At 39.2% G+C, this 288,358-nt stretch overlaps 1 protein-coding gene across 2 annotated transcripts; it reads left to right on the top strand.

Moving 5' to 3' along the window:
- Positions 1-51,846: 51,846 nt before the first annotated feature.
- Positions 51,847-201,233, top strand: LOC149829956 (histone deacetylase 2-like). 2 transcript variants are annotated; one of them, XM_090015657.1, is made up of 13 exons: positions 51,847-52,218; positions 52,706-52,761; positions 58,514-58,631; positions 70,993-71,055; positions 75,203-75,271; positions 75,340-75,506; positions 75,643-75,707; positions 75,795-75,841; positions 75,942-75,986; positions 76,520-76,570; positions 140,415-140,501; positions 200,753-200,840; positions 200,917-201,233. In XM_090015657.1, exons 1-13 carry the CDS (start codon positions 52,102-52,104, stop codon positions 201,009-201,011), a joined length of 1,068 nt encoding a protein of 355 aa, XP_089871783.1. In that variant the 5' UTR covers positions 51,847-52,101; the 3' UTR covers positions 201,012-201,233. The 2 variants fall into 2 exon arrangements, 1 of the variants encoding a protein (XP_089871783.1); XR_016433606.1 differs by lacking the exons at positions 200,753-200,840; positions 200,917-201,233 and adding an exon at positions 138,416-138,491 and having other exon boundaries at positions 140,415-140,460.
- The last annotated feature ends 87,125 nt before the right edge of the window (positions 201,234-288,358 follow it).

Raw genomic sequence — 288,358 nt, 5'->3', positions numbered from 1 at the left:
GAGGTTGGATCAAGTATAGAAAATGAAATTGGATTTTGGATCTTCAATAAGGAAATGAATTTGAGAAATGATTAGAAATTGACCCAATTGCCCTTCTGACTGACTTAGAAGGTGGGTCCTAGGGGCAAAAAGGGAAATTTTGAAACTTTGAAAAAATTGAGGTGTCTACATAGTTCTTAATCATAATTTTTATAATTTTCATCTTCTTGCAATCTTTCATTTCATGTATCTCATATCTTTGTTGCTTCGTATCATCTTGTGTTTTGCAGGAAATGCAGAAGATATTGGTTTCTCTTTTAGATTAGGAAATTTTAATATTCAGTTTTATATTGGGGTTGCAAAAATTTCATTTAATGAGAATTTATATTTTTTGTACATAGATTAGAATGGATGACCATGTAGTTATATTTTGAGTCTTTATAATTGATTGTGACATTTTATTTTTATTTTTCAAAAGGGCACTATGGTGAAACACGAATGGCACGTGCACCATTCTAATAAGAGGTAAATAACCCTAAGTAGACGATTTGCATTTTTGGCCATAGTCAGAATATGAACAATACTTAGAATTTTTATCTTTTATGGAATAAAATTTGACCTACACTTTAGGTCCTTTTCAAAAAATATCACATTTTCTAAAATTGATTTCCTTTTCTTCCTCTATCAGAATTTAAAATATAAATTAATTTGAGATACATTTGTGGCCATAGTAATGAATGTATTAAAAATTAATTTTGTTTTAAATCCTATAAAGGCACAAAATTTATTTTATTCTTTATTAAAATTCAAATAAAGATTAGATTAGAATATGTTTGTGACCATAGTCATGAATATATTAAAATTTAATCTTGTTTTAATTTTATTAAAGAATGAAATTTACTTTTAATTCTAATCTCAAACAAATCCTTTTAATACATTCATCATTTAAGATAGAATTGCAGCATTATTTTCCATCCTTTTCAAATTATTTCAAGTTACTTTCAAATTTCCAAGTAATTTCTGAAATAAATTTTCAAAACAATTTTCATTTCTAAATTCAACGTCATTGTCGATTTTCATTTACAAATTCAAATTTATCTTTTTATTTTCATTTTCAATTTTTATTTCAATTTCACTCAATATTAAATCCAATTTCAAATTCCAAATTTCGATTCTCATTTCTAAACTTCCCATTTTCGAATTTCATATTTTAAACTTTGAATTTTATTTCAATTTCAAATATTAAGTTCAAATTCTTTGCTTCTTTTCAAAAATTCCAAATTTTAAATTTTAATTTTATTTCAAATTCAAATTCAAATTTAAAATTTCAAAAATTCTGAATTTTATTTCAATTCTCAATTCAATTCTAAATCAAGTTTTGAAATTCACTTTGAACCTCCAGTTCAATTTCTAAATTCAATTCTGATTTCAAACATCAATTCAAACTTCAAAATCAATTTAAAATTTCAATTTCAAATTCAAATTCTGATTTCCATTTCAAAAAATCCGATTTCAAGTTCCATTTTAGAAATAAACTCAATTTTCAAATTCCAACTTATCAATTTCAAACTCTAGGTTCAGTCCTTTATTTTCCAATTTCACCCTCTTCCAATTCCATTTTCAATTTCAAATTTCCTTTTTCAATTCAGATTTCAAAATCCAAATTTTAAAACTCTTAATCTCAAAATTCTTTTCCAGTTGTTGATTTCAGTTGCAAGTTCAACTCTCAAATTCACTTTAATTACAAGTTCAAAATTTAGATTCAAATTTTAATTTTCCAAATCAAGTTCAATTTCTAAACCACTTCTTAAAGGATATTTTCAAACCTATTTCAAAATCCCTTGGAAAATCCAAATTTTTGAAATATTTCCAAAAGCATACATCATAACACAAGCATGATTCTATATGCATTTAGGACTTAGAATAATCACTTAGATAAATTTAGTCAAAGCAAAGGTATATATTCGATCCTTGGTTCAATTACCCCCGGTAAAGGCACCAGGAACAGTTGAACCTCATACCGACGAGTGAATCCCGTCTCTCCATTTTCCCGCAAATATTAAAAATAGAGGCGAGTTATTTCAAAATTGATTTTTTTCAAAAAGGTCAAAGTGAGACCTTACGAGAGTTTTTCTCTCTCTTTCCCCTAAAAGAGAAATAAAGGAAAAAAATTTTGCAACGATCACAGTTTGGGTGGTTGTGATGAGACTCATCTTCGTTTGATCGAATTAATGCCTTTGCCTTGTCTAAATTTGACTAAGTTATTATTCTTCAAATGTCAGCATCATTTTCATGCAACCTTAGAAACCAAGAATTAAACCTAGCTGACATTAATGCATATAAGATTAAGTATGGTTCGGTAGGACCAAATTGAGGAGATTTATTCATGCTCACTTAGACTTAGGGCTGAATTACAACCCTCCTTAATCTAGGGATTGAATGCAAACATTGTATGCAAGTCTGTGCTTCTTTATGATTTTTAAAATTCTATTTCTTTAGGACTTTGCATTAGAGCCATCTGATTTCTTGCATACTTCAATCATATTTTCAAAACATCCTCACCTATATTGTCTCGATCTTCATGTTGTTGGGTTTTCTCACGGAACCATAGTTCGAGAAAAAGCCTCACAACTGGGCCACTAATTTGGGCTAATACCCCCCTACTACGTACTAAGGGCCATAGTCCAAAGTATATCAGCAGGCGCTCAAGGATGTTGAAAAACCATTACCCTAGAACTAGAGAAATTTCTATGCCACGTACTTCGAGCTTTGGCTTGAGTATATTGGCATATCTTGATTGAATTCAGATGATCTAAACATTAGAGTTAGGATCAGGGTCCTACAGTCATTTCAAAACTTGTGCATTTAGAGTCAGCTTTCAAGGAGTGCTATTTGCGCATCCTTGTTTGTATAGCTTCAATTCTGTGGTGCTTGCATACTTCTGGTATTTCTTTACCTTTTTTAGAATAATTTTTTAAAACCATGGGTATCCCTTTCAAATTTTTCTTTCTATTTTCAAAACCCAGGTATATATTTTCTTCTTTCTTTATTTCTTTAGATCATTTTTTCTAAAGACCCTGGAAATTCTTTTCTGAAATTCTCTTAATTTCCAAAATTCTAAGCGTATATGTTTTCTTCCTTTTGGATCTCGATTTCTTCAACTTCTGCCTTCTATTTTACAAAGTCCTGCATTTTCATCTAATCCTTTCTATCTTTTCTGCCTTAGTATTATTCGAATGGCATCCGCTTCACTTAATACCATCTTTCTCAAAGACCATATCTCACATGAAATAAGGCAGGGATTCTGTTATCTATGCAAAATTTTCTCTTTGAGATGGATCCTTTCGCATTTCAAACATTTCTCTTTATTTATATTTGAAAAATGAAAAATTAACTCTCCTTCATTTTTTAAAAAAATAGAAAATAGAGACTCGCTCGTCGATACGAGGTTTGACCATTCCTGGTGCCTTTACCAGGGGTAATCGAGCCAAGAATCGAATCAACGCTGTTTGCTTTGCCTAAATTTTACTAAGAAATTATTTCAGAATCCTAAATGCATATTAAATCATGCTTGTGTTATGAACTTTGAAAATGGTGGTTTGAAACATGATGCATGCTTTTGAATTTTATTTTGAAAAATATTTAGAAAATAGGTAGAATTCCAAGTGAATTTTGAAATTGGATTGAAAATATACTTTGAAACTTTGCTTAAAATGTTTTTGAAATCACTTAGAAAACTATTTGAATTGAAATTATTTTTTTGAAAATGAAGAATGAAATTTGACTATGAAAATGGAAATTGAAATAAAAGTTGAATTTGATTTTGAAAATGGAATTGATCTTGAAATTGAGATTTGAACTCTCAATTTGAAGTTTTGAAAATTGAAATTTGAGTTTAGTTTTTGAAATTGATATTTAACTTTAAAATTGAGTGAATTTAGAAATTGAAGTTTGAAATTGAAATTTAGAATTTGAAATTGAAACTAAAATTGGAGTTTAAAAATGAATTTAGAAATTGAAATTTTGGATTCTTAAAAGTAAACTTTGAAATTGGATTTCGAAATTAAAATTAGAATTTTGAAATCAGACTTGGAATCTGAAATTGAAATTGAATTGAAATTGTAATTCAAATTTGAAATTCAGGATTTTGAAATTGAGACTTTGAAGAAATTCTGAAATTTGATTTGATATTTGAAATTAGAATTGAACTTAGAATTTGAATTGGAAATTCAAAGTAAATTCAAAATTTGATTCAGAATAAAATTGAGAATTGAAATAAAATTAAGAATTTGAAATTAAATTTGTAATTAAAATAGAATTCAAAATTTGGAATTTTGAAAAGAAATAAAGAATTTGAACTTAATATTTGAATTTAAAATGAAATTCAAAGTTAAAATGTGAAATTCAAAAATGTGAAGTTCAGAAATAAGAATTAAAAGTTGGAATTTGAAGTAAGATTTAAAACTGAATGGAATTGAAAATAAAAGATAAATTTGTATTTGTAAATGAAAAAAAAATTGATTTTGAATTTTAGAAATGAAAATTGTGCTTTTGAAAATTCATTTCAAAAATCACTTGTAATTTTGAAAATAACAAAAAAGATGGCAAACCATGATGCAATTCTATTTTAAATGATGAATGTTTTTTAAAAGAATTTGTTTAAAGATTGGAATGTTAAAAGCAAATTTCATTCTTTAATAGAATTGAAATAAGATTAAATTGTAATATATTCATGACTATGGTCACAAACATATTCTAATCTAATCTTTATTTGAATTCTAATAAAGAATAAAATAATTGTTGTGCCTTTATAGGATTTAAAACAAAATTAATTTTTAATATATTCATGACTATGGCCACAAATATATCTCAAATTAAGTTATATCTTAAATACTGATAGAGGAAGAAAAAGGAATTTTATTTTAGAAAAATATGATGATTTATAAAAGGGACCCAAAGTGGAGGTCAAATTTTATTCCATAAAAGATAAAAATCCTAAGTATTGTTTACATTTTGACTATGGTCATAAATGTGAAATATTTACTTAGGGTTATTTATCTCTTATTAGAATGGTGCACGTGCCATTCGTGTTTCACCATAGTACCTTTTGAAAAATAAAATAAAAATGAAATGTCATAATCAATTATGAGAATTAAAAATGCAACTACATGCTCATTCATTCTAATCTAGATAGAAAATAGAAATTCTCATTAAATGAAATTATTATAATCTTCAAATTTAAAATGAATATGAAAATTTTCCAATATCAAAGCGAAGCCAATGTCTTCTTCCAAGCTTCCCTGCAAAACAGAAAATAGCACAAAGCAGCAAAGATACGAAATACAAAAGAAATTGCAAATGATTATGCCAAAATGAAATGCTTATGCTTAAACTAAAATGGAAATGCAATGATAATATAAAATGCATATGCTTAAGCTAACATGGAAATGCCTATGTTCAAGATAAGATGAAGATACATATGTATATGCAAAATAGAATGCATATGTATATGATAAAATTGAAATGTACATGCATATGGAATGCATATGTATGTAATAAAACTGAAATATATATATGCGCATATGAAATGTGAAATGCATATGAAACTTGATATACATATGAAGTATGACATGCAATTGTAATATGATATGCCCATGAGATGTGATATGCATATAAAATATGATATGCATATGTAATATGGTATATATATATATGAAATATAATATGCATATGAAATGTAAAATGCATATGTAATATGATATGCATATAAAATGTGAAAATGCATATGTGATATGATATGCATATGAGATATGATATGCATATAAAATGTGAAAATGCATATTTAATATGATATGCATATGAAATATAATGCTCATGTATATACTAAATGGCAATGTATGTATTTATGAAACATGGAAATGCATGTGAATGTGTAAAATGCAGGAAGGAACTATATGAGCATATGCTACAAGTGCAACTGATGTGCAATATTGCATACACAAATGATATGTATGATGTGATGAACAGAATGACGCTATGGTGAAGGACAGATTACAAGTACTAGTCATAAAGACATTGAAGAAATTTTGGAAAATGTGCTAAAAAAATATATCGTCAAATATACTGAAACAATCCTTAGATTGTGCAGAAAATCTACTTTTAATTAACTTTGATGCTACTCCAACTGTGGAACTGATGTTTAGGTTACATGCTAAGAAAACCCAGGCAGAAAGATTCAAGATTTGTATTTCATAAGCATTTGGGAGATGAGGTGTAAGACCCGCGAATTTTTCTGAGAATTTCACTGCTTACTTAGTATTGATATGTATGCTTGCATGTGTTTATGAGATTATAGCACGTAATTTGATGTAAATTGACTCTGCATTGTGTTTTGGCTTTGTGTGCGCGACCCAAGACTCACGTAAATATACTGTGTAAGAAAGAAAAGCTAAATTTTGGACAAATTAACCTTTGAAATTTTAAGGGTTAATTTATAATATATTTATCTAAATTGTCCCCGAATTTGGGACTGATACGACGAAAAAACATCGTCAGTGCATGTGAATTACGAGTTTTGCTTCAAGATTGGACACGAATCGTAATACGCTTAAATCTTGTAAACAGATGAGAATTTTATAAAGAGGCATCAAGCATTCCATGTTAATTAAGGTTTTGAAGAGAATTGGATGATTTATTGGAATTAATTTAATATTTTAATGCATAAAATAAGCATTGTTTTGAAACATAATGCATTAGCGATTTTGGATTTGGACCCGGATCACTAGAAGAGGACCCAAACCCATTGGGCATCCTCTCTAGAGGACGATTTTGGCTTTGGTTGACCAGATGGTCAAGGGTTGACCAGATGGTCAAGGGTGGACCAGATGGGTGGCATTTTTGCAAGAATTTGCATGGGTTTTGAAAAGGAGGCCACAATTGGCCATGTTTTTATTCCAAGACTCATGATGAAGCATAAAGCTTCATCATGAGGGGCGAGTTTTCCAAAGTGGAGGCATGGGGATGGTGCCTCATGGCCCTTTTGTAAATAATATGAACCATTTCAAATAACCTACACCGGTTGACTAGCTTGGGCGGCAGCCTAGGGGCAGCCCATGTAATTCCTACAAGTTTTAAAGGCTTTCTTGAAACCCCATAATGGCATTTTTGAAAGGTTTCTGAAATTTTCAAAAAGAGGAAGACATGCATTGGGCGTGAGGTGGCTATGGGGGGGCGTGGAGCACCCCAGCCCTCCATCTTATTAGCTTTAATCCCAATCGTTCTTTTTTATAAACCTTGTGTACTTAAGGCATTAAGAGAGAGAAAGGGGTCATTCCTCTTTGGCGATTTTCTTGAAAGACCCTCTCTCTTCTCTTGTTCTTCTCTCCCTCTCATTCCCTTCTTCTCTAAACTGGGTATGTGTTGTAAAGAAATCATTTTTAGATTCGGTTTGCTCTCATTTTTCCATTTGCACGACCATGCATTATCCACTATTTGATGGTTTGATTCATGGCAGCCATGGTTCTGCCCTGTTATGGCAACGAAACTGTGCTGCCAAGGTATTTCCTACTTTGGCAAGGAGGCCTTAGGCCGACCTCCATGCTTAGCAGCCATGCCCAGTTGGGTCGACCCTTTTGGGTTCGGGCGATGCTGGCCCGGGGTAGGTCGGGCTGAGCCCCCATCCTTGTTTGGCCCTTTTTATTTTTTTGTTAGGCGTCTAGAATTTTCTGGATGCTATGTTGCATCTCGGGTGACCCCCAGGCCGACCACAAACGGGTCAGCCTGGGCACCCTTCATTTTATTCATTTTTTGTTTGGCGTGACCCTAAGCTGAGCCCACCAGCTTGAGCTGGTGTGGTCAGGCTTGCCTCTGGCCTGACACGGTCTAGACCGAGCATGGTCCAGACCTGTCCAAGGCTTGTTTCCGAACAGAGTTTGGTTGGGGCGCCTACCACTCTTCACTATTTCTGGTTTGGCTCAGCTTTTTAGCCTGCGCCATTTTGGGTGGCAGGGGCGGTTCCCTTTTCCCCTTGGATCAGTGTGGACCTAGACCGCACCCAATACCTGAGTGGGGGTGGGCTGTTCCGTTCCCTGACCTGACATGGTCTGGACCGCATGTGGTCCAGACCTGTCATAGGGCATGTCCCACTTTGGATTAGTTGGGCGTTAGCCCTTTCTCATCTTCCAACTGGGGTTCTCGGACATGTTGTGGTTATTGCAGCAGCTGGGCTACGTCCAGGTGCAGACTGGAGGGCCTGCACACCTCCTGGACCGTTGGCTGAAGCCAACTTGGGGTCTGGACCAGTCGGTCTAGACCTATACTGTGGTTTGGTGGGCCTGCTGCAACCGAATTGCAGCAGGTGGGTTGCCTTCGGGTGCAAGCTATAAAGCTTTCACCCTTCGCGTTTTGGTGGTAGTCGGGCCCCAAGTGAGGTCTGGACCTGGGTTCCTCTCATGACTGCAACCGGGGGTGCGTGCGCATGATGCCACATGGCACCGGATGGTCGGTGGTCACAACAGCTGGAATGTATTTATGTATTTTCTTTTCCATTATTCGTCGTGCCCTTGGCGCCTTGTGATAGCAGGGTGTGTTGTCCTCCCTTCGGTTTGGCAGCACAGTCCAAATCGAGTCTGCATGTGTGCGTTGGGTGCCCATGGCACCGTTGTGGCTGGATTGGTTGTCGGCCTATTTGGGACAACACCAACCCAACGGTTGGAACTTCCTCCTATTTTTTGCCACGTTTTCTTTGCTTCGATAGCAACTCCGGACTGCGGCCTTTGGGGCTGCGTATTAGTAAACTATGTGGGATCCAATATCCCAATGAATATATTAAGTGTTTTGACTATTTACAACTTGTTACGACGAGTGTGCGTTGTCCAATGCAAATTTATGTAAATATGGTTATGATTGCGCGATACATGACAACCCACCAATGTGGGCAATGCGAATGCATATCTATGCACGTGTTCACTTATGCATAGAACGCAAAGTTTGTGTAAATGACTCCTTATCGAGTGCTTTTAAAGAGTTGCGTGATTAAGAACCCTATGTCATATGTTAAACAAACATATACGTAGTTATGTTGGCACAAAGCTATGATTTGTGTGGTGTAGATTCACCCTCGTTGCTGGTGTGTCCGCTTATGCATAAATCAAAAAATGTTGCAATTAATGCCTTGTTAATGCTTCTTATAAAATGAGGTTTTTACATAACTACGAAACCTAAGGCGCATGTCATCAAATGAACGTAGTCATGGTAGTGCTTGTTATATTTTGATTGCACGTATCACTTTGACAAAATTACATGTATTTTCCCTAAGTATGAAGGGAGCTTGAGGCACACTTATGGAAATCGCAGTCTTGTGAGACTTATGCAACAATTAGAACTCCTTGGCGAGTTGTTTGTGGGCGATGGACCCACTTAGCGAGACCAGCTCACTTATGGTTGTAATACATGGTTTATGAATTTTGGCACTGCTTGTGAGTCACGCCTTACCATGGAAAAATGCTTCTAACTATCTCATCATAACGTACAATATTTTGTATTGTTGCTTGGCTAGTTCTTGCACTTATGGCACGTTGCACATACTTGTCCACTTGTATCTGCACACAGTTCACGAGGACACATCTGTTTGCATGTCACAGTCTTTTGTATTGTTACATTAGTGATTTACGTTCTGTGATGCATACCATCTTATAAATGTTATAAACTGTGTTAGATTATGTTCCTTGATGCATACTTTGCTAATTGATAGAAATTGTGAAATGAAATGTCATGGTTAGATTCTCCTGCTTTGTCTATTTGCATTAACTCGTGCTAGTTATATTCTTGTATAGCTTTGTACACCTGCTCATGTTGTAACTATTCAATTATCATATATAAGCATGTTATGTGTTGTATGAATAGCTCTGCTTCGTTTTCCACACATGGGTTATTGTGTTTGGTTTGTCACACTAGCTCGAAAGAGTACTGACCCCGTTTTATGGGGATATAGGTGTTTTACTTAGGCGTGCGATGGATTTTGATGTGCTGCAGTGGATGTGAACCCACACTTCTGTACCATCAGAGATCTTGGTTGTTGGTTTTGTATAAGGGAAATGATTTGTACCATTTGTAAAATGATTAATAAAAGTTGTTTCTTTCACTGTTGTTTCACTCCTGCGACCCGCCCTGGAGTTCGCCGCTTGTTTCTCCTTGTTTTGGTACTTCCGCACTTGCGCACTGATTTTCAAAAAAAAAAAATACCCAAAATCCAAAGGATTTTACAAGTCGGGAAATCTGGGGGCGTCGCAAATTGGTATCAGAGCACTATTTTAAAAAACAATACAGAAGTGTGGTTCAAGTCTCTGCAAGCATCGACCATCGCACTGTAAGTATTCTTAATTCAGTAGAATTGTATTTCTGTCGTTTACTGACTTGTTTTGCTTGATTAGATGACATTGTGTGTTTTTCGGGTGTCTTCTGATGTGAGACACAGTTTCGTGTTTAAGCCTCGTATATCAAGCTTAAGACACCGATTGTCGAAACCTAAGGGTTCGTTCGTACTTGTGGATATAGTTTCCCAAGCTGATTCGAGTTGACTTCTGTGTGGATTGGAGATTTGGGGGCGTCGCATAAGGTTCGGGGTCCACTTGCCATAGTAATAGAAAACAACATTTCTCAGACAAATCTTGGCCATAAACCAAAAGCCCACAGCAGGCCGGATCAATGTCAGAAGGCCTTCAACAGATATGAATACAAAAGTAGGCAGCTCCTCTCAACGTCGAAGGGCATGCTCTAATTCTCAAGAAATAGCCAAAAATGGAGCCATTGAGATAACACCATCTCCTAATCAACATAACAGTGAACACTTGCAAGCTAATGCTCGGTTGGACAAAAACCATCTGAAAAATTCTTTAGTAGAAGAATTATGTCAATCTTCTTTGGTTTCAATTCCAGAAAGACAGCAAAAAGTGGTAGAGCATCCCCGGAGGCAAGCTTTGATTAAGAGAAAAGTCTCTCTTGCCCATGTGATCCAACAGACAGAGTCTACTCAAACAAGGTGGATGGTCTAGATGCAGAGGGTTATCAATTATGGAGAAACTTGAACAATAGAATTTTATCAAAACAAGAAATGGAGAGATTGAGGCATGCTCTTAAGACTTTATTTGAAACTGAAAAGCAACAGAGATTTATAGAAAGACAAAAAAATATGGTTTACAACATATGCTGGAACAATATGCAGATGACTAAACTAGTATGCAGATGCTAATATTAATGTTAAGTGATATATGTGCAGGTGCTCAACTTGATGTGCAAGTGATAAGTGCAGGTAACTAATGTAAGTAACTTGCTTAACTAATGTAAATGCTAATCTACTCTACTGTAATATGCAGTGAACAAATCTAATGTGATGTGCAGGTAAATGAAATGAATGTTGTGAGTCTAATAATGTAAAATGGTGAAATGAATACAATGATGGTGACCATGTGAATATGATTTTCAAAAATCAGATCTAATATCATACTATGCAATAACAGATAAATGAAAAACACATGGTGAATTTAGCAAAGCACAGCAGAGCATTTCACAAGGTGAACCTGAGATTCACCATGAAAAATTAAATCTACCTATGGTAGATGTTGATGGAATGCAGGAGAATGATGCAGAATGATCAAAACATACAACGAATGTAAAGAATGTAGATCATGTCAGACAAATAGTGTAAATCAAACATCCAGGATGCTAATGTGCAAAAGATGTGATTGTTGTTGATGCAATGAAGTCTTAATGTGAATCTGATGCTAGTGATATGCAGAAATGATAACTGAATGATACTGAAAGCAAAGATGTAATGCATTTAACATAAATCGATGTGAAAGATGTTAGCAGAAATAGAATTGCTACAATGAAATGCGAGATTACAGAACTGTGAATGCAAAGCTGAGAATGAAAATGATGCTACAGTCATGAATAATATGTGGTAGGAATGGAAATGGAATCGTGTAGATCAAACACAGAGAGTATCAATCAGATCAAATGATTCCACATAAATTATGAAACAATTGATTATACCAAAATGAATAATAAAGAAAATGAAACAGAAGGAAATAATCGAACAAATGAAACAATCTGATGAAATTAATAAAAGAAATATAACAAGTAAAATGAGCAAATAAAGTTAACCGATAAAATGAATAGTAGAAATGAATAGATGATGATATGCGGTGAATCAGAGTGAAACAATGGAAGAACAAAAAAAATGCAGAACAGTAATTCTAATGGAGATGAAAGGAAATAATGCTAAAAATTAAATCGGCCATACATATTAACTATAAATTACAGAAATACCAAATTAACATGATGCAAAATCAAAATTGATGAAATAAAATAGAATTCACGAATGCGTTATTAATGAAATGAGATGCTATGGAGTATGATTCCGATGAACATAATGAAAGAAAAATCAACAAATCAAATAATATGTGATGAATGACGAACAGAGAAATCAAGTAACACTAATCAATGAAATGGACAAAAAACAACGAAGAAAGAAATGCGATGGAATAAAATCAAGCTATTGCTAACTAATTTCAATAAACAATCGTATCAAATAAGCTATTTAAAATGGAATAGATGGCCGGATTACTGAATCTGATTCAAAGAATGAATGAGGAGATAGCGTCTTACCAGATCGACTGAGACAGATTGGAGGAAATGTAAGTTGGTTTCCCAATGTCTTTCATTAAGGAGCAAATGTGACGCCTTGGATCAAGAAGAAGGAAAGAGATGGAATGAGGAAAAGAGAAAGAAGGGGAAGAAGAAAGAGGGAAAAGGGGGAAAAGGAGAAGAGAGGAGCTCAGGTTCCTCCTCTTCCTCTCAAGATTGACTTCTTTCCCTCTAAAACCCAAAAGATCGACCTCCCTTTCCTCTTTTGCTTGGGTTTATAAAGAGGAGGTTAGTTACAACAAATTTCACACAACCCTTTGTGGATTTAAAATTTTTAAGAAAGAGGGCTTTGTTGAAAAAAAAATCAAAAAGCCTTTATTATTTAACTAAAAAGTTACTTTCTAGAATTGTATTTTTATCATATTTTTTGAAATTATTCAATAAAAATAATAGGCAAAGAAAATTTAAAGTATTATAAAAGTGATTCAGGAAACGGGATCTAGATGAAGTTTTAAGAAAAATATTGAATTTGAAATTTTGAGGATTTTGCAAAAAGAAGAGTTTTGAAAATAGAAGGATTAATTGAATTTTACAATATATCTAGATCCGAGATTTTGAATGAAGATCGAGTCTCGATCTCGAACTTGGGAGAAAATGAGATGAATGGGTTCAAATAGAGATTGGATCTGAATGAAATGCTTGAGCCACGTAGAGAATTGATTTTGAGATTTTCAGAAGATTGAAAATCTGAGCTCAGAATTGGATTTGGATGTCTGATCTGGATCCAAAATCAAATCAATAGAATGAAATTGGGTTTTCTGATCTTTAACAAGGAAGTGAATCTGATAAATGATAAGAAATTTACCCAACCGCCCTTCTGAATGACTCAGAAGGTGGGACCCAAGATCAGACAAGAAAAATTTTGGAATTTGAAAAATTTGGGGTGTTTACAGATTCCCAGATCATCGGGTCCTTCATACTTGTCCCTTCTTTCCTCGGTTGTATTACTCTTGGTTTGCCACTTTCTCTCGTATGTTCCCGAACCACCTGGATGATTGTGGATTGGAACTGGCGTCAGCAGTGGGTAGGCAGACCGTCAACAGAAAATCTGATTCAAGCTCTGGTAGAATGATGGAATCCTCGTACTTGCATATTTTGGTTTTCAGGAGGAGAGATGACTCTGCTGATGGATGGGTTTAATGACATTACGGGATTACCAGAACCAGCTGGTCAGCCTGATGATCCCATCGAACAATAATTTTTTATTAATGTCAAAGGATTGGATATTCGAGATGCCTTAGCCAGAGCGACCGAGAGTAGATCTTGGCCACTTATCAAAGCAGATGGAAGTCAGTTCTTGATCTGTTTGAGATCTATCGCAAGTATGGGGCATACGAGAAAGTTGATACCCTATCCCGAGCAGCCAAAGAAAGGATCCAACTCGTCATGGTCCTATGCACAGTGGGATTAGCTTTCTTTCAAGATGGCCAGAACTTTGTTGATATCCGAGTTGTCCAACTCTTGCGAAGATGGGGGAGTCAGCAGACCTGCTGTCTCTCCATTTCCATGGCCGCCCTTGTAAAGTCCATGGTTTATTTTGTAATGATATTACGTAAATGTGTTGAGATAGATGAAATTTTATTGATTTGACAATTTTTATAATTTAGTCTACATTGAGAATCGGGTTAAATCGCGTAATTTTACGTAAAAAGGCAATTGAGGGAAATCTAGAGCGAATTAACCTCCAAAATTTTTAGAGCAAGTTTGGAATAGGGATATGGTGATTTACCTCAAATTTGAGGTCCCAACGACGAAAAAAACTCGTCAGTGCATGTGAATTATGGGAGATCGCTTAGAAAATTAGTGAGGGCCTAAACGAGACCAATTTCGTTCGAAACGAAGATTTCTTTGCTTGAGTAGCTTTGTAATATCATTTACATTGATAATATAAAATAAAATTATTAAGCATCATGGAAAAATCATTGAAATTTATTTGAAAAATAAAATCGATAACATGAACTATCCTTTCTTCCATTGGTCAAGGTCGACCAAGGCCCTATTCGTCCACTTTGGATGACCTTGGGACGACGAAGGCCATGGAACCAGCTGGTCACTTTGACCAGCTAGGTTAGTGGCATAATTGTAAGAGATTTTATTAGCTCATAAAGGGAGGGCCACGATTGGCCCTACCCAAATCATTAAAAAGCAAATTTTAAATTAAACTAAATAATAAATCATGTCATAAAAGAAGCTTAGGAGATCTTGTTGGCTTGAGGAGGGTGTCATTCCCTCTTGGGGAATGCGTGGAGCTGGAGTGCTTGTGTCTTGGGATTTAGGGGAAATCCCAAGGGCTCTTCCCAAGAGGGAAGAGCCATCATTAGGATTGGCCAAAGCCCATTGGATGCATGGGGCGGCAGCCCCATGGCAATCCTGTAACTTTTAAAAAGCTAATTCAAACTCTTGAAGATGAATGAAAGGGCTGGGCGGCGGTGGAAAAACATGTTCCACCCCAGCCCTACATCTTGGATGGGGGTTTCCCAACCCTCCAACTCAAAACCCAACTCCCTTAAGTGCCTCTTTGGAAAAGTTGAGCCCCATTAGGGGGCAATTTTTTCTAACACCTCACTCTCTTCTCTCTCTCATTCTCTCTCCCAAACTCCCTCTCACCTTCTTCTTCTTCCAACCGTGGGAGCCCCTTCCTTGACGTGAAGAGCTGCAGCCACACCTACCTTCCTCCATTTCCAAGGCTTCGAAGGTGAAGAATCATCCCATATTGTTCATGTCGACAAATCGTGAAGCCAAGGATGCAAATGCACCTATGTGTGCGTGCTCCTTCGGCGTATTAGTAAAACATGCTTCTTTCCATGGGTTTTTGTCACTTTTTATTCTTGTTCATGTGTAAGAATTATTTTCCATTTTTACCGAAATGTTTCACCTTTGGTTGCATTGCTGCATGCAATAATTTTTATGCATATTCGGTTTGTTGATCAATGGCGTTTTTCATTTCACATTTTTACCTTTTCTTTTTTTCCAGTCGTGTTATGCCTTTATGTCTCTTAGCTGGGTTTATAGCAGGTTTGTGGACATAGCAACTGTGCTGGGGTGCACTGGACCAAGATGGGCTCGTCCAGCATGCACCCAGCTCTTGTGGAACCTCCTTGAATGCATGCCAGCAGTGGCTGATGCGCTGCAGCCACCGTTCCTTCCCCTTTATCTTTTTTCGGTGTGTTGGGTTCAGCCTAGTCCCAACGCATTTGGGACTGGCCCAGCTATGTTCTTGGCTTGGGTCACGGTGTGACCAGGCTTCCTTGTAGGTGGGAAAGCCCCTAGCCCAGCGTTATGCCTTTTTTTTTAGGGCTCAGCAGGGTGGGCTCGTTGGGTTAACCGAACGACTTGAGCAAGTTGGGGCCGGCCCATGGCAGGCACCCAACCCTTTTCTTTCAGCAGTAGTTCGAGCCATGGGCTCTTGTTCATGACTTTAGAGGTTGCACGGCCTAGTCCCGCATACCAGACCCTTCAGCCAACCTTGTTACACCCTGTTTGGAGCTAGGCGCAATGTGGATAGTCCGCGCGCCCAGCATAAAACATCCAGAAATGTTTTTCTTAAGTTCAATGTTTCCCTTTTTTTCTAACTCGTCTTGGGCTGTAGTGTCGGTCTGAACCATGGGTTCAGACCAACACCACAGCCAAGTTGGGCCGGCTGGTGCGTGAGCCTAGACCCAGCCCGAGCTTGGCACTTGGTGTCAGCCCGGCTTCACCTTTGTTGGAGCCGGGTGGAACCACTAGGTGTTGAGCACCCAGGCCCCTTTCTTTCGGCGAACCTCTTGTTGCATGCAGGTCTGAACCAAGGTTCAGACCTGAGTGTATTGGCAACCGGGCTGGCACACGGTGCTAGCCTTGGTTTTTCATTTGTTGGAGTCGGGTGCCAGCCGCATGGTGCTAGGCACCCAGGTTGTGGGTGGCCGACCCTTGTGGGTCCAGGTCTGAACCAAAACGTTCAGACCTACATATGCTTGTTGACAGCAGTCTGGTCCTATGGACCAGACTCTCTTGCCCAGCCCCCTTAGCACCCAGTTTGCGGAGTTACCCGCGACTGCCCTATTGGCGGCTTGTTTCAGCCCCATCAGATCCACTTTAGTAGTCTGGTCCAAACAGAGAATCAGACCAGATTCTCATGCTGGACTTAGTTGTCTGACCTGCGTATGCGCAAAGGCCCCTTTGGCAACTTGTGCGCGGCCTCTTTGCCGGAAACCTACGCAGCCTAAACACTCTATCAATCGGCTGTTAGTAATAATGTCCTTTTTTTATGACCAGATAGATAACCATACCTCTAGCTGGACCGTAATGGGTCCAAATTCGGGTTTAGTTTGCCCGCACCCTTTCGCACTTCGGTTAGGGTGTTGGCATGCGAGTACATGCCTTGGGATGCCCCTGTATCGGGTAATTATGTATATAAATACATATATGCCTAGATATAGATGCGTATATACATGTAAGTGTGTATATATATACATATACGGGCATGCTTTATTGAGAGTACATATATATATATATGTAAATGTAAAAATATATATGTTGTTGATAACAGAGAGCCTCGTAACACACACACACACACACACACACACACACACACACACACACACACACACATATATATATATATATATATATATATATATAGGGTAATACATATAGTTGAGTGTTTCGGTGCGACCGAATGGACATGCGACACTTCTGTGTCCCGTCCAAGTATTTCCTCAGAAAATTTTACACTCCGAACTGAGTATGAATTCCTTAGTGTTATTCTACGTTCAACTTGTCAAATGGTTCATTTTGGGTCCGCAGGCACGGCACCCCGAACCGTGGAAAGCCAATGTAATCCCCATTAGAATGGGATATTACCAGAAATCACCTTTGACACGTATGTGTGTCGTACTGCGTAAGGAAAACCCTCATGCCTTGGTTTACGTTCGACGGACTAGTAAAGTAAGCAGATGAACACTATTGCAAATCCATGTACTTAGAGACTACGTTGATTTAGAATCACAATTATTGTTCAGTACCTTTGTTTCGGGTCCGCAGGTGCGGCACCCCACTCCATGGGAAAAGCTAATGTTATTCCAATAAGATGGGAATATCCCAGATTTCACCGTAGCACGTAAGTGTGTTGAACCACGTATGATGGTCCTTCGTATCGCAATTGCATCTTCCCTGCAAGAGCGACGATCCACCATGGAAATGCGAATGTAATTCCCATACGTATGGGAATATTGTTAAATTCATTCTCAACACTTAAGTATGCAAATCATGAGTTTCCCTACGAGAATAATTTCATGTTATGCATTGTGCCAATGTTAATAATTTAGAGACAACTTCTTAAATGATGGAAATTTGATGAAATGTAATATGCATGAAACTGCAAATTTGTTTGCACGTTTACTTGTCTCTTAGAAAATGAAATCATATATTGCCTCTGTTACTTATAATTGTGCAAATGATAGAAAGCATGTGGTACTATTATACTTTGCACGTGGCACATCCTGACACTCGTACTGAGTAGTCCGTACCTCGAATGGTACATTGCTTGAGGCATTAGCAAGTGCACAAGATGCACTTCCTTCATGAAATGAAAAGATTGAAACATAAACACCATAGGGTATGAATGAACATGATTGTATTTTAGACTCAGTTGGAGTCTTTGGGAAATGGCCCTTTTGTTGTGAGTGAACTCATATGTGACTATACCCTGAATCAGAAAGAAATAATATAGTGTTTTGACTGCTTTCACGAGTGGTGTGTTCTTTTGGCCGCGTGAGGCGGAGCACGTGGATGGGCAGGCCAAGTCCTTGTTTTGTGTACCCCATAGGGACCATGAGGCAAATTTCTCGTTAAGAGGTACGACTGAACAATGAGCCTAAGAAAGATAAACCTGCTTCGCCCCATTCACAAAACGGTTCACCTTGGAGAGGGTGGATGGTACAGCCCTGTAAACACCCCAATATTTCCTCATCCATTCTCAAACAATCCTCCTCGTGCAGTGCCAACTCTGTTAGGTCAGTGTAGGAGTCAAACCTCGAGTCAGTTTCAGAAAATCACGACTTTACCCATTTTCACTAGAAAAAATACCATTTTACCCTTAGGTCATCCTGAACCCCAGTCAGTCATAGTCAATCAAGCTCATTGGCCAGTTCAGAACTGTTAAAATATCAGTCATTTCAAGCTCATTTGAGCTCACAATGAGAAGGCCATTTTCATTTTTGACAATTCATGCCAAAATGGGATCATTTCTTCATAAATGAGCTCATTTCTCACTCAAATCCAAGTCAAGTGTCTCTCAGTCAGTCATGTTTCCCTGAGTCTAACTTAAGCTCACCAGAAGTTCAAGTGCTTCAGTTCCAGTTAAAAACCATTTCCAAGTGTCTAGGAGCCCATTATAGCCTGTTTCAGCTCTTTCAGCTGAAATTGAGCCGAGTTTAGTTGATTGAGCTAGTGTTTGAGCTTTGATTTTAGTTTATGTCAGTATTACTGACCTTTGTTCTAGCTCAAACCCAGCTCAGGTTCGTAATTCACTTCACTCCAGTGACCATTCTGTACCATTTCTCTAAAAATGACAGCTTTTCTTGAAAATTTAGTCAGAAAGGTTAAGTGAGTCAGTGTCTGATCAGTTCATTTAAGTTTTGAAACTCTAAAACCCAGCTCATTTCCGTTTAATTTAGCTCAGACCCTAATTTCTAGTGTCACTCTAGCTCGGTAGGGCCTGAAAACCATTTCTTCAACCATTTTGCAAATTTTATCAATTTTAACACCTTTTGAACTGGTACAACTGCCAATCGAGGTTTAAAATCCAAAATTCTTCATTCAGGGTTAGCATTTCGCATGTCATTTCTCATTATTTCATATCATTTCTCAGCATTTCATCACATTTCATTTCATTTTCGAAGTCCAGAACTCCAGTTTTATAAATTTCAATCCAGATTGAGTTTTAAAAGTTTTCAGAAATCAATTTCAAACCCCGGGTTTTTAAAATTGACATTTTTACCCCCGAGATTCTAAACTTGGAAATATTTTCTCGAGAAAAACAATTTGGATTTATTTCAAACTCAAATTTTCAAATTCTATACTTGATTTGTTTCGCAACGGGGTATTGAACTTCAAAATCCGAGCTCGTTTCAAAAACTGCCAAAAATAGCTCGTTTCATCTGGAAATTTTCTAAAAAGACTATTTTACCCCTCTAATCATCAAAATAAAATTCAAAAGTGGAATTTGGACTCGCTTTGAGATGGCCCATTCATTTACATTTCTATTTTATTAAAAAAAAGATGTTTATTTTTATTTGTTTGTTTTTTGTTTTTGTTTTTATTGATTTTTATTTATTTATTTTATTTTAGAGAGGTGGGACCCACAAGGTGGTCACCCAAACCTCCAACCCCTCTATTTCTTCTTTCCTTTTCTTCCTTCCTCTCCTTTCTTCTTCTTTCTTCTTCTTCCTTCTTTTCCTTCTTTTTCTTTCTTTTCTTCGTTCTTTCTTTCCTTTTCTCTTTTCTCTTTTCCTTTTCTTCCCTTTCTTTCCTTCCCTTTCTTTCCTTCTAACCTTCCTTCCTTTCTTCCTTTCCCTCTTGCCCAGCCATTCACGTAAAGTTTTTTTCTCCCTCTTTCATGGTCTCATTAAGCCCTAAGTTAATAATGCTTTTTTCCTAAGTTCAACAAAGAAAGAAAAAAAGGGGATAGCATGATACGACTGTGAGCAAAAAGACCTCTTTCCCTTTAATCTCTCTCAGCCCTTCTCCTCTCTTCTCTCATATTCACTCTCTCTCCCTTCAACCTTGAAGCCCAGCAGCCTTCTCCAGCTTCAAGCTTCAGCAGGTGCCATAGTTGCAGCCAGCCATCTACCTCACGCCAGCCACACCAAGGTAGCGGCATAGCAATACCTCCAGCCCCTACAGCACCAACATCCTCCTTGGGTTCCAGTTTCATCGGTTCAGCATAGTAGCTTCCTCCACTTTGAATCACAACTCCAAGGTGCAGCCCTCTCAACTGTGGAAGCAGTCGGTCCAGCCACCTCCAAGCAACCGCAACAGCCCTTCCATAGCCAGCAACCACCATCCTCTTTGCAGCCACAAGACTACAATCACCAAGGCAACGCCCTTTTGCCTAACAAGTGCCACTACCTCCTTGTAGATACAAGGGTGATGTATGGACCTTTCTTGTGACTTCGAATGGTACAAATAAGAGGACCCACTGGCTACTTAAATGGTGAGATTCCTCCATCTAATGGATGAAATTTCTCATTTTGAAAGCTATATCAAATATAGATGATCATGCCTCCTTGAAATTATTTTCCTCATATTGTGTTGTTGAGTTCACATTTTAAACATAGCATCATTTTTCTTTTCTTTTTTGTTTTATATCTTATTCATCTTGCATGCATAGGTTAGATTTTATTAGGCATTTCATTGATAGCTTGTCAATCATGACTTTATGCATATGAGAATATCATTATTTTATGTTTGAATGTCTTCAATAAATCGTGATCTTTTTAGAGTGGATGCATACGTTTATTAGTGGTCATCTAAAAAAAATGAAGATCTTTTGAGATTCGTATTCTGTCCAAAAAATAAAATATTGAATCGGATTCCGAACCTGGTTTTGAACCCCCTGGAAATTCCAAAATTGTTTTAGCAAACTTGTCAGCCTGAGATCCCCTAGATGGGAGATTCGAATCTCCTCCTAAAAATCACAGTAGATTCAAAATGGAATCTACTAATGATCTGAAAATTTTGACATCTGTACAAGCAGATTTATTTTCTGTCAAAAATCGATTTTCCCATACCCCTAGAAAAATCTCAATTTTCCTTTGGTATAGACAGACCCTAATGCACTGAGTCCGCTCAACCCGTAGCCCATCTGCAAAACCTTTCAACACAAAAGTTGTTTCTGACATATTTTATTGTCATTTCTCAAAATTTGGGAACTTTTAAAATTGTCTCAGTATTTTTCACGAAATTTTCTTTTCTGTCTGACAGATTCCAATATCCAGAAATTCCAGAGATTCGGGTCTCTGATAACAGTGTGCTCTTTTCCAAACCGTAACCCGAATCTCAATACTATAAAAAGATAAAAAAATTCTCTGTCTGTCAGAAACATGTTTCCACAATTTCAGCTATTTTCCCATATGTCTGTTATTTTTCCTACATTTTCTTCCGAAACCTATCTGTTTCCCCCAAATCCTAGAGTCGCCGGATTCTGATCCGACTTGCCGGAGCTGTACAGCTCCGACCATAAGTCAAAACCAGAATGTGTAAAAGGAAAAAAATCTTGACTAACTATCCTCTGTCACCCCATAAAATTTGGTAAATTTTTATGGAAGTTTGATATCCAAAATCCCCATTAGAATCAGCATTTTAGGCAAAATTCTGATTTTTAGTTATTTTCCATATTAAGAAAATATAAAAAAATAGATTTTCGAGCTCCATTCTGTTTTAGGGTTAGTTTAGGTGTCCATGCCAAATTTGGCTCAATTCCAAGTTTATTTGATTTACATGTTAGTTTATCTTTAAATTCAGAAGCGAAAATCAAGTTAGAATTGATATTTTATGATATTTTTGCCATTTTAGGGTTTTATTCATGTAAATAAGCATGCCATATCACATTAGGGTTAATTTCAATCTCATTTTCATTTTACATTTTCCATTTTTATAAAATTTATTTCAGAAAACCCTGGTTTCAAGAGCATAGTCTTGTTATCAGGGGTATTTTGGTCATTTTGACCTAAATTTCGAAATTTCAATTTCTAATTCCATAACTTTCATGCATATCATCATATTTCATCATATTATGTTTGATTTGTTTCATTTGATTCTCAAATTTCCAAAATTTCTTTCAGAAAACCTTGATGATTTTAAGGTCATTAGGGGTATTTTAGTCATTTTGACCCCAATTTCGAATTTTCAAGTTTATTTTCAAAATTTAATCATTATTTCTCATGTTTATATCAAAGGGGTACAAATTTGGGTTTATATCTGAATAATATCCGATAATTTCACATATTTTTGGATAAATTCAGAAAAAATGACATTTTCGTGCTAACATTGCTTTCTAGTTTTGCAGGAACATTCAGGAAAAAGATTTTATTGTCTTATTTCATTTTAAATTCAATATAATATCCAATGTATTAATTTGGAATAAGAGTTACATTTTCTCCTTAGAATAGGATTGCATTGCATATAGTTTAATTTCTGCAAATTTCAATATTTGATGTATCATTCATGCACATTTATTTCCAAAATCACTATAGTTGACACGAATGCACATGCACAAGCACAAGCTCTTATGGAGTTTATAAACTCGGTGGGATTCGTATTTATGGCCATAGTCAGAATACGAAGAAAACCAAGATTTATGATCTTCATATTATCCACATTCAGCCTACACTCTTAGGCTAACTTCAAAAATGCATTGCATTTCTCAAAGTTTCAAAAGAATTTCCCAATTCCTCAATGAAAGTCCCTTTCAAATTCATATTCATTCATTCATATCATTAAAATTGTATTATTTTCAAATTCATTTTCCAATTTCAATTTCAAAAAAATTAATTTTCTCAAGGATTTACCAAGTCTTTCTCAGGATTGGATTTACTCAGAATTCTGAGTTTTGAAATGACATTTCAAAGTATTTCCCAAGTTTAAATCAAGATTTTCCAATGTTTTAAGATTCTCAAATGTCAAAATCCCAAGTTTTAAGAAATCAATTTTCTCAGAGTTCCCATTTTCCTGAGAATCCATTTTCCATTTCAAAAATCATTTTTCAATGAATTTCTTGATTTTCTTAAGATTCTCCAATCCATTTTCTCATAAATGCAACTCCAAATCTCAAAAAAATTGATTTTCCCAAGATTCAAGCTTTCCTAAGAATTCATTTTCCCAATTCAATTTCTGATTTCCAATGAAATTCAATGATTTTCCCAGGAATTCCATTTTCAAGTACTTTTCCAATCATTTTCCAAATACATCTCAATTTTCCAAAGTAAACATCATGTTTCTTAAACTTGCATTATTTTCAAAATTTCATAGCACAAGCCTGATTCTTTGTGCATTCTAGGAAAATAGAGCATAATTTAGATAATTTAAATTAGTCAAAGCGCACAATAGATCCTTGGTTCAATTACCCCTAGTAAAGGCGTCAGGAACGGTTGAACCTCGTACCGACAGGCGGATCCCATTCCACGAAATTTCCCGCAAATTTTAAAAAACGGAGGCGAGTAATTTTCAAAACCAATTTTCAAAACTTTGGTCAAGTTTGACTCGCGAAATTCATTTCTCTCTCGCAAGAGAGGGAGGAAAAATTTTGTGATGATAACAGGTTTGGCGATCGTGATGGGACCTATCTTCGTCTGATCAATTGTGTGCTTGACTTAGTTCAATTTTCTGAATCTTATTCTATGAATTGTCAGCTTTTATTTTCTGATATCATGTGAACCTAGGAGCCTAGATTTGAACCCAGCTGACATGGATTGCATGTAGACTAGGCATGGTTTGGTAGGACCATATTGAGGAGAATTATGCGTTCTCACATAGACTTAGGTCTGAAATACAACACTCCCCAATCTAGGATTTGTATGAAAACAATGTTTGCTTCAAAAAATTTCAAAATCTCTATCTCTTTAGGTTTTAGAGCCCTCTCTTTACTTGCATGTGCTCATGTTTTCAAAAACCACCCCACCTATCTCTACCCGGTCTTCACGTTGTTGGGCTCTCTTCCAGAACCATAGTTCGGAACAGAGCCTCACAACTGGGCCACTTATTTGGGCTAACGCCCCCTGCCACATACCAAGAGCCATAGTCCAACGTATATCGGCAGGTGCTCAAGGATGTTGGGAAAACACAAGCCTAGATCTAGAGATGAATTTTTATGCCACGTACATCGAGCATCGGCTCGAGTATATCAGCATAGCATGATTGGACACAGATGATCTAAGCCTAGAGTCAGAATTAGGGTTCTAAAACTCTTTCAAAATTGATACATTTAGAGTCAGCTTCTTAGGGAATGTTGTATGTGCATAATTGTTTGTGATTGTATGTATGATATTCATTTTCATCTTATTTTCCCCAATTTTTCCAAATTACTGGACAATTTTCCAAAATACTTTATTTTTCAATTTATGAAACATTTCTTTGTAAACCCTAGACGATTTTCCCAAATTATCCAATTTTTTTTCAAAACTTCAGGTGATTTTCCATTCTTTTGTTCCTATGGACTTTGAAGTTTCAGCATTTCACTTTATCCTGCCTGCAATTTTCAAAATTCTTGTATTTTTTGTAAGTCTAATTCCAATCTTCCTATCTTTCAGTCCAATGACATCCAGTCAGCTTGATTTTGTCTTTCCTGAAGATCACATCTCCTACGAGGTGCGACAAAGTCTTCCCGAGCATCGAGCTCTCAGCATCGGACCTTTCTTCCCCCGGTGGTACTACATTTGGTTCAAAAACTTCTCCTGTATGTTTCTGGACTACTTGAGCGATTGCGAGTTGGAACTGGCATCCGCAGTGGGAAAGTTGACAGTTAATGAAAATCTGATTCATGCACTAGTAGAATGGTAGAATCTGTGCATTTGCACATTCTGGTTCTCATGGGGCGAGATGACTCTGCTAATTGATGAGTTTTCAGAGATCATGGGATTACCCGAGCCAGCCGGTCAGCCTGGAGATCCATTAGAGCAGCAATTTTTTATCAATGTCAAGGGTCTGGACCCTAAAGATGTTGTAGCTCGCATGACAGGGTGCGAGTTTTGGCCACTGATTGAAGAAAATGAGAATGAATATGTGAGCCTGATCGAGATCTACCGACAGTATGTGGCATTCGTAGAAGTCAGCTCATTATCCAGGACAGCTCGAGAAAGAATTCAGTATGCGATGGTCGTATGCACTGAAGGGCTCGTTTTCTTCCCAGATATACATATGTGTATGGCAAGCAGTTCAAGCTACTTGGCCTATTTTTCTGTACCTACTACTATCCAGAGTGATGCGTCAGGCAATTTTTTCGGAGACAGAAGCGCATAGAAGCTCGGCTACTATGAGGGGTTATGCCAGAGTTCAACCTTGCATCAGTGCAGTGGTCTAGAACATACCATTCTGCCAGATATGGCTGGGATTCTTTCATCATTCTCACTCTTCTCCCCAGTCCTCGTGTTTCTGCTGATCATTAAAAGTGGTGGCAGACTGTATATATATGCTCCCTCTTTCTCAAGTCCACTATAGATGCAATCATATTTTTTCTTCAATAAAAAAATCCTTCAATTTTCATTCTATCATGTTTTGATGACCTCGCCTAGGTGACAAGGCATACTTGCATTTGTTCGTTCTCCTCGCAAAGAATGTCAACACAATTGTCGTGACTCCAACGGTGACCCAATCTCTAGTAATAGGATGTTCTTCCAATTATCTACCAAATTCTTATCAAATATTTTTCCTATATTCATTTCTATCCTGAATCTTCATCATCAAAATTTAATCATCCATCTTATTCTATAGAGAGCATCAGTATTCCCAAGTGGTTCAGAACATATCAATCAAGAAGACACCATTGTGTCAGTGCATCAGTGATTTTAGAAGCAGGCAAGAAGAAATGGGTCCTCCAAGATCTGCCAGAAGATAGATTCTGAATGATAGGGATGACATTGATCCTACTGCATATCAGATGTTCAAGAAAATGATGATTAGGATGATGTCTGAGCAAGCTGAAGACAGTCTCAGAAAGGCTCCCATCAAAAAGAAGACATTTGTCTCCTTCTCTCAGAATATCACTGACAAGAGTAACAAGCAATTTGGCGTGTGTCTACTTGATATTTTATTCTCGCTGATGTCCTCTATCGTCGTGGATTCAGTTCCGAGTATTCCAGATGCCTAGATGAAGATGAAGCCAAAGAAGTCGTGCGGGAGGTACACGAAGGCATTTGTGGTGATCACATCGGCTACCAAACTCTTATCAAGCAAATCATCTGGGCAAGATATTATCGGAAGACTATGCAGCAAGATTGCTACCATTTTGTGAAGAAGTGTGCTTTATGCCAGATACATGCACCTTCTATTCATTCGCCAGCAACATATTTGCAAACCGCCATCTCTCCATGGCTATTTTCTATGTGGGACTTTGATGTTGTGGTCCCCATCACTCCTTCTGCTTCAAACGGCTACCAATATTTTCTTACTGCAACAGAATATTTCATTAAATGGGTCGAAGCTATCACCTTGCATATAGTCAAAGGTCGACATGTGGTCTCATTCATCCACAAGAATATCCTTTATCGTTTCGTCATACCGCACGATATCGTGTCGGACAATGGTAGTTATTTCAAGAATGAGAGAATGAGGACATTTGGCTCGAAGTTCAGAATTCAGCATCATTTCTCTGCTCCCTATTATCCTCAAGGGAATGGTCAGGCAGAGGCCGCCAATAAAATTCTGATTAGAATCCTAGAGCGAACTTTGGAAATAGGTCGTGACTGGCATAAAAAGATCCATAATGCATTATGAGCATACATAACCACCATTCGAACTCCAACTAATGCTACTCCGTCAGAACTTGTCTACGGAACTGAAGTAGTACTGCCTCTACATGTTCAGAAACCTGCCCTGAAGTTTGCATCACTTCTGGAATTACCGCTTAATCAGTATCAGCAACAGCGACTTATACAGCTTGATTTGCTCGATGAAAGAAGGCTCTAAGAAGCAGAGCATGCTCAATCATATCAGCAAAGGGTAGCCAGACAATATAAAAAATTTGTCATTGAAAGGAAATTCTGAGTCAATGATCTAGTGCTCAGATCCATGGCTTAACTCAAGCACCGCCCAGGTGGCAAATGGTCGCCAAATTGAGAAGGGCCCTATGTTGTCGAGGAAGCATTACCCCACAATTCATATCTGCTCATCAATGTCGATGGTGTGGAATTATCAGTCACCATCAATGCTCAACATTTGAAAATCTTCTATACTTAAATCCTCTATTCCATCCTTTGTAATTCCTTAATATATTTTCTTCAATAATGGTCAAATTCTTCTTCCCCTATTACACTGGGGCATTATTTTGAAAATTGTCTTCAAAACGTCCTGTATGCAGGTAGGATCACACAAATCTCTCATTTTGCACGCATGTGCACCCATTTACAGCATTTGCAATCATTTGCATTTGCATGCATTCATTCGCATTCATCTGCATTAATTTGCATTTGCATCAAACTTCCCCTTCAGATTAAGGGATAAACCTGAGTTGCCCATTCAGGATAAGGGATAAATCCTGAGACCTCGACAGTTGTCCAAGTCGTCGCGAAGATGAAGATTGAAAATCTCCCATTGTAACCAATAAACACTTTTCAAAACATCAATTTTTTTTTTAAGTTGACCTACGAGTCAAGTCCTTTATCAAAACCATTTTTGCCAATCTTGTCAAAATCAACCTTCGGGTTAAGCCTTTGAAAAACCCAGTTTAGCACTTGTCCTTCCAAACCCAATTTAATACCTGATCCTTCTAAACCCAGTCTAGCACCTGGTCCTTCCAAAACCCGATTTAGCATTGGTCCTTCCCAAAGTCCAATCTTTAAATTGGTCCTTCTAAACCCAGTTTAACACCTGGTCCTTCTAAACCCAGTCTAGAACCTGGTCCTTCCAAAACCTGATTTAGCATCGGTCCTTCCCAAAGTCCAATCTTCGAATTGGGCCTTTTAAACCCAGTTTAGCACCTGGTCCTTCCAAACCCAGTTTAGCACCTGGTCCTTCTAAACCCGATTTAGCATCGGTCCTTACCAAAGTCCAATCTTTGAATTGGTCCTTCTAAACCCAGTCTAGCACCTGGTCCTTCCAAAACCCGATTTAGCATCGGTCTTTCCCAAAGTCCAATCTTTGAATTGGTGCTTCTAAACCCAGTCTAGCACCTGGTCCTTCCAAACCCGATTTAGCATCGGTTATTCCCAAAGTCCAATCTTCGAATTGGTCCTTCTAAACCCAGTTTAGCACCCCGTCCTTCCAAACCCAGTTTAGTGGTCCTTCTAAACCCAGTTTAGCACCTGGTCTTTCCAAACTCAGTTTAACACCTGGTCCTTTTAAACCCAGTCTAGCACCTGGTTCTTCCAAAACCTGATTTAGCATCGGTCCTTTCCAAAATCCAATCTTTGAATTGGTCCTTCTAAACCCAGTCTAGCACATGGTCCTTCCAAAACCCGATTTAGCATCGGTCCTTCTCAAAGTCCAATCTTTGAATTGGTCCTTCTAAACCTAGTTTAGCACTTGGTCCTTCCAAAACCTGATTTAACATCGGTCCTTCCCAAAAACCAATCATTGAATTGGTCCTTCCAAAAACCCAATGTTCGTGCTGGTAATTTTTCAAAAAAATCAGTATTCGTGCTGGTAATTTTTCCAAAACCCAGTGTTCGTGCTGGTAATTTTTCAAAAAAAATAGTGTTCGTGCTGGTAATTTTTCCAAAACCCAGTGTTCATGCTGGTAATTTTTCAAAAAACCCAGTATTAGTGTTGGTGATTCTTTAAAACCCAGTGTTTGTGCTGGTAATTTTTCAAAAAACCAGTGTTCATGCTGGTAATTCTTCAAAACCCAGTATTCGTGCTGGTAATTCTTTAAGACTCAGTGTTCGTACTGGTAATTTTTCAAAAAAAAATAGTGTTCGTGCTGGTAATTTTTCAAAAACCCAGTGTTCATGCTGGTAATTCTTCAAAACCCATTATTCGTACTGGTAATTTTTCAAAACATAATGCTTGTATTGGTTCATTTTCAAAACCCGGTGTTCATACTAGTACACTTTAAAATTCAGTGTTCACATTGGTCTAGTTTTCTTTTAGGATTCGAGTTCCGACTCGGATTTCTTTTCCTTCCAAATTGATCTACTTTTCCTTCAGGATTCGAGTTCCGACTTGAATTTCTTTTCCTCCCAAATTGATCTATTTTTCCTTCAAAATTTGAGTTCCGACGCGGATTTCTTTTCCTTCCAAATTGATCTATTTTTCCTTCAGAATTTGAGTTCCGACTCGAATTTCTTTTCCTTCCACAATGGATCTAGTTTTCCTTCGAAGATTTGAGTTCTGATCCAAGTTTTCTTTTCCTTCTGAATTGGTCTAGAAAATTAGAGTTCTGACTCGAATTTCTTTTCCTTCCACAATGGATCTAGTTTTTTTTCGAAGATTTGAGTTCTGATCCAAGTTTTCTTTTCCTTCTGAATTGGTCTAGAAAATTAGAGTTCTGACTCGAATTTACTTCCAAATCCAATTCAAATGTCTAGAATTGGTCTAGAAAATTAGAGTTCTGACTCGAATTTTCTTCCAAATCCAATTCAAATGTCTAAAATCGGTCTAGAAAATTAGAGTTCCGACTTGAATTCTCTCCCAAATACGATTTGTTTAGCTTTGCTTTAAAGGTTTGAACTCCTACTCAAACTTTTCTGCAATTTAATAATTGGTCTAGAAGATCCAAGTTCTGACTCGAATTTTCTTTCAAAACCCAATTCATTTAGTTTGTCCTTGAAGATTTGAATTCCAATTTGAATCTTCTCTCAAAACCCAATTTAGCATCTGGTATATTCAAAGCTCACAAGTTGAATCCTTCCTTCTTAAACTATGGTCCTTAGGTTAAATTCCTATGGAATTAATCGTTTGTAGGTTGAATCTCTGCTGAACCGATGTGATCCCTAGGTTAAATTCCTATGGAATTGATAGTTCATAGACTAAATCCCTATTGAACCCATGTCGTTCTCAGTGAACCAATGTCATTCTCAATTAAACCAATGTCGTTCTCAATAGAACCAATGTCGTTCTTAGGTTGAATCCCTATTAAACCCATGTCGTTCCCAGTGAACCAATGTCATTCTCAACTGAACCAATGTCGTTCTCAATAGAACCAATGTCATTCTTAGGCTGAATTCCTATTGAACCCATGTTGTTCTCAGTAAACTAATTTCTAATTTCGACCTTCGAGTCAATCAATTTCCAAATTCAAGCCTTCGGGTTACGATCTTACCAACATCGGTCATTTTCCTGCCTTCGGGTTACAACTTTATCAATATCTATCACTTTCCAAGCCTTCGAGTTACAACTTCATCAATGTCAATCAATTTCAAATCATCAAATTCAATCTTTCAATCAAATCCTGCTTTCGAGCTGGTCGGTCAACAAATCCTGCTTTCGAGCTAGTAAGTCAAAACAAAACCCAACTTTCGAGTTGATCTTTTATTAAGTCTTTTCAGGACTCAATTTGGTCAGGGATATGTCAATTAAACCGCAAGCAATTTCTTTCACCAAGGATTTCAAGAACATTTTGCCAATTTGTCATTAAACATTTGTTGATTTCAAAAATCTTTATTACACAAAAACATTACCTCAGAATACCTTCAATATTACTTCGGAAAGGTCAAAGCTTTCGCGAAAAAGGATTCAAAATTCAAGATCTTTCTATTGGCCAACCAAAAGGATGAAGAATAAATCCTTGATATGGCCAGCAAAGGAAATTCAATGTTGTTGCAAAGCCATAAGTGATCGGTATTGATCGCAGTCAATGGCACATTTTTAAAGATCATTCTTGAAAAATAAGGCAGTCGAAATATCCTAGGTGATACAGAAAAATCCATTCAATTTCCATATCTCCTCAATCATTTAAGTTGCAATTAATTATCTACAAAAAGGATCTCTCAATTGTCGTCAAGATGAAGACGAATTATGCGAGTTAGACCCCTGGGGCCAAAGAAGATTTGGATCATCTTTGAGATAAAGAATTTTGTGATGGATCCTTCCAGGGAAAGTTCAGATCATCGTCAAGATGAAGGCGACTGCGATGAGCCTCCTGACAAACCCTAAAGGATATTTAATTTCTGCTATCATCAAGAGATTTCCAACCAAAGAGCCAATAATCGTCAATATAATCCCTGAGAGAAAAGAAGGATCTAAACATCTCTGAGATGAAGGAGTTTGTGACGTACCCTTCCAAAAAAAAAGAGAGAGAAAAGTCAGATCATCTCTAAAATGAAGGATGATCTAATCCCCCCCCCCCAAAAAAAAAAAAAAACCAAGAGAGCTCTAATTCTGCCAAAAAAAAAAGAAAAAAAAAGGTGGGCAGAAAGATCATCATGAAAAAAGAATCACAGGATATCAGACTGTCGAATCTGCCAAAGAATCCTCTTTAAATTTTGTGAAATTCTATTATTAATATTCTTTCACCAATTGCTTTCACAGTATCAAGAATACTCTCTTTTCTGTTCATATCAAGGAAATTGATAGCTTCCTTGAAAGAAAGCCAATCGCAAGCAATTTGAATTTGAATCTTGATTCTACAGAGTTAGCTTAATTGGAGGTAATACTTTGGGTAGAAAAAAGGAAAGATTTTCATACCAATATACATCAATTTCAAGCACTTTAAATCAACAAACAATTTTTAACATTTTGGCAATATTTTCTTACTATCTTGACATGAAGTGAAGAGCTCGATGTCCATCTTGACACATCTTGGTATCACCTTTTATCTCCTTGAGAGAGTAACCATTATCATCTTTCGTGTTGTTGAAAGATTAGCCTTTTCTCTTAAAGGATAGCTTTTGTCATCTTTCGCGTTGTTGAAAGAATCACCTTGCTCCTTTGGATCGCCTTGTCATCTTTCACGTTGTTGAAAGAATCGCCTTGTTCCTTTGGATCGCCTTTGTCATCTTTCGCGTTGTCGAAAGAATTCATCTTTCGCGTTGTCGAAAGAATCCATCTTTTGCGTTGTCAAAAGAATCGCCTTGCTCCTTTGGATCGCCATGTCATCTTTCGCATTGTCAAAAGAATCGCCTTACTCCTTTGGATCACCTTGTCATCTTTCGCGTTGTTGAAAGAATCGTCTTGTTCCTTTGGATCACCTTTGCCATCTTTCGCGTTGTCGAAAGAATTCATCTTTCGCGTTGTCAAAAGAATCCATCTTTTGTGTAGTCAAAAGAATCGCCTTGCTCCTTTGGATCGCCTTGTCATCTTTCGTGTTGTTGAAAAATCGCCTTATTCCTTTGGATCACTTTTGCTATCTTTCGCGTTGTTGAAAGAATTCATCTTTCGCGTTGTCGAAAGAATTCATCTTTTGCATTGTCAAAAGAATCGCCTTGCTCATTTGGATCACCTTGTCATCTTTCGCGTTGTTGAAAGAATTGCCTTGCTCCTTTGGATCGCCTTTGTCATCTTTCGCGTTGTCGAAAGAATTTGTCTTTCGCGTTGTCGAAAGAATTCATCTTTCGCGTTGACGAAAGAGTCACCTTATTCTTCTTCAAAAAAAAAATTGTGTTATTCACCATCCAACTTACCATTTTCTATCTTCCCGATCAAGTTAAGGGTTAAACCTGAGCCTCATTCTGATGAGGTAATTTATTTTCCGGTCAGGCTAAGGGTTAAACCTGAGCCTCATTTTGATGAGGTATTTCATTCCCGGTCAGGTTAAGGCATTAAACCTGAGCCTCATTTTGATGAGGTGTTTCATTCCCGGTCAGGTTAAGGGATTAAACCTGATTCTCATTTTGATGAGGTATTTCATTTCCCGATCAGGTTAAGGGTCAAACTTGAGCTTCGTTTCTACACGAGGTATTTTTCGTCCCATCCAGGTTAAGGGCAAAACCAGAATCTCACTTTCTTTTGAAGTAAAATTTTCTTCTTCATTCTCCATCTCATATCTATCATTTTCATGAGGGCTAATTTCTTCATACCCAGTCAGACACTTCTAACTGGGGCATTTTTATAGCCCAAATTTGGTGTGTTTTTCTCTGCCACTAAGCTCGTCCTCAAGCCGACTTAGTAGCAAAAAGGGGCATCTGTAAACACCTCAAATTTTCCTCATCCATTCTCAAACAATCCTCCTCGTGCAGTGCCAACCCTGTTAGGTCAGTGTAGGAGTCAAACCTCGAGTCAGTTTCAGAAAATCACCACTTTACCCATTTTTACTAGGAAATTTACCATTTTACCCTTAAGTCATCCTAAACCCCAGTCAATCAGAGTCAATAAAGCTCATTGGTCAGTTCAGAACTGTTAAAATATCAGTCATTTCAAGCTCATCTAAGCTCACAGTGAGAAGGCCATTTTCATTTTTGAAAATTCCTGCCAAAATGGGATCATTTCTTCATAAATGAGCTCATTTCTCACTCAAATCAAAGTCAAGTGTCTCTGAGTCAGTCATTCACAGTCAGCCATGTTTCCCCAAGTCTAACTTGAGCTCACCAGAAGTTCAAGTGCTCTAGTTCCAGTTCAAAACCATTTCCAAGTGTCCAGGAGCCCATTTTAGCCTGTTTCAGCTCTTTCAGCTGAAATTGAGCTGAGTTCAGTCAGAAAGGTTAAGTGAGTCAGTGTCTGATCAGTTCATTTAAGTTCTGAAACTCTAAAACCCAACTCATTTCAGTTTAATTCAGCTCAGACCCTAATTTCCAGTGTCACTCTAGCTTGGTAGGGCCTGAAAACCATTTCTTTAACCATTTTGCAAATTTTATCAATTTTAACACCTTTTGAACTGGTACAACTGCCAATCGAGGTTTAAAATCCAAAATTCTTCATTCAGGGTTAGCATTTCGCATGTCATTTCATGTCATTTCTCATCATTTCATATCATTTCTCAACATTTCAACACATTTCATTTCATTTTCGAAGTCCAGAACTCCAGTTTTATAAATTTCAATCCAGATTGAGTTTTAAAAGTTTTCATAAATCAATTTCAAACCCCGGGTTTCCAAAATTGACATTTTTACCCCCGAGATTCTAAATTTGGAAATATTTTCTCGAGAAAAACAATTTAGATTTATTTCAAACTCAAATTTTCAAATTCTATACTAGATTTGCTTCGCAACGGGGTATTGAACTTCAAAATCTGAGCTCGTTTCAAAAACTGCCAAAAATAGCTCGTTTCGTGTAGAAATTTTCTAAAAAGACTAATTTACCCCTCTAATCGTCAAAATGAAATTCAAAAGTGGAATTTGGACCCGCTCTGAGATGGCCCATTCATTTACATTTCTATTTTATTAAAAAAAAGATGTTTCTTTTTATTTGTTTGTTTTTGTTTTTATTGATTTTTATTTATTTATTTTATTTTAGAGAGGTGGGACCCACAAGGTGGTCGCCCAAACCTCCAACCCCTCTATTTCTTCTTTCCTTTTCTTCCTTCCTCTCCTTTCTTCTTCTTTCTTCTTCTTCCTTCTTTTCCTTCTTTTTCTTTCTTTTCTTCGTTCTTTCTTATCTTTTCTCTTTTCCTTTTCTTCCCTTTCTTTCCTTCTTCCCTTCCTTCATTCCTTCCTTTCCCTCTTGCCCAGCCATTCACGTAAAGTTTTTTTCTCCTTCTTTCATGGTCTCATTAAGCCCTAAGTTAATAATGCTTTTTTCCTAAGTTCAACAAAGAAAGAAAAAAAGGGGATAGCATGATACGACTGTGAGCAAAAAGACCTCTTTCCCTTTAATCTCTCTCAGCCCTTCTCCTCTCTTCTCTCATATTCACTCTCTCTCCCTTCAACCTTGAAGCCCAGCAGCCTTCTCCAGCTTCAAGCTTCAGCAGGTGTCATTGTTGCAGCCAGCCATCTACCTCACGCCAGCCACACCAAGGTAGCGGCTTAGCAATACCTCCAGCCCCCACGGCTCCAACATCCTCCCTGGGTTCCAGTTCCATCGGTTCAGCATAGTAGCTTCCTCTACTTTTAATCACAACTCCAAGGTGCAGCCCTCTCAACTGTGGAAGTAGTCGGTCCAGCCACCTCCGAGCAACCGCAACAACCCTTCCATAGTCAGCAACCACCATCCTCTTTGCAGCCACAAGACTACAGTCACCAAGGCAACGCCCTTTTGCCTAACAAGTGCCACTACCTCTTTGTCGATACAAGGGTGATGTATGGACCTTTCTTGTGACTTCGAATGGTACAAATAAGAGGACCCACTGGCTACTTAAATGGTGAGATTCCTCCATCTAATGGATGAAATTTCTCATTTTGAAAGCTATATCAAATATAGATGATCATGCCTCCTTGAAAATATTTTCCTCATACTGTGTTGTTGAGTTCACATTTTAAACATAGCATCATTTTTCTTTTCTTTTTTGTTTTATATCTTATTCATCTTGCATGCTTAGGTTAGATTTTATTAGGCATTTTATTGATAGCTTGTCAATCATGACTTTATGCATATGAGAATATCATTATTTTATGTTTGAATGTATTCAATAAATCATGATCCTTTTAGAGTGAATGCATACGTTTATTAGTGGTCATCTAAAAAAGATGAAGACTTTTTGAGATTCGTATTCTGTCCAAAAAAATAAAATATTGAATCGGATTCCGAACTTGGTTTTGAACCCCCTCAAAATTCCAGAATTGTTTTAGCAGACTTGTTAGCCTCAGATCCCCTAGATGGGAGATCCGAATCTCCTCCTAAAAATCACAGTATATTCACAATGAAATCTACTAATGATATGGAAATTTTGAGATCTGTACAAGCAGATTCACCCTCTGTCAAAAATCGATTTTCCCAGACCCCTCGGAAAATCTTGATTTTCCTTTGTCAGGGTATAGCCAAACTCCAATGCACTAAGTTCGCTCAACCCGTAGCTTGTCTGCAAAAACTTTTAACACAAAAGTTGTTCCTGACATATTTTCCTGTCATTTCCCAAAATTTGGGAACTTTTGGAATTGTCTCAGTATTTTTCCCGAAATTTCTTTTCTATCTGAGCGATTCCAATATCCAGAAATTTCAGAGATTCAAGTCTCTGATAACAGTGTGCCCTTTTCCAAACCGTAACCCGAATCCCAATACTATAAAAAGATAAAATTTTTCTTTGTTTGTTAGGGATATTTTCCCACAATTTTAGCTATTTCCTCTTCTGTCTGCTACGCTTCTCATATTTTCTCCCGAAACCAGTCTGTTTCCTCAAATCCTAGAGTCGCCAGATTCCGATCCGACTTGCCGGAGATGTACAACTCCGACCATAGGTCAAAACCAGAATGTGTAAAAGGAAAAAATCCTTGACTAACTGTCCTATGTCACTCCATAAAATTTGGTAAATTTTTATGGAAGTTTGATATCCAAAATCTCCTTTAGAATCAGCATTTTAGGCAAAATTCTGATTTTTTAGGATTTTTAGCTATTTTCCATATTAAGAAAATACAAAAAATAGATTTTCAAGCTCCAATCTGTTTTTAGGGTTAGTTTAAGTGTTCATGCCAAATTTGGCTCAATTCCAAGTTTATTTGATTTACATGTTAGTTTATCTTTAAATTGAGAAACGAAAATCAAGTTAAAATTGATATTTTATGATATTTTTGCCATTTTAGGGTTTTATTCATGTAAATAAGCATGTCATATCACATTAGGGTTAATTTCAATCTCATTTGCATTTTACATTTTCCATTTTTACAAAATTTATTTTAGAAAACCCTGGTTTCAAGGGCATAGTCTTGTTATCAGGGGTATTTTGGTCATTTTGACCTAAATTTCGAAATTTCAATTTCTAATTCCATATATTTTCATGCATATTTCATCATATTATGTTTGATTTGTTTCATTTGATTCTCAAATTTACAAAATTTACAAAATTTCTTTCAGAAAACCCTGATTTTAAGGTCATTATGGGTATTTTGGTCATTTTGACCCCAATTTCGAATTTTTAAGTTTATTTTCAAAATTTATTCATTATTTCTCATGTTTATATCAAAAAGGGTACAAATTTGGGTTTATATCAGAATAATATCCGATAATTTCTCATATTTTCGGATAAATTCAAAAAAAACTACATTTTCGTGCTAACATTGCTTTCTAGTTTTGCAGGAACATTCAGGAAGAAGATTTTATTGTCTTATTTCATTTCAAATTCAATGTAATATCAAATGTAAAAATTTGGAATAAGAGTTACATTTTCTGCTTAGAATAAGATTGCATTGCATATAGTTTAATTTCTGCAAATTTCAATATTTGATGTATCATTCATGCACATTTATTTCCAAAATCACTATGGTTGACATGAAACGTGCACAAGCTCTTATGGAGTTTATAAACTCGGTGGAATTCATATTTATGGCCATAGTCAGAATACGAAGAAAACCAGGATTTATGATCTTCATATTAGCCACATTCAGCCTACACTCTTAGGCTAACTTCAAAAATGCACTGCATTTCTTAAAGTTTCAAAAAGATTTCCCAATTCCTCAATGAAATTCCCTTTCAAATTCATATTCATTCATTCATATCATTCAAATTGCATTATTTTCAAATTCATTTTCCAATTTCAATTTCAGAAAAATTATTTTTCTCAAGGATTTACCAAGTCTTTCTCAGAATTTTATTTTCTCAGAATTTTATTTTCTCAGAATTTTGAGTTTTCAAATGACATTTCAAAGTATTTCCTAAGTTTAAATCAAGATTTTCCAATGTTTTAAGATTCTCAAATGTCAAAATCCCAAGTTTTCATAAATTGATTTTCTCAGAGTTCCCACTTTCCTGAGAATCCATTTTCCATTTCAAAAAACATTTTTCCAATGAATTTCCTGATTTTCTCAAGATTCTCCAATCCATTTTCTCAGAAAAGCAACTCCAAATCTCAAAAAAATCAATTTTCCCAAGATTCAAGCTTTCCTAAGAATTCATTTTCCCAATTCAATTTCTGATTTCCAATGAAATTCAATGATTTTCCTAGGAATTGCATTTTCAAGTACTTTTTCAATCATTTTCCAAATACATCTCAATTTTTCAAAGCAAACATCATGTTCAAACTTGCATTGTTTTCAAAATTTCATAGCACAAGCCTGATTCTTTGTGCTTTCTAGGAAAATAGAGCATAATTTAGATAATTTAACTTAGTCAAAGCGCACAATAGATCCTTGGTTCAATTACCCCTGGTAAAGGTGCCAGGAACGGTTGAACCTCGTACCGACAGGCAGATCCCATTTCACAAAATTTTCCCACGAATTTTAAAAAACAGAAGCGAGTAATTTTCAAAACTAATTTTTAAAACTTTGGTCGAGTTTGACTTGCGAAATTCGTTTCTCTCTCGCAAGAGAGGGAGGGAAAATTTTGCGATGATAACAAGCCCTGAGTGAGTTGACGTTACTACGACACGTGTTTTGACAGGAGACATACCGCCCTTTGGCCTCCAGTCACTCAGAGTCAGGGAAGTCGAGGTTACCTTTTTAGGACCTCACTATTGCAGTAGTATGGATTGCAATCCTTGCCTATGCAAGTGTTTTCTCCCAGCTGTGTGCTGCTCGCATGAGGTTGACTCGGTTTGTAGCATCCCCGGTTACCACACTAGAATCTGAATAACAGACACCGAGTGCATGTCTCATAGAATGCGAGGTTCCTTCGCGTACCCGAATGAGTAATCAGAAAAACTTAAAGACTAACCAATCACAGCTGACTTACTGTAGTTTCTACTTTACTTGTTTAGTAGTTTTCTCTTCAGTTACTTTACTTGTTCAGTTGTTACTTCAGTTACTTACTGTTCAGTACTTGTTACAGTTCTGTTACTGCTTTGAGTTACTTGTTTTACAGTTACTTCAGTTATGTTACTTGTTTCACTTGTCACATACACACTTACCTAACACAGACAGATACTCTTGTTAGTTTTGTTTCTGTTCCTGGTTTCTCTCTTAGATTGATATATATACTGTGGTTGTTTCTTCACCACCTCGCAAGAGGCCTGACCCCGTTTTATGGAGATGTAGGTGACGAACAGGTGCAGTGCTGATGCGATGATACGGTAGAGGCTTGGGGGACCCACACTTTAGCTGCAGATCCTGTCCCTCGTGGTTTTGGGTTTTTGGGTCTTGGTTGGGATATATTCCCTGTTTTTTAGACTTGTACTTTTACAGTTTGTAAAGTTTAAACTGTCGGGTTGTATACACTCTTTACACTTGTGGTTGTACTTTATTTGCACTGTTGTTTACTATGTTGCACTCTCCTGTGGCCGTCCAGACTCGCTGCTTTACCATTTTCTTTACGCCTTGTTTTCCGTTGTTTTTAGCAAAACCTTTCAAAAAAAATCATAGAAAATTTTAAGGTTTTTCCAAAGTTGGGGTTTGGGGCGCCATAGTGTTTGGTATCAGAGCAGCGTTTAAGTGTGGTTCAAGCTTCATCGTGCATCATCCATCGCACTGTAAGTATAAGTTAAGCTTTATTTATTTCATTGTTTCTTGCTTCTTAGTTAGTATTGTGTACTTGGTTCTGTGTGTGGATTAGATGTCGACGAACCCAAGTTACGGGAAGATTTTGGAAGCTCTCCAGAACCTGACACGAGGCGAGGAAGCCTTGAGTGGAGCTGTGCAGCACTTAGCACGTAGTGTGCATATGCTAGCACCTCCTTGTGCGAGGTGTTTGGTTGATCATGCGGGACAAATTACTTTACTTGTTTAGTAGTTTTCTCTTCAGTTACTTTACTTGTTCAGTTGTTACTTCAGTTACTTATTGTTCAGTACTTGTTACAGTTTTGTTACTGCTTTGAGTTACTTGCTTTACAGTTACTTCTGTTATGTTACTTGTTTCACTTGTAACGTACGCACTTACCTGACACAAACACATACTCTTGTTAGTTTTGTTTATGTTCCTGTTTTCTCTCTTAGATTGATATATATATTGTGGTTGTTTCTTCACCACCTCGCAAGAGGCCTGACCCCGTTTTCTAGGGATGTAGATGACGAACAGGTGCAGTGCTGATGCGATGACACGATGGAGGCTTGGGGGACCCACACTTTAGCTGCAGATCCTGTCCCTCGTGGTTTTGGGTTTTTGGGTCTTGGTTGGGATATATTCCCTGTTTTTGAGACTTGTACTTTTTAAGTTTGTAAACTTTAAACTGTCGGGTTGTATACCCTCTTTACACTTGTGGTTGTACTTTATTTGCACTGTTGTTTACTTTGTTGCACTCTCTTGTGGCCGTCCAGACTCGCGGCTTTACCACTTTCCTTACGCCTTATTTTTCGTTGTTTTTAGCAAAACCTTTCAAAAAAAAATCATAGAAAATTCTAAGGTTTTTCCAAAGTTGGGGTTTGGGGCGCCACAGCCCTAGCCTTCCTCTACCGTGGTTTGACTCATTTCGCTCTTAGTGAAACTATCTTGGTAGAAGGATGCATCTACGCCCTGCAGTCGTGGTTCCTGCGACATGTGCCATCAAAAGCTAGTTCATTCAGATTCAATGGTAAAACACTGCAATTTACTTCTCAATATTAAGCCTTGATTGAGAGTCTGCATAAAGATGAGATCATTTGGGACTTCTTCAACTGGCAAGAATCAGTTCCTCGCTACACCTACGCACGTGGCAAACGCTACAGATTACTTGGTTCGTTCTTCTGTGTCGATTACCAGCCAAAAAGGTGTCTCAGACAGTTTTCGCAGCGACAGACTCAAGTCAATACTCATTTTACGATGAGTATTATGCTAGAGTTTGATCTACAATCAGTTATGTGATTCGGAGCATACCATGCGACCATATACACTTGGGATTCCTTCGTTACTCTTTCTATATTTTTTGGACCCAATGTATCTTCTGAATATCAAGAGTGGTGGCAAATTGTCTGCCCCGCCCTCTCTTTGTCTTTGATTTGTCATCAATAAAATTTATTTTTCTCTCAAAAGTTTCATAACAAATTTTAATTTTCGGTGTTTTTTTTTCTTAATAAACAACACAATAGTCACAATTCTTGTGACGACCTCATCCCTGGTAATGGGACATTCTCTTCAAATGTGAATTCAATCTTCATACTTCTCTATTTCTTTTCAATACCTTTTATCATGGTTGATGACCTCACCTAGGTAATAAGGCACATTTTCAGTTATTATGGAAATAATAACGCAATTGTCATAATTCTTGTGATGACCCAATCCCTAGTAATGGGATAATCTTTTTTAATTGTCTACCAAATCTCTAATTCTTTCTTTACTCAATAAATTCATCCTAAAACTTCTTCAATGGTCTAACCATTCCTATATCTCTACAGAAAACATTGACATTTTAACATGGTTCAGACAAGGACTCAGAAGAAAACCATTCCACCGCAGCACAGTGACAGTAGTGCAGAGGAGATAAATTTCCCCAGATCATCCAGGAGACATGGCCAAGAAGTGGAAGATGATGTTGATCCAGCCAAGTACAGTCTGTTTCAGAAAATGATGACAAAGATGATATCAGAACAGGTTGGGGCTAATCCAAAGAAATTATCTTTCAAAAACAAAATCAGAAGAAAGCCTGTGAAAAGATATGTCAAGATTGGCAAAAAGAAAATCCAACACGACAGCACTTTTTGAAGACATAGATTCAGCAGAAGATTCAGAAGAAGAATAACATGTATTCATTCAAAACCCTCTGTGTCAGTCTAAGAAAATGGTGGAAGAGCCTGAATCAGTGAACAAACCCAAGTTTGGGATCCCAGTGGAAGATCCGATCCAGCTCCAATTGAAGGAAATGACTCTCATGGTCAAAGATTTGCAAGCTCAGAATAAGGGAAAGATAACCTACACCAACAAAGATTTCTATGATGACCTCAAAGGAGATGACAATCTAGAATACCTTCCTCGCAAATTCATCAAGTTCGATGGCACTAGTAATCCCAAGGCTCATCTAGCCATGTTCTTCATAGAATGCAGTTGATTCAAGAGAGACAACAAGGCCCTATTTATTTGCTTCCCATGCAGCTTAGAGGATACAATAACAAAATAGTATGCTGAGCACATCAACTCCGGCGAATTATGAGAGTTCGATAAAATGGTCAATTTGTTTATTGAACGTTTCTTGTTCAATACTGAAGCGCTGCCAACTCTCAATCATTTCTGCAATCTGAAGCAGAAAGAAAATGAAAAGGCTCGAGAATTCATTCGCAGATGGAAGAGCACCTATAACAAGATGAGGACTCCCATTTCAGAAGAGCATGCGCTCCATATCATTCTCAATAATTTTTCTCAGCCTCTAAGGAGCCTTATCTCCACTTTGCCTTCTAAATCCTTCATCAAATTGACTGAGCGAGCCGAATGACTTGAGATGGGAATGGAGAATGGGGTTTACGAGGGTATCACCCTTGTTAAAGGAAATCCCGATTCAAAGAAGAAAGCGCATTTCACCTTCTTCGCTGATATCCTCAGTGACAACAATGGCAACAATAACAAGGGTGGAAAGAAAATTCACAACAAGAACTCAAGAGATCCTAAGTCTGAGGGGAATAACCCTGTAGCTCAAAAGGAGAAATTCATCATGCATCAACTTTCCCAGTCAGTCCCTCAGTCAGAGGCAAAACCACAAGGAAAGTTGAAACATGACAGTTGGAGTTATGAACAGGAGTTCACCCCTTTGGATCAATCTCGTGAGAATATTCTAGAATACATGCTTGCAAAGAGAATGATCAAACTCCCAAAGGTTGTTGAACCTCCTATCATCATGGGGAAGATGAAAGACAAATTTTGCAAATTCCATCAAGCGGTGGGACACGATACAAAAAACTGTTTTATCCTCAAGAACATTATCCAAGACTGTATCTATAAAAACTTGCTTGTAGAAGATGAGGAAGAAAATCAACCTAATGTCTTATCCAAACCTTTCCTCAACCACTCAGTGGCAGTAATTTCAGAGCAGCTATTTTCCCTCCAGGACCACATTGGGTCATATTCTAGTGAGGACATTCATGCTCAGCATCAGGTCCTAGTGCTGCAACAGAACCAATAAAGTGCTAAGAAGGTGGACATCCTTTCAATCCTCAGCAAGCTAAGCTCATCCAGTGAACCTGCAAAGGCATCTGCTGAAGTTGCCAGAAAAAATCCCTGGGTTTCCTAAGCAGTTTATCAAGGCTGCTCAGGAAAAGGGAGAAGTATCTGAGAAAAATGCCAATTTGGTTCAAAGGCCAATTATTGCCCTCTCGAACATTTCCATCCTTGAGTTGGCACACGCCTCCTCTGAGCATCAGCAAGTCTTCGACGATTTGCTAAAAAAGATCAAAGTCAAACCAATCAGAACTCCTTAAGACATGGCTTAGATCGTCAACCAAGCCATGACCAATGCGCCCATAACATTTTCTGATGAAGATCTGCCAAGGCCTCACTGTTTTCATAATAATGCCTTGTATATCATAGTGAGAACCAGGGGAATGACTATCCCCCACGTGCTGAGCAATGGAGGCAATAGCCTCAATATTTGTTCAGAAGTGACCGCCAAAGCTCTAGGCCTGAAGAAAGAAGAATACATGCCAGACCCTATCAGAATTTATGGTTTTGACAATCACGGGCAGACGGCCAAGGAGAAGATCTTCCTCAAAATTTTCATCAATTATTCAGTGCACAATGTGTTATTTCATGTCATCAATGTGTCACCCACATACAATCTCTTACTAGGACGAACATGGATTCACAATGCGAATGTTGTTTCATCAACACTGCACCAATGTATTAAGTGGTCAAAAGGTGGCATGATCACCACAATTTTGGGAGAAGATCCAGAAGAGAGCTTGTCGCAGCCCATGATTTCCTGACCTACCTTTACAGCAGACATCCCCAGCATCAGAGAAAGTAATAAAATTATCCTCAACGAAAGCTTAAAAGTTCTAAAGCTGGAAGAAGTCCAGTCTACTCAGAATGTTGCAGCAATGGTCCAATGGCAATGACCACATTTCTTTAAGCTTGGAGGGCAACTGAATTGCACTTCCTTCAAAGATCATCCTTTGTTTCCTCAATTCTCCAAAGCAAAGAAAAGATTTGATCTACTGATGAAACATGGTTATCAGCCTTTCAGAGGCTTGGGCAAGAATAAGGACGGCAAGCTAGAACTTGTCATCCCTGCGATTACTACGATAGTGATTACTATGTATAGAGATTAACTCTGATTTGATATTTTATGTTACAGGTAGGTCAGAAGAGAAGCAGAACAACAGGTGAAAAGCTGAGAGGGTGGTGTCAGTGGCCTGTAGTTCTGTCGTGGATCAAAAACTGAGTGAATATCAGAAGGATCGATTATGAAAGATGCACTTTAACGGCCTTCTAGACCAACATTATTTTGAAAATTGTTGGAACACCATGACCCACCTGGTCAATAAGTGGAACCATAAGACGAACATGTTCCAGTTTGGGGGTTTTGAGATGACCATAACCCTAGAAGATATGGCAAGGATTACGGCTCTTAAGTGCCATGAAAGTGTTGTCCTAACACGAGATTCAAACTATAACCCAAGGGACAATTGCACGACCCTTCTAGGAATGTCGATGGAGGAATGACGTGAGTGTATTTCTGGTGGAGGCAATTCCTCGTTGATGAAAGTTTATTTTTTCTGTAATAAATGGAAAGGTCAGTCCACTGTGTGTGCATCTAAAGCAACTGACCAAGAGTTGTGCGACTTCCTTCTTTATTTTTTTGGACTTACTTTATTTTATGATTGTTCTAGTTCGAGAATAAGTTACATGTGTCTGCACTTCCTGGAAGACTTAGATGAAGTCGACAACTGGGCATGGGGTGCTGCTATGCTCGCACACTTGTATAGTCAACTTTACCATGCGAGTAGGGGTACGAAAATCGTCAGGGGGGTTTGGCCATTTGTTCAGGTATTTGTTTATTATATATTTAGTGCTTGTGGACTAAGTTCGTTGAAGGTTGTAGTCCTACTAATATATTATTTTTGTAGGCCTGGACTTGGGAGCATATTGTCGCCTTGCATCATCAATGTGGCCCTACGGTTTGTGGTTTTCCCATGATCGGCGAGTGGGCTTCAATAAATGTCAAGTGCAAAAATGCTCAATTCATTTTAGATAGGTTGCAATTAAATAAGGTAAATGGTTTAAAATCATTATAATGTTTAGCATTCTTAAGTAATCATCGCTTTATGATTTTGTCTTCCTTAGTACAAATCGTTATCTCCTTTGCATTTAACTTTCATTAGTGTAAAACGTTATATGGTTTAGCATTCTTAAGTAATCACTGCTTTAGGATTTTGTCTTCCTTATTAAAAATCGTTATCGCATTTGCATCTAACTTTTATTAGCGTAAATCGTTGTAATGTTTAGCATTCTTAAGTAATCATTGCTTTAGGATTTTGTCTTCCTTAGTACAAATCGTCATCACCTTTGCATCTAATTTTCATTACCGTAAATCATTATAATGTTTAGCATTCTCAAGTAATCATCGCACTCAGTATTTTGTTTTTCTTAGTACAAATCATTATCGCATTTTCATCTAACTTTCATTACCGTAAATCATTGTAATGTTTAGCATTCTTAAGTAATCATTGCTTTATGATTTTGTCTTCTTTAGTACAAATTGTCATCGCCTTTGCATTTAATTTTCATTACCGTAAATTGTTGTAATGTTTAACATTCTCAAGTAATCATCGCATTTAGCATTTCATTTTCCTCAGTACAAATCGTTATCGCATTTGCATTTAACTTTCATTATAGTAAATCATTGTAATGTTTAACATTCTTAACTAATAATCGCATTCAACATTTTGTCTTCTTTTGTACAAATTGTTATCGCAATCAGTATTTTGCATGAATAATTATGTCTATATCTAAACCACAATCTCGATTGTACATGTTGTGTGGAGACCTTATGGGGATGAGGACGATGAGGTTGTTGCCAAGGCTGCGAGACTGTCTGTATGCGATATTTGGCTCTTTAGCAAATGTGAAGCTGAGCATGGTAGTCGAGTACTCTTACAAGCTGGCTTGGGACAGTCGATAGCAAAATTGCCTGTGGCATTGAAAAGGAAGATGAATAGTGGTGGGGCCACAAACGTGAATTGACACGAATGCTTCATGAAACAATTGGATAGCTGGAACAAAGGAGGTGTTTGTGACATACCATAATATTATAAAGAACAACAATATGACTCCAACTATTTCAAACAATATTGGCAACCCATGTATGAAAATCAATAGATTGAAGAGAAACAACCTGAAAGTGAGGTCACTCTTGTCCCCAAGTGTGTCATCCTCTAGCATAGACGTAACGTCCATCATGTCCATTTGGCGGATACTATGATTCCATTTATTTTAGTACACAATAAGGAGCAAATATAGCTCCCAAAAGAGAAGGTATCGTCCGACCAAAGGTTAGTGATGCTGGAGAGTAAGAATAAGGAGTTACAGAAGGACGTGCAGAATTTGTGTAAACAAATTAGGTCGCTGATTGAGATGATTACCAATGAGTTTTATAAGATAAAGGGAATGAAGAGGCCACCGAATAAAGAGACTCCATCAAGTCCAAGAAAGAGACGAGTTCTATGTCCATCTGAGTCATCAAGCGCAAGTGAATAAACATATGCGATTTATGTATCTCGGTAATTCTATATTGTAATTTTAACATTCTTTGTTGTAATTATATAATTCTTTCCTTAATAAGTATAACACAAAAGTGCCACTGAAAAATTGACAAAACTACGTAAACTTAGGTTTGTAATTATATAACTCTTTCACGATTTGTACTTACGTATAACGATTACTGGCTTAGGGTTTATTATGTATCGTGATTCCTGTGATAGCGATTACTTAGTATAACACTTAATATGTATAGTGTTTAAGAAGTTACCACGATTTGTACTTATGTTTGCTAAATCGTATAGCGATTACTAGCTTAGGGTTTATTACTTTTAGCGTTTCTTGTGATAGCGATTACTTAATATGTCGATTACTCAGTATAGCGATTATGAAGATACCATTATTTGTACTTATGTTTGCTAAATTGTATAACAATTACTGGTTTAGGGTTTATTATTTATAGTGTTTTCTGTGATAGCGATTACTTAGTTTAGCGATTAATAGATATAGCGATTATGCAATTACTACGATTTGTACTTACGTTTGCTAAATCGTATGGCGATTACTAGTTTTGAATTTATTATGTATAGTGATTCCTTTAGTTGCAAGAAATGTTGCATAACATTAGTATACCGTTTAGGATCTGACACACTACAAATGTTATGCTGTGTCATTCATTTACACGTACTAACATCGTGTCGATGATACTAGCAAATGAAACGATGTCTTTTAATTAATGTGCAATATAATTTATTTATTAATATTCTTTTTATGTAATTTTTGAAAATTGGGGGGATGTGAAACGACGTGAACAATAAATGAATGAATCATCGTGTTCCGCAAGGCACACAAGACATTTCCTTTAATAGCATGGAACATGCGACATTTCATTTAAAGAAGAAAATGAGCCTTTCCTATAACCTGCTTCGTGAGCAACGAACAGAAAAACCAACATTTCCTCTAACCTCCTTCTAAGTGCAAGTTGTATCGATGTCAAAGAAGGACGCTACGATTGAGTCGAACGTTCGCAAAAAAGGGTACCTTCAATTTCTATAACATGCTTCATCATTTTTACGTTGTTTATAGCTCGTTTACTGAATATAATGCTACAGTTATTTTTTTGAATATTCAACTAATTTTAGTGCAGTATCTACAAAACAAGGTACCAGGAAACACAACAAAGTGCTCGAAGAGAACATCGATCGGATGCGAGATGAATTTGCAGAATGAAACACTATCAATAATTTTGTACGTATGAAACCACTATCAGTTATACATTAATGTATGTCATGGGTATGTATATTAACAAATGCATATTTGTTTTAAGCAGACTATACACAATTTCATCATGTATATTCAAAGCAAGGGAAGAACCATGTCAGTCCGCGTCGTCATCCCTTATTTTATGCTATATCGGTTATCTTATATGTTCATTTTGTCATTTTATTTATTGATGTACATTCGTGTTTTAAACTTACTATTATTATTGTTCCGTTCAACAGAGTATTATCCACCGAATGCCATACGCGGTTGGATTTTTAGACAGAATACAATACTGGGGTGACAATGACCAAATGGTAGACTTTTTTTCAAGTGAAAAGGTTTGTGACCATATCGATTTGTAAGATGTTGAATCTATTTAAGATCTTGTTTTGATTCTTAATATCGATTTTTAAGTTATCAATAGAAATTTTTATATCGATTTAAGATATTGTTTTGATTCTTAATATCGTTTTGTATGCTGACAATTCCTTATTGATTTTTAAGATATTGTTTAGATTATTAATATCGATTTAAGATATTGTTTTGAATCTTAATATCGATTTCCATGCCGATTCAAAATATCAATTTAACATATTGTTCTTATTCTTAATATCGATTTTTATGTTGATTCTTAATATCGATTTAGGATATTGTTTTGCTTCTCAATATTAATTTTTAAGATATCAATACGCAATTCTAAATTGATTTAAGATATTGCTCTGAATCTTAAATCGATTTTTATGCTGATTCTTAATATCGATTTAAGATATTGTTTTGATTCTTAATATCGATTTCTATGTTGATTCTTAATATCTATTTTTAAGTTAGCAATAGGAATTTTTATAGCGATTTAAAATGTTTTGATTCTATGTTGATTCCTAATATCGATTTAAGATATTGGTTTGATTCTTAATATTGATTTATATGTTGATTGTTAATATCATTTTTTATGGTATCAATACATATTTTTATATCTATTTTTTAAGATATTTTATAATCGATTTGTAGATACTGATTCTTACATTGTGACAATAAAAAAAGCATTGGGTCTTATACGTGTTAGATGTACAAGAACAAAAAATATGGCTATATAACTCCATAGACTATGATATTGGTGTAGACCGTGACATTGTGCCTTTGGTAAGTTTCTATCTTTAAGATTACCGTATCTTGTACCGTGACCCAAAATTTACTTGCTTTTGCATAAACCACATGTTAGATTTTTCAAAGACATGTTGGGTGTCGACATTGGCCCATGAAGGATTCACGTCGCAGAGGATGCTCCTTTACAAAATAATGGCATCGATTGTGGCATCTTTGTAATGAAGTATACTGAAGCAATATACTATAAACGAGCACCAGAATTCACCATTGTATGTTGTACACTTAAACATGTTTTATTAACCTATATTATTGATGACTATATTTCTATATTGTTCTCATTTTCAGATTGTTTTTTTTAGAATGATATACCAAAATTTCGCAAAGAACTATGCAAAGAATTGAAGGATTTTTTAGTTGAGGAAGATACAAAAACCCAGTCTGCAAGATTACCTAGAAAGCTACGAAAGACGCGAGGCCCACAGAAGTAAGAGGAAGTCATTTTAAACGTTTACTTGTTCTCAAGGATAACGTGAAGAGGGTTACATTCTACTGCTGAGAGAGAGATAACAATTTTTTGTTTAACTTTCAATTTCCATTTTTTTTGTGTACAAACATTTGTAACAAATTTTGTAAGACTGTGTACAAAATTCACATTGATCTATAAACCAAAATTACGAACCTGACAAACGTGTGTTGAATACGCAAATCACCACCTCAAGCACCTAAATCGCAACAATGTAAATTTCGCAACAATTTAAGATATTATATCGATTTTTGTGAGATATTGTTTTGTTAATATCGATTTGTAATATATTATGCTGAATTGTCATATATAGATTTGTAAGATATTATATGTTTTCTAGTGTCGATTACTGAGATATTGTTTTGGTTGTTAATATCGATTTGTAATATATTATGTTGAATTGCCGTATATCGATTTCTAAGAAATTATGCTGAAATGCTGTATACCGATTTTTAATATATTTTGGTGAATTGTTGTATATCGATTTGTAAGATTATATATATTTTCTAGTGTCAATTTGTGAGAAATAATGTTTTTGTTAACATCAATTTAAGTATAAGTGTAGCACACAAATGCCACAAAACAAATCGTTGTAAAGATAGGCATTCAAAAATAAAAATCAAACAAGCCTTTAGCATTTTGTAGCATAAAAATGCCACTAATTTGCTTTTATGAGCTGTGTTCCTATCACGATTTACATAATGATTGATAAAAGTCTAAAACGATTTGCACAAACATTGACTGCGCAATTTTACCGCGATTTGTACTCATGTATAGTGTAGTTTTTATTCAGATGTGGCTGACATAGACGTCATTGTGTAAATCATTATACCATTACAATTTATACAATGACGTTTATCTTTTATACAATGAGCTTTGTCTAATTAAATGATACGTACCATCGTGATTTACACAATGACGTATAAAGGCTACATGTTATCGCGATTTGCTTTAACGGGCTATGTCTATGTCAATGATATTTCATAATCGCTTTTATGAGCTATGTCTATGTCAATGAAGGGCGAACATTACAAGCCTTTGTTCACCTCATACATCGATAATCCCTTTTGCGATTTTCATTCACGTAGGGTAAGCATCAAAACGATTTATGAACAATACACGTCTTTAATCGCTTATTAGATTTTCATTGATGAATGATGAACATTACAAGCTTTTGTACGCCGCATATATCGCTAATCCCTTTTGCGATTTGTAAGATATTATGTGTTTTCGAGTATCAATTTGTGAGATATGGTCTTGTTTGTAAATATCGACTTGTAAGCTATTATGTTGATTTTCCGTATATCAATTTATAATATATTATGCTCAATTGTTGTATATCGTTGTGTAAGTGTAAGACCCACAAATTTTCAGACAACTTTTGAATAAAATTCATGAGGTATTTCCAGGTGAAAATAACATTTATACTAAAAATGCAAATCGAGTCGATTCCTGCGAGCCAGATATACTTAGGATATTCGTATCTTCGCGAATATATGCTCAAACCGTCAGGGAGTCATAACTTCCTCCTTAAATAAAATCAAGAGATTTGTACGAGCCAACTTTCTTCGTTACATCAATACAAAGAGAATGACGTACTCAGATTTTTTTGGAAAAAAAATTGTTGAAAACTCAAAATTTTTGCGGGACCCACGAAAATGTTGGTGGGACCCATAAAAATATTTCTCAAAAAATATTTGATGGGCCCCACAAAATATCCCATGTTGGCCCCACTTGGAAATGAACCTCTTGGAATTTCTGAAAAGCTAAGGCCAAAAGAGTAAAAGGGAAACTTGGAGCCCAAGTTTGGATTACCTGAAAACCAAGTAATCTTGGCTATAAATAGCCATGCCCACTTCTCTTTAAAATCATAAAAATCGACCCCCCCCAAGGGTAGATGCCCTTGCTCGCATTTGTAACCAAGCATTCTTGTCAACTGGACAAAAGCGGAATGCACAAATTTATATACGAGAAGCAAGAGAACATTTTAGTTCAAAGCATATTGTTACACGAGGACATTTTCGTTAAAAGCATATTTACTTTTTTTTTATATATTATTTTATTATAAAATAATTGAGGGCAACGTGATGACGGGTCCCAAGATATACGTCCGTACACCTAAAGACGCGAATTTGTGTTCCTCGGAGAACACACCACCCTCTCTCAACCCTCTCCCGGTCGACCTTGCCTGGAAAAGTAGATAGAAAAGTACTCTCTCTCTCTCCAGATTACAATTGCAGAGTCATCAATCTCATTGCACAGAAGAGACGATCCCGCTCTTCAAGACTTCAACCCATTTTTCTCTTTCCCGAACTATCTTCGCCGTTTCTTCTTCCCTCCGTTTTGCGATGACAACTGCTAAATTTCCTCATCCCTCCTCTCAATTTCCTCCCACCGACTCAGACGACCTCCGCAGGAAACGCATCCGATCATCAAAACTCTACTTTGACGTCCCACCCACCAAGGTATTCCCCATCCCTTCATCCTTTATACTCTTGTGCAAAGATTCATCATAAACTCTCTTTGTTCGTTGTACCCCAAGTGTCTTCTTTAGCGTTGGAATTCCGTGAAATTCATGAAAACAAAACGGGGAGTTGTTTGCGTCGGTCAAACTGGCGTAATGCTTATCACAATATGATGATAACGAGTGATTTTTACATGGGTAGGTTTGAAGGGATAAATTTTGAGAGGACCCATCAAAGTAGGTTATTTCGATATGATGGCTACTGAATTAGTTGGGCCCGCCCTTAAGATATTTGTTTTGTGCTTGAATGATTTCAATGTTGTGTTTCCTTTTGCTTTCCATGTATAATGTTCCCTGGTTATTGAAATTTTGAGTTCATCTTGGTATAGATACCTTTTTCTTTATTTTTTGTCATTTATCCCATTTTCTTCTTTAGTGTCTTTTATCATATTGGTTGGTACTGATCTTCCTGCATATTGTGAATGTAGGCTCCTGTTATCTATTCGAAATCCTATGATATATCATTCCTAGGCATGGAGAAACTGTAAGCTGTATTTACTCTGTTTTCTACATCTTGTATTTTCTGGTTGAATTTCTTGACCTACATTTGGCTTACTTCCATTTCATGTGCACTGCGTACTGTTGCATTTGACCCAGAATTTTATTTTTTGAACACTGGTTGCGGATTTATGCATGATTTCCTGACTAAAGGTGTGAACTATGCTAAGATTTAAATTCTTTGGAATTCTTGGTGTCTTGCATTTCTGGAAAACTTTATTATGGGAATTATTATGAACCCCGGTAAGACCGTAATCTATATATGGAGATGAGAGTAACCGTGGACGGTTTTTTCGTCCACTGTTACTGGATGAAGGAGTGCCGTTGATGGCACTTGCGATCAGTGCTCCTTTTTTGCGCAAAATAGCTATTTAGCAGCAGTCTTGACCGCTGCTAAAGACCTGGACGGAAACAGGTCTTTAGCGGTGCTTAGAAACCACCACTAAATACCTATTTTGCATGATTTGACACTCCAGGAGCATCCAATGCTTACTATTACGCCCAATTGTGTGTGTGTGTCTCTCTCTCTCTCTCTCTCTATATATATATATATATATATATATATATATATATAGAGAGAGAGAGAGAGAGAGAGAGAGAGAGAGATAGAGAGAGAGAGAGAGAGAGAGAGAGAGAGAGAGAGAGAGAGAGCACTCATGTTGACCGTCCATCGCGCATGCGTGATGGACGGTCAGCAAGCAAAAATGCTAAAAAGCACGAAAAAATGCTTTTAGCGGCGCTTTTGAAGTGCCGCTAAAAATATCTCCATAATACCTAGCGCACCCCCGCTAGGTGTTTAGCGGCGCTTCAAAGGAGCGGCTAAAAGCAATTTTTTTTCTTTTTTTGTGCATTTTTTGCATGCTGACCATCCATCACGCATACACGACGGACAGTCAGCGCATGTGCGCTTCGTTTAAGCTCCTATGGATTAAGAAGCTACCATGGGATATATATATATATATATATATATATATATATATATATATATATATATATATATATATATATATATATATATATATGCCTCAAAGGGGTTTGGTATAGTGGGATGGGCCGCTAGGCAAGCGGTCTAGGTTTAAATCCCATACTCGTCATTTCTTGCGCAAGCCGAAGGGTGGCGACTCCTTGGGGGCAAGGGGTAAGCCCATAGAGTTTTATGCTGCCAGGACAATGATTGTAACTATGGCTGGCAGAGCCAGCATGGCTAGGTCTCTGATCCTGGGGTGGTTTCTCCATGTAAATAATATATATATATATATATATATATATATATATATATATCTAGAGAGAGAGAGAGAGAGAGAGAGAGAGAGAGAGAGAGAGAGAGAGAGAGAGAGAGAGAGAGAGGGTATTTGAGGAACCTAGCCTCCTTAACCAGTTGCTTGGTCAAAAAAATTCTTCATTCATTAATAAAACTCATTACAGTGCTAGTATTTATAAGATTCATCAATCCCTAACATGGATCCTTATAAAGTGGATCTAGATAGATCTGGACTCTACTCAGCCAATCCAAATAGATAATAGACCCAAACCAAAGAATTGAAACTCAATTGCATCAGTTTCAACTCAATTAGACTCAACATGACTCCAACCCTACTCTTGTGAACCGTAATGCTCCACCACGCTTCTATGCATGCTTTATCCTTAAGGTGTGTCTGGCCGAGATCCACAAATTTGCCTCACCCGCTTACATTTTTTCCATTTGCATTTGAAACCCTTCTTAACCAATGATTTAATGCAACTTCCCATTGATGCTGATCTGTCAGGTATGACCTGATACCATACCACATACTACATATTTATTTATAAAATTTTATCAATTTTTTTTTATTATGCATTTATTTATAATGTTTCTAATAAACTGATATCTTTTCCAGAAACATTGAATTTTCAAAATCTCTCGAGATATTCAATGACGAGAAATCATCGAGAATGACATTTGTAACTATGGTTCATACTTTGTCATGTTGCCATCAGGTACAAACGCCTCCATTTTTCTGTTTCATACTGAACCCATTTAGCCAGACGATAAAACCAAATGTGATCCAATTCTCATTCTTTTATGTCACCTATCAAAAGATAGGATCTATATAATTGATTTATTTATCATTTTAGTGGAGCCGATCCCACGTTCACTGATACCCTTGAATAAAGGGACAAAGTAATAGTCCCATATCATTTAGGGAGAGAAACGAGGGCCCCTCTCATGTCTATTTAAGAAGCCTCGTTTCCCTCTCCCTCTTACTCTCCAAGAATGGTGCGTTCACGTGGAGTTGTCCATGTAGTCATCACCTCACTACTTTTTAGATTTGGTTTGACTTTTGAAAGTAAGTTACAAATATGCCCTCTTTCTATAATAAATGTCTTTCAATTATGAAAATGTCATGATAGTATCACATAATATCGCAATATTTTCAAAATTGGCAAGATTTTGAAAATATTGCACTATTATCAGAATTATTTTGGTTTTTTATTATATTGTGAGATTTCCAAAATCTCAGCAAAATTCAACACACACATTAAAGATCAGAAATTGTTGAAGAAATAAAAAAGTTGTTTTATCTTTTGTCTCTTCTAGGCAATTGAAAAGGAAAGAATGATTGATATATTCAAGATAATTATGTATTTACAAAATAGCTTCTCAGTTCATCCTATTTCATTAGATTCAAGATGTGATATGGTTCTGAAGGATGCATCATACATGGACAGTTCTAATAAGATCTCATTCTTGAACAAAAACCCATTTTGTGATTTATTCCATCTATTCTATGACCAGAATAAGGTCGATACACATTGCTCCAATGAATCAGAACAGTGTTTACAAGAAATGACAGATCAATTCACTCTATCAATAACCGAGCTTGATCTAGTGTATCATAAGGGATTTGCCTTTTCTATTTATTCCTATGGGTTGGATAAAAATAAATTAAGTGTGTGTGTGTGCCTATATATAGGGTGTTTCTCTTGTGGTGCTGAATCACTATAAATGGTGATATATACTTGATTTACATAGATTTAATCTCCAAACCAAAAACTAACCTTTGGGTCATGTTTAGCATGTCCTACTTAATATTTTTTGTGTTAAAGTGGAATCCAATATGATGTTCTGTATCATGTTTGCACCATACATATTTCGATGAAACGTGAGCTGTCAATTTTCATCATTTTAAAGAATTGAATCTTGTGGTGTATTGGACATGATAAAACTTCATAATAGTAAATAAACTATGTTGAGCATATGTGTATAATTAGATCTAACATTTGGTGCCTAGATCCATGCAAATAAGAGTTTGTACCACTGTATGGGCTCATGGTTCAGAACTACCATATATTTTCTCATATTATATACACATGGGTTTATATGTGGTACTAATGAAGGTATGAAATTGTTGAGCTGAAAATCATAGGTTCAAGTTGTATCAACTTAATCTGACCACATAGATGTATTCAACATTGTTTGTTTGCTAAAGATCAAACCTTTGAATGTGTTTTTTTGATGTAAAAAAATATGACATCTTGAGTCGTAAAATTTCGGTACCTTGTAGGCCGTTGATTTTTGAAGCCCTTAAATTTTTTTTTTTTTAGAACAGACCTGCTTGCATATCACAATGACATGATTCAAAGCTCATTCTCTACTAAACAAACGTTATAGATTACAATCATTGGGTCCAATCTTTAAAAAAAAATCTAAAAAATATGAAAAGAAGGTACTTTCACTTTTGTGATTCCTATGCCTTCCCCCCTACCACTGTGGTGGATCTATTCTTTCCACAACCCATGATTTGAGCATGCACTTTGTAATGTGGAAGGAAATAACTGTTCCCTATAAATCTCCTTGGCTTCTCTTGAGGCTCTTGAACTCTCTTTTCGGGATGGAACGTTTGTTCAGGACCATAGGATGCGCTAGGGTCCCGTTGAATTATACCTGGTAAATCTCTCCATCGGAATCCCGACCTGATTGGTGTGATTGATTATGGACCATCTCAATACAAGGCAAAGGATATTTTCCATCATTCTGCTCTGGTTATCCTCACTACGCACTTCTAGCTTATCAAGCCTTTTGTGTAGTTGAACATTGGTCTTATGAACTTCAAGCCCCACACTCCATAAAGAGTACCTTATTTATGGACTAATATGGATGGAGTCAGCCTCACTTTGAGTTTCGGTTACACACAGAGTTGTACTCTATGTTGTCAAAGGCGCACCTAGGCGCTGGGCGCCACCCAGCTCGACTAGGCGAGCTACCTAGTCGGTTCAGTATATATATACTGTTAGTTTATATATTTTTTATACATATATATTGAACCGTATATGTATATACTGTTGAGTATATATATACATAGACATATATACATATATGTACTGAACAGTATATATATAACAGTTATATATTTTATATATGTATTGTTTATATACTGAATAGTTTATACATACTGTTATATATGTATTGTTTATATATATATATTGTGTATGTTTTGTTTATCTACTTTATTGATTAATAATTGTTTGTTTTGAAATGTTTAATTAGAACAATGGAAGATGCAAACCCAAGTAATATTAATTGTTTGTTCGATGTTTAATGTCATTCACTCTTATGTTTTGATCTTTTAATATTAATTGTTATGCTTCATGCATGCTGTATTTATCTCAATATTGTGTAGTTTATCTTTTTCTACATTGTTTGTTATTTTTTTTTGCTCGCCTAGGCCTTTTCGAAGGTCCACCGACTAGCCCCGCCTAGCGCTTTTGACAACATAGGTTGTACTCCTGGCTGTGCTTTTAAAAACTCCTGTATTATACTTTATGTACCTGCACTCGCACCTGTACCTATGTGACATATACTGGGTGGACCTCGTTTTGGAGCCGCATTGGGCATTGCTCATTTGGGTTCAGCATACATGCATTTGGTCCTTTGGTCAATGTCCAAGGGACGTTACATTTCATCCACTCGCATTTGGTAAATCCCTTTCTAAACATATTCTCTAAAAAAAGAATGTTTTCCAGCTAGCAAATGTATACTATGCCCATGAGATACATCTCTTTGCTGCTTAACTTTTAATTGGTTTTCATTTTTTTGGTCTAGTAGGATTAGCAAAATGCTAGATGTTCTTTTGTTTATATCTTTGTGCACAAAAAATTGGCTGTATGATAGGTAGAGTTCTTGGTTGATGTTATGGGCTGATAAAGAGTTACTGAGGATTACAATCACCATAATATATTGTTTCTCCATATGAGGAAAGTGGATTTTCATGCATTTCTCTTGGCCTTGAATACTTCTCTTTGGAACCACTGTTGGGCCATGATCATCCATTGCGCATACTGGTTCACTGTTGATGTGCTTATTGTTACTGCCAGTTCTACAAATCTTACTATGGTTTTAATCAAGCTTAAACTTATTGCCCTAGAAAAAGAAAATCAAATAGAAAAATTTGTTTCTTCTACAATCGATCTACTCTATGCAAAGTTTGCTTTCATATAAAAACTTTCCAAGCCTGGATGTAAATATCTTATTACGTTCCATTATTTTGAGCTACTTTTCCCATACTAAAGATTGCTGCACCTATTGTCATTGGCATAAATTTTTTATCTTTCTGTTATTTTTGTTAGTTTATAATTCAAAGACAACCTTTATCAATTGTATCTTTTCAGAAAATATTTTATCTTAAGTATTGAGGTTGCTCTTGTAAAATTTCTACTGCTTTCTGTGTTTTAATTATTTTACTCTTTAATTGATCAAGGCACCCATTCGATTCCTCAAAATGGGGACATATATGTCAATTCCTTGTATCAGAAGGAGTATTAAACAAAAATCAAATAGTGGATCCAGTAGAAGCTTCACAGGATGATCTTCTGGTGGTAAGTTGATACTCCATTCTTCTTCCCTGACCCTGAACCCTCAGATGGCATGATTGGTCATCAGTCTCTAGCTCACAAGTTCTCCATGTTTGCAACCTCCACAAATGCTGCTGGTCGAACTCATAATCTCGTTTTTGACATGAAGAACAAACTCTGAACAACCAAATAACATAAAATGACAAGTCTATCAAGCGTGGACTGGATGGTTTCATGGTTAACCCAAGCCCTAACTGGATATGGAGAGTTGGATAGGAGTTCAGATTTGGGTCATTGTCAGGTCAGCAATCCGTCATCCCATGTTTAGATACATTTCATTTGCTAGGTTACTATTATCTGATCTGTGTTAGATATGGGTATGGCTTTTGGGTCAGATAGGACAGACACCTGATTTAACCATGATTTATTGTTGTAAACTTGTAATAAAAATATAAAAGTTGACCAGATTAATGACTGGCTTCATTGGCTACTATTTTTGTCACTTATTAACATGTCTCATGTTTGAAATCAGTTCGTTCATCATAGTTGGCCAGGTGAAATGCATTACTTATCCACCAAATAACAAAGTGGATTCAAACACAAAAGTGACTACAAAGGGCACACTCACAAAACCCACAATGGGCACACTAAAGAAGGCTCACAAATATAAAAAATATAATTTATTTATGTTCATAAAATGTGCAAGAAAGCATACACTGAGTCTAATGACCCCAAACTGACCCTCGAAAAATGCAGATTTTTTTTAAACGATTGCAGAAAACCTCCCACGAACCTGGGCCACATTACAGATTTAATATTCACAAGCTAACTATTTCAAACATAGAATAAATTTAAACCATTAACTGAAATTGCATTTAATCAAATAATTTCAATTAAGTTCTACATAGTTTTCAAATCAAAACAAAATCTCCAGTGTACGTCGGAACCTGAGCCACTAGATCATGACCCTCATGCCCTCCAGCCCGGCCAGTCCCTCCATCACGATGCCACAATACTTGAAACACATTTTTAAAAACCGAGTAAGACTTGAAGTTCTAGTAAAAGACTCACTCAAATTCTAACAGTAAGGAAATAACATAAAGTAAATCAAACACAAGTTTAGGAGGGATCACAAGTAACATATCATCATAACAAACTTATCATCTATGTCACAGGGACTCGGCAAAACAGATGCCGCACCCGCGTCGACGCGACGCGACGCGGGTGCGGCACCGGGTGCGGTCAACACACCCAGGGTCATTTTTGTCCACGATTTGGGCGTAATTTTTTTTCCCTCGATGAAAAGGAAGATTAGGGCAAAAATTTTTTTTTGCCCTAATCTCTCCTCTCTCTCCCCCGAGCTCGAGCTCTCTCCCATCGCCACCCCAGCTCCGCCTCTCGGCTCCTCCTCTCCTTTCGCAGGTATGTACCCTCTCTCACTCTCTTCTTGGGTCGGCAGGGGAGGGGCCGAGCACCCCCCCCTCTCTCGGTCTCTTGTTGGGTCGGCAGGGGAGGGGCTGAGCCCCCCCTCCTCCCTCATTTTTCGGCACAGGAGGGTTTTTTTTTGGGTCGAAAGGGGAGGGGCCGAGCCCCCCCTCCTCCCTCATTTTTCGGCACAGGAGGGTTTTTTTTTGGGTCGAAAGGGGAGGGACCGAGCCCCTCCCCCATCTGTTTTATTTTTTGGGTCGACAGGGGAGGGGCTCGGCCCCTCCCCCATCTGTTTTATTTTTTGGGTCGACAGGGGAGGGGCTCGGCCCCTCCCTCATCAGTTTTATTTTTTGGGTCGACAGGGGAGGGGCCGAGCCCCTCCCCCATTTGTTTTTTTTTTGTTTTGGGTCGATAGGGGAGGGGCCGAGCCCCTCCCCCATATGTTTTTTTTTTTTTGGGTCGACAGGGGAGGTGCCGAGCCCCTCCCCCATATGTTTTTTTTTTTGGGGTCGACAGTGGAGGGGCCGAGCCCCTCCCCCATATGTTGTTTTTTTTAGGTCGACAGGGGAGGGGCCGAGCCCCTCCCCTATCTGTTTTTTTTTTTTTTGGGTCAACACGAGCCCCTCCCCCATCTGTTTTATTTTTGGGTCGACAGGGGAGGGGCCGAGCCCCTCCCCCATCTGTTTTTTTTTGGGTCGACAGGGGAGGGGCCGATCCCCTCCCCCATCGGGCTCTTTTTTTGGGTCGACAGGGGAGGGTCCGAGCCCCTCCCCCATCTGTTTTTTTTTTTGGGTCGGCAGGGTAGGGGCTGAGCCCCCCCCTGCTCCCTCTGTTTTCAGCAGGGGAGGGGCTGATCCCCCCCTTCTCCCTGTGTTTTCGAATTGATTTGAAAATTGTAATGTATTTTTTTTTTGTTTTCAGGATAAAAATGACGGATAAAGGGAAAGGACTTGCGTCATCCTCATCCCATCATGTGAGTTTTGCTGCTAGTTTTGCTGATAGTTGCAGTGAGATTGATGATGTGAGGCCACTATGGGTACATGTAGATAAACTTGCAAAAACTGGAGAAGGAGGTGGTGAAAACAAGAGATTTCGATGCAAGCTTTGCGAAAGATATTTTGTTGGGTCTTACACAAGAGTGAAGGCTCATTTGTTGAAGATATCAGGACATGGCATTTCAGCTTGCAGAAAAGTTGATAAGGCAAGAATATGAGAAGAGAAAGGCAATGGCCGATTCTTATGCAGTCAGTGTGCCATTTGCAAGTCACCAAGAAGATGTTGAAAAAAAAGAAAAGTCAATGTAGGAGGTAGATGAACGATACAAGCAGCATTCAATACATATGGAAGAGAAGAATTGGATAGAAAAGTTGGGAGGTATTTTTATTCTGTTTCACTCCCATTTAATGCGGCTAGAAATCCTTATTGGAAGGATTTAGTAACATCCTTGGCAAATTGTAATTTGAGTGGTTATCTGCCTCCAAGTTCAGAAAAAATACGAACCACACTTCTTGCAGAAGAGAGGACAAATGTAGAGAGGTTGCTAGAAATTAAAAAATATTCATAGGAGCAAAATGGAGTTTCCATTGTGTCTGATGGATGGACATATATTCAAAGGCGTCCATTAATCAATTTCATTGCTTGTTCGCTTAGTGACCCAATATTCTTGAAAGCAGTTGATGCATTTGGGGAATATAAAAATGCAGAGTATTTGAAGGGATTGTTTATAGAAGTGATAAAAGAAGTGGGTGATCAGAAAGTGGTACAAATCATTACAGACAACGCTCAAGTTTGTAAAAGTGCAGCGTTGAGTTTGTAGAGTGAGTACTCTCATATTTTTTGGACTCTTTGTGTAGCACACAGCTTAAATCTAGCCCTAAAGAGCATATGCAACCCCAAAGAAGAAGAAAATTCACAAGCATATGCTTTATGTTCATGAATTGAAGATTTAGAAAGAAATGTCAAAAGCATTAGGAATTTTGTTGTTAACCACCATCGTGCTAATGCTATATTTAATAAGCATTCTGATTTGAAATTGTTGAAGGTCGCTGAAACACGTTTTGCGTACATCATTGTGATGATGAAGAGGATTAAAAGAGTGAACAATGCTTTGATTAACATGGTGACTGATGAAAATTGGACATTCTATCGTACTGATGATGATATGAAGGCTCAAGAAATTAAGAAATTCATTCTTGATGATGAGTTTTGGGACAGAGTGGTATACTTCCTTCAATTTACGCAACCTATTTGAGAAATGTTAAGAGAAGTTGATAAGGATGAGCCCATGCTTCACAGAGTTTATGAAATGTGGGGTAATATGATTGAAAAAATAAAAATTATAGTTTTCATGCATGAAGAAAAAAATCCTGCATTGGATGATTCAGATTTTTTAATCATATTCATTCAATTTTAGTCAAAAGATGGGATAAGAGCAACACTCCTTTGCATTGCATGACACATTCTCTTAATCCAAAATATTATGCAAATAAGTGGCGGGCTGGTGGTATTGGTCGTGTCCCTCTAAATTTAGACTCAGAGCTATCAAGACATAGAAATATGTGTATGACAAGACTTTTTCCAGAAGCATATCTTCTACATCAAGTCACAGAAGAGTTTGAAAAATTTTCATCTTCGAGATTATATGCACCGACATTCTTCGCGAGAAAAGAAGATAATATAGATCCTATCACATGGTGGTCAACATTTGGATCAGAAACACCTCTTCTGCAATGTCTTGCATTAAGATTGCTATCGCAGCCTGCTAGTTCATCTTGTTGTGAAAGAAATTAGAGCACATATTCTCAAATCCACAACATGAAGAGAAACAAACTCACCAGCAAGCGTGCAAAGAATTTAGTATATGTTCATTCAAATCTTCGATTACTTTCGCGAAGCAATGATGAATACAGGTACTAATTTGCTTTCTTAGTTATTTGATTATTTCTTAGTTTTCATTTAAATATACTTTATTGTATTTATCATTTTTAAATTGGGTTTATAATGCAGACAAGGAACATTCAAATTTTGGGATGTAAACCCAGAAGAGTGTGACTTCGAGGGAGAACATGAATTCAACGTAACAAACATAGATTTAGCTGAGCCCAGTATTCCTTCTAATGATGCATTTGATGATGAAGAAGAAAATTATTAGCATCTATTACTTCATCACGATATACTTTGGTATGTAATTTAGTTCTTTTATGCAATACTTATTTGATTGATATTTAGGTCGATTTATGTAATTGCTTTACTTATTTGATTGATAATTTGATATTTAGGTTGATATACTGCATGCATGATGAATCATATTATGAGTTTATGACAATGTTTATTGTTAAATGTTAAACTGTTAAAACTTCAAAATTATATATATATATATATATATATATATATATATATATATATATTTTACATTTTTGCCCCTACCGCACCCCCGCACTCGGGTATTTTGGAAGTGCCGTATCCCCGCACCCGCACCCGCACCCATGTGACATAGCTTATCATCTAAGCGGTTCAAGCAAGCAAATATGAATTCTATGTTAAAACAAACTTTTTAAGATACATGAAATTGATGCAACATTCATGAATATCTTTTAAGTCCATTAACCAATATTTTCTTTTGCATGCATGTCCCTACTTAATGCACACCAATATTTAATGTCCACTTTCTTAACAACTTGCAAATACTCAGAATGGGCAAAATTCTTGAGGTTTAAGGCAGTTTTCAGTAGTAGCCTATCACACAATTTGTATTTTATTTACTGAGTTCTACACTTGTTCCTCGATCGATATAAAAAATTCACACCATGATGATGAACCCACTCCTATTGAAGCCAATGATAAAGAAGACGAAGAAGATATTTCCTTCCATCCTCCTATCTCCCAACATAGTGATGAAGGGGCATCGAGAGACCCCATAACATATACCCATAGAGACAAAAACCGTTTTAGGAGTGCGATTGAAAAATACAGTGAACCTAATGGTTCCAATTCAATAAATGATAAAAATCTACGAAGAACTGAGAGAAATAGAAAGATGCCCTCTAGGTTCATCTCATATGATTCCTTTACTCCTAAACATAGAGCCTGTCTTAGCGCCATTCATTAGTATGTAGAACCCAGGAACTTTCAAGAAGCCAAAATGAATGAAGAGTGGATGAAGGCAATGGAATGTGAGCTTTCAGCTCTCAACAAGGCAAAAACTTGAGAATTTCAAGTTCTTCCTAAGGGTAAGAAAGCAATAGGGTGAAGATGGATATTTAAGGTAAAACCTAAGAGCGATGGATCTCTTGAGAGATATAAAGCTCGGTTAGTTGCAAAGGAATATAGTTGAGAATACAGGATTGACTATGAAGAAACGTTTTGCCCCTTGACCCGAATGGTCACTGTCCGATGCCTCATCACCGTTGCCTCAATTAACAAATGGAACATCTATCAAATGAATGTTAAAAATGCCTTCCTAAATGGTGATTTAAATGAAGAGGTTTATATGGATGATCCACCAGGAATGAAGATTCCCAAAGGAAAAGTGCTTCGCCTTCGAAAAACACTTTATGGTCTAAAACAAGCCCCCAAGGCTTGGTATGATAGGTTTAACTCCGTAATGTTAGAAAATGGTTTTTCGTCCTGTTTCATTGACACTGCTTTATTCGTTAGAAAAACCAATGCAGGGATTGTCATTCTGCTTTTGTATGTAAATGATATGCTAATAACCAGAAGTGATACTACAGGGGTTAAAAACATAAAATCAATTTTAAAGGATAGATTTAAAATGTCTGATTTTGGGTTTCTAACTTATTTTTTGGATATTGAAGTGGCATACTCTCACCGAGGGTATTTTTTGTCTCAAACTAAGCTTGCATCGGAGGTTATTGGCAGGTCAGGTATTACAGATGATAAAGTTTGTGAAACTTCTGCTATTGTAGGAGCTAAAATGAAGATTGATGATGGCATTTCTCTCTCCGATCCCACCCACCTACAGGCAGCTTATGGGATCCTTGATGTATCTGAGTATTACTAGACCAAATATTTCTCATGCAGTTCATACTGCAAGTCAATTTCAACATACACCAACATTAGTTCACATTAGTGCCATCTTGCGAATTGTGAGATACATAAAGGGTATACTAAACAATGAAATATTTTTATCTTCCTCCTCTGAATTGAAATTAATTGCTTATACTGACTCTGACCGGGGAGGTGACCCAAATAACCGTCACTCCACCACTGGTTTTTGTGTGTTTTTAGGAGACTCGTTGATATCATGGAGGTGCAAGAAGCAGCAAAAAGTGTCCTTATCCTCTATTGAAGCTGAATATCGAGCCACAACAACTACTACCGTGAAAATTGTATGGATTCATCAGTTAATAGAAGATATAGGGATCAATGTTGAAGGGGCCCACCAAGCTATGTTGTGATAACAAGAGTGCAATTTATATTGCCAAAAATCATACATTTTATGAGCGAACTAAACACATTGAGATGGACTGTCACTATGTTCGAGAAGCATATCTCAAAGGAGTCATAGATCTTCTGTATGTCACTTCAGAATATCAGTTGACAGACAGATTTTTTCACAAAAGCTTTGTGTTCTCCGTGATTTAACTTCCTTCTTGGCAAAATGTCGGTCATCATGCCCTAAGTTTGAGGGGGGGGGGGTGTTAAATTGTAATCCAATATAATTATAATGTTCATATATATTTTATATATATAAAGAAAGATACATATACATATACATATATATTTCATATATACGTATATTTATCTTTCTAATTATATATATATAAATATATATTAGCCATAGGGGTATTTTAGTCTTTTTTATTTTTACGCATATTCCTTTTGGAATATGCATGTAATTCTTTTTCATTTTTATTCTTTATTCTTTTTTTTTTTAACTTTTTATTTTGCCTTGGGAGGGCCCCAACATGATCGTTGGGCCCTTCCAACGGTCACATTTGTGACCGTTGGAGGGTCTCCAACGATCACATTGGGGCCTCTCCAAGGTCCCCCTTTTGTGTTATAAATAGGGGTCCTCTCCCCTTTGTATTCTCATTCTTTGGAGCTTATGCTCTCCAATTCGTTCAATACAAATCTCTTATATTTTTTTTAGTGTGTGCATTTGTGAGATTTAGTGGGTTGTGCTTTTGTGCACAAGTGTTCTAAAGGGTTCTTATTGTGTATGTGTGCACATGTTTATCATCAAGAATATCAAGATCTTGATCATAGCATCTTGTTGAAGATACTTTCATAATAATATCACGTATTTTCATACTTAGTCATTTTCAGTTTTTTTAAAAATTTGGTTAGGTATAGAAGAAAAATCGTTTGAGCCTCGATTTTAGATCAATGCTTTTGAGTCTGGGCTTGGCCCAGGTGTCATCGACAAGGTCGAGACGAGCCAATCAAAACGTGAGAAAGAGTTTTATTTTTGGCCTTTAAATTCAAGCGAAATTCAGGTTATTTTTGGGCGAAATTCAGAATTTGATATTCGTGTGATATATCGTTTGATGCGTCTCCAAATTCTAAGCACAACGATATTTTATTTTCCTTAATTCGAGCTACGGTTGGCCCAAAAATCACGTTTTTTCAAAAATTGAGCAGTTTGTCGGTTCGGATCCGGACTTGGATCGGATCAGATCTGCTGGATTTGATCCAAATTAATATGGATTTGGACTCTATTCAAGATACATTAATCTGGTATTGATCCATCCCAAGACCATTTGGATTTTGAGTTGGATTTGGATCTTGGATCTGGATCCAAATCCATGCCCAACGATTTCTCCAACTTTTAATTCATCAAAAAACTTTAAATTGGGGTTTATTAATGTTAAGAAGCCTCCCAAGTTAATTTGGTAACTTTTGGATGCTTTTGAAAATTTATTTATTATTTAACATTAAATAAATAATTAATTTAATGTAATTCCAAAAATTTATTTTGATCCTTATTTAGGACTCTAAGTAGAGCCCTTAAACCCATGTAAAATCACTTAAGAAATGTCCTAGTTCAATGAAGTAATTTTTGGAAGCTTCTAGGTATTTATTTATTAATAATTAATTAATTAATTAACTTAATTCCGAGATTTATTTTTTAGAATGTTTAGGACTCTTTATAAAGCCCTTGTTCATGCCTTAGAAGTTTTAACTAAGACTTTTAAAAACACTTAACTTTGAAAAGTCAACACTTGAAGAGTTTCAAAAAATTCGGGAAAGTAGGTGAGAGAGAAGAGAGTTTTAGCTGGAGCTGCACTCTCTTCTCCAGCCCATCTAGAGCTCTATAAATAGATCAAAAAAAAGAGAGAAGAAAAGAAAGAAAGAGAAAGAAAAGGGAAAAGAGAGGAAGAGAGAGAAAAAGAGAGATAGAAGAAGAAGAAGAAGAAGAAGAAGAAGAAGAAGAAGAAGAAGAAGAAGAAGAAGAAGAAGAATGCTATCTTCTTCGATCGTCTGACATTTTCCATTATTGTACTTATTTCTTTTTCGATCTACGGTAAAGGTACAGGTTCCTCTCTTATTTCGAAAGAGAAAAGAGTATGGATTTGTATTCCATGCAATGTTTTGGTTAAAATACATGGGAAAAGAGTAAATCTAGATATTTACTCTAATAAAAGTTTGATTTCTATCTTTTTCAAAGCTTGTTTATGGGAAAAAAATTATATTTACGCACTTTTAATTGTGGATCCCCGAATCGGGATAGATTTTTCATGTTTGAAGTATGTGCAAATCTGGCCCAGATTTAGGGCACGTGAAATCTGGAAATTTTAAGGCAAAAATCGTGGAGTACATGTTTGTTTTTGTATGAATACAAAAGATAATTATTGTATTAGCTTATGATTTGCTTTATGAATCAGTGTGCATGATTCCAAAGGTGAGTATATATGCGTACTTGTAAGCAGCCTATTGGTAAGTATGCTCACCTAGTGATAAGGGTGCTTATGTGTGTAGGTTCATTTGAACCCTTGTACAAAATATGCTGTCTTAATTTCACTGCACATATGTTTCGAAAAAAAAAATGTATATATATATATATATATATATATATATATATATAAATTATGGTAACTGTTTTCTCTCGAACTGGGCAGGTCGGTTGACCAGGCCTGATTTGATGATGGCCCGGGCTGACAGGCTTGCCCTGTCAGTTCTGCTGAGACTTGGAACCAAGCCGAGTGGGCTCAGCTAGGTAAAATTCCTTAAAAAGAAATTTCCTATGTTTTTCATATATATATATATATATATATATATATATAGGTAATTTTTTGGGTTGCCTGGTGGGCTGTCAGGCCAGCTGAACCTGGCTGGGCACTTGGCAGCCCAGTCGAGTGGCTCGGCAGGGCATGCCGGGCCTTGCCTGCCCAGTCCAGCCTTCGACTGGAGTAGTACAAACTTGGCAGCCTCCTGCCTGGTCGTGCCAGGTCTGCCCAGGTCAGACCCAGCTGATTGGGCTCAGCTGGGCCTGAACCGAACCCCAGCCGACTGGGTCGGCTTGGTGCTGAACTATGTTTAAAAAAAAAGGGTGTTGAAGTTGGTGCTCACGTGTAAGTAATGTCAAATGTTCAACATTTTTGGCACATTGAATGCATTGATTTGAGCTTAAAGAAAAATTTAGTATGATGCAGTTAAATTTCAGATTCTGCTTATTATAAATGTTTAGGCTATATGCATGCAAAAATGTAAGGGAATCATGTTTACTTAATGGATGAGCGTTGTTTATACATGCAACCTGAATTTATATATGCATATGCATGCATCATCGAACCTAAATATGAGTGCATTTGATTCATTTTCAATATATATATATATATATATATAGTCAGCTTTGTATGTTAATTTTCAGAATATGAAATCATGCATTGGATATGAATATGGGTATTGAATGAAAGCATGCATTTCATGAGTGTTCACATGTTTAGTTAAGTTAATTTGTGAATAAAAGCATGCCTTGGCTCTCATGTATATTGGAATAAGTTTATGAATTAAATTACGCATTGGGCATGATCATGTGAACCCATGCATTCAAAAAATGAATGTGTGCATTTGAATATTATTGTTTCCTGCACATTTCTGGAAATTGCATGTATGAGCGTGCATTGATAAGCATGTGAAAGGAATGCATAGTGGCATGTGATTAATGATTTTTGCATATGAATGCATCGACAATCAAATTGGATCATCTTAGGCAGTGTGAGCCTTGAACATGTGTTGCTCTTGTTCTAGTTGTTATATGCATTGCAAAAATCAAATATGATATTATTGTCTTATTGTACTGTTCTATGTTACCACAGGTTGTGGTCCCGTGAAGAGCTTCACAAGCTTATTTGCAAGCTTATGTTATTGAATTGCAAATTAAAATAGATGAATTAATAACAAGATAAAAGAAATTAAAGAACAATGTAATCTACGACTAAAACTCCGTGTGCGTTGTTGTTGCCTCTGAACCCGATATTGAGGGATCACCTTCTCAGTCAGTATCAATATAGGCAATTAAATCCAGAGTAGATAAAGCAGGCAATAAGAGACCTTGATAACTAGAAAACCTAATATATCTAATAATACCCAAAACAACTCTTATATGAACAAAAGTAAAAGCACGCTAAAATTGACTAGCGTGTATACATGTGCTATATCAGGTCTAGTAATTGAAAGGTAAGAAAGCGCTCCGATAAACTGTCTATAAGGTGTTGGATCTGCAAGTGGTTCCTTATAATCAATTTTCATTTTAGCATTAACTACTTCTAAAGTATTAACTTTCTTAAAATATGTGATTCCAGACCTGGAGATAATATCAAGAGCAAATTTTGACTAAGACCATAGATAACCCCTAGGAGAGAAAGCAACTTCAATTCCTAATGTAATGCCGCATATTTTTATACTTAGTCATTTTATGATTTTGTAAAAAAATTGGCTAAGTCTGGGAGAAAAATCGTTTGAAACTAGATTTTAAACCAAAACAATCAAGCTAAGCGTACAAAACTCTCTTACTGAAATTTTGTTTCAAGTACCTCAAAATGAAATATACTAAAATCATAGGATCAAGGGCTAATGTTTGCTACCCTTGTGGGTAAGGAACCCCCTAGTGAAAAAATGTAATATTTTTTCAGTGTTTTTTGCACATCTAACCATCCAGATGTGGTCTACATATTAAGTTCAGTAGAAACTAACATTCAGATGATTTTTTTCTAACGTATATGTTAGATTATACTAGGGTTAAAAAATCAACGTCCTACAATGTACCAAATTTTCAAGCCTCAGAAATACATATTTTTACATCGAAAAACTATCCAAGAGTTGATTCCTACTATATGACCATGCTGAACACATCCATGAGGCCATATTTGGTCAAAACAACCTCCCCCAATGAGTTCCAACCAGGGGGTTCCTTAGAGGGTAGCAAATGCTATCCCATCAAGTAGTGAGGCATGCATAAACTTACTGACTACTATCACTGCATAGGTAATCATGGGTCTGGTAGTTTTTAAGTAAATGAGTTCACCAACTAACCTTTAGTATCTTCTTATGCCCTCAAACCTTTCACCATCACTATGCCCCAACTCATGTTCCTCAATTAGATTATCCACACTTCTACATCATCCTACTGACAAGTTCAATACATGCACACTTACCTCTGTATTAGTTTTCTAAGAATTCCATTACATGCATGCATGGATGTGATTATGGAACTAGAACTACTGAACTTAACTCCTTGTTTCTCGTCCATTGTGATTATTTAACTGCCTTGATCCCTTTCAGCAAGGCTGTTTCCTGCTTATGAGCTCATAGCTAGAATCTATGCTTCATTTATTTCTCTTGAATTTTGTGAAACACCTTCAAGGTCCTGTTGAATATGATACTTGTGCATTCTATATGACAAATTGAATGAAATTAGATATTTAAGAATATGAAAGAATCATTCTTCATTTCTTTAAAGGTTTTGCATGTTGTGATCTGTTATCTTGATCAGGTGCACACAGCAGAATATCTTAGCAGCTTGAAGAGCAGTTTGAATGTGTCTCTTATAATTGAGGTACTCTTAAAAGTATCATGTTCTATTGAATAAGGCATGTGCAATTTTGAATCCATCATTTTCTCCCTTTCAATATGTCAATGATTGTGTGAAATTTAGAGCTAATTATTTTCTGGAGAAGTTACAAACTTGTTTAAGTACTTGACAAATCAACTGTAATATTTGCTATATACATTTCCAATAAATGAGAGTCAATATGTGTTAAAGTTTGTGTGCTACGATGAATCTTTATCTATCAAAGACAAGCAGCATTACGTTTGAATTAAATGAGCTTACATATTCATGGATATCCGCATATTGTGTTCGTTAGAGAAGTGAGGCTTTAGTTCACCTTATGAAAAGTGAGGTGACATAAATAGATCTTTGTGGATTGTAACTTCTATAGATACTTCTAGTGAATCATTGGTTTGACTTTCTACTGTAAGCCTACATCATTCCTCTCTACAAAAATTAAGAGCTGCCATTTTTCTTATACTAAAGTATTTTTATTTTGATCTACAACTATAATTGGTCATTAGTGGAGCTTGATTGTCAATCATTTGTGCCAAACTGTACTTGCTATGTCTAAGCCCGGTAACCACACTAGGAATTACAAGCCTCCACACTTTGTGGAGAATCAGAATGAGAGAAATCCCAACAACTATGAAAGAAGCGATAAAGAGGAGATCATGAATACAAAAGGTGGCAAAATCATATGCTATCAACCGGGACACATCAAGCCTTTTTGTCCCAAAAGAAAGAAAAAGATCACCGTGATGATAAGAGAGTTGGTTCGGTAGAAAGAAATGATGTAGACGACTCCAAATGCATTGGCTCACTGTCTTTAGCTCAATTAATGGAGGCGCTACAACCAATGTTCAAAGGTCAAGCTTCTTCCTTCTCGGGGGTGGCCTTATCCACAAGTGGTGACCCTGACAAGACTTCTTGGATCTTAGATTCCGGTGCCTCGTTTCATATGACTCCAAATGAGTCAATATTATCTGAATGTCATTCTAACCCAAATAATTCTTATGTTTTAACCGTCGACGGAACATCTTTAAAAATCAAAAGTTTTAGAGAAGCCTAAAAAAGTATTGAATGGATAAAAGCTATGGAGAATGAACTTAGAGCTCTCAGAAAAGCGAAGACTTGAGAATTTCAAGATCTTCCTAAGGGTAATAAAACCATAGGGTGTAGATGAGTGTTTAAGGTCAAAACCAAGAGCGATGGATCTCTAGAAAGATATAAAGCTTGTCTAGTAGCCAAAGAATATAGTCAAGAATACAAGATTGATTATGAAAAAACATTTGCCCCTGTTGCACAAATAGTTACTGTCAGATGCCTTATTACCATCGTTTCTATTAAAAAATGAAACATCTACCAAATGGATGTTAAAAATGCCTTTTTAAATGACAATTTTAATAAAGAAGTGTATATGGATGCTCCTCCAGGAATGAAGACTCCTAAAGGAAAAGTACTTCGTCTCCAGAAAACACTCTATAGACTAAAACACGCCCCCAAGGCTTGGTATGGCAAATTTAACTATGTAATGTTGAAAAATGGTTTCTCCTCATATTTTACTGACACTGCTTTATTTGTCCGAAAATCCAACGTAGGAATAATAATATTGCTTTTATATGTCGATGATATGCTAATAACTGAAAGCGATTCTAAAGGAATTAAGGGCATAAAATTTATTTTAAAAGATAAATTTGAAATGTCTGACTTAGGATTTCTGACCTACTTTTTGGGAATCTAAGTTAAATATTCACATAGAGGTTATTTTCTATCTCAAACTAAACTTGCTTATGAGATTCTTGACAGGTTAGGTATTACAGATGATAAAATTTGTGAAACTCCTGCTATAGTGGGAACCAAAATGAAAATTGTTGATGAAATTCTTCTTAAAGACCACACTCCCTACAGATAGCTTGTAGGCTCCTTGATGTATCTGAGTATTACTAGACCAGATATTTCACATGCAGTTCATACTGCCAGTCAATTTCAACATGCACCAACATCCGTTCATATGAGTGCAATTCTGCGGATCATCAGATACATAAAGGGATTGTTGAATAAGGGAGTATTTTTATCTTCTTCTGAATTAAATTTAATAGCTTATACTGACTCTGATTGGGGAAGTGATCCAAATAACTGTCACTCCACCACTGGATTTTGTGTGTTTTAAGAAACTCACTAATCTTATGGAGATGTAAGAAATAACGAAAGGTATCGTTATCCTCTACCTAAGTTGAATACCGAGCCATGACAACTACTACCATGGAAATTGTATGGATTCATCAACTACTAGAAGATATACGGATTAATGTAGAAGGGCCCACCAAGCTATGCTGTGATAACAAGAGTACAATTTATATTGACAAAAACCGCACATTTCATGAGCGAATCAAACACATCGAGATGGACTGCCACTATGTCCGAGAAGCATATCTGAAAGGAGTCATAGATCTTGCTCTGATACCATGTGAGAATTTGAGACATCTAAAGTCTTATCACAGGAGAAAAATAGAGGACACCAAGAAGAGAAGCTGTAGCAGAAACCCACGGTATTTCCCACACAGAAAATTGTGGTTAAGCCTTTCATTATATGTTTTGTCTTATACAAAGTTTAGGGTACTAAAATACCCTTTTACAATATAACTAATTTACAAGAGGACCATTAATGAGCACTGTAAAAAATATCTTTTGTGTGACCAATTTCCCATTTTTTTAATGTTTTCTTATAGTTCAAAAGAGCTTTCTCTTTTTTCTCCTTTAATAACTTCTTTAGTAGTTCCATCTTTCTCACTAATGGTCTTTGTGAGAATAGGTTGTGGTTCCATTGTGGAACCATCAACCTATTCTCACAAACCTTTTTCAATTAAAATTCTTTTGATGGTGGTAGCCCACAAATTATAGTTATTACTTATTCCCATCAAACTTAATTGGGACCACCATCACAACTTCCTTATCGGCCATAGAAGAAAAGAGAGAAAGCTAGATAAAAAAAAGATATAGAATATAGAAGAATAAAAGGTACTTGAATAGATGTAGGCTTAGCAAAGCTTCATGATCTTCAAAACAGCCAATAGAATATCCAATCTTCAAGTAAGGCTATAGGCACACTTCACGAGGCTCTATCCAATCATCACGATCCACCACTAGACTTTAGATATCACCAAAAATCAGCAATAGAGCAACCAGCTCTAATACCATGTAACGAAAGACCAAGAGTTGAGCAAATGGCACTTATGGACAAGCACAAATACAATGACCACTTGTGGGTCAATAAAGAGGACACAAATCAGTCACTTATGGGCACAACACATAAAAATATGGGATTTGTTATTGAGAAATGCATTGAGAATGCAATACATAAGAGAGGGGTTTCAAGCCCTTTATATACAAAAGAGAGGCCATATAGCCGTTGGGGAGATCCCAACGGCTCTCTAGCCTATTGACTTAAAAGCCCTTAGCCTAAGTCCTAAAATACATACTCAAAAATAAATAAAAATAAATACAAGAAAAAAGAAAATACATGTACAAAGACCACTATACCCTTACACAAGTAAAAGACTGAAATACCCCTATATATACATACATTAACAGCTGTCATGCATCAGAGTTACAATATTTGACTTTCTACATTATAGATGTCATTCATGCATCAGAATTCCTTGGTTAAGTTTGAAGTTTATTGTATAGTCCCAGCTTGATTATTATCTGATATATTTTTTTTCTGCTTGTTATAGAGCTTCTCATTTGTATAGGTTTTACGCATGTAAGGTGAAATTTTGCTCAAATTTTGTTACCATGACTACTTGGATTCTACGTATCCTGTGTAAGTGGATAATTTTGCTCAATGGTATTGATGTGGATGCTTGTTTTGTATGTTAGTTTTTCCTTCCCTACTTTTCTATTTTTTGGCCTTTATCTTTCATGCAACTTAGTACCATAATTAATTGTCAAATATGATATTGATATTCTTCCTTATTAGCATCCTAATCGATTCTCAACTTCTGCTACAGAATGTTTCAATACTAAATTTTCACTCAATTGACTTGGGTAGATTTATGAAAGTGTGTTCATTTTGTTAGTCTAATGACATCATGTCAAGTGAGACCCCATTGAAGACGTTAAGGATTTAATACTGCATTTGATGTATTAGATTCCACCTGTTGCTCTCCTTCCGAACTGTCTTGTTCAGCAGAAGGTCCTTCTCCCATTTCGCAAGCAGGTGAGATGCTTTGGCATCTATGCATTTTTTTGTAACTACATGGAAGTATTGAAGCAAAGCTATTACAGGTAGGAGGATCTGTGTTGGCAGGAAAGCTTGCAAAAGAACGAGGATGGGCCATTAATGTTGGTGGTGGATTTCACCACTGCTCATCAAAAAAAGGAGGTGGATTTTGCACTTATGGAGACATTTCACTTTGCATTCAATATGCATTTGAATGTCTTAGCATTACAAGGTGGGTAGCTTTGTTTATGTAGTTGTGCATCGATCTTGTAGATGTTTCACGAGTCTTATTTCTGATGAAGATTTTTGCAATCTTAATGTAATGTCTCACTATTTTAAATATTTTATTTTTCTTTGATCTTATCAAGGGTGATGATTATAGATCTTGATGCTCATCAGGGAAATGGTCATGAGATGGATTTTGCTAATGACAGTAATCTCTTGTGCCTTATGATGTGTTCATGCTGATATGAACAATTTTTCTCATTATTTGTCACGAATAATATGTTCTTTCTTACAGGGAGGATTTATATTCTTGATATGTACAATAGAAACATATACCCTCAAGTAAGTTGTACAAACCAATGTTTTTATTTTTCGTTTTCTAAAGAAGTTGGTCTTTTAAGCAAATGCCTCAATTATAAGCTTGCTAGCACTTCTATTTCAGGATTTTGAGGCAAGGGCATTTATTCATCAGAAGGTTGAATTGGTGGTAAGTCATGTTCTCTTAATAATATATGTTGAAGTCAAAGGGCCTCTATTTGAATTGCCTATAGAGTTTCCAGTTAAATTTGTCTACTTTAATCTGGGGGAATATGAACTAGTTCATTGCACGTATGCCCTTATGTCTCTTGCCTCGTACCTTTTCTATAATTCAGATGGTTCTTTAGTTGGTAACTTCCCTATAAACATCTTTGGGTTCTCTTGGATTTGATTACTTTCTAATTTATGGAGAAAGGTGAGACCCTATAATTTCATGAATTTCAGTATTAAAAATTGGTAGCTTTAAACTATTCATTGCGTTTTGATGATTTTATTATTCACCTACAGCAATAGATTATGAACTTTATTATTTTCTTAACATCCTTATGTGCCAGCTTTTCTTCACTTGTTATCAAGCATAAGTGTGGGGTCTGTGTTTGTATTTAAACCTTGCCTACACTGTTACTGCTCTAATGAGGAGATACTGGAGTATTTCTATGAATTTGATTAATTATAAACAAGGATTTTATCCAAAACCTGCAGAGTGGAACTTCAACGAAGCATTACATGGACTCTTTGGAGAATGCACTTCAGGTATTTCTTTCCTTTTCCTTCTACTAACTGATCCTCTTGGGAAATCAATTGCTTCTATTCTACCATGATAGATTTTCATCTTCATGTTGTTTCTTGTATAACTTGTTAGGAGCATATAAGTGGCATGATTGTTGTTTACTCAGCCATCAAACCTTATAGCATTAACTATGCCATTGTAAATATTGCACTATTTCATCTGTTAAGGATAATTGGCCAAAGTGTAGAACAGTAATTTTAGTCATTTATGGTGTTACAAAAAGCTATTACCGATTCATAATTTGTTTCAGGTTGGATGTAGGTATTCTAAAATCCAACTAATCGGACATGTCCTAATCAGAGTGGGTTTTTGGATTCTGACTCAAATATAAAAAAATCAATCCGCATTCTCAAAATGAAAACTGAATCAGAACCAAGATCCAGTTAAGTAGACGGTTTTGGGTCAGATCCATTTCTAGTTTATCAAAGAAACTTTCTACACATTTATCAAAAACTTACAAATAATAAATCTGAATCTAAAACTAGATAAAACCTAAAGTAGGCAAAGCTAAATCTAGTTAAACCTATTTTGACCTAGCCAGAAATAGGGGTCTTCACTTCATTCTTAGCCAACACCTTAGACTTCCAATTTTCCTTTCTTGGAGAGCCATCAAGGTCCTCTACACATTTTTTTGATGAACTCCAGAAATAGGGGAGGATGCCTCCCAGGGTGGGTCCCATCTGACTCATCTCTATTTCTATTTTTCTCACTTTTAGAGACTCCAGAAATAGACTCTCCCTTGACTTCCAAGCTTCATTTTTAGAGAGAGCCTTAAAAAGAGCTACACAACTTCCATAGAGCCTTGATTGAGGTTGGAGCGCCAAGGAGGTGGGTCCCACTGATCTCCCATCGGCTATTTCTGGAAGGTTCAATTGACAAACCTAACTTGCTATTTAAGATGATTCTAGACCGTGGGTGGTTACTCTGCCTATTTCAAAGGTTGCTCCTGCCTTATATCTCAAGCTCAACTCTAACTAGTGTGTTACTTTTGAATGTGCATAAAAGCCTCATCACATCGTGTTAAGAACCCAAACCCGACTCTAAATCCAATCAAACAAGAATGAATCTGACCTGATTGGTTAAATTCTGTCACCTGGTTACGGGTGTGGGTGTGGGTGCAGGTATGAGTTCGGAGGGTACGACACTGCAATTCCAAAAAAATGTAGGTACGCAGACACTGTAAAACCATCTGTAAAAAAAATTTGTTGGACCCGGGTCGGATCCAGATTTGGACCCGACCCGGATCCAAAAGGAGACAGGCGGTCGGACACCGCCTCACCGCCTCATCGCTCATTGCCTGCGTGTTTTAAAGATAAAACACGCAGGGGGAGGGACATTTGGCGAGCCCCTCCCCCACGCATCGACCACTGCCCTCCACTTGGCAGCGATCGCCTCTCCTCCTCTTGTTCGTCTGCCAACACACATCGGCGACCTTCCCTCCAACGACCTCCAGGTACACTCCCCTCGCCCTTATTCTCCTTTTCTTTTCGTCTCTCTCTCCCTCACTCTCCGTTTGCGCAGGGAGGTGCTGAGCCACCTCCCTGCCTCCTTCGATCGCAAGGGAGGGGCAAAGCCCACTCTTTGCTGCCTTAAATCGCAGGGGAGGGAAAAAACCCTCTCCCTGCGATGTGTTTTGCGAGGGACGGGCCCAACCCTCTCCCGATGCCTCTGTTTGCAGGGGAGGGGTCGAGCCCCTCCCTGCGTGCCATTTTTGGCGGGGGGCGGGGGGGGGGGGGGGAGGGGTCAAGCCCCCTCCCTGCGTCTCTTTTTGGCAGGGGAGGGGCCGAGTCCTTCCTGTGCTCCCTGTGGCCAAGGGAGGGGTCGAACCCCCTCCCTGCACCATCTTTAGCAGGGGTGGGTGTTAGATTTTCATCTGTACCTGCATTAAGAGAGAGAAAACAGAAGAGAGAGAGAGAGAGAGAGAGAGAGAGAGAGAGAGACGAGAAGAGGAATGCAAAAAATCGACTGCGGCTGTCATGATTTCACTTAAGAAATCGTGACCTAATGTTTGTATTAATATACTTATGTATACACAGTGGGTCGGGTTTGGTGTAATATCCGAACCCGGATACAAATATAAAACAAGCTTATACACTTACACAAGAATGAACTCGAGTCTGGGCAGGTGAATAGTGAATTCGGGTCTGGTACAAGATCCAGACCCGAAACACTATTCACCTTTTTCACCCCCCCTCAAGTTGATTATGGTTATGGACCATCCACAACTTGCCTTTAAGCGTCCAAAAACGATCCTTTGTTAACCCTTTCATAAATAGGTTCGCAACTTGTCTTTCAGTATTGACGAACTCGGGCTCAATCTCTTTTTCTTCGACTTTCTGTCTCACAAAGTGTTGGTCAATCTCAATGTGCTTAGCACGACTGTGATGTACTGGATTAAATGACATGTTTATAGCACTTTGATTGTCACATAGCAAGATAGTGTGGGAGATCTTTTCTCCTACTTCAGTCAGTAGATGTCTGATCCATGTGACTTCGGCAGTAGCAACAACCATAGATCTATACTCAGCCTCAGTACTTGATCTAGCGATAGCCTTTTGTTTTCTACCGCTCCAAGAGACTAAATTTCTTTCAATGAAGACGCAATATCCTGATGTAGATCTTCGTTCATCAGGATCTCCTGCCTAGTCTGCATCACAATATACAGTGGGTCTATGCTCATCTTTGCCATATGGCTGTGGTGAGTATGTCAGTCCATCCCCAATAGTCCCTTTCAGATATCTAAGGATCCTCTTGACAGCTTCCATATGTCCAGTACGTGGCACATGCATAAATTGAGACACTTGATTGACTGAATAAACAATATCAGGTCTAGTGAATGTGAGATCTTGTAACATTCCTATTATGCTTCGATACCTGGTGGGGTCATCACACAAATCTCCATCATGGACACTAAGTTTTTGATGAAGCACACTTGGAGTTCCCAGAGGTTGGCAGTCTTTCATGCCTGCCTTGCGGAGAACATCCACGGTGTACTTGTGCTGAGTGAGTGTCAAGCCATGAGTCTGATTATCAACTTCTACACCAAGAAAATAGTGTAGAGCTCAAAGATCTTTCATTTTGAACCTCTGACCTAGTAAGTCTTTTACTTCTTGGATGTGGACCGCAGAGTTTCCTGTGATAACAATATCATCGACATAAATTAATAACAGAGTGGTCATAGTCTAACTTCTGAAAATGAACAATGAGTGGTCCAGCATGGAACGTGAAAATCCATGTTTCTGAATCTCTAGTGAGAAGCTATCAAACCAAGACCTAGATGCTTGCTTCAGACCATAGATAGCTCTCTTTAACCTGCACACATGTGTTTTACAATTTTGTTCTTGATATCCAGGGGGTTGCTCCATATACACTTCCTCCTTCAAGTCCCCATGCAAGAAAGCATTCTTTACATCAAGCTGACTCAACTTCCACCCATGTTCAACAACCAGAGAGATAATAATCCGAATTGTTCCCATTCTTACAACCAGACTAAAAGTCTCATCATCGTCTTGCCCTGCTTCTTGAGTAAATCCTTTTGCCACGAGCCTTGCCTTGTATCGTTCAATGGTTCCATCTGGCTTGTACTTTATCTTGTAGACCCATTTACATCTGACAACATTTTTGTCAGGCGGTCTGAGAACAACTTCTCAAGTTTCACATTCATGCAAAGCTTGCATTTCATCATTCATGGCTTCTACCCACTTGGTAGAAGTGGCTGCCTGGTAGTACATAGTGGGCTCATCTTCCTTATTGAGAGCAGTTAAGAACAATTGAAGATCCAAGGAGAAGTTGTTATAGCTAACCCACCTGTCAATGGGATGTCGTATGCGGCTCAATTTTCTGACCTCAAGAGTGTGAGAAGGAGTCGGATTGCTGACTGAGACATGATCTGAATGGCTTGATGTTATCGGTCTCTGTCTAGAATAGATAATGCCTTTGTATCTGCCCGGTATTTTTTCTGAATTCTGTGGCCTCGACGTCTCAATGTTTTTAGACATCTCTTCTTCTTGCTACACGCAATCTGATGAACATGCTTCACTGGAGCTAGCAAAAAGTTCTGAACTCAACTAAGGATAGTAAACTTCAGTTGGTATATTCGTTGCATCAACTTTGTCATCAAAATTTTGTTCATCAAAGACAACATTTCTTGAGATTCTGATACGTTTGTTGGTGGGATCATAACACCTATATCCTTTGTAGTCATCTGCATATCCCACAAACCTACACTTGTGGGCCTTGTCTTGAAACTTGTTTCTCAGGGACCGATCAATATGCACATAGCAAACACATCCGAAAACACGCAGATCATGATAACTAGGATAAGCTCCAAAGAGGCAGTGATAAGGAGACTTATTTTCCAGAACGACCATCGGCAATCTATTTATCACATGTACGACAGAATGAAAAGCTTCTGTCCATAGGTTGATGGGAAGATTGCTGTCATGAAGCATACTCATGGCACTTTCAACGATATGTCTATGTTTTCGTTCAACAATCCCATTTTGTTGAGTAGTGTGAGGGCAGAACACCCTTCTTCCTATTCCGTTATTTCGAAGAAAAGAAATAAAATCACGGGATGAAAATTCCCCACCTCCATCACATTGGAAAAACTGAATAGACTCAGAAAATTGGTTTTTGACCAAAGAAAAAAAACTTTGAAACAAAGAGAAGACTTCTGACTTATTTTTTATGAAATATATCCAAGTGTATCGATAATAACTATCAACAAAGATTAGATAATATCTGCTTCCAGACCCAGAGACAATTGAGGCGGGTCCCCATACATCAGAACAAATAATCTCAAAAGGTTTTGAAGCTCTCTTATTAATGGAATGGAAAGGCAATACATGACTCTTGCATAAAAGACAACTGAAACATTTATGACTGCTCTCATCCCCATTAAGGCTTTCTTTTGGAATGAGATTATTAGAAACAAGTTTCTTAATAAAATGACTCTCACAATGTCCTAACCTACTATGCCATAAGAATGACTTATTATATTCAGAGATACTAAAAACACTAGCAGAAGAGGATGAAAACGACTCTGATGAAAGCTTCGAAATCAGGTGAGAAGAGCGAACATCATGACATGGAGCTTCTTCAAAGACATACATGTTGCCTCGTCTCTTTCCTTCAGCGAATGTTTCCCTCGTGCGTAGGTCCTTGACCTGCACAGAGAAGAGAGTGAATTCAACTGAAGCATTATTATCATCAATATGTTTGGAGACGAAGACAATATTTTTCTTAATGTCAGGAGCATGAAGAACGTCAGAAAGAGTAAGAGTGGAATGTGACATGAGAATGACACTCTTTCCAACATGTGAAACAAGATGGTGGGATCCATCTCCAGTGACAATCTTACTTTTTTCAAAATAAGGGATAGGATTAGAAATTTTACCTGCATCGCCTGTCACATGAGTCGCTGCCCCGGAATCGACAAACCAAGTGCCTTCATCACTCTGCTTCAACTTTCACTCTGACAAGGCAGATATCAGCAAATCTTTAATCTCTCTACTGTCTCTGGTATTTGTGAACTTTCTCTTGGTTTCTATCTGTGGACTCTTTCCTTTATTCTCTCGATTATGCCAACAATTTGCCTTGATGTGCCCCTTTTTGTTACAAAGAAAGCAAATAGGGATGAATCTTGTTCCCTGCGCATGAGTAAACATGTTTGGAGTGGGAAGTAAATCACGCCCTCCGTGTCCACTTCGCCCTTGTCCTTCTCGTCCCCGTCCTCTACCATAAATCACTTCTGTAACAAACACTTCTTGAGAATTTGGATGATTATGAGATTCTTCAGAGAATCCCTTCAGAGTCATTTCATACTGGATCAATTTGGCTCGTAGCTCATCAAAGGTAGGAAGAACAGGGAGGCACAATAGTGAAGTGACTATCATATTGTAGTCAGATCCCAATCCACTCAGGGTTTGTTGTACCATGTCATTGTCACTAACGGCACACCCTATAACTGCAAGCTGATCTGTGATGCCCTTTATCTTGTTCAAATATTCCATGATGGTCATGGAATCTTTTCTTAACAATTGAAATTCTCTTTTTAGAAAAACTACTCTTGCTTGAGAAACCTGCGAATACGTCTGAACCAGTCGTTCCCAGAGTTGTAGAGCTGTACAATTGTCAAGAATGACAAGAAGGATATCTTGAGACAGGGTTGATGTGATGTATGCAACAACTGGTTGGTCTTTTCTTTCCCAATTGAGAAATTCAACATTCTTGACATACACGATTGAACTCGCCCCTTTATCATCTTTTTCTTCTCTCGTAATAAATTCTGGTGGAACTGGAGTGGTTCCATCCAGGTGGCCTAAGAGACCTTGACTCCTTATGAAAGGAATAATTTGCCTCTTCCAGATCAAGAAATTTGAGGTATTCAATTTCTCAGAAACAAGCTGGTTGAGAAAACTTGAAGAAAGATTTGATTGAGAGTGATAGGGATCCATAGAGAATAAGAATCAATAGAAATGTTCAACCCTCGTCCAACACTTTTTTTTTTGCAACTGTCAGAGGATCACAGATTGTTAAATTCAGATAATGAAGGAACTTGAACTTTAGAAGAAGACTTACGCAAAAAAAAATCATACGTTAAGTATCCCTTCCCCCCCCCCCCCCTTTTTTTTGGCTGGTACAGTAAAGAATGATCAAGGATTATAATGCACAGCAAACAGAAGGAATCAAGAGAAACACTATAGCATCCGAATATACAAAGATAAACTTTGGAGAAGGTAGAATAAAATAGAATCAAATAATTAATAGGGATAAATTTAATGTCTCACGTGAATCAATTCACGAGTTTAATGGATGGGAAAAATTTGATGCTTCAAGTGAACCAGTTCACGTGAAATGCTGCTGTCAATCCACGATCTGATTCACGTGAATAGGGTTCACGTGAATCACAGATTCATAAAGGGAGTACACAGGAAGTTTCAGAAAGAGGGACAAACAGAAAAAGAGGAGACGAAGGAGAACAAAAAGAGAGAGAGAAGCGAAAACCTCAAATTCCTGATCTTTGTCACGAGCCAGAACCTTTTTTTTTGCCTCTAGATGGATCTACGCTCTGATACCATGTTAGATTTTCATCTGTACCTGCATTAAGAGAGAGAAAACAGAAAAGAGAGAGAGAGAGAGAGAGACGAGAAGAGGAATGAAAAAATCGACTGCGACTGTCATGATTTCACTTAAGAAATCGTGACCTAATGTTTGTATTAATATACTTAAGTATACACAATGGGTCGGGTCGGGTTTGGTGTAATATCCGAACCCGGATACAAATATAAAACAAACTTATACACTTACACAGGAATGAACTCGAGTCTGGGCAGGTGAATAGTGAATTCGGGTCTGGTACAGGATCCAGACACGAAACACTATTCACCTTTTTCTAGTGGCCCAACCTCCTCCCTGCTTCCTTTTACGGTAGGGGAGGGGGGTCGATTACCCTCCCTGCTCCCTGTTACGGCAGGGGAGGGGGTCGAACCCCTCCCTGCTGCTTGTTACGGCAGGGGAGGGCGTCGAGCCCCTCCTTGCTCCTAGTTACGGCAGGGGAGGGGGTCGAGCGCCTCCCTGCTCCCTTTGACGGCAGGGGAGGGTCGAGCCCCTCCCTGCTTCCCCTATTGGCCAGGGGAGGGGTCGAGCCCCCTCCCTGCGCCCTTTTTAATCTTTAGACAGGGGCATCGCCCCTACCTCCGCTGTTTTTCGATAGGCAAGGGACAAGGCCCCCTGCCTCCCTCTTCTCTAGCCTCAGGCAGGGGCTTCGCCCCCTACCTGTTTGCGTATTCATCAGGCAGGGGCCAAGCGACTGCCTCTTTGCATGTTTGTCAAGCAGGGGCGAAGCCCCCTGCCTCCCCTTCGATGTTGACAGGCAGGGGCTTTGCCCCAGCCTCTCTTCTACTTTGTCAGGCAGGGCCGTAGCCCTGCCTGCCCTCGCATTCTGAGGGCAGGGGTGCAACCCCCTGCCTCCTCGTAGTTTACTGACAGCAGGGGCTCGCAGCCCCTGCCCCTGCTTCTCGCGCTTATAGCAGGTTCGCAGGGGCACGATGCCCCTGCCTTTGCTTCCTTCACGTCAGGACAACGATAGTGCCCCTGACCTTCTACTTTTGGTATTAGCTTGCTAAGATCGTCGCTTTTGCAGCTCGTACGACGGATCCCGCTCGCGCTCCGCGGCCCAAGCCGTCAATCGCCTATACCCGCAGACGCCAACAAGCTTGCAATTCCCCAAGGTAGGGGAAGATTGTACGGAGGACTTGGACAATTGAATTGAGTTCAATAAACTAAAAAGGACAATTAAATAAATATATATGCATATAGATTTATACGAATGCACATTTAACTTAAGGACGCGGTTTCGCGGTCCTTGTCCTTTACTTTCTGTCAGGTCTTTACTTTGCCATCGTGCTTTGCGCCCAGGCTCTCACTTTTGCAAATGTTTCATTACTGCCTTGCCATTGCAGATGACGCTCATGTTTTCGCTCATTGCACGTGCTATAAAGGCATCCTCGTGGAGGATGCAAGGGGCATTTACCGCTCTCTCTCTTGCGACAAGAATTGAGTCGGGAGCTTAACGATACATCATCGTCTAAGGAAAGGGATCCCTAGCAGGGATCCTGACTTTTCGAGTGAGCAGTCCTGCAAAGTAGACTTGAGATTTTAGGGAGCTCCACAAAATCATCAAAGACTGCCCAAATCGAAGTATTTGGAAGAATGTGTTTTGGCTGGTTCTGTTCGCCTATTCGATATATCTCGGGTAACCCCGAATTGGGGCTCGAGCGAACTTCTTAGCTGTAGTTCTATTGAGAAACCCGTATCCCGTCTATCGAGGTTGGTATCGAGTCATGCGAGGCATATAGATACCCCGATAACGGATGAGATTCTAGAAAATCGCATGCCAAATGTTGGCACAAGCTATTGGTTGTTTCAAAAGATAAGTAATGTCAAAAGTAAAGTTTGAGAAACATTACATCTTTGTCAAACACTTTTGTTGAGGATCCTATTGAGGAACTATACCCCTTTTATCCTAGAGTACTTGTAGTCATGCACTACATGCTAGTACTGCGATGATAGGATGAGACGGTCGTGCGACCTCGAACTGTGCTAAATGCACAATGCTGTAATCACATAAAATTGTGACTATTCACCTTCACAAGCAAGATGCTCGAGTGGTTTAAAGATCACAGCATTAGAATGGGTCGTTAGTTAATTAACACCTAACACACCCATTCGCTTCTTATAGTCTGTCAAGGGAGAGGACAGAGCAGTACAAACTCCAATGGACAGGTTGTTAACAACCACCCCACGGGCAAAGATCCGACCTTCCCAGTCATTGGAGTTAGGGGAAGGGACTACCAGACATTATCCTAGGTGGTAGATCCCATGGACTTCTGCAGAAGTTGGATGCATCCGTTGCCAAGTACCTGCATTTGGGGAATCCTCTCTTGGCTAAAGCCGTCCCCTTAAGAGCAGGTTCAACTAGTTATTCGGGTTATTGAAAATACATAGAATAATAGACACTCGAACTAGTCTCAGTTGTTTTTACGTTTTGTCTGCGCGTACTCGCAGACCAGTATTATCGAAACATAAAGTCTGTTCACACTGGTTGATGGGTCATAAAACTTTCGTGTGTTTTGGATACGTATTTTTTGTCAAGTAAAAGCTTATCGATGAAATTACGTATGACTTTGGTGTCTCCGAGCTTCTTATGATTATGATGCTTATGCAGGTAAATGACACGTCACGACTATATAGTTGTATTGCAGAAGATTGCATAATGATTGTTTGTGTGAATATATCATACCTGTATAACATGATTGATAAGTATCATGAATATTTGATTAAAATGTCTTGAAGATATGTGCGTGAGTTACATGCTAGAAAGGTCGAATGCGATGTGCTTTGAGATAAGAATCGTGAATGCATATGATGATGCAATGATCTGAATATTTGCGCATATAACTTGAATCCTATGTAAATTTATTGAACTACATAGGAGTTACATATGTTGATGTTTAGTTGATTCATATTATGCAATCTGCGTCTTCTCATGTGTATAGAACTCATTTTTTGTTTATGCATGCTTTTAGGTCCTATTTGAGAAATGCAATGTTCCTTGTGGCAATGATACAATGCATAGTATAATATGCTTCTGTGTAATGTCATTGAAATGTCACATGATAAGAAATGTTGAAAGCATGCGATAAATGTTCATAGTTCATGGAACCTTGTTGGAATAACGTGTGATCTTGTGTTTTGTTTTACCATGTGAAGTAATACGATGCATATTACTGGTATATATGCATGTGCCCATATTGGTGGCTACTGACCCCAAGAGCGGTCAATTGTTCAGAGCAGTCGATTGTATTGATGCATGTATGCATGTATCACTGTGTATGATATCTGTTGACTACCTGATCTCCAAAGGATTATCTGCGAGGGTATGTATGATCAAGATCTGGTAATCGGCTAGAGTGGTAGATTCTCTGTGAGGATGTACACTGTCCACGAGTGGGTAGCCGCAAAGACAGTGAACTCCTGTGAGGAAGTATATGGTCCAAGACCAGGTATACCATCTATGGCGGTAATTCCTTGTGAGGTTGTACATTTCCCAGACCAGGTGATCCGACGTTGATCTTGGTAATTATAATAGTGGCTATTGACCCTGAGAGCGGTCATTTGTGTTGATGCGTGTATCACAATAATTTTCATTGAATATGACATTTGTTGAAGACCGAGTTCCCAAAGGATTCTTTATGAGGTTATGTATGTCCAAAATCTGGCGATCCGACTAGAGCGGTAGAATCTCTATGAGGATGTACATTGTCCAAGAGCGGGTAGCCGTAAAGACGGTGAACTCTTATGAGGAAGTGTATTGTCCAAGACCAGGTATACCATCTAGGGTAGTAATTCCTTATGAGGTTGTACATTTCTCGAACCAAGCGATCTGACGTGGATCTTGTGAATTTTGATTACCATAAAAAGTTATGGTGAGCTGTGTTGATCTTCTGAGATTGATTGAAATAACCACTTATGAATCTATAGATTTGACTTTTTGTTTAAGCATGATTATATGCTGAATTCAGATGTGAGAATCAGATCTTTATTAATTTTAGATCATGTTTTGGACCTCTATGGAAGGGTGGGTTTTTCTGAGAAGTATGACGCCTTAAGCGAGTCATAACAGGTGATAGTTGTGAGATGAGAATAAATTAGGTTGTTCAGGACAAAGAGTTTGTTAGATATAGTGAGAGCGACAAGCGTTGTCCTGATAATGATTAAATGTAGAGACCCTGTTCAAGGAACAAAAACAAGCTTATTGCGTAGTAGTTCACAACTTACGATCAAATAAATCATAATGATTAATTGTAACACCCCAAAATTTCAAACTTGCAAACCTTTCAGAAAACAGGCTAGAGACTAGAAAAAATCTCTATCCTTTCAGAGTTTGTTTATGAAATCAGCGGAAGAGTATTCTTTTGTTGAATTTAGAAAGACAAGCTGGCAACTTTGGGCACGTTAGCTAAAAGAACCAAAAAGTACAAAATTCGGATATCCAAAGAAAAACCCGTGAGAAAACCCAAAAACGTCCAGGACACTAGCTAATAGCAGGAAAAATGAAGTCTTGAAGCCATCTTGCCATCTTGCCATCGCCAGTGGTGTACTAATCATCTCCTGTACCCATAGAATGAGTTAGTTTCGCGAAAAACTAGTAGGTGCACAAGAGAGACTACAAAAAACTGAATTAAGAGCATTTAATTCAGCATGCTAAGCAGTTTAAAGCAGATCAACAGTTAAACGGGTAAGCCGTATCAAAACAAGTAAGCAGTGCAACTGTCAAACACAACATGACGACTCATTTGATCGTAAGCTATGAACTATCACACAACTAGCTTGTTCTCGTTCCTTGAACAGGTTCTCTACATTTAATCATTATCAGGACAACGCTTGTCGCTCTCATTATATCTAACAAACTCTTTGTCCTGAACAACCTTAATTTATTCTCATCTCTCAAGGCCTTACACGACCAACTGTCACATGTTATGACTCACTTAAGGCATCATAATTTCTCAGAAAAACCTACCCTTCTATAGAAGGTCCAAAACATGATCATGATCTAAAATCAAATAAAGATCTGATTCTCACATCTGAGTCCTGCATGATATCATCCTATAACAAAACACCAAATCTATAAATTCATAATTGACTATTAATATCAATCTCAGAAGATCATCACAGCTCACCATAACTTTTTATGGTAATCAAAATTCACAAGATCCACGTCGGATCGCTTGGTCCGAGAAATGTACAACCTCATAAGGAATTACCGCCCTAGATGGTATACTTGTCTTGGACAATACACTTCCTCACAAGAGTTCACCGTCTTTACGGCTACTCGCTCTTGGACAATGTACATCCTCATAGAGATTCTACCGCTCTAATCGGATCGCCAGATCTTGGACATACATACCCTCACAAAGAATCCTTTGGGAACTCGGTCTTCAACAAATGCCATATTTAATGAAAATTATTGTGATACACGCATCAACACAAATGACAGCTCTCAGGGTCAATAGCCACTATTATAATTAACAAGATCGACGTCGGATCACCTGGTCTGAAAAATGTACAACCTCACAAGGAATTACCGCCCTAGATGGTATACCTGGTCTTGGACCATATACTTCTTCACAGGAGTTCACCGTCTTTGCGGCTACCCACTCGTGGACAGTGTACATCCTCACAGAGAATCTACCACTCTAGCCGATTACCAGATCTTGATCATACATACCCTCGCAGATAATCCTTTGGAGATCAGGTCCTTAACAGATATCATACACAGTGATACATGCATCAATACAATCAACTGCTCCGAACAATTGACCGCTCTTGGGGTCAGTAGCCACCAATATGGGCACATGCATATATACCAGCAATATGCATTGTATCACTTCATATGGTAAAACAAAACACAAGATCACACGTTATTTCTGTAACGCCCCAAATTTCAAACTTACGAACCTTTTCAGAAAAACAGGCAAGAGACTAAAAATATCTCTTTCCTTCAAAGTTTGTCTATGAAATCAGCGGAAGATTTTTTTTTTGAAGAATCATAAGGCAAACTGACAACTTTGGGCACGTTAGCTAAAAAAACCAAAACTCGCAAGATTCAGATATCCCAAGGAAAATCCGATACAAACCCATAGCGTGCAGGACGCGAGCTAATAGCAGGAAGAAGAAGTCTTTAAGCCATCTTGCAATCGCGCCATCGCCCGTAGAGTACCTAATCATCACCTGTACCCATAGAATGGGTTAGTTTCGCGAAAAACTAGTAGGTGCACAACATAGACTACAAGAAACTGAATTAAGTACATTTAATTTAGTATGTTACGCAGTTAAACAGGTAAACAATGCAAGCAGGTGAATGGTGAAAACACGTAAGTAGTACAAACGAATAAGTAGTGCGAGCGAATAAGTAGTGCGAGCGAGTAAGTAGTGCAAACAGTAAGTAGTTCAAAGCAAGTAAGTAGTGCAACTGCGTAAGTAGTGCAAACAGTAAGCAGTTCAAAGCAAGTAAGCAGTGCAACTGCGTAAGTAGTGCAAACAATAAGCATTTCAAAGCAAGTAAGCAGTGCAACTGCGTAAGTAGTGCAAACAGTAAGCAGTTCAAAGCAAGTAAGCAGTGCAAACAGTAAGCAGTTCAAAGCAAGTAAGCAGTGCAACTGACAAACGCAACATACGATTCAATTGATCGTAGGCTGTGGACCACCACGCAACTAGCTTGTTCTCGTTCCTAGAACAAGATCTCTGCATCTAATCACCATCAGGACATCGTTTGTCGCTCACTACCTCTAACAAACGCTTTGTCCTGAACAACCTTAATCTATTCTCATCTCTCAAAGTCTTACACGGCTAACTGTCACCGGTTATGATGCACTAAGGGGTCATACTTCCTCAGAAAAGCCCACCCTTTCGTAGAAGGTCCAAAACATGATCACTAACTCAAATCGCTAACGATCTGATCCCCATATCTGAGTCCTGCATGTAATCATGCTAAAACAGAAAGCCGACCTTTGGGAAGCCGGTCCCCAACAAATGCCATATCCAATGAAAATGATTGCGATACACTTATCAACACAAATGACCGTTCTCAGGGTCGATAGTCACTAATACAAACAACAAGATCAACGCCGGATCATCTGGTCTAGGAAATGTATAACCTAAAAGGAATTCCGCCCTAGATGGTATACTTGGTCTTGGACCATACACTTCCTCACAGGAGTTCACCGCCTTTGCGGCTACCCGTTCGTGGACAGTGTACATCCTCACAGAGAATCTACCACTCTAGCCGGGTACCTGGTCTTGATCATACACGCCCTCGCAAATAATCCTTTGGAGATCAGGTGCTCGACAGACACCCCACTCAGCGATACATGCATCATTAATTGACTGCTCTGGACCATTGACCGCCTCGGGGTCAGTAGCCACAACATGGGCACAAGCATGTATATCAGCGTTATGCATCGTATCACTTCACATAGAAGCATATAATCCTATGCATCGTGTTATTGCCACGAGGAACATTACAATCCTCAAATAGGACCTCAAAGCATGCGTAAGCGACAAATGAGAACACGCAGATATGGCAATCCAGTTGATTCTATAGGCGAAGAGTAACTAACTCTACCCGTCAGCCAAACAAAACAACTGAATAAGACGAGCACTCATAACAATGCTCGTAAAACATACAATTACCATAAAATGGCTCAGTCCATCAACAAGTAATTAAATTAATCGTAAGGCATAAACCATTGCATCACAAGCCATTCATAAGGAATCATACGGCAACAGTTATATCATAATATGTAAGCAGCTTATAAGACAAGCAGCCACATCAATCCTAGTTGCCACCAGTTCGTAGCGTACGAGCTGTATGCAATCACATCAATCATAAGAGATGCATGACAACAAGTGCTACGCTACAATAAGCACCAAACAGTTCAACAAAAGGATAAAGCAAGTCACATGCTAATATGTAGCAACTGGCATAATGCTATTATTATAAGCATTTAACTAGTATGAGAACCTCCTTATTACTCCGCAAAGAACTGCGTAAGCAGTTTAACCAACTAGAGTAACGCCTTGAGAGGTGTGCACAGCTCAACGAGAAACATACTGAACTACCGAGCAAGCAAGCGATTCAGTAGTGCAAGCGAATCAATAGTGCAAGCGAATCTGTGGTGCAAGCGAATCTCACGACCGAACGACTAGTGTGAACAAACCTTATGTTTCGATAATTACTAGCCTGCGGGTAAGCGCAGGCAAAACGTAGAAACAACTGAGACTAGTTCGGGCGTCTGTTATTCTATGTATTTTCAATAACCCGAATAGCTAGTTGAGTTCGCTTCAAAGGGACGACTTTAGCCGAGAGAGGATTCTCCAAAGGAGGCAGTGCCATGGACGCATCCAACTTCTGCAGAAGTGTTGAGCTAACTAATATAGCCCCTTTTCCCTAACTCCAATGACTGGGGAGGCCAGATCAAATGCCCGTGGGGTGGTTGTTAACAACCTGTCCATTAGAGTTTATACCGCTCTGTCCTCTCCCTTGACACACATAGAAGCGAATATGTACGTTAGGGGTTGCTTAACTAACGACCCATTCTATGCTGTGGTCTTTAAACCACTCGAGCATTTTGCCTGTGGAGGCGAATGTGAGGCCATTTATATGATTACCGCATTTTGCATTTAGCGCTGTTCGAGGTCGCACGACCGTCTCATCCGATCATCGCAGTACTAAACGTGTCGTACACGAAAACAAGTACTCTAGGATGAAGGCGGTATAACTCCTCAATAGAAGCCTCAACAGGAGTGTTTCACAACGATGTAAAGTTTATCAACTTTACTTTATCTTTTGAAACAACAGTACCTTGTGCCAACATTATGCATGTGATTATCTCGTATCACATCCGCTATCGGGGTATCTACATGTCTCGCATGACTCGATACCGGCCTCGATAGACGGGATACAGGTTTCTCAACAGAACACCCCCTAAGAAGTTCGCTCGAACCCCCAATTCGGGATCACCCGAGATATGCCAAAACGCCGAGAAGAACCAGACAGTCACATCCTTCCAAATGCTTCAAGTTGGAGCAGTCTTTGATGCTTTTGCGCAACTGCCTAAAATATCAAGTCGACTCTGCAGGATTGCGCACACGAAGAGCCAGAATCCTTGCGAGGTATCCCTCTCCTTAGACGAGGATGTGTCGCTCGCTCCCGACTGAACTCTTGTCGCAAGAGGGAGAGTGGTAAATGCCCCTTGCATCCTCCACGAGGATGCATTTAAGGCATACGCAAAGAGCAAGAACCTGCACGTCATCTGCAATAGCAAGGCAATACCAACACATGCAAAAGCAAGAGCCTAGGTGCAAAGCGCGACGACAAAGTAAAGGCGGTAAACAGAAGTGCAACGCAAACCCTCGACACAACGCGCAACGGCAAGTAAAGACTGTAAACAGGAGTACAACACCAAACCTTTGCGCGATGCGTAACGGCAAAGTAAAGACCGTAAGCCGGAGTGCAACGCAGAACCTTTGCGCGATGCGCAACGACAAAATAAAGGACAAGGATCGCGAAACCACGTCCTTGAGTTAAATGCGTACTCATAAAAAAAAAATATATATATATATTTATTTAATGGTCCCTTTTTAGTTAATTGAACTTAATTCAATTGTCCAAGTCTTCCGTGCAATCTTACCCTACCTTTGAGAGTTGCAAGCTTGCTGGCGTCTGCGACTGTAAGCGATGGACGGCTCGGGTCGCGGAGCGCGAGCAGGATCCGTCGCACGAGCTGCAAAAGTGACAATCTTAGCAAGCTAATACCAAAAATAGAAGGTCAGGGACACTGCCGCCGTCCTGACGTAAGGGAAGTAGAGGCAGGGGCATCGTGCACATGCGCACCTGCTATAAGCACAAGAAGCAGGGGCAAGGGCTGCGAGCCCCTGCTGACTTGCTGTTAGCGGACTCCGAGGAGATAGGGGGTTGCATCATTGCCCTCATAAACGAGCGCAGGCAGGGTTGCGCCCCTGCCTGACAAAGCAGAAGAAAGGCAGGGTCAAACCCCTGCCTGTCAACCACGAACGAAGGCCTGCCTGATGCCAGGGAAAAGCGAGGCGAGGGGGCTTGCCCCGGCCTACCGAAAAACAACGAAGATGCACAGGGAGGGCTTGGCCCCCTCCCCTGCCGTAACAAGGAGCAGGGAGGGGCTCAACCCCCTCCCCCGTCAAAACAACGAGCAGGGAGGGGGATCAACCCCTCCCCTGCCAACACAAAGAGCAGGGAGGGGGCTCAGCCCCTCCCCTGTCATAACACGAAGCAGGGAGGGGGCTGAGCCCGTCCCCTGCCATAATAGGGAGCAAGGAGCAAGGAGGAGGGGCTCGACCCCTCCCCTGCCGTAACAGAAGCAGGGAGGGGTCGTGCCCCTCCCCTGCCGAACAGAGGGAACAGAGAGGAGGGGGGCGAGCCCCTCCTCTGCGGTAACAGGAGGCAGGGAGGAGGGCTCGGCCCCTCCCTTGCCTTAACAGAGGAAACAGAGAGCAGGGGAGGCGAGCCCCTCCTCTGCTGTAACAGGAGGTAGGGAGGAGGGCTCGACCCCTCCCCTGCCGATATAGGGAGCAGGGAGGGGCTCGACCCCTCCCCTGCTAAGAGTGGGCAAAGGGAGGGGGTTTGACCCCTCCCGTGACCCTGCGGGGAGTAAGGAGTAGGGAGGGGGGCTCGACCCCTCCCCTCCTAAAAGTGGCACAGGGAGGGGGGCTCGACCCTTCCCTTACCAAACACAACACAGGGAGGGGCTCAACCCCTCCCTCGCTGAAAAGAGTTGTAGGGAGGGGGCTTTGCCCCTCCCCTGTGATTTAGGGCAGCAGGGAGGCGGCTCGAACCCCTCCCTGCGCAACGGAAAGATGAGGGAGAAAGGGCGTACCTGGGGAGGCTGCCGGAGAGGAGCTCACCGGAGGAAGGGGTCCTCGATGGGTTGGCTCGGCAACGCAGAGGTCGACAAGGGGGGGGTCACAGGTGGCGGCGTCGGAGGCATCGCCGACGAGAGAGAGAGAGAGAGAGAGAGAGAGAGAGAGAGAGAGAGAGAGAGAGAGAGAGAGAGAGGGGTTTCGTATTTGAACCCCCCCCTTTCTCGCTGTCTTTAGAAAGTGCGAGGGCGGTGCCCCCATTTGGGTCAGGGTCGGGTTCGGGTCCGACCCGAATCCAAACTTAATTTTTTTTCTAGTTTATTACAATTCCAACAAGGTTCCATGAACTATAAACATTTATCGGTAATACCCAGCTAATCCAAGAAAACTTCGAATGTCGCGTACGTTTCTCGGTTGTTGCCAGTTCAACACAGCCTCAACCTTTGCAGGATCTACGGACACTCCTTCCCTCGAAATGACGTGTCCCAAAAACATTACCTCTTCGAGCCAAAACTCACACTTGGAATATTTGACGAACAAGCGCTCCCTTCGCAGGGTCTCTAAGACAATGCTCAAATGTTCTCGATGCTGCTCCCAACTTTTCGAGTATACCAGGATGTCGTCAATGAATATGATCACAAAAGTGTCCAAGAAAGGCCTGAACACTTTGTTCATAAATCCATAAAATCCGCGGGGGCATTCGTGAGTCCAAAAGGCATAACCGTGAACTCATAATGCCCATATCTAGTTCGAAAGTCTATCTTCGAAATATCACTCTCCTTGATTAAGAGCTGATGATATCCGGATCTAAGATCGATCTTTGAGAAGACCCTGGCTTTCTGCGGTTGATCGAAAAGGTCCTCAATACGTGGTAACATATATTTATTCTTGATCGTGGCTTGGTTGAGCATCCGATAATCGATGCATAACCTCAAAGACCCATCCTTCTTAACGAATAAGACAGGGGCTCCCCAATGTGACACACTAGGGCGAATGAACCCATGAACTAAAAGCTCCTGAAGTTGCTTATTGAGTTTCTTGTGTAACTTTCCGAAATCTTAACCCAAATTCTGAGATTTTTTTTATAACAACGGAAACAAAAAATACTATAAGGTTAAGTATTCCGAAACATTACAATGGGGAGCAAGACAAAAACATTTATTTCATTTCATTATCAATGAATAATAATATCAGAGTTTCTCAAACTATCCTTGGAGCAATAAATCCAAAATCTCGATCCGATGACTCATCCCGCAGCCGCTCATAAACTCTACTCTTCACTTGAAAGATGATAAATTGATAGGAATTAGACTACAACTGTCTAAGTAGGAATTACTGTAATTCTTCTTGCAGCTATATCATGTCTCAAGTATGTGATGTGGGTGCCATGTGTGATTTCCAGTATACACAAAAATAAGTAAAGATTTCACTACAACAGTCAACAATTTATCAGAAGCTAATTAGCTGGTAACATCAATAGCAGCATTTAAATATCTCATAACCATAGATACAAATTCATGCAATAATTCAGAGGAATGCAATTATGACAATTACATAATTCAAGTAAGCATTCATGCAACGTGAAACAGTTATTAAGCATGCATAACATACATCGATAACATGAATCATAATGTAAGTAGTATATTTAACATGCATTAGAACTTAAACCACATGCATTCACCAACATGCAACAATTAAAGGAATAGATAAAAGATGCATGTCGTAATGCATAACAAGAATATGCATGATTTATATGCAATGCATGAACACTTTATTATCTTTCCTTAAGGTTTTCCTTTTCCATATGCATGCCTTATTAAATTCATACAACTTTAAATTTCCTCTTTTTAATTACTGTTGTCCGCGGATACACCAAACGGGTACAATCTCCGAGGTCAAGTTAGGTTTCCAAGGTAGCTTAATACACAATTTGTATTTTATTACTAGGTTCCAAACTTAGCCCTCGACCGATATCAGGAAACAACACCATCCATCAGAACATTAGACCTCGACATCTAATGTCGGGGGACACAAGGGACACCCCACGCCCACATGTGCTACTTTTTTGGTACAAAAAATAACAGCTGTGTCAAAATACACCACCTCCAGGTAAAGTGGCAGACTCTCCCTAAAATCGTGGCCAGGAAAAGGAACCTCAATATCGGGTTCAGGAGATAAAATAAAGCACACAAAGTTTTTGTATCCTCACAGTCTCCCCAAGACCGAATCTTTAAGATCCCCATTCTCCAGATGGGATATTCCAGAACATATATTACACTGTTCTTAATTATTATCTTTTTATTAAAAGCCAATTATTGAGTTTTGCAATTCAGCATGCAAAAACAAGGCAAAAGCTCGTATCTACCCCTGCGAGAACCATCACGAGACTCCCGCCCGTGGAACCACATAAAACAATGCAATATAAAACAATAAAATTATATTTGCAAATCAACATGCAAAATTAATAACATAGGCTTGCAAATAAACATGCAACCATAAGCTCGCAATTCAGCATGCACAACTCTTCATGGTCTACCACCCGTGACAACTATAGAACAACACAATTAAAACCATGGTATAAATGTGATTTATGCGACACAATTAAAGAAATAGCAAACCAAAGCTCAAGGCTCTCCAGGCCTGTGATGATTTATTTAGACCATCGATGCATCGTATGCAAAAATCATAACAATATGCAATTTATGCCGGAAAAACAAGGGGGAGAGGGGGAACAGAGCCCCCCTGTCGACAAGGTAAACGGCAGGGGGGCGGAGCCCCCTATCGGCAAAACAACAGGGACAGGGAGAGCAGAGCCCCCTGTCGACAAGACAAACGGCAGGGGGGCGAAGCCCCCTGCCGGCAAAACAAGAGGGAGAGGGGGAGCGGAGCCCCCTGTCGACAAGGTAAACGAGGAGGAAGAGAGGGGAGGGGGTGGTTACTGAAGGTTTTTCACCTGTAGAGAAAAGAGAGAGGGGAAGAGAGAGGGAGACAAAGAAGAAACTCAAGTTTTCTTTCAGCTGTTACGTTTTTTTTCATTACTTAAAATCGTGACCTAAAGGATGTTTTATAATGTTACAACACAATGATGTGGATCCGGGTCTGGTGTATCCAGACCCGATAGTTTAAGTGGGTTATAATACATGACTATGGATATGTGTACATGGTTGTACACAATCCATGGATCGACGTGGATCGAGTCCACCTTTTTCACCCCCCTCAAGTTGATCATGGTTTTGGACCATGAACAACTTGCCTTTAAGCATCCAAAAACGATCCTTTGTTAACCCTTTGGTAAATAGATTTGCAACTTGTCTCTCAGTATTGACGAACTCAGGTTCAATCTCTTTTTCTTCAACCTTCTGTCTCACAAAGTGTTGGTCGATCTCAATGTGCTTGTTACGACTATGATGTATTGGATTGAATGACATGTTGATAGCACTTTGGTTGTCACATAGTATGAGAATCTTTTCTCCTACTTCGGTTAGTAGGTGCCTGATCCATGTGACTTCGGTAGTAGCAGCAGCCATAGATCTATACTCAGCCTCAGTGCTTGATCTAGCGATGGCCTTTTGTTTTCTACTGCTCCAAGAGACTAAATTTTTTCCGATGAAGACGCAATATCTTGATGTAGATCTTCGTTCATCAGGATCTCCTGCCCAGTCTGCATCACAATATACAGTGAGTCTGTGCTCATCTTTGCCATATGACTGTGGTGAATATATCAATCCATCTCCAATAGTCCCTTTCAGATATCTAAGGATCCTCTTGACCGCTTCCATATGTCCAGTACGTGGCGCATGCATAAATTGAGACACTTGATTGACTGAATAAACAATATCAGGTCTGGTGAATGTGAGGTACTGTAACATTCCTATTATGCTTCGATACCTGGTGGGGTCATCACACAGATCTCCATCCTGAGAGCTAAGTTTTTGATGAAGCACACTCGGAGTTCCCAGAGGTTTGCAGTCCTGCATGCCTGCCTTGCTGAGAACGTCTACGGTGTATTTGTGCTGAGTGAGTGTCAAGCCATGAGCCTGGTTATCAACTTCTACGCCAAGAAAGTAACGTAAAACTCCAAGATCCTTCATTTTGAAACTCTGACCTAGTAAATCTTTTACTTCTTGGATGTGGGTCGCAGAGTTTCCTGTGATGACAATATCATCGACATAAATTAATAACAGAGTGCTCACAGTCTGACTTCTAAAGATAAATAATGAGTGGTCCAGCATGGAACGTGAAAATCCATGTTTCTGAATCTCTAGCAAGAAGCTATCAAACCATGAGCGAGATGCTTGCTTCAGACCATAGATAGCTCTTTTTAACCTGCACACATGAGTTTTACAATTTTGTTCTTGATACCCAGGGGGTTGCTCCATGTATACTTCCTCCTTTAAGTCCCCATGTAAGAATGCATTTTTTACATCAAGCTGACTCAACTTCCATCCATGTTCAACAGCCATGGAAATAATAATTCGGATTGTTCCCATTCTTACAACCGGACTAAAAGTCTCATCATAGTCTTGTCCTGCTTCTTGAGTGAATCCTTTTGCCACAAGTCTTGCCTTGTACCGTTCAATAGTTCCATCTGGCTTGTGCTTTATTTTGTAGACCCATTTACATCCAGCAACATTTTTGTCAGGTGGTCTGGGAACAACTTCCCAGGTTCCACATTCATGCAAGGCTTGCATTTCATCATTCATGGCTTCTACCCACTTGGTAGAAGTGGCTGCCTGGTAGTACATAGTGGGCTCTTCTTCCTTATTGAGAGCAGTTAAGAAGAGTTGAAAATCCAATGAGAAGTTGTTATAGCTGACCCACCTGTCAATGGGATGTCGTATGCGGTTTGATTTTCTGACCTCAAGAGTACGAGAATGAGTCGGATTGCCGTCTGAGACATGATCTGAATGACTTGATGTTGTCGGTCTCTGTCTAGAATAGACAATGCCTTTGTATCTGCCAGGTACTTCTTCTGTATTCTGTGATCCCGATGTCCCAGTGTCTTCAAAACTCTCTTCTTCTTGCTGTACACAATCTGAGGAGCATGCTTCGTTGGAGTCAACAAAAAGTTCTGAACTCAACCACGGATAGTAAACTTCAGTTGGCATATTCGTTGCATCAGCTCCGTCATCAAAATTTTGTTCATCAAAGACAACATTTCTTGAGATTCTGATACGTTTGTTGATGGGATCATAACACCTATATCCTTTGTAGTCATCTGCATATCCCACAAACCTACATTTTTGGGCTTTGTCCTGAAACTTGTTTCTCAGGGACTGATCAATATGCACATAGTAAACGCAACCAAAGACACGCAAATCATGATAACTAGGATGAGCTCCAAAAAGACAGTGATAAGGGGACTTATTTTCCAGAACAACCATGGGCAGCCTATTTATCACATGCACGACAGAATGAAAGGCTTCTGTCCATAGGTTGATAGGGAGATGACTGTCATGAAGCATACTCATGGCACTTTCAACAATATGTCTATGTTTTCGTTCAACAATCCCATTTTGTTGAGGGGTGTGGGGGCAGGGCACCTTCTTCCTATTCCATTATTTCGAAGAAAAGAAACAAAATCATGGGATGAGAATTCCCCACCTCCATCACATTGGAAAAATTGAATGGACTCAGAAAATTGATTTTTGACCAAGGAAAAAAATTTTTGAAACAAAGAGAAGACTTCCGACTTATTCTTTATGAAATATATCCAAGTGTATCGAGAATAACTATCAACAAAGATTAGATAGTATCTGCTCCCAGATCCAGAGACAATTGGGGCGGGTCCCCATACATCAGAACAAATAATCTCAAAAGGTTTTGAAGCTCTCTTATTAATGGAATGGAAAGGCAATACATGACTCTTACATGAAAGACAACTGAAACACTTATGACTGCTCTCATTCCCATTAAGACTTTCTTTTGGAATGAGATTATTAGAAACAAGTTTCTTAATGAAATGACTCCCACAATGTCCTAACCGACTATGCCATAAGAACGGCTTATTACATTCAGAAATACTAAAAACACTGGCAAAAGAAGATGAACACAACTCTAACGAAGGCTTTGAAATCCGATGAGTAGGGCAGACATCATGACATGGAGCTTCTTCAAAGACATACATATTGCCTCGTCTTTTTCCTTCAACGAATGTTTCCCTCGTGCGTAGGTCCTTGACCTGCACAGAGAGGAGAGTAAATTCAACTGAAGCATTATTATCATCAATAAGCTTGGAGACAGAGACGATGTTTTTCTTAATGTCAGGAGCATGAAGAACATCAGAAAGAGTAAGAGTGGAATGTGACATGGGAATGACAGTTTTTCCAACATGAGTAACAGGATGGTGGGATCCATCTTCAGTAACAATCTTGCTTTTTCCAAAATAAGGAATAGGATTAGAAATCTTACCTGCATCACTTGTCACATGAGTCGCTGCTCCTGAGTCAACAAACCAAGTGCCTTCGTCACTCTATTTCAATTTCAACTCTGACAAGGCAGATATTAGTAGATCTTTGATGTCTCCACCATCTCTGGTATTTGTGAACTTTCTTTTCATTTCTGTCTGTGGGCCTTTTCCTTTATTCTTTGGATTGTGCCAACAATTCGCCTTGATATGCTCATTTTTGTTACAAAAGAAGCAAGTGGGGACGGATCTTGATCCCTGCGCATGGGCAGACATATTTGGAGTGGGAAGCAAACCATGCCCTTCGTATCCATTTCGCCCTTGTCCTCCTCGTCCTCTACCATAAGTCACTCCTGTGGCAAAAACTTCTTGAGAATTTGTGTGGATGTGAGTTTCTTTAGAGAATCCCTTCAGAGTCATTTTATACTGAATCAATTTCGCCCGTAACGCATCGAAGGAAGGAAGAGCAGGAAGGCACAATAGTGAAGTGACTATCATATTGTAGTCAGATCCCAATCCACTCAGAGTTTGCTGCACCATGTCGTTGTCGCTTACAACACATCCTATAACTGCAAGCTGATCTGTGATGGTCTTTATCTTGTTCAAATATTCCATGATGGTCATGGATTCTTTTCTTAACAACTGAAATTCCCTTTTAAGGAAAACCATCCTTGCTTGAGAAACTTGCGAATACGTCTGAACCAGTCGCTCCCAGACTTATAGCGCTGTATAATTGTCGGAAATGGCAACTAGAACTTCTTGAGATAGGGTTGAGGTGATGTATGCAACAACTGATTGATCTTTCCTTTCCCAATTGAGAAATTCTACATTTTTGACGTACACGATCGAACTCACCCCTTGATCATCTTTCTCTTCTCTCGGGACAAATTCTGGTGGAACAAGAGTGGTTCCGTCCAGGTGACCTAAGAGACCTTGACTCCTTATAAAAGGAATAATTTGTCTCTTCCAAATCAAGAAATTGGAGGTATTCAACTTTTCAGAGACGAGTTGGTTGATGAAGCTTGAAGAAAGATTTGATTGAGAGTGATAAGGGTCCATTTGAAAAGAAACAACGAGAATGTCGACCAGAGTGTTCACAAAAAGTTCAGTTTTTTTTTTTGGATCGCAGGCTGTCAGATGCAGGGAACTCGGTTTCTGAACCCTTTCTGTGCAGTCCAGAAACTGAGATTGATGAGATGAAGGATGCCTTCACACGTTAAAGGAACTCCTTTTTTTTTTTGATAAGAATAGAAATCGATAATCAAAGGATATGTTTTCACAGTATAGCAGTAAAGAATAAAAAAAAAACGAATGTGCAAAGACAGACTTAGAGGGGATTAGGTAGGGCTGATCAAGAAAAGAAATTAAGGAGATACTGTGGGTGTCTGTGTTCACGTAAACGTGAATCACAAATTCACAAAAAAAATGAAACCCACGTGAATAGAGGTCACGTGGATCACGGTTTCACCAAGGGAAGAAACCCACGTGAGGTGTGGGTACACAGTAAATTTCAGAAAGAGGGGAGGAAATGGGGAAGAACACAAGAAAAAAAAACCCACGTGAGGTGTGGGTACACAGTAGATTTCAGAAAGAGGGGAGGAAATGGGGAAGAACAAAAGAGAAAAGAAAGGGAAAAGGGGGAACAAAAAAAAAAGAAGAGGGGAAAAGAAGAACCTCGATTTTCCGAACTCGCTCTTGCCGGAATCCTTCTCAGCCTCAGTTGGATCTATGCTCTGATACCATGAAAGTTTTTCACCTGTAGAGAAAAGAGAGAGAGAGGAAGAGAGAGGGAGACGAAGAAGGAACTCAAGTTTTCTTTCAGCTGTTACGTTTTTTTTTTCTCATTACTTAAAATGGTGACCTAAAGGATGTTTTATAATGTTACAACACAATGATGTGGATCCGGGTCTGGTGTATCCAGACCCGATAGTTTAAGTGGGTTATAATACATGACTATGGATATGTGTACATGGCTGTACACAATCCATGGATCGACGTGGATCGGGTCCACCTTTTTCAGTTACGTGGGAGCCACCGGCGTCGGGGTCGTCGACCGAGGTTGCCGGAGCGGGAGGCGGTGGCAATGGGTCACCGGCGCCTTCGCAGCAGAGAAAAGGAAGGTGGTGGCAGTGGGTCGTTGGCAACAGTGGTCATCGGTGGCCGCAGGGGGGGGGGGACGAGAGGAGACAGGAGAGGCAGAGAGGAGAGAGAAGGGGTGAGGGCTTTTGCTCCTCGCCCGAGGTGCCTGTGTCTGTTTAAAGATAGACTTCTCGAACATTCGAGAAGCCGGGTCCAAGCTGGGCTCAGATCCGACGCAGCGGACCGACACGTGCCTAGCACGTGTCCGATACGTTTTTTTTAAGTGGACTTTACAACGTACTCGTATAAATATATATATATATATTTATTTAATTGTCCTTTTTAGTTAATTGAACTCAATTCAATTGTCCCAGTCCTCCATGTAATCTTCCCCTACCTTAGGGAGTTGCAAGTTTTCTAGCGCCTACAAGTGTAAACGATTAACGGGTCGGGTCGCGAGCAGGATCCGTCGTATGAGCCGCAAAAGCGACATTCAACATGCTATCTCAGTCAGAAAGGTAGAGAGGATAGGGGCGTTGCCGCTGTTCTGACGTGAAAGAAGCAGAGGCAGGGGCAACGTGCTGCCGACGAACCTGCTTTACGAGCAAGAAACAGGGGCAGGGGCTGCGAGCCCCTGCTGACCTGCTGTCAGCGAGAAACAGGGAGGCAGGGGGCTGCACCCCTGCCTAAAGAAGACAACGAGGGAGGCTTCGCCCTGCCTGGCGAAAGAGCAAAGAGGCAGGAGCGAGGCCCTTGCCCGCAAGCCACTAAGGGGGAGGCAGGGGGGCTTCGCCCCTGCCTGTCGAATATGCAAAGAGGCAGGGACTTGGCCCTTGCCTGACGAACACGCAAACAGGCAGGGGGCGAAGCCCTTGCCTGACGCCATAAAAGATGGAGCAGGGAGGGGGCTCGACCGCTCCCCTGACCAAAAGAGGGAGGAAGGGGGTCTCGGCCCCTTCCCAACGAGACACAAAAGCAGGGAGGGGGTCGACCCCTTCCCTGCGCAACAGACAAGCAGGGAGACGACAGGGGCTGGCTCCTGTCGACCCATCCGAACATAGGGAGGTGGCAGGGGCTCGACCCTCTGCCAACCCAACGAGAAAAAGAGAGGGAGACGATGATAGGGCTCGGCCCCTGCCGTCGTTCCCGAACTCAGGGAGGTGACGGGCGCTCGACCCTTGCCAACCCACCGAGAACCTGAAGAAAGGAGGTGGGCCGACCTGCCTGAACAAGAGGCAGGCAAGGGACCCTGCCACCCTGCCGACCAAGGCACAAGGGCCACCCGGGAGCCCTCTGCTAGAAAGGAGGCGACGCAGGCGGCAACCCTGCCGCCTGCTGAAAAGGAGAGTGGGCGGCAGGGGCTTGGTCCCTGCCGGCTTGTTGGAGCTAGCGGACGACAGGGCATCACCGCAGAGAGGGAGGAGAGCAGCGGTGGTGGCGTCGACCAGTGGCTGCTGACATCGGGTGGCCGAGGAAGGGGGACGTCTGCCGACAACGGAGCCCGACCGTGGGTTGTCGGTGTTTGCAAGGAAGGTGACGAAGGAAGGAGAGGAGGTGGCCGACGAGGTCGGGAACAGAGGGTGTCAGTCGAGAGGCCATCGACGAGCCCTTGGGACGGGGGCGGCAAAGGTTGGCGAGGCGCAGCCGACGACGAGTCTGGGGGGTCGTCGGGGGTTGCTCAGCTGGGTGCCGACAAACGAGGTGAGGGAGAGAGAGAAGGGAAGAGCAGAGGGGAAGGAGGTTTCGAGAAACCTCCCCCCTTTGCCTCGCTGCCTTTAATCGACAGAGAGAGGCGGTGGCCTCGGGTTGGGTCGGGGTCGGGTCCGGATCCAACCCGAATCAATTTTTTCCCAAGTTTTACACTAATCCTCGTAAAAATAGTATTTTTTTATATATTTTTTTAAACAATTGTAAAAACAAACCCAAGGATCCGCGGTCTCACAGATTTAATATACCAAGCCACAAATAGTCTGTGCATTGAATCAAAGAAGAATGAATCAACTTTATTAATCAGTGAATAATGTAAAATAACTGGAACAATAAAATCATCTATGACATAATGAGCCACATGTCAGGGAACCCATAACTAGTCACGCAAGGCTCACAATCTCCAGTTAGCAAGTCAACCCATCACTAAGCACCCGGACCTGTAAAACAATTTTTTTGAAAACGGGTAAGAACCAAAGTCCTTTGTACGAATTCCTCTAAAAATCCAAATAGTAAGGAAATAGCATAAACTAAATTCATGCATAATTTTAGAGGAATATCACTACAACAATTCACCATAACCAACTTACAATTCAAGCATTTAACAAATACCATGCAATAACAATTATCATGCGGAACATAATAAACAAGAATGCATGAACTGATGATGAACAGTAAATGTGCATGATTCAATGCACATGCATGGATAACTTATTAAGTTATTTATTAGAGTTACTTTTGCATGCATGTCCCTATTAAATGCATATAATTTTAGTTTTCACTTTTCCTTAAACCCGCAGATACTCAAAACGGCTACAAATTTTTGAAGTCCAAATTAGGTTCCTAGTTGTAGCTTAACATACAATTTGTATTTTATTACTGGGTTTCACACTCATTTTTCGATCGATATCAGGAATCCTTACCATCCATCAGAACATTAGGAATCCTCACCTAATGCCTGAACATCAATGAAAATCCTCGACCATTGACGTCATTTTCTTAGTATACCAAAACTACAGCTAAGTCAACACCACCACCCCAGGCAAAGTAGCTGAAATCTTCCTAAAACCATGTTCGGGAAGTGAACCACCACATCGGGTTCAGGGGCACAATCACATACAGGGTATTAGTATCCTCACGGTCTTCCATGACCGCTATCCAAGATTCCCACACTGTGAAAGAGACATCATGGAAGTGACTTTGCATAATACTTGGTTCTGCATGACATTTAGTTAAATGCTTGAATTGTAAAATGATTATGGTAAGTTATTGCTTGTGTTATTCCTCTAAAATTTATGCATGAATTTGTTAATGCTATTTCTTTTACTGTTTGAATTTTTAGAGGAATTCGTACGAGGACTTCGGTTCTTACCCATTTTCTTAAAACTGTTTTACAGGCACAGATGCTCAGTGATGTACTGGACTAGCTAGCTAGAGACTGTGAGAGTTGTGACTGCTGTCTGAATTCTGACATGATGGATCAAATTGATATAGACGATTTGTATGTCTGACATATTTGACTTCTTGATAAATTAATAAAGTTTGATTTACTCTTTGGTTGATTCAATGCATAGTATGGTTTATGGTTTGGTATATTAAATCTGTGATGCCCCGTATCCTTAGGTGAGTTTCCGCAATTGATTTAAAAAAAAAATCACTATTTTTACGAAGGGTCAGTTGGGGCCATTACTGTCTTCATCCGAAATTGGACTCCCAATAGCAGCCGGTTGATCTGATATATATTTCACTTTGTTCAGAAATTCCTGCACACTTGAATTTCCTCTTTGCAATGCTCCAAATTCAGTCTTTTAATGATATATTTTAGGAGTAGATACCTGTTCCAACCATCCATGTAAAATCCACCAGAGTTCACACACGAAAGCACCTGTAGGAACATGCAGCAACACTTCCTATGATAACGTGGCTGTAATGAAAGCAACCACTGCTTGGTCCCTTTTTCGCCAAGGATTTTTAGCTAATGCAGTAACATTGGGCTGCTCACCTTGTTGTAGATGCAGGTAAGTACTCGGGAGGCACAGGTTCAAACTCGTCAAGGTTCCCCATGAATGAAATAATTTGCTTTTTCGAAGTGACAAAATTGTTATCATTTAATTTATCGGTCACTAATTGACTCAAGAAGGAAGAAGTAAGAGGATTAGGAGAAGCCATAAAGAACTAGAGACGAAAAGAGGAAGAAGAATATAAAGTAGAATATCAGAATGTCAAAAATAAACATGCCCTCGAAGAAGTAAGAGGATTAGGAGAAGCTATAAAGAAATATGGAAGAAAAAGGAAGAAGAATATAAAGCAGAATATTAGAATGTCAAAAATAAACATGCCCTTTTTTTTTGGCTGCAGTTGATTCAGACAGCTGACAGTACGAGGATTTGAATGAAAGAATCAGATCTAACAATATGCGACATGAATATATATATATATATATTCTTTTTCCTTTTGTTTTTGCAGATCTAATATGTTCTTGTTGATAAGAATCACGTCAGATCTGGGCTTGAACAATGGAGAACAATATGGACACGATAAGAATAATAATAATGAAGATCTGATGTGTTTTTTTTACCGAGATAGCGGTCATTTTTCCAAAAATGCAATCTTTAGATATATATTTTTCATTATAAATATTTTTCAAAAAAGAAAAGAGGTGGAAGGGACACAAAATCTATAAAGTAAATATCGCCTCTCCTATGGTCTTGCCCAATCAGCTTTCCTGACTGGAGATCCTCCACGGTGCAATCTTTAGATAAGAAAGAAAATTTGCAACCATGATCGAAAATTTGACAAATAGAAAAAAGATTTAAATTTAATTGTGGAACAACTCTTATTTTTGGAATAAGAAATTTTTGAAAGTCGTCCTAATACTATTTATTTTTAAAGAAGTTCCATCAGCCGTTGAAATCTAAGATGAGGTAGAATTAGTGCGAGCTTCGGAAATAGCATTCTTATGAGGTGTCATATGAAAAGAAGCACCCAAGTCAAGAATCCACGTACTTGGAGGAGATGAAGAAGATGCAATGGCAGCACCCATCGTAGGAGATGATTTGAGAAGTTGTTGAAGTGTCTCCGATATTGGGCTAAGTGTGTCTTTAATATCTCCTTCATTTTTGCTTCATTCTTCTTTCTTGGGTGTAATTTCACCAACGGAAGCAATTTTGCCTTTAAGCTTTGAACATACCGGTCTAATGTGTCCCAATTCATTACAATAGTGTCAAATAACATTATTCCTATATCAACTATTATAGTTGGACCCCGTTATTATAGTTTTTTTGTTTTACAAAGTGGGGAGGTTTATAGACCCTAGCATTGGAACCCGGCCCAGTAACAACCAAAACATCATAATTCTTATTCGTCATGCCAAGGCGAGTTTCCTCTTTGTGTCCCGGTTCCTTATAATAGTGACAAATGACACCCTTCCTCTATGTACTATTATAGTTGGACCCATTATTATAGTTATTTTGTTTTACAAAGTGGGGAGGTTTATGGGCTCTAACTGCAGAACCCGGCCTAGTAACAACCAAAACATTATCATTCGTACTTGTCATGTCAAGGCGAGTTTCCTATTGACATACCTCGGCAAGAGCATCCTCAAGAGGCATAACCTTAACTCTATAAAGAAGAGAAGACCTCACTTATTCAAATTTCGGTCTTAGACCGTGAAGGAATTAAAAAAATATTCATTTTCAATTTGCTCTCTTTTAATCTCAACATCTTCGGGAGCCACCCATTTTGGCTCAAGAAGTATTAATTCATCCCAAAGCGGAGAGAAAATGCTAAAATAATCTCGAACAGACATGTCTCATTATTCAGTGGATCTAATCCTGTCTTGAAAAAATATTGTTTAGCAAGATATTTTTTGTTTTATATTGTTAAGATGTGCGTGTATATATATATATATATTCTTTTGTCATTGTAATATATATATACATTATATATATTTATGTATCACTGTAATAGGTAAATACCCTTTAGGGGTATTTTCACCTTTTCCTTGTATAATAGGTTGTCTAGGGACAGATTTTTCTTTTTTCTTTATTTTCGTATTGTCTTTATCCCAAAGACCAAGGATATTAAAAGGGTCCTTTGCTCCTAAGAGTAGTTGGAAGCATCCCAACGGCTATATTTATGGCCGTTAGGAGCTCCTATAGACTCTACGGGAGCTCTCCTTTGACTCCTCCTTTTATATACATAAGGGACCTCTTGTCCCCATGTTATGTAATGCTTCTCTTAAGCATTTATGCTCAATAAAGATAAATATTTTTTACATTGTGTGTTTTTCTATTTAGTTCCATAATGTTTTATATGCACTTAGTGCTTGTGTTGTTGTCCCTTGTTGGCTATTGTTTTGTCCTATAGTTGACTTGTTCTTATGCACATTGTAATTCCGATCTTGTAAGCTCTTAGTGGCATTTGTTTGTGCTTATGCACTTTTGTGATCGTAATCTTGTAAAGCCCTTAGTGGCATTATTATTGTATTTTCTACTATTTCATTATATACATCCCCTTAAGAAAGAACCAAGCTTCATTGGCTCTTCTAAATTTAGCGATGCTGGCATATATTTTTATGTTAACGTTGTTTATAAACCATGCCAAAATTTTGGCATGATTGCTTTCCCAATCTTCTATCTTTGTTTGATGTTCATTGATAGCTTTATCACGATCATCTCCATTAAGAGCTTTGACAACACCTTCTTTGACCTTGGTGAGCTTTAATGATGGTTCAAGAGAAGTATCCATCGTAAAACCCAAAAGTTTCTTTCCTCTAAGATGATTTTCCATTGCCGAGTCCCACATCAAGTAATTGGATCCATTGAATTTGAAGGTGCGCTCCACTCTTGATTCATGTTCTATGACGAAAAGAAAGAAGGTAAAGAGGATGAGAAGACAACACATCCGTAGTCACAATCTTCAATCCCACAACCAAGTCTTCCAAGATCAAAAGAGCCCAATGGTTTTGATATCATGTAATGAAATAAGAGATAAGAGATATTGTAACGCCCCAAAATTTCTCAAATTGAAGGGTAAAGTTTCTCTGAAAAGAATTCTCTTAAAACTTGAACTCTGCCTTTTTGAAAGCCTTTCAAAAGTATCTTTCTATTTTAAGAATCAAGTTTGTAAAATCCCAGGCATGTTAGCTCGACAAGCCAAAAGTGACAACAACGGAAGATAGTAAAAAGCTGAAAAGAGTGCTAAATCTTTAATTTCAAAATGTTACTGTACAATGGAAACAGGAGGCTCAACCCCTATTAAAGCAAAAACCCAAAACCCAAAATCCTGCAACGTCGACAGAAAATCTGGAAGGAAGAGTACAACCTCGAGCCACGTCGCATGCACCATTGACTGCCTGTCGTCGCTACTTGTCACCTGCCCATAAAATGAGTCAGTCTCGTGAAAAACTAGGAGTGCAAAAGAATAAGAACAACTAACAACTTAAGCAACTAAGCATACTACAAGATCAACAGTGAGAAGACACAATATGATGCACAAGAAACTCACAAGTACGCTAGCACGTGATACCATAAGTACGCAAAAACAACAACTGAAGGATGAACATGTTTAATTTAGTTATCACTTGTTAATCGGCCATGCGGGTACGTATATGGCACACGAGCTGAAACAGCCTAGACCAATTCGAGGGTTTATTATTCTGTGTATTTTAAGGTACTTCGGTTGATTGACTGAATCCTATCCTCAGGGGATGACTGGTGGTCAAGAGAGCAAGTCCTAAAAGGCCCAGTAGAGATGCAGCCAACTTCTGAAGAAGTGTAAGGCTATCTATTGCAGTCCCTTTCCCCTAACCTCCGATGACTGGGGAAGCTGAGTCTTTTGCCCGTATATAGCCATTAATGGCTTGTCCATCGGAGTTGGTATCTTCGTTCTCTCTCTTGGCAAAGCTAGGTCGAATCGAGCGCGACAGGGGTTTCTTAACCGCCGCCTCATTCTTTATGCTCTGGTCTATTAGACCTAAACGAGCATCTTGCCTGTGAAGGCGCATGTGAGGCCATTTATTTGTATCTTTAAACAAGTGCCCTTGTATGATTGAGGTCTTATCTGCCTCGTGGTACTCATTGAAGTGCGCCAATCATATTAGCGCTGCAATAGTACCAAAACCCCAATCATTTGCCCAAGACTCAAGAAACAACAACCCTACTTGCAACGAGACTCTTTTCTCGAGTTAGGAAAAACCAGTATCTCATTTCGTAACTCACTACGGAGTTCGAACGTTGATACTTGCGCTCTTACGCTTGTCTAAGCTCTGCTGCAGTAAAAAGAAGAATGACATTTGCTATATATATATGTATAAAAGAAATAGCAGAGGCAATCAACGTATGAAATCAACAGGGACCAGGATCACGAAACCGCATCCTGGATGTAAAGACATGTGCTCGAACAAAGCCTTGGCGCAAAGCGTGGGGCTAAAGAAAATATAAGCAAGAAAGCGAATGACCAGGAATGCGAAACCGCGTCCTGGAGGTAAAGGCGTAAGTAAATATACCTATATATACGTATAACAATTGCCAGGCCGCAAAGCACGGGGCTAAGAAAAGAAATAGACAGAAAGTAGAGCAAATAATAATCAGGATCGCGAAACTGCGTCCTGGAAGTAGATTGGGAAGCATACACAATTAATTGTCAGGGCGCGAAGCGCAGGGCGAAAGGAAATTAAAAGACTGAAAAGGAAAGGGCGAAAGCAAAGGACCAGGATCGCGAAACTGCATCCAGGAAGTAGATGGCAAGAAAGGAAAGGACGAAAAGGAAAGCCTTGCCATATATAGCACGACGGCGACGAAAAGTAAAGTACAGAAAGGGGAAAGGACCAGGATTGCGAAACCGTGTCTTGGAGGTAAGGACATATGTATTTATAAAATATATATATATAAAATATATATATATATATATATATAAGTGTCTTAATTTCTGTGTTAAGTCCTTTGCTTTTCAACAGTTCATTGTTCCAGTCCTTTTTATGCAAACCCCTACCTAGAAGGGGTGCGTAGATCAATACGTTTGCGAGCGTAAGTGATCACCGACTCGAGCTGCGTGGAACGAGAAGACTCCGTGGTGCAACCTGGAAAATAACGAAGTCAAATCGCCGCAATGTATAAGAATAAACATCCCTACGACTGCCGAGGACGCCCAAGCCAAGCCGGGAGAACCGAACAAGGCAGGGGCCTGCCCCTGCCGAAAACAGACAGAGCAGGGGGCCCTGCCCCTGCTGAATACAAACCAGGCAAGGGGGCTGCCCCCTGCCGAAAGCAGACAGGGCAGGTCCTTGCCCTGCCCCCTGCTGAAGACCGATCGGGCAGGGGGGGCTGCCCCCTGCCAAACAGATCGAGGCAAGGGGCGGCTTTCCCCCAACCGAACATATCGAGGCACAGGGGGGGGGGGGGAGGGGGGGGCACCCCCTGCCGGAAAAGCACAAGGCGGGGGCCCACCCCCTGCCGAAAAAGAACAAGACAGGGGGCCACCCCCTGCCGGATAAGCACAAGGCAGGGGGCCACCCCCTGCCGGATAAGCACAAGGCAGGGGGCCACCCCCTGCCGGAAAAGACAAGGTAGGGGGGGCCACCCCCTGCCTGAAAACGAAGCGAGGAAGGGGTGGCCACCCCCTGCCAAAGAAGAAGCAAGGCCGGGGGGCACCCCTTTGCCGAGAAACAGAAGGCAGGGGGGGCCACCCCCTTGCCAGAGAACAAGCGAGGCAAGGGTGGTGCCACCCCCTGCCGACAAACAAAATGAGGCAGGGGGGCCCCGCCCCCTTTTGACAAAACAACGGGGCAGGGGGCCATTCGACCCCCTGCCGGAAAACCACAAAGGGCAATGGCGCTCCGTCCCCCCTGCCAGAGAAAGAAAAAGGGGTAGGGGGCACTTCCCCCTGCCAGAAAACATACAGGGCAGGGGGACACCGCCCCCCTGCCGCCAAATAGAGGGAAAGGGGGGGCTTGCCCCCTTCCCTTGCCGGAAAACCCCAAAGCGGGGGGGGGGGGGGGGGGCACACCCCCTGCCGGAGCAGTAGGCAGAGGGGGTTTCATTCCCCTCTGTCGAAGAACAGGAAGATGAGGGAGAAAGGGACTCACCTGGAAGTCGCCGACGGTCGGGGACGTCCGCGATGTCGCCGGAGGGAGGCGGACGGTGCCGGACAGAGGCAGACGGTGCCGGACACGAGAGGGAGAGGGAGCTGGAGATGAGATGAGAGAGTGGCAAGGGGTTTTCGCCCCTTGCCGCTTGGCCCGTGTCTTTTTAAAGACACAGGTTCACTCGAACCTTCGAGAAACCGGGTCTAGGTTGGGCCTGGATCCGACACGGCAGACTGGCCTCAGACACGTGCCTGGCACGTGTCCGATACGTTTTTTTTTTTCCACAGGTTTTATATCCTATCCCCCTTAAACAAATTTCGTCCGCGAAATTTTCATTAATATTATTTTTCAATGTACAACTCCGGGTATTTTTCCATGATATCTGCTTCGGGTTTCCAATTACATTCGTTGATTCTATGATGCTGCCATCGAATTTTTACAAAAGGTATTGTCCTTGATCTCTGCACTCGATCACGACGATCGATGATTTCTATCGGTTTTTCCTCCAAAGTCATGTCCTTGCCAATCTAAATGTCATCGAACTTGATGATGTGGGAAGGATCACGAACGTATTTTCTCAACATAGATACATGAAAGATGTTATGAATATGTGTGTATTGGGGCAACAACAATGCACAAAGAGTTTTTGTATCTTCATGGTTTCCCCCAAACCGCAACCTCCAAGATTCTCACACTAAAGAAGGGACATTAAGGAAACATAAATTACATTGTTCTTTACTTTCTTTTATCTTGTTATTAATTTATCTCTTTTACATTTGCAAATCAACATGCAAAATTAATAACATAAGCTTGCAAAATAGCATGCCAAGCTCTTCATGGGACCATAGCCCGTGGCAACAGAGAACAGTGTTGTAAAACCATAATATCACTTTCGATTTTTGCAATGCAAACTGTTGTTGTTTTGATATACCAAGAAAGTGGCGCCAGTGGATGCTGTTTTCCATGGTGTCCCCGACATTAGATGTTGTTTTTCAATGTTCCGATGGATGGTGCTGTTTCCTGATATCGGTCGAGGGCTAAGTTTGGAACCCAGTAATAAAATACAAATTGTGTGTTAAGCTACCCTGAGAACCTAACTTGACCTTGGAGATTTTTTTTACCCGTTTGGTGTATCCGCGGGCAACGGTAAGTAAAAGATGAACTTAAATTGTATGCATTTAATATGGCATGCATATAGAAAGAGGGAAACTTAAATGAAAGATAATAAAGGGTTCATGCATTGCAAATAAATCATGCATATTCCTGATATGCATTAGATCATGCATATTTACTTGTCCCCTTAGTTGTTATATGTTGATGAATGCATGATGTTGTTCCCTAAATGCATGTTAAATGCCCTTATTGCTTAAATTGTGATCTATGTTACTTACTTAGTGTTCCCTCATGCTTAATGTATATTTTGTTTTTGCATAAATGATTCATTGTCTTATGATTTGATTATAACTGTATCTCTCTAAAATATTGCACGAATCTTATTTATGTCCTTTATTCTTATTTGATTCATTAGAGGGATCTGTACGCATGATTCTTCGGTTTCTGACACCCTACTTTATTGGTTTTTCGCAGACACCGATGATCAGTGAAGTCAACTCGCTTCTAAGGGGATATGAGGGCCACAATTGCTTCAGACTGCTTCACTTACGGACAAAGTGACTCTACTTTTGTTTCTTTTAGTTCTTTTTATTTCTTGCAGTTGTTACTTCACTTTTAACTTGAGTACGAGACAATTATAGATTCATTAATAAAAGAGTTTGGTTGGTTGGGGATGAATGATAAATGTAAGTTCGTTTGTGGTGTGTAGTTATCCAGCTAAAATTGGAACTGTAAGGACCCCGGGTCTCTGGGAAGTTTTCCGCAACTCTTAGAAAAAAAATTTGCATTTTCCAAGGGGTATGAGTTGGGGTCGTTACACGTCATATCTTTAGAGCAAAAACAACGGCGGCCAACTCGAGATCATGCGTCGGATAGTTCTTCTCATGAAGCTTAAGCTGGCGAGAGGCATACACGATTATCCTTCCATTCTGCATAAGAACGCCTTCCAGGCCCGATCCGCAAGCGTCGATATAAATTACGAAGCCGCCCTTGCCAGACGGCAAAGCCAAAATAGGAGCAATCGTAAGACGCTCATTCAACAACTGAAAACTGGCCTCACAACGATCATCTCATACAAATTTGGCTTCCTTTTTTAGCAATCAAGTCATATGCAAAGCAATTTTTGAGAAATTCTGGATAAAACGTCTATAATATCCTGCTAACCCAAGGAAACCCCGAATGTCTCGGACATTCCGCGTTTGCGGCCAATCTAGCACAACTTCAACCTTTGAGGGGTCTACAGAAACACCCTTGCTAGAGATGATATGGTCCAAGAACATCACTTTCTCGAGCCAAAACTCGCACTTGGAAAACTTTGCGAAGAGCTGCTCTTTCCTTAAGGTCTCTAAAACGATGCACAAGTGCCCACGATGCTGCTCCCGACTTTTCGAGTAGACGAGAATATCATCAATGAACACTATCACGAATGTCTCCAAGAACGGTCTGAACACTCGATTTATAAGGTCCATGAATGCAGCAGGAGCATTCGTAAGATCGAAGGGCATAACTGTAAACTCATAATGCCCATACTGGGTACAAAACGCTGTTTTGGAGATATCGCTGTCCTTGATCCTGAGCTGGTGATACTCGGATCTCAAATCGATCTTAGAGAAGATCTGGGCCTTCTGCAACTGGTCAAAAAGGTCTTCAATACGCGACAAAGGGTATTTATTTTTAATCGTCACCTGGTTGAGCATTCTATAATCTATGCACAACCTCAAGGTTCCATCTTTCTTCTTCACGAAGAGTACAGGAGCTCCCTAGGGTGATACGCTTGGACGAATGAATCCCTGGTCTAAAAGCTTTAGTAACTGCTTTTTGAGCTCTTCTAGCTCGACGGGTGCCATCCGATATGGGGCCTTAGATATGACGGCAGTACCAGGCAATAATTAAATGCAAAATTCCACCTCACGAGGCAGAGGAAGGCCAGACAACTCATGGGAAAAGACATCAGGAAATTCACACGCCACGTCCAGGTTATCAATAAGCGTAGGCGTAGGGTCTGACTTAATGATGCTGATCAGGAAAGCTGAACAACCCTTGCGAATGAAACTACGAGCCTTAAGGGCTAAAATCATTTGACTCGCTCGTATAGGCCGGGAAACGCCAAATTCCACCTTCGGAGAATCCGGAGGGGAGAAGATAATCTTGCCCTGACGACAAACGACCTTGGCATGGTGCTGGGACAACCAATCCATGCCTAAAATGAGGTCAAATTCTGACATACTTAGCAAGATGGTGCATTGCGGGCAAATGATAATCCGATATTACCACATCAAGATCAGGCATAAACGTTGCACAAATAGCGTTCTCCCCTAAAGGGTTATACCAGAGTTACCAGAAGCGCCTAGGCAAAAGGGGAAGCGCGCTTCAGAAGCACGAAACGTTGCGCTTCCGAAGCGTGAGGGGAAGCGTCCCCTTTTTTGGGAAGCGCGCTTCCCTTTTATGGGAAGCGCGTCCCCCTTTTATGGGAAACGCGCTTCCCATAAATGGGAAGCACGCTTCCCCCACGTTTCCCTCACGCCTCCCCATTTTTTCCATTTTTTTCGCTTCCAGTTCGCTTCATAGGTCGCTTCCGGTTCGCTTCCTAGGTTGCTTCCGAGACGGTTCAGAATTTTCTTCTAAGTGGTCCCACGCTTCCCCGCTTCCTAAATTTTTGAAAGTGCCTTGCTTCCCGCTCCCGCTTCCCGCACTGGTAACTCTGGGTTATACACCTCTAAAGCTCTATGCAAGCGCAGAACTGACGATTGCAACTGAGCCACGAATTTTGCTGAGATAAAAGTGTGCGTGGCCTCACAATAAAAAAGAACAAAAGCAACATGACCGGCAACTAAGAGAGTACCTTGTAAGAGTTCTCCCTTAGTCGGCAGCTCGATGGTGGTGGCGTAGACTCGACCTAGCGCCTTCTTCACTCCGCTGCTCTGCAGCTGCTGCTTATAGGTCAACTGTGGTTGCTGCTGCTGCTGAGGAGGCTGGGGTACTCCACTGGATTGCCTGAATTCATCGGCCGCCTTTTTGCGGCAATCTCGAGCATAGTGGCCCATCTTACCGCAATACAAACAACCCTCTGTATCCAAGGGGCAAGGCTGCTCGACTTGAGATCCCTTGTATCTAGCACATCCATCTCCTGAGGGTCGTCGAGGCAGTGGGCGGTTCTGCTGGTGTTGCCTTTTTGTAGGAGGTCCCTACTGCTTTCCTCCTTTGGGCTTAACGGGAAAAGGTGACCGCCTCATCTGACCACGAGGTTGGGCTTTCTTCTGGTCACCGCCAGACACATGTAGCTTTTTAACCTGTGTCGCTCTAGAACACTCCCAATCCTCGTTTAAGAGGGTCGCTACTTCAATTGCTGCTGAGAAGGTCACGGGCATGCTCGAAAGGACCCGATATCTGAGTCTTTCCTTTAGGCCACGAACAAACTTGCCTACCTGCTCGCGCTCACTATAAAAAAGGTTAGGGAAATACTGCTCCAATTGCTGAAATGTGGCGATGTAATCGCGCAACGATAAGCTGGCCTGACACAGCTCCATGAATTTCACCTTTTTCCTTTCCCTCGCATGAGGAGGAAAGTAATTCTCGTAAAACACATGTCTAAAAGCGTCCCACGGGATGACCTCTGCCCCTGGAAAACGCCTTCTTTAAGTCGTATCCCACCAAACTCGTGTATTGTCCTTTAATCGGAAGGACCCAAATAAAGTCTTCTTTTCGTCGGGATCCGAAAGGACCAGAAACACCCTTTCGATTTCTTGGATCCACTGCTCGACGGCGTCAGGATCTGCCTTGCCAAAAAAAGTTGGAGGGTCTAGCTTCAGAACCTTCTCGAACGTGACCCCCGAAACTACAGGAACATGCTCCCTTTGCGTGGCGACCTGACTTCTGATTGCCTCGGCTAAAGTGCTGAGGGATTCCATCACAAATCCCCTTTGCTCCTATTAGTCGTCGGCTGAATCCTCGTTCGAGCTTCTTCTCATCCTTAAAAATAATGCGATGAACAAGGTTAAGCTTATGATTAAAACAACAAAGAACATATTTAATTACGTTTCATCTTTCCTTTTTGTACAAAGTATTTAAAATATTCGGCAATGCCGATACAAAAGATCAAAAGTAGAGTAGTTTGGTACAAAAAGTGTATAGACGCAGACCAACTCTCATCAAACAGACTCGCTTCAGGAGGGATCAGAGAACTGACGGAGATATTGCCTTGCATTCCCTGTGTGTCTGAATCTGCGCTTGGGGGTAAAGGGAAGATCACTGTCATCCTCCGAAGGATACTCCCCGTAAAGAGGAGTAACAGGGGTGTATTCCGGAGAATTCGACACATTCGAGTCTGAAACATAAATTGTCGGAGACTCGGGCACATCTATCGGGACCACAGAGACTGGCGTAGGAAGCTGTGATGGAGTTGGGATCTTGCCCAAAACTGCCGTTCTGTCCTGAGGCGGAGGCGGAGGAGACGACTCCCTGTCTGCTGGGGTGGGGAAGACCACAACGGCAGGGACCGGAGAAACGGGATCGACATAACCCTGAGCAACTAAAGGCTCAAATTGAAGAACTGATCTGAGAAATGCCCGAGCACGCCGCAACGATCGCAGCTATACTCCACCTCCAGAGGGCTAGGCTCAGAATTCACCATAACAACCCGACGATGGACCTGAACGAAGGAAGGCACCCGACCACCTTCCCGCGAAAAAACCTTGGCCCAAGCTATCGCCAACGAAACCTGGAAAGCCAAAGGTAGCGGGGTGCCCCACTCATCAGTGAAAACGGGCAACGGGGAGCGATTGAACCCAAACTTGGCCGTAGATCCCTCAGGTCGTCCCCTGCTCGAAGAGGGACCACCCTTTGAGAAAGTGCGAGTGCACACTCTACGCGAGGACCCACTTCTAGGGTCACCAGATGCGTCCATCACATAACTGACACAGAGAATAACATTTACCCCAATTACTCCAAAACTATCCCAAAATAACAAGGAAAAAGAATGGCTACTCACAGTGCAACAAGATGCTCGGTAGTCGAGACTTTACTCTTCACAACCTCTGGCTCTGATACCAATCTTAACGCCCCAAAATTTCTCAACTTGAAGGGTACAGTTTCTCTGAAAAGAATTCTCTTAAAACTTGAACTCTGCCTTTTTGAAAGCCTTTCAAAAGTATCTTTTTATTTTAAGAATCATGTTTGTAAAATCCCAGGCACGTTAGCTCGACAAGCCAAAAGTGACAACAACGGAAGATAGTAGAAAGCTGAAAAGAGTGCTAAATCTTTAATTTCAAAATGTTACTGTACAATGGAAACACGAGGCTCAACCCCTATTAAAGCAAAAACCCAAAACCTAAAACCCAAAATCCTGCAACGTCGACTAGAAATCTGGAAGGAAGAGTACAACCTTGAGCCACGTCGCATGCACCATTGACTGCCTGCTGCCGCTACTCGTCACCTGCCCATAAAATGGGTCAGTCTCGTGAAAAACTAGTAGGAGTGCAAAAGAAGAAGAACAACTAACAGCTCAAGCAACTAAGCATACTACAAGATCAACAGTGAAAAGACAATATGATGCACAAGAAACTCACAAGTATGCTAGCACGTGATACCATAAGTATACAAAAACAACAACTGAAGGATGAACATGTTTAATTTAGTTATCACTTGTTAACCGGCCATGCGGGTACGTACATGGCACACGAGCCGAAACAGCCAAGACCAATCCGAGGGTTTATTATTCTGTGTATTTTAAGGTACCTCGGTTGATTGACTGAATCCTATCCTAAGGGGACGACCGGTGGTCGAGAGAGCAAGTCCCCAAAGGCCCAATAGAGATGCATCCAACTTCCGCAGAAGTGTTAGGCTATCTATTGCAGTCCCTTTCCCCTAACCTCCGATGACTGGAGAAGCCAAGTCTTTTGCCCGTATATAGCTATTAATGGCTTGTCCATCAGAGTTGGTACCTTCGTTCTCTCTCTTGGTGAAGCTAAGTCAAATCGAGCGCGACGGGGGTTTCTTAACCGCCGCCTCATTCTTCATGCTCTGGTCCATTAGACCCAAACGAGCATCTTGCCTGTGAAGGCACCTGTGAGGCCATTTATGTGTATCTTTAAACAAGTGCCCTTGTATAATCGAGGTCTTATCGGCCTCGTGGTACTCATTGAAGCACGCCAATCATATTAGCGCTGCAATAATACCAAAACCCCAATCATTTGCCCTAGTCTCAAGAAACAGCAACCCTACGTGCAACGAGGCTCTTTTCTCGAGTTAGGAAAAATCAATCTCATTTCGTAACTCGCTGTGGAGTTCGAACGTTGATACTTGCGCTCTTACGCTTGTCTAAGCTCTGCTGCAGTAAAAAGAAGAGTGACATTTGCTATATATATATATATATATAAAAGAAATAGCAGAGGCAATCAACAAATGAAATCAACAGGGACCAGGATCACGAAACTGCATCTTGGATGTAAAGACATGTGCTCGAACGAAGCCTTGGCGCAAAGCGTGGGGCTAAAGAAAATATAAGCAAGAAAGCGAAGGACTAGGAACGCGAAACCACGTCCTGGAGGTAAAGGCGTAAGTAAATATACATATATATACGTGTAACAATTGCCAGGGCGCAAGGTGCGGGGCTAAGAAAAGAAATATTCAGAAAGTAGAGTAAACAATAACCAGGATCGCGAAACTGCGTCCTGGAAGTAGATTGCCAAGCATACACAATTAATTGCCAGGGTGCAAAGCGCAGGGCGAAAGGAAATTAAAAAACTGAAAAGGAAAGGGCGAAAGCAAAGGATCAGGATCGCGAAACCGCGTTCTGAAAGTAGATGGCAAGAAAGGAAAGTATGAAAAGGAAAGCCTTGGCACATATAGCGTGACGACGATGAAAAGTAAAGTACAGAAAGGGGAAAGGACCAGGATCGCGAAACCGCATCCTGGAGGTAAGGACGTATATATATATATATATATATATATATATATATATATATATAAAAGTGTCTTAATTTCTGTGTTAAGTCCTTTGCTTTTCAGCAGTTCATTGTTCCAGTCCCTTTTATGCAAACCCCTACCTAGAAGGGGTGCGTGGATCAGTACGCTTGCGAGCGTAAGTGATCACCGACTCGAGCCGCGTGCAACGAGAAGACTCCGTGGTGCAACCTGGAAAATAACGAAGTCAGATCGCCGCAAGGTATAAGAATAAACATCCCTTCGGCTGCCGATGGCGCCCAAGCCAAGCCGGGAGAACTGAACAAGGCAGGGGCCTGCCCCGCCGAAAACAGACAGAGCAGGAGGCTATGTGTAATGAAAAGGGAGAAAGCACCAATAAAGCAAACCACTCTTTTAGAAGAGTGATGCCAAGAGCCAAGAACTCAAATACTAAAAGTGTATACAAAACCCACTAAAGGGAAAAATGACTAAAAGTCATAAGTTGAATATTATTGAAGAAAGAAAGAAGAGGGTGAAAAACTCAATACAATGCAAGGGGAAGGGCCCTCTTTTTATAGAAGAGAAAAGGTAGAGGAAGGGACCACATAGGGGCTCCCTTCTAGTCATTGGGAGCCCCAACGGTCATATTTGTAATATCTACGAATTTTAAGGTTTTGGGTTTGGGATCCGTTACCCAAATCCAAAAGGATATATAATAAAAGTTTTGGGTAATTTGGGTTTGGGCCCACATTGGAGCCAAATGGACCCAGTCAATGGATCCTACAGTTCAATGCCGACCTGGATCCACTTGGATCCCTCATTTTAGGCTGACCCGGATCCATATTTTTAAACATACGAATCCAGATCACTTGGATCCAGCGTCGCGAGACCGGATCCGAACCCAACACCTTTTTATTTTAAAGGGGCTCGATTACACGCTTGCAGAGCGTCAAGAAGGGAAGGGGAGGGGGTTACAGAGGAGAGAGGAGGTGGGGTTTGGTTCGACAAAGGGAGAAGGAGGGTGAGGTCTCGCCCTCTCACTTCTCATCTCTCTCTCATCGTCGCCTGTAAATGGCGTACGATGGTCAGAACACCCCGACAAGGAAGCCTCCTTGCTTGCGACAGAGCCTCCACGCCGGTTCTCTCTGGTACACTCTTCGACCTCTCTTCCTCGGCGTGCGGTGGTGCTGACAACGCCGGACGCCCATCGACACCGGCTCCCTCGCAGTGGAGCAATCGATGCCGGCGACCTCATAACCGCGGCAACCACCTCCTCCAATCGCCGGAACAGGTAGGATTCTGTGCCTCTTTTTGTAGGTATAGATTGTCATCAGTGTGTGATTGGGTCCCTTCAAGGGAAGGAAACCTGATTTTTCTCATTTTTCGAGTGTTCCGATGAGATTCTTGGCTACCGAAAAATGCAAGTTTGTGAGTTGGGGTTTCCGGTAGTCGTGATTTTCGATTTGGGGGTTTTCTTGCTTAACCCTAACTTGGAAAATCCCAAATCAAACCGATTTAGGATTTTCGGTTGAAGGTTTTCGATTTCTCGGATATGATAACCCCAGGTTTGGGGGTTTCCTATTTTGGGGTTTGATAAACCCAGATTTGGAGGAAGATCCGATTCTTGGTGTTGGATGACATATTTGAGGGTTCATTCCGTTAGAGTGATCTCTTGTTACGTACATTAAATTCTTATAGTATTGGGTTGAGTCATTGCGTAAAATTCTGTGGCATGATGGAGTTTCATGATGATATCTGATATTGTAACATGAAATTTTCATTACCTATTGGCTGTTATTTTTAGAGGAAATGTTATTAAAGAATTGAATTAATGTTTGATGACTTTCCTCTTAATAGGTGCCTCTCCTTAGTTGGTGACTTTATATGCTACGATTAGTATTTTTGAGGAGTACCTTAAATTAAAAGGGTTTTGGATGGCTGTATGATTGTCGAGACCTTGCCCCATTTGTATGACTGCATCAGTGTCCTATTATCGTGAGTAGGTTTCATTGTGAAGAAATTATGGTGACGATTTTTAAAAAGAATTTGGCGGAGTTCCATTAAACATTATTAGCGCAAAATCCAGATACATTAAATACAATGGTTAACCAAAGAAAATCGTTCTTAAACAGTAGAGAAAAAAAATCTTTAATAGAGAGGCACTGGTATTGGAAGAAAAATTCTGCAAATTGCAGCATATCCTAATCCTTTAGAAAGCTCACGATGCCTCTGTCACAAGCAAATCAAGAATGTATGTCTTTTAACTGGGCCTGTAGAAAACAACTTACAATTGTTTGTCTAACTTGTAACACTAGAAGAATAAAATTGTAAGCGCCAAGCTTGGAGGAATTTACTGTAAATTAACTAGCTTTACTTGGCAAGGCTGTTAAATATTAGGGCTTGTTCTTTTATAAAGTTATGGATATTATTATTATGTCAACTTAAGGTTGTAAACTGTAATTTTATTAGTATATTATAGTGTAAAATTTCTTAATGCTGAGGTTTCGTAGATGATGAAGCTCTAAATAACCTTGTTTGTAGCATATTTGGGTTGCTTTACATGCGGTGTTAGTTGTGATTGTTTTTGGATATTCTTTTTACTTTTGTAGGAGCGACATATTTCTTTTGGTAAAGTAAAAGAAAACCACAAACAGCATGTTACTGGTCTCTGTGTCGTTATGGAACCTATCATAAATGTTAATGATGATAAATAATGGTGCATGGCATAATTTGTAATCATCTAATATATGGTAATAGGATGAACTGGTGTGATATATAGTGCAACAATGGCCAACAACATGCACATTATGAGGAATATTAAGTCTTGATCCTGCGAAAGGAAATGACTATTATTAACCAGTTTCCATGATCTATGTGATTGGTGATAGAAATAGTGTGTTGCAAGGAAGCTATAGGCTACTACTAGCATTGATCATAGGTTGAAACTTGGAGTATGAACTGCAATTCAAAGCTTATGAATATCCTTACCAGTGTGAATTGTTATATCTACATCGTGCCTTATTCTGGAAATTATGAATTTGCAATTAGGTATCAACATAGAGTACTATAAGTTATTGTCTATGAAACTTTACAAGGCCCTTTATATGATTGACTTGAAAATGTATATTTCCTAGAAGTGAACTAATAACCGAACCTGTAGGTCGGTTGCGGTTGACACTTGAATTGCTAAGTCTGGGAATCAGGGGTTCAACATTTATACCCTGAGTTAATAAAGTTAATACATAAGTCAATGTAAATTTTAATGCTTTTGCCCGACTGGTTTAAAGGGTACCGGGGCATCAGTGTTTGTGCTGTAGCATTTGTAACATGAGAGAGATTTGATTTTTGTTAATATGTTATGACTTTGGTACAAGTGCATACATGATATGAATGTGTGCAGCCCTGAAATTTCAATTTCTATATCCGGGTGATGTTCATGTGTGTGGATGTTAATACATGAAAAGTTTCATGTGCATACATTGATGGAACATGTTTATTTATCGTGCGTTTATGGATTGGTTTCAAGTACATGTGCATACACAAAATCGATATGTGTTTAGCATGTACAATCATGCTTAAATGTTCTCATGTACTTATGAACTATGGATGAATGCATGTGTGTTAAGTGATTACATAAAAACACCTGCACATGGATGGTGAACACATGCATATGATTATGGTAACTCATGCACATTGTTAAATTGGTTTGAACGAATGTGCATTTGGAGGCATGCTGACCTCATTGCATAAATTGCAAGTTATGATTTTTGCATACGATGCATTGATGGTCTAAATGAATCATCACAGGCCTGGAGAGCCTTGAGCTTTGGTTCGCTCTTTCTTTAATTGTTTAAATGCATCACAAAAATCATATTTTATATTATTGTTCGATATTGCACTGTTCAATGTGTTTCCATGGGCTGGAGTCTCGTGATGGTTCTCGCAGGGGTAGATGTGAGCTTTTGCTTTGTTTTTGCATGCGGAACTGCAAAACTCAATAATTGGCTCTTAATAAAAAGATAATGAATAATAACAGTGTAATATACGTTCTGGGATATCTCATCTGGAGAATGAGGATCTTAGAGATCCGGTCTTGGGGAGACTGTGAGGATACAAAAACTCCGTGTGCTGAAATTGTCCCTTAAACCCGATATTGAGGTTCCTTCTCCTGACCACGGTTTTAGGGAGAGTCCGCCACTTTACCCGGGAGTGGTGTGTTGGTCACAGCGGTCTGCCTATCGCATCGGATCCGAGCTGGACCCCGATCCGAGCTCGAGCCCGAACCCGGACCCGGCTTCTCGAACGATCGAGAAGCCTGTGACTTTAAAAAGTCACAGGCATCTCGGGCGAGGGGCAAAAACCCTCGCCCCTTCTCTCTCCTCTCCCTTTCTCCTCTTGTCCCTCCCTGCGGCCACCGACGCCGGCGACTTGCCGCCGGCCACCACCTTTGTCCCGGCTGCTGCAGACATTGACGACAGCCGTCAGCGACCTTCGACAGCCGGCGACCGACGCTGACGGCAACCTCCAAGCTCCGATGACCCCCCCACCTTTGCCGACCCCCTTTCGTTCCCTGTGTCGCGGGGCGATGACGATCGTAGCCGACGACAACCTTCGAGCTCCGACAACGCATCACTTCCTCACCTTCCTCTGTGGCCACCAGGGACCAGAGCAGTCGGCGATCGTGCCGCCAACCTCTTGTCCGACCGTCGGTTGCGCCAGAGCCCCCGATGTTGGAGTTTTCGAGTCTCGCTGCCTGAGTTCCCTGTCGTCACCAACCCCCTGTCCTCGACAGCTTTTCTGACCCGTCGCCACTTGCAAGCATCCCGTGCTGTCGTCGGCGATTGGAGCTGCCGACGACCAACCCTGTTCGGCCTCCTCCTCCCTGTGTCTGGCAGACACTCCGACAATCCCGTTACCCCCGACATCTCTCGCTCGGCTTCTTCAAGCTCATTTGAGCCCGTGCTGACTACCTCCACCCGCAACACCGGTGACTCCCCTCTGGTAAACCCTCGGCAACCCCTGTTCCCGACACCTCTTCTCTCTTTGTGCTCGCGTTCCGGCATCGCTCACCAGCGACTCCTGCGTTGTCGTGGTCTTCCCAGGTAAAAACCCCTTCTCCCTTCTTTTATCCTTTGTGAGGGGTTGATCGACAGGGGGTCTGAGCCCGCTGTCGTCGCCTCTTGCCGGCAGGGGGTTAAACCCCCTGCCTTCCTTTTGGAGTCGGTCGATAGGGGGGTTGAGCCCCCTGTCGTCGCCTCTTGCTGGCAGGGGCTAAACCCCCTGCCTTCCTTTTGGAGTCGGTCGACAGGGGACTGAGCCCCCTGTTGTCGCCTCTTGTCGGCAGGGGGTTCTGTTCCACTTGTCCTTGCTAGGTCGTCAGGGGGGCTCTGCTTTTCCTCTGCCCTCGTTGTGCCGGCAGGGGGCTCTGTCCCCCTGCCATTTGTCTTGTCGACAGGAGGTTCCTCTCCCCCTGTCCCTTTTGTGTGTTCTGGCAGGGGGTGAGGCTCCCCCTGCTTTTGTGTTTCCCGGCAGGGAGCGGAGCCCCCCTGCTCTCCTATTGCTTCTCGGCAGGGGGTTCTCCCCCCCTGCCTCCTGCGTTTTGCCGGCAGGGGGTGAGGCTCCCCCATGCCTTCTTTTGTGTTTCCCAATAGGGGGCGAAGCCCCCCTGCTTTCCTATTTATGAGCAGGAGGCAAGGCCCCTGCACCTCGTTTGTTCTTTGGTAGGGGGCTTTGCCCCTCGCCTTGTTCTTGCTGTCGGCAGGGGCAGGGCCCCTGCCTGTCTCGTTCCCAGCAGGGGGCTGCGCCTTCTGTCCTGATTCATGTTTTGACAGGGGGTGTCCCCCCTGCCTTGTTATGGCAGGTGTGGCAGGGAGCCTCTGCTCCCTCCCCTGCCTTCCTCTGTTCTGGCAGACAGGGAGCTCCTGCTCCCTGCCTCTGCTGCTGTTGCCAAGCAGGGCTGAGGCCCCTGCCTATGGCACCCTTGTCTGCAGGATGCAGAGTTCTATCAGATTTGTATACAAGAAATAAGGAGAGAGAGAGAGTGAGAATGAGAGAGTGAGTGAGTGAGTGAGAGAGAGAGAGAGAGAAAGAGAGAGAGAGAGAGATTCACAATGGCTGGGGCGGCACTACAATGCTCGACTTCCAAAACCCTAAACATTATAAAGTAAAAACATATACATATTACAAGAATGCCATTAATGAGATCCTATTTAACATGTGTTTCATATAATATGAGTATGGATCTGGATCTAGATCCATATGCAAACTGTATTCTAACACCCTCCCTCAAGTTGTACGTGATTTTTGAGCATGTACAACTTGCTCTTCAATAGCCAAAATTGAGGTCCTGTTAATCCCTTGGTAAACAGGTCTGCCACTTGATCTTCTGTTCGAACATGACATAGTTCTATCTCCTTCATCTCGACTTTCTGCCGTATGAAATGTTGATCAATCTCAATGTGCTTCGTTCTGCTATGCTGGATAGGATTACATGCAATGTTTATTGCGCTTTGATTGTCACATAAAAGAAATGATCGAATAATTGTCTCCCCAAGATCACTCAATAAGTGTCTAATCCATGTGGCTTCTGCCGTGCCTGCAGCCATCGATCTGTATTCAGCCTCTGTACTCGATCGTGCCACTGCTTTTTGTTTTTTGCTGCTCCAGGACACTAAATTGTGCCCAATATAAACACAATATCCAGAGACAGATCGTCTCTCATCTGGATCCCCTGCCCAATCTGCGTCTGTATAAGTGATGAGTGCATGTCCTATATGCGGATTATCGTTCTTGCGACAAACAAGTCCGTCTCCTATAGTTCCTTTTAAATAGCGTAGAATGCGCTTCACAGCTTCCATATGACCCTCCGTTGGAGCATGCATAAACTGGGATACCTGATTGACAACATAAACTATATCAGGTCTGGTAAAGGTAAAGTACTGTAACATCCCCACGAGACTTCTATACGTTGTAGGGTTGACACAAAGATGACCATCTTCAGAGCTCAGCCTTTGATGTAATACACTAGGAGTGTTGACTGGTTTGCAATTCGTCATCCCGTCTCTTTTCAGAAAGTCAAGAGTATATTTTTGTTGCATGAGTGTCAATGTGTCTTGTTGTCTGTCAACTTCCACACCAAGAAAGTACCGCAACTCTCCTAAATCTTTCATCTTGAAAGTTTTCATTAAAAACTGTTTCACATCTTGCACATGACTATCTGAGCTCCCAGTGATCACAATGTCATCAACATATATAAGAAGAAGTATAACAATGTCCGCCTTTTGGTAAATAAAGAGTGAGTGATCCAGAGAGCATCTTCTAAAACCATAACTCTGAATCTGCATAGAGAAACTTTCAAACCAGGAACGGGACGCCTGTTTCAACCCATACAGAGATTTCCTTAGTTTGCACACCCAGGCAATAGGATCCTTTTCGGCATAACTAGGTGGTTACTCCATATACAGTTCTTCTTTTAAAGTTCCATGCAAAAATGCATTTTTAACATCCATCTGGCTAAGGCTCCAACCTTGATCGACTCCTAGGGATATGATGATACGAATAGTACCCATTTTGACTACGGGACTAAAAGTTTCGTCGTAGTCTTCACCATATTGTTGTGTGAATCCTCGAGCAACAAGTCACGCCTTATATTTGTCAATACTTCCTTCAGGCTTATATTTTATTTTATAAACCCATTTTGAGGCAACTACATTCTTTCCTTCTTGCTGAGGGACTATTTCCCAAGTCTGGCATTCATGAAGAGCTTCCATTTCTTCATTCATAGCTTCGGTCCAATGACGGGATTGAAGAGCTTGATTAAAATAAGTGGGTTCATCCTGTTTTGTGAGCTGAGACATAAACAACTGGAAATCAAGGGAGAAGGTCTCATAACTCACATATCGTTGAATAGGATGCTTAATGCGTGACGACCTTTGAGCCGAATCATTGGCGATGCTTTCCTCCACATTCCTCGGCTCTGTATTTTTGTCCCGTCTAGTGTATATCTGTCTAGAGAAACGTTCTACGGGGGTGGCTCAACTGAAGATAATTCACCATGCATTTGTGAGTCATTCAAACTCCCTACTCGAGCCGAAGGAAGGACAATTTGTTTGACATGTTTCTCCTGTATTAGCAAAAAGATCTGCGCTCATCCATGGATCATATACTTCTAATTCTCGAGGTGGCAACACGGCAGAGTCATTGACCTGAAATTTTTGTTCATCAAAAACAACATTTCTGGAGGTTCTAATACGTTTTGTAGTAGGGTCATAGCATCGATAACCTTTGTATTCATCTGCATACCCAACAAATCTGCACTTGACAGCCTTGTCCTGAAACTTATTTCGCAGAGATGAATCAATATGTACATAACATACACAACCAAAAACACGCAGTTCATCGTAAGAGAGATGTTGCCCAAATAAAGTATAATAGGGAGATTTCCGATCCAAGAGTGCCATAGGAAGACGATTTATGATATGAACAGCTGTGTGAAAAACTTCTGTCCAGAGACTAACGGGCACATTGCTATCATGTAACATGCTCATCGCGCTCTCGACAATGTGCCTGTGTTTCCTCTCTACGACTCCATTTTGTTGAGTAGTATGAGGGCAAGAAACCTGTCGGCTTATTCCTTTATCCCGAAGAAAGGCAATAAACTCGTTCGACGAATACTCTCCTCCACCATCACATTGTAAATGCACAATATCACAAGCAAATTTTGTTTTGACCATTGAATGGAATTCCCGAAATATTTAAAAAACTTCATGCTTGTATTTTAAGAAATATATCCAAGTATAACGGGAATAGGAATCAATAAAGACAACATAGTAACGACTGCCAGAAAGAGAAGGAATAGGTGCGGGTCCCCAAACATCGGAACAAATAATCTCAAATGGCTTTGAAGCTCTTTTATTTATAATATGAAAAGGAAGAACATGACTTTTGCAGAGTTCGCATGAAGAACATTTATTATTATTATCAAAAAATGAACTTAAACTAGACTCTGGAAGGAGACCATCAGATACAAGATTTTCAACGAAACCTCGACTATAATGTCCCAAACGACTATGCCAAATATCTGGCTTATTACAATGAGATGAATTAAAAACTTCCAATGAAGGAAAAAACAAAGACTCTGAAGGCGAAGACACTGAAGAATGCTTGGACGACTTCAACTGGAGGACTGAGACGGAGGGCGAAGACACTGGAGGAATCTCCTTGAAGACATACATGTTTTCTTGTCGCTCCCCCTTAGCGAACGTCTCATTCGTTCGTAGATCCTTAACATAAACAGAAGAGAGAGTAAATTCGACGGAAGAATTCATATCGTCAACAAGTTTAGCTACAGAAACAATGTTCTTTTTAATATTAGGAGCAAGAAGGACATTTGACAAATAAAGTGAGGACTTTGACATAGGGATATGTGCATTGCCAGTATGACTAATGGAGTGATAAGTTCCATCTCCCGTAACTATACTACCTTTTTCAAAATAAGGCAATAAGTGAGATAACTTACCCGCATTACCCGTAACATGTGTGGCAACACCTGAATCAACATACCATTCGCCTTGTTCATTTTGCTTGATCGTCATCTGTGACAATGCTGATAACAAAAGTTGTTGCACATCTGTAGATGGCACTTTTGTGTCCATAGCAGTAGTTGATTTATTCTCAATTTTGTTTAGTTTTCCTCTATTCTGTAGATTGAACCAACAATCAGCTTTCACATGTCCTTTTTTGTTACATAAGAAACAAGTGGGCACTCTCCTCTGATTCCCTGTATTAAAACCCCCTGAAATATTAGGTGTAGGCAAAATACCACATCCTCCCTGCCCGAAACGTCCGCGACCTATGCCTCCTTGATGCCCTCCATTCCCTCGTCCAAAACCTACAGAAGTGTCCATGGACAAAACTAAATGAGGACGAGCTGATTCATTTTCTGCTGCCCTTTGCTTCATAATCATCTCATGCTGGAGAAGTTTCGCTTGGAGGTCGTCAAAAGTGGGCAAGTGAGGAAGGCATGATAAAGCTTTGGTAAACATGTCAAAATCAGGGCCCAATCCATTGAGAAGTTGTTGAACTTTATCTTTATCTGCAATAGCACTTCCAACAACAACCAATTGCTCAGTAATACTCTTTAAGCGGCCTATGTATTCCATGACGGTCATGGAGCCTTTCTTCAAACTTTGAAATTCATTTTTTAAGTACATAACTCGGGCTTCTGATATCTGAGAGTATGTCTGAGACAACTTAGTCCACAGATCTGCCGCAGTGCAATCATCTGAAAGAGTAACCAACACTTCTTGAGAGAGTGTTGACGTAATAAAAGCAACCAAAGACTGATCCCGCTTCCTCCAAGCTGTATACTCTGGATTCTTAATAGAAATGGTAATTGTGTCACCCTTCTCATCCTTGGTTTCCTGCAAAATAAGCCGTGGTGGTATAGGAACTAAACCACCCAAATGTTCATCGAGATCCTGACTCCGTATAAAAGGAAGAATTTGCCTCTTCCAGGTCAAAAAATTAGAATGAGTAAGTTTTTCAGTAACGAGCTAACTCAAGAAATTGGCAGAGGGACTGGATGACGAAGAGTAATCCATAGCAATAAAACGATGAATAAGCAACCAAGATGAATGGGAAGAAATAAACAGATTTGAGATCACTTAATCAATCAGTAAACCTTGAATAAGGCATATACCTGTACTACCAAAAGTGTTGCACAAAGAACACTAAAACAACAATAAAGGAAAGGAAAAACAGGTCTGAAAACCAGTCGTTGGTGTTTAAGAGAAAAAAAAATATGGAACCAACACATGTCTGAAAAACCAGTCGTTGATGTTTAGGAAAAGAGGAAATCAACACAGACGATGGAATGAAGATAGACAAATACCAATGAACGAGAGTAACAAAAATGAGTAAGAAAAAAAAAAAAGGTACCAACTTTCAGAAGATGAGATTTCAGATAAAGAGAAGCTGATCACGCTGGGACCTGTCCACGCTGGGGTTGCCGTTCACAATGAAGAACCACAATCTGCACGGCTGGAACTGTCCACGCTGGGGTTGTTGTTCACGCTGATGAACCACGAGATGATCACGCTGTGACCTGTCCACGCTGGGTTGCTGTTCACGATGAAGAACCACGATCTGCATGCTGCTCAGGGACTTTTTCAGATCTGTTGTTCACACTGAAACTTCTTCACGCACAGGATTAACCTAAAGCTTTGATACCATATCAGATTTGTATACAAGAAATAAGGAGAGAGAGAGAGAGAGAGAGAGAGAGAGAGAGAGAGAGAGAGAGAGAGAGAGAGAGATTCACAATGGCTGGGGCGGCACTACAATGCTCGACCTCCAAAACCCTAAACATTATAAAGTAAAAACATATACATATTACAAGAATGCCATTAATCACATTTGCCTCCTGCAGGCAGGAGGCCTTGCTGCCTCTGTCCCTCTTCTGTAGGGAGCTGAGCTCCCTGCTTGCTCTCGTGTTTGGGGTCCGGTACCACTGCAGGTCTTATCAGACCCGCTTCTCATTTATATTACGACATATACTAACGTTCTAAGCTGTTCAGGTTGAACGGTGGATCCAGCTCGCCTTCGTGGCTCGAGCTCGCGCTTACCTACGCTGCAGGCGTACGAAGACCCGCGACCCCTCAAGGTAGGGGATTCTTGCGTAAAAGGACAATAAACGGATAAATACTAAAATAAGGAAAGATAACTAAAAGAGGATGATATATGTATACGTATAATATATATACGTATGTCTTTACCTTCAAGGACGCAGTTTCGCGATCCTTGTCCTCTTTACTTTCTTGCACTTTCCTTTCTGTTGCCGCCACGCTATATGTGCCCAGGCTTTTAATTCATGTCCTTACATTTCATGTCTTTTAACTCAAGGACGCGGTTTCGCGATCCTTTTCCTCTCTACTTTTTCGTACTTTACTTTCTTGTTGCCCCGCGCTTTGCGCCATGGCATTTACTTGTATGTCTTTTTACTCCAGGATGCAATCCTGGTCCTCCTTTACGTTCCCACACTTTACTACCTGCATTTACCTTTGTTGCCCCGCGTTTTATGCGCCATGGCCTTACTACTTGTTTTACTCTTTGTACTTTACTTTCTTATTGCTGTGATGCTGGCTGTCACACTTACTTTTATATGTGTTCGTCTTTACCTTGCTGCCGCACTTCGTGCATATGCTTTTCTTATCTCTGTCGTATGCTCCTTTACTTGCTTACGCTTATCGTTTAATCGAGGTACAACCCCATGCCTCGTGAGTCGTCCTTTACACTTGCTAAGTCAGGATAGGATCCCATACCTCGTGAGTTGCTTACGTAGTTGTCTGCTTGTGTGTTTCGATGGTCGAGGTATGATTCCATACCTCGTGTGTGGCTTGTGCGTTTTGCGCTCGAGGTGCAGCTTCGCACATCGAGTCTTGTCCCTTGATTTGTCTTTGTATTAGTATGTGCACAGGTTTGCCTCTTGTCAGCTTGCACTCCTTGAGTGCAGCTTCGAGTGTGTAGTGTATATCGTTTTACTTGTCTTAAGAGTCACGATACACACTTATGCACTTCGGTTCTCTAAAGATAATGGTCTTAGGTGCAAACCTATTTTCAAAGATGTATAGCTTTGTGAAGCAGAGATAGCGGCTGGATCTCCCAAATCGATGTATTTGAAAAAGGTGTGTTAGAACCTCAGTTCGCCTATCCGATACGACTCAGATAACCTTGTTTAGGAGCCTGTGCACGAGTAGGGCGAGAATCCTATTGAAGTACTTGCGCCATCGCTAGATCGGCGTTACATCACATCTGATGTGAGACCTAGTCTCTAGGCTTTCTAATTAAACCAAGATAGTAGCGCCTTCCTTCCTTCGTGAAGGTATTGTTGTTGGATTTCTTACGAGTAATCCATGTTCCTCCTCTTGTAGTTGTATCCTTAGTCGCGTACGATATGTTTGGACTACGAAGAACGAGAGGTCTGTGGTAACCTCTAAACGTGTATTGACACATTAAGTTAAATCCTGTTATGTTGATATTCGCCTAATAGGCAGAATGCTTGCGATTGTCTAAAGGACCCGAGCACGATATGTTGGAACTGGAATAAGTTTATTGTGGACTTCTGTAAAGCAGAAGTGTTGAGGGATTTCCTGCGAGAGATCCTTATCCCTCTCATCATGGTTGTACTTTTAAACATGTACGTTGCATACTGCGGTGAGTAGGATGTGAGGTGTGTGGTTGCCTCGAACGCGCAATGACACGTATAATTCACATAAATGATAATCATGCGCCTTCACATGCAAGATGCTCGATTGGGTTGAAAGACCAAAGCATGTAGAATGGGACGGCGGTTAAGAAACCCCCCATCGTGCTCATTCGGGACGGTTCATCAAGAGAGAGGATAGATGATACAAAACTCTGATGGACAGTCGTTAATGGCAATCACGGTCTAAGATCCGACTTCCCCAGTCATCGGAGGTTAGGGGAAATACTTCAGGCCACTTCTGCAGAAGTTTGGATGCGCATTCATGGGCCTTTGTTTGCCTTTGGGGATTTACTCTCTTGGTCACGGACCATCCCCTTAGGAAGCGGACTCAGTCAATCATTCAGGGTATAATAAAATACATAGCATAATGGACCCCCGAATCGATCTCAGCTGTTTCTACATTTTTGTTTTGTGCGTACCCACTACGACTTCCTCATAATGAGACAAGATATAACTCACACACATGATTGTGAGATATGCGTGTTGTGACGTGAATTGATTGCTTGCTTGTTAGCTCAGTAGTTTGGTACGCTACTCGTTGAGCTATATATGCCTGTCGAGGCGTTACTCTAGTTGGTTAAACTGCTTACACAGTTCCTTGCTTAGTAATAACTAGTTTTTCATGCTAGTTAAATGCTTATCCTGTTGAGCTTATGAATTGCTTATTATGCAATAGCTTGTGCCTTACAATTAATGTAGCTACTTGTCGATGGTCTCAGCCATTTAATGGTAATTGTATGTATGGCAAGCATTGTTACGAATGCTTGACTTATGCGATTGCTTTGTCTGACTGTTGGTTAGAATTAGTCACTCTTCACCTATAGTATCTGTTGGATTGCTATAGTTGCTTGTTTAGTACTATGGTCCTCACTGCTCTTGTATGCAGCTGTTTGCTTTACTAGAGCTTTGCTTACTCCACAACACATTTGGTTAGATCTGCTAGTCTTGCTTTTTCCTGCTTGAGCTAGCGATTATCTTGCTTATTGCAGCCTTTGTTCTTTCTTGTCTTTTGCACCACTGCTAGTCTGTTGTGGGACTGACCCATTTCATGGGCAGGTGGTGAATGGGTTATACAGCTTGCAATGGCACAATGTCGTGATGCGTTCAATGCAAGGCCCCTTTCCTGACGTTGCGCTCCTGGGGACACTTTTGATAGATGTGGTATAAAGTTTCTTTGAAAGTATTTATTCTGATTAGAACTCTAGATTACTAAAATTGTATTGCCAAAACGTGGTTCTTCTTTTCATTTCAATAAAATCTATATTCGAATTGCAAATCAGTTTATAAGGGGTAGATTGCATTTGTGTTGTAATGTGCCCAAAGTCTAGGGACTTGCTATTTTAAACATGATTTTCCGCTGAACTCCAGTTTCAAACTCTGATAAATAATCGATTTCAAAGCTTTCAACATTTTTCATAAAAGGTTTCAAGTCCACGATTTTGGGGCGTTACAGGTTTTGGTATCAGAGCGACAGGGAAAGCGGTAATCCTTGATCATCCGGCATCTGCATCGCACTGTGAGTATTATTTTTCTTAAATTATTTTGTATTTATTTTAATTAAAGAATGCGTTTTTGCTTAGATGTCGTTCTAGGAACTGATCAAATCTATAGATGCATTAACCAAAGAAGTTGAGCAACTTCAAGTGATGGTCAAGAACTTAGATCATAAGGTTGATAGGTTGGTTTGCACGAGCACTAACCTAGGGCGGAGTATTAGCCCTCTTGTTCTGTCTGATTCGATGTGCCTTCCGAACCCCGATGATTGTAATTTTTGCGGAAAGGTGGGTCATTCTGCTGAAGAATGCCACTTTAATCAATGTCGCGACAAAAAGTCTATCGAAGATAGTGCTGATGCAAAGAAAATGAGCCTCAACGATCATTAAACCCAAAATGTTTGAGATGTAATCGTGTTCACCATGGACAGTCATGTCCCCGAGACTCTGATGGTTGTTTTTATTGTGGCAAAATGGGCCACTTTATTCGTGATTGCCGCAAGAAGAATGTAATGCCCAAAAAATCCAGGACTTGTAACTTTTAGAATAGTTTAGAAAGCTTTGAAATCATACAATAATCAGAGTTTAAATAGTACTTCAGCGGAAAATGATATTTTTAAAACCACAAGTCAATGGACCTTGAGCGCATTACAGCGTAAACTTTCCTTTGCCGAATTTCGCACAACTATTGAAATCAAATGGTTTTGAAATGCAATTTCAATGATGGAGAATTTATTTGTTGAAACCGAGAAGAAGTTTACTAAAACAACTTTAGTAACTCAAGGTTTAATAAAAAGAGAAATTTTGGAATACCCTTTATACCAAATTTATCAATATGTCCTCAGAAGCAAAACGTCAGGGAAAGAGCTCTATCTTGATCTCATCACGCCATCGTGCCATCGCAGACTGTATTACCTATCCAAAACCTGCCCATAAAATGAGTCAGTTTCACTAAAAACTGGTAGGTGCACAAACAAGACAATATAGAACATAATTAAGCAGAATAATTTAATATGTCAAGTAGACAGGCAATTAAATAGCAATTTGCTTTCAGCAGAGTCATAGATCAAACTATCATGAGCACAATGCTAAAATTATTACAAGCATTTTACTGGCACAAGTAGGCTAACTACTACAAGCAAAGAACTGCATAAGAAATTTAACTAGCAAAATACAATATTTCATCCACCACACACACAATTCCATAAGTATTGAACCGGTGGTACACCATAACTTTCATACGCGTATAACTCAACAAATTGTGTAATTGGATTTAAATTATGTTTCGATATTAACTGGCCAAGTGGGTACGCACAAGACACGACTCTAGAAACAACCTAGACTGATGGGGGTTTATTATGCTATGTATTTTATGATAACCCTGATAGCTGACTGAGTCCGCACCTAAGGGGACGGTCAGTGACCAAGAGAGAAATCCCCAAAGCAGCATAAACAATGGATGCATCCCAAACATGGAGAGCTACCACCTAGGATAATTATGGTAGTCCCATTCCCCTAACTCCGATGACTGGGGAAACCGAGTCTTTTGCTCGTAACTGCCATTAATGGCCTGTTCATCGAAGTTTTGTACCTTCCTGTCCTCTCTCCTGACAGGAGTCAGCGATTCCTATGAGTACATCAGGGGTAGTTAACTGAAGACCCATTCTATATACTCTGGTCTTTCGACCAACTCGAGTATCTTGCCGGTGAAGGCGAAAATATCACTTATTTAGGTGATCACAACATTTTGTTATTTGCACTCATCAAGGTTGCCACAACCTACTCATCCAATCATCGCAACGTAAGAAAACATACTTGTCAAAAAGTACGGTCGTATTTGTTTATAAGGGGAAGATTGCATTTGTGTTGTAATGCGCCCAAAGTCTAGGGACTTGCTATTTTAAACATGATTTTCGCTGAACTCTAGTTTCGAACTCTGATAAATAATCGATTTCAAAGTTTTCAACCTTTTTCGTAAAAGGTTTCAAGTCCACGATTTTGGAGCGTTACAACAACTGTGAGTTTGTTTTTGGTACCAAGGAAGTGACACTTGTGGGCGTAGGGTGTCCTTTGTGTCCCCGCCATTAGATGTGGATGTTTAATGTTCCGAAGGTGATTCAGTCGAGGGCTAAGTTAGAACCCAGTAATAAAATACAAATTGTATGTTAAGCTACCTTGGGAACTTACTTGACCTCGGGGATTTTACCTGTTTAGTGTATCTGCGGGCAACAATAATTAAAAAGAGGAACTTAAATTGTATGCATTTAATAAAAATTCATATGGAAAGGGAAACTTTAAGGAAAGATAATAAATCGTGCATGCATTGCACATAAATCGTGCATATTCATGCTATGCATTAGAACATGCATATGTTATATGTTCCCTTAATCGTTATATGTTTGGTGGATGCATGATGTTTAATTTCTAATGCATGTTAGATGCCCTTTTCTACTTGAACTGTAATTCATGGTATTGATTGATGTTCTTTTATGCCTAATGGATGTACCATGTGGTATGAATGCTTACCCGAATTATGAATTGTAATAATTGCCTTCTTCTGAATAATTGTGCAGATTCGTAATTGTGGTTGTGGGATATATAAATGTTGCTATTGATGTTACCTGTCAGTTAACTTCTGATAAATTATTGACTGTCGTAGTATAGACCTTTGTTTATTTTTCGTATATACTGAACATCATACTTGACACCCATATAACATACTGTATTCATGATGTATCACATTAAAAGTTACAGATTTCCTACTTAGACAGTTGTAGTCTAATTCGTATAAATTTTCAGGTGAAGAATTGGAGTTAGGAGCGGTTGCAGGATGAGGCTTCGATTGAGATTTTGGATTTACTGTTCCAAGGATAGTGTGAGAACTCTGATCTTAATTTTCATTGATATTGAAATGAAAATAAATGTTTTGGTTTTGCTCCACCTGTAATGTTCTGGAATGCTTAGCCTTATGGTATGACTGGTTTCTGCTGTTTCAAAAAAAAAAAAATTCTTCAAAAATTTGGGTTAAGATTTTGGGGCGTTACAATATTTATGACCGTTGGGGCCCCAACGACTACAAGGTGGGGCCCCTAGTGGTCCTCTTACAATAAAAAGAAAAAAAAGAAAAGAAAAAGAGAAACAAAAAGAAAAAAGAAAAAGTAAAAAAATACATGGCAATTACATAAATACCCCTTTTGGGTATTTGAATTATAAATATATATATATACTTATATATATACACATGTGTATATATATATATATATAAGTATATGTATATATATATATATATATATATATTTATATATACATATTTTAACACCCTGCCCCTGCCGAATACAAACCAGGCAGGGGGGCTGGGGCACCTCCTGCCGAAAAACAAGCAAGGAAGGGGGGGCCACCCCCTGCCAAAGAAGAAGCAAGGCAGGGCCATTCGACCCCCTGCCGGAAAACCACAAAGGGCAATGGGGCTCCGTCCCCCCTGCCAGAGAAAGAAAAAGGGGCAGGGGGCCCTTCCCCCTACCAGAAAACATACAGGGCAGGGGGACACCGCCCCCTGCCGCCAAATAGAGGGAAAGGGGGGGCTTGCCCCCTTCCCTTGCCGGAAAACCCCAAGGCGGGGGGGGGGGGGGGGGGGGCACACCCCCTGCCGGAGCAGCAGGCAGAGGGGGTTTCGTTCCCCTCTGCCGGAGAACAGGAAGACGAGGGAAAGGGGGACTCACCTGGAAGTCGCCGATGGTCGGGGACGTCGGCGATGTCGCCGGACGGTGCCACACACGAGAGGGAGTCAGAGATGAGAGGAGAGAGTGGCAAGGGTTTTTTGCCCCTTGCCGCTTGGCCTCTGTCTTTTTAAAGACACAGGTTCACTCGAACCTTCGAGAAACTGGGTCCGGGTTGGGCCTGGATCCGATCCAGCACGGCAGACCGGCCTCGGACACGTGTCCGACGCGTGCCTGGCACGTGTCCGACACGATTTTTTTTCACAGGTTTTACAGATATCCCTAATCTTACAATGATAATGCCACTGATGGGCAAGATACACAAAGTGACTAGGCTACTAATGGGCAACAAAACATAAAGATACAAAGTGCTCAAACACAATAGCACAAGAGAGCATAAATAATAGTGATATTATTGAAGAGATGCTCTAAGAAAGGAATACATTGAGAGGGTACAAAGTCCCCTATTTACATACAAAGGGGGAGCTCAAAAGAGCTGTTGGGAGCTCCCCAACAGTTCTCATGAGCATGGACCAATATGTCCATGGTCAAACAAAAAAAAGAAAAAGTAAAAAATAAATAAAGAAAATAAAAAGTCCCCAGTGGACTGTGCTAATTACATAAATGAAAAAGATAAAAATACCCCTGATGGTTGTGACAAATTACAGCCATACACACACACACACATATATATATATATATATACATCTTAACAGGGATCTCGTGATGCGACTCACTTGGACTCAATCTGACATTGTAGATGTGTTCAGCATGGTTGATACATTAGCAATCAACCCTTGGATCGTGTTTTTATGATGAAAGTATGTACATTTGTGAGTTGATAAAATTTGAAGCACTTATGGCCATTGATTTTTGGATCACCAAAAAAGCTCATTCATGCATCAGAATCTGGGGATCCGGATGCCGGTCCTCAAAAAACAGACCATGTAGATGATAAATACAGGGTTAGATTTACCAAAAAAGAAAGATAAATAAAGGTTCAATAAGTCTTTTGTACCTACAGACGATTGTGGCAAATCTTTTCCCGCGTGTGCGTCTGAAGTGTGTACAATTTTTTGTAGGTTGCAGAAAGAGCTTTTGATCCTGAATTGATCGTTTATAATGCTGGAACAGATATCCTAGATGGAGATCCCTTGGGCAGATTAAAGGTATTTGTTTTTTCATGATTCTTCACTATATTGTATGATTTCGTGCATGTGCCCTTTTTGCAGTTTGTTTAATTGTTGAGCTAATGGTTCTTTTTTTGGAGCTTCATGGCCTCGGTATCGTTGTTAAACTGAATTTAAGATTAAAAGAAACTAACTATTGTTAATTGGTCTTATTACATGGAAGACATTTTGGAACATAGGTGTTGTATAAGAGTTTTTAGAAAAGTGTAGGAAGACCGAGAAATTGTGAAGTTGAGTTTGAGGTAATTTTTCATACTCAGAAAGGTGTCAAGAATAAAATGAGAGAGAGAGAGAGAGCAATTGCCTATAGGATCCTTTTACTTTCCTTTAAGATAGAATAACAATAAGACACCTTAAGAAATGACAAATACACTCACTTCCAGTACTTCCAACCCAAGTTGGGGTGAAAATATTGTTAGAGGGCCGATTTTTGACCCTTTGCCTCGGTTGATGCACCTAGGCAGCCGGCAAGATGGGATATATATATATATATATATATATATATATATATAGAGAGAGAGAGAGAGAGAGAGAGAGAGAGAGAGAGAGAGAGAGAGAGGAATCCATTCTCTCTCTTGGGCGGCAACTTCCTAGAGAGGAGAGGTCGTCCCTCTCTCTAGGAAGATTTCAGAGAAGGCCAAAGATGCTAACAGGAAATCTTTAATTACTTATGGTTTCTTTATGGTGGCTTAAATCACCTATTACATGACATTGAACTCCCTTCCCAATACATGAATTTCCCAAGCATAACTGAAATAAACAAGACATCCAAAAAAGATATAAACATGCTAAAAAAAGGAAACTATGACGAAGACCCTGATCTAGATCCGTGAATCCGCTCTAATCTATAACATTCCACCCCTCTTTAAAACTGCCTTGTCCTTAAGGTGAGAACTGTGGGAAACGACTAAAACACTGGTCGTCTTCTTCCCATGTGGTGGCCTCTATGCATGGCTAGGGCTCAATGCCTCTCATAGCTGGGTGCTTCCCCCCACTCAATCTGTGTACATAACTCCATCATAGACTTGTTGCTAGAGTATTCATGCTCTCGCTCTTCTAAGGAGAAAGTAATCATAGTGAGGCTGAAAAGAGCCATCTCCTCTTCATGACCACATAAGATACATAAAATTTTATCAATAAACATTTTTTCATACAAGTAGAAAAAGTTCAGAAATTTTATGGAGAGATTTTAAAAATCTCATACATCAAGATGAATGATATTTGCAAATCTCAACAATAGTTCGACTACCACAAGCAATCACCTCACTAGACCTCCAAACCTAAAAAATCAAGTGTATAAGCTATTAGAACAAGAGCATAATCACAATGCCACTAATGAGCTAAAAAACACATAAAAAGTGTGAATAACCAACATCTCTTGTCTACATAAAATGACATTTAAACAAATATATCAACTACGAGAACAAGAACATAATCACAATGCCATTAATGGGCTAAAATACACACAAAAAGTGTGAATAATCAACATCTCTTATCTACATAAGATGACACTTAAACGAATGTATCAGCTACTAGAACAAGAACATAATCACAATGTCACATATGGGAGAAACAAACACAAAAAAAGTATGAATAACCAATGGGTGCACATAACTCACCACATTTGAAAAACATCTCTTGTTTACATAAAATAACACTTAAATAAGAGGCATAATAGGAGGAAACACATGAGGTAAGAGAGGTTGTAATCAAAACAAACTAATGTCATCAAGAAGGTAAGGAAAATATTTACAAATCAAGGCAGAAATATTAAATTTTACAACTTTTCGAAACACCATGGTTTAAAAAATAGATATCTATCACAAATAAACATAATTATATCCCAGATTGCTAGCTGAGTCCGCTCCTAAGGGGGGTTTATTATGCTATGTATTTTATGATTGTAATAACCCGAAAAGGGAAAAAAAAGTTAAGTTTGGATTCGGGTCGGATCCGGACCTGGACCCGACCCGAACCCAAATGGAGGCACCGCCTCCCGTGTTTTGAAGACAGCGAGGCAGGGGTTTCAAAGAGAACCCCCGCCCCCCCTTCTTCCTCTCTCGTTCTTTCTCCCCTCTGCTTCGTCTCTCTCTCGCTGCCGCCTGCGATTGGAGACGCCGGCGATCGAAGCCGACAGGCGGCCTCCGAGCTCCGACGATCGTGCCAGTGACCTTCACCCGCGATAGCCCTCGCCGACGATGTTTCTCTACTCGACGACCCCCAGACTCGCTGCCGGCCACCTCCTTCTCTCTCTCTCTGCTGCGAAGGCGCCGACGACCCATCGCCACCGCCTTCCGCTCCGGCGACCCCAGGTACGCATCCACCTCCCCTCTTTTCTTTTCCTTCCGCCTCCTCTTCGTCTTCTTCTTCTCCGTGAGGGGTCGACCAACAGGGGGGCAGAGCCCCCTGCCGTCGCCTCTCATCGGCAGGGGGTTACCCCCTGCCTTTCTCGGGATCGACCGACAGGGGGGCTGAGCCCCTTGTCGTTGCCTGTCGTTGGTAGGGGGACTCCCCCCCTGCCTCTCTCTTTGGGTCGACTGACAGGGGGGCAAAGCCCCTGTCGTCGCCACTCGTCGGCAGGGGGACTCCCCCCCTCCCCCTTGCCTCTCGCTCTGGGTCTGCCAGGGAGGGAGGTGCTGAGCACCTCCCCTCATTTTTCCCCCTCTTCTTTTCGGCAGGCGGCAGGGCTGCCGCCTGCATCGCCTCTTCTCTTGGGCGTAGGGCTTCAGGGGAGGGGCTGCTCGTGCCTTGGATGGCACGATGGCAAGCCCCGCCTCCCCTACCTGCCTCTTGTTCAGGTAAGTCGACAGGGGCCGAGCCCCTGCCACTTAGCCGACAGGTCGACAGGGGTAAAACCCCTACCGCCTGTGAGAAGGGTTCTGACAGGGGGATTTGGGGCCCCTGCCTGCCCTTTTGTGTTCACAGGGAGGGTCGAGACCCCTCCCTGTCTCTTCTTGGTCATAGGGAGGGTCGATCCCTCCCTGTCCCTTCTTTTTCACAGGGAGGGTCGAGCCCTCCCTGTCTCCTTTTTGTCGTGCAGGGGCGGGTTCGACCCTCCCTGCCTCTGTTTGTTGCGGGGAAGGGTTCAAGCCCTCCCTGCCTACGTGCTATGCAGGGGAGGGTTTAACCCCCCTCTGCTTTCGTAATATGCAGGAGGAGGGGTCGAGCCCCCTCCTCGGTCCCTTGATGTTAGGAGAGGGGTCGAGCCCCTCCCTGCTTGTTTATTGCACAGGGAAGGGGTCAACCCCATCCTTGTTTTCGTGTTTCGCTGGGAAGGGGCCGAGACCCCCCTTCCTCCTTCTATTGTTCAGGGGAGGGCCGAGCCCTCCCTGTGTTCTGTTTCTGCTCGGCAAACAGGGGCTCATCCCCTATCCTTGTTCTTTTTGCAGGATGGAACAGGGTCGTCGCCGCTGCACTTTTTACAGAGATGGCAGAGGACCGAGTCCCCTAGCCCTCTTTGCATATTCGACAGGCAGGGTGCGGCCTCCTGCCTCCCCCTTAGTGGCTTGCAGGGAAGGGCCTCGCCTCCTTGCTCTCTTGGCAGGCACGGCGAAGCCTCCCTCGTTGTCTTCTTCGGGCAAGGGTGTGACCCCCTGCCTCCCCGTTGTTTGCTGACAGCAGGGGCTCGTGGCCTTGCCCCTGCTCCTTGCGCTTATAGCAGGTGCGCATGTGCACGATGCCCCTGCCTCGACTTCCCTTACGTCAGGACGACGACAGTGCCCCTGACCTTCTATTTTGGTATTAGCTTGCTAAGATTGTTACTTTTGCAGCTCGTGCGACGGATCCTGCTTGCGCTCTGCGACCCGAACCGTCCATCGCTTACACTCGCAGACGCCATCAAGCTTGCAACTCTCAAAGGTAGGGGAAGATTGTACAGAAGACTTGGACAATTGAATTAAGTTCAATTAACTAAAATGTATAATTAAATAAATATATATGCATATAGATATATATCATATATATTTATACGAGTACGCACTTAACTTAAGGACGCGGTTTCACGATCCTTGTCCTTTACTTTGCCGCATCACACAAAGGTTCTGCGTTGCACTCCTTCTTACAGTCCCTTACTTTGCCGTCGCGCATCGTGCAAAGGTTCTGCGTTGCACTCTTGCTTACAGTCTTTGCTTTGCCGTCGCGCATCGTGTAAAGGTTCTGCGTTGCACTCCTGCTTATAATCCTTTACCTTGCCATCGCGCTTTGCACCTAGGCTCTTGCTTTTGCATATGTGTTGGTATTGCCTTGCTATTGCAGATGACATGCAAGTTCTTGCTCTTTGCGTATGCCTTAAAGGCATCCTCGTGGAGGATGCAAGGGGCATTTACCACTCTTCCTCTTGCGACAAGAGTTCAGTTGGGAGTGTAATAACCACGATTTTTTATGCGTAAATTTGCATAATTTATGTGTTATGGGCCTGGGATCCACCTTTCGGATCCAGGATCCATATGTAAATAATATCATATTTGAAATATATATATAATATAATAAATTAATAAAAAGATTAATAAAGATATGTAAGGGATCCACAGTTGGATCCATTTGGACCCAACCTATGGATCCACTTCGCAATGGGTAGCGGGTCCAAATTTGCGGACCCTAATAACCATTGAATCTACACCGGGTCCCGGGTTCGGACCTGAGTCGCTGAAAAAGGTGCAGGATCCAACCCGATCCATGTCACCGGCCATGTATGTAAAGATGCATTTAGTTATCGGGTCTGGATATATATACCAGACCCGACCCATAGTGTATTATAAGTTTAAATACATGTTTAGGTCACGATTTCTTTAACTGAAATCGTGACAGCCGAAGTCGCTCTCTCCCTTTTCTCTCCCTCTCTATTTCTCTTCTCTTTCTCAATACAGGAACCAAAGAAAAATTTACATGGTATCAGAGCCAAGATCCAACTAAGGGTTGAAGTGGATTCCGAAGGTGCCGAAAATCAAGGTTTGAGGTTTCGCCTACGCTTTTTCTTCATTTCCTTCAGTTTTTTCCTCTACCACGATTCCCATCTCCACTTCTCGTTTCTCTTTCTGTTTTCACACCTTTTTCACGCAGCACGCAGTGAATCCCTAATATCACGTGGATTTCATTTTCACGATCTCTTCCTTTAGTGGATTCACATCTCACGTGAATCCCTAATCAGTTCACGCAGGATTCACGTGAATCCCTAATCAGTTCACATCTCACGTGAATCTTGTTTTTTTTCTATCACGATTTCAATATCCACCTCTCGTTTTTCCTTTCTGTTTTCCCAATTTTTCACGGAGTGAATCCCACGTGAATCCCTAATCTCACGTGAATTTCATTTCTACGATTTCTTCATTTAGTGGATTCACATCTCACGTGAATCCCTAATCTGTTCACGCAGGATCCAACAATTTTTTTTTTGCTGTTCAGCCTGCTGTGGGACAGAAAATCTGTTCATTCCTTTGCTCTCATTTGTTTTTTTTTTCGTATCATTCTTGTTCTGACTGTTACAAGTGGGATTCACATTGAAAACTCAGTGCTTTCTTCTGACAGTTTCTGGTCGGTCTACCTTTGAGTTACTACAGCCAAAAAAAAAAAAAAGGCCATCAGCAAACCACTCTGACCACAGACTGAGCACTCTGTCAATTTTTGTCAATACTAAAAAGGGGGTTCCCTTTCTTGTTAAAACTCCTTTTCATGGATCTTCATTCCTCTTCATCCAATCTTTCCTCAAGTTTTCTCACTCAACTCTTTTCTGAAAAGTTAACTACCTCAAACTTCTTGATTTGGAAGAGGCAAATTATTCCTTTTATAAGGAGTCAAGGTCTCTTAGGTCACCTTGATGGAACCACTCCCGTCCCACTCGAATTTGTTACGAGAGAAGAAAAAGACGACAAAGGAGTAAGTTCAATTGTGTATATGTTGAGTACCTCAACTGGAAAAGGAAAGATCAATCAATGGTTGCTTACATCACTTCCACCTTGTCCCAAGAGGTCCTTGTTGCCATCCCCGACAACTGTACTGCTCTGCAACTTTGGGAAAAATTGGTTCAAACATATTCACAAGTTTCGCAAGCGAGAATGGTTTTTCTCAAGAGGGAATTCCAGATGTTGAGAAAAGATTCCATGACCATCATGGAATATCTGAACAAGATGAAGACTATCACAGATCAACTTGCAGTCATAGGATGCGCGGTGAATGACAGCGATATGGTACAACAGACTCTGAGTGGATTGGGATCCGACTACAACATGATCGTCACTTCCCTATTATGTCTACCTGCTCTTCCTACCTTTGATGAGTTGCGAGCAAAATTAATTCAGTATGAGATGACTCTGAAAGGGTTCTCTGAGGAATCTCACGTTCACACAAATTCTCAAGAAGTTTTTGCCACAGGGGTGTCTTATGGTAGAGGACGCGGACGAGGAGGACAAGGGCGAAGTGGACATGGAGGGCGTGGTTTACTTCCCACTCCAAATATGTTAACTCATGCGCAGGGGTCAAGATCCATTCCTACCTGCTTCCTTTGTAATAAAAAGGGGCATATCAAGGCGAATTGTTGGCATAATCCAGAGAATAAAGGAAAGGGTCCACAGACAGAAAACAAAAGGAAGTTCTCAAGCACTGGAGAGATTAAAGATTTGTTGATATCTGCCTTGTCAGAGTTGAAATTGAAGCAGAGCGATGAAGGCACCTAGTTTGTCGACTCAGGGGCAGCGACTCATGTAACAGGTGATGCAGGTAAGATTTCTAATCCCATTCCTTATTTTGGAAAAAGTAAGATTGTCACTGGAGATGGATACCACCATCCTGTTTCTCATGTTGGAAAAACTGTCATTCCCATGTCACATTCCACTCTTACTCTTTCTGACGTTCTTCATGCTCCTGACATTAAGAAAAATATTGTCTCTGTCTCCAAACTTATTGATGATAATAATGCTTCAGTTGAATTCACTCCCTTCTCTGTGCAGGTCAAGGACCTTCGCAGGAGGGAAACATTCGCTGAAGGAAAGAGACGAGGCAATATGTATGTCTTTGAAGAAGCTCCTTGTCATGCTGTCCGCCCTGTCCACCTGAATTCAAAGCCTTCATTAGAGTCGTGTTCATCCTATTCTGCTAATGTTTTTAGTATTTCTGAATGTAATAAGCCATTCTTATGGCATAGTCGATTAGGACATTGTGGGGGTCATTTCATTGAGAAACTTGTATCTAATAATCTCATTCCAAAAGAAAGTCTAAATAGGGATGAGAACAGTCACAAATGTTCCAGTTGTCTTTCCTGCAAGAGTCATGTATTGCCTTTTCATTCCATTAATAAGAGAGCTTCAAAACCTTTTGAGATCATCTGTTCTGATGTATGGGGACCAACCCCAGTTGTTTCTGGATCTGGGAGCAAATACTATCTAATCTTTGTTGATAGCCATACTCGATACACTTGGATATATTTCATAAAAAATAAGTCGGAAGTCTTCTCTTTGTTTCAAAATTTTCTTTCCCTTGTCAAAAATCAATTTTCTGAGTCCATTCAATTTTTCCAATGTGATGGAGGTGGGGAATTCTCATCCCGTGATTTTATCTCTTTTCTTCAAAGTAATGAAATAGGAAGAAGGGTGTCCTGTCCTCACACCCCTCAACAAAATGAAATTGTTGAACGAAAACACAGGCATATCGTTGAAAGTGCCATGAGTATGCTTCATGACAACAATCTTCCCATCAACTTATGGACAGAAGCCTTCCATTCTGCCGTGCATGTGATAAACAGACTGCCTATGGTTATTCTGGAAAATAAGTCTCCTTATCACTGTCTTTTTGGAACTTATCCTAGTTATTATGATCTGCGTGTTTTTGGATGTGTTTGCTATGTGCATATCGATCAGTCCCTGAGAAACAAGTTTCAAGACAAAGCCCAAAAGTGCAGATTTGTAGGATATGCAGATGACTACAAAGGGTATAGGTGTTATGATCCCACCAACAAACGTATCAGAACCTCAAGAAATGTTGTCTTTGATGAACAAAATTTTGATCACGGAGCTAACACAACGAGTATGCCAACTGAAATTTACCATCCTTGGCTAAGCTCAGAACTTTTTGCTGGCTCCAATGAAACATGTTCCTCAGATTGCGTGCAACAAGAAGAAGAGGTTTTTGAGAACACTGGGACGTCGGGGTCACAGAATGCAGAGGAAGTACCGGGCAGATACAAAGACATTGTCTATTCCAGACATAGACCGACAACATCAAGCCTTTTAGATCAGGTCTCAGTCGCCAATCCCACTCCTTCTCATACCCTCGCAGTCAGAAAATCAAACCGCATACGGCATCCTATTGACAGGTGGGTTAGTTATAACAACTTCTCCTTGGACTTTCAATTGTTTTTAACTGCCATCAATAAGGATGAACAACCCATCATGTATTATCAGGCAACAACTTCTATGAAATGGGTAGAAGCCATGAATGATGAAATGCAAGCCTTGCATGAATGTGGAACATGGGAAGTTGTTCCCAGACCACCTGGCAAAAATGTTGTCCGATGCAAATGGGTCTACAAAATCAAGTACAAGCCAGATGGAACTATTGAACGATATAAAGCAAGGCTTGTAGCAAAAGGATTCACTCAAGAAGCATGGCAAGACTATGATGAGACTTTTAGTCCGGTTGTAAGAATGGGAACGATTCGAATTATCATTTCCCTGGCTGTTGAACATGGATGGAAGTTGAGTCAGCTTGATGTAAAAAATGCATTCTTACATGGGGATTTGAAGGAGGAGGTATACATGGAACAACCCCCTGGATATCAAGAACAAAATTGTAAAACCCATGTATGCAGGTTAAAAAGAGCCATCTACGGCCTGAAGCAAGCATCTCGCTCTTGGTTTGATAGCTTCTCATCTGAAATTCAGAAACATGGATTTTCACATTCCATGCTGGACCACTCATTATTTATCTTTAAAAGCCAGTCTGTGACCACTCTATTATTAATTTATGTCGATGATATTAGCATCACAGGAAACTCTGCGGACCACATTCAAGAAATAAAAGACTTATTAGGTCAAAGGTTCAAAATGAAAGACCTTGGAGTTCTACGCTATTTCCTTGGTGTAGAAGTTGACAACCAGACTCATGGATTGACACTCACTCAACACAAGTACACCGTAGATGTTCTCAGCAAGACAGGCATGAAAGACTGCAAACCTCTAGGAACTCCGAGTGTACTTCATCAAAAACTTAGCGCTCATGATGGAGATCTGTGTGATGACCCCACCAGGTATCGCAACATAATAGGAATGTTACAATACCTCACATTCACTAGACCTGATATTGTTTATTCAGTCAATCAAGTGTCTCAATTTATGCATGCACCACATACTGGACATATGGAAGCGGTCAAGAGGATCCTTAGATATCTGAAAGGGACTATTGGGGATGGATTGATATATTTAACAGAGGCTGAATATAGATCCATGGCTGCTGCCACTACCGAAGTCACATGGATCAGGCATCTTCTAACTGAAGTAGGAGAAAGGATCTCCCACACTGCCTTGCTCTGTGACAATCAAAGTGCTATCAATATGTCATTCAATCCAGTACATCACAGTCGTGCCAAACACATTGAGATCGACCAACACTTTGTGAGACAGAAGATTGAAGAAAAAGAGATTGAACCTGAGTTTGTCAGTACTGAAAGACAGGTTGCAGACATATTTACAAAAGGGTTAACCAAGGATCGCTGTTGGATGCTTAAAAGCAAGTTGTTCATGGTCCAAAACCATGATCAACTTGAGGGGGGGTAAAAAAGGTGCAGGATCCAACCCGATCCATGTATGTAAAGATGCATTTAGTTATCGGGTCTGGATATATATACCTGACCTGACCCATAGTGTATTATAAGTTTAAATACATGTTTAGGTCACGATTTCTTTAACTGAAATCGTGACAGCCGAAGTCGCTCTCTCCCTTTTCTCTCCCTCTCTATTTCTCTTCTCTTTCTCAATACAGGAACCAAAGAAAAATTTACAGTCGCGTTCCCCGTAGCAGGTAAGTATCGAAAAAAAAGAAAAGAAAAGAAAAACCTCTTAGACTCGGGTCGGACCCGACCCAGATCCGTAACCCGGTAGGGTTTTTTTTAAAAACCTGATATCGGCTGCCCTTTTTAAAAGGGGGAAAGAAAGGCAAGAATCGTGCCTAGGGCACGATTCTTGCAGATTACCGAAAGGGAAGAAAGGGGGGGGGGGTCGGTTACAACAGGCGTAACCGAACCCCGTGCCTCTCGGCAAGAGGGGGGTTTCAGCGATAAAAAGGAAGTGGAAGAGGGGGTCTCACCCTCTTTCCTCGTCTCTCTCTTTCTCTTTTCCCCCGTCTCTCTCTCTCTCCCTCTCTCTCTCGTGTGGGCGTGCATCGGAGAGGTGGAGGTCGCCGGAAAGCTGCAGCCACCAGCAGCCACCAACACCATTACCAGAGTCGGCGACCCTCCACCCGCGGCAGGCACCTCCTCCTCCCACCTAAAAAGGTAGGAACCTTGTTTTTTCTCCCTCTTCCATGTGTTTTCTCGGCTAGCTGCCGACGACACCCTCTCAAACCCCCCTGTTAACAGCCGGTGACTTCCGTGCTTTCCCGATCGTGCCTTCACGGCTGTAGGAGCAGCTAGAGCAATCAGACCGCCTCCTCATAGTAGCAGCCCCTAACGTCGAAAGAGGTACAAGTTCTCTTTTGCTTCAATTGAGAATGGGAGCATAGGTCTGTATCCCATGCGATAGTTTGGTAGGGATTAATGTTGGGAATGTGAGTTGTGTTACCAATATATTCTGAAAGGAGGTGAAGGAATCATAGTCATCCATGTGTTTGGGTTTTTCCTCTTGCATGTAAAAGGGATGCCTTAATGTGTTGGTTTGTTTTCATCGATACCTATATGAGTGAGCTTTTACATGATCTATGTTTCCGGTTCTAATGTCCAACTGAATGAGCATCTGTTTATTAACGGGCGTATGTATTATGTTTTTCTGGTGAATTCCATCTAGATAAATCTCTGCATGTTTAATAGTCATTTGATGTTGCTTTGAAATCTCTATAGTCTTAATAAGTATTGGAATAGGCTCAACACTTGCTATATACAGAAGTCTGGAAATTTTAATGACTAATTTCTGAAAGTACATATTCATTCATTTGTGTTATGTTTTGAGGTTAATGAACTCTGTGGGAAACAACTAAGATAAATTGCAGACATGCTGAATGGTACACTCTTGTGATCAGATACCAATTATAAAAGCAAATTTTAATTGTTAGTATGTGTAAAACCCAGTGAAAAAAAAAGAAAAAAAAAAACGGACCCGGGACGGGTCTGGACCCGACCCGGATCCATACCCGAGCGAGCCCCAGCCCGTCGAACGGGCTTTCAGGGGCTGGCAAGGAGCGGCATAGATGGGGCCGCCCACCCCCTGCGCCCTCTACAAACGGAGCGAGAGAGGGGGAGGAGAGGCGTTCGAGCCTCTCCTCCGACTCTCTCTCGTCTCTCTCCCCTCTGTCTCTGCTCTCCCTCCCCGATTCCATCTCTCTCTCTCTCTCTCTCTCGCTCTCGTCGCTGAACCGACGCCGACGAGCTCTCTCCGTCGAGGCAGCCCGGCGACCTCCCACCTCCCCAGGCGACCTCTCTCCCTCCGGCAACCCAGGTAACCCCCCATTCTTCTCCTCTCATCCCCCCCCCTTTCTTCTTCTGTGTTCGCAGGAAGGCCGGCACCCTGCCGTGCCTTCCTCTTCATTTTTCCGACAGGCAAGGGGGCTCCGCCCCCCTTGCCTTCATCTCCTTTAGTAGGCAGGGGGCTCCGCACCCTGCCCTTTTTGCTGTTCCGACAAGGGCCATCGGCCCTTGCCCTTCTCTTTCAGGCAGGGGCCGATGGCCCCTGTCCCGTGTTTTGTCGAGCAAAGCTCGGTAGGGGCCATTTGGCCCCTGCCTCCTCCTTTGGAAAGCCGCAGGGGACCTTTGGCCCCTGCGCTCCCTCTCTCTCTGCTCATTTTCCGGCAGGGGCCGATGGCCCCTGCCCTTTCTCTTTCTGGTAGGGGCCGATGGCCCCTGCCCTTAAAAACTAGGCAGGAGCCTTCGGCCCCTGCCCCTCTTTTTATAAACCCGGCAGGGGCCGATGGCCCCTGCCCTCCTTTAAATATCTGGCAGGGGCCGATGGCCCCTGCACCTGTTTTCTTTTGCGGCATGGGTCATTGGACCCTACCTCGTTCTATTTCAAGTCAGCAGGGACCGTTGATCCCTGCCTTGTTTTGCAGAAAAGCCGAAACCCTAGTCCTTTGTTGCTGTTTTCCTCATTCACTTAAATGCATACTTATAACGTACCTTTGCAGCTTACGCAACGGAGCCCGTTCGCGCCCCGCGAACTGAACCGACGATTACTTACGCTCGTAGACGACCTCTTTCTCGCAATACCCCGAGGTAGGGGAAATTGCACAAGGACTTAAATAACTGAAGCTAGCTTAAATAATTAAAGACCGAAAGAACAAAAATATATATTTATATACGTATAAGTATATAAGTATGCTTTTAGCTCAAGGACGCGGTTTCACGATCCTTGTCCTTTATTTATGCACTTTCCTGCTTTCTGTCTTTAATTTGCCGCCGCGCTTTGTGCCCAGGCTTTTATTTACGCATTTTTCTGCTTTTTGTCTTTAATTTGCCATCGCGCTTTGCGCCCATGCTATTACTTTTGTATTTCCTGCTTTCTGTCTTTAGCTCAAGGACGCGGTTTCGCGATCCTTGTCCTTTGCTTTCGCATTACTTGTTCTATGTTTGCCGTCGCGCTTTGCGCCCAGGCTTTTGCTTTCACATTTGCTGCTTTCTGTCTTAAAAACTTGCAACCTCGATGGATGAAAGAAGTCCTTTTATATCAAACATACGGTTTTGCAAACAAATGTTGATTTTGAAGCATCACAGTGGGTCATCCTGAATCAAGCATTCAGAAGGAGTAGTTCCTCTACTCTAGTTCGCTTTTCTGACATAGCTCAAGATTACCCAACATCCGGGACTCGAGCAAGCTTGTGAGCGTAATTTTCTCATGCGAAATCCACATTTACCGTTTATCGTTATCAATGTCAAATTTGTATTGCATGTTGACATTACGATAACGAATGTGAGATTCGAGAAAATCACATGTCATAAGATGGCACATGGTATCGGTCATTTCAAAAGTTTAGAATGATGATATTTTATCTTTCCAAATCATGTTGTTGAGGCTCCTATTGAGAACCTAGAACCCTTCCTCGTAACGTGCTCATAGACATGCATGACATGCGAGTAATACGACGGATGTTGAGACGGTCATTCGACCTCGACCAGTGCTATGAGCACATTGGTAAACCACATTACAGATTAATTGATTATCGCCTTCACATGTAAGATGCTCGATTGGGTCAAAAGACCAGAGCATGTAGAATGGGTCGTTGGTTAAGTAACCCCTGACACACCCATTCGTTTTCTTGTTGTCTCTCAAGGGAGAGGACAGATTGGTACACACACTTCGATGGACAGGTTGTTAACAACCATTCTACGAGCAAAGACTCGGTGTCCCCAGTCATCGGAGTTAGGGGATGAGACTACCAGATATTATCCTAGGTGGTAGATCTTTTGGACTTCTGCAGAAGTAGGATGCATCCGTAGCCACAAACGCCTTTGGGGGATCCTCTCTCGGCTAACGGCCGTCCCCTTAGGAACGGACTCAACTAGCTTTTCGGGTTACTCAAAATACATTGAATAATAAACGCCCGAACTAGTCTCAGTTGTTTCTACGAGTCGCGTTTGCGCGTACCCGCAGTCTAGTTAATGATGAAACATAAAGTAACTTGTGCACTCCACTTGATGAATCATAGAATTGTGTTTTATGCTCAGTGATTTCAATTCATTATTAAATGTTTTGTTACATCGTGCAACATGTGCTAGTTAGACTTTTACTTATGCTAATAAACTGCTCATGTTAGTTCAGTAACTGTTTAATTACTCGTCAACAACAACAACAACTACGCCTTCATCCCAAAACAATTGGGGTCAGCGATATGAACCAAAAAAAGAAATTCATTTTGGGTCTTCCACATGAATCCTTTTCCTTCAATCATTTCTATCCAATGCCATGTCCTCGGTGAGGTTCAAAGCATTCATATCCTTTGCTATCATCTCCATCCAAGTCTTCCTAGGCCTACCCCGACCTCTTTTAACTAATATATTTTCCCATTTCTCCAACCTTCTAACTGGAGCATCATTAGGCCTTCGCCGAATATGTCCAAACCACCGTAAACGATTCTCTCGCATCTTATTTTCAATGGGTGCAACACCTACCTTCTTACGTATCTCCTCGTTCCGAATCTTATCTTTTATTGTATTTCCACACATCCATCTAAGCATCTGCATCTCAGCTACATTCATTTTTTGAATATGATGTCTCTTGGCAGCCCAACATTCCGTACCATATAGTAAAGCGGGCCTAATAGTCGTCCTATAAAACTTTCCCTTCAACCGCAATGGCATTCTACGATCGCACAGCACTCCAGTTGCACTTTTCCATTTCATCCACCCAACCTTTATCCTATGATTTACATCTCCATCAATTTCTCCATACTTTTGAATGATGGATCCCAAATATTTGAAACAATCATTCACCGGTATTTCTTGCTCACCAAGCTTCACTACACTCCCATCACTACTTCGTTGCTTACTAAACCGACATTCCATATATTTAGTCTTACTCTTACTCAACTTAAAACCTCTAGCTTCCAATGTCTGTCTCCATAATTCTAACTTAGCATTAACCCCAGCTCTAGACTCATCAATCAAAACAATATCATCAGCAAACAACATACACCACGGTACATTTTCTTGAATTGATCTCGTAAGTTCATCCATCACTATCGCAAATAGAAAAAGGCTTAAAGCAGATCCTTGATGTAACCCAACCGTTATCGGAAAATTGGTTGTCACCCCTCCACAAGTGCGGACATTGGTTACTACTCCTTCATACATATCTTTAATTATACTAATGTACTTGAGAGAAACACCTTTCTTCATCATTGCTCACCAGAGAACGTCCCTAGGTACTCTATCGTATGCCTTCTCTAAATCAATAAAAACCATATGCAAATCTTTGTTCCTCTCTCTATATCTTTCAATAAGTTGTCTAAGAAGATGTATAGCTTCCATAGTTGATCTTCCAGGCATAAAACCAAATTGATTCTCCGATATCATGACAACCTTCCTCAACCTAGACTCAATCACCCTCTCCCAAAGTTTCATAGTATGACTCATGAGTTTTATACCACGATAGTTTGTGCAATCTTGTATATCACCCTTATTCTTATATAAAGGCACCAAAGTACTCTTCCTCCACTCATTAGGCATCTTATTTGTTCGCCAAATCAAGTTAAAAAGATTTGTCAACCATTCTAAACCTTTCTCTCCCAAACATTTCCAAGCCTCGATAGGTATACCATCTGGGCCAACTGTCCTTCTTGATTTCATTTTCTTCAAAGCCTCTGCCATTTCTTTCTTTTGAATCTTGCGCATGAAGTCACGATTTATCTCATGAAAAGGAATGAAGAAGTCTCCAAGATCTTGAGCATGACTATCATTAAATAGCTTATCAAAATAATCTTTCCATCTCTCCTTAATCTCCTCATCTTTGACTAAAACCCTTTGCGTTTCATCTTTGATACATCTAACCATACCCAAATCCTTCGATTTCCTATCTCTCATCTTTGCAAGCCTATAAATATCCTTCTCGCCTTCTTTGGTATCCAACTTGTCATAAACCTCCTTATATACTTTAGCCCTCGCGTTTCGAACAACTTTTTTAGCTTCCTTCTTTGCTATCATATACTTCTCCAAATTCTCATTATCACGACTCTTACTTAGATTTCTATAACACTCTCTTTTAACCTTAATAGCTAATTTGACATCCTCATTCCACCCTGATGTATCCTTACCTAGTGGTGCACCGCCTTTAGACTCACCCAATACCTCCTTAGCCACTTTTCTCATGCCACCCGCTATCTTATTCCACATTGATTCTGAATCCTCCTCGAGACACCAATCAACTTCCTTAACTACCTGCTCTACAAACATTCCTTGTTTAGCTCCTTTCAGTGCCCACCACTTAATTCTAAGATCTATCCTATGTCTATCCCTTGTGCGGCATTGTCTAATTCTAAGATCTAAAATTAAGACTATGTTGTGTAGCTACACTTTCTCCCGGTATAACCTTACAATCGATGCAACAACCCCTATCTCTCTTTCTAAGTAGGAAAAAATCTATCTGACTCGTATTAACCCCACTTTTAAATGTTACTAGGTGAGACTCCCTCTTCCTAAACCAAGTGTTTGCTAAGATCATATCATAGGACAAACAAAAATCTAAAATCCTTTCTCCACTTTCATTTCTTTCTCCTATACCATAGCCTCCATGGATACTCTCAAATCCATTCCTACTAATGCCTACATGTCCATTAAGGTCACCGCCGATGAAAAGCTTTTCTCCATAAGATATCCCTTGTACTACTTCATCTAAATCTTCCCAAAATTGATGCTTAATGGAATCATCTAAACCTACTTGAGGTGCATAAACACTAATAATATTAATAATATCCGTACCTAATACTAATTTAATAAGTAAAATTCTATCACCCTTCCTACGGACCTCAACTACATTATCTATAAACTGACGACTCATAACAATCCCTACTCCATTCCTATTCCTATTTATTCCTGTATACCAAATCTTATATCCTCAAGGTTCTATCACTTTTGCTTTCTCACCTACCCATTTGGTCTCTTGTAGACATAAAATATCAATCTTTGTGCTTCTTCCAGACTTTTCTGTCTACTTGTGCACCTACTAGTTTTTCACGAAACTAACCCATTTTATGGGTACAGGTGGTGATTAGGTGCTTAGCAGGCGATGGCGCGATTGCGAGATGTCTTCAGGATCCACTGTTACCATTCGCAACTCTTGTCCTGATCGTTTTGGCTTTTTGTTACGAATTTCTTAAGGAAATCTAAATTTTGTACAACTTGAAAACTAATTATAATAGGAATGTTTTCATCTGGATATTTGCAAGTTATGCCTTTGTCTCTTTGCTCTTTTAGCTAACGTGCCCAAGATTGTCGACTTGCCCTCTTTTCTTTTAAAGAAATGCTTTCGCTGATTTTATTAATAAACTCTGAAATAAAAAGGATTTTCGAGCCTTTTAAACCATTTTAAAAAGGTTTACAAGTTCAAAATTTTGGGGCGTTACAACTTTTGGTATCAGAGCAGAAGGTTATACAGTGATTCTTGGACATCTGGCATCCGCATCGCGCTGTAAGTAATCTCTTTTTTTTTTATATTTTTACTATTAAATTTTAGCATACCTTACATGGGTAATTGGGATCTCTTAAAGAATATGAATCCTTCGAACGGTGCAGAGTATCTACTAGGCAGAGGTGCACAATGGATGCGTTATCGTTCAAGTAGGGGAAGGAATCGTACGACTTTTCGTCACAACCGTGAAGGGTCCCGAGCTAAGTTTTGGGCAAGAAGGCCGACCCCCCCCTACTTTTGCGGATCCTTGGGGCTTTACGCTACCAAATGCTTCACCGCATTACACTCCCACGACCCCTCCTTACGGTCTAGGAGTCCCGAATGAAGAATTGCATCGTTTTTTCCCTCCGCGAGGGATCAGGCATACGGGTATTGCAAGAGAGTACTTGAAGAAGTATCCTCGTTGACCCTAAAGGATATAGAACTCATTGTCTTTTCTCGATAATCGGTTTATCCTTTTGTTTACCAAGTAATTTTTTGTACCAGAGTTTGTGTACTTTGTTGATTTTTGTAAAGTGTCTTTTTGTACCAGCACTGTTGGGTTTTTGTAGCTTTGACACTTAGAAATACTACGATATTTTGGGTTCTTCACTATATTTCTTCGAATCCTAACTTACGTATCTTTTTATAGTAAGAATGGTGCAAGGTACTAACGAAGGTTCGTCTGATGATTGGTCAGATCAACGAGGATTTGTCATGGATTCTCTCGGCGCTTTGGCAGATGCAATTCGAGGCCAAATGCGCGCTCCTGCACCCTCCTCCGAGCGAAGCCATCATACGACGGTCTCGTATGAGAAATTTCTGAAACTTGATCCGCCCATTTTCGTTGGCAAAATTGATCCAGACTTGGCAGAAAACTGGATTAAAGAGGTGGAACGAGTTTTTCGAGTGCTGAATGTCCCAGACGACAAGAAGACTTTGTTTGGACCCTTTCGATTGAAGGATGACGCCCGCAATTGGTGGGACATGACCCAAGATATTCTGTTCCCAGATTCATCCGTGATTCCTTGGGAAGCCTTCAAAAAGGCGTTTTTGGAAAATTACTTTCCTCCTCATGCACGAGAGAAAAAGAAGGTCGAATTTTTGGAACTCTACCAGGGAACCTCCAAATTGGCGGACTATATCGCCAATTTTCAAAGGCTTATTGTCCCGGCCTGTTCGACGGTGAATGCGAACGGGCCGGCAAGTTCATTCGAGGATTGAGGGAAGGACTCCGACCTAGGGTCCTCACCAGCATGCCCTCAACCTTCTTCGCGGCAGTTGCGGTTGCCACCCTCCTGAGCGAAGACTGGGAGCGCTCTAAGAGCACCCAGCCCAAGAAGCCACCTGTCGCAGGTGGAGAACAGAAAAAGACCCTTTCTGGCGGCCAAGTCAAGCGCCCGCCCTTTTTTGTAAAAAGGGAAGGGGGGAGGAGGCAGGCTCCTCCTCACAAGCGTCAGCGCCCTCAGGGCGACCCTCCAGTTAGGCAGCAAGCTAGTGATGCTTGTCCCCTATGCTCGCGACCCCATCCTGGACAGGCATGCCCTCGTGAGACTGGTGGATGCTTATATTGTGGCAAGATGGGCTACTACATCCGGGAATGCCGCAAGAAGGCGATCGATGATCTCAGGCGAAACAACGGAGCACCTTTGTTGCCTCGACCACCACAACAGCCGCAATCTAGCGGTCAGAAGAAGACACCAGGACGCGTCTACACCGCCACGGTCGAGCAGTTGACCAAGGGCGAGCTCGTGCAAGGTACCATTCTGGTCGCTAACCGAGCAGCTTTCGTACTCTTTGATTGTGGTGCCACTCATTCTTTTATTTCCGTAAAATTTGCTGAACACTTGCACCTACCTGTTAGTCCTTTGAACAATGTTCTCGACGTGTATAATCCAATTGGGAAGAACACAGTTTGTGCGACCTACGTACCAGCTTTGGACGTAGTCTTAGCCAATCGGCACTTGCCCGCTCGTGCTATCCTGCTTGAGATGACAGAATTCAACGTCATCCTAGGCATGGATTGGTTGCACAAGTACCATGCCAAAATCTTTTGTCGGGATAGTAGAATTATCTTGTCTCCACCAGGGATGCCTAAGGTGGAATTCAAGATCGTGAGACCGGTTCGAGCTAGCAAGATAATTTCTTCGCTAAAAGCGCAAAACTACCTAAGAAGGGGATGCACTGCCTTTTTAGTCAGTGTCGTCCAGTCTGAGTCATCGCAAGTTTCGATCAGAGATTTGGAGGTTGTTCGTGATTTTCCAGACGTCTTCTCAGAGGAGTTGCCAGGACTTCCCCCGCCTCGTGAAGTCGAATTCAACATCGAGTTGCTACCGGGTACCGCGCCGATTTCTAAAGCTCCATACCGTATGGCGCCAGCCGAGCTCGAGGAGCTCAAGAAGCAATTGCAGGAGTTGATGAATTTGGGTTTCATTCGCCCCAGTGTCTCGCCTTGGGGAGCTCCTGTCCTATTCGTTAAAAAGAAGGATGAATCGTTGCGATTGTGCATTGATTATCGAATGCTCAATCTCCACTATAAAGAATAAGTATCCGTTGCCTCGCATCGAGGATCTTTTCGATCAGCTAAGGAAGGCTAGGGTATTCTCTAAAATTGACCTTAGATCTGGGTACCATCAACTCAGAATTAAGGGAGATGATATTTCCAAAACAGCTTTTTGAACCAGGTATGGGCATTACGAGTTTACTGTCATGCCTTTCGGACTCACCAACGCTCCTGCAGCCTTCATGGACCTCATGAACCGTGTGTTCAAACCCTTTTTAGACACCTTCGTAATCGTGTTCATCGATGACATCCTGGTGTACTCGGAGACCTGGGATCAACATTGCGAACACCTGATCATAATCTTGGAGACCCTGCGGAAGGAGTGTTTGTTCGCTAAGTTCTCCAAAAGCGAGTTTTGGCTCAAGGAAGTTATGTTTTTGGGTCACGTTATATCTGAGAAAGGCGTATCCGTAGATCCCGCCAAGGTGGAGGCCGTACTAAATTGGCAACAACCGAGGAATGTTCGTGACATCAGAAGTTTGCTTTGATTAGCTGGATCCAAAATCTCTCTACCTATGACAAAATTGCTAAAGAAGGAGGCTAAGTTCGTGTGGGACGATACGTGTGAAAACAATTTTCAGATGCTGAAGGAGCGACTTACTACCGCTCCTATCTTGGCCTTGCCTTCAGGACAAGGCGGCTTCGTGATTTATACGGACGCTTCGGAAACATGCTTGGGATGTGTCCTGATGCAAAATGGGAAAGTAATCGCCTACGCCTTGCGCCAACTCAAAATCCATGAGAAGAATTACCCGACCCATGATTTGGAGTTAGCAGCGGTGGTCTTCGCTTTGAAGATATGGCGACACTATTTATATGGGGAACAGTTCGAGGCTTTTACGGATCAGAAGAGCCTTAAGTACTTATTCTCGCAGAAGGAGCTGAGCATGAGGCAACGACGTTGATTAGAATTCTTAAAGGATTACGATTTCACCCTTTCCTACCATCCAGGGAAGGCAAACGTCGTGGCTGACGCTCTCAGCCGCAAGGCTTCCGGTGTTTCTTTCAATCAATTATACGCTGATTGGAAGCTTTTTGATGATTTGGTTTCTTGAAAACCATTTGCGGCCACACAACATTCTATCAGACTTTCCAGTCTAGTGGCCCAACCTGAGCTTTTAACAAAGATTTTTGCTGCGCAAAGGATTGATGCGCAATACGTAAAGCTGAAGGCTCAAGCACAACAGCCTGATACCCCCTTTTGTCTGAAGGAAGAAGGAAGTTTATGGCGTAAGAATCGCCTCTGGGTCCCAAATGATCCTGTTTTGAGAGACGAGGTTCTTGCGGAAGCTCACAAGTCCAGATACACGATCCACCCAGGAGGCACGAAAATGTTCAAAGACCTGCAGCGAGGTTATTGGTGGAGCGGAATGAAGCGAGACGTGGCTGAGTATATCGCCAAGTGTTTGACTTGTCAACAAATTAAGATCGAGCATCAACGACCTGGCGGAGTAATGCAGCAGATTGAAATCCCACAATGGAAATGGGAAGACATCACTATGGACTTTATCGTTGGTTTGCCGAAGACTCGGAGAAAGCATGATGCGATTTGGGTAATCGTCATCGACTTACCAAATCAGCACATTTCCTTCCAATTCACCTCAGTCAGTCACTCGACAGTCTGGCGGACCTCAGTCAGTCACTCGACAGTCTGGCGAGCCTCTCCCCCGACTCTCTCTCCTCTCTCGTCTCTCTCCCCTCTGTCTCTGCTCTCCCTCCCCGATTCCATCTCTCTCTCTCTCTCTCTCTCTCTCTCTCGTCGCTGAACCGACGCCGGCGAGCCCTCTTCGTCGAGGCAGCCCGACGACCTCCCACCTCCCGAGGCGACCTCTCTCCCTCCGGCAGCCCAGGTAACCCCCCGTTCTTCTCCTCTCATTCCCCCCCCGCCCCCCCCCCCCCCCTTTCTTCTTCTGTGTTCGCCGGAAGGCCGGCACCCTGCCGTGCCTTCCTCTTCATTTTTTCGACAGGCAAGGGGGCTCCGCCCCCCTTGCCTTCATCTCCATTAGCAGGCAGGGGGCTCCGCCCCCTGCCCTTTTTGCTGTTCCGGCAAGGGGCATCGGCCCTTGCCCTTCTCTTTCAGGCAGAGGCCGATGGCCCCTGCCCCTCTCTAGACCGACAGGGGCCTCTAACCCCTGTCCCGTGTTTTGTCGAGCAAAGCTCGGCAGGGGCCATTTGGCCCCTGCCTCCTCTTTTGGAAAGCCGAAGGGGGGGGGGGACCTTTGGCCCCTGCGCTCCCTCTCTCTCTGCTCATTTTCCGGCAGGGGCCGATGGCCCCTGCCCTCCTTTGAATATCCGGCAGGGGCCGATGGCCCCTGCACCTGTTTTTTTTTGCGGCATGGGTCATTGGACCCTACCCCGTTCTGTTTCAAGTCAGTAGGGACCGTTGATCCCTGCCTTGTTTTGCAGAAAAGCCGAAACCCCAGTCCTTTGTTGTTGTTTTCCTCATTCACTTAAATGCATACTTATAACGTATCTTTGCAGCTTATGCAACGAAGCCCGTTCGCGCCCCACGAACTGAACCAGCGATTACCTACGCTCGTAGACGACCTCTTTCTCGCAATACCCCGAGGTAGGGGAAATTGCACAAGGACTTAAATAACTGAAGCTAGCTTAAATAATTAAAGACCGAAAGAACAAAAATATATATTTATATACGTATAAGTATATAAGTATGCTTTTAGCTCAAGGACGCGGTTTCACGATCCTTGTCCTTTATTTATGCACTTTCCTGCTTTCTGTCTTTAATTTGCCGCCGCGCTTTGTGCCCAGGCTTTTATTTACGCATTTTTCTGCTTTTTGTCTTTAATTTGCCATCGCGCTTTGCGCCCAGGCTATTACTTTTGTATTTCCTGCTTTCTGTCTTTAGCTCAAGGACGCGGTTTCGCGATCCTTGTCCTTTGCTTTCGCATTACTTGTTTTATGTTTGCCGTCGCGCTTTGCGCCCAGGCTTTTGCTTTCACATTTGCTGCTTTCTGTCTTAAAAACTTGCAACCTCGATGGATGAAAGGAGTCCTTTTATATCGAACATACGGTTTTTCAAACAAATGTTGATTTTGAAGCATCACAGCGGGTCATCCTGAATCAAGCATTCAGAAGGAGTAGTTCCTCTACTCTAGTTCGCTTTTCTGACATAGCTCGAGATTACCCAACATCCGGGACTCGAGCAAGTTTGTGAGCGTAATTTTCTCATGCGAAATCCGCATTTACCGTTTATCGTTATCAGTGTCAAATTTGTGTTGCATATTGACACTACGATAACGAATGTGAGATTCGAGAAAATCTCATGCCATAAGATGGCACACGGTATCGGTCATTTCAAAAGTTTAGAATGATGATATTATATCTTTGCAAATCATATTGTTGAGGCTCCTATTGATAACCTAGAACCCTTCCTCGTAACGTGCTCATAGATATGTATGGCATGCGAGTAATACGACGGATGTTGAGACGGTCATTCGACCTCGACCAGTGCTATGAGCACATTGGTAAACCACATTACAGATTAATTGATTATCGCCTTCACATGTAAGATGCTCGATTGGGTCAAAAGACCAGAGCATGTAGAATGGGTCGTTGGTTAAGTAACCCCTGACACACCCATTCGTTTTCTTGTTGTCTCTCAAGGGAGAGGACAGATTGGTACACACACTTCGATGGACAGGTTGTTAACAACCATTCTACGAGCAAAGACTCGGTGTCCCCAGTCATCGGAGTTAGGGGATGAGACTACCAGATATTATCCTAGGTGGTAGATCTTTTGGACTTCTGCAGAAGTAGGATGCATCCGTAGCCACAAACGCCTTTGGGGGATCCTCTCTCGGCTAACGGCCGTCCCCTTAGGAACGGACTCAACTAGCTTTTCGGGTTACTCAAAATACATAGAATAATAGACGCCCGAACTAGTCTCAGTTGTTTCTACGAGTCGCGTTTGCGCGTACCCGCAGTCTAGTTAATGATGGAACATAAAGTAACTTGTGCACTCCACTTGATGAATCATAGAATTGTGTTTTATGCTCAGTGATTTCAATTCATTATTAAATGTTTTGTTACATCGTGCAACATGTGCTAGTTAGACTTTTACTTATGCTAATAAACTGCTCATGTTAGTTCAGTAACTGTTTAGTTACTCGTCACACATAGTTAATTATTTGTGCTTCTTCCAGACTTTTCTGTCTACTTGTGCGGCTACTAGTTTTTCACGAAACTAACCCATTTTATGTGTACAGGTGGTGATTAGGTGCTTAGCAGGCGATGGCGCGATTGCGAGATGTCTTCAGGATCCACTGTTACCATTCGCAACTCTTGTCCTGATCGTTTTGGCTTTTTTTTACGGATTTATTAAGGAAATCTAAATTTTGTACAACTTGAAAACTAATTATAATACGAATGTTTTCATCTGGATATTTGCAAGTTATGCCTTTGTCTCTTTGCTCTTTTAGCTAACGTGCCCAAGATTGTCGACTTGCCCTCTTTTCTTTTAAAGAAATGCTTTCGCTGATTTTATAAATAAACTCTGAAATAAAAAGGATTTTCGAGCCTTTTAAACCATTTTAAAAAGGTTTACAAGTTCAAAATTTTGGGGCGTTACAGTATGTAAATAGGTTTTTGATCCTCGTATGCAGGGGTTGTTCAGAATACCTATTATACAGGCTCAACATTGGGAGTTTCTTCTCTTGTCTACTGAGATGGTTAATTGAACAGGAAAATAGATAGATAATCTGAGTGGTGTGCTTTAGTTATTAACATGTAAAGTCGTGGTATAAATTTTTAACTCCTGCCAATGAATATAAAACATATGTTCTCAAGCTTTGATATCCAGACCATTGCAGAAGCTGATTAACAACCCTGCTAGAAATTACATATGTTCTGAATTCTTTTACATCCTCAGATTATTACATGCTCATGGTGTGGGAATAGTACCTATCTAGTGTGGCTTATTAGAGCAGGTATAAATATATAGTTGATTAATGAAATCCTAATCACTATGGCGTTGTTGTGTTCATCGTTCCAAGGTTGTTATGGTGTGTATCAATGATAACCCTCAGGTCAATACCAAAATTTTTCTATTATGTCAAACTTTGGGTTGAAACATGGTTGTCAAACAACTCAAGGGTTTTATCTGCATTATGTTTAGAAAGCCTATTATGGTTGAGATAGGTTTTTGTTTAGCATAGGCAATTTATATTGGAACTGTGAAAAACCAAACATATGAGATTGCTAATGCATCTTTAAATCTGCCTAAAACTCTGCAAATTCCTTGACGTGAAAAGTCTTGTTGTTTCTTTTAAACCCATAGCAATATCTGCCAAGAATGCACAGGATGTGAGCACTGCGCACCCTAATATGATCTGTCTTTTCTGTTATCATGGGTGTATCGATTCTTTTACAAAAAGAGAAATATATATATAATATGCAATTTGGAGGGGATCTGTCCAAATTTTCTTTGCTTATGGGAATAAAATATGCCAAGTGTATTAGACTTAATCATATGCATACAAAGGGGTGATATTTCTTATGTGCTTAAACTTGATAAGTAATACTTGTTTGAAATTATTGTTGTAAGCGAGTGTACTTGTGCATATACACATATGGAATTTAGATGCCTTCGTAGGGTCGGAATGGCATGGTTGTTCGCATGTTTTAATTGGAATGATTCATGAATGAACTCTTGCATTTGACATGAGTATGTGCATGGCATGAAAGCATGCATTTAATGTAGGTGTGAATTTATGCTTATGCTTATGAAATTATTGTTTCATGCACAACTTGCGTACATGAATGTGCATTGAAAAGCGTGTGAAAAGAATGCATAAGTGGCATACTCTTTATGATTTTTTTTGCTTATGAAGGCATTGATGGTCAATTGGATCATCAGGGGCTGGGTGAGCCTCGAGAACCAGTTGTTCTCTATTTTAGTTATTTTGATGCATTGCGCAAATCAGAAGTGATATTATGGTTTCCACTGCACTGTTCTTTGTTGCTACGGACTATGGTCCCGTGAAGAGCTTGGCATGCTGTTTTGCAAGCTCATGTTATTAATTTTTGCATGTTGATTTGCAAATATAAAAGAGATGAATTAATAACAAGATAAAAGAAAGTAAAGAACAGTGTAATTTATTTTTCCTTGATGTCCCTACTGTAGTGTGAGAATCTTGGATGTTACGGTTTGGGGAAAACCGTGAGGATACAAAAACTCCGTGTGCATTGTTGTTGCCCCTGAACCCGATATTGAGTTTCTTCTCCTGACCACAGTTTAGGGAGAATTCGCCACTTTGCCTGGGGGTGGTGTGTTTTGACACAACTGTTGTTGTTTTGGTATACCAATAAAGTGGCGCCAGTGGATGCTGTTTTCCATGGTGTCCCCGACTTTGGATGCTGTTTTCCAAGGTTCCGATGGATGGTGCTGTTTCCTGATATCGGTCGAGGGCTAAGTTTGGAACCCGGTAATAAAATACAAATTGTGTGTTAAGCTACCCCGGGAACCCTACTTGACCTCGAGGACTGTACCCGTTTGGTGTATCCGCGGGTAATGGTAAATTAAAAAGAGGAATTTAAAGTTGTGTGCATTTAATAGGACATGCATATGGAAGGAGAAAAGCTTAAATGAAAGATACTAAAAGGGGGTTCATGCATTGCACATAAATCACGCATATTCTTGCTATGCATTAGTCCATGCATGTTTATCTGTTCACTTGGTTATTATATGTTGATCATTGCATGATGTTGATCTCTTTTGCATTTAAATGCCCTTATTGATTAAATTATGATCACTGTTACTGATTTCGTGTTCCCTCATGCTTAATGTTTAGTTTATTTTTGCATGGATGGTTTATTGTCTTATGAATTGGTTATAATTGTATCCCTCTAAAATATTACATGGATCCTATTTATGTTCTTTTTTCTTATTTGATTCATTAGGAAAACCTGTACGCAGAATTCTTCGGATTTCTGACCTCTACTTTTATTGGTTTTTCCCAGACACAGGTAATCAGTGAGATCGACTCGCTTCTAAGGAGATACGAGGGTCATATTTGCTTCAGACTGCTTCATTTACGGATAGAGTGACTCTACTTTTGTTTCTTTTAGTTCTTCTTATTTCCTGAAAGTTATTTCACTTTTGACATTGAGTATGAGACTCTTATTGATTCATTAATAAAAGAGTTTAGTTGGTTGGTTATGGATGATAAATATAAGTTTGTTTGTGGTGTGTAGTTATCCAACTGAAATTGGAACTGTAAGGACCCCAGGTCTCTGGGAAGTTTTCCGCAACTCTTAGAAAAAAAAATCCGCATTTTTCAAAGTTATGAGTTGGGGTCGTTACAGGGAGCGAGCGACACATCCTTCGTCTAAGGAGAGGGATACCTTGTAAGAATCCTAGATCTTCGTGTGTGTAGTTCTGCAGAGTCAACTTGAGATTTTAGGGAGCTGCGCAAAAGCATCAAAGACTGTCCCAAATCGAAGCATTTGGAAGGATGTGATTGGTTGGTTCTGTACGCCTTTTTGGCATATCTCGGGTGATCCCGAATTGGGGGTTCGAGCGAACTTCTTAGCGGGTGTTCTGTTGAGAAACCTGTATCCTGTCTATCGAGACCGATATCGAGTCATGCGAGACATGTAGATACCTCGATAGCGGATGAGATGCGAGACATGTAGATACCTCTGGGGAATCCTCTCTCGGCTAAAGCCGTCCCCTTTGGAGCGGACTCAACTAGCTATTCAGGTTATTGAAAATATATAGAATAACAGACGCCCGAACTAGTCTCAGTTGTTTCTATGTTTTGCGCGTATCCGCAGGCCAGTAATATCGAAACATAAAGTCCGTTCACACTGGTCGATTGCGTACTTGCTCGGTAGTTCAGTATGTCACTCGTTGAGCTGTACCCGCTTGTCGAGGCGTTACTCTAGTTTGTTAATCTGCTTACGCAGTTCTTTGCTAAGTAACATCTAACTTCTCATACTAGTTAAATGCTTATAATAATAACATTATGCCAGTTGTTACATATTAGCATGTGACTTGCTTTACTTCTTGGTCGAACTGTTTGGTACTTATTGTAGCATAGCACTTGTTGGCTTGCATCTCTTTTGATTGATGTGATTGCATACAACTCGTAATCTACGAACTGGTGGCAACTAGGATTGATGTGGTCGTTTGTCTTATAAGCTGCTTACATATTGTGATATAACTGTTGTCGTATGATTGCTTATAAATGGCTTGCGACGCAATGGTTTATGCCTTACAATTAATTTAATTACTTGCTGATGGACTGAGTCATTTGATGGTAATTGTATGTATTATGAGCATTGTTATGAGTGTTTGTCTTATTCAGTTGTTTTGTTTGGCTGTCGGATAGAGTTAGTTACTCTTCGCCTATAGAATCAGCTGGATTGCCATATCTGCATGTTTTCGTGTGTTTTGTTTTACGATGCATATTGCTGATATACATGCTTGTGCCCATATTGTGACTACTGACCCCAAGAGCGGTCAATCGTTCAAAGCAGTCGATTGTATAGATGCATGTATTACTGAGTATGATATCTGTTAAGGACCGGGTCTTCAAAAGATTATCTGCGAGGGCGTCTATAATCAAGACCAGGTAACCAGCTAGAGCGGTAGAATCTCTATAAGGACGTACACTGTCCATGAACGGGTAGCCGCAAGGACGGTGAACTCCTGTGAGGAAGTGTATGGTGTAATGAAAAGAGGCGGAAGCACCAATAGAGCAAATGTCACTCTCAAAGAGTGACCACTAAAGCCAAGAACACAAACACCAAATGTGCACACACAAAAAACTCTCAAATATGGAAATGACTTAAAGTCATAAGTTGGATATTATTGAAGAAGAGAAGAGAGAGAGGGGTATAAACCCATACATTTAAGAGGGGAAGACCTCCTCTATTTATAGAGGAGGGAAGCACTAAAAGGAACCACAAGGGGGGGCTCCCTTGTAGTCGTTGGGAGCCCCAACGGTCAGAAATCTGACCGTTGGAGCCCCAACGACTACAAGTGTGGGGCCCCCTTGTGGTCTTTACAAAAGGGGAAAAATAAAGAAAAAAGAAAAAGGAAAAAGGGAAAAAAGAGAAAAAAGAAAAAAGAAAAAGATACATTGTGGTTTTACAAGAATACCCCTATCGGGTATTTATCTAAATGAGAAATAATATATATATATATATATATATATATATATATATATATATATATATATATATATATATATATATATATATATATATATATATATATATATATATATATTTTAACACGCCCCCTCAAACTTTACGGGGAGAAGACCGAATGTTTGCTAAGGAGGAACATAAATCGTGGAGTTGGAAGCGCTTTGGTGAAGAAGTCAGCCAGCTGATATTCTGAAGTCACATATGGTAATGAGATAGTCCCTCTGAGATATTCGTCTCGAACATAATGGCAATCCATCTCGATATGCTTTGTCCGTTCATGAAAGGTGTGATTGCTGGCAATGTATATCGCACTTTTGTTATCACAGCAGAGCTTGGTAGGAGTGGAAATGAGGACGCCCATGTCAGCAAGGAGACTTCTGAGCCATACGATTTCCATAGTTGTCATCGCCATAGCCCGATACTCAGCTTCAGTAGATGATAAGGAGACTTTCTGCTGCTGCTTGCATCTCCACGAGATGAGAGATTCACCTAAAAAGATACAAAGACCCGTAATTGAGATACGATCATTGGGATTGCCTCCCCAGTCAGCATCAGTAAAAGCAGTCAATTCAAGAGATGAGGAAGAGGATAAGAAGAGTCCCTTTGAGATGGTGTTTTTGATATATCGCACAATTCTCATTACGGCTGCCATATGAACCGTGGTAGGTGCGTGCTGGAACTGGCTTGCTGCATGAACCGCATGAGCTATGTCAGGACGGGTGATGGATAGATAAGTGAGGAATCCAATTAATTGACGGTAGGGAGTTGGATCTTCAAGAAGAACACCATCTTCAAGTCTAAGTTTTGCATTGATAACTTCGGGAGTCTCAACTTTCTTTTCATCAGATATTCCTGATTTGGTACAAATTTCAGCAGCTAACTTCATCTGCGATAAGATGTATCCACGTTCGGAATAAGCCACTTCAATACCTAAAAAATATCGCAAATAACCAAGGTCAGACATATCAAAGGTATCTTTTAGCATTAGACTTAACATCATTTACTCCCTTTTTGTCATTCCCAGTGATGATCATATCATCAACATACAGCAGAAGCATAATAATGGAGTCACTTGTTCTTTTCACAAAAAGAGCAGTGTCAGTATAACAAGAAGAAAATCCTAAATTTATTAATACGTTACTAAACCTATCATACCAAGCTTTAGGTGCTTGCTTAAGACCATATAAAGCCTTTTTTAATTTCAAAATTTTTCCATTTAAATCCATACCTGGAGGTGGTTCCATATACACTTCTTCATTTAAATTACCATTCAAAAAGGCATTTTTAACATCAAGTTGAAAAATTGGCCATTTCTTAACTGCGGCTATAGCAATAAGAGCTCGAACACTAGTCATTCGAGCAACGGGGGCAAATGTTTCATCATAATCTACCCCATACTCTTGGGCATATCCTTTGGCTACCAACCTAGCCTTATACCTTTCCAATGAACCATCACTCTTAGTTTTTACTTTAAAAACCCATCTACATCCAATGGGTTTCTTGCCATTGGGAGGATCAATGATTTCTCAAGTTTGTGCCTTTTTAAGAGCCTCAAGTTCAAGTTGCATAGCTTCATTCCAATGAGCATATTGCTTAGCATCATTGTAATGAGATGGTTCATGAAAAGAGTGAAGAGCGAGAAGGCATGCTCGAAAGTTAGGCGAAAAAGAATCATAGGAAACAAATCTATTTGGTATTTTGGAAATCCGATTTGATCTTCTTTGAGAAGTCTCTTCGGTGAACTCATTTTGAGAAAATTTTTCAAGGGCACAAGGAGGATTCCTTTCATTCCTTCTAGAGTAGACTTGAATTTGTCTTGAAACATTTTCTTCAAAGTTTTGATCATCGTTTGGATGTTCAACAAGATCTTCACTATTAGAATCAATATGATCATCTATGATGTTTTCTTTAGGCAATAAGTCAAATAAGAATGAATAATCAATATTTTCATTCGGTTGGTGTGAAAAACCACTTTCCTCTTCAAGGAATGTGACATCTTTAGAGATATAAAGCTTATTTTTAAGTATGTCAAAACATCTATACCCTTTTTGTTTTTCGCCATATCCCAAAAAAATACATTCAATAGCCCTAGGGGAAAGTTTATCATTCTTGTGAGTTAAAGCAAAACATTTACATCAAAAAATTCTTAGTCTTTTGTAATCGGGAGACATATTGTAAAGTTTTTCAAATGGAGAAAGATTTTTTAAAGAGGACGAAGGGGTTCTATTGATAAGATATGTAGATGTTAGAACCGCTTCGGCCCAAAAGGATTTTGGAATGTTTCTTGAGATTAATAACGTTCTTGTAGTCTCAATTATGTGCCTATGCTTTCTTTCCGCAAGTCCATTTTGTTGTGGAGTATTGGGACAAGAACGTTGGTGGAAAATTCCATTTTCTTTTAAATAGTTTTGAAAATCATTAGACATATATTCGCCTCTCGAATCAGATCTAAGAATAGATAAATTTCCCCAAAATTGGTTTTTGACCATTGCATGAAATTCTTTAAAGAAGGAGAAAACTTCGGATTTGCGACTTAGGAAGTAAATCCACGTGAATCGAGTGAAATCATCAATAAATACCACATAATACGAAAAACCTCCTTTAGACAAATAGGGGAAGGTCCCCACACATCGGAATGAATAAGTTCAAATGGCCGAGTGGTAAAGTAACTTCTTTGTGGAAATGGAATAGCTTTAAATTTCCCAAAAATGCAATCTTTACAAGTCATGTGATTGTCTTTACAAGTATTGTTCAAAAACGGAAAAAGAGACATTTTTACAAAATTTGGATGGCCAAGTCTCTCATGCCATATTCCAATACTTTTGTCTTTTACAAGATTGCATGATGCCTTAGATGGGAGAGTCAAAAAATCCATAAAGTAAAGGTCACCCCTTCTATGGCCTTGCCCAATCAGCTTCCCTGACTGGAGATCCTGCACGGTGCAATCCTTAGGAGAGAAAGAGACTTGGCATCCATGATCGGTGATTTGAGATACGGAAAAAAGATTTAAATTTATTTTAGGAACGATTCTAACTTTAGGAACAAAGAAGTTTTTGAAATCAAGAGATCCAATACTTTCAATTTTTAGTGATGTACCATCGGCCGTTGAAACACAAGAAGATATCGGTTCGGAAAAAATATTTGAAAGAGAATTTTTATGAGATGTCATATGAAAAGAAGCACCAGAGTCTAGTATCCACATACCTGGAGGAGATGAAGAGTAGGCAATGGCGGCCCCGGATGTTGAAGGAGAAGTCTTGAGAAGATGTTGAAGAACTTCGTAGATGTGATTTAGAGTTTCTTTGATATCTCCTTCTTTGGTACTTTCTTCCTTCTTTGGAGAAGTTTCCCCAACCACGGCAACTTTTCCCTTGAGTTTTGGACAAGCCGGTCTAATGTGACCCGGTTCATTACAATAATGGCATATTATTCCCCTTCTAGGCCCATTGATATTTTTGTTAAAGTGGGGAGGTCTATATGCTTTGACATTTGATCCGGGCCTATTAACGGCCAAAACTTCATCATTCCTAATGCTCAAGCCAAGTCGAGTTTCTTCTTGACATACCTCGGCAAGAGCATCTTCAATAGGTAGGGCTTTGCTTCTATGGAGAAGAGATGCCCTCACTTGTTCAAATTCCGGGCGAAGTCCATGAAGGAATTGAAAAAAGTGCTCCTTTTCAATTTGTTCCCTTCTTAATTCAATGTCTTGTGGAGCAACCCATTTGGGCTCAAGAAGGGCAAGCTCATCCCAAAGGGGAGTTAGTGAGCTAAAATAGTCCCGGACACTCATATCCATTTGTTTGGTGGAACGAATTTTTTCTTGGCAAAAGAATTGCCGAGCAAGATCTTTTTGGGTATACATACCCTTAAGAAAAAACCAAGCCTCATTGGCCCTTCTAAATTTGGCAATATTAGCACAATTTTTAAGATCTACATTGTTCATGAACCATGCCAAAATTTTGGCATGGTTACTTTCCCAATCCTCAATTTTGGATTGATGTTCATTAATGGCTTTGATGCGCTCATCGCCATCTAAAGCCTTTTCAATTTCATTTTCAATTTTGGTAAGAACAAGAGAGGGTTCGGGAGTAGTTCCCATAACAAAACCCCAAAGTTTCTTACCTCTTAGATGATTTTCCATAGCGGAGGCCCACATGAGATAGTTGGACCCATTTAGCTTGAAAGAGAGCTCCACTTTAGAGTCACGTTCCATCGGCACCAACTATTCTTCTCTTCTTCAAAAAACTTTGAGAGGCACACGTTCCAAGATGGCAAAAGAGAAGCCCAATCACCAACCGAGCTCTGATACCATGTAATGAAAAGAGGCGGAAGCACCAATAGAGCAAATGTCACTCTCAAAGAGTGACCACTAAAGCCAAGAACACAAACACCAAATGTGCACATACAAAAACCTCTCAAATATGGAAATGACTTAAAGTCATAAGTTGGATATTATTGAAGAAGAGAAGAGAGAGAGAGGGGTATAAACCCATACATTTAAGAGGGGAAGACCTCCTCTATTTATAGAGGAGGGAAGCACTAAAAGGAACCACAAGGGGGGGCTCCCTTGTAGTCGTTGGGAGCCCCAACGGTCAGAAATCTGACCGTTGGAGCCCCAACGACTACAAGTGTGGGGCCCCCTTGTGGTCTTTACAAAAGGGGAAAAATAAAGAAAAAAGAAAAAGGAAAAAGGGAAAAAAGAGAAAAAATAAAAAAGAAAAAGATACATTGTGGTTTTACAAGAATACCCCTATCGGGTATTTATCTAAATGAGAAATAATATATATATATATATGTATATATATACTTATATATACGGATGTATATATATATATATATATATATATATATATATATATATATATATATATATATATATATATATATATATATATTTTAACATATGGTCCAAGACCAGGTATATCGTTTAGGGCGAAATTCCTTGTGAGGTTATACATTTCTCAGACCAGGTGATCCGACGTTGATCTTGATGATTGTAATAGTGGCTATCGACCTTGAGAGCGGTCATTTGTGTTGATGCATGTATCGCAATGATTTTCATTGGATATGACATTTGTTGGGGACCGACTTTCCAAAGGTTTCCTTGTGAGGTTGTACTTTTCCCAGATCGGGTAATCCGGCTAGAGCGTTAGAATCTCTGTGAGGATGTACATTGTCCACGAGCGGGTAGCCGTAAAGACGGTGAACTCCTGTGAGGAAGTGTATGGTCCAAGACTAGGTATACCCTCTAGTGCGATAATTCCTTGTCAGGTCGTATATCTCCCGGACCAAGTGATCTGGCGTGGATCTTGTGTTTTTGCTTACCATAAAAAGTTATGGCGAGCTGTGATGATCTTCTGAGATTGTTTGAGATAGCCAGTTACAAATCTATAATTTTGGCTTTCTGCTTTAGCATGATTGCATGCATGACTCAGATGTGAGGATCAAATCGTTAGCGATTTGAGTTAGTGATCATGTTTTGGACCTTCTACGAAAGGGTGAGCTTTTCTGAGAAAGTATGACGCCGTAGTGAGTCATAACCGGTGACAGTTGGCCGCGTAAGGCCTTGAGAGATGGGAATAGATTAAGGTTGTTCAGGACAAAGCGTTTGTTAGATATAGTGAGTGCGACAAACGATGTCCTGATAATGATTAAATGTAGAGACCCCGTTCTAGGAACGAGAACAAGCTAGTTGTGTGGCGGTTCACAACCTACGATCAATTGAATCGTATGCTGCATTTGTCAGTTGCACTGCTTGCTTTGAACTGCTTGCTTGCACTACTTACGTGTTTGCACTACTTACCCGTTTGCACTGCTTACCTTGTTGTACTGCTTTTAACTGCTTATCTGCTTTAAACTGCTCAACATACTGAATTTAATCTACTTAATTCAGTTTTCTGTAGTCTCTCTTGTGTACCTACTAGTTTTTCGCGAAACTAGCTCATTTTATGGGTACAGGTGATGATTAGGTACACTACGGGCGATGGCGCGATTGCAAGATGACTTCAAGACTTCTTCTTGCTCTTAGTTCACGTCCTGGACGTTTTGGGTTTGTAACGGATTTTCCTTAGGATATCCTAATTTTGTGAGTTTTGGTTCTTTTAGCTAACGTGCCCAAAGTTGTTAGCTTGCCTTCTGATCTAGCAAAAGAAAAACCTTCCGCTGATTTCATAAACAAACTCTGAAGGAAAGAGATATTTCTAGTCTCTTGCCTGTTTTTCTGAAAAGGTTCGCAAGTTTGAATTTTGGGGCGTTACAATGATACCCCAGATTGCTAGCTGAGTCCGCTCTTGAGGGGACAGTCAGTAACCAAGAGAGGATTTCCCAAAGGCATTCATGGCCACGGATGCATCCTACTTCTGCAGAAGTCCATGGCATCTACCACTTAGGATAATTTCAGGTAGTCCCGTCCCCTAACTTCGATAACTGGAGACAACGAGTCATTTGCCTGTGCGGTAGTTGTTAACAACCTGTTCATCGGAGTTTTTGTACCATCCATCATCTCCCTTGATGGAAACAACAGGCGAATGGGCACGACAGGCCTTAATTAATTGATGCCCCATCCTATATGATCTGGTCTATTAGACCACTCGAGCATCTTGCCTGTGAAAATGAATCATCACCATTCTTATATGTTTCAACAAGTGCATATCGCACACTTCGAGGTTACCAATGACCTCTCATCCTACTAATCGTAGAATCATACCTGTCTAAATGTATGGTTACGATGATAAGGGTATGGGTTTCTCGAGGACAACCCCAACACAGAGTTTCACATCAGCAAGATGTACAACAAGTCTGGCCTGCTAAAACTTTGCGAAACAGATAACATATACTTGTTCTAAGATCACCACAAATCTGAAGTATCTTTTCCAAGTGCATCGACTTGGGGGTGGGGCCAGATGCTAGAATGCTTCATTATGGCCTTGCACAACTGCGTGCTCGAGAAGTCAAAGCCCCGTACGGGGAACTCTCTTTTCGAGACTAACTCACCTGTACGCAGCTTCACGTCTTTCTTGAAAAGAGCGAAGTTGGTAGGTATCCCTGCGAGGCTTGCATGGGAGGAGTCACAAGATGTAACGCCCTAAAATCCAGGACTTATAACTTTTTATGAAAAATTTGAAAGCTTTGTAATCATTCGTTTATCTGAGTTTTTAAATAGTAATTCAACGGAAAATAGTGTTTGACCCAAGTGGGCTGAGTCTGGGTCAAGTAGGTTTGAGCTCACCCCAAGTGGGCTCGGTCTAGGTCAAGTAGGCTTGACCTAAACAAGCGCAAAGAAACAATAAAAGGAGAGAGAAAAGCTAGGCTGGTTAGGTCAAGTTTGACCCAAGTAGGCTTAGTCTAGGCTAGGTAGGCTCAAGCTCACCTCAAGTGGGCTTGGTCTAAGTAAAGTAGACTTGACCTAGGCTAGAACCAAGAGAGATAAGAGAGAGAGGTGAGAGAGAACCAAGATGAGACAATTTTTCTAAAAGGGGGCACCTCTATTTATAGTTTTTTTATAGGTCGGTTTCAATCCAGATCCAAATCCAAATAGTAAAGTGATGTGACTTAAGGCCTATCCATCTAAGACTTATTTGAGAAGTAATAAAATGAATTTTGTGTCCTTGTGGGGCCCACCAGTTGCTTTTATGGAATTTTTGTGTGGGGCTCGCGTATTTCTGGGATTGCTGATATTTTTTGGAAAAACTCAACTTTTGTCCCTTGGATTCATCCTGATGAGATGAAGCAAATTTTGTTGTTACAAACTGCTCATTTTGTTTAACGAACTCGTTATGGTTCTCTGAACTTTTTTTGGCGAAAATCGTCGTGGTGGTTCATGTATATATCCTACGCATGATTGGCTCTGCTAAATTTCTTTGTTTTGTATCGTTAGGTTAATACAGTGAATATACATAAAATACCTCGTATATTTAACTCAAAATACTACAGAAATTTCACGGATCTTACACCTACCCAAGTTGAGACTATGGTGGGACGCTCCTTTTATTTTTATCCTTTTTGCCATCTTGTAAATTTATAAATAAATATACTTGGCTTAGTTTATTTATAATGAAGTTTATTAAGAGATTTCTCTGAGCTTCATTCTTGGTTTTTGTTCTTGTTCTCTGAGGGAACGTATTTCTCCCTAGTCTCTCTTCCACGCTTGTTATCGCCCCAGAGGGAATGCCTTTTCTCCTTCCTTTGCCGTCGACCCCCCATCTACCTCACGCTTCCTTTGTGTAGCTGACCAAGAGAGATGACTCTCTCTCCCCCCAACGTTGCATACCCTTCATGCTCGTGGTGCACGCCTCTCTCTAGAGCCATGCCTCATGTTCGGCCTGCCGTAATCTATAGAACCGTCCTCCGTGGGAGTTCAGGTTCTAACAGATCCAAACTCGTTCTTCATATTCACTAGGTCGGGAACTCACACTCCTGATTACTGGCATTACTGGTTCTGGGATTCAGATTAGTTGAATCACCTGAGCTGGTCCCTGCTGAGCCTTACTCTTGTGACTGCTTCTAACTTCTCGATTTTGCTTTATTTTCTAAGAATTTATATTGGATCTCTTACATCAAGAACTTTAAAGTTGCATTGGAGTTCTCCACTCCCTCCAAACTAGATTTGTCCAGAAACTCCTAGGCTACCCCATGGCCCTTATCCGTGTCCACGAATTGAACATCATCCTCATCCTCTTCTTCTTCTACCTTTGTTTGATTTAGATCCTCCACAATAGGTTTATTAATGAAAACTCCTATAGACGGACTTTCCACCCCCATTCATTTGAGTGGGATCCCGACTAATAGAGCTCTAAAGTCCCGAGTACCTCTAGGTAATTTCCTAGCATTCCTAGATAAATTCTAGATCATAGGCTCAGGTTGGCCAGGGTTCTCGAAACTCTGACCCAGTTCGATATTCAGGTTCCTTGGATGATCGGTGAGATCCTTTTGTAGAACCATGGTTTGAAATCTATAATCACACAAGAGTCTACACAAATCATGCAACACATGGATCAAGTTTTTGAAAAACAAGCTTCTTGGATCTCCTAAAAAACTCCATGGATCTATGAAGTTGCTCTAAATAGGTTCTAATGGGATGGGTTTTTTTCCTTATTGGACCTTTCGTGATATACTTGAATTATGGTTCCTGGTACTACGAGCGGGTTCTCGGTCTACTTGGTCCGCCATCGATATACCCAAGCTGATGGCTTCTGGTATTGGTGGGGGGTTTCGTAGATCTAAAATGTGGGACGCGATGGGGGTTTTTAAAAATTCACACGAAGCAAACAATGTCTTTTCAGTCAAAATCTTAAGAAAAAGAGGATGAATTAAAGAACAACCACGAAGCAAACAATGTCTCAAGCAAAGTGATTTTTATAACTTGTTGGAGGTTTATATTTTTCTAGGAAAATCTAAGTGAGATGTGACTCTCCAACAAGGATTTCTAAGTTAATTTTCCCTAAACTAAAGCAAATAATGACACAAGTCTACCTAGGGTTTTTACCTATGAAAACAAAGAAAGAAACACATAAGAAAATAATGTGGTTTTGATGAGAAAATATTTTCACACAAGAAATTGAACACTAAAAATGGATCGGATTTTGGATCTAAAATAAGATCTTATTCGAAAGGCCTACCAGGATCTAAATAAAGCAAATAAACATTTAGAAGTAGGACTCCTGGACCCAAAACGAAGATCAGATCCAAGAAAGAGGAGATTAGTAACAGACTTTGCTACCAAATTTTGACCAAGAAAATGGAGGAATTCAGGAAAGCACAAAACAAAGTAGTGATTATAAATTAAAATATCTTTTCAACGGTACTTTACTAGTTGAAAACTGATGAACGGACGTTGAGATACAATCCCAGGAATGCTCCTAAAATAGGTGATAAATAGGCATCTGCGTCTATTCCGTCTGATCTACTCTATTTTTTGGCCACCTACGCCTGCAATTTAGGGAAACAACAAAAATAACATAGGAATATCAAGACGTTAGCTTTCCAACGCCACCAAGATCACCTCGATCTGATGAATGGTTGGAAAGAAATGTCTCTCCGAAGGCATATTGGCGGTTGTCGCAGTCTGCATAACAATTTCCTGGTTTCAATTTTGGATCTCAGAATCGAGAACCCTAGAGATGTTTTTGGTTTTGAGTTAAAACAGGAGAGTTTTAGATCTATCTCTCAGGTTTCCACAGATGTGAAAACACAAATTTTTGTCGTCGGATCCCAGAGATATAAGTCTAAGAACAGGAAACATTCTGCAAAAACAGTCAGAAAAACTGATTGTTTCTCCTATTCACACGCGTTTTTGGAAACCGTAAAGCCAGAATTATTGTACACATCCAAGGCTTGAATTTAGAATCTTGTTTCATTTCGTTTGGATTGGTTTGAGGCCAAAACATCCATTGCAACAGAGCATAGGTTTTCTGTCTTGTCATATCCCATATAAGCATATAGTTTTTTAGAAAATGGATCAAAAACCCATATTTAAACTTGAAATGTGGCAGATATTCTTCAAGATCTCGTGCCTTTTCTCCTCCATTGAGTAAGGATTAGCTAGACCAACAACCTTCGGTCTTCATTTTTGGGGCGGCGGTGTTGTAAAGTATGTACCTCGAGTGAAAACCTACGAAAAATACAAGTTGGGTGGTAAGAACCACCCAAACTTGAAAAAGAACACGAAAACAACAAAAGTATACGAACGTTAAGGCTATTAAAACCTAGAAAAACACATAAACAAAACAAAATAAAAGATTACAACAACAACAACAACAACAACTACGCCTTCATCCCAAAACAATTGGGGTCAGCGATATGAACCAAAAAAGAAATTCATTTTGGGTCTTCCACATGAATCCTTTTCCTCCAATCATTTCTATCCAACGCCATGTCCTCGGTGAGGTTCAAAGCATTCATATCCTTTCCTATCATCTCCATCCAAGTCTTCCTAGGCCTACCCCGACCTCTTTTAACTAATATATTTTCCCATTTCTCCAACCTTCTAACTGGAGCATCATTAGGCCTTCGCCGAATATGTCCAAACCACCGTAAACGATTCTCTCGCATCTTATTTTCAATGGGTGCAACACCTACCTTCTTACGTATCTCTTCGTTCCGAATCTTATCTTTTATTGTATTTCCACACATCCATCTAAGCATCCGCATCTCAGCTACACTCATTTTTTGAATATGATGTCTCTTGGCAGCCCAACATTCCGTACCATATAGTAAAGCGGGTCTAATAGTCGTCCTATAAAACTTTCCCTTCAACCGCAATGGCATTCTACGATCGCACAGCACTCCAGTAGCACTTTTCCATTTCATCCACCCAACCTTTATCCTATGATTTACATCTCCATCAATTTCTCCATACTTTTGAATGATGGATCCCAAATATTTGAAATAATCATTCACTGGTATATCTTGCTCACCAAGCTTCACTACACTCCCATCACTACTTCGTTGCTTACTAAACCGACATTCCATATATTCAGTCTTACTCTTACTCAACTTAAAACCTCTAGCTTCCAATGTCTGTCTCCATAATTCTAACTTAGCATTAACCCCAGCTCTAGACTCATCAATCAAAACAATATCATCAGCAAACAACATACACCACGGTACATTTTCTTGAATTGATCTCGTAAGCTCATCCATCACTATCGCAAATAGGAAAGGGCTTAAAGCAGATCCTTGATGTAACCCAACCGTTATCGGGAAATTGGTTGTCACCCCTCCACAAGTGCGGACATTGGTTACTACTCCTTCATACATATCTTTAATTATACTAATGTACTTGAGAGAAACACCTTTCTTCATCATTGTCCACCAGAGAACGTCCCTAGGTACTCTATCGTATGCCTTCTCTAAATCAATAAAAACCATATGCAAATCTTTGTTCCTCTCTCTATATCTTTCAATAAGTTGTCTAAGAAGATGTATAGCTTCCATAGTTGATCTTCCAGGCATAAAACCAAATTGATTCTCCGATATCATGACAACCTTCCTCAACCTAGAATCAATCACCCTCTCCCAAAGTTTCATAGTATGACTCATGAGTTTTATACCACGATAGTTTGTGCAATCTTGTATATCACCCTTATTCTTATATAAAGGCACCAAAGTACTCTTCCTCCACTCATTAGGCATCTTATTTGTTCGCCAAATCAAGTTAAAAAGATTTGTCAACCATTCTAAACCTTTCTCTCCCAAGCATTTCCAAGCCTCGATAGGTATACCATCTGGGCCAACTGCCCTTCTTGATTTCATTTTCTTCAAAGCCTCTGCAATTTCTTTCTTTTGAATCTTGCGCATGAAGTCACGATTTATCTCATGAAAAGGAATGGAGAAGTCTCCAAGATCTTGAGCATGACTATCATTAAATAGCTTATCAAAATAATCTTTCCATCTCTCCTTAATCTCCTCATCTTTGACTAAAACCCTTTGCGTTTCATCTTTGATACATCTAACCATACCCAAATCCTTCGATTTCCTATCTCTCATCTTTGCAAGCCTATAAATATCCTTCTCGCCTTCTTTGGTATCCAACTTGTCATAAACCTCCTTATATACCTTAGCCCTCGCGTTTCGAACAACTTTTTTAGCTTCCTTCTTTGCTATCATATACTTCTCCAAATTCTCATTATCACGACTCTTACTTAGATTTCTATAACACTCTCTTTTAACCTTAATAGCTAATTTGACATCTCACCTTGTGCTTAGGTAGCCCTTTCTACGTCTGATGAGCATGGGAGCACGAGCGGTACTTTTGGCTTGGTTCAAGCTCGAAATGGGCGTGAGATAGGAGATTTGGGTCCTAGACTAGGTTTGATGTGAGCTCGAACTAGGCTAGGTTCGATTCTGCAGGGATTTCGACAAAGGGTGCTAGGAGAGGGAATCCAGATCTTAAAATAAGGGGTGCCCCTCCTATTTATAGTTTTTCTGGTGGATCTATATACATTTCTTGCATATCTGAGATCCAACACTCTGAACCCGATCCAGATTGCGATTAACGACTTCTATTGGGTTGCTTTTGAATTAATGGTTGAGATTTGTATAAAGCATGTTGCCTTGGATAGAGGTTTTATTTTTGTAAAGGGGATTTGGACTCAGAATATTTTGTTTTGAGTTTGGAAGGTGGTGGGCAAGGATAAAGGCAGTTTTATCCAAAGGGTGCACAAAAAATGGCGGTTGACGACAAAAAAATGGTGCTAACGACAATTCCTGCTAATACATTTTTTATACAAACGACAATTCTTGGTGATAACGACAATTCTTGGAGTTGATAATGAAAATTCATCATTTTTGGACCCTACTAATGACACATTAAAAAGCTACTGATGACAAAAAAAATATGCTAACGACAAATGTAATTGTCATTAACCTTTTTTTTTGCAGTTGATAACGACAAATGTAATTGTCGTCAGTGAAATCGATAAAAACATATTCGACATGTTAACTTGTTTTGGCCATAACTTTCTATCCGATTGTTGGTTTGAGATGATTTTTGATGCGTTGGAAAGCTAACATCCTTTGCTTTAATTCATCTTTTAAATGCAAAACCAAATTCAATCTATTTGATGGCCAAAAATGCATTCAAAGTGGGCCCTACATGGAAAACAAGTTTTTTACTAAACAAGTCACCTTGTTTTGGTTATAACTTTTGATTATGGTGTCGGTTTGATCTGATTTTTGGCTTGTTGGAAAGTCAAGATCCTCTAGTTTAATTAATCTTTTAGACAAAAACCTTGAAGATGTCATTTTGGTAGCAAAAAATGAAGTTGAAGTTAGCAGAACCTTGAAATGGGCTAAAAACACTGGATTGTGGTGCGTGACTTCTGTCATGAAATTAATCGGTTAAAATTTGTGTCTATAGGATCAGACCTTCCACACCTATATCTACTAAGATCTAGACGATTTCCAACCACTCACGTTGATCCTCTTTGCTTGGATTGGTAGAGGCCCATCGCACACGATATCGATCTTCGGCGAACTTGGCAGTCAAAATCTCCTCTCCAATGCTAGATCTGACCTTCAAATAAGGGATCAGACCCTTTCCCAGTCAGATCGGTAGATGGGTGGGTGCCTCGATATGCATGGCAATGGACGTCCTGGCTTGGTACTCGCTTCTTGAGTTGCACCGACTCTGGTACCATTGTTAGAGGGACAATCTTAGACCCTCTGCCTCGATTGTTGTGTTTGGGCAACCGACAAGATGGGAGAGAGAGAGAGAGAGCCATTCTCTCTCTTGGGAGGCAACTTCCTAGAGAGGAGGGAGGGGTCGTCCCTCTCTAGGGAGATTTTAGAGAATGACAAAGATGCTTCGAAAACAGGAAATCCTTGACTGCTTAGGGTTTCTTTGGGATGGCTTAAATAGCCTATTACATGACCCTGAAATAAACAAGACATCCGAAAAAGACATAAACATGCTCAAAAAAGGAAGCCACGACAAAGACTTTGATTTGGATCTGTGAATCTGCTCCATTCTGTAACAAATATAAAGCAATCCAATTTGTGAGAAATTTCACTAAAGTTTTTATTTGGTTTGCTCCATTTATATCTACCAACTTCATGGCCATAGACAGTGTAATGACCTCAACTCATATACATGAAAAAGTTACAATTTTTTTTTTTAAAAACAAGTGCGGAAATAATCCCAGAGACCCGGGGGCCTTATAGTTAAATACAACCACCACCACAAGGGATCTTATACTCATCTTTCATACCAACCAATCCAAATCAAACCAAACTTTATTTATTTAAATGCATATAGTTTGAGACATAAGTAAATAAGTAAAGAAAGCAAATGAAAGAGCGACACCGTCTCAAGAATTTGCCCTACAGTCATGTAATCTCCTCGTGACTCTTCTCAGAAGCAAGTCCTCCTCACTAGGCATCTGAGGCTGCGAAAAACACAAAAAACTAAGGTGTCAGAATCCCAAGAATCCTACGTATGAATCCCTCTAATGAATCAAACAAGTAAAAATGATATAAATAAGATTCATGCAATATTTTAGAGGAACATAAATATAACAAATTCCTAATTCAATTAATCATTCATGCAATAAGAAACAATTATTAAGCATGAGAGCCAATTTAATAAACAACAGGTATCAAGATTTAAACATTCAGGATACTTAACATACATTTGGGAACAATATCATGCATTCACCAATATTGCACAATTAAGGAAACAAGTAAATATGCATGATCTAATGCATAGCAGGAATATGCATAATTCAGGGCAATGCATAAATAAATTATTATTATCTTTTATTAGAGTTTTCTTTTCATATGCATGTTTCTATTAAATGCACACAATTTAAGTTTCTCTTTTTAATTACCATTACCCGCGGATACTCAAAACGGGTAAAATCCCCGAGGTCAAGTTAGGTTCTTAAGGTAGCTTAGCACACAATTTGTATTTTATTACTGGTTCCAAACTTAGCCCTCGACCGATATCAGGAATCAGCACCATCCATCGGAATATTGAAAATCAACATCTAATGTTGAGGACAGTGTTGTGAAAAGCGTTGAGGCGTAGCGAGACGCTCCACCAAAATCTGAGGCGAGGCGTAAAGCGTAAGCCTCAAAGTTTTTTTTTTAAAAAACTATAAAAAAATATCTAAAATTATAAATAAAAAAAATCTTTATTGATGAAGCAACAACCAACAGGAAATAAAAAATCTCAAAAAATAGTGAGTTCATAAAAAATAATAGTGAGTGAGTTCATCAAAAATAAAACTTTAAGCCTTAGGATTTTTCTTCATAAGCTTCAAAATAGTTTTGAGCAAAAATAATAAATCGGAACAATGAAACATAATTTTTAAAACTTTTTGAGTTAAATAAAAATTATAGGTGCTTTTCTGTAATTTTAAAAAAGAATCAATTCTGAAAAAATTCTCAAACTACAACTCTGTTTCTATATTTTTCAGAGAACTGTTTATTATTTTTTCGAAAAATAAAAGCCCTCTTTCTGTAAAACATAGGTTGAGATCAAGGTAGTATCGTAATTTTATCTAAAAAACGTGTAAGGGTTCTCGACCCATCTCAGACCCCTTTTTTTTCATTTTGTTTGTTTTTTTTCCTCTTCTTCTGCAGGTTCCACCACCGTCGCTAGTTTCGGCACAACTCCACCATCTCCGGTTACTCGTCGGTGCTCCACCGTTCGGCCATCCTCCGCAAACCACCACTACAGTCAGAGACTCCGACACGACCATCTAACGGAGGGGGGTCTCCTCCATCCTCCCTGCTGCTTCTGTGTGCCGACCTCCACCACCGGGATGCCGCCTCCGCCCTCCTTCACCAGCCCTCCAACGCAGTCGGGGTAGGAAAGCGGTTCCTCCTCCGTGAGCTCCCCCAAGGGCTTGTCCAGGGGTGACCGAAGCGTCCCCTCCGACGCCTTTGTCTTCCTCCCTAATTTTGGCTGACCCGCTGGATTCCTCCTTTTCCTCCGTGGTGGAAGAAGTGGTGGCGGTTGTGGTGCTTGGCGTCGTAGTAGCCCAGCGGGTTCTTCTCATCCCTCCTCTGACAGCAACCCAAAGAACTCCGCCACGTCGGCCTCCACCCTCCGTTGAAACTTCGGTGGGACCCCGTGGTTCACCAACTGAAAGAACCCCCACTCCTTGCACGCCTTCCCCACCAACTCGGTGTCAAAGAGCGGCACATTAAAAAAATTGGGGTGCGTGGTTGCGGGAGGGTATAAATTTGCGCGATGCAGCACCTTTACTAAGGGGCTTATGGTTTTCCACATTAACTGAAAACAAAAAGAATAAATTAGAATAGTTGAATGCATTTTATGTGTATGAACTGCAGCAAAAAGAGGCGTGTACTCCTCAGTTTGAGGCGCGCCTCGCCTTAAGGCGTGCGCCTCATGGGTATTGCGCTTTATACCTGCGCCTCAAGGCATAAAGGCCCTCGCCTTGAGGCGAGGCGCGCTTTTTGCGCCTTGAGGCACGCTTTTAATAACACTGGTTGAGGATACCATGGAAATCAGCATCCACTGATACCACTTTTCTTGGGATACCAAAACAACAGCTGTGTCTACACACTGCCCCCAGACAAAGTGATAGACTCTCCTTAAAACCGTGGCTAAGAGAAGAACCTTAATATCGAGTTCAGGGGCAACAACGCACACAAAGTTTTAGTATCCTCACGGTTTCCTCAAAACCGCAATATCCAAGATTCTCATACTAAAGAAGGGACATCAAGAAAACATAGATTATACTGTTCTTTAAATTCTTTTATCTTGTTATTAATTCATTTCTTTTAATTTGCAATTCAACATGCATAATTAATAACATAAGCTTGCAAATCAACATGCCAAGCTTTATACGGGACCACAGCCCGTGGCAATATGGAACAGTGCAATAAGAACAATAATATCACATTTGATTTTTGCAATACATTTAACAACTAAAACAAAGAGCAACACATGCTGCCAGCACCCGCAGGGACTAGGTATTGCCCAGCCGAACCCAGCTCGGCTGGGTTGCCAGCTGGTCCAGCTTGAGCACACATATAGATTTTTTTTTCTTTCAAAACGTGTGAGCAAAAGTATATTTTCAATTAGTCTAGCATGCAGATACAAGTTCACACTTCAACTATGTATATACTAACTTTCTCCAGCCTGTATATGCAACTTAAACACTTAGATGCTCATGAGATTACACCTATAGCCTCAACGACACATGTGTTACCCGTTATTGCACCCCATTGCAATTATTATATATGCAGCAAACCTGGACCAGATTTGCACACGTTATAAACGTGGCAAATCTATCTCGATTCATAGATCCTCATATACAAACATTAAGATATGTATTTTTCCTGAAATAAACTCCGAAAATAATGCAAATACATCAATCTTAACCAAGGATCTTAGGGTAAACGTTTAGATTTACCCTTTCACATGGATTTCTACCAAAATACCGCATGAAAATCGAATTCATGTTCTTTTTCTCACTCAAAACAAAAGAGAAACCCATACCCTGAATCTAAAATGAAGAAAACGATGGTGAAAGGTGGATTTGATGGCCGGAGAAGATTGAATCTCCCTTTCTTCTCTTTTCTCTCTTTTTCCCTCTTTCTCTTCTCTTTCTTCTACCTTATTTTTTTCTTTGTTTTGCTATATATAAAGAGGGTAAGAGGGGGTGACGCCCCCCCCCCCTTTTCCCGCCCATCTAAAAGGGCTGGAGAGAGAAAACTCTCAATAAAAATAAACTCTCTATTAGGGGTTTTCCAAAATTTTTCAAACTCCTTAAGTTTGACTTTTCAAAATTTTGTTAAAAAGAACTCTTAGTCTCTCAAATCTTCTTGCACTCTTCCATGGGTGTTTAAGGGCTCTTTCAAGAGTCCCAAACAAACCTCAAAATAAGTTTTCGGAATTGCATTAAATTAATTAATTAATATTAAATTACAATTAAATTTTTAAAAGTTTCCAAAAATTACCAAATTAATATGGGAGGCTTATTAACATAAATAAACCCCAATTTAAAGGTTTTTGATGAATTTAAAGTTAGAAAAATCATTGGGTATGGATTTGGATCCAGATCCAAAATCCAAATCCATCTCCAAAATCAAAATGGGTTCTGAACTGGATCAAATCCAGATTAATATGGGTCTTGGATAGAGTCCAAATCCATATTAATTTGGATCAAATCCGGTCCGATCCAAGTCTGGATCTGAACCGACAAACTGCTTAATTTTTGAAAAAATGCATTTTTCGAGCCAATCGTAGCCTGAATCAAGGAAAATAAAATATCATTGCGCTCAGAATTCCGAGACGCATCCAACGACATATTACATAAATATTAAATTCCAAATTTCACCCAAAAATAACCTGAATTTTGCTCAAATTTTGCTTGAATTTAAAGGTCGAAAATAAAACTCTTTCTTACACTTCGATTGGATCATTTAGACCTAGTTGATGAGACATGGGTTAAATCCAGACTCAAAAACATCGATCTAAAATCGAGGTTCAAACGATTTTTCTTCGAGACAACCAAATTTTCGAAAAAATCTCAAAATGGCTAAGTATGAAAATACGTGATATTATATCCCTACTCCCTTAAAAGAATTTCACCCTCGAAATTAGAACGTACCGAACAGGTGTAGGTAGCACCAGAATCAAATATCACAAGAGCCAAATAATCGACAACTAAGACGATACCTTCGATCAGATTAGTTTGATCACCTTGCTTGGTAGCCGTAACCAGAGTTACCGGAAGCGCCTAGCTAAAAGGGGAAGCGCGCTTCCCCGAAGCGCGCTTCGGAAGCGCGGAACGTCGCGCTTCCGAAGCGTGGGGGGAAGCGTCCCCCTTTTTTGGGAAGCGCATCCCCCTTTTTTGGGAAGCGCGCTTCCCTTTAATGGGGGACGCGTTTCCCTTTAATGGGGGATGCGCTTCCCTTTAATGGGAAGCGCGCTTCCCCCTCGCTTCCCCCACGCTTCCCCTGTTTTTTTCAATTTTTTTGTATTTTTTATTTTTTATTTTTATTTTTTTCGCTTCCCCCTCGCTTCCGAGACGCTTCCTATGTCGCTTCCGAGACGCTTCCTAGGTCGCTTCCGAGACACTTCCCGAATCGCTCCTAAGTGGTCCCCCGCTTCCCCGCTTCCTAAAATTTTGAAAGTGCCTCGCTTCCCGCTCCCGCTTCCCGTATCGCTTCCCGCTCCCGCTTCCTCAACTGGCAACCATGGCCGTAACAGCATAAGCTCTTTCGTTGGTCCTTCACTGACCTTGCGGCTATTGAGGCCTCTGCGGCTATTGTTGTTGTGACTGCTGTCCTCGTTTAGCCATTGGCTGGTTCGGACAATAGGGAGCGATGTGCTCAGGCTGTTGGCACTGGTAGTAAACCCCCTTAAACATCGGACAAAAACTCTGAGGATGACTTTCGTCACACCTGCGATACACTGATTGGGCCTTTTCCTGCTGTTGCCTCTGCTGAGGTCGTCCTTGCTGTGAGCCCTGCTGACCTCCCTCCCGGGTTTGCTGCTTCTTGCCTCACTGCTCCTTCCCACCTGCGGGTGGGTTCTTCCTCGCTCCACTCGCAGAACCACGTCCATTGTCGCCTCTCCGTTGCAACCCATCCTTATACTGCTCCCATTCCTCGTTCAGGACGGTCGCAGACTCTATCTCGTCACTGAGAGTGGTAGGTCGACTCATCATCACACGGACTCAAAGCCCGTCCTTCAGTCCGCGAACATACTTGGCCACCCTCGCCTTGTCACTACTGAACAAGTTCGAGCAGTACCTCTCCAAACTCCTGAATTGGGTGGTGTAGTCCACCAAACTCATGCCTTCCTAGGTCAGATCCAGGAACTTCTGCTGCATCCGCTCCCGCGCGTACGAGGGAAAGTACGCATCCAAAAACTCTTCCCTGAAAACCTCCCAGGGAATCTCGTCCACTCCATCGTACTTCACCCTTCGTAGGGTGTCCCACCACTTCTTGGCATCGCCCTTCATACGGTATGTGCTAAAAGCAATATTTTTGTCCTCGGGGACATGTAGTGCATCAAATGCCCATTCAGTCTCCTCCACCCAGCTCTCAGTTTCCTCTAGGTCGACCTTCCTTGCGAAAGTTGGCGGATCCAACTTTAAGAATTTCTCGTAGGAAACCCCATTGAGGTTCGGGACAACCTCGGGAGGATAGATACAGGTGGCTGCCTGTGCTGCCTGAGCCGTCTGCGCCGCCATTGCCTCAGTCAGGGTGTGAAGGGTATTCATCATGGAATCCATTCGCTCCTGCCAGTCTGCGGGAGCATCGGAAGAAGTCGAAGCGCAGGTACGATAATACGCCTATCGCCAAAAATTTAAAAGTCAACCCTGATCGATCCTACCCCCTTAGGATTGGTCTCGTGCGTTTACCATAATTACTATTATTACACGCACACCAACACTTGTTAATTCATATCACAAAATTAAGAATCAAATCATGAATGCATAAGAAAATTGCATACTTTCATAATGGTACCTCGTAGCCTTATTAGTGAAGGGGACTGCTTTTGAGTACGAGGCACGACTTGCTGGCATCATTGGGCATGACTTACTTACCAAAAAGAGAGATTTTGGCACAAAAAGATGATAGAATATAAGATTTTGTGGTGGACTCTAATACCAAACCTGTAACGACCCCAACTCATACCCATGAAAAAGTGGCAATTTTTTTTTAAACAAGTGCAGAAACAATCCCAGAGACCTGAGACCTTACAGTTAAACACAACCACTACCATAAGGGATCTTATACTCATCTTTCATACTTGTAACGCCCCAAATTTCAAACTTGCGAACCTTTTCAGAAAAACAGGCAAGAGACTAGAAATATCTTTCTTTCAGAGTTTGTTTATGGAATCAGCGGAAGGTTTTTCTTTTGCTAAATCAGAAGGCAAGCTGACAACTTTGGCACGTTAGCTAAAAGAACCAAAACTCACAAAATTAGGATATCCTAAGGAAAATCCGTTACAAACCCAAAACGTCTAGGACGCGAGCTTAGAGCAGGAAGAAGAAGTCTTGAAGTCATTTTGCAATCGCGCCATCGCCCGTAGTGTACCTAATTATCACATGTACCTATAAAATGGGTTAGTTTCGCGAAAAACTAGTAGGTGCACAAGAGAGACTACAAGAAATTGAATTAAGTACATTTAATTCAGTATGTTGAGCAGTTTAAAGTAGATATGCAGTTAACCAGGTGAACAGTACAACAAGGTAAGCCGTGCAAACGGGCAAGTAGTGCAAGCGAGTAAGCAGTGTAAACACGTAAGTAGTGCAAGCAAGTAAGTAGTGCAAGCAGTAAGCAGTGCAATTGACAAACGCAGCATACGATTCAATTGATCGTAGGCTGTGAACCACCACGCAACTAACTTGTTCTCGTTCCTAGAACGGGGTCTCTGCATTGAATCATTATCAGGACATCGTTTGTCGCCCTCACTACTTCTAATAAACGCTTTTCCTGAACCACCTTTATCTATTCCCATCTCTCAAGGCCTTACGCGGCCAACTGTCACCGGTTATGACTCACTAAGGTGTCATACTTTCTCAGAAAAGCCCACCCTTCCGTAGAAGGTCCAAAATATGATCATGATCTAAAATCGCTAAAGATCTGATTCTCACATTAGGGATTAGCATGTAATCATGCTAAAGCAGAAAGCCAAAACTATAGATTTATAACTAGCTATCTCAAACAATCTTAGAAGATCATCACAGCTCGCCATAACTTTTTATGGTAAGCAAAAACACAAGATTCACGTCGGATCATTCGGTCCGGGAGATATACGACCTGACAAGGAATTACCACACTAAAGGGTATACCTGGTCTTAGACCATACACTTCCTCACAGGAGTTCACCGTCTTTACGGCTACCCATTCGTGGACATTGTACATCCTCAGAGAGATTCTACTGCTCTAGCCGGATTACCCGATCTGGGAAAAGTACAACCTCACAAGGAAACCTTTGGAAAGCCGGTCCCCAACAAATGCCATATCCAATGGAAATCATTGCGATACATGCATCAACACAAATGACCGCTCTCAGGGTCGATAGCCACTATTACAATCAACAAGATCAATGTCGGATCACCTAGTCTGGGAAATGTATAACCTCAAGGAATTCCGCCCTAGACGGTATACCTGGTCTTGGACCACACACTTCTTCACAGGAGTTCACCGTCTTTACGGCTACCCGTTCGTGGACAGTGTACATCCTCACAGAGAATCTACCACTCTAGCTGGTTACCTGGTCTTGATTATACACGCCCTCGCAGATAAACCTTTGGAGATCAGGTCCTCAACAGACACCATACTCAGTGATATATGCATCTATACAATAGATTGCTCTGAACGATTGACCGCTCTTGGGGTCAGTAGCCACAATATGGGCACAAGCATGTATATCAGCAATATGCATCGTATCACTTCACATAGTAAAACAAAACACACGAAAACATGCAAATATGGCAATCCAGTTGAATTTTATAGGCGAAGAGTAACTAACTCTATCCGACAGCCAAACAAAACAACTGAATAAGATAAGCACTCATAACAATGCTTGTAAGACATATAATTACCATCAAATGACTCAGTCTATCAGCAAGTAATTAAATTAATCATAAGGCATAAACCATTTCATCGCAAGCCATTCATAAGCTATACATGATAAGCAATTATACGGCAACAGTTATATCACAATATGTAAGCAACTTATAAGACAAGCGGCCACATCAATCCTAGTTGTCACCAGTTCGTAGATTACGAGCTATCTACAATCACATCCATCATAAGAGATGCAAGCCAACAAGTGCTACGCTACAATAAGCACCAAACAGTTCGACTAAGGGATAAAGCAAGTCACATGCTAATATGTAGCAACTGGCATAATGTTATTATTATAAGCATTTAACTACTATGAGAAGCTACTTATTACTCCGCAAAGAACTGCGTAAGCAGTTTAACCAACTAGAGTAACTCCTCGACAGGCAGGTACAACTCTACGAGTAGCATACTGAACTACTGAGCAAGCAAGCAATCGACCAGTGTGGACAAACTTTATGTTTCGATATTACTGGCCTGCGGGTACGCGCAGGCAAAACGTATAAACAACTGAGACTAGTTCGAGCGTCTGTTATTCTATGTATTTTCAATAACCCGAATAGCTAGTTGAGTCCGCTCCAAAGGGGACGACTTTAGCCGAGAGAGGATTCCCCAGAGGCTAAAAAACAGTGCCACGGATGCATCCAACTTCTGCCGAAGTGTTGAGCTAACTATTGTAGCCCCTTTCCCCTAACTCCAATGACTGGGGAGGCCGGATCATTGCCCGTGGGGTGGTTGTTAACAACCTGTCCATTGGAGTTTTGTACCGCTCTGTCCTCTCCCTTGACAGAACAACCAGAAGCGAATGAGTGCGTTAGGGGTTGCTTAACTAACGACCCATCCTATGCTGTGGTCTTTAAACCACTCGAGCATCTTGCCTGTGAAGGTGAATGTGAGGCCATTTATGTGATTACAGCATTGTGCATTTAGCACTGTTCGAGGTCGCATGACCGTCTCATCCGATCATCGCAGTACTAGACGTGTCGTGCACGACTACAAGTACTCTAGGATGAAGGGGGTATAGCTCCTCAATAGAAGCCTCAACAGGAGTGTTTCACAAAGATGTAATGTTTATCTTTTGAAATAGCAGTACCTTGTGCCAATATTATGCAAGCGATTTTCTAGAATCTCATCCGCTATCAGGGTATCTGCATGCCTCGCATGACTCGATACTGACCTCGATAGATGGGATACTGGTTTCTCAACAGAACCAACCAATCACCTCCTTCCAAATGCTTTGATTTGGGCAGTCTTTGATGCTTTTGCGCAGCTCCTTAAAGTCTCAAGTCGACTCTGCAGGACTGCGCACACGCAGAGCCAGGATCCTTGCAAAGTATCCCTCTCCTTAGACGAAAGTGTATCGCCAGCTCTCGACTGAACTCTTGTCGCGAGAGGGAGTGATAGATGTCTCTTGCATCCTCCACGAGGATGCCTCAAACGCGTATGCAATGAGCGAGAACCTGAGCATCATCTGCAATAGCAAGGCAGTAACAACACATGCAAAAGCAAGAGCCTAGGCGCAAAACGCAACCGCACGGTAAAGACGGTAAACAAAAGTGCAACGCAAAACCTCGGCACAACGCGCGACGGCAAGTAACAGGAGTGCAACGCAAAACCTTTGCGCGATGCGCAACGACAAAGTAAAGGTTATAAACAGGAGTGCAACGCAAAACCTTTGTGCGATGCACAACGGCAAAGTAAAGGACAAGGATCGTGAAACCGCGTCCTTGAGTTAAATGCGTACTCGTATATATATATATTTATTTAATGGTCCCTTTTTAGTTAATTGAACTTAATTCAATTATCCAAGTCTTCCGTGCAATCTTCCCCTACCTTTGAGAGTTGCAAGCTTGCTGGCGTCTGCGAGTGTAAGCGATGGACGGCTTGGGTCACAGAGCGCGAGCAGGATCCGTCGCACGAGCTGCAAAAGTAACAATCTTAGCAAGCTAATACCAAAATAGAAGGTCAGGGGCACTGTCATTGTCCTGACGTGAAGGAAGCAGAGGCAAGGGCATCGTACCCCCGACGGATCTGCTTTACGAGCAAGAAACAAGGCCAGGGGCTACGAGCCCCTGCTGACCTGCTATCAACAAGAAACAGGGAGGCAGGGGGCGGCACCCCTGCCCGAAGAAGACAATGAGGAAGGCTTCGCCCTGCTTGTCGAAAGAGCAAAGAGGCGAGGCCCTTCCCCGCAAACCACTAAGGGGGAGGCAAGGGCTTCGCCCCTGCCTGCCGAATATGTAAAGAGGTCTAAGGGGCTCGGTCCTCTACCTTCTTTGCAAAAAGGGCAGCGGCGACGACTTTGTTCCGTCCTGCAAAAGAAAACAAAGACAGGGGACAAGCCCCTGTTTGCCAAGCAGAAACAAAACGCAGGGAGGGCTCGACCCTCCCCTACCTAGTAAGCATAGGGCGGCGGGAAGAAACCCAGTCCTCCCACCGTGCCCACCGGTCGAAGAAAAGACACAGGCAGGGGGCTCTGCCCCGCCCAGTCTGACATGAAAGAACAATGACAGGGGGCTCTGCTCCCCTGTCGATCGAACCAAAGAGGGAGACAGGGGGGAAGTCCCCCTGCCGACAAGCGGCGATGACAGGGAGCTCTGCCCCCTATCGGTCGGCTGAACACGGAGAAGGTGAAGGTGTAGGGAGGGCTCAACCCCCTCCCCTGCCGCATCTGTGAGCAGGGAGGGGCTCGACCCCCCCCTCCCTTGCTAAGAGTGGGCACAGGGAGGGGGTTCGACCCCTCCCGTGACCCCATGGGGAGTAAGGAGCAGGGAGGGGGGGCTCGACCCCTCCCCTCCTAATAGTGGCATAGGGAGGGGGGCTCGGCCCCTCCCTTACCAAACACGGTGCAGGGAGGTGCTCGGCCCCTCCCTCGCTGAAAAGAGTCGCAGGGAGGGGGCTTTGCCCCTCCCCTGTGATTTAGGGCAGCAGGGAGGCGGCTCGAACCCCTCCCTGCGCAACAAAAAGATGAGGGAGAAAGAGAGGGGATCAAGGAAGAGACGAGAGAGCAAAGAGGGGAAAGGGGCGTACCTGGGGGTCGTCGACGATGGCGGCGCGGTGTTCGGGGAAGACCGGACGCGACGACGACTCAGGCTTGCTCCTGGAAGTTGCCGTCGTCGGTGGGGTTGGAGGGAATGAAGGCAATCCACGACGGCATCAGAAGGGGTCTCCGACGAGCAGAGGGAGAATTGGATGGCCCGAGAGATGGGAGTCGGGGGAGGTTAAGAGGGAAAGACTGGGGAGAGTGCAGGAGAGAGACAGCGAGGGGGGGTTTCATATTTGAAACCCCCTTGCCTTGTTGTCTAAAGAAGGCTCGAGGGAGGCGGTGAGGCTGTGCCCGACCGCCTCACCTTTTGGATCCGGGTCGGGTCCAAATATGGATTTGACACGGGTCACACAAAATTTTTTTTTCCGACTTTTACAATACCAACCAATTCAAATCAAACCAAACTTTATTTATTCAAATGCATATAGTTTGAGACATAAGTGAATAAAAGTAAAGAAAGCAAAAGAAAGAGCCACACCATCCCAAGAATCTGCCCTGCAGTCGTGTAGTCCCCTCGTGACTTTTCTCAGAAGCAAGTCCTTTCCACTAGGCATCTGAGGCTGCGAAAAACACAAAAAGTAAGGTGTCAGAATCCTAAGAATCCTACGTACGAATCCTTCTAATGAATCAAAAGTAAAAAGAACATAAATAAGATTCATGCAATATTTTAGAGGAACATAAATATAACAAATTCATAATTCAATTAATCATTCATACACTAGGGAATAATTATTAAGCATGAGGGGCAATTTAATAAACATGTATCAAAATTTAAGCATTCAGGACATTTAACATACATTAGGGAACAATATCATGCATTCACCAATATTGCATAATTAAGAGAAACAGTAAATATGCATGATCTAATGCATAGTAGGAATATGCATAATTCAATGTAATGCATGAATAAATTATTATTATTTTTTATCAGAGTTTTCTTTTCATATGTATGTCCCTATTAAATGCACACAATTTAAGTTCTTTTTAATTACCATTGCTCGCAGATACTTAAAACGGGTAAAATCTCCGAGTTTAAGTTAGGTTCCTAAGGTAGCTTAACACACAATTTGTATTTTATTGGGTTCCAAAAATAGCCCTCGACCAATATCAGAAATCAACACCATCCATTGGAACATTGAAAATCAACATCTAATGTCGGGGACAACATGGAAATCAACATTCACTTGTGCCACTTTTCTTGTGATACAAAAACAACAGTTGTGTCTACACACCACCCCAGGCAAAGTAGCGTACTCTCCCTAAAACCGTGGTCAGGAGAAAAACTTCAATATCGAGTTCAGGGACAACAACAACACACACGGAGTTTTAGTATCCTCACGATTTCCCTAAAACAGCAATATCTAAGATTCTCATACTAAAGAAGTAACATCAAGGAAACGTAGATTACACAGTTCTTTAAATTCTTTTATCTTATTAATTCATTTTTTTTAATTTGCAATTCCACATGTAAAATTAATAACATAAACTTGTAAATCAACATGCCAAACTCTTCATGGGACCACAGCCCGTGGCAATATGAAACAGTGCAATAAGAACAATAATATCACATTTGATTTTTGCAATGCATTTAACAACTAAAACAAAGAACAACACATGCTCAAGGCTCACACAGCTCATGATAATTCACTTGATCATCAATGCATTCGTATGCAAAAATCATGATTAACATGCCACTTTGCATTCCTTTCAAATGTTTTTCAATGCACATTCATGTATGTCAATTTAGAGGTGTGCATAATAAAATTCATATGCATGGGACCACATGGTCATGTTAATTTCATGCTTTCATTCAATTTGCATACTCATATCAACTACATACTCAAATTCACATGGTTATGTCACATGCAATGCTTTGGTGCAACACACATTTCAAGCAAACATGTGAACATTCAAATAATGGTGCACGTGTCCAATGCGTCAATTTAATGTGTACCTTCGCATAGGATGCAACCTTGCAATACCACTTCGGGTCAACCTAAAATTTCAACTAAAGGAAGGCGAATCATGATATTCTCTTACACACATGTAGCTGAATACATCAGGAATAGTAAATCTGGAGCTTTACAACAACAACAACAACGCCTTCATCCCAAACAATTGGGGTCGGCGATATGAACCAAAAAGAAAATCATTTTGGGTCCTCCACATGAATCCTTCTCCAATCATTTCTATCCAATGTCATGTCCTCGGTGAGGTTCAAAGCATTCATATCCTTTCTTATCATCTCCATCCAAGTCTTCTTAGGCCTACCCCAACCTCTTTTAGCTAATAGATTTTCCCATTTCTCCATCCTTCTAACTAGAGCATCATTAGGCCTTTGCCGAATATGCCCAAACCATCGTAAACGATTCTCACTCATCTTATTTTCAATGGATGCAACACCTACCTTCTTACGTATTTCCTCGTTTCGAATCTTATCTTTTAGTGTATTTCCACACATCCATCGAAGCATACGCATCTCAGTTACACTTATTTTTTGAAAATGATGTCTCTTGGCAGCCCAACATTCCGTACCATATAGTAAAGCGGGTCTAATTGTCGTCCTATAAAACTTTCCCTTCAACCGCAATGGCATTCTACGATCACACAACATTCTTTTAAATGATAGATCCCAAATATTTGAAACAGTCATCCACCGCTATTTGTTGCTCACCAAGCTTCACTACACTCTCATCACTACTTCGTTGCTTACTAAACCGACATTCCATATATTCTGTCTTACTCTTACTCAACGTAAAACCTCTTGCTTCCAAAGTCTGTCTCCATAATTCTAATTTAGCATTAACCACAGCTCTAGACTCATCAATCAAAACAATATCATCAGCAAACAACATACACCATGGCACATTTTCTTGAATTAATTCAATTCTCATATGCTAATTCAATTCTCATTCATATGTACATTGAACATACATTCAGATATAAAATAAATCTAGATGAGTTCTCAACACTCATTTTTGGATACACACAGACTTACATGGAAAAGAACTACACATCACGAAAAAAAAAATTTCTTTTTTTTTGTGAAAGAAATCCAGCACCTAGCCGACTGTCCGTCGGCTGGGGCTCGGCCTCAGCCCAGTCGCGGCTAGGGCCGACTGCCCCAAAAATACATTATATTTTTTTTTCTGCTTTTCCTAACCTACCAGCCGACCCCACTCGGGTATGTCCACCAGGCTCGGCAAACCCGGCAGGCCCAGGCCAGCTGAACTCAGTTCAGCTGGGCCTGTCATGGCTGCCTGCACCTGGCACGAGCTGCCAGCACCCGCAGGGACTGGGTATTGCCCAGCCGAACCCAGCTCAGCTGGTCCAACTTGAGCACACATAGATTTTTTTTTTCTTCCAAAATGTGAGCAAAAGCATATTTTCAATTAGTCCAGCATGCAGATACAGGTCCACACTTCAAATATGTATATACTAACTTCCTCCAACCTATATATGCAACTTAAACACTTAGATGCTCATGAGATTACACCTATAGCCTCAACGACACATGCGTTACCCGTTATTGCACCCCATTGCAATTATTATATATGCACCAAACCAAGGATCTTCAAATACGTGGCAAATCTGTCCCGATTCAGGGATCTTCAAATACAAACATCAAGATATGTATTTTTCCCGAAATAAACTCCGAAAATAATGCAAATACATCAATCTTAACCAAGGATCTTAGGGTAAACGTTTAGATTTACCCTTTCACATGGATTTCTACCAAAATACCGCATGGAAATCGAATTCATGTTCTTTTTCTCACTCAAAACAAAAGAGAAACCCATACCATGAATCTAAAACGAAGAAAACGATGGTAGAAGGTGGATTTGATGACTGAAGAAAATTTAAAGTTAGAAAAATCGTTGGGCATGGATTTGGATTTGGATTTGGACCATCTCCAAATGGGTTTTGAACTGGATTAAATCCAGATTAATATGGGTCTTGGATAGAGTCCAAATTCATATTAATTTGGATCAAATCCATGAGATCCGGTCCGATCCAAGTCCGGATCCGAACCGACAAACTGCTCAATTTTTTAAAAAATGCGTTTTTCGAACCAATCGTAGCCCGAATAAAGGAAAATAAAATACAGTTGGGCTTAGAATTCCGAGACACATCCATTGACATATTACACGAATATCAAATTTCGAATTTCACCCGAAAATAACCTGAATTTTGCTCAAATTTTGCTTGAATTTAAAGATAAAAAATAAAATTCTATCTTACGCTTCGATTGGCTCGTTTAGACCTAGCTGATGAGACCTGGGTCAAACCCAGACTCAAAAACATCGATCTAAAATCGAGGTTCAAAGGATTTTTCTTTCAGGCTTAGCCAAATTTTCAAAAAAATCTCAAAATGGCTAAGTGTGAAAATACGCGATATTACAGACAGCATGTATGAAATAACCTAAACTTCCAACCTTACTCTTACAAAATGGAAAATTTTATTGATCTGATTTGTCTTCTAGATATAAACCACTTCCCGTTGTGAAGAACAGCAATATTGTCAACATGTAATCTTCTGGGCAATTTTACTTCTATCTTCAAAGCGGATAGCAATATCCTCAGTCAACTAAATTTGCAAATGCACGTGATATAATGGTATAGGTATAACCTGCTGTTCAGATTGAACACTTGACCTTGCCCCTACCTTATGTCTTATCGAGGAGACATGATGACCCCTTACAAAGGAAGAATAGTCAGATGCAGACAACTTATTCACTTATCTTGCCCAATCTGTCTCCAGTATATATTGAAATCTTATCGTGATTATGATTAATCTACTAATACTTTTGACAGGACTTATGTTCAAAAAATATTTTAGAATCTGATGTACCACATCCATGGAAAAGTTTAGGGCAACAAATGGACTGGGCAACTCCAATGTTCTCCAGCAGTTCTCTCCATAAAATGGAAACAAGAATTTGAAAGCGTATATCTTGCCAAATTGTACTTGTGAGACATGGTCTCGTAATCTTATACCAAAGTTGATTTGCTTGTTTTACTATAATTGGCTGATGAATGCACTTTTTAGTTTCATGCCAGGACCTTTTCTAAGGTTAGTTATATCCATATGCAGGTGTCCCCTGATGGGATTATTCAGAGAGACGAAAGGGTCTTTCGATTTGCAAGACAAAGAAACATACCTCTTGTCATGCTTACTTCAGGTCATCTACATCCGCCCCTCAAATTTATGTCATGATGGAAATATAAAGGCTTCTAAAACTGGTTTGTATGTTGTAGGTGGTTATATGAAGTCAAGTGCTCGAGTCATAGCAGATTCAATAAAAAATCTGAAAGAGAGGCATTTGATAGACTTGGACTTGTCAAATCTTTAGAATTTGTGTGAAGATACTTTACCGCTTTGAAGTTTTCATGTAAGTCCAGACTCCATATTATCCTCAAGGGTTGCAGAAGATATTATGGGCTCATGTACCTCCTTTGGGTGATCTTACAGATGAAACCCATGTTTTTGATGAAAAAGATTCTAAAGCTGCATACCCTGTTTTGTATCTTGTGTATGTATTTAGCATGTAATTTGCTCCATTGACATACTTCTACAAAAAATTGTAAACAATTGTCTTTGAAATTTAAAATTTTCTTTAGGTTTCTCCGAATGTGTCCCTTTACATCTTTGAATTGGTAACCTGGCTGATCCCTGGGGGGATTAGATAACAGTCACATTATTGAGATACTGTTCTATGTGGTTCTACCAAGTACTGTGTAGGGTACAAGTATATTTTCTGGTGGTTGTGAAAAGTATCCACTAAGCCTTTAAATCTAACATTTATTAACGCTAGAGATTTAGATGAACTGGAACTTCAGGGAGCCCCTGAGACCTTACTGATATAATATCTTCAAACATGACCTTTTGAAATGCCTTTTCTTGCTGAACAAACTTCCACTTTCGACTTATCATGGTTTCTCGTATAACATTGTTTATTTAGATTTGTGGGACTTCTTTACTGAACACTTTCCTTTTCAAATCAAGAACAAAGTATGCCCATAGTCCCTTGGCATCTGTAATGGATTTTTGAGCATTTGCTTCTGCTGCTGGTCGTGAGTCTTGTGGATCATCTTCCTATGTCTCAATTCAGAGAGATCATGTTTCATAAAGTCAAGAGGTCCTCTACGTGAAAATGGATTTGCTGGCCAATTTTCCAAGGCGGTATTTAAATTTTTCTTGTTCATCCTGCCTAATATTATGCATCTCGTTTATTGAGCACTATCCTAGAAGATTGGTTTATAGGGAAAGAAAGTGGATGATTGTTATACGTTTACAAATCAACCATGGGTAGCTGAAGTAACTTGAGTTACTGAATCCAAAGATTTATTCCTTTCTTCACCTTTGGTTCAATAAGATTTTGTTTCCCTACTCCGGTGAATGCTCTTCTCCTTCCCCTTGAGACATAGGTCTACGTGATGCTAATTTTAGAAGGAAAAGAGACCAGAATCTCAAAGATGAATCTCTGTTACCCATATAGCACATCCATCATTGGTATTGAATGAGTCTGCAATCAAGTAATCGAACTTTCTGCATGTATCTATAACCATGAAAATACAATCTTCGTCTACCAACAATAACCTTGGTTTAGCAGTTAAATGTGAATAAATGAGCATTTGAATTGCTGTTTGCCAGAGAAGTTGACGCAGTTGCTTAGTGAGGCCCGAGCGGACTGTCTTTTAACATGTGGGCTAGGTCCAACCTAATTGGTCATTTTCAAGTATGATTGTAGCTCCCATGCTAGATTGCAACCGGCCTGCATTCCTCTGACATTCAAGGTCTAACCACAATCAGCCAGTGATTGTCATCAAGACCTCCCAATTTTATAAGTAGGGCTGGGAACAAAACAAACTGCTGGTGTTCGGCTTGTAAAAAGATTGTTCTAACTCGTACAATAGGCTTGCCAATGTAAACACAAACAATAGGTGTTTGTATAGGCTCATTAAGTAGTAATAAATATTGTTTTATATATCTTTTAGTTGTCATATTATAGTGTAAAACAAATGTTTGAACTTTGAAGTGTTTTGGCTTACATGTAATTAGTAGTCCAAATCCTATTACTTCCAATTTTCAAACAATTTTTTTTGCATACAAAAGTTTGTTTTTTTGGTAAACAAGCTAGTCTGAGCTTGGTTTGCTACCTCAGGCTTACGATCTCAAGCTCGGCTTGGACTTGGCACAAGCATCTTGCTCATTCTTCTCGTTTACAAAAAAATGGTGCTGAGTGGTGTTATTAAAATGGTCAAGTTCCAGAGGTTGGCCATCTCAGAAAGTGATCTCTCTCTCTCTCACTCACTCTGTGTGTATGTTGTGTGTGGTGACTACAAAATTCTCTTTACACCATGTAATTCTTCTCTTTGAGGGCTAAATGGAATATCAATTTTTAAGAAAATCTTCTAAAATCTTTTGAAAGAAGTCAAAATTTTAGAGTTTTAGTTGGATCAGGACCTTGTTCTAGAGTTTTAGTTAGATCAGGACTCTAACACTGACTTCATTTTTTGAGAAAATCTTTCAAAAACTTCATTTATCCTTCAAAAAATCATATTTCAAAATTTCCGAATTTTTTCACAGGGTTTTAAAATTTTAGGACTGTACCAGAGTTTCAATCGGTTTAGAACTCTTTTTACTTTTATTTCACTTATTTTTCAAAAACACAACTCTTAAAACCGTGGCCCTCTCTCCTCCGTTGTTGCAGCCCCCAAGGTGAGACATCTTCTTCTTCTTTTTATTTATTTTATTTATTATATATTTTATTTATTATATATTTTTTCTATTGTTTCCCCTTTTAGCATGCTTTTCTCTCCTCTCTCTCAAGCTCCTCCAACCTCCTCCATTGAAGCTCTTCTTTCCTTTTCTTAATTTTATTTATTTATTATTAAAATCACCATTGTCGCCCTTTTTAACATGCTTTTCTTTTTCTTTTATTTAAAAAAAAAATCATGTGAGGACCTCAAGATGATGTTTACTTGATGTTTGATGGTCCCTTACACGTTTTAGATCCATTAATAATATTTATTTTTTATTTATTATGTTAAACGATCAAAAAATATCGAGATTCGATCGTTTAATGGGTTGAATCTCTCTTTTAATGGGTAAATCAAATTCCAGTCATATTTTTCCTATTTTTTTTTATTATTTCATTATATCCATGTTTATTTTACTCATCCAAGCATCAAATCATGATTCATTATATTATTTATATTTTTTTATGGTTTTTACATGCTTAAATTAGGTTTATTCATGTGCTTTATTGATAATATGTGTTCTTAATTTCAGGCATGCGAAAACAATGTTATTTTATGTTCATTATTTTGTCATTAAATTTTGATTTTTTAGGGTTAAATTGTGCATGTGTCAGTGACTTCTCATAAAAAAATTGGATTATTTTGGGTTCTGTAACCCTGCTAAAAAAATCAGAAACTGAACCCTAATTCGTGCACCGTGAAAACGCTACGTGAAATCGAGAACAACTTGTCAAGGTGATATCTCCCTCATCAAAGACCCGATTGACAATTCGTAAGTTGCAGTGTATTCGTTATGATGTCTAGTATATTCTGTGGAAGTTTTAGATTTTTCTATGGTCGTTTGCTATTTTTCTTCTATCAGAAATCAGAATTTGTTTCACAATAACCATCATGTACCATTTAAACCCTAATTTAACTTGCGTAGATCGTATCTCTCTAACCGAAGATCCGATCGATAATCCATAAAAAGTCACGGATTCAGCAGCATGTCTAGTTTTATCAGTATAGATTTTGAACTCTAGCTGCTATTTTTATTTTAGCCGAAATCAGAACTGTCTTTTCTGGAGCTATTATGTATTCACCAGAATCAAACATATATTGCTGGAACGATATCTCCCTAACCGGAGATGTTTTTTCTGATCTGTAAAAAGAAATATTTTTGTTTATTTGTCTAGTTTTTTTATGTAAAATTTCATTATTTGACATTACTATTTGATACCTAATTCGGGTTTGACACTGCGACAGGTACGTGCCCACGGGCAAAATAATATATTTTTAGGTTTTTTATTTAATTTTCATATCAAAATAATACCAAAAATAAATTTTTGTATTGCACTTTAATTTTAGGTTTATTAGAAGTATCCATGTCAATTTTTGTGAATTTTAGAATTTATTTGGTACATTATTTGGTTAAATCATAAAAACAGGATGTCCACAGAGTCCCGATTCAACTGAAACATAGACAAAAATTGATATTTTTATGATATTTCATGTATTTCATAAAAAATATTATATTTTTAGGGTTTGATCATGTTCATAATCATGCTAGGGTACTACACACCTGATTTGGTGTTGATTTGAATCAGTTTGATCCATGAATTAAAAGTTTTACAAAAATCTTTTTTGAAAACCCTGATTTCAAGGCTATAGTCTTGTTTTCAAGGGTATTTTGGTTATTTTTCTCAAAATTCTAAATTTTAAAGTTGTTTATTTTCATTATTTATTCAATTTTGCATCATATTTTATTATGTTTATCTCAGGAAAGCATGAAAAAAAAGTTTATATCCGGATAAATCTAGCAATTTCTAGATATTACTAGATAAATCCCGAAAAGCCGACATAGCTACACTAACAAGTTTGCTAGTTTTGCAGGGACACTCAAGGCTGTATTTTGCTTTATTTTCTTTTTCTTTATTTCAATTTATTATTGATGTAAATTATAAAAAAATTACAATAAGAATTCAATTTCCTGCTTAGAATAAGACTCATTACATATAGTGTATTTTTCAATAATGTTAATGTGTGATGGATGATGATTCATGCATATTCAAATCCACCATGGTCTACACGAATGGCACATGCACTAGCTTCTAAGGAGTTGATAAACTCGATGGGTTTTGTATTTGTGGCCATAGTCAAAATACGAACAAAACTCAGATTTATCATCTTTTTCTAATGCACAAATGACCTACATTCTTAGGCATTTTCAAAAATCATAGCACACTTTCCAAACTTTTCTAAGTATTTACCTCTTTTAGAATCAAATGTGATATATTCAATGTATTCATGGCCATAGTCAGGGATATGTAAAGAATTTATTTCATCTAAATTCTATAAGGCATAAAATTCTTTTTTTCAAAGATTTTCCTCAAATTCTTCAGAAAATACTTTCTCAAAATTGCATTCATTCATTCATCTAGGTTAATCTACATCATGAAAAGATTTCACAGGGCCACACGCCCATATCTTTTGATGTTTTCCTATTCAATCTCAACAAAATTCAATTCTCTCTAAGTCTTTCACTAGAATTCGATTTTCTCAAAAAGATCTCATTTTCTTCAGAAATCAATTTTCTTTTTCTTCATAAATATTTTTCAAATGCGATTCATGATTTTCAAAGTATCTCCTTCTTCTAAGTATTTTCCAATTATTCCAAGCAAACATCATATTTTTTAATTTGTATTTTCTGAAATTCATAGCACATGCCTGATTCTTTGTGCATTTAAGAATAAAACATCGATTTAGACAAGTTGAGCAAAATAAAGCATAAGACTGATCCTTGGTTCGATTACCTTTGGTTATGGTGCCAGGAACAGTTGAACCTCGTACCGACAGGCGAGTCCCATTCTACGAAATTTTCCCATATTTTAAAACAGAGGCAAATTATTTTTAAAATCTTTTCAAAGGTCAATTTGACTTGCAAAAGTAAAATTTTGCAATGATAACACCCCATTTTTCATTTTTATGTATTACCTAACATTCCCTTTTATTTTTTCAAACCCTAGACAATTTTTGCAAATCCTCTGTTTTTTCTCAAAACTTTAGGCAATTTTCTATTCTTCCGTTCCTTTGGATCTCGAAGTTCCAGCCTTGTTTTGATCCTGCCTGCAATTTTTCAAAAATCGTGGATATTCGTCAAGTCTTATCCTTACTTCTTCTTTATTTTTCAGTTTATCTTGATGGTATCCAGTCAGCTTGATTTGGTCTTTACTGAGGGCCATATCTCTTACGAGGTACGACAAGGTCTTCCTGATGATCGGATTTTGAACACTAGACTTTTCATTCCCTGGTGATACTATTCTTGGCTCTAGAACTTTTTTTGTATGTTCTTGGACCATTTGAGCGACTGCGGATTGGAACTGTCATCATTAATAGGAGAGCAGATCATCAACGACAATTTGATTCAAGCGTTAGCAGAGCGGTGAAATCTGCGTACTTGTACCTTCTGGTTTCCGTGGGGAGAGATGACTTTATTACTGGACGAATTTTCAAAGATTATAGGTCTACCTGAGCCAACTGGTCAGCCAAATGATCCATTCGAACAACAATTTTTTATCAATGTCAAGGGACTTGACCCCCGAGTCACTTTAGCTTGGATGACTGGACGCAGATCCTGGCCATTGATAGAAGTATATGAGAGTCAGTGTGTCAACTTGTTTGAGCTATACCGACAGTATGGAACTTTTGAAGAAGTTGACTCCTTATCCCGAGCAGCGCGGGAAAGGATACAACATGAAATGGTTTTGTGCACAGTTGGACTAGCCTTCTTTCAGGATGGACAAAATTACGTTGATATCAGAATAGTACAACTTTCGCGAAGATGGGAAAGTCGATAAACCAACCGTCTCTCGATCGCCATGGCCACACTTGCCTTCTTATATTATGGATTGACTGACCCGCTTCATGCTCAAAGATTCAATCTTAGTGAAAGGGTGCATCTACGCATTACAGTCTTGGTTCTTTTGACATGTGCCGACTCGAGCCAGCTCATTCAGATACAACAACAAAAAGCTACTACCTACTTCTCGTTACAGATTCTTGATCGAGAACCTCCATGAAGAAGAAATCGTGTGGGACTACTTCGACCGTCAAGAGTCACCCCCCTAGATACACGTATGCGTATGACAAGCAATTCAAATTGCTCAGACCCTTCTTCTCTGTCTATTACCAGCCAAAGTGATGTGTCCAACAATTTTCGCAGAGGCAGAAGCGCATTAAGCCTCGATTATTGTCAGGCATTGCGCCGGAGTTCGATCTAAAGTCGGCTCAGTGGTCCAAAACATACTATTCTGCCAAGCATAGCTGGGATTCTTTTGTCACATTCACTCTTTTTTCTGGTCCTTGAGTGTCTTCTGATTACCATGAGTGGTGGCTGATCATTTTTTCGCCCACTCTTTGTCAAGTTTATTATTAATAAAATCATTTTCCTTCAATAATTCTCATTTTATCATGGTTTGACGACCTTGCCTAGGTAACAAAGCATATTTTAGTTGTTTATTTCCTTTACAAGAATAACAACGCAATTATAGCAATTCCCGTGAAAACCCAATCCCTAGTAATGAGATATCCTTTAAATTCTCAACCTGATCCTCATACGGTATTTTTCCTATATTCGTTTTATCCCAAATCATTCTTTAGAGTCTAATCATCTGCCTTATCCTGCAGAGAGCATTTGCAATTCCATATGGTTCAGACGAGGTCCGGCAAGAAAACCACACCTGTCCAACAGATTAGCTACTCTTCCGCATCTGAACAAGAAATGTCATCTCCACGATTTGCCAGAGACCATAGTCAGCAGGACAATAATGACATTGATCCTCATATGTACTTATTGTTCCAGAAGATGATGAAGAAAATGATGACTGAGCAATCAGAAGCCAGTTCAGGCAAGATTCCTACTAAGAAGAAGGTTAAGGGCCGTACAGTGAAGAAGCATCTAAAGATCTCAAAGAAGTGGGGTTTAGCATTGATGGCACTTTTGATGAAGCCGAGTCAGTGGGAGATACCGATGAAGAGCAGGAAGCTGTCATTCAGACCTAGGAAATGTTTCAAAAGTCGGCAACCAGATCCAAAGAGCAATTAGGGGATGACCCAGTTCAGGCACAGCTAAAGGAGATGACCAAGATGGTCAAGGATCTGCAGGCCTGTGACAAGGGCAAGAAGGTTTTCTCGAGCGAGGACTTCTACGATGGTTTAGAAGGGGATGATTGTAACGCCCCAGATTTCTAAAACAAAGCTAAGTTAAAATTTTCATGAATTTCTTTTTTTTCTTTACAGCAAAACTTAGAAAAACTTTTAGCAGCGGAATCAGACGATAATGAGTCATCAATTTTTAGAAACTCTGGGCAAGTCACAGGTATGTGGCCCAACTCTCATTGACCACCAAGGTGTTTCATTTATCAAAACCATTTGTTTATTACAAACATCACTACTTGAAAAAAATAGTATTTGGTTTAATAAAGGAAGCCGTACAACCCTGTCTAGAGAAACCCTGGAACTCGATGCTGCCTTGCTCCGCATATCGCAACACAGGTTCAACACCTAAAATTCTAATCAAACGGGGTCAGAACCACTGATGGTCTGATAAGCAAACATTCATCCACACATCTATTCAACTCAAGTAAATGCATTGACCACTCAGGGTCACAGTTTGCAATAACGACACTCAAGTCTCCACGACTTAGCGTATATCGCAAGAGCCTTCTCAGGGCTATAAGTTGAACATCTCACTCAAGTCTTTATGACTTGGCGTGAGCCTCTTCAGGGTTGTGATTTGAATATCATGCTCAAGTCTCCATGACTTAGCATAAGCTTCTTTAGGGTTGTGATTTGAACATCGCACTCAAGTCTCCACGACTTAACATAGACCTCCTTCGGGTCTCCTTTAGAATGTCAAGGCTCAAGTCTTCATACTTGACACATCTGTATCCCACGAACCTAAACACATGCTCCTCGATCTTTGCTTAGTCATGCAGATACAACATGGGTATTTGCCCTATCAGTCCAATAGTATACCGATTATGACACCTTTCTCAAGGTTATGCAGGACTTGACACAACAATGTCCATTTACTCATATATTCATACATCGCTGAACCTAAAGCTAATGCATTGTTTTGATATTAACGGTTCACCCCCGGGTACACAGGAGAAGTTTTGTCCAGGCATCACCGCGATGTTTTGGGGGTTGATTATTCTATGCATTTTAGATATCCCAGAGGCATGTTGACCCCATCCATGTTAGGGCGGTAGTTTTCATACAGAGATAACCCTAACAGGCCAGATCCGATATATCCTCTACTATAGTAGTTGAGATCAATCCTTAGATATTTAAGGATAACCATGACCTCGAAACCCCTGAGTGACTGGAGGTCCCATTGAACTCTATCAGGTTCATAATCAAATACATGTCACTCACGGCTGTACCATCACCACATACCACGGTGAGCAGTAGTCTTGAAGGGTTCTACCGATCTTACGATTACTTATCGGATATGTGCATGCCATTCGGGCAAGCCAATGCCTCCCGCACTGAGGATATATGTACCCGACCCATTTAGTAGTCCCCCCCTAACATGGTCTTCAACCACGGGGTTCCTTTAGACTTTAAGTCTTATTTATATGTATGCTTAACTCTGCTCTCGGCATCTATGGCCATCACGAGCATCTCACCTCTTTTGGGTGGACAACGTACTCCGGCACGATGACCCTTATGAGTCTAGTTGTGTATCAGTATCTCAATGAGCATGTATATGACACGATCTCAACGGATCGACTGCTCGGCATGTATCACCACAACGAGCAGTTGGCCTAGTCAAGGCACAACAACTACTCTGGCTCTTTTGCCCTTACGAGTAAAGTGCCCTTACAGGCAAACATGGAAATGAGCTATTCTGGCAGTGTTCCGACAACAGGGCATCCTCATGCCATTCAACTGGTTCAAGTAACTCTTTTGCCAACCATTTTGACAACACTTCCCCAGCTTTGACGGTATGAGTGAGTCGATCCTTTCTATGTTGTAGAAAGTACTTGACAGAACTTGGGCAACACCTCCTCTGTATGACGAAGTATCATGCTACGACCTTTTTGAACTTGTTTGTCTGAGGAAGTGTGCGTTTCTTGTAAGCTCGGTGAGCATCTTTTCAGAAATTTGACAGCATTTCTCCTTTTTTGACAAAAAAATCGCTACGCTTAACTTGGGGATGGATGCACACCATTGTGCATACTTTACATCCATCGAGGTTCGATAGAACCTTGAGCTATATCCAAGCCATGCACAAGTGACTTAGGTCTTTACGAAAAAGCTGTTTTGCACAAAGGCGAAACCTTTCCAATAGGGGTTTCATTCGTCAAGCATAATCTTGATCGAGGAGCGGCAATAGAATCACATCAGCGGTTTAGAGTTGATCTCCATTTGAACGCTCACTTACGCGCACTATATATAATATAAGTAGAAGCTTGTTCTTTACATGGTGGTGGCGTAAATGAGTTCATATACTTATTGTTCGGTGGGTGAAACCGAATGAAATATCTTACATATATAATTGCAGAAAGTAAGAGCCTTGGCATCATTCGATGTGATGGCAAGACAAAATGCATAATTTAAATTATAGAAAGCAGGAGCCTTGGCATTATATAACGCGACGACAAGACAAAATACACTATACACGGGAATCAACATCTAACGATAGTTGCAAGGCATGCGTGTGAACACTGAAGTGTCTTAGAGGGAATAAACCAAGGACTAGGGTGGGGTACCATTTTTAAGAACGTATATACTACGCATTCAAACATATATATCCGACGATAGTCACAAGGCAAGCGCATGAACACCGAAGTGTCCTAGAGGGTTCAACCAAGGACTAGGGTCAGATACTACTTTAGAAAGTATATGGTATATACAAATAAGCAAATACTTGAGAGAGATCGATCAACAAAGCTAACTTACTTCTGATCAGTGAAGAACAACTCTGAAACGCTTTAACTGCTTCGAACAAGGTTTGAAATTTCCTTCGAGAGGTAAGATTAGGTCAGATGAGTTCGACCTAGTTGAGAAAGAGGAAGAGCAGGTCAAGCTACTAAACCAAAGTGGTTTGAACCAAAATGGGTTCGATCCAAGTCAACTAGGTCAGGCAGATTCAGACTTAGCCCAAGTAGCCTGGGTTTGAGTCAAGTGAATCAAACCTAGTTTTGGGATCAAAAGGGACTTTGACTTTGACTAAACTCAACTAGGTTCAAGCCAAGTCAAGTGGGCTTGGACCAAGTCAGGTGGGTTCAGACCAGGTCAGGCAGGCTAGGCCAGGTAGGGGAGGTTTAGGAGAGAGAGAAGAGGAGAGAGAGGGGGGTCGACTTTTATAAAATGAGAGAGAGTGGGGAGGGCAATTTATAGCCCAATCCCACCTCCTCTTTCAATTTTTTTTAGAAAAAGCCAAAGAGTTCTTCCCCCTTCTTGTCCTTGCCTTTTTAGAAATTCTAAGAGGTTCCTTTGTGTGGGGCCCATATAGAATATTTCATGGAATATTCTATGGGTCCTATAAGATATTTTTTGAGAAATATTTTTGTGGGTCCTGCAAAAATTTTGGGTTTTCGGTGATTTTTTTTCGAAAAATTCTGAGTACTTCATTCCCTTCGTATTGACTTAACTAAGAAAGTTGGCTCGTACAAATCTCTTGATTTTATTCAAGGATGAAATTATGACTCCCTGACTGTTTGAGCATATATTCGCGAAGATACGAATATCCTAAGTATAACTAGTTCGTAGAAATCGATTCGTTTCACATTTCGAGTTTAAATGCTATTTTCACCTGGAAATGCCTCATGAATTTATTCAAAAAGTTACTGAAAATTATGGGTCTTACATCATTATCCCCTTAAAAGAATTTCGTTCACAAAATTTCGTTAAGAGTACTAAGTGAATAGCTCAGGATACTTATCCCGCATGTTGGATTTGGGTTCCCAAGTGCAATCATTGATCTCATGATGTTGCCATTTCAACTTAATAAGTGGAATGACCTTCGTTTTGAGCACTTATTTCTAATGGTCCACGATTTCTACTGGTCTTTCTTGCACCGACATATCTCCCTGAACCTTAATATCTTCATGTTAGATGATGTGGGATGGGTTGTGAACGTATTTTCTAAGCATTGACATATGAAATACGTTGTGTATCTGCTGCGTATATTGCAGTGACAATGCTATTCTGTAGGTGGTCTCTCCGATTCGGTTCAAAACTTTGAAGGGACCAACAAATCTGGGGTTGAGCTTCCCCTTCTTACCAAAATGGAACACACTCTTGGTTGGGGAGACCTTGATGAAAACCTTATCTTTAACCAAAAAAATGAGCTCCCTATGCCTTTTATCTATGTAGCTCTTCTGTAGACTCTATGCAGTCAATAGCTTTTTTATGATCATATGGACTTTCTCAGTATAATGTTGTAAAACAATGGGTGAGTCCAAGGTTCACTCACCCACTTTGCCCCAATGGATTGGTGATCGACAAGGTCTTCCGTACAGGGCTTTATACGGTGCCATCCGAATACTAGCATGATGATTATTTTTGTAAGCGAATTCAGCCAACGCTAAATGAGAATCCCAATCCCCTTTCCATTCTAACATGCAGGCTCTTAACATATCTTCAAGAGTCTGTATGGTTCTGTTATCATTGCAAAATTTTACTTTTGCAAGTCAAACTGACATTTGAAAAAGATTTTGAAAATAACTCGCCTCCTTTTTAAAATGCAGGATCATTCTGAAGAATGGGACTCGCCAGTCGGTACGAGATTCAACCATTCCTGGCACAGTAACCAGGGGTAATCGAACCAAGGATCAATCATGTGCTTTGCTTTTCTCAACTTGTCTAAATCGATGTTCTATTCGTAAATGCACAAAGAATCAGGCATGTGCTATGAACTTTGGAAAATGCAGATTGAAAACGTGATGTATGCTTCGAATATTAGATTTTTTTTGGAAAAAAGACACTTTGAAAATTGTGAATTGCATTGAGAAATACTTTTGAAAAAAAAGAAAATCGATTTCTGAAGGATATCAAATTTCGAAGAAACTTTGGAGTTTTTTGAGAAAATTGATTTTTCTGAGTTTTGAACTCTTGAATTGATTAAAAATATGGGCGTGTAGCCCTGTGAAAACTTTTTATGATGCAGTCTAAACCTAGATGATGCATGAATGTAATTTGCAAAAGCATTTTCTGAAGAATTTGAGGAAAATCTTTGAAAAAGAGATTTTTATGCCTTATAGAATTTAAATGAAATTGATTCGGCACATATTCTTGACTATGGCCACGAATATGCATTGAATATAGTTCATTTGATTCTAAAAGGAGTAAATACTTAAAAAAGTTTTGAAAAATATGCTATGATTTTTGAAAATGCCTACGAGTGTAGGCCATTTGTGGCTTAGAAAAAAATGATAAATTTGGGTTTTGTTCGTATTCTGACTATGGCCATAAATACGAAACCCATCGAGTTTATCAACTCCTTAGAAGCTAGTGCATGTGCCATTCATATAGATCATAGTGAATTTGAATATGCATGAATCATCATCCATCACACATTAACATTATTGAAAAATAAAACTATATGCAATGCAGTCGTATTCTAAGCAAGAAATTAAATTCTTATTCTAAATTTTTACAATTTACATCAACAATAAATTGAAATAAAGAAAAAAAATAAAGGAAATACAACCTTGAATGTTTTTGCAAAACTAGCAAACTTGTTAATGGAGATATGTTTGCTTTTCAGGATTTATCTAGCAATATTTGGAAATTAGTGGATTTATCAGGATATAAGCCTTTTCCCATATTTTTCTGAGATAAACATAATAAAAAAAGATATAAAATTAAATAAATAATAAAATGAAACAACTTTGAAGTTCAGAATTTTGGGAAAAATGATCAAAATGCCCCTAAAAACAAGACTATGGCCTTGAAATCAGGGTTTTCAGAAAAGAGTTTTGTAAAACTTTTGATTTAAAGATCAAACGGATTCAAATCAACACCAAATCGGGTATGAAGCACCCTAGCATGATTATAAACATGATCAAACCCTAAAAATATAAAACGTTTCCTAAAAAAATCAAAATATCATGAAAATAGCAATTTTTGCCCGTATTTCAGTTGAACCGAGATTCTACGAGCATCCTATTTTTATGAGTTAGCTAAACAATGCATCAAATGAATTCCAAAATTAATAAAAATTGACATGGACACTTCTAATAACCGTAAAATTAAAATGAAATAAAAAAACTAAATTTTTGAGATTATTTTAATACGAAAATTAATTAAAACCTAAAAATATATAATTTTCCTACGGACATGTACCTGTCACAGTGTCAGACCCGAATCAGGTTTCAAATCACCATAGAAATGTATAAAATTTATAGAGAAATACTAGACATATTAAAAAAATTTTTCCTTTTTACAGATCGGAAAAATTATCTTTGGTTAGGGAGATATCATTCCGACAATATATGTTTTATTCTGGCTTATACGTAACAGTTTGAAATAAATAGGTCTGGTTTCTGGTGCAAGGAAATATAGCAAACAACATTCAAAAATTATAATTTTTTTATAAATGATAGTAAACATAGAGATGAAGATACTCTTATTTACGGATCATCGATCGGATCTCCGGTTAGATAGATACGATCGACACAAGTTGATCTAGGGTTTAAACAAGGCATAACGGGATCTGTAAAATAGATTATGGTTTTTGACAGAGAAAAAATAGAAATCTATCATAAAAAAATCTGAAAATTTTACAAGATATAATAGACGTCATAACAAACCTACTGCTTTTTATGGATTGCAATTGGATCTTTGATGAGAGAGATGCCGCTTTGACAAGTTGTACCCATTTCTGTACAACGTTTTCATGGTACAGGAAGTAGGTTTCGGTTTTTGATTTTTTTAGCAGGGTTATAGAACTCAAAATAATCCAAATTTTTTATATAAGGTTACTGATATATGCATGGATCTACCCTACAAAATTCTTATTTTTTGACAGAAAAATGAACATGAAATAATGTTGTTTCTGAGTTCCCGGGATCAAGATTTACAGATTATTGATAAAGCATGAATAAACCTAATCTAAACATAAAAAACAATAAAGAAAAACTTATAAATAACCTAACGAATTTGGATTTGATGCTTGAATGAGTAAAACGAATATAAGCATGATGCAATAATAAAAAAACCAGGGAAAACATGATTGGGATTTGATTTAGCCTCTAAAAGAGGGATTCAACCATCGAACAATTGAATCTCGATCTTTTTCGGGCGTTTAGCATAATAAACCCATCAACAAAGATTTCAATGGATCAAAAATGTGTAGATGATCATGGGTGATCTGAAGATTGCTTTCTTGAATCATTTACATGGTCATTTGAACAAAAAAAATAAAGAAACACATGCATAGGGGGGGGGGCTATGATGAAAAAGCATGAAAATAAGGAAAAGTAAAAGTAAAAGTAAAAGGAGAAGGAGTTGGACTCACCTTGGGGCTGCAACAATGGAGGAGCTCTTGGGAGAAAGAGAAGCTGCTGGAGGAGAGAGAGGAAGCAAGAAAAGGAGAGAGAAAAACATGGGTCGACCCCCCTATAGAGTCCCTATTTATAGTTTTTCAAAGTTACTTAATTAGGGTTAATTAGAAGCATTTGATTTTTTTGAAACTCTCCCTAACTAATCCAACTAAGGGGGATGACTTTCTTGAAGAATCCTAACCTAATCCAACTCTAGCTAAACTAGTTGAATCCTAATTAAACACTAAAAAGATCAAATATGGCGCCGCCTAGTGTGGGCCCCACTTATTTTTCAGAAAACGATTTTAGAACTTTGAAAATAAAGGGGTTAAAACAATTTTTTTTAGAAACTTCAAAAGGACACCTAAACTAACTAATAAATTTTTTGTATTTTTGAAATATGAAAGATGTAAAATGAAATAAAATTAAAAATTAGGGTTTTGTACCCCTGCAGGGTGGGCCCTACTCGAAGAAAGTTGAAAACTGATTTGAAAATCAAATTTTTGAAATAAAGGGTTTTAAGAAAGAAAGTTTGAAAATAAAACCAAAGTTCTAAGTCAACCAGAGTCCTAAATAGATTGAAACTCTTCTAGATGTGGCACCAACTGTGTGGGCCCCACACTAGAGTTTTGAAAAAGTTGAAATAACGACTAAAAAGGGTTTTGAAAGAGAGTTGAAATCATCAGATGAGAATAAGAAGTTTTGAAAACAGAGTCCCAAACTAAATAAAACTCTAGAACAGAGTCCTAAAATTTCGAAACTCTTAAATTTGGGTTTTTGAAAGACAAACAAAGAGATTTTGAAAGATCTTCTTAGAGATTAGTGAAAATGAACAAAATACGAGACCAGGGTCAGAGTCCTAATCAATTGGGACTTTAGGATAAAGTCCCAGAATTTTAAAACTCTTAGAACTGAATCTATTTTCAAAAAACAAGTAAAATAAAAATAAAAGGAGGAAATCAGAGTGGAGTTCTGGACCGATTGAAACTCTGGGATAGAGTCCTAAAATTTTGAAACTCTATAATAGAGTCATGAAATTTAAAATTTGATTGTTTGAAAGATAAAAGAAGAAATTTTTAAAAGTTTTTCTAAAAAATAAAGTCAGGGTTAGAGTCCTAATCCAACTAGGATAGAGTCCTGATCCGACTAAAACTCTAAAATTTTGAATTCTTTCGAAAGATTTTGAAGGATTTTCTCGAAAACAGGTGAAAATAGTAACGAAATATAGAATCCTGATCCGACTGAAACTTCGAAATAGAGTCCTAGTCCAACTAAAACTCTAGAATTTTGACCAAAATAAAAGATTTTGATAAATTTTGTTGAAAACAAGTAAAAATATAGATGAAAGACAAAGTCCTAGTCTGAATGAAACTCTGTGAAAGAGTCCTAGTTTGACTAAAACTCTAAGATTTTTGTCTTTTTAAAAGTCAGATGAGAAGTTTTTTTAAAACAAGTGAAAAATATGAATAAATGATGAAATCAGGATACGGTCCTAATCTGACTAAAACTCTGGGACATAGTTCTAGTCTAACTGAAACTCTAAAATTTTGGCCAAAATGAAAGATTTTGACAGGTTTTCTTGAAAAGAGATAAAAATAAAAGTGAAAGGTAGAGTTTTGATCCGATTGAACATTGTGATAGAGTCCTAGTTTGACTGAAACTCTGAGATTTTGGCCAAGATGAAGGAAATTGATGAGGGATAAGACTACCTTCTATTTAAAACAAAAATGAAATTTTAAAAAGGTTCAAAAAGATGAAAAGTCAGAGTCCTAATCAGACTAAAACTCTAAAATTTGAGAAATGAAGGAATTCAGAAGTGACACCACCTAGATGGGTCTCATCTGAGAATTGAGATCAGTTGAAATATGAGTTTAAGATGAATCCAGATCGCTTTCTAAAGAAAATATTTTGAAATAAAGATCCCGGGGGTTGATAAATGACAAAATATTGATCTAAAACCCAGGTATTTGAAATTGATTTTGAAAGAAAAGTTTTAAAATTGAGTCTGAATTTGAAGATTTTGAAAAACTAGAGTGCTGAATATCAAAAATGACATGCAATGCAATAAAATGATATAAAATGCCAAGAAATGATATGAAATGATATGCAAAATACAAACGCTAAATGGGGGATTTGGAATCCCAGACCCCTAGCAAAGATAAAGAATTAAACATTTCTTGTTCGAAGGTAACAATTGATAATTGAAATCGAGCCAAAATGGAGATTGACTTTTGATTGTAAGATGAAACATTTGGATTTTGATGTAAAACATGGGCTTTAAATAGCCCTGGCTCGGGTGTCGACCAGCTGGTTCTCTGAAGGCTTCAGAGAGTGGGTCCCAGTGGCAAGAGGAAAGGGTTTGTAAGTGAGGGTGGAAAATTTGGAGTGTTTACAGATGTCCCTCTTTGCTGCTAAGCTGGTTGAAAGTCGAGCTTAGTGGCAAAGAAAAATACACCAAATTTGGACTATAAAAATGCCCTAGTTAGAAGAATCTGACTGGATATGAAAGAATTGACTTTGGTGATAATGAAAGATATGAAATGAAGAATGGAGAAGAAAATTCAACTCATCGAAATGAGGCTTAGCCCTTAACCTGGATGGGACAAAAGATACCTCGTGGAAGAACGAGGTTCATGCTTGACCCTTAACCTGGATGGGATGAAAGATACCTCATTGAGGAGACTCAGGTGTAACCCTTAACCTGAACGGGCATGGATGAAGGAATCCTCGAATGAAGAAACCATGATGAAACCTTCGGATTTTGCACAATAAATCCAAGAGGGGTTTGCAAAAGGAAGAAAATGGGGGTCCATAAAGCCTGAAAAGGGGTTGATCTTGGGCATCTCATTGCTGAGACTAAATAGCTTTTAAAACAATAACTTTTTGCAAAAACAATTCAGGTTTAACCCTTACCCTGAATGAGAACTGTCTATAGTGGGACAGTGGGGAACACAGGAAAGTGTGCAAATCTGAGAGCCCGGGAGCTCAAATTAAAAGCAGAAGGAAAGGATTTTGAAAACTCTGGTTATCAAATCCTAAAGAGGTATAACAACGCCAGGATATATCAAAATAGACATAGCTCTCACTTCATGTCAAGATAACTTAAAAAGATTGCCAATGAGATAAAAATTATAGTTGGTTCAAAATTGATTAAAATATAAGCACATTTGTTTGAAAGCTATTCCCTCTTCTACCTAGAGTATTACCTCCAACCAGGATAACTTCATAGAATCTAGAATCAAAATCAAATTTTTTCTGTTGAGTTTCTTCAAGGAAGCTATCCATTTTCTTGATATGAAAAAAAAGGAAACTTGTTCTTAGTTTCATAAAAGCAATTGATGAAAAGATATTTATAAAAAAAATTCACATAAATAAAAAGGATTCTTGGCAGTTTGGCTGTTTGATATCTAGGGTTTACCCATGATGATCTTTTTGCACTCTTTTGAGACATAGGGATTGAGCTTTCTTGGGATTTGACGAGAATTTCATCACATCAACCTTCAACTTGACGATGTTCTAATTTTCCCTAGAAGGATACATCACATACTCCTTCAACTCGAAGATGATTTGAATCTTCTTTAGTCTCAAGAATTATATTAATGATGTTGTCTCTTTGATTAAAATCTCTTTGTGATTTTTTGTATTCTTTTGAGACATGAAAAGTGAGCTCTTTTGGGATTGGGCGAGAATTTCATCACAGCAACCTTCACCTTGGCGATGTTTTGATTTTTCCTGGAAGGGCACATCACATACTCCTTCAACTTGGAGATGATTCGAGTATTCTTTAGTCCCAAGAATTATATTGATAGAATTTTCTCATTGAATTGAAAATCTCTTTATGCTAACAGTGATAAAATATCTTTTAGGGATTGGCGGGAGGTTCATCGCATCAGGGCAATGATTTGAACTTTCTCCGGAAGGACATGTCACATGCTCCTTAAACTTGGAGATGATCCGAGTCTCCTTTGACCCCAGGGTTCTAACTTGTCCATCAATCTTCAACTTGACGATGATTGCGAGATCCCTTTTGCAGATAGTTGATTGCAGCTTGAATGATTAGAGAGATATTAAAATTGAGTGAATTTTTTTTATGCTCGTGATATTTTCACTGCCTTATTTACAGAAGAATGATTTTTAAAAATGTGTCATAGCTATGATCAATATCAGTTCACTTATGGCTTTTCAATATCATGGATTTTTTCTTACTAGTCATATCGAGGATTTTTTTTCATCCTTTTGGGTTGACCAACAAAAAAACTTAAATTTTATTCTTTCTTCACAAAAGCTTTGTCCTTTTTGGAAGGAAAACTGAAGGTAATTTGAGGTAAAATCTTTGTGCAATAAATTTTTGAGATCAACAAATGTTTTTCATGATAAATTGGCAAAGTATTCTTGAAATCCTTGATGAAAGAAATTACTTGATATCCAATTGACACAACCGTGGCTAAATCCTCCTCTCATTTCCCCAAAGGAGAGACTCAGGATTGACCCTTACTTGAATGGGTAATAAAAAAAAATACTCCGCTCTTCCCTGGAGAGGAGGTGCTTGCAAAATAAACTTTCGAAGAGAAATTAAGTTTTTGTCAAAACTCTCTAACTCTAGGCTTCTCTTATGGAAAGGTAGCCGATTGGGTAAGGTCGATGAATTGTCATAAAGGAGCGAGTCCATCATACTTTCCCTGGAAACAGGGTCCTCAATGACGGGATGGCCTAACAAAAAATATTGGGGGGTCACAAGGAGAATGAGTCAAAACTCTCTCTAGAAAAGAGGTTCCTTATGTGATAATAAAAAATTGTCTTGCAAACTGTTCGCGAAACACGAGTCCCTTCAAACTCTCCCTAAAAAGAGGTTCAGCAAACCAACAAAAATTGCATGCAAAAAGAACGAGCTCCCTTAAACTCTCCTTGTACGAAAGGGTCTCTCACAAGAAAAATGATTGATATTGAGCCAATTGACATACGAGTTTGACACGAAAGTCAAATCTTGAAAAACCATGATTGGCAAAAGTGACACGTAGGTAAAAAAAAAGATTGACTTTGATAGAGTTGATAACCTGAAGGTTTGCTTGATAAGAATTGATTGATCGAAGGTCTGACTAACAAAATTGGTGACCCGAAGGTCTGATAAATATTGATTGGTTCGCAGGTCTGAAAATTGGCATTGAGCTTGAATCCTGATGTGAGACTAGTGTTTGGATTGAACTTTAAAAGAACGACCAATACGAAAACCGGATTTTGAAGAAGCACTAGCACTGGATTTTGAAAGAGTACCAGCACTGACACTGGATTTTAAAGATGTACTAGTACGAACACTGGATTTCAAAAAAGTACCAGCACAAACACTGGATCCTAAAAAAGTACCAACACAAACACTGGATTTTGGAAAAGTACCAGCATGAACATTGGATTTTGAAAAAGTACCAGCAAAAACACTGGATTTTGAAAAAGTACTAGCATGAGCATTGGATTTTGAAAAAGTATCAGTACAAACACTGGATTTTGAAAGAGTACTAGCAGAAACACTGGATTTTGAAAAAGTACTAGTACAAACACTGAATTTGGTGAAAAGACCAACGCAAAGCTCGATTTTGTAAAGGGATCAACGTAAAACATGGTTTAGAAGAAAAGTTTGAGTCAGAACTTGAATTTTCAAAAGGAACTAGACAAATTGGATTTGAAAGAAGATTCGAGTCAGAACTCAGATCTTCTAGACCAATTCTTGAATTTGAATTTAAAAATTGACTTAAAAGCATGATGAGTGTGAAGACTGAATTTTGGAATAGCTCGATCAGTATAAAAGTGGTTTTTGGAATAGTTCGACCAGTGTGAACTGGATTTAAGGAGTTCGACCAGTGAAAACAGGATTTAGAAAGTTTGACCAGTAAAAATCAGATTTTAGGAAATTCGCCCGATAAAAACCGGATTTAGGAAGTTCGACCAGTGAAAACTTAATTTAGAAAGTTTGACCAGTAAGAATCGGATTTTAGGAAGTTCAACCGATAAAAATCAGATTTAGGAAGTTCGACCAGTGAGAACTGGATTTGGAGAGTTCGACCAGCAAGACTGGATTTGGAGAGTTCGACCAGTAAGAACTGGATTTAGGGAGTTCGACCGCTAAAAATCGGATTTAGGAAGTTTGACCAGTGAGAACTAGATTTAGGTGATTCGACCAGTAAAAATTGGATTTAAAGAGTTCGACTAGTAAAATTGGATTTATGGAGTTCGACTAGTAAGAACTGGATTTAGAGAGTTCGACCAGTAAGAACTAGATTTAGAGAGTTCGACCAATAAGAACTTGATTTAGGGAGTTCGACCAGTGAAACTGGATTTGGAGAGTTCGACCAGTAAGACTGGATTTGGAGAGTTCGACCAGTAAAAACTAGATTTTAGAAAGTTTGACCACTAAAAACTGGATTTTAGAAAGTTCGACCAGTAAGAACTGGATTTGGAAAAAGGCTTAACCCGAAGGTTGATTTTGGCAAGATTGGCGAAAATGGTTTTGATAAAAGACTTGACCCGAATGTCAAATTTGGAAAAGACTGGTATTTTAAAAAGTGTTTGTTGATTATGATGAGAGATTTTCAATCTTCACCATCACGATGACTTGGACAACTGTCGAGAGTCTCAGGATTATTCCTTATCCTAAATGGGTATTGATTCGATGCAAATGAATACAAATAGATGCAAATGAAACAAATACAAATGAATGCAAATAGATGAATGCAAATAGATGCAAATGAATGGTGAAAGACGTTGTTTGATCCTGCCTGCATACATGATGCTTTTAAAGTAAAGACAATTTTTCAAAAAAAAACACCCCAGTATAACTAAGGAGTAAGACATTGAATAATTGATATTTGAAGAACACTCTATGAATATAACAAGGCAACAAATTTCTTGGTTGATTTGGGAGGCACTCTGAAAGAGACCACTCCTCACAAAATGATATTTTGCAAAGAAGGAAAAATAAAGAAGATGGTGCCAAGCTATTAGGAAGATTGATAATTTTATTGATGAAAGAAATGGGACCACGTCGTCCCTATAAAATGACCAAAGAAAAAAACAAGAATGAGAGAGTATTGGTTCTGTTGCTCTTAGGGTGCCGATGAGCTGACCGCTTTGTCCTCTTCTTTGCCTTCCACAAGGAGATTTTTATCAATATAGTCTTGAATAATATTCTTGAGAACGAGCAGTGTTCGGTATCATTGCCCGATGAAACTTGCAGAATTGGTCTTTAAACCTCCCCCTAACGACAGGAGGATCATCGATTTTTGAGAGGTTAATCATCTCCTTGGTCAGCATATACTTAAGGATTTCTTCACGCGACTGATATAGGGGAGTGAAGTCACAGTTAAAACTCCAATTGTCATGCTTCGATTTTTCTTGAGTTTTTGATTTCTGATGAGAGCTTGACTGGAGAAGCCCATTGTAAGACCCACGATTTTTCTGAGAAAATTATTCAATATATGATGAAATTTTAAAGTATATATGTGAGCCTCTCTATACGTATATATATGTATTGGTGTATGTATGCGTATATATATATATATATATATATATATATATATATATATATATATATATATATATATTCATTAAAATCGAACCATCAAGATTTTTGAAAAGGGGCTTAAAACCATTTCATTATAAAATTATACTTCAAATGTGGTTTATGAAAAGTTTTAGGTTTTTATCAAAAAAAAATTAGAAAGGATATTTCCAAAGATCAAAGTTTAATTTCAAAAAAGAAAGAAAGAAGAAGTGGTTTTTGGAAACGAATTAAAACAAAAATTTAACAAGTTAAAGTTGAGGTTTTTTGAAAAGAGCCAAAATGAAATTTAACCAGTTAAAATTTAGGGTTTTTGAATTCTTGGAAAGGTTGGCACACAACCAACGTTTTCCTAAGGCATGGGCGCACTCTAGGGTGAAACCCATGCCAATTTTAAACGTAAAAAAAAAAAAGAATGAAAAGTCAAAAGCCCAAAAAGTAGCTCAAATTTAAGGAGGAAAAAGGGGGTGGTGGTTAGCATTTAAGAGGGGATTTCAAAAAGGGGGGGGGGGCATGAGCATGGTGAACCGTCCATCTCACCCTCTTATCCCAGCCCTCCATTTCACTTGTATGCCTTATAAGGCCTAGGAAAGGGGAAGAAGAGAGAGAAACCCCATCCAATTGGCCTCTCTCTTCTCTCGCCCTCAACCTCTACCGAAATTTCTCCGTGTGTGTGTGTATGGTGAAGCTTCATTCCAAGCAAGAAGAAGCATATCATCTTCTCCTTCTTCCTTCCAACTGATCAAGGTTAGCAATCTTTTCATTTCTCCATTTTCTTGGAATGGCATGTGGTATTATGTGTGAAACCAAGAGATCCCTATGCATATATTGCATGCACGAATCTTTGGTGGATTAGAACATGATTTTTCTTTGGAATGCATGTGGTTTTGTTTCATGTTTTGAGCACACACACACACGAGTCTTCTCCGGATGCATGCTACGTTTTCCGTCGTCTCCCTGTGTGCTCAGGGTTCCCACGGCTGCTGTCATAGCCATGTGGGGGCTCCAGCCGAAGGGGTGAGTCCGGTGGTGTGGCTGGAACCTCCCTCATAAGGGTCACAGTTCCGGTACCCCCGATGCCTCTTCTTCTTCTCTTTTTTTCCTTTTCTGTTGTCCTTTCTTTTCTTCCTCTAGTTGCAGCCTTGACACAGTCTGGACAGAGACGGTCCAGACCTATCAAGGGAGTGGTCCTGTTCGAGTGAACCTTGAACAAGAGCCTTTTTGGCTCTGCTGCCTTGCTGTAAGGCAGGAAACCGAGTGTCGTTTGCACTCGGTTTTCCCTTAAGTTGCTGGTGGTGCGGTGCAAGCCAGCCAGACTGCACCGTTCTCGGCCTTGCAACTACTGCAGCGGACCCTGCTGGAGCCTTTTTGGCTTCGGTCTGGGCTGGTTTGAACCTCTAGTTCAGACCTTTCCATGAGCCCTGGTCTGAACAGGGTTCGAACCAGAGCCCATGTGCTGGCAGCAGGCTAGAACTGTGTGCCGATAGCACCCAGGTTTCCCTTTTTTTTTTTGGTGGCTGCGGTTTTTTTTTCTAGTGCAGGCCCATAGCATGCATCGTTCAGCCCTCGTCCAAACCACCCTGGTTCAGACCAGGGACCTCTCAGTTCCAGCAGGGTATGGTCCCTCAAGGACCAGACCATGCTGAGCGTTGTTCGACAACCTTAGAGCACCCAGATTGTCCCAGTCCAGGGCTCCCTGCAGTTGAACCGCCGCACACCCCTTGGTTTAAACTGCCCTGGTTCAGACCAGGGCGTGAGTGCATCAGTGCAGGTCTGGTCCTGCATGAACCAGGCCCACTTTCAGTGACTTTAGCACCTGGGCATCTGAACTGTCACAGTCCGGGGCAGCTTGTCGCGGCCTGCAAGGCAGTCGCGAGCCTACCATGCAAACCGCGACCCCTTTTTGTTGTGTCCGGTGTCGGCAACAGGCCATGCCTTATTGCTGGCCGTTTCCAGCATGTGTGCAGGGCAGCGGACCTACTATGATAGCAGCATAGGTGTTGTTGTGCTTCGCAGTCCTACGGATTGACGCGGTATTGGCTCAGGGCAGCGATAGCGGGCAGCCTTGACGCCCTATTTTTCGGATGCATCCGCGTTGCAAGCGTGGCTGCATAGCGTAGCTCTTTAAATTCAGTTTTTATGTAAAAGAAAATGTGATACTTTGGGGGTTTTCCATGGCATGTGTAATGAAATAAATCCATATTGGTGTACCCACGTTGTGGCATGTTAGTTCGCTAATTAAGAGTATGGCAAAGTCAAAGAGTTTTCGAATGTCACATGTATATGTTTAATATAAATTTCTATGATTTGAATGCTTAATTATCGCATACCACTCACACATTGAGCACGTGCATGGATATTATTCATTATTATGTGTTTAGTGTCAAAATTGCAAGAAAGTTGGTAAAATTGCATGTCAAAGTCATGTATCGCATGTTTGGCAACTCTCACTTGCACATATTGGCATGTTGCAATATGGTTTGATGTGATAATCAAAATAATTACTATTTCACATGCGAGACTTGCGCAAAAAAATTATAAGATTGAATATGTGCATGCTTCGCCCTCTCATTTGGTACATCTTGACACTAAACTAGCTTTGTTTATTGTTTACATCAAGTGTCGTGTTTGGTATTGTGCGCTACGATAAAACATGTTACACTTGGCACTACACTGATGCATTATCGCACACTACGCACTTGATGTATCCCGACAAAGGGTTGGGAAGTTAGCACCACATAGGGTATTGACACAAATTGCCAATTGAGGTTATGCGACTCCACCAAAGTCATGTTGGGCGATGGTCCCATGTTCATGAGAGAGCTCACGTGTTGTGATACCCTAAAGAATAAAATGGTGTTGTATCGCCTTCACCGGTGATGTGCTCTTTCTTTGGCCGTGTGAGGCTCGATCACATGAATGGGTGGGCAAAGACCTCGTTTGTGTGACCCTGCGGGGACCACGAGGCATGAGTGCCTAAAACACCTTGAAAGGAGGTGTATTGTCAAATCAGCTTAAGAAAGATAAACCGCTAATTTCCCTATTCACAAAATGGTTCGCCTTGGAGAGGGTGGATGGTACAAACCTCGAGTGGCAGGTCGTTACTACGACATGTTAATAGGAGCAAAGACATCCTTTTGGTCTTCAGTCACTCGGAGTTAGGGAGGTCGAGGTTACCTATTGAGGTACCTCCGCTACTGCAGTAGTGAGGATTGAAATCCATTACCTATGCGAGGTTTCTCTCAGCCTTGGGCTGCCTGTATGAGGTTACTCAGTCTGTAGCTTCCCCGGTTACCACATTAGAAATTGAATAACAGACGTTGGGTGCATGTCTCACAGAATGCGAGGTTCCTTCGCGTACCCGAAGGAGTAAGCAAGAAGAACTTAATCACTAACCAATCACATGCTAACTTACTTTGTTAGTTGCCTTGCTTGCTTATGTTAGAATTGTTTCATGTGCTTCTTTTCCTGTGTTTTCCTTAGTTGCTCGTACAATAGATGCTTTACTTTGGTTACATGTTTCTGACTATCGCATCATATTAAACTTGGTTGTGCATTGTTGCGCTTATGTTGATTGGACTTGTAGCACATTGCATATGTTTGCTCACATGCACATGTACTTTGGTTAAATATTTCTAACTATGTCATCATGTTAGCTATAGCCTGTTATTCGTAATTTCTGAGCTGTCATATCTGCTTTCTTGTTTCATCTTCATGCTTCATGTTTTTTCTTTAAAATGGTAGTATATGAATGATTTATCTCACCAACTTGCAAGAGTTCTGACCCTGTTTTATGGGGATACAGGTGATGACTGCTAGGGTGCGATCGCGACGATTGCACGACAGAGGCTTAGGACCCACACTTTGGACTTACGCGGTCTTGGCAGTTGTTTTGGGAAATCCTCCTTTTTGGTTTTTGAGAGACCCTTTTGTAGATGAGTGATGTACATCCTCGATCTCATTTTGTAAATCAAATGTAGAATGAAATGTTTCTTTTTGTTGTTCATCCTGTAACCCACTCAAAATTTTCAACTGATTTCCCTTATGGTTTTTTCGCTTGTACAATGTTTTCAAAAAAAAAAATTCTTCTAAAAATCTAAGGATTTTACAAGTTGGGATTTTAGGGCGTTACACCCATCGTTCTGCTTGAAGATGTCATCCTTTCTGCTTTCCTTATCGCTTCTAGCAGTATTCATTGTGACCGGTACCTTTTTCTTGATGTCTTGACAACTCTTTGTAAACACCCCAAAATTTTCACCTTCGCTCACCAACCCTTTTCCCTTGTCACTGGGATCCACTCTCTAAATCCTTTAGGGAACCAGTCGGTCGATATCTGAGCCAGGGCCATTCAAAGCCCAAAATTTTGCCCTGAATTCAAATATTCTAAAAGACAATCTCCATTATGGCTTAATTTCAACCATCAATCTTTACCTCTGAACAGAAATGTTTAACTCTTTGTTTCTGCCAGGGGTCCGGGACTTCAAATCTCTCATCCAGAGTTTGCCTTTTGCATCTCATTGCATATCATTGTATGTCATTGCATGTAATTTCATTGCATTGCATGGCATTACATCTCATTCTCGAGATTCAGCACTTTGTTTTTTTTAAATATTCAATCCAGATTCAATTTTTAAACTTTTCTTTCAAAATCAATTTCAAGTACTTGGGTTTTAAATCGATATTTTGCCATTTGTTAACCCCTGAGATCCTTTATTTCAAAATATTTCCTTTAGAAAGTGACCTGGATTCGTTTTAAAACAAATTTGTTATTGATCTCAATGCTCGAAGGAGACCTATCTAGGTGGTGTCGCTTCTGGATTCCTTCATTTCTCAAATTTCTCAAAATTTCAAGTCCTAGTCAGAATAGGACTCTGTCTTTTCACCTTTTTAAGCCTTTTCAAAATTCCATTTTTGTTTTAATCCAGAAGTAGCTCCACCCCTTTGTCCATTCCTTTTATTTTGGCAAAAATTTTAGAGTTTCAGTTAGAGTAGGACTCTGTCCTAGAGTTTCAGTTAGACTAGTACTCTATCCCGATTTCATCCTTTATTCATGTTTTCACTTGTTTTAAAAAAACTTTCTCATCTTACTTTCAAAAGAGCCAAAATCTCAGAGTCCCAGTTGGATCAGGACTCTTTTTCAAACTCTCAGTCAGATCAGGACTCTGCGTTTTACTGCTACTTCTACCTGTTTTTGAGAAAACCTTTCAAAATCTTTCATTTTGGCCCAAAATTTCAGAGACTCAGTCGGATTAGGATTCTTCTTCAGAGTTTCAGTCGGATTAGGACTCTATCTTTCATTGATGTTTTCACCTATTTTTGAGAAATCTTCTAAAATCTTTCGAAAGAAGTCCAAAACTCAGAGTTTTAGTTGAACCGGGACTCTATTCTAAGAGTCCCAGTTGGATCAAGACTCTGACCCTGACTTTAATTTTGAGAGAATCTTTCAAAAATCTCTTCATTTATCTTTTTTAGAAACTAAATTTTAAAATTTCAGGATTTTATCCCAGAGTCCCAGTTGATTTAGGACTCTATACTAGAGTCCTAGTTAGATTAGGACTCTGACCTTGGTCTCGTATTCTGTTCATTGTCGCCAATTTTTGAAAAGATCTTTCAAAACCTCTTTGTTTTCTTTCAAAAACTCCCAAAAATGAAGATTTTTAAATTTTTAGGACTCAGTCCCAGAGTCCTAATCAAATCAGGACTCTATCCTGATTGCATTTTCTCATTCTATTTCCACCTGATTTCCAAAGTCTTTTTAAAGTCTCATCATTTGCTTCCCAGAAAACCGAAAAATTCTCAGAGTTCTAGTCGAATTAGGACTCTTCTTTAAAATCCTAGTCAGATCAGAACTCTGAACCTGACTTCAATTTCTGTCTTATTTTTACCTGTTTTCTAAAACCCTCTTATTTGTTTTTCCAGAAAACCCAAAACTTTAAGAGTTTTAGTCAAATTAGGACTCTGTCCCAGAGCCCCAGTTGGATCAGGACTCTAATTCCGATTTCAGTTTTCATCTGGCTCTCACCTATTATGCAAAAAAGTTTTTAAAACCTTCTTGTTTGTTCAAAATTTTGAGAGTTCTAGTCAAATTAGGACTCTATCCCCAGAATCTCAGTTGGATCAGAACTCTGTTCTGATCTCATTGCTTGTTGCTATTTTTACCGGTTTTTGCAAATTTTCTTATTTGTTTTTCAGAAAAAACAAAAAAAATATCAGAGTCCTAATCCGATCAGGACTCTATTTTGATTATTGTTTTTACCTCCATTTTCAGTTTCTCTATTTGTTTTAAAAAATTAGTCCATTTTGCTGAGTTTCAGTTGATTCAGGACTCTATTTCAGAGTTTCGGTTGAGTTAGGACTCTAACCCTGATTGTATTTTCTGACTTATTTTTACCAGTTTTGAGAAAATCTTTCAAAAACTTCTTTGTTTGGCTTTCAAAAACCTAAATCTTAGAGTTTTAGTTGGTTTAAGACTCTGGTCCAGAGTTTCAGTTCGATTAGGACTCTATTTTCAAAACTTCTGATTTTCATTTGGTGATTCTGTTTCAAAACCATTTCCAATCTTCAATGCAACCTTTTCAAAACCCTGATGTGGGGCTCTCTCAGTCGCCATCTCTAGAAGAGTCTGTGATCGTTGCAAAATTTTTCCTTTTTCTCTCTTTCCTTCTCTTTTCCTTTTTGCCCTTTTTGAAGTGGAAAAAGAAAGAAAGAAAGAAAGAAAGAAAAAAAACACTTTTGCAAGGTCTCACTTGACCTTTATTTGAAAAAGATTTTAAAAAATTAACCCGCCTCCATTTTTAAAAATTTGCAGGAAAAATGGAGAGACAAGATTCGCTCATCGGTACGAGGCTCAACCATTCCTGGCGCCTTTACCAGGGGTAATTGAACCAAGGATCGAATTCATGCCTTTTGCTTTGCCTAAACTTGTCTAAGTGATTATTTTGAAATCCGAAAATGCACATTGAATCATGCTTGTGCTTATGAAGATGCAAAGATGTATGCTTTTGAGAAATGCTTCAAAATTTTTGGATTTTTCTAAGTGATTTTGAAATAAGTTTGAAGAGATTCAAAAAGTTGAACTTGATTTGGAAAATTTGAATTTTAAATCTAGACTTGCAATTTTAAATGAGTTTGAGATTTTGAAAAGAAAACTCAAAACTCTGAAGTTAAAATCATGACTGAGATCAAAGATTGAAATAGATGAAAATTTGACTGAAAGAAGGAAGATTTGGAGTTGGAAATGAAATTGGAATTGAAAATTGGAAGATTGATTTGATTTTGGAATTTAAGTTTGACTTTGAATTTGGAAATGAATTTGGGAATTGAAAATATAATGGAAATTGAATTCAAATTGAGATTTTGAAACTGAGAATAGAATTTGAATTCAGACTTGGAATTGGAAATCAGAATTGGATTTGAAAGTTGATTTAGGAATTCAAAGTAAATATCAAAATTTGATTTGGAATTCAAAGTAGATTTCAAAACTTTGATTTAGAATTGATTGGGAAACTCAGAATTTGAATGGAATTCAAAAATGGAGATAATGAATTTGAATGGAATTTAAAATGTGAAATTCAGAACGGTGAAATTCAGAAATAAGAATTGAAGATTGGAGTTTGAAATAAGATAGAATTGAGAATAAAAGATTAATTTGAATTTATAAATGAAAGTTGAAAATGATTTTTGAATCTAGAAATGAGAACTATATTTGAAAAATTATCTCAAAAATCACTTGGAATTTTGAAATAATTTGAGAAGGAATGCAATTCTATCCTAAATGATGAATGCTTTGAAAGAATTTAAAGATTGGAATTTAAAAGCCTACTTTATTCTTAAATAGAATTGAAATAAGATTAAAATTATAATACATTCATGACTATGGTCACAAATATATTATAATACAATCTATATTTAAATTCTAATAAAGAATAAAATAAATTTTGGTGCCTTTATAGGATTTAAAATGAAATTAACTTTTAATATATCCATGACTATGACCACAAATATATCTTAAGTTAATTCACATATTAAATTCTGATAAAGGAAGAAAAGAATATTTCAGAAAATATGATGAAAATCAAGTGTTATTCCATAAAAGATAAAAATCCTAAGTACTGTTCACATTTTTACTATGGCCATAAATGTGAATCATTGACTTAGAATTATTTACCTCTTATTAGAAAAGTTCACATGACATTCGTGTTTCACCATTGTGGATTTTTGAAATAAAAGTAATAAAATGAGATAAAACAAACAATTATAAAAATTATATGCTAATACATTCTATTCTAAACTGAAAAGGATAAAATTCTCATTAATTTCTAATTATTATAGTCTCAAGTTGAACTTGAAATTACAAAATTCCTAATCTAGGAAGGAAATAAAAAATCTTCCATGCTATCCCTGCAAAAACGAGTTAGCACAAAGCAAAAATTTGAAAGGTAATGGAAAATATCATGTCACAAACCATATGCATATGGCCAAATATGATGTCTATATTAATGAAGAGACATAAATATATATATGCTAATGATTAATGAAGGAAATGCACAAATTCACGATGGAATGAGAATACCTATTCAAGAGCTAAGGTGGGCAAGGAGATGCATATGGAATGAATGCTTGCTATGACAGTGAAGGTATGCAAGTGCATGTGCTAAAGGTGAAGTGATAAGTGGAAGGTAATATCATGCACAAGATGTGGTGAAGTGGTGGCTATAGACAGGTGAAATGACAGGTGCAACAATAGAAGATGAAGTAGCATGGGAAGATGAAGTGATGTCTATGTTGGTGCACGGGGTGTGAATACACCACAACTATAAGCTGTTGTGAACACTCCTAATTGGGGGGGGGGGGGGGGGGGAGGTTGTGTACTGGAGCAGCAAGGTAAAGTGAAGAAGGTGATGTGGGTGTTAGGTGCAAGTGGTACTGATGAAGGTGATCGTATAGGTACGGCAAGGGTATGGATGCAGATGGTAAAGATGGTATGACCGGCGATAGTGAATAGTGGAGTGATGGTTGTGCAATGAAGATATGCAGGTGTATGATTTTGGTGAATGTGGGTTGCAAAGGTGATAGTGAGGAGTGCAGCAGGTAGTCTGCTGTGTAGGTATGTTGTGAAAGTGTAGTGGCGTGAGAGGTGGAAATAGAAGGTTGTGCTGTGAAAGTGGGGTAGTGAACAGGGAAGGTGCTATGCTGGGGGCGAAATGGCATGTAGTGAAAGGGTGCAGTGATGTGAGGCAGTTGTAAAGGCAACAAATGCAGCAGGTAAGTGGGAGTGTGGTGGAGGTATGAAGGGTGTTGCAATGGGTAGTAATAGTGCTGGTGAAGGCACAAGTGATTAGCACATGTAGTGAGTGTTGTGTTGTTAGTGAAGTGTGGAGATATCAATGTACAAAGGAATGAAGGTGATGTGCTAGCAGAATGAGAGGTTGAAGGTGGCGTGAGATATGCAGCAGGTATACAGGGTGTACAATGGTGCTGACAGGTGAGTTTGATGATATTAACCTATTGATGCTAATCGATGGACTTCATATATCCTTCAACTGATGAGTTATTCACAACATTAACACAGACCCCTCTCCTCATAGCAGGATAATCTCAACCAGTATTTGGATCTTAGCAACAGTGAAATAATGAATTAATGACTCAGCACTATGAATTCATTTGCAAACAGGTGGCACACAGCACCATAAAGTTAATCAACAAATAAACTTCCTGCAAAATGACTATACACTGTGCCACGAGTTGGCATTACACCACACTTCAAGGTATTTTACAGCAAATCAAAATTGTACTAACAAATTAGGTGATTCTCCTTTCAACAACAGTAAAATGATGAGCAAATTATCAACAAATTGACTTGTGGTAGGTGGATTACATACAACAAATCTTTCACTACAAACCGATTCTCACAAGGTGAATTCAGAGAATGGCTACGGGTGGTGTGTTGTGAGTCTAAATATATATAAATCATAGTCAAGGGACAACAAATAGTAAATAAAGTCAGGGAATGAAGACCTAAAGCTGAACACAAAAGGTAAAATTTCAACATAGATTCCTATGCTACTGGGCCAAATGATGCTGCCCATGTCCAACTATCTTGCAAAATCTGATCATACCTTTGGCCTACTTCTGTAAGAGCGTGGGTATGGGGTATCCCAGGACTGACTTACAGGATAAGCTAAGCCCTTGAGAATTTCTTGAGAAGGTCTTCTGCCCATGGTCCCATAGCTATTTGGGTTTATATTTTGAGTTGTATAATCCATATGTTGAGTTGGGTTTGCCATTGTCTTCAACCTCTGTTGTCAAGTTCCCAAACTTAACATCTCTTGGATTCACCACCTTCAGAACCTTCCCAGTTTTCATGTGAAAGAATACATGAATAATTATTCTAGGGGAACACCATATTCAAGATAGGGCCTCCAAGACCCATCTCACAAGATGATATACCAGAAACCTTGTTCTTAAAACCTTCAACCATATTTTTGATCAGTGGAAAGAACTATTGATGTTCAATACATATTGATGACCAACAAAGAAAGAAAAAGACAGAATGCATAGTAAACGACGGCTAATGAAGTAGATTAAAATAAAATGAGCAAACACAGAGATGATATTGAAATTACATATAGGCAAAAAAAAGAGAAAGAAAAACATTGATTTAAACGAGATTGAAACAAGTGTACTAGGTAGATCAATGATGAAACAAATCAATGCATAGAATAAAGTGCCTAAATGATGGATTAACAAGATAAAAAAAGAAAATGCAGATGAAAGGAGCATCGTGAGATACAAAAATTGTAATTTCCCACCAAAACACCTGTGATGCAGGAATTAATATACAAAAGAAAAAGAAATGAAGATATACAAATATATGTCAGAGCATGAGATGCGATGAAATAGAAAGGGATGCTGGATCGTGGTTTGGAAAGAAAACAAACTAGCATAGAGCCCATTCTCACGGTAAATCAAATGTGAACCCAATTTTTGATCAACCGAGCAGGGCATTTCATGGTAGATGCTGAGATCTGTGAAATGCTAGTGCTCAGCCGTTTGGGTTTAACTCAAATGCAAATGTCATGTTACGTTGGATTGATGCAAGCAAAATCAATGCTGAAAATAAATAAGATATGATGTTGAGTTAATATTACGAAACAAAGATGAGAAGTGATGATGAAAATAAGAGCATGAATCAGAGGAAAATGAAAGGAGTGGCACTAGAAATCAAATTGATAACTATGTGTTAATCCGAAATAACAACAATAACTACAGGGATTGCAAAGATAATAAAAGCACAACAATGAATCTACAACAAAAGAAAAGAATGATCATCGGAGGGAAAGGGTCGATATTCTATTGCAAAATGTAGGTTGATATTGTTATAGACAGATCAACACTACATATTATGCCTTAATAGAGCAAAGGCGTGAAGCCAATGCCATAAAAATCAAAATGAAAGAATAAGAAAGAGGAAAATTCTAAGAAAACAAAGGGGGGAGATGATGGCGCTTAACTTGAATTCAAAAGCGAGGGAGTCTCTCCCTTTTCGCCGATACAAAGTCAACCCCTTTGCCACTGGTGAAGAAAGGAGAGGGGAAGAGAAAGAAGGAGAGGGGAAGAGAAATAAGGAGAGGGGAAGAATAGAGAATGCACAGAAGAGGGAGGGGTGAAGACTATGATTTTCGATCGACCCCTGCGGCTCTTCTTATAACAGAAGGCCGTTGGGGGTTTTTACAAATCAGGTTCTCCAACTTTCAAAGATTTTCAGAAAGGTGGTCTTTTAAACAAAAGGTTTTCAAAAGATGGGTAGAACCACTTTTCCGAAATTTCTTTGTATGTTTTGAAGATCTAAAAATATGAGGAAAATATGAAGGATTTTTGGATATGGGATCCAGATAAGGTTTTTGAAAATGTTTTTGCAAAATATTCATTTTAAAATTTTAAAGATTTTTTGAAAATGAGTTTTTTGAGAAAATATAGGGTTAATTTTGGAAATTGGGTTTCAAAATGGATCTGGATCTAGGATTTTGAGAAGTCATTCAAGTTTGGATCTTGAATTGAGATTAGATCCAAATAGCATATCTGAGAAAATACAAAGAATTGATTTTTTTTTTTTTTTTTTTGAAAACTGGAAGATCCAGAGTCAGAATCGGATTCGGATATCAGATCTAGATCCGAGATTGGAAATTGAATTGGATTTCGGATCTTCAACCGGTGAATCTGAGAAATGGATAGAAATTTACATAATTGCCCTTCTGAATATCTCAGAAGGTGAATGCTAGGGGCAAAAAGAGAATTTTTGAATTTTTTGGAAAATTTGGGGTGTTCACAGATGCCCCTCTTTGCTGCTAAGCCGGTTGAAAGTCGAGCTTAGTAACAAAGAAAACACACTAAATTTTAAAATGCCCCAGTCAAAAAAACTGAACTGGGTGTGGAAGAATTGTTTTGTGAAACATTATTCTCAGGTTTATCACCTTATCCTGAATAGCTTGGAAATGGCAAAATCCTCAAAAAATGAGATAGTTAGATAATAGGGAATGAGGAAATCGTGATGGGACTTTTGGATGAAGGTCCCAAAAAGAATGGAGAGATTTTGATCAAAGAGACATCTCATGGTTGAGACAAAATAAGCTTTTTTGAAAAGTCTCAGGTTTAGCCCTTAACCTGGATGGGACAAAGATATCTCAAAATGAATTTTAGGTTTAACCCTTACCTGAATGGGGAAGGAATATATGGATTCCTTGTCAGAATGAGAAAAACAAGAATAATGCTTGATGACTGTGATGGAAGATCTTCAATCGTCACCCTCACGATGATTTGGACAACCGTCGGGGTCTCAGGATTATCCCTTATCCTGAATGGGAAGAAGGAAATACCTCGAAGGTCGAGGTTCAGGTTTATCCCTTAACCTGAAAGGGAATCTTAGGTTTATCCCTTAACCTGAAAGGGAAGCTCAGGTTTATCCCTTAACCTGAAGGGGAAACTCAGGTTTATCCCTTAACCGGAAGGGGAAGAAGAAAATACCTCGAAGGCCGAGGTTCAGGTTTATCCCTTAACCTGAAAGGGAAGCTCAGGTTTATCCCTTAACCTGAAGGGGAACTAAAAATTGATACAAAAAAGGGGGTAGCAATTAATGAAAGATTGATAGAAATTAATAAGAATTAAGGAAAATTGATGAAAATGGATAAAAATTGATGAAAAATTGATGAAGATTAATAAAGATTAATAAAGATTAATGAAGATTTTGAATTCAGTAGACCATCATAGTTAACTGTATGTGGCCATCTTTCAGGATTATCCCCTTATCTTGAATGGGGAAGCTTAGGTTTATCCCTTAACCTGAAGGGGAAGGAGGAATACCTTGAAGGCCGAGGTTCAGGTTTATCCCTTAACCTAAGAGGAAAATTTTTGACAAAAATTAATGACAAAAGGTTTTATTTGATTTTGCCTGCATATTGGGTTTTTGAAAAAATGAATTTTTATAAAAATGCCCCAGTATAACGGGGAATAATATAAGATTGTTCTTGTTGAAGAAGGCTATTTGAAGAAATATAACAATAATATAAGTAATTCAGAATTGCTAATGAGCTTCCTTGTGAACTTGGGGGAATATCTGAGAACGAAGGCAAGAAGAATTTTTTAGGGAAAATTATTCATCACAAAAGACATATTGCATGAGAGTTCAGAGAATAACATTATACAGAAAGTGACACCAAAATATAAGAAAATTTGATGATTTCATTGATGTCTTGGAGAAAGGATGACAAATTTAAGAAAAACAACCGGGGACTACATTGTTCTTACGAAAAAACCCCCAGAAATGACAGAAATGAGAGAGCATTGGCATTGTCATTTTCATGAATGATTAGGGAAAGGTTTGGTCAGAACGGCCGATTGATCCTCTTTTTCAACGGGGAGATTCTTGTCAACGCAGTCTTGAACGATATTTTTGAAGAAGAAGCATCGCTCAGTATCATGCCTCATAGCTCGATGGAATTTGCAGAAGTGATCTTTCCATTTTCCTAGGGTGACTGTTTAACCATTCCTTTGCTCAACATGCATTCAAGGACCTTTTCGAGGGGCTGATCTAGAGGAGTGAACTTGTGGTCATAACCCCAACCGTCATGCTTTGGCTTCTTTCGAGTGCTTGCTTTTTGCTGGGAGCAAGATTAAAAAGGTCTAGCCAGGACAGTTGGCTGGTCTGCAGTTTTGTTCTCCCTCAAAATATTTTTATCAATGTGGTCCTGGATGATGTTTTTAAGGACAAAACAATTTTGTGTCATGCGTCATTGCTTAGTGAAATTTGCAAAACTGCTTTTGGAATCTACCCATAATTGTTGGGGGATTAACGACTTTCGGTAGACGGATCATATCTTTTGTGAGCAAATATTCCAGAACACTATCAAGTTTGTGGTCTAGAGGGGTGAACTTTCGATCAGTGCTCCAATCTTTGTGCTTGGGTTTTCCCTAAATGTTCTTTTTTTACTGAGGACTGGACTGGAGAGGTTGGTCATTTTGCTTGAAGGTGCTTCTTTTTTTGCCTTCATTGCTGCTTCTGCTGAGATTGGATCTTCTCATGCTGCTACTTTCATTGTTTCCCTTGATGTTCACAGGGAATGCGACCGGTGTCATCTCCGTGGCTGGCTCCTTTCTAGTGCTCGACTCGGGTAGCTCCAATAGCATCTTTGTCATCATTTTTTGAAACATCTTGTACATGGCTGGATCAATGTCATCTTCGCTTGTTTGGTCCTACCTCTTGACTGGTCTCGGGGAACTCATCTCTGTTGAGAAACTATGTTTTGATGACAGATAATATGATATACTGTCATATATGCTTTAATATGATATGATGATATGCCTTCATAAAAAATGTTATATTATGACTAGATATGATTTGTCATGTATTTAACGAGTATTTGATGCAAGGTTATTTCACCTAAAAAGAATAGAGACAACTTGCTCAAGTACAACTATTTGATGGAATCATACTCTCTGAAGAAAAAGCTTGATGGGCCATACATTCTTAAAGATCATCCAAGGAGATCGGTTACTTCAAGATGAAGACTTTTTTCTTCTTTAGAGTCATATGTAACAGAACCTTCAGAAGCATGCATATTGCATATTTCATATTACATGCTTTATCATACAAGTCATCTATTTTACAAAAAGCTATGTCTTCATAAAAGGATACGATATTTCAAAAAGCACCTTTTTGAAACAAATCATTGTACTTTCTTACAAGTATTTATGAAAAAGGTATTTTGACAAGATATAATAACTCATGATTTCAAAAGCATTAATTGTACCTTCTAACATGCATTTATGAAAAAGACAACTTAAAAAGAAACAAAAGCTAATGATTTCAAGTATGAAAGAAAAAGACAAAATGAATTTAAGTCATAATACATAATCGACTATCTTTAATTGACAAAAAAAATATTATTATATACAAGACAATTGTGTTTGAAAAAGACTTTATACACTCAAGAATGTCGACTTACTTAAAGCCATCATTCTTTCTGTAAACATTAAATGACACCTCAAAAAGCATTTGAGAAATGATCATTTATAAATAAAATATTCAACAAAGCATTTATTATACTTACATACATTTAACCAAAGAAGTGACGATTTGTAAGAAAAATACTAATATACTACAAATCATTAAATTGAGTAAAGACAAAACTACATGATAACTTACACTCCAACGTTCAATGTACTACAAATCATTTATTATAAGAATAGACCCTTTACAAATTATATCTCATTTAAAATACAACAATGAATACTGTACCCCAAAGGCTACACTTATGGAAAGAGGACTTTTCGAAAAAGCAATGTAGTACACATATCTTCTCACACAAAGTTGTTTTTGAAATGACTTGACATCTCATATCACAAAAGGACAATCATTTCAAAAAGGCAATGACTATTTTCTTGAGGCTATATATACACTAACAAAATAGTATTTCGAACAAGAAATGTGAGCTTACAAAGAGAAAAATTCCTATTCAATATTTGAAAAAGAGAGCCTAAAAAAAGAAAGAGAAAAGAAAGAGAAAAAGTCAAGAAAAGCTCTTTGACAAAGAGAATCATCTGTGTAAAAAGAAAAGAACATTATGAGAATCTTCATTCGTGCATTCATATCATTCTAAAGGTTCTATAAGAAGTATTATAACTTTCTTTTATTCGCTGTATCCCTTCTCTGTTGAGAGAAGTAGACCTCTGAGAAAGAGGGTGTTTCCCTTCTTTGTTGAGAGAAGTAGACCTCTGTGAAAGAGGGTGTTCCCTTATCTGTTGAGAGAAGTAGACCTTTGAGAAAGATGGTGTTTTACTTCTCTGTTGAGAGAAGACCTCTGGGAAAGAGGGTGTTTCCCTTCTCTGTTGAGAGAAGTAGACCTCTGAGGAAGAGGGTGTTGTACTATTTATTCGGTAACTCAGATTTTATAGTGAAAGGCTTAAGTGTTTTGCTTGGGGACTGGATGTAGGTCAGTAACTCGACCGAACCAGTATAAATCTTGTGTTTTATGTGTTGTGCCTGATTGCCTTTAATTTTTATATTACCGATCTTTATTATATTTCACTATTCACCCCCCTCTAGTGGAATTTCATTTGGTATTAGAGCAGGTTTTGCTGGTTTCGACATAACAAGTCTTCCAGCACAAATGACATCGACCTCTTATGCGCGTGATATTGAAGGACAACACCCATCTCGCCCTCCTTTCTTCAACGGCTCCAACTATGGATACTGGAAATGCAGAATGACTATATTTCTAAAGTCTATAGATTTTGCTATATGGAAAATTGTTGAATATCCATACACATCTTCATCCTCAAACTATAGCTTATGGTCTGATGAAGAAAAGAAGATGGCGAATCTAAATGCAAAGGCTATGAATACTTTGTATTGTGCCATTGATCAAAATGAATTCAATAGAATATCTATTTGTGAATCTGCTTATGATATTTGACATTCTCTAGAAGTTATTCATAAAGGAACCAACAAAGTGAAAGAAGTCAAGATCTCATCTCTGGTTCGAAAATATGAGTTGTTCAAGATGAACAAAGATGAACCCGTCATAGAGATGTTTACAAGATTCACAAACATCACCAACGACCTTAAATCTCTGAGAGAGACCTATTCCCAGACTGATAAGGTGAAGAAAATCTTGAGATCTCTCACAACTCATTTGGAGAAAAAAACAACAACAATTGAAGAAGCTCAAGATTTATCCAAGCTTACACTGGATGACTTAATAAGCAATCTTATGGCCTATGAAGTCCATATGAAGGAAAGAAGGGAAGAGGAACAACCTACAAAGAAAACTCTAGCCTTCCCAACCCTTTCTGAGAATGAGGACTCATAAAAGGAATCTGAAATCGCGTTGCTTACTCAAAAATTTCAGCACTTCATAAGAAAGAATAGGTTATCAAATAAGCACAAGGAAAAGAAAGATTCTAAGGAAGATTCCATGTGCTATCAATGCAATAAGCCAGGTCACATGAGACGTGACTGTCATCTTTTAAAAAGGAAATCCAAAATTGAGGAACCAAAGAAATGGTTTTTCAAGAAGAAGGCTCTGCATGCTCAATGGGATGATTCAGAACCATCCTCATGTGAAGAGTCAAGTGATGATGAAGCCGAAACCGCCAACATGTGCTTCATGGCAGAAAGCTCTGTAAGTAAATCCTTTGATTTTTCTTTTGGAGAACTTCAAAATGCTTTTCAAGATCTTTTTGAAGAATCAAGAAAAATGATTCTCAAAAACAAAAGTTTGAAATCTGAAAATGTAGAGCTTCTCCAGAAAAATAAAGAACTCAGTATTGAAAATTTTGAGTTGAAAAAGAAAATTTTTATCCTTACTTCTGAAATCAGTTCTACTAATTTCAAGACAAAAATCTTCAAGTAGAAATTTCAGAATTGAAAAGCAAAACTGAAAACCTTATGAAAACAGATTTCAAGTTTACCAAAGGGAAAGAGAACTTGGATAAACTCCTATCCTCTCAAAAACTCTCTTTTTACAAGAATGGTATTGGTTACTCTCATATAAATAAACCTTCTTGTATGAATAAAAAGACTGTTTTTGTCAAAGGTTCTGCTAAACCTAAGCAGGAGTATCACAACTTTCATAATATGTACTCCTCTAAATGTGTAGACAAACCCAAATCAAAATGGATATGGGTACCAAAGTCTAACAAAAAGGGACCCGATCGGGTACCACAAAGAATTTTTACTTGATGTTTTGTAGGCTCTAAAGAAGAAGAACAGATGGATACTAGAGAGTGGATGTTCAAAACATATGACAGGACATCCTGATCTTTTTGTTGTTCTTCATCATAAAGAAGGAGGAACCGTCATCTTTGGAGATAACAACAAAGGGTTGATAATTGGTATTGACAATATTGGTAATATCGATAAACCTCTTATCAAAGATGTTCTCCTTGTTAAAGGTTTAAAACATAACCTATTAAGTATAAGTCAAATGTGTGATACAGGTTATAATGTTAGTTTTAAACATGATGCTTGCCTCATAGTAGACACCAACAAAAATATTATTTTAAAAGGTATAAGAAAAAATAATATATATGAATTATACCTAGAAAATATTACTGAACACTGTCTTATAGCTAATAATGACTCTCAAAATTTATGGCACATGAGAATGGGTCATGTTAACTCTAAATATATGTCTAAATTAGCTAAGAACAAACTGGTATGTTGGTTATTTAAAATATCATTTAAAAATGACAATTTTTGTGATGCATGTCAACTAGGAAAATTGTCAAAATCATCTTTCAAATAAAAATATATTGTTACAAGTAAAAGACCATTAGAGCTTCTCCACCTGGATCTTTTTGGTCCTTCTAGAATAGCTAGTCTTGATCACAATAAATATGCTTTTGTCATTGTAGATGATTACTCAAGATTTACTTGGGTAATATTTTTGAAAAACAAAAGTGATACGTTTTATGAATTTGAAATTTTATGTAAAAAGTTACAAAATGAAAAATCTTCTTCTATTATCAAAATTCGTAGTGACCATAGAGGAGAATTTAATAATGATCTTTTTTGTAAATTTTTGTAACTTGCATGGTATTTCACATAACTTTGCCTTTCTTAGAGCTGCACCTTAAAATGGTGTGGTAGAAAGAAAGAATAGAACCCTTCAGGAATCTGCTAGAACTATGCTACAACATAATAATCTTGCTAAATATTTTTGGGCAGAAGCTGTTAATACTGCATGTTATATTTCAAATAGAGTTCTTATCAGGCCCTTATTAAATAAAACTCCTTATGAATTATTCTATGACAGAACTCCAAGGATAAACTATTTTAAAGTCTTTGGGTGTAAATGCTTTATCCTTAATACAAAAGACAGCCTTGATAAATTTGATGCTAAATCTGTTGAAGGCATATTCTTAGGATATTTAAGTCATAGTAAAGCATACAGAGTTTTTAATAAGAGTTCAAATACTATTGAAGAATCTATGCATGTCAGTTTTTGTGAATCTATTAATCAATCTGTTCATAAGCAGACTAACGATGATGATCTTGAAAGTACATATTTTTTCTTAGATAACACAGCTAAACCAAATGAAGATGATCTTCAAAGAACATTTGCTGAAATCAGAGATCATCCTCAAAAGCAGATTTTGGGAGACCTGACCAAGAGGGTTCAAACTAGAGCTCAGCTGGAACGGATTGCAAACATGGCATTCATCTCTCAACTTGAACCAAAGAAGATTGATGAAGCTATCATTGACGAGTTCTTGATGCTAGCCATGACTAAAGAACTAAATCAGTTCCAAAGAAATGATGTATGGGATCTTGTACTAAGACCAAAAGATCATCAAATCATTGGGACAAGATGGATCTTCAGAAACAAACTGGATGAAACATGTAATGTTGTAAGAAATAAGGCAAGGCTAGTGGCTCAAGGATACAACCAGGAGGAAGGTATTGATTTTGATGAAACATTTGCTCCTGTTGCTAGACTTGAATCTATAAGAATGCTTTTCGCATATGCAAGTTATATGGATTTCAAACTATATCAAATGGATGTTAAAAGTGCCTTTCTAAATGGTTTTATAAATGAAGAAGTTTATGTAAAACAACCCCGAGGTTTTGAAAATGAATAATTTCCGGATCATGTTTTCAAACTAAAACGTGCTTTATATGGTTTAAACCAAGCACCTCGTGCTTGGTATGACAGACTTAAATTTTTTTTATTAAAAACCGAATTTTCTGTAGGCAAGGCAGATTCAACCTTATTTATAAAAGTAATGAATGATCATACTCTAATCGTTCAAATATATGTGGACGATATCATCTTTTGATCTACTAACAACAGTCTTTGTGAAGATTTTTCTAAGTTCATGCAGAAAGAATTCGAAATGAGTATGATGGGAGAACTCACCTACTTTCTTGGATTGCATATTAAGCAAACCAAGGATGGAGTCTTCATCAATCAGACTCAATATTCTCATGAACTTCTGAAGAGGTTCAACATGAACTCAACTGCTTCAAAGAATACTCCTATGAGCACAACTACTGTATTGGACAAAGATGAAGATGGTAAGACTATGGATACAAAGTTGTACAGAGGTATGATAGGATCACTACTTTATTTAACTGCTAGCCGTCTAGATATCATGTCCAGTGTTTGCTTGTGTGCTAAATTTCAGTTAAATCCAAAAGAATCACATCTTAAAGCTGTAAAAAGAATAATGAGATATCTAAAAGGCACAGTTGATTTTGGGTTATTTTATTCAAAATCATCTACATTTGATTTAATCTCATACAGTGATGCTGACTTCGCTGGAAGTAAATCTGACAGAAAAAGCACAAGTGGAACATGTCATATGCTAGGGCACTCACTAGTTTCATGGTTCAGTAAGAAACAAAACTCTGTATCATTATCAACTACTGAAGCTGATTACATAGCTGCAAGCCTAGCATGTACACAGGTCATCTGGATGAAACAAACCTTAAAAGATTTTGGTTTAAAATTTGAAAATACAACTATTTTCTGTGATAATACCAGTGCTATAAACTTATTTAAAAATCCTATTTTACACTCACGAACTAAGCACATTCAAATTAGACACCACTTTTTAAGAGAACAAGTCCTAAACAACATAATCAAACTAGAATTTATACCGACTAATAAACAATTAGCAGACATTTTCACTAAACCTTTAAAAACTGAAGACTTTATAAGAATTAAAAGAGAGTTAGGAATCTGTAAATTAAGTGATTTATAAATCCATATGGCCAATTAGGATAAAGTAAAATTAGTCTACACGAATTCACCTTTTTCAAATAATAAAATATAATTTAGCTACAAACTTTATTCAACAAAATCTTAAAGCTTAACAAGTAAGAATGTTATTCTTTTCAAAATCCAAATGATCTCAAATATCTTTCTTCAATCTCTATTTCAATTCATTCTTCTATCTTATTTCAAATATTTAAATTTCAATTTCAAAGTCCAATTTGACTTTGAAATTTCAAATCCAATCTTTATATTCAAAATTCCATCTTCCCATTTAATTTAAAATCTAAAGTTTGAGATTGATTCTGAATCTCAAAGCTTGATCCTTCCTAAATTTTAAATTCAATCTGGGTTTTCAAACCCCGATCCATATTCCAAAGTCCCATTTGGACTTTCAAAGCCCAAATCTAAAATTAGATCAACTTGGATCCAATTTTCTAAATACAATTCTACTTTTGGATCTTAGACTCCAGATCCAAATTACATCTTGGATTCCAGACCTTGGATCCAAATCCATTTTAGGATCCAGAACTCAATTCCATCTTGGATCTCAGACTTCAGATCCAATTCCATTTTAGGATCCAGAATTCAATCTCATCTTGGATCTCAGACTTCAGATCCAATTCCATTTTAGGATCCAAAATCCAATCTCATCTTGGATCTCAGACTTCAGATCCAATTCCATTTTAGGATCCAGAATCTGATTCCACTTTAGATCTCAGACTTCATATCCAATTCCATTTTAGGATCCAGAATCCAATTCTACTTGGGATCTCAGACTTCAGATCCAAATCCATCTTAAGATCCAGACTTCGGATTTGAATTCCAAATTTCAAATCAAATTCTATTTTCAATTCCAACTTTTAAATCCAATTCCATCTTAAATTCTAGATTTCAAATCAATTTCTATTCTCACTTTCAATTCCAATCCGATTCCATTTTATCCTAGATTTCAAAATCCAAGTTCTGATTCCCAAAAGTTCCAAAAATCAATTATATTTCTCAATTTTATTTAGATTTCCCAAAATTCATTCTGATTTTAAACTTCAAAATTAGAATTCAATTCCATTCCAAATATTCATCCGGATTCAAAATTCTAGTTCAAAGTCCATTTATGACTTTGAAATTTCTTTTCTTCTCCTCAGCTTCAAAATCATTTCTCTCAAAATCCAGATTCATTTTTCCAAGCTCTGATTATTCCAAAAACTTAGAACTATTAAATCTTAAGTTCTAAGTTAGAAACCATTTCCTCACTTGATCATCAGATTCATTTCAGAAATACTTGAGAATTTTTCCAAAAATCATTTTTCCTTGCATTGCACAAGCATGACAAGCATGATTCTTTGTGCATTTAGACCTAGAATAAGTTCTTAGATAATATTTTAGCAAAGCAAAAGGCATAAAATTCGACCCTTGGTTCGATTACCCCTGGTAAAGGTGTCAGGAACGGTCGAACCTTGTACCGACGAGCGGATCCCGTCTCCCAGTTTTCCCGCAAATATTTCAAAACGGAGGCGAGTTATTTTCTTGAACATTTTCAAAATTAAGGTCAAGTGAGACCCGCAAAAGAGTTCCTCTTCTCTTCTTTTCTTTTCTTTTCTCTTCTCTCTTTCTTTCTTTCCTTTTATTTTCTCCCTTGAACAAGGAGAAAATAGAGGTTGGAAAGGAAAAGAGAAGGAAGAGAGAGAATACTACGAGAGGAAAAATTTTGCGATGATCACACCCTTTTGAGAAAAAGATAAGAATGGAGAAATTGATAGACAATTAAACAGGTTATCCCATCACCAGGGATCGGGTCACCACAATAATTGTGATAATTGCGTTACCACCTTGTGATAACGGAAAATATGCCTTATTACCTAGGCGAGGTCGTCCATCATGATAAGAGATATTTGAAGAAGAATAGAAGGAAATGTCTCATCACTAGGGATGAAGCCGTCACGAGATTTGTGACCATTTATGTCAAATGAAAGAATAAAATTTTGACCTAAAAAGCTTTTTAACAGAACAAAAGTTGAACTTTATTGATGATAAAATTCAAATACAAAGAGAAGGTGGGTAGACAGTTTGCCACCATTCTCGATATTCAGAAGATACATTGGGTCCAGAGAATACAGACAAAGGAATGAAGGAGTCCCAAGTGTATTTGGTTATATGGTATGCCCCAGACCACTGATCCGACTGCAGATCGAATTTTGGCATGTGGCCTGCCGGGAAGCGAGTGTTGACATGAACCTGCCGCTGTGAGAACTGTCTGAGAAACCTCTCTGGCTGATAGAAGACACAAAAGAAGGGACCAAGCAATCTGTAACGCTTGCTACGAGCATAAGTGTAGCGAGAAACTGATTCTTGCCTGTCGAAGTAATCCCAAAGGATCTCTTCCTGGTGCAGACTCTCGATCGAAGCTCGATACTGGACAACAGACTTCGGCTTCTTGCTGTTGAACCTGAAGGAACTGGCCTTTGATGAAACATGTCGCAGGAACCACGATTGTAGGGCATAAGTGCATCCTTCTACCAGAATGGTCTCTCCAAGGGAAAAACGAGCTAAGCCTCGGTAGAGAAAGGATAGAGCTGCCATGGATACTAAAAGTTGACGGGCCTGCTTGCTTCCCCATCTTCGAAAGAGTTGGGCGACTCTGACATCGATGAAATTTTGACCGTCTTGAAAGAACGCTAATTCTACTGTGCATAGGACCATCGTATGCTGAATTATTTCTTTCGCTGCTCGGGACAAAGTTTCAACTTCCTCATAGGCTCCATACTTGCGATAGAGTCCGAACAGGTCGATGAACTGACTTCTGTTGATCTCAGTGAGAGGCCAAGATCTGCTCCTTGTTGCCCTGGCTAATGCTTCTCGGATGTCTATACCCTTGACATTGATCAGGAACTGCTGCTCGACCGGATCATCTGGAAGACCAGCTAGTTCTGGCAATCCCATGATGTCACTGAATTCGTCCATTAGCAGAGTCATCTCTTCTCATGGAAACCAAAAGGTGCAGGTACGTGGATTCCACCGTTCTGCCATAGCTTGAATCAAACTGCCGTTGATGGTTTGCTTACCCACTGTCGATGCTGTCTCCAATCCACAATCATCCAAGTGGTCTGGGAACATATGCGAGAAGGTGGCGAACCAAGAATAATACCACCGAGGGAAGAAGGAATGAGATTGGATAACCCGATGATCCGGGGATTCATCCTTTATTTGATAGAAGACATGATTTCAGGGAAAGACATCATCAAGGGAATGAGATGCCATTGAAAATGATACTGAGGCAAAAAAGAAGAGAATTAGATAGGATGCAAGACTTACGGATAGACTCTTGAAAAAGAGGATAAACACAAATCCCAGAAATTTTGAAAGATCAAGGGAATTTAGAAAAAGGGATTTCCAGGGTTTTTAGAGAAAATTTGACATAAAAGAGGAAAGAATGTAGGTAAAGGAAAAATATACACCTGGGGTTTTTGAAAATAAGAGGAAATTTTGAATAGTATACTGGTTGCACTATTTGGAGTTGATATTTTTAAACAATATTTTTCAATAAGAACATGGGAAAATCGTCAACCAAAGATATAAAACCGACTTTCCACCGAAGTGGCGAGTACGGGTCGAATCCAAAGGGAACGGGAACATTCTAAATTAATTCTAAAATAACACTTTATTAATAAAAACAAAGTTTACAACTATGTCAATGTTTACAAGTTACATTAAATAACATTCTAAACTATGAAAATAAAATAAAATCGGAGGTTAAGTCTTCTGCAGGTCTCAAGGGGCATTTTTGTCTTTTCACATCAAGTGCAGTTGCACATTATATTTGAATTACACCTGTGAACCTGTTCTAACTTAACAACCTACACAATAAAAACACAAAGTCAGTAACTAAATCAAGAATTTATCTAGATTACATCTATATTATTTCTAAACTATTTCTAAATTAAATTAAAGTTAATTTAAACATCTAAAACTAAGATTATACTAACTGAGTAAACTAACTAAGCTAAGCACTCTAATTACTCTAAATACTGTTAATTTACTGATTACACAACTAGAAAACAGTAAAACTACCCGAAATTAAACAATTACTTAAAAGACTGTTTTGTCCCTAAAGAAGGCAAAAATGGATTCTGAAAGCTTTTTGCAAAACGACTGTTTGAGGGGTCAAACGAATTCCAAAATTAGTCAAATCACTTCTATTCTGTAAAAGACAGATCCAAGAATCTGACACACTTTACAGAAGTGAAAAATACGTTCTGGATCTCCAGCACGAAGCGTTTCAAAATCAGGATAATTTGGAAAATCGCTGGACCCGAAATTTCAAAATCAGAAAAAGCTGTTTTCATAATACGCTTAAAAACCAGACCAAATCAACTCGGATCGAGCTGAAATTTGGTATGCAGACAGTTAACACACCAATGTGGAGAATAGAAAAATAATATTCAGAAAACTCATGAAAAATCCACATGAACTAGCTATTGCACGATCGTGTAAAAATTAGGGTTTTGGTTCAGTGCACTATTCATCCCTTTGAATCCACATTTGACATTTGGACATTGAATTACGTACAAAAACAGTCCTAACTGAACCAAACCTACTGTTAAACTACAGCAAAGAATAACAATTAAGTTAAGTTACAAAATCTAAACAATAACCTAACCTAAACTCACTAATACTCTAAATAAGATACCTAACTAAATATATACTCTAATTAAACCTAATATATAACATCTACTATCACTAACTAAATTAACTATCTATTCTAATATTAATTCTAACTTACGGTTAATCTAACTAGCTAAAATTACTTACTAACTAAATTAATACTAACTATCTAAACTAAATGACAAATCTAACTAAATCTAACATACTCTAACTAACATGATTACCTATTGAACTCATTAATCTAATGTTAATTCTAACCTAATAAAGCCACTACTAATCTACGGTTAAACTAACTAGGGTTAGATTCTAACTAGTAACTAGAGTTTAACTCAACTAGAGTTAGTATGGTTCGGTTAGGGTTAGATTAGGGGGGTCGGTTAGGGATATGGCATTAGATTACACGCCACCCTAAGGTTGGCTTCGAACTAGGGTTAAGTAGGCTAAGGTTCCTATGGGTCGACTAGGTTTGGGTAAGGTTACTAGGATTAACTAAGGATATGGTTAGTCTAACTAACTATGGTTAGATTAGGGTTTACAAGGGTTGATTAGGGTTTACAAGGGTTGATTAGGGTTTACAAGGATAAGGTAGGGTTAACTAAGATTCTAACTAGGATACGGTTGGGGTAACTAAGGTAAATAGGCTTTAACTAAGATTAATCACTACTAACTAAGGTTGGTTAGTTATGGGCTGGTTAATTAGGGTCGGTTAGGGTAACTAACTAGGTTTGGATAAGGGTTAACTAGGGTCTACTAAGGTAGTTAAGTAGGGTTACCTAGCTAAGTTATTACTAACTATGGTTAGTTAGGGTAACTAATTACCTATGATTAATAATTAATAAATTAAGTGAACTACATAGGTTATACACTAACTAGGATTAGTAAGGGGCGGTTTTAAGAGATGGGGCTTTACATTACACGCCACCCTAAAATCATTAATTATACTAATAACTAAGTGTTATTTCCTAAAACACTAATGTATATCTAAATTAACTATTACATTAATTAGAAACTAAGATTAGCACCTACCTAATTAAGTATACACAATTTTATAAAATCTAAGTTATAACTACCTAAATTAATTCATTAACACCTAATTAATGCTAACTCCTAACTAAGACAATTCTAAATAGGGCTATAAATAGGAAACCATGAATTTGGTATGAAACCAACTCCTCTTCTTCTTGCCTTAATTGCAATTATGGAAATCCTTCAATTTCAAAAACCGTCCAGCCCTTTTGAAATCCGTTTTTCCTTGATTCACTCAAACATTGATTCCCTTTTTGAAAACCTTTCCAAAATCACATTCCACGATTTTGACTGGTCTTAAAAGAAGAGATAGCATTTAAATTTTTGTCAAAATCGTGTAAACCATTTTGGAAACTCTTTTTCAAAATCCAAGCATTAAATACTCTTTTTGAAAATCCTTCCCTAAGCATCCTACACGTTTTTGGGTTAGCTTTAAATGCACATTTAGAATTTCAAATCTTTTCCCCAAAAAACGTGTAGACATAATTAGGACCTTTGGAATTCCAAAGGTTTTCCAAAAATCGTGTAACCCTCATTAAAAGACCCTTTTGAATTCCAAAGAGTTGCCTTGTTGAAAAAATAAAGCATTTATAATTGGGCTAGGGAATAGAGATTTCCTTAAATACAATTCACGATTTTAGATGGATTGGTCTTCTACCAAAAACGGATTCCCAACTAAAAAGACTCAAATGCCCTTCTAGCTAACATCTCACATTAAATAAATACCTAAATTATTTTAACATAAGTCTAACTAAACTAACATATACACAATTAATTCAAGGGTACAAAGAGTAAACACGAAATGGAAATACCTAACACATTAAATCCTATACCAAAAATAAAATACTAAATTAATGCTAAATTAACTACCATGAAAATCACGAACTATGCAACCTTGCTGGACCTCTAATGGCCGCCCTACCAATGGAGAATATGACTACATTTACACCTAAAACAGAAACGAAAATGGAAACTCATGAAAAAGACATAAAATAAATTCTAATTAACTTATGACTAACCTAACTATCAAAACATATCAACAATGAATCTAACAAGCTGCTACCTACAGAAAATTAAATAAAGAAAACGACTTGAACAAACACTATATGAAAGCTACAATAAACTAAAATCTAAAACATATGAAACGAATCTACTATGCTGTACAGAAAATCAAAAACAGGAAAATGCTATAACAGAATTCTACTACAGTCCACTTATATAAAACTGAAACATAAATTTAAACCTATTATATTGTAAAACAACCTAATGGTAAACCACAGTTGAACTATCTTAACTAACAAATGAAACTAACAAATCAAGTAATATGCAGAAAACACTACAGCTAGAACTAAATCAACCCGATTATACCATCCTACAAAACGATCTTCACAAAAACCATTAATTCGACCAATAACTAAAATGACATTAACTAGTAACAATATATGATAATCTAATACTATGAAGAACATAACCAGATCTAATTATAACTAAAGAAATAACGATAATACGCAGGCAACATTCAAACGAGAATCACATTACACGCACATGCATCCGAAACACCAAAAGCTTCCAATGTTGGAATAACAAACAATATTTGTAATAACCCAAACCCCTAAACATTCTACGTGCTGGCTTTTGCACGAACAAAATCTACACTAAGGCTGGACAAAAATACAGAAAAATGCAGCACATTACACACGCACATGATAGGTTTTAACTAGAAGCAATGGGTGAGAAGACCTACCTTTTGGGCGATCCGAAGAGTGGGGGGATGAAGAAGAACGGACTTTGCTTGGCTTCGCACCGTTCGGGACCTCGTTGATGCTGGAAATACGCCATGGTACCATGTCCTACAGCTGCAACACGTTGGAAATCCACCGAAGATGAAATGTGAACCGATTCTCGATCGGGGTGCGTAGAAGACCGGATGGAGGTAGAGCCGGCCCTTCTCGTTGGAGTGTTTCGCACTTCCACCCGAGAAAAGTGTTTCCCACCTCTACTGCACCTGCAAAACACAGCACACATGGAGATTAAACAACATTGGAGATTAAAGAGCTGAGAAGGTTTGAAAGGGAGACAAGATAGAAAGCTTGGATCTCAAGCTTTTCGCCATGTCTTCAATGGAGATGGAAGGAGGTGGAAGATGAGAAGGGGCTAGAGCTAGAATCGTGCCCCTAGGGCACGAAAACCAAGGCAAAGACCAGGTGGAATGGGTGCCCCCTCTCCCTTTTGACGTTTTGGCTTCTTTTGGCCATTTTACAAAAACAGGTTTAAAATAAAAGTATTTGCTGGGCGCCTCTTTCTGCAAGGGATTTTTAGAAAATGTTTTTACAAAACTTAAGTGGGCTGGAGCTGGGTTAAATCCATGTAATTTGGTCCAGATCCAAAGTCCAAATGGGCGTCTGGATCCAAATCTCTCAAATCGGATCCGATATTTGACCCGTTACACTGTAAATGCCATAATTCCTTCAAATTAACTCCGATTTTGATGAAATTCGAACCAGAGCTCTCTAACATCAATATGCACCTAAGTGTATGCTTTAAACCTATAGATGATGCATTTATGCAGTGAAAATGTATTAATAAAATGTGATATTTATGCATCATCAAATACCCCCATGCTAGAATAATTGCTAGTCCCTAGCAATACACTCTACCATGCAATGAAAATATAGACTCCCCATTTAACATGAACGCCCTTATTAAATAAAATAAAAAATACTGAAGAAATAAAAACTAACTCACTTTCGTAGGAATCACGGTTGCATTTAGCACATGCAACAAGCCCTTTAAACCCCTGGGTTACCCCAGTGGACGAGTAAGGTCTCGTGAGGGTTTGCAGAGATGCTACCCACAAACATCAAAATCATGCATGAATAATTTTTCAGAAATAATAGGCAATTAAGAACTTATTGTAAACAAATATTTCATGTAATCTACATTTTCAAAACAAATTCAGAAATTTCTATGCCACCATAGTAAAAATCATTTTTCTTTCACTTCTCTAAACTTGTAATTATTTATGAATCTTTTTCAGAAAATCAAGTATTATCATGTTTTACTCATTTATCCTCACCTGTATATTTTCTGCACAGTAATTCAGTAATTATTCTTAAGCATTGAATTTCTCTCTTTAAGCTCATTCTTTTTCTTTTTATATTCAATTTTCACTCTTTTCAATCTTCTAAATTGAGCACTATTTCGAATATCAAGTCTCATGACCCGTGTAGCGAGCTTTAGGTCAGTGACTCCCAAGTCGGCCGGCCTTAGGGCACTAGATACAAAGTATCCCTCAGACTTAATTGCTCGAGTCACTAAACCTTCAATTTTAATAGTTACGTATAGTTTTCCTCTCATCACGTGCAATGTCTCTATCTCTTAGGCTTTCTATGCAGTTCATGTAACAAGTTTTCGAGTCAGTGGCTCCCAAACCAGCTGGCTTTAGGGCACCAGGTGTAAAACACCCTTCAGACTCTACTTACTCGAACCACAAAGGCCACAGATATCGACTGGATAAGAGAATGATCTCCTTCGTTATCCATTTCGTAAAAGACTCAAACATTTCAACTCGTGTCTGAGTTCTACTACTTGGATTCACAAAGAAATCAACAACTAAACGTAGCTCTATACTATTAAGCTCATTTTTCAAAACATAATTCAATTGCTCACTTTTCTCATAAAACACACTGTGCATACTTATACTTAAGTGAATCAAAACTTTCTAACATATCAAATACTATCTTTTATTTTCTATTTCATAAACCACTACTCTATTTAAATCAGATAAGAAAAAAAATATTTTACATGGGGCTTATACATTTCCAAATTGTCAGATCATGCAGAAATACAATCATAAATGCTACAAATTATTCTTAAAAGACCTACTTTTATGAGTTTTAAGCTATCAGACATGAAGAAATTTTTTTTTTTTAAATTTATGCATCTAAACCATCCCCCCATGCTTGAATGACACTGTCCCTAGTGGCATACAGAATAATGTAAACATGTAATATAGATGCACACTATAGAACAATAAAATGAATAAGGAGAAAGGATTGATACAACCTGGCATACTCGACCCTCTGGAGTTGTCGATTGACTGGACTCTGCACTACCACTATGCATGTATAAATGCATAGTTTTCTGCTCATTTGGTCAATGTTCTACTCTTGAAGGCTTCTTCATATCCGATTACTTGGACTCATACATTGATGAATCAGATGTTCATACATGTACACAATGAAATTCAAATGAAATCAAAATAAAATTCAGAATAAAACAAAACACATAAACAAATACTACTTTATTATAATGTACATATGATCCATCTAAATAATATAAAACATTAATATATAACCACTAACTATGTTAGAATAATCTACATCTAAATCAGTAAAACAATGAACAAAGTAGCAGCTAACCTATGTTAGAATTAAACTAAGATAATCAATCTAGTCTACGTCAGAAAATTAGTAATTACTCTACTTTACTCTATGTCCGATTAATCTAATTACTTTACGAAATAAAAGATGCATCTACTCTAAATCAGAAAGTTAAACAACTAACTGTTTTAACTATGTTAAAGCTATCTAATTAAACCATGAAACTATGTTAACAATGTTAAACTAAGTTAATTACTCTATGAAATAAGAGATAAGCTATTCTAAATCAGAAAATCAGCAAATACAGGAATTCACAACTATTTTATCTAAGACTCACATGTTTAATATATCATTGAAGCATGAAATTCCGTGAATCTTTAAGAAAAACAGCAAATGAACCCTATATTTTTCTAACAATGTTAATTCTACAAACTAAAATGATTAAATAAACTAAGCTAAACTAAACACATATATTAATAAAATGATATCTCAGAAATATTCATAATATATCGCCGTTCCCCGGCAACGGCGCCAAAATTTGGTTGCACTATTTGGAGTTGATATTTTTAAACAATATTTTTCAATAAGAACATGGGAAAATCGTCAACCAAAGATATAAAACCGACTTTCCACCGAAGTGGCGAGTACGGGTCGAATCCACAGGGAACGGGAACATTCTGAATTAATTCTAAAATAACACTTTATTAATAAAAACAAAGTTTACAACTATGTCAATGTTTACAAGTTACATTAAATAACATTCTAAACTATGAAAATAAAATAAAATCGGAGGTTAAGTCTTCTGCAGGTCTCCAGGGGCATTTTTGTCTTTTCACATCAAGTGCAGTTGCACATTATATTTGAATTACACATGTGAACCTGTTCTAACTTAACAACCTACACAATAAAAACACAAAGTCAGTAACTAAATCAAGAATTTATCTAGATTACATCTACATTATTTCTAAACTATTTCTAAATTAAATTAAAGTTAATTTAAACATCTAAAACTAAGATTATACTAACTGAGTAAACTAACTAAGCTAAGCACTCTAATTACTCTAAATACTGTTAATTTACTGATTACACAACTAGAAAACAGTAAAACTACCCGAAATTAAACAATTACTTAAAAGACTGTTTTGTACCTAAAGAAGGCAAAAATGGATTCTGAAAGCTTTTCGCAAAACGACTGTTTGAGGGGTCAAACGAATTCCAAAATTAGTCAAATCACTTCTATTCTGTAAAAGACAGATCCAAGAATCTGACACACTTTACAGAAGTGAAAAATACGTTCTGGATCTCCAGAAAGAAGCGTTTCAAAATCAGGATAATTTGGAAAATCGCTGGACCCGAAATTTCAAAATCAGAAAAAGCTGTTTTCATAATACGCTTAAAAACCAGACCAAATCAACTTGGATCGAGCTGAAATTTGGTATGAAGACAGTTAACACACCAATGTGAAGAATAGAAAAATAATATTCAGAAAACTCACGAAAAATCTACATGAACTAGCTAGTGCACGATCGGGTAAAAATTAGGGTTTTGGTTCAGTGCACTATTCATCCCTTTGAATCCACATTTGACATTTGGACATTGAATTACGTACAAAAACAGTCCTAACTGAACCAAACCTACTGTTAAACTACAGCAAAGAATAACAATTAAGTTAAGTTACAAAATCTAAACAATAACCTAACCTAAACTCACTAATACTCTAAATAAGATACCTAACTAAATATATACTCTAATTAAACCTAATATATAACATCTACTATCACTAACTAAATTAACTATCTATTCTAATATTAATTCTAACTTACGGTTAATCTAACTAGCTAAAATTACTTACTAACTAAATTAATACTAACTATCTAACCTAAATGACAAATCTAACTAAATCTAACATACTCTAACTAACATGATTACCTATTGAACTCATTAATCTAATGTTAATTCTAACCTAATAAAGCCACTACTAATCTACGGTTAAACTAACTAGGGTTAGATTCTAACTAGTAACTAGAGTTAGTATGGTTCGGTTAGGGTTAGATTAGGGGGGTTGGTTAGGGATATGGCATTAGATTACACGCCACCCTAAGGTTGGCTTCTAACTAGGGTTAAGTAGGCTAAGGTTCCTATGGGTCGACTAGGTTTGGGTAAGGTTACTAGGATTAACTAAGGATATGGTTAGTCTAACTAACTATGGTTAGATTAGGGTTTACAAGGGTTGATTAGGGTTTACAAGGATAAGGTAGGGTTAACTAAGATTCTAACTAGGATACGGTTGGGGTAACTAAGGTAAATAGGCTTTAACTAAGATTAATCACTACTAACTAAGGTTGGTTAGTTATGGGCTGGTTAATTAGGGTCGGTTAGGGTAACTAACTAGGTTTGGATAAGGGTTAACTAGGGTCTACTAAGGTACTTAAGTAGGGTTACCTAGCTAAGTTATTACTAACTATGGTTAGTTAGGGTAACTAATTACCTATGATTAATAATTAATAAATTAAGTGAACTACATAGGTTATACACTAACTAGGATTAGTAAGGGGCGGTTTTAAGAGATGGGGCTTTACATTACACGCCACCCTAAAATCATTAATTATACTAATAACTAAGTGTTATTTCCTAAAACACTAATGTATATCTAAATTAACTATTACATTAATTAGAAACTAAGATTAGCACCTACCTAATTAAGTATACACGATTTTATAAAATCTAAGTTATAACTACCTAAATTAATTCATTAACACCTAATTAATGCTAACTCCTAACTAAGACAATTCTAAATAGGGCTATAAAAAGGAAACCACGAATTTGGTATGAAACCAACTCCTCCTCTTCTTGCCTTAATTGCAATTATGGAAATCCTTCAATTTCAAAAACCGTCCAGCCCTTTTGAAATCCGTTTTTCCTTGATTCACTCAAACATTGATTCCCTTTTTGAAAACCTTTCCAAAATCACATTCCACGATTTTGACTGGTCTTAAAAGAAGAGATAGCATTTAAATTTTTGTCAAAATCGTGTAAACCATTTTGGAAACTCTTTTTTAAAATCCAAGCATTAAATACTCTTTTTGAAAATCCTTCCCTAAGCATCCTACACGTTTTTGGGTTAGCTTTAAATGCACATTTAGAATTTCAAATCTTTTCCCCAAAAAACGTGTAGACATAATTAGGACCTTTGGAATTCCAAAGGTTTTCCAAAAATCGTGTAACCCTCATTAAAAGACTCTTTTGAATTCCAAAGAGTTGCCTTGTTGGAAAAATAAAGCATTTATAATTGGGCTAGGGAATAGAGATTTCTTTAAATACAATTCACGATTTTAGATGGATTGGTCTTCTACCAAAAACGGATTCCCAACTAAAAAGACTCAAATGCCCTTCTAGCTAACATCTCACATTAAATAAATACCTAAATTATTTTAACATAAGTCTAACTAAACTAACATATACACAATTAATTCAAGGGTACAAAGAGTAAACACGAAATGGAAATACCTAACACATTAAATCCTATACCAAAAATAAAATACTAAATTAATGCTAAATTAACTACCATGAAAATCACGAACTATGCAACCTTGCTGGACCTCTAATGGCCGCCCTACCTATGGAGAAGATGACTACATTTACACCTAAAACAGAAACGAAAATGGAAACTCATGAAAAAGACATAAAATAAATTCTAATTAACTTATGACTAACCTAACTATCAAAACATATCAACAATGAATCTAACAAGCTGCTACCTACAGAAAATTAAATAAAGAAAACGACTTGAACAAACACTATATGAAAGCTACAATAAACTAAAATCTAAAACATATGAAACGAATCTACTATGCTGTACAGAAAATCAAAAACAGGAAAATGCTATAACAGAATTCTACTACAGTCCACTTATATAAAACTGAAACATAAATTTAAACCTATTATATTGTAAAACGACCTAATGGTAAACCACAGTTGAACTATTTTAACTAACAAATGAAACTAACAAATCAAGTAATATGCAGAAAACACTACAGCTAGAACTAAATCAACCCGATTATACCATCCTACAAAACGATCTTCACAAAAACCATTAATTCGACCAATAACTAAAATGACATTAACTAGTAACAATATATGATAATCTAATACTATGAAGAACATAACCAGATCTAATTATAACTAAAGAAATAACGATAATACGCAGGCAACATTCAAACGAGAATCACATTACACGCACATGCATCCGAAACACCAAAAGCTTCCAATGTTGGAATAACAAACAATATTTGTAATAACCCAAACCCCTAAACATTCTACGTGCTGGCTTTTGCACGAACAAAATCTACACTAAGGCTGGACAAAAATACAGAAAAATGCAGCACATTACACACGCACATGATAGGTTTTAACTAGAAGCAATGGGTGAGAAGACCTACCTTTTGGGCGATCCAAAGAGTGGGGGGATGAAGAAGAGCGGACTTTGCTTGGCTTCACACCGTTCGGGACCTCGTTGATGCTGGAAATACGCCATGGTACCATGTCCTACAGCTGCAACACGTTGGAAATCCACCGAAGATGAAATGTGAACCGATTCTCGATCGGGGTGCGTAGAAGACCGGATGGAGGTAGAGCCGGCCCTTCTCGTTGGAGTGTTTCGCTCTTCCACCCGAGAAAAGTGTTTCCCACCTCTGCTGCACCTGCAAAACACAGCACACATGGAGATTAAACAACATTGGAGATTAAAGAGCTGAGAAGGTTTGAAAGGGAGACAAGATAGAAAGCTTGGATCTCAAGCTTTTCGCCATGTCTTCAATGGAGATGGAAGGAGGTGGAAGATGAGAAGGGGCTGGAGCTAGAATCGTGCCCCTAGGGCACGAAAACCAAGGCAAAGACCAGGTGGAATGGGCGCCCCCTCTCCCTTTTGACATTTTGGCTTCTTTTGGCCATTTTACAAAAACAGGTTTAAAATAAAAGTATTTGCTGGGCGCCTCTTTCTGCAAGGGGTTTTTAGAAAATGTTTTTACAAAACTTAAGTGGGCTGGAGCTGGGTTAAATCCATGTAATTTGGTCCAGATCCAAAGTCCAAATGGGCGTCTGGATCCAAATCTCTCAAATCGGATCCGATATTTGACCCGTTACACTGTAAATGCCATAATTCCTTCAAATTAACTCCGATTTTGATGAAATTCGAACCAGAGCTCTCTAACATCAATATGCACCTAAGTGTATGCTTTAAACCTATAGATGATGCATTTATGCAGTGAAAATGTATTAATAAAACGTGATATTTATGCATCATCATATACCCAGTGATTTTTGAAAAAGATTTGATATATATATAGGAGAATACAGGAAAACGTTGCACAATCACAGCTGCACAAATAAGGATGCACACACAGCACTCCCTAAAAAGGCTGACTCTAAATGCAATATTTGAAATGGCTTGTAGGACCTTAATCCTAACTCTATGGTTCAGATCATTTGATTCCAATCAAGGTATGCCGATATACTCAAGCCAAAGCTTGAAGTACGTGGCATGAAAATATTCCTCTGGTTCTAAGGTAAAGGCTTCCCATCATCCTTGAGTGCCTACCGATATACCTCAGACTATGGCCCTTAGGTACGTGGTAGGGGGGCGCGAACCCAAATAGGTGGTTCAGTTGTGAGGCGCTCTCTCGAACTATGGTTCAGTGAGACAGCCCAGCAACGTGAAGACTGAGACAATATAGGTAGGGATGTTTTCGAAAAACATGTTCAACATGCAGTAAAACCAGAAAGCTCTAAATGCAAGTCCTAAAAAGAGATATAATTTAAATGAAGAGAAGCATACACTTGCATACATTGTTTGCATTCAATCTCTAGAATTGAGGAGAGTTGTATTTCAAACCTAAGTCTAAGTGAACATGGAATAATCTCCTCAATATGGTCCTACCAAAACATAATTAGATCCTATATGCAATGATGTCAGCTTAGGACAGAGTCTAGGCTCCTAAGGTTTTGCATGGAAATGAAGTTGACATTTGTAGAATAAAGACTTATAAAATATTAAGGCAAAGCAAAAAGGGCATAATTCGACCAGACGAAGACGAGTCCCATCACGGTCGCCAACTCCTGTGATCATGCAAAAAAATTTCTCTCGTTCTTCTTTTTCTTTCTCTTTGCCTTTCTAATCCCTATTTCTCCTTTTTGAAGGGAAAAAATAAAAGACAGAAAAGGAGAGAGAATGAGAAAAGGAGAAAAGAGAATAGGAACTCTTTTGCAAGGTCTCATCTGACCAAAATTTTGAAAATGTTTTAAAAATCACTCGCCTCCGTTTTGAAAATTCGTGGGAAAATGGAGAGATGGGATTCGCTCGTCGGTACGAGGTTCGACCGTTCCTGGCGCCTTTACCAGAGGTAATCAAACCAAGGATCGAATTTATGACTTTTGTTTTGCTAAAATATCATCTAAGAATTTATGCTAAGTTTAAATGCGCAAAGAATCATGCTTGTGTGAATGCAAAGATGTATACTCTTTTGAGAAAAATGTTTTAAAAATTTCTAAGTTTTCTGAGATAAACTTGATAATGAAGTGAAGAAATGATTCCAAGGATTGAAATTGATTTTAGATTTTGAATCCAACTCAGGATTTGAAATAGATCTGGAAGAAGAGACTTGAATTTTCAAGTCTTGGAGTGATCAAGATTTGGAGAGATGAGTTTGTGGATAAAGAGAAAAGGAATTTAGAATTGGCATTTTTGAAATAAGAATGATTTTTCAAAGTCATAATAGACTTTGAATTGGGATCGATTTTCAAGAATCGATTTTGAATCCAATATCTAAATAGGAATTGAATTTGAATTTAGACTTGAGAAATAAATTTGAATTTGGCTTTGAAATTTGGAACTGAAATTTTAATTTTGAAATGAAATTTTGATCTAATATCTAAGATGGAACTGGATCTGAGATCCGAGATAGGGTTGGATCCGGGTTATGGAATTCTAAGTGGAACTGGATCCGAAGTCTAAGATCAAAGATAAAGTTGAATTCTGGAGTCCTAAATGGAATTGGATCTAAAGTCTGAGATCCAGGACAAAGTTGAATTCTGGATCCTAAATGGAATTGGATCCGACGTCTGAGATCCAAGATTGGATTGGGTTTGAAATCTGAAACCTAAAAATGGAATTTGGACCCGAGATATAAGATCCAAGATTGGATTGGATCCGGGATCTGGAATCCTAATTTGAATTGGATCCTAATTTTGGAATTGGGTTTTTGAAGATCCAAGTGGGATTTCTAAAGATGGATCTGGGTCTTTGAAGACGCATATTAAATTTAAAACTTGAGAAAAATCGAGTTTTGATATTTAAACCCAATTTCAAACTTTGATTATGAATTTTGAGAATCAAGACTTTGAAGATAAGGAACAAACTTGTTTTGAATTTTGAAATTAGAAGATGAATCAGAAATTTCAAAGTTAAATTGAACTTTGAAATTGGTTTTGATTTGAATTTGAATTTGAATCTTGGAAATGAATTTTGGAATTTCAAAGTTGATTGGAACTTTAAAGTTTGACCAAATTTAGAATTTAGAATTTTGAATATACAAATGAATTTCAAAGTCAAATCGGATTTTGAATTTGAAATTTAAATCCAGAAGATGAATCAGAAACTTCAAAGTTAAATAGAACTTTGAAATTGAATTTGTTTTGAATTGAAATTTTGAAGTTTGAATATAGAATGATTTTGAAATTTCAAAGTCAGATTGGACTTTGAAATCAAAATTTTGAATCTTGAAGAATGAAATGGAATTGATGAGTGAAAATGGAAATTGAAGATATATTCAAGATCACTTGGATTTTTGAAAAAGGAATTTTGAAAATATGATGCAGTTCTATCCTAAATGATGAATGAAAAGAATTTTGAAATTTGATTTTAAAATCATACTTCATTCTTTAAACGAATGTAAATAAGATTTGAAGATATAATATATCCCTGACTATGGTCATTGAATATATTATATAACAATCCTATTTGAATTCGGGTGAAGAATGAAATATATTTTAGTGCTTTTATAGAGTTTAACATGAAATTAATACTCAATATATCCTGACTATGGCCATTGATATATATTTTGAGCCAATTTTAAATTAAACTCTAATAAAAGAAGAAAATATTTGAAAATATGATGATTTTTGAAGAGGATCCAATGTGGATCTAATGTTATTCCATAAAAGATGAAAATTCTAAGTTTTGTTCACATCCTGACTATGGCCATTGATGTAAATCATCAACTTAGGATTAATCATCTCCCATTAGAATGGTGCACATGCCATTCGTGTTCCTATTTGTGAATTTTTAGAAATAAAAGAAAATAATGAAACAAATGTTATGTACATGGTCATCCATTCTAATCTAAGACTAGAAATGTAGAATTTTCATTAATATCTAGCTTATTACAATACTGGAATTTGAAGACATCGACAATTTCTAATTCAAGCTTTTCTCATGTTCTTGCAAGATAGAATTTACACAAAAGGGAAATTTTAAAAATATGAATGTAAATGACTATTCCAAATCTTACACAAGATGCTTTACTCATTTTCAAATGAGAAAGGCATATGGCCTACCCTGCATTTGTTAGAAAGTATATATATATATATATATATATATATATATGTGTGTGTGTGTGTGTGTGTGTGTGTGTGTGTGTGTGTGTGTGTGTGTGTGTGTATAGGCAATGCCATAGTTAAATGAACATCTGTATGCAATGAGTGAAGCCAAGGGCCAGGATAATCCGAAATGAACCATCGTGAAATAACATGGCCATAGCAGCTCGTGACAAACTATTATGGGAATAGTGACTTCTTGTGATTCACAGTAAAAGAATGACAAAGAATGGTAGTTATGATAGCTCTTAAAAGAGACTATCATAACAAAGAGAGAGAAAGTTACAGTGGTTTCCTGTGAACCACTGTAAAAGAATGATAAAAATGATAGTTATGATAGTTCAAGAATGAACTACCATAACAAAGAGAGAAAAAGTTACAGTGGTTCCCTGTGAACCACTGTAAAAGAATGATAAAAAAATGATAGTTATGATAGTTCAAGAATGAACTATCATAACGAAGAGAGAAGAAGTTACAGTGGTTCCCTATGAACCACTGTAAAAGAATGATAAAAAAAATGATAGTTATGATAGTTCAAGAATGAACTATCATAACGAAGAGAGAAGATGTTACAGTGGTTCCCTGTGAACCACTGTAAAAGAATGATAAAAAAAATGATGGTTATGATAGTTCAAGAATGAACCATCATAACAAAGAGAGAAAAGGTTACAGTGGTTCCCTGTGAACCACTGTAAAAGAATGATAAAAAAAAATGATAGTTATGATAGTCCAAGAATGAACTATCATAACAAAGAGAGAAAAAGTTGCAGTGGTTCCCTGTGAACCACTGTAAAAGAATGATAAAAAAAATGATAGTTATGATAGTTCAAGAATGAACTATCATAACAAAGAGAGAAGAAGTTACAGTGGTTTCCTGTCAACCACTGTAAAAGAATGATAAAAAAGGACAGTTATGACAGTTCAGGAATGAACTATCATAACAAAGAGAGAAAAAGTTACAGTGATTCTCTGTGAACCACTGTAAAAGAATGATAAAAAAATGATAGTTATGATAGTTCAAGAATGAACTATCATAACTAAAAAAAAGGCCACAGTGATTCCTTGGGAAGCACTGTGAGAAAAGAAAGAAAAGAACAGAAAAAAAAGGGAATGAGATGAAGATGTTAATACAGGTGTAACATGGGTGTAGCAAAGATAAAATGCAACACACAGTGCATACCCTGGAAGTGTAATGTGCAGCTGGACAATATTACAAGACTTCCTAAATTAGGGATGAGAAGGATGTAGATGCCATATTTTATAAGTGCTATGTATAACATGACAAAAAGGATATAAATAGTGCATATTATAGGGGTGTTAAAGACTTTTACAGGAGGTGGATGAATACTGAAGATTATGGCGGCATGGCCTGGGGTTCCAGTTTTATCTAAGTCGTAAGTGACAGTGAATGAGAACGGATGTTGTATAAAGGTGGAGAAATATATATAGCCAGGTATGGATGCAGCAAATGTTATGCACAATGAAGCCTACAAAGGTAAAAATATTGTGCTATAGATGTGTAAGTTTGACAAATGAACTAAGAAGAAAGAAAAAAAAATTACAGACAATAGTCCTAGAATGAAGTGCTAGAAATACACAGGTCATGCACTTTGATGAATACAATTGATCAATTGGGAAATGTATTTCTCTCCCTTGTTGCTAATTTTATCTCTATATCTATACAGATATTCAAAGAGCCTCCCTTGAGAGAGTGAACGTTGCATTGGAAACTTAACTCATATATCAAAAAGTATAACAGAGAATCATTAAGCATTGAGGTCCATACTTGATACTTCTCACCATATGACAGATCTACAGAAGGGTATATGACCTTCGATCATTTCTTATTCCCCCCTTTTTTTTTTAGCTTTAATTCCAGCAACAAAACTCTAATGGTCCTCTAGGAACCACACCTCTTTTGAGAAGAAAGCGACGACAGGAAATCATCAAGAAAACAGTTGATCATCAACTAGAGGAAAATACACTAGCTTCTTCTTTCGCTATCTTTCCTTCATTAAAAAAAAAAATATCATGTAGACTTATCAATGTCTTATCACATAAACATATCTCCAAAATGTTGAAACTGAATTTTGTGGCTCTGATGTCATAGACCCACGAAAGATCATGTAGAATTTCTCAGTACCCACTTCACATAACTGATCAAAACACTTGGGTGATAGAGGAAACCAGCGTGGGTGTGTTGTTACTGTGCAGAGTGTGAAGGGCTCAGTGATTAACAAATATCATTGTATGCCTAATATGGCATGCCCAGAGAATAGTAAGCAAATCAGATGGGAACATGACTGTGCGACAGTGAGATGAAGATAGCAGGTGACACATTGCCTAAGATGCAAAATAAAATAATTCTATTGAAAGTTTTTGCAAAGGCAGAAGAGACTGTTGCTTGGAGTGTGGCTTCTGATCCAGTCCCGGTGTAAAATTATCAGCATGCCGAGCAAGAGTTTATAGGCCTTTGCAAGCCATCCGCAGCATCGTAACAACATTGCGAGTCACATTGCTGCAAGATATTAAGGCCTCAACTGAATCTCTTGTTGTAAGAGAACTAAACCAATGCCTACTTTATAGAGGAAAGGCAAACAAAACTAGAAATCGAATTATTATGCTTATCTCAAAGACTTTATCCCTCTGATAATCAACTTCTGATTGGTGATGGTCCTCCAAGCTCGCGATCACAGGGATCATATAGCGGACGAAAAAATGATAATGTAGCAGCAGAAAATGGACATACTCATACATGATAATATGCAACAAAGAGAAGCAAGTTTGAAAAACTTCCTGAAACAAGAGTAGGATGCACAACAACTAAGCTTAGCAAACCTGAAGTTGTATATTACCCCACTATACCTATCAAAATTCTAAGGGATTGGTTTAGATCACCTCCTTCCTCTGGAACATGAATCTATATATTGCCCATTAAGAAAGCTAGAATTTAAACAAGAACCATAAACCGTAGATTTTTTGATGTAACGCCGAGAAAAGGAACTGTCGACATTTGATAACATTACATGAGCAAAAGAGGATGACAGTGAAGCGCAAAAACTATGAAGATTATTAAGACACATTGGGATGGGTATCAAATTTATACCATATCAACAACAATAATATCGATGAGCATTAAGATATCATGGCTAATACAGGTGATAAATCAAATACCGAAGTTGGGATCATATAGGAAATCTGAACTTTAACAGAAAATCAAGATGAAAATGAATTTTAGCAGCAAAATTAGATTGGGATTTGGATGAATCTTGTCGGATTATTGAATCCGACAGCCTAAGCCCAAAATCGTCGCATGAACCAAAGAAGAAGAAAGAGAAAAAAAAAAACATTGTTGGAACATGATTGCTCCATTACTGTTGCACGAGAGGTAGATTGGTTTGCTAGAGGCAAATCAATGCCACCATGGTGCTTTAAAATGGGGCAAAACAAAAAGAAAGAAAAGGAAGAAAGAAAAAAAAGGAATCGAGAGAAAAATGAAAAAGAGAAGGGGTTCTTACCGGGGGTTTTGCAGGAATCCTGAAGACAGAAGGGAAGGGAAGATCGGTGCGATGGTGAAAACTCGATGAAAAATGGATGCGCTTCCAATGTCGAAGATGAATGATGGTGTTAATTGATGTAATGGAGAGGCAGAAAATGGGATCCCTTAGCCTTCCTCTGCAGTTTGTTTATATAGGAGATGGAGGAAGGGTCTGGAAGTGAATTCTGTTGCAGATGAACGGGAGAGGGAGGAGCAGCCGATCGGAGGGCTGATGGAGCTCTCTCTCTCTCTCTCTCTTGCGGTTTTTCCCTGGCCGCAGAGGAGGCCATTGGTTTTTTTTTTGTGGGAGGTCCAAAAGTTGTTTTTGAAAATTGTTAAAAGGTGGCTCTCTTTTGAAAATTTCTTTAAAGGGTGGTTCTATGGAAAATAGATGGGTTTTTCCAAAAAAAAAAGGGGGGGGGGGGGTAAACCCATCTCTCTCTCTTTTTTTTTTGTATTTTTCATTCTTTTCTTTTTTTTGGTATAAAAAACTCTAAAACTTAAGCAGTACGAGAGATAAAACTATATTTTTTGTGTTTTTGATAAAAAATTACAAAAAGGGGAGTTTTATGAAAGTTTCAAAACTATTCTTTTTAAAAAATTCTTCAGAAAGTGAATTTGGACCCAAATTTGAGGTGATATTCGAGATTTGGACCTCGAATCGAGAAAATATAAAATAGTGGATCCAAATGGATGCCGGATGAGCCGTTTGAGCCACTCAAAATTTGCTTTTGGTATTTTAAAATTTTAATTTGAAAATTTAGATAATGAGGCTCAGATTACTGGATCCGGATCAGAAATCAAATTTGAATATATCAACATGAGATTCAATCCAGAAAAATCTGAAGAATAACTGAAATTTAGCTTTGAGATTGCTTTGATTTTCTCAAAAGATAGGGTCAGAGCAAAAAGAGAATATTTACAACATTTTGAAAAATTTGGGGTGTTCACACCTGGCCATTACCTTGGGGATAATAGGGAGCCGAGAAGTGATGATGAATCCTGAACTTCGAGCAGAAGGTCTTCATCCTCTAATTCTTGAAGTGGATGCCATTGTCTGACATAATATTATGTGAGACGCCGAAGCGGCAAAGAAGATTTTTATGAATAAAAGAAACCACGTGTCGGCCTTCTACCGTTCGCAGAGTTACAACTTCGACCCACTTGGTGAAGTATTCCGTAGCTGCGAGAAAGTATTTGTAGCCATTAGAAGTTGAAGGAGTGATTGGGCCCACCACGTCGAAGGCCCACATCGAAAAAGGCCAAGAAGAAACCGTAGACTACAAGTATGCGGCCAGCGCATGAATGGAAGGTGCGTGCATCTGACACTTGATGCACTTCCTCACAAATCGATGGCAATCTTGTTGCATGGTTTTCCAATAATACCTTGCCCGGATAATCTGCTTGACGAGTGTTTGGTAGCCGACGTGACCACCACAAATTCCCTCGTGTGCCTCTTGGACAACTTCCTTGGCTTCATCCTTGTCTAAGCATCTGACATACTCAGAACTGAACCCCCGACGGTAGAGAGTATTGGCAAGGATGAAATAACGTGCCGACATGCGTTGGATTGCACGTTGCTCCTTTCTTGGCATTTCTGATAGAAATTCACCAGTTTTAATAAAGTCTTTGATGTCTTGGTACCAAGGCTTCTCTTTTTGAGTGACTTGGTTCACTTGCTCAGCTGAAATGAAGGCAGGTTCATCTAGTCTGCCAATCTTAAAGGAACGATAAGATTCACTGTCCTTAAACGACAAAATGGAGCCAAGACAGGCTAGGCCATCTGCTATGTGATTGTATTCCCTCTTGACATGATTGAGCTGAAATTTTTCAAAGTTGCCTATGAAAGCTAAAGCAATCTTCTGATAGGGAATTAATTTTGAATCTTTGACTTGCCATTCAGCATTAACTTGACTGACAACAAGCAATGAATCGCTGAAGTCATGTACTCTCTTGACATTGAAGTCTTGCAGAATCTTGAGGCCCTGTATTAGAGCTTCATACTCGGCCATGTTGTGAGTACATTGAAAGTTGAGATTGAGGGAATAAGGGATCATCTCCTTTTCGGGAGTGATCAATAAGATCCCAATCCCTATACCAGACATGTTTCTGGCTCCATCAAAGAAAAGGGTCCAAACTGGGTACTCCTGAATATTATAGATGCGATCGTCGGGAAAATCATCTTTCGCTTTGATCTTTTCTATCAATGAGAAATCTGCCAATTGATCCGCGATGGACTGACCCTTGACTGACTTCTGAGAAACATACTCCAGGTCGTTCTGCATCAGGAGGACTTGCCACTTCGCAATTCGTTCAGTAAGGAAAGGCTGCTCAAGGATGTACTTGAGAGGATTGAGTCTTGACAAAATTTTGATTTCTGAGGCCAGCAGATAATGTCTCAGCTTCTGACACATCCACACTAAGACTAGACATGTCTTCTCCATCTGAGAGTATCTTTTCTCATAGTCGATGAAAGTCTTGCTTATGTAGTAGATGGCGTGCTCTATCCAGCTGCCTTTCTCATACTGTGCAAGGAATCCACCACAAGTATTCTGATTGACAGAAATATATAGGAGAAGTGGCTTTCCCAGTTTCGGTGGCTTCAGAACAGGTGGATTGAGGAGATACTGCTTGATGCACTCAAATGAGAGCTGACATTCTGGTACCCACTCGAATTTCATTTCTTTTCTCAGTAAGTGAGTGAAGGGCTCATATCTCATGGCCAAATTGAAGATGAAGCACCGAATAGACTGAATGCGCCCCTAAAGGCTTCGCAGTTCTTTTAGATTGGTGGGAGGTGGCATATCAATGATTGCCTTTGCCTTGGCAGGATCCACCTCTATGCCTTTCTTGTTGATCATAAATTCAAGCAACTTGCCTGATTCTACTCCGAAGACACACTTCTGCGGATTGAGTCTCAACTTGTAAAGGATGAGTCTTTCAAAGACTTGGCCGAGAGCATCAAGGTGATCCTCTCTTTTTTTGGATTTGACCAGGATGTCATCCATATAGGCATCCATGTTCTTGTGCATCTGGTCATGAAAAATAACGGCCATTGCTCTCTGATAGGTTGTCCCAACATTCTTGAGCCCAAACGACATAACTGTGTAGCAAAATGTACCCCAAGGCGTGGTAAAATAAGTTTTGGATTGGTCACGAGCAGCCAATTTGATCTGATTATAGCCTGAGTATCTATCCATAAAGGAAAACATGGCATGGCCCGTCATGCTATCGATCAACAGATCGATGTTGGGAAGTGGATAATCATCCTTTGGGGTGGCCTTGTTCAGATCCCTGAAATCGATGCAAATTCGAACTTTGCCATTCTTTTTGGAAACTGCTACGATGTTCGCCAACCAGTTCGGGTAGTCAATAGTCCAGATGAATCCTGCCTTTAGCAACTCCTCAAGTCTTTCTTTAACTTATGGTGCTATTCGAGGATCCATTTTCCTCAGTTTCTGCTTGATTGGCTTGCAATCTAGCTTCAGCACGAGACGATGCTCGACCAGCTTGGGATCTAAGCCCGGCATGTCCTCATAAGTCCAAGCAAAGACTTCTTGGTGTTGTTTGAGAAAATGGATGAACCTTTCCTTCTCATCTGAACTTAGGCTGGAACCAATTTTGAGGATCTTCGGATCATCTTCTGAACCAATATTGACATCCTCTGTCACATCTTGAACCAACGACGATGGTTCATCCTGTTTCTGAATACTGGCAATTCTTGAATCGCTGAATCGAACTCTGCTAATTCTTCGATCTGCCCTGTCACTTTACTGACCTCTGCCTTTGCCTTGCAGATGCTGGCCGGTTTACTTCGAGAAAAATTAGAGTTGATAATGAGCCTTATGAGCAATTTAGGAGCCATGATCCTGGCAATCCTGAAAAGCGCAAAGAAGGGCTTTGAGAAAAAGGTAAGATGTTCGAAAATAGCCTTTTATACAAAAATAGAGAATGACGACATAGACAAAGATATAAGCAAAGAATCGTGTACGCCAAGATGTGAAGAGGAAATCAAAATTTCATTGATTGAGCAACTTTGATTTTTACAGATGAAGAAATAAAAAAAAACTGGGGCGGATTTCGCCCCTACAAAATGACATAAAGAAAGAAAGCACAAAACGCTGGCATTGTCTTCATTCTGCTCCTTTGATGAAAGTGGTCTTTCTGCCGGATGATTGACCAGTAAAACCCAAGACTGTACCCTCAACATGCCGAGTGGGGATGATTGGCTCTATCATATCGTCCTCATTTTTACCCAGATCCCTGAAGGGCTAATAGCCGTGCTTCATCAGTAAATCAAATCCCTTCTTGGTTTTTGAGAACTGAGGGAAAAGAGGATGATCCTTGAAAGAGCCGCAATTGAGGCATCCTCCAATCTTGTAAAAATGAGGTCCCTGCCACTGGACTACCGCTGTGACATTCTCGGTTGGCTGGACTTTCTTCAGTTTCAACATGTCCAGACTTTCACTAAGATTAATCTCATCGACCTCCCGAATGCTTGGGATGTCAGCAGTGAAAGTAGGACGAGGAATCATCGGTTGTGGGAGTCTTTCCTCTGGATCTTCTCTTAGAATTGTGGTAATCATGCCCCCTTTCGACCACTTGATGCACTGATGCAGGGTTGAAGGAACGACATTGGCATTGTGGATCCAAGTGCGTCCCAGCAGAAGGTTGTACGTAGTCGGCACATTCACTACATGGAAAAGCATGGTATGTATTGAATAGTTGATAAAGATTTCAAGGAAGATTTTCCCCTTGGCTGTCTGCCCGTGGTTGTCAAAACCATAGATCGTGATCGAATCTGGGGTATACTCTTCTTCTTTGAGGCCCAAGGCCCTGGCTGTCATCTCTGGACATATGTTGAGGCTGTTGCCTCCATCAACGAGCACATGTGGGAAAGTCATGCCCCTGGTCCGCACCACTATATATAAGGCGTTGTTATGGAAAGAATGAGGTTTTGGCAAATCCTCATCAGAAAAAGTTATTGGTGCATTCATCATGGCTTGGTTGATGATCTGAGCCATGTCTTGCGGAGTTGTGCTAGGTTTGACCTTGATCTTTCTTAATAGATCTTCTAGCACTTGCTGATGTTCAGGCGAAGCGTGGGTCAGATCCAGGATAGAGATGTTTGATAGAGCAGTAATTGGCTTTTGTACTAACCCTGAAGTCTCTCCCTTCTTCGAAGTCGCCTTGATAAAGCGCTTCGGAATCCTGGGGATTGGCTTGGCAATCTCTGCCGTCACCTTCGCTGGTTCTTTAGTTGATTTCTTGCTGCTAGAAAACAAAGTGGTATCCACCCTCTTGGCGGAAGACTGAGCTTGTCGTAGGACTAGGACTTGATGTTGATCCTAAATGTCCTGGTTGGAACATGGCTGAATACTATTCTGGAAAAAGACTGTCTGCTCTGAAATTACTGAAGCTGAATGTTTAGAAAAGGGCTTGGACAAAATTTCGGGTTGTTGCTCATCCTCATCCTCGATCAACAAATTTTTGTCGATGCAGTCTTGGATGATATTCTTGCGGACAAAACAATGTTCGGTGTCATGTCCAACAGTCCGGTGAAACTTGCAGAATTTATCGGTCCACTTACCCATAGCAACTGGCGGATCTGCCACCTTGAGGAGTTTGATCATTCCTTTCGACATCATATATTCCAAGATGTCTTCGCGGGACTGCTCTAGAGCTGTAAATTCCCGATCATAGCTCCATCCCTCATGCTTTGGTTTCTCTTGCTGTTTTGCTTCTGACTGCGGTGCTGACTGGACGGGTTGTGGTTTAACAAATTTCTCTTTCTAGGCTGCAGAGTTCGTTCTTTTGGCCATGGAGTGTCCTGAATTCTTGTTGTGATTTTTCTTGTTTTTCTTGCTGCCAGAACTACTGCTATGGTTTGAGAAATCCGTAGAATAAGCAACGTGTGCTTTCTTCTTCTGCTCAGGATTCCCTTGGACGAAAGGGTAACCTTCATATAAGCCATTGTTCAGTCCTATTTCGAGCCACTCGGCTCTCTCAATCATCTTGATAAATGACTTTGCGGGAGATGTGGAAATGAGATTCCTCAGAGGCTGAGCAAAGTTATTTAAAATGATTTGTAGGGCGTGCTCCTCTGGGATGGGAACCTTCATCTTGTTACAGGTGCTCCTCCACCTGTGGATGAATTCGCCAGCTCTCTCATTCTCATTCTGCTTCAAATTGTATAGATGATTGAGAGTTGGTGAGGCCTCAATGTTGAACATAAAGTGCTCGATAAAAAGATTTACGACTTTATTGAACTCTCGTAGTTCAATAGGGTTGATGTGGTCTGCATACCACCTGGCCGCTGTTCTCTCTAGGCTACGAGGAAAGCAAATGAATAATGCCCTGTTGTCTTTCCTGAAACGGCTGCACTCTGCATAGAATGTGGCCAAATGAGCCTTGAGATTTCTCGTTCCATCAAACTTGAGGAACTTGCGAGGGAGATTTTCCAGATTATCATCCCCGTCTAGGCTGTTATAGAAATCTTCACCCGAGTAGGTCTGCTTGCCTTTGTTTTTGGCCTGGATGTCCTTAATTGCTCGAGTCATTTCTCTCATTTGCTCGTGCATCGGATCCTCCATTGGAATAGGTTTGTTCACAGATTCAGGCTCTGCGGTGATTTTCACAAACTGCTGCGGAGGATTCTGATTATAGACAAACTGCTCTTCATCTTCTGATTCTTCCTTGGCAGATTCTGATTCCTTAGAAGTGGTGTCAGGCTGGACCTTCTTTCTGACAATCTTGACTGGCTTTTTCACAGCTTTCTTCTTTGGTTTGCTCTTTGGAACGACCTTCTTCAGACTGGCCTCAGCCTGTTCTAACATCATTCTGGCCATCATCTTCTGAAATAGACTGTACATAGCGGGGTCGATATCATCGCTTTTGTTCTGACCCTGCCCTCTGACTGACTTGGGAGAGTCCATTGCTTTAATCTCGTTGTCGTTGTGCTGAGGGGTTGTTTCTTTTCCAGCTCTTGTCTGAACCATTCTGACAATGCCAATGATTTCTGCAGAATAAGGTAATGGTTAGAGCACAAACGAAATTTTGAAAACACAATTTTTTTTTAGAAAAGACAAGAACAGAGGAATTGATAGACGATATCCCATCACCAGGGATCGGGTCACCACAAAACTTGTGATAATTGCGTAACCATTTTGTGATAACAGAAAATGCGCCTTGTTACTTAGGCGAGGTCGTCCATCATGATAAGAGATATTCGAAAAAGAATAGAAAGAAAATGTCTCATTACTAAGGACGAGATCGTCACGAGAATCGTGACCATTTATGCCATAAAACAAATGAAAGAATAAAATTTTGGCCTAAAAAGCTTTTTAACAGAACAAAGGTTGAACTTTATTGATGACAAAATTCAAATACAAAGAGAAGGTGGGCAGACAATTTGCCACCATTCTCGATATTCAGGAGATACATTGGGTCCAGGAATTATAGACAAAGGAATAAAGGAGTCCCAAGTGTATTTGGTCACATGGTATGCCCCAGACCACTGATTCAACTGCAGATCGAATTCTGGCATGTGGCCTACCGGGAAGCGAGTGTTGACACAAACCTGCCGCTGTGAGAACTGTCTGAGACACCTCTCTGGCTGATAGTCGACACAGAAGAAAGGACCAAGCAGTCTGTAACGCTTGCTACGAGCATAAGTGTTGCGGGAAACTGACTCTTGCCTGTCGAAGTAATCCCAAAGAATCTCTTCCTGATGCAGACTCTCAATCAAAGTTCGATACTGAATGGCAGACTTCGGCTTCTTGCTGTTGAACCTGAAGGAACTGGCTTTTGATGGCACATGTCGCAGGAACCACGACTGCAGAGCATACATGCATCCTTCCACCAGAATGGTCTCTCCAAGGGTGAAACGAGCTAATCCTCGGTAGAGAAAGGCTAGAGTTGTCATGGAAACTGAAAGCTGATGGGTCTGCATACTTTCCCATCTTCGAAAGAGCTGAGCAACTCTGACATCGATGAAATTCTGACCATCCTAGAAAAATGCCAACCCTACTGTGCATAGGACCATGGCATGCTGGATTCTTTCTTTTGCTGCTCGGGACAAGGTGTCAACTTCCTTGTAGGCTCCATACTTGCGATAAAGTCCGAACAGATCGATGAACTGACTTCCGCTGATCTCAGTGAGAGGCCAAGATTTGCTCCTTGTTGCCCTGGCTAATGCTTCTCGAACATCTACCCCCTTGACATTGATCAGGAATTACTGCTCGACCGGATCATCCGGCTGACCAGCTGGATCTGGTAATCCCATGATGTCACTGAATTCGTCCATTAGCAGAGTCATCTCTCCCCATGGAAACCAGAATGTGCAGGTACGTGGATTCCACCGTTCTGCCATAGCTTGAATCAGACTATCGTTGATGGTTTGCTTGCCCACTGCCGATGCCATCTCCAATCCACAATCATCCAAATGGTCTGGGAACATACGCGAGAAGGTGGCGAACCAAGAATAATACCACCGGGGGAAGAAGAAATGAGACTAGATAACCCGATGATCTGAGGATCCATCCTTTATCTGATAGAAGACATGATCTCGGGGAAAAAACATCGTCAGGGGAATTGGACGCCATTGGAATGATACTGGAGAAAAATGAGGAGAATTTAGATAGAATGCAGGACTTACGGATAGACTCTTGATGAAAGAAGAGGATAGACACAAATTCTGGAAATTTTGAAAGATCATGGGAATTTAGAAAAAGGGATTTTTCAGGGTTTTTAAAGAAAATTTGACACAAAAAGAGAAAAGAATGTAGGTAAAGAAAAAATATACACCTGGGGTTTCTGAAAATAAGTCAATATTTTGAATAATACACCTAGGGTTTGAAAAAGAGATTTGATATCTAGAAGAATACAAGGAAATATCGCATAATCAAAGCTGCACAAGCAAGGATGCACACACAGCACTCCCTAAAGGCTGACTCTAAATGCAATATTTGAAATGGCTTGTAGGACTTTAATCCTAACTCTAGGGTTCAGATCATCTTATTCCAATCAAGGTATGCCGATACACTCAAGCCGAAGCTCATAGTACGTGGCATAGAAATATTTCTCCAGTTCTAAGGTAAAGGCTTCCCAACATCCTTGAGCGCCTACCGATATACCTCGGACTATGGCCCTTAGGTACGTGGTAGGGGGGCATGAACCCAAATAAGTGGTCCAGTTATGAGGCTCTCTCTTGAACTATGGTTAAGTGAGACAGCTCAGCAACGTGAAGACCGGGACAATATAGGTAGGGATGTTTTCAAAAACATGTTCAACATGCAGATAAAACCAAAAAGCTCTAATGCAAGTCCTAAAAAGAGATAGATTTTAAATGAAGTGAAGCATACACTTGCATACATTGTTTACATTCAATCCCTAGAATTGAGGAGGGTTGTATTATTAGTCCTAAATCTAATGTGAACATGGAATAATCTCCTCAATACGGTCCTACCAAACCATGCTTAAATCTTATATGCAATGATGTCAGCTTAAGATAGAGTCTAGGCTCCTAAGGTTTGCATGGAAATGAAGCTGACATTTGTAGAATAAAGACTTAGATAAGATTAAAGTAAAGCAAAAGGCAAAAATTTGACCAGACGGAGATGAGTCTCATCACGATCGCCAACTTCTGTGATCATGCAGAATTTTTCCTCTCGTTCCTCTTTTCCTTTTTCTTCGCCTTTCTAGCCTCTATTCTCTTTTTGAAGGGGAATAAAAAATAGAAAAGAAGAGAGAATGAAAAAAGGAAGAAGAGAGAGGAACTCTTTTGCAAGGTCTCATCTGACCAAAATTTTGAAAAAAAATGTTTTAAAATCACTCGCCTCCGTTTTGAAAAATCTGCGGGAAAAATGGAGAGACGGAATTCGCTCGTCGGTACGAGGTTCGACTGTTCTTGGCGCCTTTACCAGAGGTAATCGAACCAAGGATCGAATTTATGCCTTTTGCTTTGCTAAAATATTATCTAAGAATTTATCCTAAGTCTAAATTGCACAAAGAATCATGCTTGTGCGAATGCAAAGATGCATGCTCTTTTGAGAAAAGTATTTTGAAAATTTCCAAGTTTTGTTGAAATAAATTGGATGATGGAGTGAAGAAATGATTCAAAGAAATTGAATTTGATTTTTGGATTTTGAATCCAACTCAAGATTTGAAATGGATCTAGAAGAAGAGTCTTGAATCTCCAAGTCGGGATTTGGAATAATCAGGATTTGGAGAGATGAATCTGTGAAAAAAAGGAATTTTAGAATTGAAATTTTGAAATAAGAATGATTCTTCAAGGTCATCAAGGACTTTGAATTGAGATCGATCTTCAAGAATCGATTTTGAATTCAATATCTGAACAAGAATTGTTTTTGGATTTAGACTTTGGAAAATAAATTTGAAATTGGCTTTTGAAAATTGGAATTGGAATTGGTTTTGAAAATTTGGAATGAAATTTTGATCTAAAGTCTAATATCCAAGATGGAACTGAATCCGAGATAAGGTTGGATCCGGGTTCTGGAATTCTAAGTGGAATTGGACCTGAAGTCTAAGATCCAAGATAAAGTTGAATTCTAGATCCTAAATGGAATTGGATCTGAAGTCTAAGATCCAACATGAAGTTGAATTCTGGAATCCTAAATGAGATTGGATCCGAAGTCTGGGATCTAAGATGGAATTTGGATCTGAAACCTGAAATGGAATTTGGATCTGAAATCTGAGATCCAAGATGGATTGGATCCGGGATCTGGAATCCTAATTTGAATTGGATCCTAATTTTGGAAGTGGGTTTTGAAGATCGAGGTGGGATTTCTGAAGATGGATCTGGGTTTTTGAAGACCTAGATTGAATTTAAAACTTGAGAAAAATCGACTTTTGAGTTTTAAACTCAATTTTAAACTTTGATTATGAATTTAAGAATCAAGACTTTGAAGATAAGGAACAAACTTGATTTGAATTTTGAATTTAGAAGATGAATCAGAAATTTCAAAGTTAAATTAAACTTTGAAATTGGCTTTAAGATATTGATTTGATTTTGAATTTGAATCTTGAAAATGAATTTGGAATTTTCAAAGTGGATTTGTTTTGAATTGGAAATTGAAGTTCGAATACAAAGGAATTTTGAAATTTCAAAGTCAATTTGGATTTTGAAATCGAATTTTGAATCTTGAAGAATGAGATAGAGTTGATGAGTGGAAATGGAAATTGAAGATATATTCAAGATCACTTGGATTTTGAAAAAGGAATTTTGAAAGTATGATGCAGTTCTATCCTAAATGATGAATGAAAAGAATTTTTGAATTTTGATTTTAAAATCATACTTCATTCTTTAAACGAATGTAAATAGGATTTGAAGATATAATATATCCCTGACTATGGTCATTGAATGTATTATATAACAATCATATCTGAATTCGGGTGAAGAATGAAATATGTTTTAGTGCTTTTAAAGAGTTTAACATGAAATTAACTCTCAATATATCCTGACTATGGTCATTGATAAATATTTTGAGCCAATTTTAAATTAAACTCTAATAAAGAAGAAAATATTTGAAAACATGATGATTTTTGAAGAGGATCTAGTGTGGATCCAGTGTTATTCCCTAAAAGATGAAAATCCTAAGCCTTGTTCACATCCTTACTATGGCCATTGATGCAAATCATCAACTTAGGGTTTGAATCACCTCTTATCAAACGGTGCACGTGCCATTCGTGTGCCCATTTGTGAAATTTTGCCCTAAAAAAAATGATATGAAAACAAACAATTTCTAAGATGCTTATATATTCTAATCTAGTGCAGGAAATGTACACTTCTCATTATAATCTAGTTATGACAACATTGAATTATAATCTCTAAATTAAGAAAAGAAATAACATTTTCTATACACTTCCTGCAAAAATAGAGTTAGCCATAAAGCAAAAATTGCAAAAGTATGAATAAGGATGAAAGGTACCAAGTAAAGTCCAACATACCATGGTTATGTTAGATGAGAAATATACATATGAATGCATCTAACCGGATATGAAGATGTCATGGAAATGTATGGGGCTGTGCAATGAGGTATAGCAGAAATATAAGTAATTAATATACATGTGCTATTATGATAGATGATGAAACTGAAGATTAAGGTGCAAGAGCTAACATATTGGGGAAGGTGTAAATAAAGGGCAGCAGACAATAATGCAATATACATGTGACAAATGGAATATCAGGGTAGGTTCCTCATATCTAGTTTCTGCAGATGCTATAGTAGCATCAAACCACCATAAGCTTGTTGGGAAACTGGAATTCTAATTCTATTTTGTGGCAGGCTCAGCATAGCTCAGCAACTTGATCCACTTAAAGAAATGGATCCTTAATTTGCAAAAAAAAAAAAAAAACCAGCGATCTAGACCAGCTTTTTGGTTTTTTGAGCAAGTCTCACCAAAAAGACCCATACGAGTAACATGAGTGAGCAGATATTAATCAAGACATGTAGAAACTGAAGGTCTATGATAAAATTGATAGAGGACCATGACCTAGAAGCTTTCAAGATTTATCTTCATAACTCATGAAGATGGCAACTACAAATCAAGTCTGATCTGTAATGTGAATATGCTTTCATTGGCTGTTACAATCACTAAAAGATTAACCACATAATGATCTGTATCATATTAAACTTAAAGAGAGTGACTTCATGAAGAAAGTTCAACTAATGTCCTCAAAGTGCTGAAAAACCTGGTCTTCTTAGATGAATGACAAGCTGACCAGAAATCATGCAGTGCAATTATCAGGATCATTAAGTGCAGATGGATTTTAAGGCTAACCTTGAAACCAGCCTAAGACAAGTCGCAAGTTAGATTTCAATATTTAAAGACAGGACCAAAATCTCTGTACCTTAAAAGGGAAAAAGAAAACAGAAAAAATAAGTATGGCGACTTTACATGAGACTCTACCAGTCTTCTAAAAAAAAAAAATTAGCATCCCCTACTGATATTCTCCCTGTCTATTTAAAAAAAAAGTCCCTTAGCATCTTCATTTTAAGACAAACTTGAAGCACAGATGGGTCTTAATGACACGGTGCACAAAGGAATAATGCCTTCAGCAGACTCTACCAGTCTAAAACAAAATTTTGCATAATGTAGTGATGCCTGACAAAAAAAAAATAAGCTAAACCAATAATTCTGACAATCACATCAAGTAAAGAGAAGTGATTCCCTGGAGTCTAATAGAATACTAACAGTTTTTACATGTTTATGACATGCTGGTAGACAATAATAACAAAAAAAATGTAACAGAATAGTTGATACTTACAGGTCTGAGATATTAAGACCTCTTGAATGACTTTCTTAACCGTGTATCAAAGTTTGATGCCACTGTCAATTCAACTGTATATAAAGTCAGACTGGAGGAAATGCACACAGTTGGATATTAGAGAAAAAAACAGAAGAAAGAAAGAAAATGAAAGAAAGAAGAAGAAGAAAAAATGGTGGGGAAAGTGAGTATAGTGCTTTGTAGTAAAGTGCAGGAGATGATGGTACACTTGTGGTGACGGGTGCTATGTGTCGGTTGTGAAGCCGGAGGTGCAGGCTATAAAACATATATGAGGATCCCCAGCAGTAGTAAGGCTGCTGTATTACAAACACACAGGAATCCCCAGCAGCCCGCAACACTATGGAGATATCACTGGTCACGCTGCAGTAAAACAGACTATCATTGTTGCAAGTGTTCTTACTGTTACCAGGACTGAAACTTAACTCAGTTGACATTCAGTATCAGGTAAAAATGTGCATGAGATTTTCAAGAAAGGCCAAATCCTGTGGCCAATAGAAACTGGCAACAAATTGGAACAAGCAACGAATCATCCATATTTTCCTGAGCAAAGCGATGACTCGAGTTTGCATCTAATTATAACAGCTGACGAGCGTTTGTGGCTTCATGAACAACATTAAGATCCACACCTGGATCTCTTTCACCAATATCAGACGATATCTTGCCACTAGCTGGAAACAATACTTTGCTTGTGTAATAAACAGAGGAAATGGACTACATCTCTCTCATTCCTCTGATCTGCAAGATATCCAAAATTCTCAACAGCAGATGATACATTTGATGACTCTGAGTGTTATGGAGTCAATCCTTCAAACTCAGACCATGGCGAACCGTATGGATGCATAACTAAGACTGAGGGTGATCTTGTACCAGACTTGCTACAATGAAAAAAATATATACAAGGTATAATGCACACGGTGGGATGGTGAAAACATGTACCAGAATTTTGCTAGAATGAAGACATAAGGTAGTCCAATGCCATAAAATGAAATATGGGGTAAGCACAGATTGTGGGGAGTCAAAATCTGCTCAAGGGGTCGGCACCTACTGTAAGATGTAAACTTAAAAGGTGATGGAGATAACATAAAAAACAGGTGATGAAGTCAAAACGACCGATAAGATGGTGAATGATCAAGACAAAACATTGTGAAATGGATGCCTACAACTACAATGCGTAAGTGCGACAGATATGCAATTTGGATGATGCTAATCAATAACAAGATATATCATGAACTTGTTAGATAATCAAAGGGGAACTAATTAAGACCATACAATACACACCTGAGACCAAACCCCAACAATAACAAACCAACTGTAACAACAAAATGATATTATAACCACAAACGAGAATGCTGAAAACATAATAAAATTACTCCTATCTGATTGATGATGTCGAACCATATGTTTTCCTTACGTTGCAGCAGATGAAAAATCGATGGGGACATTGATGGGATGCAAATGTTGTAACTGCTGTTTAACGAAATGAAGATCAACAGAGTTAAAACCAAATGCACATTGAATCCGAAATGGAGACCATCCACATCACCCGTTTCAATCATTAAACCATCGAAATAAAACAATCAGGGCTAGAGACATGCTGTATAGCAAATATAAATGCAGAAACAAATCACAACTCAGACAAAAATATGCAAAAAAAGAAAAGCAGTCAAACGATGTTCAACAGGAATTGGAAGGAATGTAAACAGAAGAAAGCAATGTATGACCGAACACTACAAAACAAATTAAAGGCATATAATCAGGATAAGATGGAGAAAGAAGGAAAGGAAAAAGAAAAAAAAAGGAATAAAAGGAAAAATCATTGAATCTAATATCATGAACAGAGCAAAAGTAAATCGCAGGACTAAACGATGAAAATGGAGATAACAATTCAAAAGAAATGTTAGGATTAAGAAATCTTGTTTACTATTGCACAAGAGAGGGGTCGATGTTGCTAAAAGCAACCCAACTCCCTCAAGGTTGCGTTAATGGAGATCCAAACGAAAAGGGAGAGAAGCTAACCAGGAGGCTAAAAAAAAATGAAAGAGGAAAGAAGAAGCACTCACTGAAGTGCTGCAGAAATCCAGATGAAGGAATCAAGCTCCTCTCTTCTACTGTGAGGACCTTCTAGCTTTTGCAGGGATTTTGATAGCGAGAAGAGGGACTTCTTCGTTCGAGAATGGAAACCTTCTACTACTGGAAAAAGGAGAATAATGGGAATAGAGGAAGAAAAACAGGATGCTTACGGAGGAAACTGATCGATTGGATGTTGCTCGATGTCTCTCTTCATCCTTATGCGTGTCCTCTTTATGGAGGGAGAGGGGCTTTTGGAATGTGCAATGCGGTTGGAGATCGGTGGCTGGAGGATCTGAAACCTTTGATTGGAGGGTGGAGGAAGGTCTGCGAGGCCGTTGGCGATGGAGGGTTTGGAGGAGAGCCATGGGGAGGGATCGGGCGGCTGATGGAGGGTGGAGGCCGTTGGCCATGGAAGCTTCCCGAGATCGTTGGGGATCAAGGGTTGAGGATGGGGAGAAAATGGAGGTTGTGCGATGGGCGGTAGAGGAGCCCGATGGGGAAGAGGGTTCTGCAAGGAAAGGGGGCGATAGAGCGAGAATGGAGAGAGAGAGTCTGAAAGAGCCCCTAAAAATATTTGTCAAAAACCCTTTTCAAAAGAGTGGCCCTTTTCAAAAGTATTTTCAAAAAAATGGTTTTAGTTAAAAAGATGTTTTTTCAAAAGGATGTCTTCAAAAACTATTTTTTTCCTTTCTATTTTTTTATTTTTTTGTTCTTTTCTTCATTTTTTATATTTTTTTGGTACTTTTGAAATAAAGTTCTGAAACTAAGGAATTTTTTAAACTAAATATTTACAAAAGGAAGGTTTTCTGAGAGTTTGAGGTTTATTTTTGGAAAATTTCATCAGAAAATGGGTTTGGATCCAGATTTTGAGAAAATATTCGAGTTTTAAACCTCGAATCGCGAAATATAACACGATGAATCCAAACGGATACCGAACGAACTATCTGAGCCTTTCAAAAAGTTATTTGGGCAATTTTGAGAATTTGCTTTAAAAATTGGATAATGAGGTTCAAATTTGGATTTTGGTAATGGATCCTGATCCGAAATTGAGTTAGATGTATAAAAATGAATTTAATTTCAATAAAATCTGAGAAATAACTGGAATTTAGATTTAAAACTGACTTGATTGCTCAGAAAATGGGGTCAGAGAAAAAAAAAGGGAATATTTACAACATTTTGAAAATTTTGGGGTGTTCATATGGATTCAAGATTGCATTGATAAGAATATCCTCATAGAAGATGAAGAGGAAGGAAAAATGGAAATCCTGTCAGCTCTTTTCCCAAACCATTCCACAACAACCATCTCAGAATGCTCATTTCTTCCACAAAACCATATATGCCCATGCTCCAATGAGGACATAAGTCTCCAACATCAGGTAATGGTTCTGCGTCGGGACCAGCCTACACCCAAGAAAATGAACATCATCTCAATCCTGAGTCAGATGAACTCATCAGCTGAAAACAAAAGGGGCCCAGGTTTCCCCAAGAAATTTATTAAAAAGCAAGTCCCTGTAGAAGAAGCAGAAATCTCTAAGGCAGCTGAAGAACGAGCCGATTTGTTCCAGAAGTCAGTCACGACACTCTTTAATGTGTCAATCCTGGAACTAACTCATGATTCCCCAAAACATCAAGAAATGCTAAATGATCTGCTGAGAAAGATCAAGGTGAATCCAGGCACTACTCCAGAAGATATGGCGCAAATTGTAAATCAGGCAATGACCAATGTGCCTATCACCTTTTCAGATGAGGATTTGCCAAGACCTCATTCTTTTCATAATAATGCGTTATACATCGTGGTAAGGACCAGGGGCATGACTGTCCCACATGTGCTCATTGATGGAGGCAGCAACCTCAATATTTGCCCAGAGATGACAGCAAAAGCCTTGGGATTGAAAGAAGAAGAGTACGTGCCTGATCTGATCACAATCTACGGCTTCGACAACCATGGACAGACTGCAAAGGAAAAAATCTTTTTAGAAATTTTCATCAACTACTCGGTCCATACCGTTCTGTTCCATGTCGTCAACGTACTGCCCACCTACAATCTTTTGTTGGGACGAACATGGATCCATAATGCCAATGTTGTTCCATCAACCCTCCACCAATGCATAAAATGGTCCAAGGGAGGGATGATCACCACCATTATGGGAGAAGATCCCGAAGAGAGGCTGCCACGGCCTATGATACCCAGTCCGACGTTTACAGCTGACATCCCCAGCATCCGAGAAAGTGATGAAATCAACCTCAGCGAGAGTTTAGAGATATTGAAGCTGAAGGATGTTCAGGAAGAAGAAAATGTTGCAGCCATAGTCCAATGGCAAGGACCTCATTTCTACAAGCTGGGAGGACGTATCAACTACACTTCCTTCAAAGATCATCCCTTATTCCCTCAGTTTTCCAAGGCCAAAAGGGGATTTGATCTGCTGATAAAGCACGGGTACCAGCCATTCCGAGGCATGGGAAAGAATGAAGATGATATAGTGGAGCCGATAATTCCCACTCGACATTCAGACAATTCAGGGTTGGGGTTCGTCGGCCAAGCCTCCAGCGGAAGAACCATATTTGTTAAAGGAACCAAATGAGGAGGATAATGCCTTAGTTTTCCTGCTTTTTGTTCTTTATTCAATCTTGTAGGGACAACACAGTCCCAGTCTCTTGTATCCCTTGTCAGTCTTGTAAATATTTAGTCATTGTTCTCAACTTTATCAAAATCAATAAAAACTTGATCTTCTCTTCATATTTGGGTGTTTATCATTCTAGCTTATATTTTGTCTATGTCATCATTCCTTACTTTTATACAAAAGTTCATTTTAGGCTTGCACTTTCTCTTAAAAACCTTCTTGGCATTTTCAGGATCGTCAAAAACATGGCTCCTGAATCAATAAAAAGGTTCATTATCAACCCCAAATTCTCCCAAAATAATTCAAAGCTGGCAAGAACTCATAAGATAAAGGCAAGAGCAGAGATCAGCAAGGCAACAGAGCAGATCAAAGAGCTAGCAAAATTTGATTCAACTATTCAAGAATTGCCAGAATTTGCTCATATCCAAAAGCAGGATGAACCATCGTCTTTGGTTCAAGATCCAACTGAAGATATCAACATTGGTTCGGAAGATGAGCCGAAAATCCTCAAAATAGGTTCGAGCCTAAAAGCAAATAAGAAAGCAAGACTCATCCAGTTTCTTAAGCAGCATCAAGAAGTATTTGTCTGGACTTATGAGGATATGCCAGGATTGAATCCCAAGCTGGTTGAGCATCGACTCAAGTTGAAACCAGATTCCAGACCAATCAAGCAGAAACTAAGGAAGTTAGACCCTCGAGTTGAGCAACAAGTTAAGGAAGGACTTGAAGATTTGTTAAAAGCAGGCTTCATCCGAGCCATTGATTACCCAGATTGGTTGGCAAATATCATGGTAGTTCCTAAAAAGAAAGGTAAAGTTCGAATTTGCATAAATTTCAGATATCTCAATAAAGCTACTCCGAAGGATGATTATCCACTCCCCAATATTGATCTTTTGATTGATAGCATGGCAGGCCACGTCATGTTTTCTTTTATGGACGGATATTCAAGATACAATCAGATCAAGCTGGTTGTTCGTGATCAATCAAAAACTTCCTTTACTACACCATGGGGAACCTTCTGCTATATAGTTATGCCATTTGGGCTCAAAAATGTCGGGGCAACCTATCAGAGGGCAATGGCCATTATTTTCCATGATCAGATGCATAAGAATATGGATGCTTATGTAGATGACATCCTAGTTAAATCTAAAAGAATATGGATGCTTATGTAGATGACATCCTAGTTAAATCTAAAGAAGAGGAAGATCACCTCGATGCTCTTGGTTAAGTCTTTGAAAGACTCATTCTTTATAAGTTGAGACTTAACCCTCAGAAATGTGTTTTTGGAGTTGAGTCCGGTAAATTGCTCGACTTCATAATCAGAAAAAGAGGAATAGAGGTGGATCCGGCAAAAGCAAAAGCAATTATTAATATGCCACTCTCAACCAATCTCAAGGAACTGCGAAGCCTTCAAGGGCGTATTCATTCTATTCGCAGGTTCATCTCCAATTTGGCTATGAGATGTGAACCTTTCAATCATTTGCTAAGAAAAGGAGTAAAATTTGAATGGGATCGGAATGCCAACTCTCATTTGAGCGCATCAAGCAGTATCTCTTTAACCCACCGGTTCTGAAACCACCAAAATCGGGAAAGTCTCTCTTATTGTATATCTCCATCAATCAAAATGCCTGCGGTGGATTCCTTGCACAGTATGAAGAAGGCAGTTTGTTAGAGCACGTCATCTACTATGTGAGCAAAACTTTCATTAATTATGAAAAGAAGTATTCTCAAATGGAAAAGACTTGTCTAGCTCTGGTTTGGATGTGCCAGAAATTAAGACATTACTTGTTGGCATCTGAGGTCAAATTTTTGTCAAAGCTTAATCCTCTCAAATACATTCTGGAACAACCATTTCTCACTGGGCGGATCGCGAAATGGCAGGTCCTCCTAATGCAATATGACTTAGAGTATGTTTCCCAAAAGTCAATTAAAGGCCAAGTTATCGCGGATTAGTTGGCAGAGTTCCCCCTGACAGAAGAAATAAAAGCAGAGGATGATTTTTCTGATGAGCACATCTACAATGTCCAACAACCTCCAGTTTGGAACATATTCTTCGATGGCTCTAAAAATATGTCTGGAATAGGAATTGGAGTCTTGTTAATCACTCCAGAAAAAGAAATGATCCCTTATTCTCTCAAGCTTGATTTCCAATATACTCATAACATGGCCAAGTATGAAGCTCTAATACAAGGCCTCAAAGTTTTGCAAAGTTTCAATGTCAAGAGAGTGCATGCCTTTGGCGATTCGTTAATTGTCGTCAGTCAAGTTAACACTGAGTGGCAGGTAAAAGATCCAAAATTGATCTCCTATCAGAAGATCGTCCTAGCTCTGGTGGACAACTTCGAAGAATTTCAGCTCAATCATATCAGGAGGGAGTACAATCAGATAGCCGATGGCTTAGTCAGCCTGGGCTCCATTTTATCCTTTAAAGGCAGTGAATCATGTTGTTTTTTTGAAGTTGGTAGGCTTGAGCAACCTGTCTTCATTTCAACCATGCAAGTAAACCAGGTCAATCAGAAGGAGAAGCCTTGGTACCAATATATCAAAAATTTCATTAAGACTGGTGAATTCCCACCAGAAATGCCAAAAAGAGAGCAGCGTGAAGTTCAGCACATGTTCGCCCGTTATTTCATCCTTGTCAATATTCTCTATCGCCGTGGGTTCAGTTTTGAGTATGTCAGATGCTTAGACAAGGACGAAGCCATGAAAATTATCCAAGAGGCACACGAAGGGATTTGTGGTGGCCATGTTGGCTATCAAACTCTCGTCAAACAGATCATCCGAGCAGGGTATTATTGGAAAACCATGCAACAAGACTGCCATCGATTTATGAAGAAGTGCGTTAAGTGCCAAATGCATGCACCTTTCATTCATGCACCGACCACATATCTACAATCAGTTGTTTCTCCTTGGCCATTTTCTATGTGGGCTTTCGACGTCGCAGGCCCAATTACTCTTTCCGCTTCCAATGGCCACAAGTATTTCCTAGCCGCTATAGAGTATTTCACCAAATGGGTTGAAGTTGTCACTCTACGCACAGTAGAAGGCTGCCATGTGTTTTTTTTCATTCATAAGAACATTCTTTGCCGCTTCAGCATATCACATGACATTGTTTCAGACAATGGAAGCCATTTCAAAAATGAGAGGATAAAAACCTTCAGTTAAAAATTCAGAATTTACCATCATTTCTCAGCTCTCTACTACCCTCAAGGGAATGGTCAGGCAGAGGCTACCAATAAGATTTTGATTCGCATTTTGGAAAGGACTATGAAAACAGGTCGTGATTGGCATGAGAAGATCCATGATGCACTTTGGGCATA

The sequence above is a fragment of the Nuphar pumila genome, chromosome 8 (genome assembly GCF_984573655.1).
Source record: "Nuphar pumila chromosome 8, dmNupPumi1.hap1.1, whole genome shotgun sequence".
Lineage (NCBI taxonomy): Eukaryota > Viridiplantae > Streptophyta > Magnoliopsida > Nymphaeales > Nymphaeaceae > Nuphar > Nuphar pumila.
This window is presented reverse-complemented; position numbering and strand designations above follow the sequence as displayed.

Bases quoted from the DNA above. Each gene is read 5' to 3' on its own strand.
- LOC149829956 (XM_090015657.1), top strand. From the start codon at position 52,102: ATGACAACTGCTAAATTTCCTCATCCCTCCTCTCAATTTCCTCCCACC. The intron at 75,272-75,339 runs GTGAGATGCTTT...AAGCTATTACAG, and splicing joins TTCTCCCATTTCGCAAGCAG to GTAGGAGGATCTGTGTTGGC. The intron at 200,841-200,916 runs GTCATCTACATC...TGTATGTTGTAG, and splicing joins TCTTGTCATGCTTACTTCAG to GTGGTTATATGAAGTCAAGT.